This window comes from Phaenicophaeus curvirostris, chromosome 1 (assembly GCF_032191515.1).
Source record: "Phaenicophaeus curvirostris isolate KB17595 chromosome 1, BPBGC_Pcur_1.0, whole genome shotgun sequence".
NCBI classification, from domain to species: Eukaryota; Metazoa; Chordata; class Aves; order Cuculiformes; family Cuculidae; genus Phaenicophaeus; species Phaenicophaeus curvirostris.
Genome location: NC_091392.1, coordinates 86,703,533 through 86,911,856, shown reverse-complemented (window position 1 = coordinate 86,911,856; position 208,324 = coordinate 86,703,533). Strand labels below are relative to the sequence as shown.

The 208,324-nt window shown below is 46.0% G+C and overlaps 5 protein-coding genes across 5 annotated transcripts; 3 read left to right on the top strand and 2 right to left on the bottom strand.

Annotated features, from left to right (window-relative positions):
- Nucleotides 1-9,397: 9,397 nt before the first annotated feature.
- TMEM39A (transmembrane protein 39A) lies at nt 9,398-32,227 on the top strand. Its single transcript, XM_069867006.1, has 9 exons — nt 9,398-9,636; nt 22,843-23,036; nt 24,155-24,377; nt 25,757-25,840; nt 27,201-27,343; nt 28,241-28,589; nt 29,397-29,584; nt 30,075-30,195; nt 30,749-32,227. Exons 2-9 carry the CDS (start codon nt 22,924-22,926, stop codon nt 30,980-30,982), a joined length of 1,455 nt encoding a protein of 484 aa, XP_069723107.1. The 5' UTR covers nt 9,398-9,636; nt 22,843-22,923; the 3' UTR covers nt 30,983-32,227.
- LOC138725767 (uncharacterized) lies at nt 30,749-49,910 on the bottom strand. The gene is made up of 20 exons (XM_069866972.1): nt 49,772-49,910; nt 49,629-49,685; nt 47,522-47,559; nt 46,060-46,200; nt 44,371-44,433; nt 43,517-43,637; nt 42,988-43,080; nt 41,879-42,039; nt 40,717-40,802; nt 40,418-40,501; nt 39,169-39,231; nt 38,949-39,026; nt 38,768-38,856; nt 38,013-38,049; nt 36,023-36,171; nt 35,759-35,821; nt 35,368-35,443; nt 34,657-34,741; nt 34,387-34,474; nt 30,749-33,827 (listed from the first exon to the last, which is right to left on the bottom strand). Exons 1-20 carry the CDS (start codon nt 49,892-49,894, stop codon nt 33,717-33,719), a joined length of 1,806 nt encoding a protein of 601 aa, XP_069723073.1. The 5' UTR covers nt 49,895-49,910; the 3' UTR covers nt 30,749-33,716.
- Nucleotides 49,911-51,813: 1,903 nt separating this feature from the next.
- CHD1L (chromodomain helicase DNA binding protein 1 like) lies at nt 51,814-76,522 on the top strand. The gene is made up of 23 exons (XM_069866891.1): nt 51,814-51,908; nt 54,345-54,457; nt 55,229-55,335; nt 56,552-56,666; nt 57,530-57,561; nt 59,676-59,757; nt 60,885-61,047; nt 61,386-61,541; nt 62,752-62,844; nt 63,276-63,372; nt 64,785-64,858; nt 66,264-66,374; nt 67,954-68,068; nt 68,515-68,668; nt 69,736-69,904; nt 71,239-71,384; nt 71,747-71,910; nt 72,634-72,842; nt 73,897-73,995; nt 74,697-74,767; nt 75,017-75,131; nt 75,370-75,478; nt 76,166-76,522. The coding sequence occupies exons 1-23, from the start codon at nt 51,824-51,826 to the stop codon at nt 76,242-76,244; spliced, it is 2,658 nt and encodes an 885-aa protein (XP_069722992.1). The 5' UTR covers nt 51,814-51,823; the 3' UTR covers nt 76,245-76,522.
- Nucleotides 76,523-86,575: 10,053 nt separating this feature from the next.
- Nucleotides 86,576-132,860, top strand: VANGL1 (VANGL planar cell polarity protein 1). The gene is made up of 8 exons (XM_069866994.1): nt 86,576-86,644; nt 96,129-96,411; nt 98,180-98,306; nt 100,948-101,555; nt 119,821-119,954; nt 123,232-123,364; nt 125,374-125,608; nt 126,614-132,860. The coding sequence occupies exons 2-8, from the start codon at nt 96,329-96,331 to the stop codon at nt 126,872-126,874; spliced, it is 1,581 nt and encodes a 526-aa protein (XP_069723095.1). The 5' UTR covers nt 86,576-86,644; nt 96,129-96,328; the 3' UTR covers nt 126,875-132,860.
- Nucleotides 132,861-140,269: 7,409 nt separating this feature from the next.
- Nucleotides 140,270-174,612, bottom strand: CASQ2 (calsequestrin 2). Its single transcript, XM_069867114.1, has 11 exons — nt 174,135-174,612; nt 160,326-160,410; nt 158,745-158,845; nt 156,556-156,667; nt 155,224-155,297; nt 154,640-154,770; nt 149,336-149,381; nt 147,264-147,318; nt 146,568-146,668; nt 146,144-146,218; nt 140,270-142,309 (listed from the first exon to the last, which is right to left on the bottom strand). The coding sequence occupies exons 1-11, from the start codon at nt 174,366-174,368 to the stop codon at nt 142,103-142,105; spliced, it is 1,221 nt and encodes a 406-aa protein (XP_069723215.1). The 5' UTR covers nt 174,369-174,612; the 3' UTR covers nt 140,270-142,102.
- Nucleotides 174,613-208,324: the final 33,712 nt, after the last annotated feature.

Here is a 208,324-nt window from a genome sequence, read left to right as displayed (position 1 = left end):
GTGAAGTTAATGCTTGTCAAACTTTCTTTAATCAGGTTTCTTTCCACGGGACTAAATGTTACGTTTGTTCCAAAAAATAAATCCCTCTTGTGGATCTCATGGGAACAAAGTCTGTACTGAGAAGAGTCCCAGGTCTGGGATCTCCTTCAGTGATCTCTTTTTAATCTTCTATTAAGCAAAACCTTACATTTTCCCCTACCTCAGAAATTCAGGTTGTCCTAGGTGAGCTCTTTAGCTGTTGATTTTTATCTTGGTTGTAGAATATGATAAGAACTGAACTTCCTCTACCCAGAATATCACCTGTGCATCATTGGGCCCCATGCCACATGCAAATATAGGCCAAGCTATTTTTTCCCCAAATGACCCAGTGACTCAAGGTTTTCAAAGTTTGAAATGGTATTTTTTGAGTTTTTGAAAAAGAACAAAGATCATTGGTTGTGGAAATAATGCCATCTAATAAATAATTACCTGTAAACTTAGTAGTAGTAGGTATTTTGGTGGAATACTATTACATCTCCAGTTTGGAGAAGGATGCATAGTAAACGGCATGTTAAGTAACATTATTTTTTTGAGGTAATGAACAGACATGATACCTCATCAGTTTCCTTAACACAGCATAAACACGTCCCCTCAGAAATCAAATCCATACCAGCCCATTCTTAGTGCTAACTAAAAAACTACCAATGAAGCGATCCTGGATATAGTTTATCTCAATATAGTGTCATAGAAATATCAGAATTTGGACGCTCATTGGACACTCTTCCCTGCAGCAAGTGTGAAAGCAGCCTTTCTCTTAATTTCTGTTCTTTAATCTCTCAGTTCATATAAAGGCATTTTACCTAAAAATGTTCTGAATGAGAGCTGTTTGCCTGATACAATTGGCCTCCAAAGGTAAACAACAGCAGTGACCCTTTCTTGCATGCAGATGTGATACAGAGAAACCTTTGGAAGGGAGATTTGACTTCCCAGGTAGTGGTTTGCGCACAAAATCCACCCTTTATTTGTGTGGTCACAAGAGGAAATTCTGCTTCCAGTGTTTAGACATCAGTGACTCGCAATCCCTGTGATAGTAGTATTTGCTCTAAGAGTTATGTGTTAAATCCGGAGTTCTGTGCTGTCGTTTTTCCTGTATCTTATTCAGCTACACCCTATTTTATACTTTGGAACCCTATCCTAGCATAGACTAAGTAAATATTCATCAGTACCAAGTAATTTCTATGGAAATATGCCCTGGCAGTGATGCCTTGCTGTCACAATTGTACAAGTCAGCAAAGCAGAGCTCACTTTAACATGGGCCAGGTGCCGATAACAGTGTGGTGTCAGTAGCAAGGAGTTTACAGGGGGCTTAAAAAGTCTTCCCAGCAACTGGTGGACTTTCAAACAATTGGTTCATGCTGAATTTCATGTTGCTGTAGGCACACTGTTAGTGGTACCCAACCTTGTCTAGATACACATACACAAGGCGGAAGTTATGCTCTCAAGGTAAGATTTTGACCCTCTCAATTACATTACAGTTATATCCCAGGGTAATCTTACAGGGTTGTTCAAATCCTCACCCATTTACGTCACACAGATTTTGGGTCAAAAGCCATCAGGTAAAAGGATAGTGGAGATGGTTTTGATAAAATAAAAAAGGAAGGAGTTGAATTGGTAAATCTATAAAGGGATTTGAAACAGGAGGGAGAGTGAATGACAAAGAAAATGATCTTAGGTCTTCTAAGGGACAGCGGAGAACAGACACAGAGCATGGCAGGAGTGAGAAGTAGATGTGAAGGGCATTAATCCGAAACATGAGAAAGGAAATGAGAGTTAGAAAAAAACAGGAACAGAGGTAAAGACAAGCAAGATCAGGTGTGCTGCTGGCTGAGAGTGTACAAAGGTTTATACCATTGGTGTTGCTGACATACTGCCCAGTGGGGAAGTAGTGGTGTGGTGACTCAGTATGAGTGTTTTACCAAAGTCCCTGCAGCAGTTACACATTTATTCAGAGAGGAAGGGTCTTTTTGAACATGGGCCTCTGTACTTTGCCGAGTTGTTGTAATCCAGTGTTTCACATGATAAAGCCCCTTGCAAGGATCAGTTAAAACACTAGGGGGATTTCACAAAATGTAAAAAGACAGTTCTGATCTTTCACGTTCTGTCTAAGCTGCTCTTTGTTCCTCAGTACTAGCTTCCTGAACTCAGACTGGATTATGGTTTCCTTGCAAAAATGAGGAGAACAAGGACCCGAACGTTCACATATCTCTCTGATGAATTCTGTGATAAAAATTCAACGTGTTGTGGATTGGCCACAAGGACCCTGGCAGACAAATGCAAGGTATTTGTGAAACTGCATTATCAAGGATAGATGGGAATAAATTGTGACTCCACAATTGTCCTGGGCTCATGCTGTTTCTTTGTGAGAATGACAAAGGAGAAGTCCCAAAGACCCAAGTCCCTGTACAATTTAATTGAATTCTGTGTGTGTAACCATTATTTAGTATTCTAGGGATGAGGGTGGGTAAAACTTGAAACATCCAGTCTGAGTTGTTGTCAGGTCATTAGCCAAACTTTTACAAATAATATGAAGTTACTTCTTTAAGTCAAACCTCTTAGCAGCTGTAAGATTCTACTGCATGTATCCAGACTTAAACTGGTGTTAAGATTTGTGGCTGAAAAGTTTTCCCCCTGTGGAATTAGCACAGGCCTCTGTCTCCTACCTTACTGTGCCCTGCTGCACAGCTCCATCATCTAAGATCTCCTTTGCATTATTTTACAAAAAGAGGAGCTTTCTCTTGGAGCAGGAAGCTCAGCCCTCAGAGATACCTGGACTGAGGTTAAGAACAACTTACTTTTTGAAAGATTTCACATTTTAGTTTGGGAGGGCTTTCCTCCTGCTCTGGAACAATAGAACACTTTGACAGATTTCCTAGTACAAGGTGTGTATTACAGGGGTGCAGACACAGGGACTACAAAGTGCTAATGCAGCTGGGATGTCATTGGTTATTCCTGTGGTGAGTGCTGTCCCCGGCACTCGGGAAAAAATTTTCCAAAGCTGCGCAGCTTAAAGAATTGAGGAAACTTGCCACTGGCCAGGCGAGCGGTCGGGGAGGAGATGGGGCAGGCGTGGATAGAATCTGCACAGAAGCTCCTCCAACATATGCTCTCAATGAGAGTAATTACTTACGGAAAAACTGCGTTGCAGTCTATGTTAACATGGGCTCATCAAAGCGGCGTTGTTACAACGACCACTGCCCTGTTCGAGGAAGAAACTTGGGAGAGAATGGGACAGAGGCTGTTTGATGAATGCACGAAAGGAAATAAGAGCCTTTGGCAGTATCTTACTCTTTGGTGGTTAGTTAAAGAGACATTGTGTGATATGAAAGTCGAGCAAGAAGTTGCGGCATCGGCTTATGCTGCTATGCATAGGAATCAAGAGAACAGTGGTGGTTCATTTGCATCTGCATTATCGTTCCGTGAAAGTAATTTACCCACGCAGGCACCACCACCACCTTCCAAAGATTGGCCTTCTCCCCCATTTCCCCCAGTGGAAGAACATGAAGAGGTTCACTCTACCGAAGGTGAAGGACATAAAGGTCCTCCTTGGCCTCCTCCTCCAGAAAGTCCTTCAATTAATTCCTTAGAGGATTCGTTTAGTAAGGACTCTGAACGTCCTGTGTCGCCCTCTCCAGAGTGCTCCAATTTCAGACAAGAATTTGATAAACTGCTGGCAAAGCTAGAAGAAATTCGAATTCGCCAGGAAAAGGAGAGCCAACCACCTGAACCACCTCCCGATTACCCAGGAATGCAGTCACGCCCTGAACCGACTGCACCGGCTCTACCATCGATGGGGTTTGATACCAGGACTGGGGGGACCAGGTGGCGGGGACCGGGAGCGCATTGGCAGGGGGTAATTAGGGACGCGGTTTTAGAAGGGGTAATTGTGGAAGCGTATCCTGTATTGTTAAATACACAGACAGGTGATTCATTACAAACTATGGAGCTACGAGCCGTGGTTTGGGTATTTCAACAATATACATCACAGCCTATTAATATAGTTTCTGATTCATTATATGTTGTAGGTACTGTTTGTAGAATAGAATGGGCTATGATAAAAGAAGTTAAAAATGGAGTTTTGTATGCCTTATTGTTACAATTGCTGTACCTGTTGGAACAACGAGAGCATAAGTATTTTATTACGAAGCCATCAACCTAATTTTGGCCTGGCAATTGGGAATAATAGTGCCGATCGCCTTGTTGCTGCAGTTTGGAATGATCCTCGAACAAATCTCTTTTTACAAGCCAAAGCCTCGCACGAATTTTTTCACCAAAGTGCTAAAGTACTTAAACGACAATTTAATATTCCTCTGTCTGATGCACAAGGTATAATCAATTCTTGTCCAGATTGTCAAAAACAAGGTATGGGATTAGGATTTGGAATAAACCCCAGAGGGCTTCAAGCCTTACAACTATGGCAAATGGATGTGACCCATATTCCAGAGTTTGGGCGATTGAAATATGTGCATGTCTCAGTAGATACTTTTTCTATGGCCATATGGGCCACGGCACAGACCGGGGAATCTGCAAAACACGTAATTAAACACATGTATGCTGCTATAATGGCATTAGGGATACCTCAAATGATAAAAACAGATAATGGGCCAGCTTATGTCTCTCAAAAATTTAAATGTTTTTGTGTTCAGTGGGGAATCCGTCATAATACGGGTATCCCACATTCTCCAACGGGTCAGGCAATCATTGAGCGTTCTCATGCAACCTTGAAGTCCCTTTTGCAAAAACAAAAAGGGGGAGGAGATGTATTACCCTAGTGAAAGAATTGCAAAAGCGACTTATGTGTTAAATTTTTTGCGCCTTACTGGAACTAGGAATAGCCCTCCAATTGTAATTCATCATCGATCACTGGAATCAGGATTGAATAACCAGGACCAGCAAGGTATTAAGGTACAATACAAAGACTGGGACTCAGGTGAATGGAAAGGACCTGCTGAACTAAAAATGACAGGAAGAGGTTATGCTTGTGTCCTAACAGATACTGGACCTCGCTGGGTGCGACAAAAGTGGATCAAGCCCTGGAAAGAAAGGAAAACGACTGAGCAAGAGGACCTCACATCGGAAGAAGAAACTGGGGTGGTCTTTTGACAGAAAAGGGAATTTGGAATAACGATTCTGAAAAGGCTCTTCCACCCGGATATTTTCTAATCTGTGGTGACAGAGCATGGGGCGGAATACCCAGTAAACCAGTTGGTGGACCTTGTTATTTGGGAAAGTTAACGTTGTTTACACCAAGTATACAATACGTTTTTGGAGTTTTGAGGAAAAATTTTTCGCCGGTTTATTAGCCCCAGGAGTTGCAGCTCTTGAAGCTGTGTCACAAGTCAAGAAAGTGGCTTGTTGGAGCGTTAAAGCAAGGATTGTTTATCTTGATTGCCATTATTGTAGTGCTTGGGTCGCTCAAAAAGAAAACGGCGGAATTGTTGGGCAGCAACATACAATGAGCAGCCCAAGCACTGTGGCTGGGAGGAGCTGGGAAGCCATAGCCAGGGTCCTCAAGGTTATAAAAGGTTACAACGACTGTGTTGTGTTATGCAAATTAGGAAGGTAACTGTTGAAGGCGGGCTAAAGTTAAACAAGTTTGTAAAAGCAGAACGAACCCTAAATAAAACGGCTTCACTTGGATCACACTGATTGTTGCGTGTTGTCCCGTTTTTCTTCTGTCAGTAGACATGAAAACTATCTGAAGATGCTGCTGAAACTGGAGGAAGAAGTGAATACATTGGGACAGACCTTGATCTGCTGACAGGGAATGACAGTGGAGAATTCTGTATCCAAAAGAAGCCCAACCACATTCATAAGCCAATGAGATTTTATTGGAGCCCCTTCCAGACCATCATTTTAAAAACAGAATTGGGGGGGGATTTGGTTTGGCCAGTACCACGCTATTTATCATAGACTTCCTCAAATACTTCCTCTCGCTCCCTGGGAGAGTTTTCTTCTTGTGGGTCTGAAAGTTAATCATTCAAAGAGATATCTTTTCACCAGTACAGCTCCCCAGCTTTGGGCTGACACCAGTAAAACTGGTCCAGCAGTCACTGCACAAGAAAGCCTTGGGTTGGCTTCTTGTCAGCCACCTGCCGACCTTTGATTATTTGCTGCCGCTTGGTGGCTATTGCAGATACTGCCCGATGTCACCTTCCCACCACTAGCTCCTCACGAGGTCTTTCAGTGCCTGAGGTTGCCCCCAGTGCCTCTGCGTGCCTTCTGACCGGGCAACGAAGCTGGAGAAGGATCTGGAGCACAAGTCTTATGAGGAGTGGCTGAGGAAACTGGGGCCGTTTAGCCTGGAGAAAAGGAGGTTGAGGATAGACCTTATCGCTCTCTACAGCTGTCTGAAAGGAGGTTGTGGTGAGGCGGATGTTGGTCTCTTCTCCCAAGCGACAAGTGATAGGACGAGAGGAAATGGCCTCAAATTGCAACAGGGAAGGTTCAGATTGGGTATTAGGAAGAATGTCTTCACCAAAAGGGTTGCCAGGCATTGGAACAGGCTGCCTAGGCAAGTGGTGGAATCTCCATCCCTGGAGGTACTTAAAAGAGGTGTAGATGTGGTGCTTAGGGACATAGTGACGGACTCGGCACTGTTGGGTTTACAATCAAGGTCTTAAGGGTTTAAAGGTCTTTTCCAACCTAAACGATTCTGTGATTCTCCTGTTATGGCACCCCCTCTGCACCTCAGCAAAGAGGTTGACAGTGGCAGCAGGACTTCTAAGCTGTTGATGTTCAGTCTTGGGATGAACAGATCTGCTGGCTGCAACAAAGCAGTTAATTACTTAGTCTAGTGAAAAGGAGGCTGAAGGGAGGCCTTATCACTGCCTGCAACTACCAGAAAGGAGGTTGTAGCGTGGTGGGTGTTGGTCTCTTCTCCCATGTGATGAGAGGAAATGGCCTCAAGTCACACCAAGGGAGGTTCAGATCGGACATTAGGAAAATTTTTTCACCAAAAGGGCTTTTGAGCACTGGCAGAGGCTGCCCAGGAAGGTGGTGGAGTCCCCATCCCTGGAAGGGATTTAAAAGACAGGTAGATGAGGTGCTTAGGGATGTGGTTTCGTAGCGGACAGGTATGGTTGGGCTTGGTGATCGCAAAGGTCTCTTCCATCCTGGGATTCTATGATTGTATTATAATTATCGTATCTGATTAAATTATATATTTTTTGGCATCTCATGATGATACAAGAAGTAGTTACTATTACAAAAAGTGGAATATTTTTTATTTAAGCTAAAGTAGGGTTAAGTTTCATCTAAGCAATCGTGTTTTTTCAAAGTTAGACAGAATGTTCCTCTGATAACATGTTTCCTTTTAAGCAGTGTTTTTTCAAGCCATTGTTCGTTCTCTGGAGATGATAATGCTTTGTGTGAAGTATAACATGTGATGAACAGATGTCTCTTCTTCTGTAATCACCCCTGTTTGGAGTCTCTCCCTGTCTTAAAGGCTAGGTCAAACAGAGGGCTGGAGCCAGCTCCAGATTAGCAAGAGTTTTAACTGTTGTGAAGTTTATAACAACATTAAAATTAGTCCTTGGAAAGTAACAGAACATGAATAAGATTTCTGGGAGAATTTATCCACATGCATGTACGTTGCAAATCTATTCTGTCCCAGCTCCTGTCTGGCTGCACACAATTGATGGAGAATATTCCTCATGTTGCCCAGGCCTGATAAAGGATGCTCGCTTTCTAAAACTCCAAAGCCAATCTTGGGAAATGTATTTGCCGGCATTTATGGTATCAATAGGGCGAGAAGAAATGGCCTCAAGCTGTGCCAGGGGAAGTTCAGACTGGATATCAGGAAAAATTTCTTCACTGAAAGGGTTCTCGGGCACTGGCAGAGGCTGCCCAGGAAGGTGGTTTAGTCACAATCCCTGGAGGTGTTTAAAAGATGGGTGGATAAGATGCTCAGAGGACAGGTATGGATGGACTCTGTGCTCTCAAAGGTCTTTTCCAACCTAGTGATCATAGAATCATAGAATGGTTTGGGTTGGAAGGGACCTTCAAGATCATCTAGTTTCAACCCCACTGCGATGGGCAGGGCTCCTATGTAATGTAATTATCATATGTGATTATATTATAACTTTTCTTGGCATCTCACGATGCAAAAAAAAGTGCATCTCATGACACAAAGCATGCACCTCATTGTGAGAAACACTTACTCACTGGTAAAATATTGAAAAGGACAAAGTCTTCAAAGAAAAGACAATAATATTTTTATTTTAGAATTCAGCACTGAATTGGATGCCCTTCAAAAAGAGGTATACCGTCTTACAAAAGCAGTAGGTATATAAACTAGTTTTAGACAAAGAACCATGCAAGTCCCAAAAGAATGTTTATTTTTTCAGATTATCCAACCCTGTCTGGAGACTCCTTGCAGGTTCTCTGCTGACCCAAGACAACTCTATCTCACAAGTCAATTAAACACATCAATAAATTCACGCAGCCCTAAGACAGGTTCTCTCTTGACCTAAACCAGCTACGTCTTACAAGACAATTAAGTGTACCAATAAATTCTTGGAAGTCTAAGAGAAGGTTTATCCTTTCAGGTTTTTCATTCATGTCTGGAGATTGCCTGCATGTTATCTCTTGATACAGGACAGATTTATATGACTAGATAATTAAACATACAAATGAGCTGCAACAAAAACTATCAATTCAGCCTGGAAAAGAGATGGCTCAGAGATCTTATAGTAGCTTTCCAGTACCTGAGGGGCCTACAAGCAAGCTGGGGAGGGACCGTTCACAAAGGCTTGTAGCGATAGGGTGAGGGGCAAAGGGCATAAACAGTAGAGGGGGAGATTTAGACTAGACATAAGGAGGAACTTTTTCACTATGAGGGTGGAAAGGCACTGGAACAGGTTGCCCAGGCAAGGTGTTCAAGGCCAGGTTGGATGGGGCCTTGGGCAGCTTGGTCTGGTGGGAGGCGTCCCTGCCCATGGCAGCGGGGCTGGAACTGGATGATCTTTACGGTCCCTTCCAACTCAAACCATTATTCTATGAATTAATTCGCACCTCACGATGCAGAACCTGCACCTCACGATGCAGAGTGTGAAATGCTTTCTGGTTTTTATTACCACTCCCGCCTACACAGTAGCACAGGACGCTCTCGACGGGCAAAACACCGCAGCGACCCCCGCCTGCCTCAGGCAGCCGCCCCCCAGCATGGCGGCACGCGCGCTCCCCACGCCCCTCCGCCCCACCCCACCAAGATGGCGGCGCGCGCACCTCCCCCGCGCCGCCTCCCTCCCCCCGCAAGATGGCGTCGCGCTCGGCCGCTCCACCCCCGGGCCGCCCTGCCCTCCCTCCCTCCGTCCCTCCCTCCCTCTCTCTCCTCCCCTCGGTGGCCGCCGCCGCCGCCTGTCGCCCTGTGATGAGAGCATCATCCCGCACTGCCACGTCTCCCGGGCAGCTGGCGGTGCGCGAGGGCCGCGCCGGGGGAGGAGGCGCTGAGGACGGGACCCTCTCGCCTCCTCTTCTTCTTCCCTCCCTTCCCCGTCCCCTGCCCGTGCCCCCGCTGCGGGGCTGCGCGGGGCTGCCCTGGGGACCGGACCGCTGCCGGCCCATGTCCCAGCCGCGCCGCCTGCCGCGCTTGGATGTGTGAGTACCGGGACGGGAGGCGGGACCGCGGGGATGCGGGATCTCCTGCCCCCTCAAAGGGGTGCGAGGTCTCCTGCCCCCGCAAAGGGATGGGATGCGGGATCTCCTGCCCCTCAAAGGGATGCGGGGTCTTCTGTCCCCTCAAAGGGATGTGAGATCTCCTACCCCCCCCCCAAAGGTAGTGGGATCTCCTGCCCTCCCCCCCCGCGAAAGGGTGAAAGGGGATGCGGGATCTCCTGCCCCCTCGAAAGGGAATGTGGGATCTCTTGCCCCCGCCAAGGGGATGCAGGAACTCCTGCTCCAGAAATATGGGATCTCCTGCCCCCAAGGGGGTGCAAGGATCCTGCCCTGGAGATGCCGAGATTCAGCCCCCAGTGACGTGGAGACCGTGGACCCCAAGGGGATGTGGGGACTCCTGCCCCTAAAGGGGATGCAGAGTTTTCTGCCCCTAGAATGTGGGACCCTGCCCTGGAGATGTGGGGACTCCTGCTCCAGAAATGCAGGGTCTCCTGCTCCCGGGAATGTGGAGACCCTGCCTTGGTGATGTGGGGCTTCAGCCCCCAGTGATGAAGAGACTCTGGACCCTGGAGATGCAGGAACTCCTGCCACGGAGATGCGGGGACTCCAGACTCTGGAGATGTGGGGACCCCGGAGATGTGTGGGCTCCCTTGCCCACGATGGTGCAGGTGCCCTGCCCTGGTGAGGTGAGGACCCAGCACCCAGAGTTGCAGGGACTGCCCTACCCCCTGGCAGTGCTGGGACCCCTGCACCCCTTGATGTGGGCAACTCGTGTCCTGGAGATCATAGAATAACCAGGTTGGAAGAGACCCACCGTATCGCTGAGTCCAACCATTCCTATCAAACACTAAACCATGCCCCTTGGCACCTCGTCCACCCGTCCCTTAAACACCTCCAGGGAAGGTGACTCAACCACCTCCCTGGGCAGCCTCTGCCAGTGCCCAATGACCCTTTCTGTGAAAAATTTTTTCCTAATGTCCAGCCTAAACCTCCCCTGGTGGAGCTTGAGGCCATTCCCTCTTGTCCTGTCCCCTGTCACTTGGAAGAAGAAGCCATCACCCTCCTCTCCACAACCTCCTTTCAGGTAGTTATAGAGAGCAGTGAGGTCTCCCCTCAGCCTCCTCTTCTCCAGGCTAAACAACCCCAGCTCTCTCAGCCGCTCCTCATAAGGCCTGTTCTCCAGCCCTTTCACCAGCTTTGTTGCTCTTCTCTGGACTCACTCCAGAGCCTCAACATCCTTCTTCTGGTGAGGGGCCCAGAACTGAACACAGGATTTGAGGAGCGGTCTCACCAGTGCCGAGCACAGAGGGAGAAGAACCTCCCTGGACCTGCTGGTCACGCCGTTTCTGATACAAGCCAAGATGCCATTGGCCTTCTTGGCCACCTGGGCACACTGTCTCCGGCGATGCAGGGATTCTGCCTCTGGTGATACAGGGACCCCCCTGTTCCTGGTAATGTGGAGACCCCTACCCTCAGAGATGCAGGGACCCCTGCCCCTGATAACGCTCCAGAGATGCGGGGACTCCTGCACCTGCTGATTTGGGGGCTCCCACCCCATTGATGTGGGGACCCTGCCCTGGTGATGCAGGTCTGGGCTGCTGAGCTGCCTCCTGCCGGAGCCCCCCGTGGGCTGCCCCATGCCTGGGGTGCCACCTCCCACTGGCCTGGAACTTCAGGGTTGGCGGAGGCTTCTGCCAGCTTTGTGTCGTCACGCAGGCGAGCTTGGCACTTGTTCCCAGGGTGCTGGTTTAAGACACTTCCTGGTGTGTCCAGGTTAAAGCCAGAGGTCTGAGCACGTGGCTGAGGGGTGCATGCTCCCTGATAGGAGGGGTGTGGTTTAAACATAAGGGAGTTGGTTTGGGGTCATGAGTAAATTTGCTTTGGGCTTTTTAAACACCATCCCTACGTAATCAGTCCTACAAAGGAGTGAGGAGAGGACATGATCCTGTGGAGGATGAAGAGCTAAGGCAACTCTCTGTAAGGCCAGGCAGCTCTAACCCACCATAAGGTACTGCTTCCAGAATGGATGTGGGTGCTCATCTCCATTGCTCTTCTTTTGGGTGCACATTTCTGTTGCTGTTCTTTTTTGTATCACTAAGCAGACAGTGCTTAGTGATACAATCATCCTGCCTTATGTAGGACAGCAGCTAGGCCAATGATTTTCGTTATTACATGAGGTAGCTTCTCTACTACTCCAGCATCATTTAAACATGTGAGTGTGTAGTGGAAACAGAGGCACTGTTGTTTGCAATTTGTGATCGCTCTCGTGCATGCTTTTTCATTGTGAATAATGGGCCCCTCGTATCACTGGCATCTGTTATGACTGTAAATGAGGGAACGAGATGTCTGTATTACAGAGCAGTGAGTTGTGAAGTTTTTGGAGATGAGGCATTCAGTCTGCAACCAGCTCAGGTCTGTTATCTCACTGTGATTAGAAGAGATTTTCTGGGAAGAGGGATATGGCAGTACAGGATAGGGACTGGAATGGCTCAGCTGACACCAGCCCTTTAACCCACAGTCGGCTTCTTTGCTCACCTGCTGGTATTTCTGTTGTCGATGTGGCTTTGTTTCTGGCGTTTGTCTCTCCTTCCAGCTGCTCCTCTGGACCACCAGCTCCTTCAGCCAGGATGCTTGGTATCGTGTCATGATGCTGCTCTGCTGGTAAAGCCTGGGTCCACGGGCACCAAAGTGGTAGCCAGGCAATGTTGACCTCTCTGGGAGTTGTGCCAAAACTTCACCTGCTCCTTGTTCTCCCTTATCAGACTGGAAGTTCTTCAGGTGTAAATGCAGCTACTCCTTGTCTCTGTCCTTCAGCATCTTTCACTTGGGTTTTGCACTGCAAACCAGCACGTAAGGTGGGAATGCTGTCCAGATGTGATTTGATTTGGAAGGACAGAGGAGCTCAGGTAGTATCACTGATACTGTTAACTGTCCAGCGTGATGTGTGCTCCTAATCTCAAGAACATCGAGTATCTGCATGTCTCCTGTACAGCTCATTCCTGGCTGTCTCTTTGCAAACCTAGTGAGTTGCAGGCATTTGAGACCAAATATTATTTTTATTTTTATTTTTACAATCTTTCTGACTGCAAAGTGGGGATTGAACATTTTGCTTCCTGCTTTTGCAGAGTATGTTTCTATTCTGCTTGTAAGAAGATCAATTATTTTAAAAACTTCTTACTATGTACAGGTGAGCACCTTGCTGAATTAATCTTTTTATGGAGCCACTAATGGCATCCTATGGTAGCTAGGGAAATAAAGCTATTCTTATCTCAGTGGCCTGTCTATATTGGCAATACTTGCGCTGATGGAACTTTGCCAGTGTAGTTGAACGGTTGTGTTATTACTCAAAAGCAGACAAGCCTGATCACTTTTGTCTATGCTTTCTTCAGACACTGCTTTTTGGTGTGTAATTTCTATTAGAGAGAGGATTGAATTATGTATGTAGTATGTGAGGAAGGGAAAAGTACCTTTCTGCTGGTTTTGGAATTAAGCAGCACTAAACACAAATCTTTCTCTGAGAATATTTGTATTGCAAATTAACTTGTGCAGCTCAAGTCTGCATATCATAAAACTAATATATTTTTTTGTCTTTAGGCATCAACTCTGGATGTTAGAGAATACAGCAAGATCATGTGTGCTAGAAATGTTTATTGAGGGGGCTCCCAGTTTCTATGAGCCAATTCAAATGCCAGTTGGGTGTCCAGTATGACTCTGTAGAGTTACAGCTCCGGAACATGAATATGGTGCAAATCAACATGATAGTACTGATTCTGATATCTCCCTACTCAGCCTCAGTGCTCTCTTCGTGTCTCAGCGTCACGACATCCTGGAAAAAAGTTGTCTTTTGGCAGTTATAACTGTGAGGTTGAGTTTTAGTTTATGAACATGAAACTCTTAGTTGAAGAGGTTAGATTCATACTGTGGATCTAATGTCAATACAAAGACATGTGTGCTTTTCAGCACTGTTGAAAATTGGTTAAATCTGGTCACTCTTAGAACATTTGGTATTAAAAATATTACTGATTTCCAATCATTCCTTTGTTTGTCTATTGTGAAATGTTATGTCCTGGCATGTTTTTGGATGGAGAAATACAGAGGAAATTTGAATTTGGCTTGCAGAATCTACTTAAAAGCTTGGGATCTTTAGATGTTAATATTGGCTGATCTGTCATACTTAAGTGTGCAGTATAATATTCTGTTACATGTATTTTCTTTTTGAGGCCAAATTTTTGTTCTCCTTGCACTGCCATTCAGTTGGAAGACTGATAGAATTTGATGACAGTTACTGCAGCGCTGTAACTAAGCGCAGCACATCTCTTGGGCTGATGGAAACTTTAGTTCATTTGTTTCTAACTGTACCAGAAGTGGATGAGTGGTACAGCTTTTAGCAGGTGGATTTTAAAAATCGGAGGTAGATTTCTAGTAGCTGTGTGATTTCAGCAAATAGTTAATGAGTTATCACAAACTTGTCTGAAAGATTTCCTGCCATTCTTCCTAGAGTGTAGTCGTTGGAGAGTCACTTCCCACCTTTTTTTGACTTTTTTGGGCTTAACATGTTGCAAGTGGAAAACGAGACTTCTGGTAGGAAGTATTATGCAAGCCAGTTAGAAAAGCCGTGCGGGATAACATGGTGCAGTGGAGGGTTTGAAATGGTTGGTTTAAAATGAAGTTTTCAGTAAACTTCCGTGGCCCAAAATACTGAAAAAGGAGCACATATGCTGATTCAGACAGCTAAGTTAGTCTTACTATAATTAATTATACCAGGGATTAACATATCCTGTGGCATTTTCCCAGTGTGCTAGATTAGTTGCTCTGGAAATGGTCGCACGAAGTCCTGAGTGCCGCCTGCCAGAGTAATGGAAGTTGACTTGAAAAATGCTTATCATTTTGCGGAGAACTTGTGTATCACCTGTACCTGTTACTTGTCTCTTAAGTAAGGGGGAATTGACGTATTCTTGTATATGTTTTATATTTTAATGCAAATTTATAATTTATGCAAATTATGATTCATTTAGAATTCCCTCCAATAAGTTTGCTTATCTATGATATCAGGGATATGCAAATAGTTTTCACACTGATAACTTTCTGATATGAATCCCAGTGTGATGACTTGGTGTAAGGCTCAATAATGTGTTTCTTCCTTGTGTTCTACCCGGTGCCTTCTTCAAACGCATTGCTACAGATGGCAGATGCCTGCCTTATTTTTAGCTGTGTGAGGACAAAACAAAAATCCTAGTGACTCCCCAGGATTTGTCATCGTGGCTGATCTCCATTAAATTAAACACAGGGATTGGCAGAGGAGCAAAAACAGCAGGAAAGCTGCTTCTGTTTGTTTTTAAAGAAAGCTTGTCTAAAGCACTAAAATAATACTGTAAAAAAATATTCACTACTACATACAGAGACCTCTGGGAGGAGAAATGCTTGGTGAACAATTTATCCAGTTTAGGATGAGGAAATTGAGGTCTAAATTGGTAAAACAACTTCCTTGAAAGTCGGTTGGAGAGGAGAGATTAAAACGCACAAGAGTTTCTGGCTTGCAGTCCTGTACTCAGGACATTAGACCACATGTTATGGGCTCAGGGGTGGGAGGAAAATGTATATTTTGGTGGTTTGCTTGGCTGAAAATTGTAAGATGGGCTCTTAAGGCAAGGACATCTTTACTCTCCACCTCCCCCCCAGCAGTGATCTGTTTTGCCTTATGTTTGCCCCGATAGGTTGGAAAAGAAAATCTCAGTGGCCATAGCCAAAATTCCCCTCCTTTCCCAGCCACTGTGTGCTGCATGGTGTAACAGAGGGCAGTCGGTAGCTGTGTTTTAACAGTGCTGTGCCTGTGCACAGTGTTTACTGAGGAGCTTTGGTGCAAGATGTACTTAGGAGTGCAAGTTGATCAATTGTATTGCTGGCCAGCTTTGATAGCTTTGACCGTGTTGTGTCTGCTAATCCTCCCTGTGATTTAGTGTTACTTCCCAACCACTGTCCCTTTCTAAAGTGATTTTTTTGTTTCTGTCTGTAGTAGGCATGTGGAATTTGAGCTTAAAACTTCTGTGTTGCCACATGCTGAAATGCTGTTTTGGATCTGAGGCTGAAACTCTCCTGGGCTTTCAGACAGGGCAGGTTGTCTTTGAGAACCATATGTCTATGTCAGCAATACCTGCCAGCTCTTTAGTTTCAACCACTTGCTGTGGATGAAGCTGAACTTGCTGTCTTTCTCCCTACACAATATAGAAGCGTGGGAACTGTAGGACCAAAACAGACCATGATCCAACTAGTCAGGTCTGTATTTTCTTCTGGTGCTAGAAAAGCTCAATTTTGCAGTTCTGTCTTGCTCTCAAACCAGAACAAGCCAATGCTTTCTTTATTCCCAGATCCAGTATTTGGCTCCAGGTGTTGTTATACACATCAGAGGAGGCTAAAGGAAATGTTAGTGTCTTGTTAACTGTGCAATGCTGTTGTCTTGGTGAAAAGCGTGTTATAGGCCACTTGTAGCTGATGAACCCTGAGGACCTTGTGTTGGGGGTGGGGAGGGTTGCTAGCTTTTTTTTGGAAGATAATTTTACTCGCTTTCATTCATAAAATTATTGTAGTTAGTTATTAAAGTCTTACCAAGCTGTTTGTTTTGACCTTCTGAAGCAGTTGGTTAGACAAGGTAATTGTGTGGTTATGAGGTATCTTTTTATTACTCCAGGAACTGTGGGTTTGTTCTTGCACTCACCAGACGTTCTTTAAGAGTGCACAGTGTGTGTTATCTTCTTTCTTCCACTTCAAAAAGACTTGAACTTGTCTATATTCTGAAGAGGACCATATCTCCTGCATACCTCTGGAAATCTCTTCCTCACACCCTCTGAAGTAAAGTCTTTGAGAGGATTTATAAGGAATGTGTAGGATTTGGGTTGGAAATCCTTTTCCATTTTAAAAAATTGCTTTTTCAGTCTCTTGGATTATTTTCTCGGTTTAGAGCATTAAGAAGTTGCCCCATCCTTAAAGAGCACATCTGCAAATTGAGCTCAACTGAGCTTACTGCACTTTAACATGGAGAGGCTTTTCCTGAAAAACTTTTCTTTCCTGCTCCTGTTTTTGCTGGTGGGTATTTGAAGTTCTGTGGCAGCTAAAACCAGCAGGGTCTGTCTTCACCTTGTCTTTAACCAGAGCTTTTATTTTCCCCACTTATCTATCTGCTTAGCCTTAGCCTTCCTCACTGAAGAAGCCTGAAATGAGTCATACGGTATCTACGCAGTTTCTGAAACCTTGCCTCTTTCTTGCCACTTACACCCTTCAGTTTTGGCACGTATGTAGACAAGTGATAGATGGAGCCTCTTCAGCTGGAGTAGTGCTGTATCAGAAAAGCCTACGCTGACTTGGTCTTGCTGGGTTGGTTTTGTTATTACAGAGGAGGTTCTTGGTTCTTAGTCACGGAGCAAAAATTAGTCTTGCCGGTGCATCACCTGACAATGGTGATTCACCGCACGGCTCTAGTTCTCCTCACCCACCTCTAGGATGTGCTTTAGAGGGGTTTCTGTCTCTCTGCACAACAAATCTCCTTAAACCGTCGCTCTGCTTGGCATGAGGGTGTGGAAAATACGCTGACTTACGAGACATCCCTGCTAACCGGTTTTGGCTCCCAACCCCGGGCTGGGCCGAGCATTGGGCCAGGTGGTGGGTGTGTGCCTTTGGAACCAGCTGAGTTGAAAGGTTGTGTTGACTTAGCACTGGGGGAGCTCTGTGCAAGCCAAATATTTAGCTTTCCATCTGATAACCTGTGGGTTGTTTCCTCCCTCACAACAACCACATGTTATTTCATTCCCAAACCAAGTTACGGCTTCCACAGAGGTTTTGCTGCTCCTCATCTTCTGGTGTGGCAGATGAGGGTGCTGACAAGGTGGCCTCGTGACCAAAGCACGGCTGCAGCCCTTGGTGTTCCAAGGCTCTGTTCTCTTTCTCTTTGGCACTGTGTTGGGTGAATGGGTTACCAGCTGTGTGTATCAGTTTCTCCATCTGTCAAAATGTTTCTAAGGAAATAAAAGGCTCACCCTAAAAAGAAGTAAAAATAAGCCATAGTAACTAGGACTTTGAGCAGCTCAAAAGAAAACTTGACTGTAAGGTGAATTTGCTGATAGTTTGCAAAGATACTAGGACTGCTGGATAAAGGCAAATTTGGGATTAGGTTGGCCAGCCACAGTGACTTGAATTGAGGACATCAGTAATCAAGAGACCTTTTTACATTGCTTGTTTCAGTTTCGGAGACTGATAGGGGCAGGAGAGAGGAAAAGAAGAAAGAGCTGTTTGTCTCCCAGCTGAAAGTCGTAACTGTTACATTATATATTTAGTCCCAAAGGTTAGAGAATCCTACCTTATTTTCCTCCTCCCATCCTTGCAGAAATGGTTTCTCCTGGGGGCTACTGACTGCCTTTTGCAGCCTTGCAAGCAAGGTTTTATAAATAAGCTCAGTGAGCTGTTGTCACCTGTGGGGTGACCACTGAAGCTGTACAGGTGCTCTGTTCACTGGCAGCCCTGGGGACGGAACCTTTCACTCAGGCCAGGGTGAAATGTCCAGGTCTTAAATGGTTCCTTGCCTTTGTGGTCTGGGAGCTTGCATCTTGGAGCTTATCCAGACAGTCCAGTTCTAGGTTTTAAGTTCTTTTTGAAGGAAAATTACCTAGAAGCCAGTGCTGGATACCTGGATGCAGGAGTGCTCTGGAGATGGGCGGTGCTGCTTGCTGTGGCGACCAAATGGCTCCTTCTGGCACTGCTGCTTCCATGCTCCTTGGTGCAGGGAAAGTACAAGGTGTTCCCAGTTTATCCTTTCATTGTGCCCTTGATGCTGGCTGTGGTTCAAGGTATTGCTGCTAACACCTGGAGGGGTTAGAAATGTCGATTGTGTTTTGTCAGCGCTAGTAGTTCCCCGTGCTTCGTGTCAGTTCCCTGCAGCCGTGTTGCGGGGGCAACCTGCCGCGCTTCCCTGCGAAGGAGCACCATGCAGGTGGCAGCTGCGTTTCCATACTTGTGTAGCCATAAAACATGAGCAACCTGAATGGAAAGTCTTGCTGGCAACCCAGAGAACTCTGGGAACTTCGATGTTGCTGAGGAAGAGGAGGAGGCAGGCAGAGCTCCCGCACTAAACGGCCACAGAGGCAACGTGTTGCTTCACCCCAAGATGTCATGTGCTTGCTTAGCAGGAAGAAGGCTGCTTTGATCAAGTTGGAAAGCTGCAACGAAATACCTGTGGTCTTCTCAAGCCATATTGCTGCAAGTGAGAGTGGCCACATTTCCCTTTCTGCTCTTGAGAGTATCTGTTTGTAGGATTTGTGGAGCCAAGGAGGGGCTCTTGAATGTTTTCCAAGCTCTGAGAGTTCCCACGCCTCAGTGCAGCGAGCTTCCTGAGAGGTTCGGAGGCTCAGGTTTTTCTCCAATTAAAAAACATTAACACCATCAAAATAACTGGCTGAGCATTGTAGCATTTCCAGCAAAGAGGCGGGGAACCAAGCAGATTTTTCATTCTGATGAGTCACTGGCTATCCCGATTTGCCTCTTGTGAGAGCTGTTTGGGCAGCTGCTGATTCAGGATGGGTCTGCATGAACTGGTGGATAGTTCGTCTGCCTAGCTCTTTGTCAGTAGAGCCTTGCTCACAGCGGTGGTTTCTTATTTGCCTTGGTCCTGCCTCATCAGGATAGCTCCAGAGCTCATGAAGAGGAGGGGTGCTGGGGCAGAGGAACAAAATGCCCAAGTGCTTTCTGTAGCCCTAAAAGCATGAGCTGGAAGCCTGAGGGTCTGATGCCTTACGTTCTTGGATCTTCTTATAACCATGTCACAGCTGAAGGTTTTGTCTCTCTCCTGAAGAAAGAGTGTGGTCCCTCTCTAGGACCCAAAAGCTTTCCATACCCGTATCTGTTCCCTGTGCTGCATGGACAGAACTGCTGCTGATTGTTCTGTAGCTGGTCCCCAGATCCTTCTTGTGTGGTTTTTTTTTGTTTGCTTGTTTGGTTGCTTTTTGGGGGTTTTTTTCTATGATGGCCACATATGCTTGAGAGTGGATGTCGTGGAAACTAGGTAGTTTTTGTTCTAGGGATGTTGAGGATGAAGGGACTACAAGTACGTGACTTACTTCTGAGAAAAATGATAAATTAACTGGGAAGAACAACACAGAATCACATTAATGGACTAAACAGTCTTGTCAGGAAGAGCTTTTGTCTTCCATTACTCACTTTTTGTGCCTGTGACTTTATATAAAATAAAATCAGTGATGTGTAACTACATGGGGTGGGGACTCTGCAAACAGAGTATGGAGCCTGGTAGACTCCCAGCTCACTCTGTAGGCTCTTTATTAATACTTAATATGACTTGGATGCACACAGGAATCTTGTCTGTTGACGTAAAGGGTCACGGACACTTTCTTTTTCTTGTTGGCATATTTTTCACAGTAGAATCATGCCTTTGTTTATTAATTGAAAACTATAAAAAGGCTCTTTTCCCATGTCTGTCTCCTCAAAAAGGAGAGCTGTTGATTGGTTCAGGGCCAAAAAAAGCAGACTTAGAGTCAAACTGATCTGTAATCTCCCTGCTTTGTTTGACTTCATCTGGGGAGCTTCAGTTTTGTGTAGCCAGTTTTACAAAACAAAAACAAACAAAAAAGGAATGGTTATTAGGCAGATTTTGCCTTAACAGACACCTACCTAATTTGATTAGACTCCAGTGGAGTAAAGTAATTTAAAGCTTGGTTTGAGGAACTGCCCAATCTGTCTATATGTTCATGGGTCACTGTGAAAGGGCCTATTCAGCTGTGTTTAAATTGTGGTGCACTGATGTTAAGGAGGGCTGCTTTCCACAAGTATTCTTTTTTACTGGTAGAAGCCTGCATTGTACTGCTTTGCAAAACGGGAGGGTGGAACTGCGATTGCTTGGGGTCCAAGTGTCTATATTGGTGAGTATGTGAAGCAAACTAATGGGATAATACTAATGAGAGCTGTTAAATTATTTATGTCAGTTGTTGAGTGTGGCATAAAATACTTTCCACTGTTAATGCCACAAATTAGACCACCAACATATCGCATCTGTTATCATAAATTACCTGTAGGTTGAATCAGACCAATTATGTTAGCTTCCATAGGCCCTGTAATAGGTTAATTTGGCTTAAAATTGCTTTTGAATTTGCTCGTTCTAGAGGTTTTTCTTAATTTTGTCTTTTACTCCTTCACCTTAGCTGCTTATGTAGAGTGTCTGGGTGCCCTAAATGAACTCTGCATTGCCTACTGCTGTCCCTGCTCATCTTGTGCATGCAGGAGAATTTTGTTCTGCTTATATTTAATTCCTGAAATACAAATATTCCCAAATAAAACTAGACCGTCCTAGAGAAAGTTCTCTGAAAACTTTAGAGTCTTGACTACAAAGATAAGGAAGGCTTCAAATTTCTGTTGTGTTATCACTTGAATTATGATGAGAGTTTTGAAATCTGCCAAAAAAACATTATTTTCCTCCAAGCCCAAATTATCCATTGTTTGGTCTCCTTTCACACAATTTCATGCTCTTTATTTTTTTAAATCTAGGATCTTCAGTTGACTTTTTCTTTTTTGCAAGTGACCTTCATGTGAGTATGTCTTTTGAAACATCTTATTTGTCTCTACTGGAGTAGAGACAAAGCATGGTAAATGTCAATACAAAAGATGATTCTTTGAGAGACTTTTTTAGAATAGTTCTCCTGTGCACTGTGTTCGTGGTGACAGTGGCGTGACTCATTGAGCAGACTTCCTGGCATTTCTGCCAGCTGTGATTTCTCGGGATTTTAAAGGAAGTGATAACTGAATTATAAATAGATGATAGGTTCCATCTGTAAATTTCAAAGCCAGATCAAGAGTTTCCCAGAAGGTGAGAGTGCTTTTTTTGACCCTGGGTTGCTTCTGGCTGTGATATTTTGTCAAAGGGTCAGAAAATTATTCTCCAGACATGCAGACAAAGCAGAATCCTTGTAGTGAGATGCTCGCTCAGTGTCTTGTTTCTTCACAGCACACACACTTGGAATGACTTCTAGATTTGCAGTCCAATTCAATCCCTCGCTCATATGTCTGCTCACCATGAGAAATTTATGTGACAGTCAAAATCCTTGTTGTATCACATGGGAGACCAGTGAAATAAAAATCAATAAATATTTATAGGCTTGCCTTTTATTTATTTTCTTTTTTTCTTTTTTGAAGGCTGGGATATGTGATTGCCTAGCCATGCATTTGAAGGACATAGAATCATAGAATGGTTTGATCCGGAAGGGCCGTTAAAGATCATACAGTTCCATACCCGCTGCCATGGGCAGGGACACTTTCCACTTGATAAGGTTGCTGAAAGCCCAGTCCAGCCTGGTCTTGAACACCTCCAGGGATGGCGCATCCATGACTTCTATAGGCAGTCTGTTTCAGTGCTTCATCACCTTCATGGGAAAAAAAATCTTCCTGTCATCTGATCTAAATCTCCCCTGTTTCAGCTTAGAACTGTTCCCCCTCATCCTATCCCTGCACTCCCTGACAAAGAGCTCCTCCCCAGCTTTCCTGTATCCCACTTTGGAAGGCTACTGTAAGGTCTCCCCAGAGCCTTCTTTTCTCTAGGTGTACAAGTGTGTTTTGCTGCACTACTCTGATAGCTAGAACCACTTTTAAATGGAAATCCTACCATAGTGTCAGTTGGGCTTTCTTAGCAAAGAAGGGAGCTGAACCATGCAATTAACTTCGTAGAGACCAATTAAGGCTGGTTCTTCTGAGCTCTGGCAGACGGAGTCCAGCAGCAGACCTTGTCAAGGGATGTGCTGAGTGGTTGAAAAGACCTGTGAAGCTCTGGTAGCTCCTTGCACCAGAACAGGGAGAGGCACTTCTCAGGCTTGCTGTTGTAATGAGGCTCACAACTGGGTGATCACCAGCACTGAAGATGCACGGTGGTGCTTTCCAGACCACAGGAAGCAGTAGCAGTGCTGATGGCTAATTTAAGCAGCTGCTTCTTTAAAGACACAGTGTCAGTGGTCTCCATTCTGTGTATGCAGTCAGACACTGATCTGGTGCTGTGGAAATGGCACAGTGTTTTGGGGTGGTGATGGGTGTCCCACAGAGCTCTGAATGTATGAGAGTGCCTTCCATTTGCATGCTGTCGCTTGGCTGGGGTGTGAACTAGATGACCAGTAGTTTACAACTAAAGTGGTGTTTCTGCCTCCTTTGCAGACCTAGGAAGGCTTCGGGATTGTTGTCTGGGTCTCAAGGCACAGCCTGCCAGAGGCACTGGAAGTGGATTGGTTCCTGGTCATGCCCGGTGGAAGGAGGGGACCCAGCCGGCAGCAGCTAAGCCGTTCAGCTTTGCCTTCTCTCCAGACGTTGGTTGGCGGGAGCTGCGGAAACGGTACTGGTTTGAGAAACAGGTGAGGACAAAGGTAGGGTTGTTAAAACACCTGTGGCGTGATAGCAGTAAAAGCTAGGAGCCATGATCTGCTCTGAACTCTGCGGGAGAGCGGCTTCATGGTTCAAGCGAGGAACTGGGAGGTGGAAACCTCAAGCCCTCTGCTGTGGCATTAGTAGATGGCTCATCCAAGAGTGAACATGCCCTGCGTGACAAACATCTTCCAGCTTCTCTTCCTAGCTCTGCTGTGGCACTTGCTTTCCTGTGCAGCTCCTCTGTTGACTTCTTGCATTAATATCAGCCCCATGGGGAGGATTGTGAAAGTGCTCTCAGCCACCTTTCATTGCTCACTGTGGTGGCAACAGCCAGGGTGTAAATCACACGGTGCTCAGTTTGACTTTCCCTGCAGCAGATCCCAGAGCAGTGAGTCCTAGCAGATAATGAGCCCTTGTTTCTTTAGCTTGTTGCCCGCAATACCACAAGGAGTTAGTGTGACCTGTCAGAACTCAGCTGTGAGTCTCCTCCTATGAGATAGAAAGGCAGGGCAGGAGGAAGCCTATATTCTGTTTTAACCCTGCTGGCTGCAGATGAAACTGATTCTCACAGTCAGCAAAGCTCATCTCCATTTTCTGGGGAAGTTAGGGGCTGAAAAAGGAACACACGGTGACATTTAGATCTCCACATTTGGCATAAAGACTTAAGGGCCCAGTGTTACTTCTGTACAGAAGTTAGGAGACAGAGGCTCCAATATACTTGGTATAGATTAATCCTTACAAAGTAGAGATCCAAGCCATTTAGCCTTGGCCTTTAAAGACTTCTCTGACTGGGACAGATGGACAAATGACACGGTCTTAGATTCTTGGGTTATACTGTAGTGTCCTAGTGATGGGTGGAAAGAGCCAACATTAAGTGCTCAATCTGGCACAGGGTCCTTGGTGATTTTTTTGGTTGGAGTTGCTTCCTCACTCTGTACCTTTGATCTTCCACCTGTGAGTTTACTGAAGTACTGCTGGGCATGTCAGCACCTCTGGCAGATCAATCTGTTGTCCAGTGAAAATGCTAGATTTTTGTCTGATCTAAGAAAAAGATGAAGCTCAGATGTAGAATATTTACTAAGTGAGTGATACCTGTCATCTTCAGGAATGGTAGTGCCATCAGCCTCTCTGCACCTCCAATCACAGCGCTGATTACTCCAGAGCCTGTACGTCACTGCCGGATCCCTGACCTACCGCTGGATGGGAGTCTTCTCTTTGAATTCCTGTTCTTCATCTACCTTCTGGTAGCCCTCTTCATTCAGTACATCAACATCTACAAGACTGTCTGGTGGTACCCATACAATCACCCTGCTTCCTGTACCTCGTTGGTGAGTTCCCCAGCAAATGCCATCATTCAGGCTTTTTCATTACACAGCTTCTTTTCATGCTTCTTCAGCCCAGGAATCACCAAGCATTTGACATTAAGGGAGTGAAAGGGAGTTCACGGGAGTTCACGTGCACCCCCATCAGCCAGGTCTATGTCATCCCCCACTCTACAGGGGAGAAAATGCATGGAAGGTGAGACACTCGTCAGCAGGACTCCTTCACTGGAAATTTCTTGCAGATACTTGCATGGCCTAGCTAAGTCCTAGGGTTTGAAATGCAGTTGAGGCTCCAGAAGCCTGCTCTCCTGCTGTGGGTGCCCCTTCCCAGTGGAAGAGCCTGAGAGAAGGGAGACAATGTAGATCAATGTAGATCATTAGGATCTCACAGCAGGTCAGCAGCAGAGGAGTTGCAGAGAGGGTCAGATCCTCAGCTTATGTAAACCACCCAGTGTCCTCGATTTCAGCCTTCTTCCTGACTCAATAAGCTGCACAACCTGGCAATGACTTGTACCTGGGTGAGCAAATCTCAGCTAAGTTAAGCTAGCTCCTGAAGTGGTCCTTCAGTTTATGTTGTGTCCTGGCTGCTTGGAAGCTTGAGGTGGTTCCTTAGCTAACTGTACCGACAGGTGGTGCTTCTGTTCCACGAATCAGCTTTGAGTTCAGCGATGCGATGCTGGACACAGCTTTCTTTGAAGAAACAGCATTCTGGTTTAGGCTCCCTACCTGAAAGCATTTATTGGTCGTTTGTTTGTTCCCATCAGAAATTAAGCATTCTTTTTTTACCCCAATGTCCTTGAAGTCCCAAATAGTAGTATTCTGAGTCTGCCAACTGGTCTAGCCAGTACACATTTTATGGCTTCATTGAGAAATCCTAAGGGGTCCAAGCATTTAATTTGCAGCCAGAGACAACATTAAGTTTCTAATACAGATCTGTTTCTCAGATCAACATGATTAGCTTGGAGCACTGGTCACTACAGACCATTTCTGATACCAAGAGCTAAAGTGAACTGGTGTGCTCACTCTGGATTCCAGCTGCCTTTGCTCTGGTTGCTCAGTAGCTTTACCTGGGAAAACCTGCAAGTTGTTGTACAAAGTAAGGTCCTTGTCTGAGATGTCCCTTTGACCCTAAAAATACCTGCCTGAAGGATAGGTTTGGATTTTTTTCAATGGGAATCTCTCCATGGGAAGGAACCGCTATCTTGCATCTGGGGACATTCCTGAGTTACTGATATTTATCCCTTCTCCCTTTTCCCCAACAGAGAGATTTAGGAATGCTTACGTGAAGTCCTCAGCAGCCAGCTTTCTAGTCCCACTCCACCTGGGTGGTTTCAGAGTCCCTTCCCCTGGTGAAGGCTTTTTCTTTTTTTATTTTTTTCCTCCAGAATTTTCACCTCATTGACTACCACCTGGCGGCATTCATCACAGTGATGCTGGCGCGGAGGCTGGTGTGGGCCCTCGTCTCTGAGGTAACATTCCCACTGTTCCCTCTCCTGCCTGTCGCACCGATTGCAGAGCATGACCACCTATCGCCTGAGAAGGTTCTGCAAGTTGGATAGCTGGAGGGTTTCTTCCCCCCAGAACAAGTCTGGGTGTGAAGGACTAAGATTTCAAGGAAGCCTTTCTGCCTTGGAGTTTTCCCCTTGAGCCCGTTCACATCCTGCAGTATTGAGGAGCTCTGTTGCCTCTATGGCTAGAAGGAGATTAAATGGTCCCACTTGCTTCTTTATCCCTGCAGGTGCAATACTGTGCCTCACCTTGTGCCAGAGAAGTGGCTGAGAGAATTGTAAGTCATGTAGCTAAAAGGCAAACAGCAAGGTTTGCCAAGACTGGAAGAAGGAATGGGAGAATAGAGGGGAAAGGTCAGGAAGCGGATGTCAGAGTACACTAAAGTGAAATAGAAATAGTTGGCATCCTGGTTACTCAGTAACTCTGAGACTCTGGTAATATCATCTCTGATTTTGAGCCCCTCTCTGCGTTTGTGAGAGCAGAACCAGGCCAAATACATGTTTGAGAAAGGTAATTTTGAGCAAAATATAAGTTCTGTCCACTGAAATGGTTAATACAATGTCAGGTTAAGCAACTAAACAGTAAGTCTAAAAATAACTAACTAAAATAGAGGAACAGTTATGTCCTGTTGAATAGGTGAGCAGAGAAGATGGAATCTCTGAAGTTCTCTTTTCATCTCTGATTCCTGCCATTTTCATTTATGTTTGCATTCTGCATAGAACTTCCCATAGACTGAAATTTCTCATTGAAAGCTTCCATGCAACTTCTCGTGCATCCATATATTGGCCCTAGCCACTAAGAATCTTTTCATAGTTCAGTTGCCTTCTCCCTTCTGGAGATTGTAACGAGCTTTTTTGGCTGTCCTTTTGAAGGTGGTGCCTCCTCACTAGGCTGCAGCCTGTACATCCGGTAGAGATTTGTGGTGGAAATCAAGTTTTGGGATTGCCAAGGTGCAGCACCTTCTCTTCCCTCAGCTAAGAAAGTGATTGTTGAGACCTGATCCTTCTAAAGGAAAGAGAAAATGTGTTTCAGGCTATCCTAGACTACCATTAGAACAATAAGGCACTTGAGCAAAAATATTTTCTACTTTACATCTTGTGCTTCTTTGAATCTTTTGGATTCTACCAATCATGAATAAAATCATAGGCATTCACCTTTGTGAGAGGGTCAGTCTCCTACGTCTGGGAGGGAGAGGGCTGCCATCCCTCTTACAGTGCCTCCTGGCACGCCTTTCCCTGCTCCTTCTTCAGAGGCACCCCCTGGGCTCATGTTCTAGCACTGGTGTTACAGGGCTGTTGAATGTTTCCTCTCCATTTGCAGGCCTCTCAGGTGGGTGCAACATCAGTGATTCACTACATGGTGCGCCTGGTGCTGCTCACCCTCTGTGGGTGGGTGCTCTGCTGGACTTTGCTCAACCTCTTCCGCAGCCATTCTGTTCTCAACCTTCTCTTCCTGGGCTACCCGTGAGTGACAACATTTTGTTCCTTCAGGTGGGGGGAAGCGTAGCTGCTTGGGGACGGTACAAGCTGCCATGGGAAGGAGAGCTGTTGGCTGTAACGTGTCTCCACATTTTACAATTAAAGGGGAAGTAGGAGCAGCTGGGGGATGACGTGAGGAGGTGGTGCTGAGCTGATGAAGCAAACTGCCTCAGTATGCTGTTTGTGTGAGGGGCCTTTACTGCAACTGAGCCTTTGGGATCACTGGTTTCACAAATGGGATTTAAAGAAGCTTCTCCGCGCAGCTGTTGAAACTGTAGCCTTTAGCCTTTTATGGTGGAGACAAGTTGTCCATTAGAATCATAGAATCATAGAATAACCAGGTTGGAAGAGACCCACGGGATCATCAAGTCCAACCATTCCTATCAAACACTAAACCATGCCCCTTAGCACCTCATCCACCCGTGCCTTAAACACCTCCAGGGAAGGTGACTCAACCACCTCCCTGGGCAGCCTGTTCCAGTGCCCAGTGACCCTTTCTGTGAAAAATTATTTCCTAACGTCCAGCCTAAACCTCCCCTGGTGGGGCTTGAGGCCATTTCCTCTTGTCCTGTCCCCTGTCACTTGGGAGAAGAGACCAGCACCCTCCTCTCTACAACCTCCTTTCAGGTAGTTGTAGAGAGCAATGAGGTCTGCCCTCAGCCTCCTCTTCTCCAGGCTAAACAACCCCAGCTCTCTCAGCCGCTCCTCATAAGGCCTGTTCTCCAGCCCCTTCACCAGCTTCGTTAGCTTCTGGAGTGAGGGTTCCTACATGGTGTCCCTCTCATAAGGGCCAACATCTTCTGAGATTGTACCCCCTGCTTCATGTTGTGATGGCTGTCATTTCAGCCTTTTTTTTTTCTTTTTTTCTTTATTTCCCTGCAGGTTTGGTGTCTATGTTCCTCTGTGCTGCTTCCACCAGGACAGCAGAGCACAGCCCCTACCTGCAGACTGTGTTTACTTGGTACAAGACCAGGTGGTGGATGATGGGGCTTCAGCTGTCAGCAGCCTGGTCAAACCCAAAGATTTCCTCTCGCTTCTCTGGGAATCCCTGAGAGAACAGTTCAATAATCCTACATCTATCCCCACCCACAGCTGCCCCCTTTCCCCAGATCTCATCCGCAATGAGGTGGAGTGCCTAAAAGCAGACTTCAATCGCAGGATCAAGGAAGTTCTCTTCAACTCTCTCTTCAGTGCCTACTACGTGGCATTTCTGCCGCTGTGTTTTGTGAAGGTACTTCTTATTTGTCTCTTTCTGTGCCCCTGCCCACTGTCTCTTTCTGAATGTTGTGTGAATTGCTGCCAGGCCAGATTCCTGGTTAATTCCCCTTTTCTCTGTCTCCCCTTTGGCAGCCCGGATAGCGGAGCATGGCTGCATCCGGACTGCACTAGTACTGCTTCTGGTTGGCGGATAGGTATTGCCATAAATGTGATGCACCTCTAGTCCATCACCCCACTTACTAACTCCCCTTCTCCCACCCCTGTCCTAGGCAGATGGATAGCTGTGTTCTTCCTAGAAAAGGAAAACTGTTGTTACCTGTCTCAGATCCAACATCCTGGCTATTGAGTGCTTGGATCAGAGGCTTTAGTAGTCAGCCTGTTAGAAGACAGAGCCAACTAGGATGCTTGACAAGCTAAATCCAACAACCTCTTGTCAGTGTGGGGGTTGTATTCGATAGTCTGTCATTTTTCTAACTTGAATGAGCTCCAGTTGGTGTATCAAATGGGCAGGACTCCAGAATCCATGTAGCAGTCTTGCAGTTGGTGCTCCTGGGGCAGTTCTGTGGCAAGCAAATCTCTTGTCATCTGCTGGAGGAGGAGGTGCACCAGCTGCAGCATCATCCCCTGCCCTTTCTCCTTCAGGTCAAGGAGAAGGGAGTCTTGAGTGTTTCCTAAGTGGTAACCCTCTGAAATCACCAGTCCAAAAGCGCATGCCTGTAATATGTGGTGTGGGTCTGCTGGATGCACACGCAGTACGTCCCTTGTCATTCCTCCCTGTTTTGTGACAGCGGTGCCAAGTTCTTGTCTGGTCTCTTTGCAGAGCACCCAGTACTACGACATGCGTTGGTCCTGTGAGCACCTCATCATGGTGTGGATCAATGCCTTTGTCATGCTCACCACTCAGCTGCTGCCTCCCAAGTACTGTGACCTGCTCCACAGATCAGCTGCCCACCTCGGCAAGTGGCAGAAACTAGAGCACGGTTCCTACAGCAATGCTCCACAACATATGTGAGTGTGGGGATGGGGAGGGGTTGGCACGCCCGACAAGGGGCTGAGAAGACATTCTAGTACATAAGCACTGCTGATATTTGCTCATCTACTGATTCCTCATGCAGCTTTGTTGGTCTTTCTGTTCCCTAGAAACAGAAGCATCTGCTCTAGAGGGCTGTCCGAGCTCCTCCTGTCACTACTGATCCCTCCCCAGAAACAAATGCCGAGATTCTTCTTGGCCACTGGAGAAGCATCTTGTGCAGGGGCAAGGGGTGGCCTCCTCTGATGCAGTGGGCTGGGTTCTTGGCACTGGGAGCAATTTGTTCAAATTACTCAGAGTCCATCTGGTGGGCTTGTGATGACTTCTCTGTGCTTTTCTAGTGGGAGCTAGGTCACATCCTTGTAGCAGAGACTTTGGTGTTTTTTCAAGATACAATCCGTTTCTGTGAACCCATGCTCAGGGAGTTGGGAGCACAGATGCTAATGCTCTGGCATTCCTTCCCCACAGCTGGTCAGAAAACACAATATGGCCACAAGGAGTTCTGGTGCGACGTAGTCGATGCCTGTATAAAGCAGTTGGGCCTTACAACGTAGCAGTGCCTTCAGATGTGTCCCATGCCCGCTTTTATGCAAGTATCTCTTCTCTTCCTTGATGTGTTTTGGTTGGGGGAGGGAGAGGAGGCTGAAACCTAGGTGCAGCAGAGCATATCATGCAGAACAGAGTTCAGTGCTAACAGCATGTCATTGCTAAACAGAACGCTTGTTTGCAGCAGACAAGCTTTCCTCTTGCTGAATTACAGTGATGTCTGGGCAAGATGGGAGCCACAGCTGCCTTGTCAGTGCTTTCTCATCACGGTGACGCAGCTGTCTAGGCAGTGGCATACTCTTAAGAGAGGTCTAGTTAATGTCTTCCAGGGAAACAGGAAAGTAGAGGTTGTTTCACCCTTCCTCCCCTTCTTAAGCAAAATGAATTTCTGCATGCCTTGTTTCTTAGGCTGCCTTCCCCAAGAAGCAGCTAGCGGCGGCTGGAGTACAAACATTTCTTCAGCCCAGCCCAGTGCGCTTGCTCACTCACTCATGCCCAACAGCATTATGTACACACCCCTCCCCACTTGAACATGTTTAACGCTTTTTGTTTAATCAGATTATAGAAATATGTCCTTTTTAACTGTTTCCCTGCAGTTCCTTTTTCACCGTCCATTACGGCTGCTCAACCTGCTCATTCTCATCGAAGGCAGCGTGGTCTGCTACCAGCTCTACTCACTGCTGCGCTCAGAGAAGTGGAATCATACCCTTTCCATGGCCCTCATCCTTTTCTGCAATTATTATGTCTTATTTAAGCTCCTCCGGGACCGGATAGTATTAGGCAGGGCATACTCCTACCCACTTAACAACTATGGACTGAAGGCACACTAGGCCGGCCAAACGTGTACCCCTTCTCTTTCCCTTCCCACAGGGCAGGGAGGGAACCTCAGAAAAAAAAAATATTTTCATACAGTTCTATTTTTTTCTTGCGGCGTTTATAAATATTTAAAATATTTTATATTTTGTATACTATTGTTTTTGTGGGGTGGGAAGGGAACCAGTGGCAATTAAATGTCGCTTTATAAACAAGGTATTATTTTATATATATAAAAAAAGTCAATGTGTATATACCGTATATCTCTACCCATACATATATCTATGTGAAGCAACAGGATTTTGTGTGTGGTCACTGTGTCTGCTTTGCTCACACAACTGCCTTGCTCTTGCTTACTGTGGGGACAGAACTACTGTTAATTAGGAACTGCTCTGCCGTACAGCCTGGATAATCTTAACAGCCAGGGAAGAAAGGAAAAACAGGGGCCCTTTCACCAGGATGAGTAAAGTTTATCTTGGTAACCTCAGTACTAGGGAAGTCTTGCACTGGAAATATCACATCAGTGCACACCAGTTTAGGGAAAGTGAGGGAGCAGTTTGCAGAAGGACAGACTAAGTTACTGTCAGTCAGTAAAAGCTCTCGGTTCCTTCTTCCCACTGTTACCAGGATGCAAGTATTGTTTTAAAAAACAACAAACTCTTTGCTTTAGCTCCTCTCTCTATTCCTAGCAATTTGAGCTCCCTCACTCTACTAAAGTAAATATTGAACTTATAATTTTAGTGTATCATTTAGGAAGGGATTTGAAATAAATAGCTTCATCTAGCAGGATGGTAATTGAGTATTTTACATATCCACCTCTAATCCCTTGAGTAATAGCATTAACTTAGGGAATATTCAGCCATTTCCTTCAAGCAGTAGTGTTCCTGGTATAAATTTATTCTTGTCAAACACTTATCAATTCCCTTATTGCTACACAACGCATTTCAGCATTGTTTCACTCAAAGGTACGTTGGTAATGTTTAATAACTTACCATTAATAATAGAGGAAATACTTTGCTTTTAAACTGTTCTTCATAAAGCTGACCTATACTAGAATCTAGTGAAAAACACAGTTGTGTAATTAAAAGACAATATTAATCATATAATTAATTTAACTGTGGATGCTGGTGACAGCTGATGGTAGAAGTTGATGCTTTAACTCAGGTAATTAAGGAGGAAACAGCAATGCAATATTCTTCTATTCAGATGCCATCTGACTTACCTTTAGCCATTAGTAAAGTGCTAGCTCTGATTAAAGACTTGATGTGTACAGGGGGAAAAAAAAACCCAGACTGTACCAAGTGTCGGAGAAACTGCAACTACTTTCTCTTCCTTCTTTCCTTCCAAGCTAAGTAGGAATACAGTGATGATCTCTGCTCCCGTCTCTAAGACGGCTTCTCCAGCAACACGATCACAAGCCCAGGATACTTGGGGTAGGCAACAGATGTCTCTGAGCATTAACCCCAAGCTACTCCAAAATTAACAAGAAGGCTTAGATTTTTCATTACTCCTAGGACTTTTCTTTCACAGGGGCCTAGTGCTACTGGCAGGACACAGGTACTTAAGAGTTCAGTTGGGGGCCTTACAGTGAAACAGAACTGTGGTGCAGAGCAATGTCTTACTTCACATACTTTAGCCTTATCTTTAATCCATGTCTTAAGTCTACCTTGATTACTTCAGGAAGTACATTTGGGGTAAGAAGGTGGTGGCTTATTAACTCTAGAGCAGGCTCTTTGCTGCACAAGGCTTCGTGCAGCACCTTTCTCGCAGCAAGCTTCAATTCTTGCAGTAGCTCAGTAGCATTTCCTACAAACTTCACCTGTTTGTACTAGCTGGATCAGCACCCCTTCAACAGTTATTTCCCAGCATTACCAAGTAGTTTCCTTCATTCAGACACCTAAATAATAGCAGGCTTATACTTAAGCAACCAGTGCGAGAAAAGAGGTGCTCTAAGGCTTAGCTTGGGAAATAAGAGATGTGCAACAGAAAGGCAGAACCCTGCACCAGGGCTGTGGGTCACCAAGCTGATGAGGCTCATGCTCTGCTGTTTTCTCCCCTTGCATGAAGGCAGAAGGTAGGTAGGACTGTTCATGCAGTGAGCACAGCCATACTTTGTGCAAGAGTTAAACTGATGTTACGCTGTTTACAGCTTAAGGGACAGAAGTACAGTGATGCTTCCTTAGCTGCTGACTTTCTGTTTTGCTCTCAAGGACTCCTCAAGTAAGGGGGCAAAACATAAACACACCTGCAATCAGGTAGTGTAAGATCCTCATTTAAAGGGAGTGAGGCATTATTTGCTGCCTCTCAAAAGAGGGCACTTGTTCTATCCTGGAGCAGCAGGAGTTCTGTGAGAAGGTTTAAGGTTTATAGAATGTACCTTTCCATTCACAGTATGAACTGCCTATGTATCATCCTGCAGATAGAACTGTCTTCCATCTTTACATAGGACCTCCCGATGGAAAGAAGTTGCAGAAGATAGTTGCAGCTTCCTCTGATAGCAAAAACACAGCAAGGAACTAGCTAGCACAGTTGGCCTCCCCAGTATAAATCAAGCCCTCCAATAACAAACAGAGCTGAAATGGTGTCTGCTTAACATCAGTGCCTGCTTAGATGATTGTTCCTCCCCATTCCTCAAATGGGCCCACTACTAAGCCTTACTCAGATGAACACTGCAAACAAGTCCACTCTAATACTGGGTCAGGTCAGACTAAGAAAAAAAAAAAAGAGTTATTCCCCATTGTGATCACTCTGTTATGCAAGGATGTCGTAATAAATGGATGGCTTTTTGGTCTGGTAACGGAACTGCTCTAGCTTCAGGCCAATCCTCAGAAGAACAGCTTCATCCCACCATTTTGCCATGACCTGGGAGAAGATGAGAGAGGCAGAAAAAGGGTGGGGGGAGGGAAGGTAGAATCATCACACACAGATTCTTGAAAGTCCTGGAAAACCAATTCTTTTCCCCCAACCACACCTGAAGGACACATGCTTTTCCCTTTTACCCCAGTACATATGGCATCACTGCATTTGGGATGAAGGCAGCTGTGTGACTTGTAATTACAAGACATGGACCCTTCATTTACATGAGACCCATTTCAAGAGGGAAGGATATCAAGAAGTTACAGAAAGGAGAAATAGGAAAAAAAAAAAGAGAAGAAAGAATAATGAAAAATATTGTGTACTCATTCAAGTTGGATGGGGAGATAGAGGAATCTTATCTCCTGGGTACTTTAAGAGTTCCTCTCCTGTTTAGGACTGAGTGAGGAGTGAAGGCAAATCTCTTCACCCACGAGTTAAAACATTACCTGTACCTGCCAACTCCTGAAGTGTGCTGTATGGAACAGCAGGAACACGGTTATGGTGGTTCAGGAAAAAGCCAGCTGTGGATTTTTTGACTTGGCATTCACAAAAAGCCAATACTCACCTGGAAGCTGATGGGAAGCCCAGCAGCAGAATATCCAATGGGGACCACAATGCCTGGAATCCCAGTGAAGTTACCAAGCTGCATGAACCTAAGGGAAAAGCTGTCATCAGCATTCCTGCCTTGTGACAGCAACGATGTCATCCTTTTTTAAGAGAGGCAGCTAGGATCGAGCTCTCTTGCTCTACAGCCCGAGCTCCTTCAGTTAGTGCAGCTCGTCTCCAGCTGCTCCTGGACATTTGCTTCTGTAGTGCAAACAGCACTCCTCTTTACCTCATGGACCGGACCGTGAAGGACGAATCACTGCTCCCAGTCAAAAGGTCAGATTCATAGATTCTTGGCGCAGTGCAAGGAACACCTGTGGAGAAATAACGAAATGACTGAGATTGAAAGGGACCTCAGGAGGTCATTTTGTCTAACCTTCTCTTAAGGATAGTCAGCCAGAACAGGTTGTCTAGGACCATGTCCAAATGGCTTTCTAATAGCCCCAGAGACAGATTCCACAGCCTCTCTGCACAACCCGATCCAGTGCTTAAAGAGCAAAGGAAGTCAGGCAGCAAGCAACCCTCACGGAACAGCTCAGTTCATTAAAGCCATATGTTTGATACACATTGGTGATGCAAACCCACATCCCTGGAAAGCAATCGGGTTTCTGGTATTTGTAAATTAAGCTGTTTCTATTTAGAACAAGAACATTTGCATATAAGTAGATGTCCAGTCTTCCCTGTGTAAATGTGCTGGCTCTGCAACTTGTTTCAAGTACCAATAAAGTTTTTCATTGCCATGGATACAGACAGTAAATCTAGAAATACACAGCAGTCTTTCTAACCAGGCTGCATGATCTTCTAAAGGCTTGAGGCACAGCAAAGTATTTGCATAACACTTATGCTCTTAGAATTGGGAAGGGAAGTTTAATGGAGTGACTGTTCTTAAAATGCACCACACAGCTGTTGGGGACTACTCTTTGGCCAAGACTGCCAATACCTGGTGTAAGGATACAGTTCACAGTGGAGAAGATCTCTCGCAAAAATCTCATGCTCCGAGTTCTCTGTCGATTTGCCTGCAAGCAGAGAGACTACTGTCTGACCGGGCCCTCTTGGTTCATGAGGCTCATGTTTGATGTTGACTTCCCATCAGAGCCTATGCCTCTGCGAAAGAAGACACCATTCCTGCAGTTTGGAATCAAGATGCAGGACACCAGTCCAGGTGACACATACTCTGTAGTGCCACCATTCGGCATATTTTCACAGCAGAGGGCAGTACAGCTGGGTGATATCTTTCCATGTGTACGGGGAGGTTAAGAGTAATCCTCTACCCCACCTTTACAGTTCCACTCAGCGCCTCCCCTCAGCCCTCACCACAGTATACTCCTTACCGTAATATAATCCAGAGCTGTGAACTGAGAAGCCAAGGCCAGGTTAGCCCGTGTCTCCAAATTCTGAAAGAGAAAACATCTCCACTTGCAAGAAACTGAAATCAACAGCCCAGGAGTTCTCTTCCAGGTCTGCCCTCCTATATCAGTAGTCATCCAACAGGTGGTTTGTTATAGAAAAAGCAGGAGAGCCTCAGGTTTCTCACTGATGTGAGACTTATTCTGTGTTAGCTGGGACACAACTACTACCAAGCTGCCGCTACTTACCATTTCCTGGAAATGTTTATCGAAGTCAGGTTGCAGGAAGTCCCTCATCTCACTGAGAATGCAGATTACATGTGCTACTCTCACCTCTTCCAACTCTGGAAGAGATATTTCAACCACGCTGGCTCCCAGACTCTGCAGGTGCTCCACAGCTGCATACAGAACAGGTAAAGCACAGACAGCATCGCTGAGTTCATCAGGCTTCTTAGAAGGGCTGGGAATCCTCATCCCCTTGAGAAGTTAGAGAACCCACAGGCTGTTACAAGGCAAGCATCTTCAGCGCATCATGTGGCATATCGACTGCTGCAGCTGCTCCTTGTAGGTAAAAGCCTTCAGCCTAACTAGACCTCAATATTCCAACAGGGCAGGAGTAGGGGCTTGCAGACAGGTTCTTAACTTACCTGCTACATTCTGGGCAAATTCATCTCCCTCTAGTCTCCCAGTTAACCCAGAGATTAAAGTTGGACTGACACCTGGAGCTCTCAACGTGACTGTTATTCTATCAGCAGGCAGTGGTCATTTAGCATCATAAGATTCCCATTCAAAGCCTCTTCTGAACCATAATGGTAGAAGGACCCAGGAGATACTCAAAGAGACCAGGTCAACAGCCTAGGTTCACTAAATCCTGTTGCACTTCAGTAGGCTGAACACCAAAACTTCAGGAAAAGTGATCTTTTGCCTTCTAAAAGGAATCCTCTTCTTTCTTTAACCCCAACTTCATCATAAACACCCAAGCTTATACCCACTGGCTTGTGATGCATCTCTCCTAAGAAAATTCTATACATGTAGAAGTGTTAGTGTCTATGGAACTAAGGAGGCTGAAGAAATTCCAGGCAAAGCAAGCCTGTGAATATCAGAAACGGTGTGACCAGCAGGTCCAGGGAGGTTATTCTCCCTCTGTACTCGGCACTGGTGAGACCGCTCCTTGAATCCTGTGTTCAGTTCTGGGCCCCTCACCACAAGAACCATGTTGAGGCTCTGGAGCGAGTCCAGAGAAGAGCAACAAAGCTGGTGAAGGGGCTGGAGAACAGGCCTTATGAGGAACAGCTAAGAGAGCTGGGGTTGTTTAGCCTGGAGAAGAGGAGGCTGAGGGGAGACCTCATTGCTCTCTACAACTACCTGAAAGGAGGTTGTAGAGAGGAGGGTGCTGGTCTCTTCTTCCAAGTGACAGGGGACAGGACAAGAGGAAATGGCCTCAAGCTCCGCCAGGGGAGGTTTAGGCTAGACATTAGGAAAAAATTTTTCACAGAAAGGGTCATTGGGCACTGGCAGAGGCTGCCCAGGGAGGTGGTTGATTCACCTTCCCTGGAGGTGTTTAAGGCACGGGTGGATGAGGTGCTAAGGGGCATGGTTTAGTGTTTGATAGGAATGGTTGGACTCAATGATCCGGTGGGTCTCTTCCAACCTGGTGATTCTATGATTCTACGAATATTGTGAACTATCTGAGCTCCAATGCATAGGAGGTCAACTACTATACCAAGCATTGCAGGGCCTTTCTTCTCCACTCCCAAGTACTCACCAGGGTCAATTTTGCTTAGTCTAAAATCTGACAAAGCCACCCTAAAGGCACCATTTGGCTAATTTCAAGGAAATACCAGACGACTGGACGCATCACAAAGACCTAGCCCTGTCTTTCCTACTGAACATTATATTGTGAAACAAGTCCCTCCCTTAAAAAGTCTTTTACCATTAAAGCTTGCAGAGTAAGCATTACTGAGCACAGATCTGTCTTTATACAGACAGAGGCTTAGCACACTGGACTGTGTTGTTCCATTGTAACCTGACAAGCCTTCAGCTGCTAAGCTTTTTAACCCTTGGCAGTCAGGAATGGACCCCTAATACAAAGCTATTGCTGTTTGTCTAGCCAGACCTCTTTAAGCATCTGTCTTCAAGGACTTCAGGCGAGATCCTTTTAATGCATACATAAGAGGAACACCAAAATGATACCGTGACATCAGGCAGAATAAGACACTTAGAAACTTTTCCTCTTTACCTTTCTCACAGATGGACAGGACTTCAGCATCACATGCCTAGAGAATAAAAGGAAAGAACTAAGTAGACTTTAGCAACTACCCTCTTCAGTGAGCATGCTCCCCAGGGCATATGTCCTTCCTTGTCCCTATCCCTAATGGTAGTGAAAAAGCCCTGCCTTGGGCCACCTGCTCCAAGGGAACAGCTTGCAGCTCATGCCCCTAAGGAAAAGGAAAGGTCATCTTTTCCTAAGAAGAGGATCCTTCTCCTCTGCACTGGGGCAGAACCAGAAAGAGTCCTTGTTTTCCTCCAGGGAAGAAACCTTGAGCATATTTGTGGCATTGCATCACAACTGCCAGGCAATACTACCTTGCAAGCTCAGTTTCTACATTGGAATAATGAAATGCCACTCAGCAGCTACAGTTTTGTCACCAAATGGATAGATACACTGATTTTCCTCATTTGATTTTAAACTAATTGCCTTTTGTAATCAGTTCAGAAGCATTGCTTCCAAGAAAAAGCGGTATGGGGAAGCATATTGCCATAAACTATACAGTCATTACCTTTCCTCATGCCCCTAACAGACTTCTACTCAAAAGCTGGCTTGGGAAAAATATCTAAATCTACCCTCATTGATGTTTTCACGCAGGGTATATTCTCTTCCAATTATAGGACTAAATATAAGAAGCTGTAATGATGACAGTCAAGAGAATGGTGAAGGCATTGAATACGTTTAAAATGTCATTTTGCAAAGCAGAGGGGAGGGAGAACAGGCACCTTAAAAAATGTCCAGTCCACTCCCAGTTTTAATCCTTTCAGGTCAGGAGCACACATATCAGATAGGGTTGCTTTGGGCTGTTTTAGTCCTGCAGAGAACAAACAAGAGTTCCTTCTTTCATCTAGGATTCCTCCAGGAAGGCCAAGCACCTGGGCTCAGGAAGGGGGAAGGCTCACCTACCGTATGGATAGAGTGGATCTGGCTCAGCAAGGATACTGTAAACAATGGCTGCATCTGCCACTGATGCACAGATAGGGCCTGTTAAAAGAGAGACCAGTTAAGAAAATGTGACAAGGGGTAAGTAGTACTTTCCTCCCAAGGTCTTTTGTAGGCAGAGATTGCCTTCCCCGTGAGAGCACCATGCAGCAAGGTCCCTGAAGTGGAGCACAACTCCTCTTACCTACGCTGACGGTGGAGTAGGAGAGTGGCAAGCTGCCGTGAGCGCTGATGCGCCCAAATGTACCTAGAGAAAAAGAAATGGGCTGTTCGTTAGGTAGCAGCAGTCACTGGTAAGATGTGACACCAATGGCTCTCGTGCACCCGGTCACTAAGCAAAAAATCCCTGCCAGACCCTTAGGTCTGTGGTTTCAGAGCCCAATCACTAATCTGTCAGTACCCTGTTCTGCTGACCACCATCTGTCTCACCAGTAAAACATGCATTCAACAAAAAATGAAACTGTTTTCCCCCCCACGAAATTATTTAGTTGAGGGGAAACGTGCAGGGACATTTTGAAATACATGCATTTAAATATGTAGAAGCAGCATCTATGTTACGGAGGGTGAGTTATTATCAACTGCAGGAGATACCACCCATGGGAGATCTCACCCACTTCACCAGTGAGACTTCATGTCGAACACCAAATGTCTTCTGTGAGTACTTGTATCACTTTTCTGACCAGTTAGATTTTATCCATCATAGTCATCATTATCTTCCTTGAATGAATCAAGATTAATCAAGTTGATCACACATGAAAGATGGAAAAATAGAGTAATGGCCAAGTATCTGGCCTCAGATGAAGCAGCTGAGATCCTTTGGAATAATAAACCATTCCTGAAGGCTGGCATCTCCTCCAAGTGACAATCCTGCCTTGCCACCTTCCACGCTACAGACACTGCCCTGTGCATTCCTTACGCCCTCTGCACATTCTCAATTACATTAGTTCTTACTGCAAAAACTGCATTGCTGCTTCTTGTAACACTAAGACAAGAGGGAATAGCTACGTCCTAGTTTCATACAAGCCAATCACCAGGTTTAAGTTACCAGAAACAAATCTGAGTGGCATCAGCCCCTCCATGTCACTAGGCTGATGGCAAACTACCATGGGCGGGGATGCTTTTCACCAGTTCATTACAGATACCCGACTATGTAGGGAACACCTCCCAGCAAAGGAGGAAGACTGAAAAAGGACAAATGGATAGAAATAAAAGTTTTGTTTACTATTTAACTCAAGTTAGGGGGGGTTTAACATCTGTTCAACAGCCTGTACTGAGAATACTTCCAATCTACCTGTCTAACCCACATGACTGTTCAGGGTCATACCCTGAAGTTTCTTTCTCTGGTCAGGTTTTGCTTGACAGGAATTAACGGACTGTCCCCAAGTTGTTTGTGAAACAAGACACACCCCCTCTCCATGATTAAAGGGCTTTACCTTTCAGCCCCACCACACCACAGAATGAAGCAGGAATCCTCACAGAGCCGCCTCCATCTGTTCCAATAGCCACCGGGCAGAGACCTACAAAAAAACCACATGTTGGCCTGTGATCAGAGAGGCATTGTGTTACTCTGTCCATTCTACCAGCAGCTGTAGCTAACACGGCACACAGAGCTCTCTGTTCAGAAAGGAGTTCCCTCCAGTTTCTAAATGCCTTCATAAAAACTCAGTGCTTGAGATACTTTGGCTCAGGACCTTCTTCCCACCATCTCTGATCTCCATTTAGGACTACCTACCTGCTGCTACAGCTGCTGCTGACCCACTGGAGCTCCCACCCGTGAAGTGGTTAGGCTTGTAGGGATTCCTTGGGATCTTGTGGTACCTGAAGCAGACAAATAAGTGTTGAATCTTTTCTTAGGAAGGACTGTGTGCTCTACAGGGCATGAAAAGATCGAGAAACACAGCTCAGGGATTCTGATCTCTTAGTTAATAGATACCATTTAATCCCAGATAGTGCTGTGTCCTTAGTAAACAAGATGCAGAAAAGACTTCTGTCTCAGAGTCCAAACTCTTGTTACCAGAAGCAGCCCATCCAGAAGAGAAACTCAAAGCAAAAGGATGCTGCACCAGCTTCTCCGTCTGTGCTGGCACTGTGCCATTACTGCCTGCCACAGCACACTATGCAGTTCCAAAAGGCAGAGCAGTTGGTGACCAGCAATTCTTCCAGACGAGCAGGTCAGCATCCCCAGCTCTGCCCTCTACTCAAGACTCCAGAAGTCTCCAGTCTGACCACAGTCCCCAGACACCAAAGAGACCTGCCAGGCAGCAGGGTATCCACTTGGTTTCACACAGTCAAAAGGCTCTGGCATGTTGTTGCAGCTGAGGGCGAGCCCCAGTTCCATCCAGCTGCACATGCACGAAGCGTGGCTCTGCACACGGCTTATTAAGGACGCGAGGACCACTGCGCTGGAATAGCCGTTCTCAGCTTGGCTATAACTGGAGAATTCACAACAGTAAAGCAAATGCCAGTAAACCTGTTTTAGCTAGGAAATCAAACCACTATATTCTCCTGAGATGACTCTATCTTTTCTCACTGTTCTCGGCCTTTATCCATTGCTGCAACTGAGCATTAGATTACTACTTGTTTGTTTTCTGCCACTGCTTTTGTCTACTGCTCATCCTCCAGGCCTGGCAAAACAAGTTCCTTACTCAGCTGACACTACTTGGATCCTCTCCTTCCTTTGGTTTCAGGAGCCTTCAGGCTTCCGTGGCTACTCTAACAGACCCAAAAATCTACAATGCTGGGTTTTCATACCCCCAGGGTTCTCCCTGCGTAGGGCATTTCTGTCAGTTTTGTTCTTAAATGCTTAACCTTTTTTTGTGCCCTTCCTTGTCAGTTCTAGACAGACTTCTAGGTCTTTCTAAACAGAGAGGAAGAGAGAGGAAAGGGATTTTTACCTATTAGGGTTGCATCCAGTTGTTCCAGTCCCTAGTTCATGCATGTTTGAGACTCCAATAATGACGGCTCCCGCCTCTCGCAGCTTCTTGGCCACTGTAGCATCTTCTGTTTCAGGCTCTGTCCCCAGATACACTGTTCCCACTCGGTGATGGTAAGGTACCTTAGCAAAAAGACACCTTATTATTCATCCTAAAAACCTGGCAAGGTAGGCAGGCACATGTACATGCTTCACATGCGCACTTCAACTTGTCCTGGTTTCTATTAGAAAGGACACTTAACCCTTCGATATTTGTTCCTTCTCCCATGCAGAGGAGTCCTTTTAATAACATGATACAGAAGAGCAGAACAGGTAGATGGCCAAAATATGTACCTCCCTGCAGCGATGCAATTGCTACTCCCAGAGGCTGCAGAACAATCGCCTTGGCCCCACGGCACACGGGAGCTCTGTTTTCCATTTGTCTATGGACAGAGCTGCAGCATTTTAGTTCTGTAGTGCTTTGAAGCAAGGCACCAAATACCACAATGCCAGATGGACTCATTTTTAGAGTAAGCTAAGCACTTTTTACTTCAAGGCAGCAATGGAAGAATCTGTACATAACCAGGACTTCCCACCCTATGGGTAGGTCTCTGCAGAGCCTACAAAAGCTTGATGGCACTGCCAGGAGTATTTAATGGAAAGTGTTGTTAGGTCACAGGCAAAACTCCTTGTAAGTGAGAAATTTCAAATTAACTTGCATATTTCTACCCTTTAAGGTAAGGAGAGAGGGATGCTTTGCCAGTGGAACAAAGTCAGTGCCTGAGATACAGTTACACCCACTGCTACAGATGCTTTTACACATTCTAATTTCATTATAAGAGGGACTGTTTCCCACTCCCACCCTCTAATTCCTACGTATTAAAGAGATCATTAGAAATACAGAATACGCATGCTGTACCCAAGATCTGTCTTCACTTGGCAAAAACTTGTTAATCCTACTCATTACAAACCCACATATTACCCCTCATTACTAACATTCTCTGGCTTCTGCTAATGAGTTGGCCTTGTCACAGCGAGCTGTCGAAGTTGACCACCTGCAGCATGAACTGACAGCTAGACAAGGAAACTCACCACTTTGAACTCTTCTTTCAGACACACTGGGATGCCATCCAGATAAGACAGGGTACATTTATTCCTGTAACGAGCTGTGGAGGCCTCAGCCATCTGCACAGAGGAAAAAAAAAAAGTGTATGTTCTATATATTTAGTTGAGCTGAAGGTCATTACCAGTATCGGAACAGATATCAAAAATGGCTTTCTCAGGCTTCTACTGAGTCAAACTATAAAAGTTTCTTTCTTCTTCCACCATATGCTGATGGGAGACTACCAGTTGGAAGCATCTATGCTAATGGATGCAACATAAGCACATAAGTCCCACTTTAAACATAGCCATCCAGCAGGAAACAGATTGCTTTAATGCTACGACTCTTTGCAGGAAGGAAAGTGAACTTATTTAGTCCTCTAAAGGACTCCAAGAAGAGAGGAAAAATGTACATATTTTTCTATGCAATATATCAGCAGAAAAGCCTCTGCCCTATTCTAATGGATGCTGCTGCTCTTTGGGTGGCAGAGGCCCCTCTCCTCCCAGAGGCAGACATTACCAGCATTATTTGCTCCTGGTCCCATTGCACTATGGCTCTGAGTTGGGGTGTGGATTTGTCGCAGTCCTCCAACACTGCAATGATGTTCTTTGCTACCTGGGATGGCGTCAGCTTCCCACTCCTACAAGACAGAAGTTGGGACCTTGTTACAAGACCCCCACACCATACTCACATGTCTCTCATGTAACAAGATGACAGCTGTCACAACTGTAAACAAGAACTAGATAAGAATCTGTGTGTGGTGATGATTTCAACGCAGATGACACCATGAAGACAGGAGACTCCCTTCCTTCAGGGAAGAATTTCCTACACAGCATGCCCCCAGCCCCTGGAGTAGGGACAGGAGCTAGGAGGGTTACCCAGATATTCCTGAACCACCAAATAAAAAGTGAGCAGCCAAGATCTCAAAGAACATTACAGTCAGACATGTGCTTCCATCTCTTCCCAAGCTGGACACGCTTACTGTGTGAAAGCAGGCAAACTGCTCACAGGAGCACAAAAAGCTGAGGAATAAAGGGATTCTGCTGAGACCCAAAGTACGTGCAACTTGCATCACCCAGATGCACCCCTCCTTATTCACATGTTTGGGCAAACAAGGTACATAAAAATCCCTCCCAGAGAAGACTGTCAATAAGCCAAGGAAAACAGCATTTCAGTATCCTTGTAGGGCTTGTGAAAGTTTTGACAGCTCTCCCAGCTGGCTTTCTTTCATTATTCTGTTAGAGGAAAAGGACCGCAGAGGGTGATGCTAAACAGTGGTTGCTCAAGGGCAATCCAAAGAGACACCTGATAGCTTGCGTGAAAGTAGAAGCCCACAACAGGGAAGGTTGTTTCAAGACCATAATTTCACCTACCGGTAGCAGTCCAGGTAGTCTTTGATCCCTTTGAAGCTAAACCCATTGCTAGCAGAATCAGACCTGCAAAGAAAGGATTAAAGGGCCAACTGTGAACCACCCACGCCACCTTTGTTTAGACTGGCAGATTACAGCGCTGCAGTCCAGTGCAGGCTTGGGCATCACTCACAGTAAACCTTCTGGTCACTGTTCAGACCGCAAGCCTATGTATTTCAGCTCACACTGTCAGACACCTTGCACATGTGCTACAAACCAGGTACACTAAGGGTGCCATGGAAATAAGGGGTCAGTCTTGCTGATATGCTTTAGTTGCTTCATATTTCTGCTGTATTTCTACAGCAGCCATTAAACTGTTCAAAATTTATTGCAGATTTGCATTTGCTACTCACCACTGCAACACTACATAATAGCTAGAATATACTGGTAAACTTGCTCCTGGGACCTCTGTCACAAGTATGACAGCAGAGATAGCCAGCAGCACCACATGGTTTGTGGTGGAGGATGGGGAAAAGGCACTGTGCAGCGCACACAAGGATACACTATCATAGAATCACTAGGTTGGAAAAGACGTTTGAGATCATCAAGCCCAACTGTACCTGTCCACTACTAAACCATATCCCTAAGCACTTCCTCTACCCATCTTTTAAATCCCTCCAGGGATGGAATTCAACCACCTCCCTGGGCAGCCTCTGCCAGTGCCCGAGAACCCTTTCGATGAAGAAGTTTTTTCTAATGTCCAATCCGAACCTCCCTTGGCACAGCCTGAGGCCATAACACATCCACATCAGCAAACTGCTTAGAAACTAAGTTGATGGCTCTTGCACATAAGAAATAGACTGTTTCTCATTACAATAGGATGAATATAAGATCATCTGAAGAGCCAGCTACAATTCCTACTCATGTGGTATCTCCATATCGTCACTCTAACCAGAAGTCATATCCTGGAATAGGACAGCATATGGCACATAATGTGCTGTGCAGGGAAAAGACAAGGCTCCAGTAACCTCTCCCTCAATCCATCATTGGCAGAGCTGGGGACACAAGAGCCAGAAGGCTGCAAACGCTCTGACCCCTGCCTGCAGGAAATACGACACTCCCTCCAAAGTGGTCTAGCCTAAAAACTCAATCAGGGAGCAAGCTCAGTCCTTCTAAAAGCTGACATACATACAAAGAACCCACTCTCTGAGATGCTGATGAAATGCAGCTCATTGATGTTTTCAGTAACTGCTGGATCAAGGAGCTCACAGGCTTTTATCCAAGCCACTTCACTAACAAACCCTAACTGCTTGTGGTACACTTCCTTCCTAATCTGCGTTCTCTCTCTCCTCCAAGCAACCCGTATATATTAGATTCCTTGCAGACAAGAAACAGCACACCTGCCAACTCACTTAAAATACACACTAACTAGCCAACCACTAAGTGTATCTGCTCTAACAGTGTAATCAGAGTCTTAGTTACGGGAATTTAGTCTCTCCCCAATAAGCAGACTCCCTGAAGCTTGTAGAAATTTCACATTGCTTGTAACTACCACCGATTTTTAAATTACAAAAGAAAAGATGACTAACAGCACTATTTGTTTTGCAAAATAGCTGGGGTGTGGGAAAATATTTTAATCCGGATTACTGACAAAAACAGCTTCACACATATATAATAGTGCCAACAGTGTGCTCTTACACATCACGTACCAACCTTGCATCTATCAGCTGCTCAATAATATCTGAAGTGCTTTTAGCTTCAGATTTGCCTTCTGTAACCTCCGCAGCAACCTCTGGGATAAATGTGGGATCTTCATGAATGTCAAGTGAACGCATCAGCGAGAAGTTGTTCAGCCTGAAAGAGAGAAGAGTTGCTGCCAGGCTCTGCAAGCTTTACCATGACTAATTTTTCAGACTGTTCAAAGGGAACCTTACCCAAGAACATTTTGTTTTAGCAGTCTGCTCTCACCACAGGGAGCTGCAACAGTTACAAGATAATCTCTCACACCTTTCCTAAAATCGATCCTGCCTGCTTAAGAAAGCCTCCTACCCTTCACATAAGGCCAGCCAGCCTTCGTAAACCCAAGCTGGGAAAGAAATGGATAAAGTTTTCAATTCATTTTTAATTAGAAAAATCACCCACAGAACAATAAGACAAGAATGGAGAGGAAAAAAAAAAAACCAAACAAAGGAGAAAGTAGTATAAACCATACATCCAAACACTAATCCTGTTAAACAAGTACCTCTCCAGACTTTTCCATGGCCTACTTCAACACTGTTTGTTTGCAGCCAAATAAACAGGGACTGCAGCACAAGGTCAAGGCTTGGAACACCTAAAGCAAGGAAATCACATGGGGGTTGGAACTAGATGATCTTTAAGGTCCCTTCCAAACCGAACTATTCTATGATTCTAAATCAAGATGCTGTCGTAGATGGCAAGAAGTGACCGGCTGTGTGACAGCAGTGACACTTGGCTGGGTTTGATTCACTCAAAAAGCCTATGCTCCAAGTAAAAATTATGGGATACCACCTGTGTGTAAGACATTTCTCAGTGTCCTGGGATCTGCACAGATGACCTACCAAATGACAGGCAAACTACGTGAGCCAAACATGGGCTTGAGGTTCCTGACACCTCTGACCTAAGTGGCTCTTAGTGCAATGTACACTTGAAAGCACAGTTTCTCAACAGAATTCTAAGTGAGAGAGAAGGAGTAAAGTCACCTAAAATAGTGACTATCTTTAAAAAGAACACACTAAAACCTCTCAACATTATGTCTGGCCTCATTTCCCCACTACTACTATTCTTTTACCACTACTGGTGATAAACACAGCAGACTTGCACATCTACAAGCTTTGAAAGAAAAGGCTACTCTTTAGCAAAACAACAAAAAGGTCAAGAGCCAAGCTGGTAAATTTCATTTCTGTGCACTTGAGGGTGATGTAAAAGGTTAATTTCTTCTGACAGAGGCTTACTCAGACCACAGTAGTTACAAAAAAGTAATCTAATCTAGTAAACAACATCTAAGAAATAATCTTTCTCACTCTCCAATCAAGTTACACAGCTTCCCTATTATGGAAGGCCATTTCAGATAAACTGTAAGTGGTGTGCAACCTTGGGGGAAAAAAAAAAAAAAAGAAAAAGAAACTTACAGGGGAAGAAAACTCCCCAGGCTTACCTTATTAAGAACGGCAGTAAGCAGATCTGTCCAAAAGCCTAGAAGAAAGTAAGCAGAAACACTGGTTTGCAGAAACTTTGACCTGAACACCTTCCTTGCTACACAAGGAATGCGGAACGTGCTCACAATCGCTGCAACCTGAGAACCCCAGGAAGCATGCAATGCTATGTAGTAAAAGAACAGCACAAATATTTGTATTTCAGGCCACAAAATTGCCCCGAAATGCTTTCTTCCCACTTCTCATATGTATAGAATTGTAAAGGGTATATTCTTCTGGCTCTGCCTTTGCCCTTACCATACTTTGTCTGGAAAGCCTGCAGCTGCAGGCTGCAACACTTCCATATAGCTCCCATCTGTTACTTTCTTCATGTTCTACAGATCAGCAAGCATTGCATAAGATAAGAGCTTATTATTATTTTGTTTATCCTACTGTTAGGATCTTCCCTGTTGCTCAACCAGCTTTTGCACTAAACCGAGTGAGCTTAGAAACACATGAGAAATCAGAAGACTCCATATCAGCAGGCAGCTGAAAATACTCTCTGAGTACCTTGGTTCCCAATGTAGCAATACCAGCAGTCCCAAAGAGACCAGCCTTGTTCTAGCCTGTCTTCACAGCTGTTAAGGGATGTACAAACACAGATACAGCCCACCACCAGCTTTTCTATCAGGACCAAACAGCTGCCTAGCTGTACCTGGTCATACTGCTGAAATGAGACTTCTGTGCCAGCACAGGAAGGACTTGGACCTGTTGGAGCAGGTCCAGAGGAGGCCACAAACATAAGCAACGGCCTGGAACACCTGCCCTATGAAGAAGGGCTGAGATCGCTGAGGTTGTCCAGCTTGGAGAAGACTCCAATGAGACCTTAATGAGGTCTGTCAGTACTTAAAGGGGGCTTAGAAGAAATGTGAGGGAAAACGTTTTAATAGGACAAGGGGTAATGTTTTTAAACTAAAAGAGGAGAGATTTAGACCAGAAATTAGGGAAATATTTTTTATGCTGAGGGTGGTAAAACACTGGGAGAGGTTTCCCAGAGAGGTGGTTGATGCCCCATCCCTGGAAACATTCGAGGTCAGTCTGGATGAGGCTTTGAGCAACCTGATCAAGCTGAAGATGTCCCTGCTTACTGCAGGGGCGTTGGACTGGATGACCTTCATGGTCCCTTTCAACCCAAACCATTCTATGATTTCATGACTCTAAGCTCGACACTGACTCAAAAGGAAAGACTCAGCAGCAGAAGCAGCAAGAAAATCCACCTGCTTTTGGGTCAACAATGCTGCAAGGTGCTCACTGCCAAGGAGGCGCATACTCTTCTGCTCCAAGCACCCTGCGGACATGCTTCCTCCACATCAGCCTTGGTGGGAATGATCCCACAGGCTCGAAGGCACCAAAGCCCACCAGAGGAAGCACATGGAGGAGTGGGAGAGAGGTAGCTGCCTGCAGCACCTTCCCCAAAACCCCCTTCAGAGACCCGGATTTCTTCATGTCTGAGGAAATGAGGAGCAGCTGAGGGAACTGGGGTTGTTTAGCCTAGAGAAAAGGAGGCTGAGGGGAGACCTTACCACCGTCTACAACTACCTGAAAGGAGATTGTAGCGAGGTGGGTGCTGGTCTCTTCTCCCAAGTGATGGGATGAGAGGAAATGGCCTCAAGTTGTGCCAAGGAAGAGTCAGATTGGACATTAGCAAAAATTTCTTCACCGAAAGGGTGACCAGGCACTGGAACGGGCTGCCTAGGGAGGTGGTGGAATCCCCATCCCTGGAGGTGTTTAGAAGATGGGTAGATGAGGTGCTTAGGGATAGGGTTTAGTAGTGGACGGGTACGGTTGGACTTGATGATTTCCGAGGTCTTTTCCAGCCTAGGGATTCTATAAAAGCTGGTGGCTGCTCCATCCCGAGTTTGACAGGGTGCCGAGAGACCGAAGCCGACAAGACACCCAGACCGCCTTCTCCCCTCCCGAGGGGGGACAGCACAGACCCCAAACTGCCCCCAAACCCGCGACCTCCCCGCATTTTCCCAACAGAAGCGGGTTTTACTTTCCCAAGGAGATCGCCCCCCGGCCCCCTCGGGTTTCCCCGCTCTGCCCGCAGCCCCTCGCCCCCCGACTCACCGCGTTGGCCACTCGGACGAAGAGGCGCAGCCCCGCTCCGCACAGCCGCGGCGCCCACTGCGGAGAAGGAGGCGACAGGTCAGCGTCCCCCCGCGTCCCCGCCGGCCCTCCCCCGCCTCCCGCCCCGCTTCCCCGGCGCTCACGGGGTCGCTGTGCGGGCGGCGGAGCCCCGCGCCCCCCGCGCCCCCCGTGTGCCGCCGCCCGCAGCACAGGTAGGCGGCCACCGGCACCGCCGCCGCCACCAGCAGCACCAGCAGCGGCCACATCCTCGCCCCTGCGCCCGCTGCGCCACCTCCCGCGGCCACCCGGGGCGGAGCCGGCACCGGGACCGCCCGCCGGCCCCTGCGGGGCGGGGATGGGAGGATGCTGAGTCCGGGATTGGAGGATGCTGGGGCAGGGAATGAAAGCAGGAATGGGAGGATGCTGGAGACGAGGGGGAATGGAAGCACGGATGGGAGGATGCTGGGGGAGAGGGGTGAAGGGGCTGGAGAACAGGTCTTACGAGGAGCGGCTGAGGGAGCTGGGGTTGTTTAGCCTGGAGAAGAGGAGGCTGAGGGGAGACCTCATTGCTCTCTACAACTACCTGAAAGGAGGTTGTAGAGAGGAGGGTGTGTTGAAATTGGAGAGCGACGGAGGGAGTTGATCAAACCTGATTAGGTGATCAGAGCTCCCCTTTCTTATGGGATCACGTCGGGGTCACCATTTTGTTGTAATCGGCGGAGAGCGAACGGAGGGAGTTTTCGACCACACTAGGATGGGTGATCAAAAGCTCAGTTTATTGATTTACGGTTGCTTCTTTTATACAGTGTTTAATTAGCTTATGCATATTGCAAAAAACTTAGCTCATGATTGGTTACATTTAATTAGTTCATACATATTGCAAAAGTTTAGCTAGTGATTGGTTACATCCACCTGCAGAAGTTGCAGTCTATCATGCTTGCACAGCTATGCTCTAGCTTGATTTCCTCCCCAAAATGTTCTTGCTTTTGATACTAATGTTTCTGTTTAACCAGCATGGCCCACATTTTACAAGGACGACACGTCCTTGATACCTCTTTCTAAAAGCCATTGTTGTAAATATATCTCTACATCTCCCCCGTTTTCTTTAGGCATTGCTAATGCAATTTGATTAATACGTTTTGATACACACTTAATGGCAACTTGTATGCCTATCAATATTAAAATGATGATGCCTAACCAACGTAAACCTTCTTTCAACAACCCCTGGAGCCAAGGTCCTTCAAAGACAGTGTCCATTTGTTTGTGTCCTTCAACCTGCAAGAATTTCTCTACAAGGGTGCTGGCCTCTTCTCCCAAGTGACAGGGGACAGGACAAGAGGGAACGGCCTCAAGCTCCGCCAGGGGAGGTTTAGGCTGAACATTAGGAAAAAATTCTTCACAGAAAGGGTCATTGGGCACTGGAACAGGCTGCCCAAGGAGGTGGTTGATTCACCTTCCCTGGAGGTGTTTAAGGCACGGGTGGACGAGGTGCTAAGGGGAATGGTTTAGTGTTTGGTAGGAATGGTTGGACTCGATGATCCAGTGGGTCTCTTCCAACCTGGTTATTCTATGATTCTATGAATGGAAGCACGAATGGGAGGATGCTGGCAGTGGGGATGGGAGCAGGGGTGGGAGGACGTTGGGGCGGGGAATGAAAGCAGGAATGGGAGGATGCTGGGAGAGGAATGGAAGCAGGAATGGGAGGATGCTAGGGATGGGGATGGGAGCAGGGGTGGAAGGATGCTGGGGGCGGGGATAGAAGGATGCTGAGTCGGGGGTGGGAGGATGCTGGGGCAGGTAATGAAAGCAGGAATGGGAGGATGCTGGGGGAGGAACGGAAGCAGGAATGGGAGGATGCTAGGGGTGGGGATGGGAACAGGGGTGGGAGGATGCTGGGGAGGGGATGGACGGATGCCTACCCTCCTATCCCTGTGGAATAGGCAGCCCCGCAGTACTGGGACGATGCTAGGGCCATGCCTGCCCTCTGGTCCCTTCGGAAAACCCAGCCCCCGCGGTGCTGGGACGACGCCCGCCCTCTAGTCCCTGCAGCAACCCCACCCCCGCGGTGCTAGGGGCGGTGCCGGGGGACGCCTGCCCTCCGCTCCCCGCGGAGAACCCCTCCCCGGGGCCGGGGTTGGCGCCGGCCGGTCCCGCCCCCGGAGGCGCCGGCGGGTGCCGGCTCTTCCGCGCGCGCCATGTCCCGCTTCCTGCACGCGCTGCGGCGCGCGGGGCGGGGGGCGGCGGGCATCGACACCGACACCGACACCTGGGGGCTCACAGGTCAGCGGGCGCCGCCGGGGAACGAGGGGGGGGACGGGGGCGGGCGCTGGCCTGGCCTGGCCTGGCGTGGCCTTTCTTCTATTTCTCCCTCTTTCTGTCCTTTTCCCCCTTTTCCTCCCCTTTTCCTCCCCTTTTCCTCCCGCCCTTTTCCTCCCCCTTTTCCTCCCGCCCTTTTCCCCCTTTTCCTCCCGCCCTGTTCCCCTTTTTTCTCCCGCCCTTTTCCCCTCTTACCCCTCCTTCTCCCCGCCCTTTTTTCTCTTTTCCCCCTTCTTCTCCCCGCCCTTTTTTCTCTTTTCCCCCTTCTTCTCCCCGCCCTTTTTTTCCTTTTCCCCCTTCTTCTCCCTGCCCTTTTTTTCCTTTTCCCCCCTTGTGCCCCGCTGCCCTTTCCCCCCTTCTTCTTGTGCCCCGCTGCCCTTTCCCCCCTTCTTCTTGTGCCCCGCTGCCCTTTCCCCCCTTCTTCTTGTGCCCCGCTGCCCTTTCCCCCCTTCTTCTTGTGCCCCGCTGCCCTTTCCCCCCTTCTTCTTGTGCCCCGCTGCCCTTTCCCCCCTTCTTCTTGTGCCCCGCTGCCCTTTCCCCCCTTCTTCTTCTGCCCCGCTGCCCTTTCCCCCCTTCTTCTTCTGCCCCGCTGCCCTTTTCCCCCTTCTTCTGCCCCGCTGCCCTTTTCCCCTTTCCCCTCTCTCCCCCACTGCCCTTTTTCCCTCTCCCTCTGCCCTATTTCCCCATTGCCCCTGTCCCCCCCATGCCCTTTTTCCCTGCTGCCCCTGCCCCGTCTCTCCTGCCCTGCCCCTGCCCCGGTGCTTGTTTATAACCCCCCGGGCAGATACGAGCACAGGTGGCTCCCAGGCCTGGGTGCCACAGAGCACTGTGCGGCTGGTGGCTCCTCACTGAGCTTCCCTGACATCTGCAAGCCCTGCTCTCCAAGCAGGAGCAGGGAAGTTGTCCTTCCCCTGCACTCAGCGCTGGTGGGGCCACACCTGATGTATTATGTTCAGTTTTGGGCCCCTCACTACAAGAAGGACATTGAGGTCCTGGAGCGTGTCCAGAGAAGGACAATGAAACTGGTGAAGGGTCCAGAGCAAAAGTCTTATGAGGTTGAGGGAACTGGGAGTTGCTTAGTCTGGAGAAGAGGAGGCTGGGGGGAGACCTTATCGCTGTCTACAACTACCTGACAGAAGGTTGTAGTGAGGTGGGTGTTGATCTCTTCTACCAAGGAACAAGGTATAGGATGAGAGGAAATGGCCTCAAGTTGTACCACAGGTGGTTTAGAGTGGATATTAGGAAAAATGCCTTTATTGAAAGGGTTATCAGGCACTGGAACAGGCTGCCCAGGGAAGTGTTGGAGTTACCATCCCTGGAAGCATTTAAAAAACAGGTAGATGAGGTGCTCAGAGGTCTGCTTTAGTAGTGGACGGGTACTGTTGGATTCTGTGATCTCAAAGGTCTTTTCCAACCAAATGATTCTATGATTCTCCTTGGCTTTGCTGTTGAGTGGGTGGTTAAGCAGGGGCTTGGCTCTCTAAACCCAGCTTTTACTACTCCAGTGCCTCAGCACAGCCTCGGACAACTCTGTGCTATGAGATCAGGTCAACAGGGTTGCATTCATTGGCCTCGAAGTGAGTTGGTGTTGAGGGTGAATGTTGTAAAGTGCTTTCCACTACTGAAAGGGGAGTGCCCTGGCTATCCATCCATTTTCCTTAGCTGTGGGGAGCCCTAATATCAGTCCCTGTGCTAATTTGAGTTAGTGTTTCCTGCAGACAGGTGAGTTACTTCACGCACTCAGCATGCGAGTTTCCCCAGGGAGGAGAGAGCAGCAATGGCACGATGTTATTAAGAATACACAGCTCATGAGTCCAAGGGCAAGGAAAGATTTTAAGAACTCGTATTTGACTTCTTTTGTGGGTTTTTTTTGACATATTGTGACCCATGATAAAGGTTGCAGTGGTGGAAGTAGCTACGGTGACCTATGGTTGAGGTCTGTCGTAGCTTAAGTGCAGGAAAGCTGGAGAGCATCTGGTTAATGCATGGTTATTATACAATGGCAGATTGTTGCAAACGTTTCCAGTAGCCTCAAAGCATGTCCCTGGATCTTATACATATGTAAAAAGTGTGGCTGGAGCTGAAACTCAAGCTGTCTTTTAGGAATGCAAAGTAGCAGCTTAATTGTCAGATTAGGTTCCTCGTACAGACCTTTCTAATGACTTGGGGCATTTTTGTGTGTGCAGGTTCCTGAATATCCTTTAACTTAATGGACTTGCTGCAACACTGGTGTCTCTGCTCTCTAGCAGGGTAAACCAGCTTCTGTTCTGTGTGCTTTTTCCTGTAAGGCAGATGTTTGGGAAGGCCGATTATGGGCAGGACCTATTTCTGGTGGCTTCAGGGTGTAACTGTTTGTAGAGTGTATCGAATAACTGTGTAATAAATATATTCTATTCCCAGGCATTAAGCTTCGTCCCTATCAAGTCGAAGGTGTAAAGTGGCTGGTGCAATGCTACAAAGTCCAGCATGGCTGTATCCTCGGCGATGAGATGGGTCTTGGGAAGACTTGTCAGGTGTGTCATCTTCTTCTGGGAAACATTCTTTGCCTAACGTGTTTTTAGTAGCCCAGTGTTTCTGCAGAATGAAAAAGCACCTTAGTGATTGGTCAGTTAAGCAGCCCCATCCTGAAGTCCATACTCAAAATAGAACTCATTGTTTCTTCCATTTGTTACTCACTCAAACCAACATTTAAGTCCTGAGTAACATCCTAAAAAGGCTTTGGGGTTTTGTAAAAAGATGAGTTATTGTTTTATACAGACACCGTAATTCATAGTGTGCAGTGTTAAGGGCGCAATATACAGCTATTACAGAGAGAATGATGTCATTTTGACAAACCTGCAGCAAGGTGATTTTTGAGTTTGTCAACACATGGATTAAAATATACTAGCGTAAATTCTTCAGAGCTCTTTTAGTTTTGTGAGTTTTTAAATGGGCTTCAGTTTTGTTGGAAAATGAATGATTGTCCTTTGGTTCAGCTGGTGGCACTCAATGGGTCTTAAATTTAACAAACTGGTAGATTTAGAGAGTGATGTATGGTAAATCTTATTTTTTTGACTGGGAGAAAGGCCTTTGGAAAGGGGCTTCAGATGTGGGGGGTCACATTTTGGGGATCTAAGCTTTTTTGTCATTGCTGGTGGATCTCATTTTCTATTAACTCTGCTTTGTACTAGAGAACCTGTGGGAAATACCTACTAGGTTCAACAAGGAGACAGTTTATGTGAGTTCAGGTTAGTGGGCAGAATCCTTTCCATGTCACCAAAATATTTATTTTCCTTGCCTTCTAGACTATTTCTCTACTTCTTTACTTGACAAAAAAAATAACGAACAACGAGAGATTTCTGATACTTTGTCCTCTGTCTGTTCTGAGCAATTGGAAGGAGGAACTGGAGAGGTGAGTTTCAACAGTTGTCCGGCTCATCATACTGTTACAAAGATTCGCTTCAAATGTGTTCAGTTTGACTTTTTTTTTCATCTCAAAAGGAAAAAAGTGACAAGGGAAGCTACTAAACCAACGAATCGGTGCAAACTATGCAGTTAATGCATAGTCTTTACCATGCTGTGGTACATATTAATTCATCTCACTTATAGCATTGCCTGACTTGAATCTAAATGCCCCCACTAGCCCCTTGCTTTTTATTGATAAGTAACGCTACGTGCTCAGCCTTTCTTAGGCAAAATCTGCTGAAGACAGCCAGGATTCAGTATGATGAAAGGTAAGACCCAAGTTGAATAGTATCTTGCTTGGCATGGTCACATGTGCATGCAAAACTCCTTACATCTGTGCATGCAGCCCATCTTCATGGGGATGCAGTTACTATGCTTACGACGCTTTTGCTCTGCCTAGAATTTAAGAGCTTTTAAGAGTCTGAAGACTCTTTTTAAGAGGAAGGGTGGAAAGTTAAAGATTAAAACGAAAGTTTATCTATGTGTCTGTTGGTGATGCTGTCTTTCAGCACATGAAGTCATCCAGGTCATATTCTGAAGTGAGCTGGCCTGATTTGGATAGGTTTGTGGTTGGAATAGTTGGAGCAAAGTGCATCCCTTCATAGATCAGCAGTGAACAGCTATCTAGGAGCAACATAGGCAAATGTCAGTGGTGGGATTAAATTAGGAATAATTTTTTGGTCCCAGCTGTTACTCCACAGAACTGGTTCTCTCTGCTTTTTGACTAAAAGGATAGGTTTTTGAGGCCCGGACTTGGACCTGTTTGCTGTAGACATTGTTTGCCTTGATTTTGGCATCATTTAGGCCAGTTCTTTGGTCCCAGTTGAGCAAACTGTATTCATTCACCTGCTCCTCATGAGCTTTTTCAGTTCAGAATTACAGGTGGGCGGGGAGACAGGTTTTCAGTCATCTGCCTTGAACTTTGAGACCAAGGAGAACACAGTTTATTTGGGACTTGTCCAAGCCAGAACCAGCAGCTGAGATGCAAATTAATCAGGAAGGGTTAGATTCAAAAGCTAAGATCTCACAGGAGGATAGGGTGTTTGGATAGGTGGTGCTTATTATCTGTGCAGTAGATGTATTTGATAATGGGGTCTGGGGTTGTAAACACATGAAAGACTTGGTGTGACTCACTGTTTTCTCTATCTTTCTCTTGACAACAGGTTTGCTCCAGGCCTTTCCTTTTTGACATACGTAGGCAACAAGGAGGAGCGACCCAAACTGCAGTGGAACCTGAAAGAGCAATCTCACTTCCATGCACTCTTGACAACATATGAGGTATGCAATGTCTTTGTCACTTGAAAGGCGGGCTCAAGTTTTTCCTTGCCTTTTCCATTCCTCTGTACCGCCCAGCTCATGCCCCATCCTGTCTACTCATTTCTGACCTTGCTCAGTCATTTGCTACTCTGTAACCCATTTTACCAACTCATGTAAGTTGCTGCAATTTTTGTGTGCCTTAAATAATTCATTTACTTTAACTCCAGTTCTATGCATGGCTGTATCACACCTTGAGAAAAGAAAATAGGCGCATGTCTATCCTTCACTAATGCTAAATGGTATCTGCATTGTCTTTGCATTGTGCCTTACAGACCTTTAACACTTAATAGAAGCATACACGTGTGATGTTTATTAAGATTCTATCAATCAGGCAGTGCTTAAAGTTTGCCTTTTTTGTGCCCTCTTCAGCATGCCCCCATCAGACAAAGCCCTTGTTTCTGGACTGCAAAATGGTGAGGTTCCTGTTAAAATTGATAGGATTGTGGACTGAATCTGATCAGAGCTCTCCTAAGACGGTCCTGTCCTCCTCTAAATGGAGTGAACCAGGAAAGAGTTGTTTCCTTTGTCAGTGTTTTAGGTGTTTCATACTGAAAGAGAAGGATATAACATATATGATGTCTGCAAATTTTCATTACTTACCTGAGATTTTACCTCTGATGCTTTGCCAGAGAAGAGTTAAAAAGTAGGATCACCACAGCATGTGGTTACAATAGGGGTCATGTTACTTTCCTCAGGTAGTTAAGTGGCTTCATTCCACTCTGTTCCATTTCACCATAGTTTGCAACTAGACAGAAAGATGCCATGTTTCTTAACTGGTGTATTTATTTAAATCATTAATCACAGTTTGTTTTCTTTCATTGCAGATTTGTCTAAAAGATGCAGCATTTCTGAAATCGTGAGTCAGGCTTTAATTTTTTTGAATTTAATTCTGCGCTTCTGTCGGTTATTTCTCAAGTGCATGTTTCCATGTAGATGAGATCCCTCACTTGTTTGAAAAGAGCCAAGGACGTTCTTTGCTTGTGATTAGAGGTTTTCCTTTACCAACTTTAAGTGAACAATCTTTAGTGCCAGCTGAGAGGTACATGGACTTCCCCCAAGGACAGTTTTCAAGCCAGATAACTCAAAATAGTATGATACATCATGACTTACAGCAGTACATTAAATATCCAGGAGGCTGATATTTAGAACAGAGGACATCTTCAAGACCTTCTGATTATAAAGGTATTAGATGCAAAATTTGCTAAAATTGACCTGCGTTATACTGTGTTGATCATGCACTAGTATCCTGAAGTTTGGCTCTTGCCACTAATCAGAACTGTGGAGGGCTTCTAGGTCATTATGCTTTCTAGCATGACTGATGGTACAGCTGAAATTCAGCCTGTAGGAAGTATTGTCATGGTTGTGCAGGATTTTACAGAAGCCTGCTCTTGAAATGGGGAGGAATTTTTGTATGTTTTGGCAATAGTGCAGAAGTCTTGCAGAAGTCTTAAGTGCTGTGACCAATGCCAGGAGCAGCTGGATGTTGTGAATGGCTTGGGATCATTATAGAAGCAGAAACCCATGGCCCCTGCTGGCATAGTTTTGATCTCCCAGAATAGTCAGGCTTGCTGTGGGCACCCTGTTTTTCAGCAAAGCACCTGTCCTTGGCCACTCTTGGAAATACCAGGTTGTGCTGGATGAACGTGTCATGGTAGAAGCCAGACCTAATAAAAGGTATCCACGGCTATACTACCCTTGCAATTCCATATCATGTCCTGCATTGCTGCATATGACTCTGCTTATTTTGCAGTTTAGTCCTGGCATGTAGTACCCAGGGAAAGCAAGTGCGTAGCCCTAGTATCACAGAAATGTCAGCTCCAGTGCAATTTCCTACTTCTAAGATTAGCACATAACCTCACAGCCATGTCACTCAAGTTTGGGGCTTTTTGCCCTCCAATCTTCCTTCTGAAAAAAAGTAGTTATTAATCACTTGTGCCTTGTCCTGTGTAGGAGCACTTGGAACACTTTGTAAGGGTGGATCAGAGTTATCAGATGTCCCACCCTGCTCACTCCTTACTAGCAATGTAACAGCATAAATATTGAGCAAGAGCCCTGCTTTAATATAGTGCATAAGAGATCAGACTCTGCTCTGCACATGATCTTCTGCAAAGCTTCTCACTGCAGCATCCCCTCTGCATTTCAGTTGCTGAGCCTGTAGAGTAATGACATTTGACTGTCCTGGTAATGGAGAACAACTCTTAAATAGCAAAGAGGGAAATCAAGGCAAACAGAAAGGCTGTGGGGAGAATGTAAGTTGCTGTGATTCCAGCCCGTTATTCCACTTGGAAGGGAAGTGTGTGGGTAAGAAAAGCTAGAGGGTCATACTTTCCCTCCCTCGCCTATCTATCAGCCAGACTGTGTGGATATTGCTCTGTGATATAGGAGTTGAAACCCTAGTGAGAAGCAGGTACAAACACTGAGAGTTGAAAAGATCTGGAGTTTGTATTAAGCCTGGTGAATCCACTAGATCGCCAGTGATCCTGCAGCCAGCTTGAGGAGACACTGCATATAGCTATAGTAACCCAGAATAAGTTGAAGCTCATGTCTTGGGTGATTTGCAAGAGACTTGTGACCACTCTGCTGTCACTGCCTCATGATAGTTGTTGAGTTTTTGCACAGGTGCTAGAGCCTAGTTTCGTGTCTCTTCTTCCAAATCGTAGGCTTCCTTGAATGTTTGACTAAGTTGTGCATATGTCATTTTCCCCATAGTAATGGAAGTGGACAGGGAAGCATCAAATTCAATTGAATTTACTTAGATTTGATCCCAGAAAAGCTCATCCAGTCTATAGTTGAGAAGCTGTGTTGGCTCTTGAAAACCAGTACTTGTGAATTCCTCCCACACGACTTGTGATTCGTAGGGTGAAACCATCTCAAGTTTAGTCAAGCAGAGCCACCACTTATTTCAGTGGTTTTGTGCCTCAAGAATGAATTGTCAGCCCCTAACTGAAGGCGATGTTTTGTTTTGTTCAGCTTTAACTGGGCTGCCCTGGTTGTAGATGAAGCTCACAGACTGAAAAATCAGAGTTCCCTGCTTCACAAGACGCTTTCTGAGGTAAAATAACCCCTCTGTTTCCTAGCACCTAAAGACTTTTTTCTCTTCACTATAGCATACAGATACTCTGTTTTGTCTTGTGAGTATTTATTAAGGTCTGGTCACAACCAGTTTCCATCAGAGTTGGTGAGCAGATTCCTGTAGTTAGTGGCAGACAGATAAAGGCCTATCTTGTTGGCTTTGCGTGGAGGTGGATAGTATTTTGGACTTACCTCTCATTCAGTCTCATGTTTGGGCTTGACACATTGAAGCAATTTGAGAGTCTTAAAAACATAAAGCAGCCAGACATAGTGCTGAGCCACAGCTGTGCGACTGAAATCAAATCTGGCTGACTTAAGACAACATAAAGCGACAAGGGGCACTCTCCAGCTCTAGGAGGGTGAAGGAACTCTTGCCTAGTTCATAGGACCTCAAATCATGAACTACTGACTTTGAGTCCCACTTAATGGAGCCACCCTTGTTTACTGAAGACAGTAGAATTGTTCATCTTCCGAAGCACCCTGCCAGAGGACAGCGAGTGCCTGAGTGAAGGCTGCATTTCTTGTCATGGCAGTCAAACATGGGCTTTAGATCTGGTCTGGCATCAGCAGCAATGAACTATAAAGTCTTGAAAAATAATTCTTTTTATTAAATTCCTGTCCATGATATCTGTATTTTAGGAACTTTGGTTGTAGTCGCACAGAAATAGGTGTGATTCGCCTTAGCTCTCCTCATAATGTATTTTCTGTTAACAAACTTGAGTGAAACTCGTATTTTTTCAAAGGTAATCATATCCCCCAAGTCTCTTTGCAGGGATTAACTGTAAGCAGTGTGGACCAGATAATGTTGCTGTGTTAGATCTGATAATTTTAATGGTGTCAGTTTTGAGCTTTGTTCATATTTTGCTCACACTGACTTCCTTGCATTGGTGCCATCCTAGTCACTTTGGTGGAGCTGTTTCAACTGTCACACCATACCTTATGTGGAATGATTTTGGCAGACATTTACAGCATTCTGTGGGCAGTTCTGTGCCACTTGTCATCCTTGAGTTAAACTTAAGTGTGATGTGTGTGGAGTTGTATATTAGGTAACTTTTCATGTCAGATATTTTTCTCCTAATAACCTCTTTTTGTTGCTGGTTCTTTCAGTTCTCAGTAGGCTTCAGCCTGCTGCTCACAGGCACTCCAATCCAGAACAGCCTTCAGGAACTGTACTCCTTGCTCAGCCTTATTGAGCCTGACGTCTTTCCGAGGGAACAAGTGAAAGAGTTCGTCGAGTATTACCAAGCGATTGAAAAGGAGAGTGAGTCAGGTCAGTGATATGCAATGTTATATACTTCAATATGAACCAGCTGTTATCTTGACTAGGAAGTAGGCATGTTGTGCCCTCTTTATTTTCTTCCTTTTAATGCCGACTACCTTTAAAACAAAGCCACTAAAAGTAATGACTATATACCTTAATGTAGCTTTTATGTATTTCAGGTACACAAGTATGTTTCTCGGTTTGCAAAATTGGGCTTGATTAATTTTACTAATAGATGTAATGTTCCTTATACATTTATTTAGAAAGTATAGTTCTGAAGGTACTATAAATTCCTTATATTTAATGTAGTAATCTCCTCTTTCCCCCCGTCCCCTGCCTCTGTGTAGCCAAAGAGTTGCACAATCTTCTGCAGCCATTTTTGCTTCGAAGAGTCAAATCAGAGGTGGCAGCAGAGCTGCCAAAGAAGGTGGAAGTGGTTCTATACCATGGAATGTCAGCTTTGCAGAGGAAGTTCTACAAGGCCATCTTGACGAAAGATCTAGGTAACTGAGGGGTTTGAATGCTATGAGTTAGTTTTAAAACCAAAACCAATCCCTTTTGTAAATCCATGCTCTATTGTAGTGAAGCAGAAGATACTTTGGCCTGCAGAATATGCATAAAATAAGCATGCCAAATTCAGTGCTTTGAGCTGCTTGATTTGTGGTTTTAGCTTGTGGTCAAAAAAACCCCAAACATGGATCTAGAGCCGAGCTGTTGCAGAGCTAGGGAGGATCAGCTTCAGGATTCTACTTTGGGCCAGCCTGTAGTTAAAAGTACTGACTAAGAGGTAAGCCTGCTCTTATCCTGTGTTTTTGTGTCCAAATAAGAAGGTGGTACTGGTAACTTTGTACCTGTGGATCTCTATGTATTTTCCAGTAGTAGCACAGATGCCATAGAGCAAATATAAAGCTACTGGAAGTAGGTGCAAGTTTCTTCAGAAACCACAAGGCCATGTAGACAATACAGTGCAACCACAGCATTCCATAATAGCTTGCTTTTTGTCATTTCACATATGAGCTATCTGTAACAAGGCGTCCCGAGATATAAGAGAGGAAGTATTTGCTTCTCTCTGAATCCCTCCTCTTCCATATATGCATACCACATCATATGGCTTGCCAGTAGTTATATGTTGTACCGAAAACAAGACTGGGAGGAATGGAGACTCTTTGTTCTCCTAGGGCTAGCATTTTGCATAAATGTCACCAGGCAATCTGAGCTGCCGCCTTCTAATGTCATCATATGTGCACATACGTTTTTTTAGTCCTCACAAAAATGCAACCCTTCCGAAGTTCCTGGTTGCCCAGGAGATCTCAACTGTACTGTACTACTTTTTTTTTTTTCTTGTGAAATTCAAATGAACTGTGCCAAATTTCTTTCACTATTTTTGAGGATTTCTAGGTCTATAATTCACTCTTAGAAAAATGGCAGTGACCCTTTCCAGTGAGTCCAGAAAGTTCCAGGGAGTTTGACAAGACAGAGTAGTTTTCTTCAGGGTCTTATTTCTAAAGGCTTGTTCAAAGAATGTGAGGGAAATTTTGTCTGGTCCTTCAAAACAGATGTATTAATCTTTAGATGGAAATTCAAATACAGGCAGAGAGAGAGACACCAGGACTGAAGCACTGCAGAGTAGTGCTCGGTACCTAGACATTCCCAATCATGCCCATAGAACATGGGCTTTCCTACTTAGTTCCTTTTCCATGCTCTTTGTTCCAGATGCATTCGAAAGTGAAACAGGAAGGAAGGTTACACTTCAGAATGTCTTAATTCAGCTTCGGAAGTGTGTTGCCCACCCGTACCTTTTCAATGGTAAGAAAGCTGTTCTTTCTCTTGATATGGCAAAAAAAAAAAAAGTTTCTAGATTTACATAGTGGTTTTCAGTTATTTCTTGGCAATGTAATGTTTAGAAGCAGCAAGAAATAAACAGTGTTCTACTCACAGCAGCAGCTGTGAGTTCCAACATGTGACAGTTTATCAATAATGACGAATAAAGTAGGGGACTGTGTGAAGTCTGAGTTTCTCACTGCAGCTCTCCATTTATGTGTCTTCTCTCACCTAAACAATCAAATCTGTGAACTCCTGAGGGGGTTGTTTAGAGACAGGGAAGGACTGTCACTTCTCAAGCAAGCATCATGGGGGTCTGCTTGGCAGTAGTTAGCAGTGCAGACACACTGAAGTTGAACCCCGAGCTGTTACTTGCATAGTATTAGGTCTGCTTCTGAAAATCATTTCTGTTCCAGGTGTTGAGCCAGAACCCTTTGAGGTTGGAGACCATATTATTGAAGCCAGCGGCAAGCTGTATTTGTTGGATAAACTTCTTTCATTCTTGTATGCTGGGTATGTTGTACTGTGGTGAGGGAGATGGAGTGGGGTTGACATAGGGAAAAGAGGTAAACTGGGAAGGCAAACTACCTTACTTAGTGATAGACTGAGCAGAGATTCATTGCAGTGCAAGCATTGCCCTGTTTATTGTGTGTTGCTGACTACCCGAAGGAAGTCATTTCAGTAGAAGGAGCTGCATTAATGATGATAGTTACAAAAAATATTCCCTTTAAACTTTTCTCACAACACTAACTCTCTCACCTGTTCTCATATTTGCCATATTTGGAAACCTGGGAGAATAACCATTTGACATGCATTCAGCGTATCTGGTTTACCTTGGGTTTCCTGAGAGTAGCTTCCAATGCATCAGTTGAGTTCCTTTGTGCCACCATGCCCGTGTTAGCCTGGGAGGCAGAATGCATAGCCATTGTGAAAAGGAAATTTGATTGGACCAAAACTGAAGAATAAGTTGAAACTTCAGCTTTGGGGATGGCATTCAGAACTCATTGTGTTGAGCTCTGGTGAATTCAGATCCCGGAAGCCAAGAACCTTGAGTATTTCTGTCTAACTCTCAGGTGGGAGGCCAATAAAGTTGTGGTTTGCATTCTTGTGTAGTCTGTGAAACAGAGCCTTCTGCATGATACAAATTCTACCTTCTCTCTTAATTGGGCTGTGTTTCCTCTTTCATTGCTTCCAAAGGCCAGAGCTTCAACAGACCTTGAAGTTTGGATGTGGTTGTACAGGGCTTTGTTCTTTCTCTGTATAGCACCTTGTGAATGCTACACACATCTCCCTTGGATGTCTTTGGCAGAGGACCAGCCCTGTGCAAAGTTTGGACTTCAAAATGCCTGTGTTTTGCTCTGCAGTGAAGTCTGATTTAAACAGAATGCTGTCTAAAGGCCTAGATCTGGGAGGTGGGAGAGCCGATTTCTCACTTTATATATAAATGATTGTAGGAAGTTTGATCTTCAAGGGTTACTTGCTGGAGGAGGAAGTGCTTTACTGTCACAGAGATGCTGATACTACATTTTCCCAGAATTTAAGATGTTTTATAGTGTGTGATTTGAGAGCAGCCTGGTGTGGCAGGTCACGTGGTAAGGAAGACCTCGTGGTGCAAGGCTGGAGCTGAGGATCCCTTTAGACGAGCTCCTTTGGGTCCTCACCAGGCTGCATCCAGCCAGCAGCAGAGCTGAGCCAGAGCCTTGTTACCTCTGACTCCACATGCTAGACATGGCAACTGATGATGGTTGCATCTGCATGTGGGTCTGAATATGTGGTGAGGGAACGGGCCATGACTCCATGAGGCTTAGTGTACAGAGGCCTTCCTACGTGACAGTCAGTGCTTAAGCTATTTGTAACCCTCTAGGAGTCTGTGAAATGCTGTCACAGTATGTTGAGGCTCATGGTGTCTCATCATCTTCTTCCAGTGGCCACCGTGTCTTGCTCTTTTCTCAGATGACTCAGCTGCTTGACATTCTGCAAGACTACATGGACTACAGAGGTATGTTCTGCACACTTTGGCGGAGGAGGGCTTATCCTAATGATCTAGTGATGGGACGAGAGGCAACGGGTATAAACTGGAGAGCGGCAGATTTAGACTAGACGTAAGGAAGAATTTATTCACCATGAGAGTGGTGAGGCACTGGAACAAGTTGTCCCGGGAAGCTGTGGCTGCCCCATTCCTGGAGATGTTCAAGCCTGGGCTGTACTGGGCCTTGGGCAGCCTGATCCAGTGGGAGGTGTCTCCACCCATGGGAGAGGGGATGGAACTGGATGATCTTTAAGGTTCCTTACAACCCAAACCATTCTATGATCTCTGCCACATTTTTGATTGATCTGCCTAGGATAGAGAAGGGACTGTGATGGAGCTTTATTGCTTCTTAGTAGTTAGGAGTAGATGATCTTTAAGGTCTCTTCCAACCCAAACTATTCTAAATTGTTCTATGATATTGTCACAGTGGTGCTGTGAGTTGGAAGGTCTTGAGTCCAGCTCTTTACTGTGCTACTACCTGACTGAAATAAGTTGGCTCTTCAATCTTGTTCTTCATGGTAGTTTCAGCTTTGGTTCCTCAATCAAATGAGCTAACAGATGGCAGGGTGGCAATATTTCACACATATACCTGTGTTCAGTTATGTGCCCGAGTCCTGAAGTAATTGCATTGAAGGCAGTAGGGTTGCTCTAGATTCAGTTTGTCCAGGACAAAATGCAAATTGGGCAATATTCATACCAGGAAATTAATTTTTGATTGAGCCAGTTGTTGGCAGCAGGGTCCCAGCATGTCTGTGAGGGCAGGTTGGATCAGACTGTTTTTGGCAAGGTTAGCGAAGTGTTCCTGGGACGTTTTCTTTTGTTTCAGTCCACATGGCTCCAGGCCTACGTAGGATTTCCCATGAAAGAGCCTTTTGTTTTGCGTTTATGGTTTTGGACAACTAATAATGCAGAATAAAGCCAAATGTAGGGCCATATCCCATACTGCTTGCTCACAGGAAAGCACACATTGAAAGCCATGGGAGTTTGCATAAGGAGAGTGCAATGGTTTTTGGCTTGCTTTGTGGGCCCAACAGCCAGCACAACATAGCCTGAAATGGAACTGTGCGCTAACGTTCTTTTTACTTTGGCTCTGAATTCTCATGTTGTGTTTCCAAGCAGTAAATTAAATGCTAGGAGTCTGTACTTTAGACTCAGCTAAATTACCCTTTGCCGACAGCCAATCTGGAAGTCAGGGTCACCACTTCAGTTTATGCGAGGTTTAACTGGGAAAGAATGAAGGAGTGGAAGGCAATAAAATGAGAATCAAGGCAGGAGGCTCTGGCATAAAAGGATTCAGGACAGCAGTGAGACAGTAGAGAATGAGGTAAGAGCATAGACACAATTTCAGAAACATAGATGTTGCTTGTTTGCAAAGACTACAGCTACGAGCGTCTGGATGGTTCTGTTAGGGGCGAAGAAAGGCATCTCGCCATTAAGAACTTTGGTCAACAGCCCATCTTCATCTTCCTGCTGAGCACCAGAGCAGGTAAGTAAGGAAAGGAGAGCCAAACAACCTGTCTTGCTTTTTCACTTTTCTTTTGCTCTCTCTGGCAAGATTTCAGGGAGTTCTGAATTCTGCAGAGCCTGTTCACGTGGGGGATTTTTGAGGGAGACAAACCACATCCTAAACTTGGGTCTGTCATCTAGGACATCTGGTTTCTGTGCTTTCATTTCAGCAGTTGATGCCAAGATACTTTTCATATTGCAGCCACTTGAGTTACTTTTTTTTTTTATTCCAAGTCCCATAATGCCTGCCTCCATGCCAGTTTGAGCTTAAGGAGTCTCACTAGCATTTTATTTCTGCAAGCACCTGACTTTAAGGGTGAATGGAATTCCTTTAAATAAGCTAATGGAGTTGCTTCTTGAGTTCGTGGAAAGTGGGCATGAACTCTAGCTGGCAGACAGACTCCCGTGAGAGCCTTTTACTGTCCTGAGACTGCAAAGAACACCATGGGACTGCCACATGTGTTTCTTTCCCCCTCTTAGCTCCTCAGGCAATCTCTTCTACACACAAACCTCCCTGTCTCTCTATTCAAGCGAGCACAGAGGCAGGCTTCTGCTTGTCTCCAGAGGAGGGCTTCACACTGCATAATCTCAGGTATGGAACTTGAACTGAGTCTTCCTCTGGGCTTCTGGTCCAGCTTCCCTGGATGACTCCAGGGGAGTATGTAGAGGGACTGAAGAGATGCATCTAATGCTAGATAGTAGGAATAAGCACATCTCTTGCAACAGCGCCTGAAGTCTCCCTGCCCAGGTCTGCCAGACTTAAGAGTTGTTTTTTGCTGCACGTTCTTGTGTCTGGTCAAAGCATCTTCAGTTCAGCTGGGAACGGGTCTGCCAACAGTATTTCCATCACTGTTATAGACAGAGATTTTTTCAGGTGCGTGACTGCCTGCACTTGCAGGGATGTTCTGCTTACTGTGCATGGCATGAGCTGGAAGAAATGTAAAGCAGCAGGCTCCCCCCTCTTTGACTACATACTGTAATCACAACACAGGGTTTTGAAAAAATATAATTAACTGCATTTTTTTTTTCTTTTCATTCTGTGAGAGCCCAAACCCTAACCTTAAAAACTCTTAAGTCTTATTAACACCTTGGCTATGGTTGCTGTATATTTGGGCCTGGTGCCCTGGGTCTTTCCGTGGTGTATTTATTATACCAATTGCTTCTGTGCTGCAGCCAAATCATGACTTGGGCAGTCCCTTGTAGACTCAGTGAAGCCAGTGCTTGCTGGGTTAATCTGCCTGCCAGCACAAGAATATGTTAGTGTTCATCAGTCTTGACAACCAGCCCCTTCTGCTTTGGTTCGCTTGTACCCTATTCCTTTTGTTTTAACTACATGGCACGGTACGCTTGGATTGGGGCTGTGGCAGAAAGCAGGAAGATGGAAATAGAAGACTTGCCTGACTTTTTAGATTCTTATGAGATTTAGATTTGGGGTTGAGAGATGGTTTGAATTAGATAGAGTTGACCAGATCTGACAGAACCTTGCATAGCATAAATTTTCCTTTTTTTCTCCTCTGCTTTCCGCTAGTGATTTATTTTGTGACCTTCTTTGTTTGTAGGTGGAGTTGGCATGAACCTGACAGCAGCAGATACAGTTATTTTTACTGATAGTGATTTTAACCCGCAAAATGACTTGCAAGCAATAGCAAGAGCTCACCGGATTGGACAGCACAGGTGAGAAATGTTGCTACTTCTGGTTTGGTTGTTGACTCTCTTGGTCTCTCAGTATTGCTTTCCCTATCCTTAGGCAATGGAGGATTAAAGTACAATAGACTGAAAATAAAAGAAGGGGAACACAGAGGATTTTATGTCTTCTTTTTACTATTGCAGCCTCATCCAGTCTTTGTCCTTGTCAAGTGTCTGGGGTGGGAGTTTTGTAGATTTGGAGGAAAAGAAGGAATCTGGAGGTTTGCTGGCACTTTTGCAATGAGCATTTCTTTTGTGTTAAGAAGCAATTGTATCAGCATTATGTTTCTGCTGATTATTTTTGTTGATTTTGTTCTTGCCTTTTTTCCCTGCCAAAGGAATGGGTGAGGGGAAGGTGCTCCATGCAAGGAAACAGCTTTAGTGCACCTCAAATAGAAAAAGAAAATAATAAGAATTTCCTTAAACTTTTCAAGGCCTGTAAAAATTATCCGTTTGATTGGGCGAGATACAATTGAAGAAATAATCTACCGAAGAGCGGCTTCTAAGCTCCGGCTGACAAATGCCATTGTGGAAGGGGGACAGTTTGCTCTGGGAGTGCCCAAGCCTCAAGGAGCAGGAGATTTACAGGTAAAATGTAGCTATATCCTCAATTTGACTCCAGTAATGTCTTTAGAAATCTTCGAGTGTTTCCATATATATGTGTGATATAAAACCTAACAAAACTTAGGTTTTGGGGGAGATGTGCTTTGACGCAACAGTTTTTGCATGTTCTAGGAATTAAAGTGACGTCCCAGGTCCAGACAAGATCTGACATTTGAAGACAGTTTTTACAATTTTGAGGCACATCCATTTTTGAAAAAGGGTGTGTTTTCTTGGAGAAGAGGAGAAGGCAGAACCTCTCCTTGTTTTACTAGTTTATTTTTAATTATAACAGGTCTGAAGTGGAAGCTGACTCATTCATTGTTTCTAGAATGTACCTGTCTGTGCTGCTTTGCTCTCACAAACAGACCTGATAAGTACTTAGCTTTTGGTTGCTAGTGTGAAACGTAGTCAACCTTCTGTTGACCTCTTGGTAAATATTGTGTCTTAGAAGTCAGGACATGATTTATAATTTTGACCCAAAACCTGATTTTTTTGCTGAGAACTTGGGCTGAAAACCTCAAGCAAAGTGACATTTACAGGAATATACCCTCTGTGTGCAGCTAAACCTGGGAGAGGTTTGGAATTGCTTCCCCTCCTTGCCCCATGAGCATGTATCTCTGGCAATTACAGTTTGCACAGGAGAAGCAGAACTGAGCCCATAGGGAATTCCATGCTGATATTTTTCTCCCCATGGATTTTTGTGGTTTTTAAGCTTTTTGTTTTAAATGAATTGGGGGCAAAACCAAACTCGGTCTTTCTGCCTATGAAGAAAGCTGCTTGAATATAGTCAGTACAGTCATATAGCCCTGAAAAAAAATGACCATTCAAGTCTGGATGTGTTATGTTTGAGGGAGATGTGTTGCAGGGGCATGTCCCATCAGGTGTTGAGGGAACCAGATGTGTTGAAGCACGAGTATTTTGACAAATAACATTAAGGCTTAGATTTCCCCACTTTTCCATCCTCTGCATTTAAGCCTGAGAAGCTTGAGACACTGGGATTAACGTGGAATAAGGCAATACTAATACTAAACTCACTCTTCTCTTTTTTAAAGCTGAGTGAAATCTTGAAATTTGGCTTGGATAAATTGCTGTCCTCTGAGGGGAGCACTATAAAGGATGTGGACCTAGAAAACATCCTTGGAGAGACAAAAGGAGGAAAGTGGGTAACGGATACTGTCCTCCCACATGAAGAAGAGAATGAAGATGAGGATACAGAAGAGAGTAAGTTAAAGTTCTAAATACTTGTGAAACTCATGACACTTGGGTGCTGGTAGAGAAGTCTTCCCAGGCAGAGGTGGCATTTTTCAGGCAGCAAGAAGAAAAGTGGACTTGAGATTAAGTAAGTGACTTGAATTTTGTTCATGGCATATCCATAAACATTATTTCTGAGCTTTTACTGGTGTTTTTCTTCTTTTTGTGTCCTTGATTACCTATTTATAGATAATGGTAACAATGCTTGCCCAGTTTTTGTGGCTGGGGGCCTGATTCCTTAATATACTTCTAATATGTTGAGGTCTCAGATAAAATTAATGAGAAAATGGGAAATATCCAAATTGCAGCTGCTGTGTTTCCAAGAGAGAACCATTAAGATAGATCTACAGCTTTAGAGATACAATAGTAACTGAGGTATAGCACTAATGTAAGGAGGGGCTGTATAGCAGGTGTTTTGTATTTATCTCCAAACAAAAGGTTATTGTCCATAAAAGTCATAAGTTGAAATGACCTTAAAAAAAAAATCCAAAATGTGAGTTTAAAAAAAACGCAGAGTCATGGTGTGTAAATACCTAGAACAAACCTTCTCTGTTTTCTAGTCCAAGTGTCACGCAATTGTTTTTAATTTTTCATAGTCCTGTACTGTATGAGAATAAATTCTAAGGATTCTACTCCTCTTCTAGTGTCATGATGAGAAAGACTGAGTTTATTTTGAGTACACAGTGACACTTAAATATAGATCTGTGGAGCAGAAATACAGCCCTGCTGGCTACCTATTGTCTGTCTTGCAGCAGGTGCTGGCAACAAGTAATTATTTGCTGGAACTTAGCAAAAAGAGTGGTATTTTCAGTTGTTAGCTTAGAGAGGAGCAGTAGTAGCACACTGTGTAATATTTAGTGGGAAAAATGGCTCAGCTGTTGAGCAGTGACTGGATTACCAGAGTTCTGTGCTTTTATTTTGTTTGGGAGTTCAAAAGAAAGTTTGCTATCCATTTAAGAGTTGCCTGTAACAAGATAGCATGGCTCAATGAGTTCCCTTCTGCCAGAAGTGGAAATGACTGGAGAACAGTGATGGAGCCACAACTTAAAATAGCTAATTGACCGAAATAGGAAAAGAAGTTTTTTTGCCAGTATAAATGATTTAAATGAAAAGCTTTTGCCTAAGGAAACAGGTCTTGATTCAGTTGTTTCTACATGATGCTTACACTAGTCATATGAAAAATAAGACTGCACATCTCTTTCTGATGGGGGTAGAACAGTGTTACAAAGAAGCCAAATTTCTTTTGGTGTCACTGTATGTTTTTGGTGTCAGTTCCTTTTTACATTTTAAATTCTCTTTTAAAGATCACATGTATGTCTACGAAGGCAAAGATTATTCAAAAGAACCCAGCAGAGAAGACAAAAAAGCATTTGATCAGCTCTTGGATCTTCAGAAAGCCGTGACTGAAGAGATCAGTAAGGAAGGGAGAGCTCTCCGGAACAAAGCAAACGTAAGACAAAAGACATGACAAAAGAGATGACATTCTTTCATTTGCTTGTGGGAAATGAGTCTGACGGTTTTCTCTCTTTATCTACAGCTTGCAGAAGGCTTGTTAAAGGATTCAGATGTCAATGAGTAAAGTTGGCTCTTGAACCTGAGGGCTTGACAATTTGGCAATTCTGATAACAGATCAGTGTGCAGGGCTCTGCACACTATAAATATAAACCTAGGTCACAAAATCATGTAGTATGTGATAGTTGGGATCTGACGATTAAGGCCTGTGGACAAGTACGCAAATAGGAAATGAGTGTAGGATGAAGTGGGCACCAGGCATGCATTAAGATAAGCAGTTTGTGATACTTCTTTCTCCAGGTACTTCTCACAGGCCTCAGGGAGCCATCAACCAGAAGGAAGCACTTGTTGAGCACAGAGGAGCTGGAGGCTAGGAGGAAGAAGCGCCAAGAAGCAGCAGCAAAGAGAGCAAGGCTTATGGAGGAAAAGAAGAAGGCAAAAGCAGAGGCAGAACACAAGAAAAAGTATGGTTTGTACTGCATCTGCTACTTGTAAGCTGATGTCTGTTACACTGTGCTCTAGAAATATGTGTCTGATTGACCAAAACAAGTGGTGCTCTGTATCTGACAGGTAGGATTGAGGATGAGGTAAGGAGATGACAAAATGGCTGCAGGCCATGAGAGGCTTATCTTCATACATCAAGGTGTTTTTGCATGTGTGCTCAGACTGCGTAACACAGGAATGTGAATATGGAAAACTGGCTCAAGCCCCTAACAAGGGTTCTTTTCCTCTGAGTACGCTGCCCGACTTAATATCTAATTTAATTCAGAGAGGCTGACCTGGGCAAGAACCACATATCTGAATGTATGCTGAGCTTGTGGGAAGCTTTCTAAAATGTCAGAGTTGGCCCCTACATATTGGTCTGACATCTGTAACTCTAGGATGTGCCTTTACTTTCTCCTCCTTGTTTCCTAGATATTCTTCCTTTTCACCACTATAAGTGGGTCCTTGCCCTTTGGCATATCCTCACTTTTTCCATGCCTGCAGTTGGCTTATCACATCAGCATGTGGCTCTTACTGTTTCAGATAATTGTGGTCAACATTGTTCCGGTCTAAAACAGGGGAGGGGAGCAGAGAGAATGCAGGTCTGGGTCCCCTATTTTTCACTGCAGTGATTTAAAACAAGATGCATTCCCCTTCTTTGCTCCAATTTTCACTGAACATCATCTTCTCTGGTTTTGTTTCAGGATGGCCTGGTGGGAGGAAAATCATTACACATCTACCTGCCTTCCTTCAGAGGAAAGTGACCTTGAGGAAGAGCCTGAGGAGAATGAGGCTGGACTGAATGTGGATTTACAGTACGAAGATGCAGACTTGAACAGTATAAAGTACGTCATGGGAGATGTCACCCACCCCAAAGCAGAAGAGGAGGATGCCATCATTGTCCACTGCCTAGGTAGAACACACAACAAGAGGAATATTGATGGGTGAGGTGGGGTAGGGGGCTGAGTTGTCCCTACTATTATCTTACTAGTTTCTAATTCCCATCCAGACTGAAATAATTTAGGTTTGAGTCTGACCTAATCTTGAGTGGTGCAGAGGCAGTATGGACTCTACTCCACCATGTGTAACCCACAAAACTACTAGCAAGGTGTACGTGGGTCTTCTCATACTGTCTCTGGATTTATGGGTCACCCTCTTGAAAGCCACTTGAGTGGCCTGAAATTGTATGTCTGTGGTCAAGTGGAGGCAGTACCTTCTGAGATGAAGGCCTTTCGTTCATCCTATGCAAGCTGTAGGGATTGAACTGAGATATTGAAAATTGTCTCCTTTATACAGTTAGTGGGGAGAGAGAGGCATTTCCAGAGGCTGAGGTCAGAACTACTCTTTTTTGGTGCTTGTCCCTGAGCAGTGACAGTACAGAGGCTCTAGGCTAGTCTCCTAATTTAAGGACTTCTGTTAAGACACTGAAGCCGAGGAAAAGAAGTTCAGATTACAGAGTTCCTCCTGAATCAGTATTGGCCCACTGTCTGACCAGGGCGATAGCAGGACATATAATCTGCTTTTGCTTCTGTTAAACCCAGCACAAAAAAACTGTTTGAAGTGGAAATGCCACGTAAACGTGAAAGTCTGCAAATAACAAACATTTAGTTGTGGGAAGCCCAGGGCACCAATCTGGGAACATACTAAGTACATACTTCAGTGTAACTATATGCATATATGCAAGGATACCGACAGGTTTTTAGGCTTAGTGCCATGGTTAGTACTTGTTTGAGCATTCTTAGTGGACAGTAAGAAGGGGTTCTTCCCACAGAGTTTCAGGGAACTGTGACAAGTTTGTTTTTCTGAAGGGCTGAGGTTTGTCCTCTAGGATAGTTATTGTTCATGTGTGGTTCCCATATCTGGTTTTGAGTATCATTTGATGCATTTGTCCAGTGTAGGACCTTCCTTGCAAAGGTGGTCTTCAACCTCACTTTCTAAAAGGAGTCTAACTTGTCATTTCATTCTAGATGACTCTGGCCGCTGGGGAAGGGGTGGTTTATTTACAGCTCTTGAGGCTCGTTCTGATCAGCCAAGGAAAATATATGAGATGGCAGGAAAGATGAAAGGTAAGAGCTTAAATCCCACTGATGTTGCAGAAGGGAGGTGCCTGAATACACTGATCCTCGTGTTTTTACCTCCTTTTCTAGATATGTGCATCCCTAGCTCCGAAAGCAGTACTACAGCAGGTGCTTTGACATGACTTGTTAGGAGTGAGAGAACTCTTTGTGGGGACTGGTCATTCTGATCCATGCTGCAGATGATGAAAAAAGAAAGAAAACAAACAACTTAGTTATTCACAGGGTATTTTTCATCATATAAGACAGAGCCCTGCATCTTCTGTTGAAGTGCTTTTGAGAAGGGTCCAAGTCTCCTGAGGCAGTACTCAGTTGGACCTTTGGTTTCCTCTAAGTGCTAATCTTCTCCTGAGCACATATTAGCAGTTTTGAGCTGTATGCAGCTGGTAAGGAATGCACATTGTGCTGTAATGTGGATCTGTTGTTTTTTTAATTTCCTGGGAGATGCTTTATTCTTGCTCCAGTGTGTCTCTTTCCATTTGTAGTCTTTAACTGGGATGTGTGTCTCAAGGGGCATAATGTCTGTCTTGCTTCTCTTGGCAAAGGGACTGACACTGCTGAAACCATCAGGAGGAGATAGAGAAAGCCAGGGAGAAAATACAGAATGTGACAGTGAAATCACTGCTGCATTAACTCACTGCTGACTCCTCAGGACTGATTTTTTTGTTGTTCTCTTCTTGTTTTCTGGACAGACTTGGAGTTAGGAGGAACGCTGTTATTCCCCATTGACGATAAAAAATCCAGGAAAAAAGGACGAGACTTGGTGAGAATGAGGAGCTTGTTTTTGTGTTGCTCTGATTACAGGTTTTTGAAGCTGTGGGAAATGAGTGTTGTCTTTTCCCCAGTAATAATAATGGCACTGAATACTGAATATGCAGTTAAACGTTAGAGAAAAGGAGCTCTTTTTCTCATTTGTTAGAGCTAATATTAGTAATGCAGTTTTCCAGCAGCTATCGCTGTCTCTTAGTTCTGTTTATATATGTCATTTCATGGTTTTGTGTTTTCTCCTTAGTTGGCCTTGATTGTAGCTCAGCACCGGGATCGGGCCAACAACTTGTCTGGCATTAAGCTGTCTGCTTTGGAAAAGGGCCTGAAGAAAATTTATTTAGCAGCCAAAAAAAGGAATGGTAAGTGTGCAGTAGAAAAGTGAATTTTTACATGTGTGATTGCACGTGAAGATGGTGACCAATTTCCACCTCTCTTGCCCTGTGTTTTCTGAAGTGAAGTAAGAGAGATCTCCATGGAAGATGCGATGTGTCCAGAATATTTCTTCTATTATTGTTGAGTAGCTTGAAGTCCTTTATCTAGAGTTTTTTCTATATATGTCTCTTATCCTAAGGAATATGCATTCTCTGTTCTCCTCAGCAACAGTGCATCTTCCACGGATTGGGTATGCAACAAAAGATTTCAACTGGTATGGTACCGAGCGGCTCATCCGAAAATACTTGGCAACACGTGGTATCCCCACTCTTATGTATCCTTTTGGAGTATGTTTTATTTGTTTCACAGTCTAATATTGAACTGACCCTCTAAATATCTGGGTGGATGCGAAGCAAGGCACAGACGCTACATTCCAGCTAAAAACTTGGTTTATCCAAATTTGCTCTCATCCAGGTCATCATTCCACAGAGAGGACTTATCTTAGGTGGTAATGATGGATTAATGTGAATCAGTCGGCCTGTCAGAATTTGTTAGAACTAGGTGCTACTAGTCAATTTTGGTTGACAGCCATCAAATTGCCTGTATACGCCACGTTTTGGGGGCGAGATGACTGGAATTTCAGAATAATGGAAGTGATTCAAAGTAGCAAAAGTGAGAATGTAAAAAGAAAACATTACAATGTTCCAGGCAAGTGATAACCTGCTTTCTTGGCTGAACATGGTGGAGTTGGTATGTTAGGACAGGCTCATAACAAAACAGCTCATTGCTTTCACCTTCCAGGGAGAGGAAAATGGAGGTTTACAAGAAGCCTATTTGTCATTTCTCTAGTAAGACGTGCGTTTACTCTACTGCCACTATCAACAATTCCATGAAACCAAAAACCTCAACAAAGACAATAGAATTCAGAGCATTCTGCCCCCTTCCTTGGTGAATCTCTTGGTGGACATGTTGTCTGGCATTCCTTGACACTTTACAGCGTTTCCTTGACACTTTTTATTAGCTACTACTTCCCTAGGAACAAAGGCTTTTCCTCTGCTTCACAACCTAATTCATCTTCAGTGATGGTCTCAAAGCCATGAAGATGCAGTGCATTCATTGAGGAACATGTGCAAAAAGCCAAGGATCTTCTCAGTATCATGCAGACCATCTGTATGCATTCACTTCAGAAACGTGGCTTACACAACCATTATTCATCCCTGCATGTCTCTGCCTTTGTGGGCCAGAATGTTTACATGCTGTCAGTAGCTCTGGAGAGGAGGAATGAGACTGCTTCAGAGTGTCTGGATGAGGATGTTGGCTCAATCCCAGATCTGTTTTGGAGATGGAAAATTAAACTTTTACTGATGGTCTGTTGCTACCCCTTGCATTAAGTTTATTGCTAGGGCTTGGAATACAGTATTGTTTGGCCGTATTTTTTCTCTCCTTCAAATTTCATCCTCTTTTCAATCAGTTTTTTAGTGTTTCCCTGGGACTCTGTGCCCATGTAGATGTCTAAGTGGACAGGAAGCTGTCTGCATTAACACTGCATGGCAACCATGTAGTATAAACTGTTCATACTGTTCTAGTTCCCCCAAAGTCCATTTGACTTGCATTATATCAAATATAAAATTTAGCCACATGATCACAAGCTTACAATTGTGAGCAAAATCCTGACCAGTGTTCCGGGCAAAAGCATGCAAGGCTGCCAAAATTTGAGACTGGCTTTATAAATGACACTTTTCCTTCTCCCACAACTGCTTTTTCATTACACAGTACTTTGTTGCAGCTGTTGGGCAAAACCAGTTTCTTACTGCTGTCCAGAAAGCTGTGAAAGTTTCCATGGCCCTTTGATTCACTTTAGGGGAATCTTAATACAGATTTTGGTCTTGCCTTCACTCAACAACAGAACTTTTCTACTTTTTTGTATTCCTAAGGGATTTTGTACTACAACCAGGCAACAGTAGCTCTTCTAATAAGTGTTTTGACCAGAAAGACAGCGAGGTGTCAAACTTAATTCTATTTAAAGTTCAGCTTCCAATAGTAAATCACCCCACAAGCAGTGGAAAATGTGTTTAATATCTAATTGCCAGCACATGTCTCATTTGCTGCATTTGCACTGCCTCTGTAGCACCATCTGGTAACTTGATAATTTCAGGCCTGATTCTAGCATGGCTCATCGCACTGACTGGCATGCTCCACACTAGAAAAAGCCCTTCTGAGTCTGATGCTCTGTCATTCACTCTTAGCCTTACCAGAAAACCTCCAAGTGATTCATTATCCGCTTTGACCCTGCTGAAGCTCAGGTAAGCTAGTGCTGCACAGCACCTCTGTGGGAAGGACCTTTCTTGCAGTAGCTCAGAGAACAGCCCCTCTGTTTTTGGCAAAGGGCTTGCAGGATCAGAGTCTGACTGTGAAGACTTTTCTGGGGTGAAAGGTGATTAGTAGATGTGCATTACCTTGTTTTCCCCAAGTCATGAGAACTGGCACTCTTCCAGCAAACCGGCTGGTGGCACTGTTAATCAGCTGCAACAGCTTATGTTGCTCTTCAGCCTCCTTTCAGAGAGCAGGGCAGTGGTCTCCAACCTGGAGAAATGCTCCCTCTTTGCCAGAATTAAAACACCAATTCTGTTTTATTCTATGCCAATTTGACTGAACTTGTAATTTCAGTCTGCAGACCCAAGGCTGTCTTCCTCCACCCCTTCTTGTCCTGTATATTCATTGCCTTTTAAAAGGTTTCATTACCAGATGTTCCCATGTGTGCAGTCTTGTTTTGTAGTTTCACACACACCTATGGCCAAATCCTAGCCTGCCTACATGTTCTCTGGCCACTATGCAGTTACACGTGGACAGGATTTTACCTGTGGCCAAGTTCTCCACAGTATGTTGAAGTAGTGCATTTACCACCAATGTAGCCAGGTATTTCTATTTGAGGTCTCTCTTCCTCTGTCCTGTACCCCCTACCCTGCTATCACCCCAACTAGGGTTCTAAAGGAGAGGAGGGCCTGCCTGCCTGTTGATGTCCCTTACCCTCTAGGATCAAATCCGTGGGGAGCTGAGAGGTTCATGGCACACACATGGTATGCAATAGATTCTAGCCCCCTAATTTAGAGGCAGGTCAGATAAAAGATGTTCTCTTTTCCTCCTCTAGTCCTCTTAGCCTTACAGGTATTTTCGTCTTTAAATTTACTTTGGAAATGCTTGGGGTTTTGCTGGGGTTTTTTTGTTGTTTTTTTTTTTTACCTTTTTAAAGAATATTCTTTAAATTCTTTAAATCTTCTGAACTCAAAGAAAAGTTCTACTTGTGTCTGCTTTGAAATGGAAGAGAGATTTCAAGTGAATCCCAAACTGGATTTTGTAGACTCTCAGCCAAATCAATTATTTTTTCTAATGTTTGCTGCCCACCACCATTTCTCTTTATTTCAGCAGAAATTGTGTATTTTGGATAATTAATTCCGTAAAGGGCTTGGTATCTTTTATGCAAGTTGCTATGCACAATGTGTCATGCTGTTTCTTCAGCTGTGCAGTACTACGTATTTTCCCTTTCTAAATAGCAACCACCCCAAAAGGGAAGGAAGGTGTTCTTTTGTAGTCGTGTCCCTCTGGCCTCTCTCTTCCTCTGAACAAAATTCTCTGCAGCATAAGAGCTAAAATGTGGCTTCTTGTGCATATCTGTCATTAGATATTTACTTAGACTTTAGATACGTGCCGCTAGATTGAGGTCAGTGGCACAGACCACTATCACACACAGTTCAGATGAGCTATACAGATAGGATCTATGAAGGGGCATCCAGTCTCAGTGAAAAACTTTCCTTTTCACTCCATGCTGGAGGCTCCAACTGAAGCCATGTAAAAGCGGGCTGGCTCAGCCCGCTTATGTTTTGTGCTGGCTCAGCTCATGCTTATGTTTTTTAGTTGACACTGCACTGTCTCCGATTCTCAAAGCATTGTGCAGACAAATTCTGTCTTTGGTGAGGAATCTCTATGGCCTGTAACTTAAGAGTGATCCTTTCATCCTCCTTGGGAAACAGCAAAAAAAAAAAAATGGCGAAACCAAAGAGGTTCTACAGACATGCATAGATTTGTGATTTTGTCACTGAATTTTGCAACAGACAAAAATTATCTGGATATGTCACTGTGTTGGGGAAGGTGGAGTCTAGGTTTTGGGGAAAGAAAGGGTGGTTCTCAGGGTGATTGAGAATCTACAGTGAGTTCAGCCTCGGTATCTTAACAAAAATGTTGCATGTGTCTCCAAACAAAGCAGAATCTGGTTTACAAGAATGATCACTAGAAAATGTAAGGGTAAGTGGATGGATTTATTTTAAAGCAAGTGAATCTAATGGTCTTAGAGTTAAAAAAAAAAAAAAGAAAAGCAAACCTTTGTGCAAAGAGATGACTTAACATTGTAACCTATGTTTCATGTTGTGTGAAATCTCCCACCGCTTTACCCTAGGAGAGACAGTGTAGAGCTTTATTTAGCTAATTTGGCTGGATAGCTCATTGGTCATGCACTGTGATCAGCAAACCACAATGTAAGGCAGAGTGATTCAAAACACTAGGGGATTTGTTTTAAGAAGGGATAATGTCCACGTTCCGGAAAGTACCTCTTCTCGTACATCCAAGGTCACTTGTTTTCCGCAGCTGTGATGGAAAATCCATCTCTCCCTGGTCTTCTGTCCAACTTACATTTTACAGAGTGAAAAATACAAGGCTGAGGAATGCAGTAGTGGGATTTCTAGAATTACAGGTGCGTATTTCCTCTAAAAAAGCAAACCTCTTTATCACTTTGAATTCCTTGCATGAATGAGTCAGCGTGTACTTACTGTGCTGGGCTCTACCATCCACTCATCTTGGCCTTGGTCAGATGCTATTGCATTTGAAGGAAGATACCTCGTTCATTCTGAAAATGTGATGACGACAAAAGTTGTCTGGATCCTCACATTTCAAGAATGTTCCTGCTTGTAGTTCCTAGCATTTTCTTGAGTATTTCTTCGAAGTTATGGATAGAAAAAGTCCCCTCGAGGAACTACGCAAAGTGAGAATTTCAGTCATGTTTTTGTGGAAAAACAAACCAAAGTAGTATTAAGGGAAGCCAAAAGCTTATAGGATCTGAAAAACTCTCAGTTTTTGTTGCCTTGAGCAGAAAAGAATGGTTTTATTAATTTATTTACTGAAGTAAGCTCAGAGTGCCTACTAGTATTTCTCTGCTACTTCCAATGTACTTGAGGTTGTAGCATCGGCATTCACATGACAGGGTTTTTTGGGTTTTTTTCTGAATAGGAGAAGAGACACAAGTAATGAGCAAATCAAAGGTATTTATGATCTCATGCAAGTATGCTGCAGAAAAGGATGAAGAATCATAGATAGTATTCCTTTTCTGCATGCCACATGATGAAACAGGCCAAGTTTGGATCTGGCTTCATACAAGTGTCTTATCTCTTCATCTGTTTATTCATGAATCTTGGAGTGTGCCATAAAGCAGTGCCAGTCCATGTACTGACCACTTACAGATCCTGCCTAAAAGATCCCCTAGCCACTATGTCAGCAGGAATGGGAGAAGATCACAAGGAAACAGGACAGTAAAGGTATCTTGCATTAATGCAGACAGAGACTACGTTCTGGACCAGAGACCATCTTTCTTTGACTGAGATGAGTCCAGTATAAGTCTGCTAAAATGATTCAGGGACTGGAGCATCTAGCATCCCAGGAGAGGCTGGGAGAGCTGGGATTTTTCAGCTTTGAGAAGAGAGGTCTTAGAGTAGAAACAGTGAGAGTAAATGTGTATCAACATGTATAAATACCAGATGGAATGAAGTAAAACAATTGAACCAGACTCTTCTTGGTGGTCTCCAGGAAAGGAAAAAAGGGAACAGGTATGAACTGAAGTAGACAGAATTTTATTTAAAAGTGAGAAAAAAAAATACCATTTTTCCTATGCTGGTGTTAGACACTGAAACAGGTTGCCCAGGTAGGTTCTGGACTCTGTCTTTGTAGATGCTCAAAACCTGACATTGCGCAGCTTTGAGTAACCTGCTGTAGTTGACTCTGTTTTGAGCGGGAAAATTGGACCTCCAGAAATCCATTCCAGCTTAAACAATTTTCCTGTGAATCTATATGATCCTTTCCAAGTACTTTAAAAACAAACCTCTAAACAGCTTTAATCTTCCCTATTCAGGACTGAGCAGGAGCACAGCACTTCACAACTTTCTAAACTGTGACCTTACCACACAAATAGCTTGCCTTACATGAAATGGTTCCTCTTGTCTCTAGTTTAAACAGATTATGTGAGGTAGCTGTCTCAGCTTCTGCCCCTGAGCCTGTCTTCAGTGTATTCCTCCTTTGCCAATATCCTGTGTGACAGCTTGACATAGTTGAGTGCAAGTGGGCCTCACTGCTGGTCAAACAGGTCTAGGTCTGGACAGGGTATAGGTGGTGCTCCTCTGTGAGGTTCTTGTGCACTCCCAGCTTAGCTTTCTTAGCAAGTTCCTTTCCATGGGGTATTGCAAGAAGTCCTGCTGCTCTAGACCATGAAACTAGTACTTTAGAAATCCTCTAAATCTTCTTGAATAGCTGCCAGGGCAGCATAGTGGAAGAAATACAATTTGGCAGTGGAGCTTCTTGCTTGCTTTCAAAGGAAGTCCCCTTAAAGACCTTTGAAAAGTCCCCTAGTCAAAGTTTTCCCCCGAGTTTCTGTAGCCTTGCAGACAGGGCAGCATCTCCCCTTGTCCTCTTCCCCACTCAGCACGAGTGAAATCTCACTTCTCCCCTGTGCCCAATGCATGGCCTGTTGCCTTTTGTCACACTTCCCCCACCTCTGAGCAGGGAGGAAGCAAACCCTGTTGGGACAGTTGAGCCGTGGGGAGCCATCAGTAGCCAGCGATGCTGAGACAGGCTTTCAGCAGGGTGTCAGATGCTTTCTAGGGCAGGGCCGATGCCTGGAATGCAGCAGAGTACTCAGAGCTTGAGCAAGTTGAGACACATGTTGATGCGTAATACAAGATGGAGCTTATCACTTGATATCAGCCTCTTCCAGTCAGTCCTGGGTTTAGGTAAGTGTGTCTACCATGCAAAACAGGAGGTAATCTAACAGCCGAATCAGAGTGATATGGAAACGTTTCTTCTAATTCCTGGTTGACAGTTCCATCATGAAGTCATTTCATGTAGTACGGATGTCAAGTAGGGGGCAAGCATTGTGAATAGAACTGTGGCATTATTTTAGAAAAAGAGAGCAAGGGGAGATAAGAAGGGAGAAATCAAAGATGCAGTCTAGGGAAGTCACAATAACACAACATAGAAAATATCTGATTGGAATAACTTCTGTATCTTCGGCACTTGTTCCCTTTGTAGACTGGATTGTTCCTGAGTAGTTCAAAGTGCAGGACTGGAATCTAGGAGGTCTAGGAGACAACCCAGAGGTGATATGATAAGGAGCAACGTTTGGATACAGAAAAGGTGATTTGCACAGCATACAGAACTCTGCCTCCTTCCCAGCTGCCTAGAGCAAGTGGTGTAAGGAATTTGGTGCCTAAGGCAGCTTTGGGCAGCCTGTTGGAGGCTTTGAGCTAACCAGGCCCTTTTCCCTGGGGGGCAGGAGGTCATTAGTGGTGGTAAATGGTGTAAAATCCAGCTGGAGGCCAGTGACAAGTGGGGTTCCCCAGGGCTCAGTGCTGGGTCCAGCCCTGGTCAATGTCTTTATCAATGACCTGGATGAAGGCATTGAGTGCACCCTTAGCAAGTTTGCAGATGACACTAAGCTGGGTGGAAGTGTCGATCTGCTGGAGGGTAGGGAGGCTCTGCAAAGGGATCTGAACAGGCTGGACCGCTGGGCTGAGACCAATGGCATGAGGTTTAACAAGGCCAAATGCCAGGTCCTGCACTTGGGGCACAACAACCCTGTGCAGTGCTACAGACTAGGAGAAGTCTGTCTAGAAAGCTGCCTGGAGAAGAGGGACCTGGGTGTGTTGGTTGACAGCGACTGAACATGAGCCAGCAGTGTGCCCAGGTGGCCAAGAAGGCCAATGGCATCTTGGCTTGTATCAGAAACGGCGTGACCAGCAGGTCCAGGGAGGTTATTCTCCCTCTGTACTCGGCACTGGTGAGACCGCTCCTCGAATACTGTGTTCAGTTCTGGGCCCCTCACCACAAGAACCATGATGCGGCTCTGCAGCAAGTCCAGAGAAGAGCAATGAAGATGGTGAAGGGGCTGGAGAACAGGCCTTACGAGGAGTGGCTGAGGGAGCTGGGGTTGTTTAGCCTGGAGAAGAGGAGGCTGAGGGGTGACCTCATTGCTCTCTACAGCTACCTGAAAGGAGGTTGTAGAGAGGAGGGTGCTGGTCTCTTCTCCCAAGTGACAGGGGACAGGACAAGAGGGAATGGCCTCAAGCTCTGCCAGGAGAGGTTTAGGCTGGACATTAGGAAAAAAATTTTCACAGAATGGGTTATTGGGCACTGGCAGAGGCTGCCCAGGGAGGTGGTTGATTCACCTTCCCTGGAGGTGTTTAAGGCACGGGTGGACGAGGTGCTGAGGGGCATGGTTTAGTGTTTGATAGGAATGGTTGGACTCGATGATCCAGTGGGTCTCTTCCAACCCGGTTATTCTATGATTCTATGATTCCTCATTGCAGACCTCTTGTGACCACAGGCAGTGTGCTGCAGCTGCAGGCGGTGGGTGGAGGAACAGAGTAAACAGTCCTGAAGGCATTATAGTGCCTAGGAATATATTTGGCCTTGGAGAAGACCCAAGAGTGTGCTTCTCCTGGATGGGAGAGCTCAAAGGGACCCGTCTTTCTGCTGGAGGAGAGTGTGATGGTCTAAGAAGACCTGAGGTGCAAGACTGGGTGGAGGAGAGCTGCAAAGCCAGAATATCGCAGCATCAGAGTGTCTGTGGGGCTCAGAAGCTGGGCAGCAGGGAGTAGGAGACAGGGAGGTCTTGGAAACAGGGGCAGCAACAGGAGATGTGAAAGGACGTCTGGGAAAATAAACAGCTGGATAGCCAGGCACAAAGAGTAGTGGTAAATGGGCTTAAATCTAGTTGGAGGCCAATCACAAGTGGTGTTCCCCAGGGCTCAGTGCTGGGTCCAGTTCTGTTCAATATCTTTATCAATGATCTGGACTGAATGTGCCCTTAATAAGTTCGTGGATGACACCAAGGTGGTAGGAAGTGTCGGTCTTCTTGAGGGTAGGGAGTCTCTGTAAAGGGATCTGCACAGGCTGGATCGATGGGCTGAGGTCAAACAAGGCTAAGTGCCGAGTCCTGCACCTGGGACACAATGACCCCTTGCAGTGCTACAGGCTTGGGAAGTCTGTCTAGAAAGCTGCCTGGAGGAGAGGGACCTGGGGGTGTTGGTTGACAGCTGACTGAACATGAGCCAGCAGTGTGCCCAGTGTGCCATGCCATTGGCCATCTTGGCCTGTGTCAGAAACAGTGTGGCCAGCAGGACCAGGGAAGTGATGTTGCCCCTGTCCTTGGCGCTGGTGAGACCGCTCCTCGAATACTGTGTTCAGTTCTGGGCCCCTCACCACAAGAAGGATGTTGAGGCTCTGGAGAGAGTACAGAGAAGAGCAACTAAGCTGGTGAAAGGGCTGGAGAACAGGCCTTATGAGGAGCGGCTGAGAGAGCTGGGGTTGTTTAGCCTGGAGAAGAGGAGGCTGAGGGGTGACCTCATTGCTCTCTACAACTACCTGAAAGGAGGTTGTAGAGAGGAGGGTGCTGGCCTCTTCTCCCAAGTGACAGGGGACAGGACAAGAGGGAATGGCTTCAAGCTCCGACAGCGGAGGTTTAGGCTAGACGTTAGGAAAAAATTCTTTACAGAAAGGGTCATTGGGCACTGGAACAGGCTGCCCAGGGAGGTGGTTGAGTCACCTTCCCTGGAGGTGTTTAAGGCACGGGTGGACGAGGTGCTGAGGGATATGGTTTAGTGTTTGGTAGGAACGGTTGGACTCGGTGATCCGGTGGGTCTCTTCCAACCTGGTTATTCTGTGATTCTGTGATTCTGTGATTCTGTGAAGTGTGTCCAGAGAACAGCAATGAAGTTGGTGAAGGGTCCAGAGCACAAGTGTTATGAGGAGCAGACGACGGAACTGGGGCTGTTTAGCCTGGATAAAAGGAAGCTGAGGGGAGACCTTATTGCTCTCTACAGCTGACTCAAAGGTGGTTGTAGAGATGTGGGTGCTGGGAATTCTTTCATTGATTGAAGCAATGGGTTCTTTTTGGCCCTGGGTTTGTCAATAATGACTTGCCCACAAGAACTTTGCAGCTCCAGAGGGTTAAGAAATTAAGTTACATTGGATGAAATATGGATGTTGCGGAGTGTATTTTGTAATGCTGTTGCCCATCACTGGGGCATCCTGACTTTAGAATCATAGAATAACCAGGTTGGAAGAGACCCACCGGATCATCGAGTCCAACCATTCCTCTTAGCACCTCGTCCACCTGTGCCTTAAACACCTCCAGGGAAGGTGACTCAACCACCTCCCTGGGCAGCCTGTTCCAGTGCCCAATGACCCTTTCTGTGAAGTATTTTTTCCTGATGTCCAGCCTAAACCTCTCCTGGCAGAGCTTGAGGCCATTCCCTCTTGTCCTGTCCCCTGCCACTTGGGAGAAGAGGCCAGCACCCTCCTCTCCACAACCTCCTTTCAGGTAGTTATAGAGAGCAATGAGGTCTCCCCTCAGCCTCCTCTTCTCCAGGCTAAACAAGGAGTTATGGAAGAGTTTCCAAGAGTTACAGAGAAAAGAACTTCAGCAATGCTTTGCAGTCTTTGAAGAGCTTCATTTTGACTCTGCTTGGCTCTTTTCCTCCTCTGGGGTTTGGCTGTATAGCTGGCTGCAGCGTGGACTCTGTGATCATAAATGGTGAATAAAGTCTCTTCTTCCAAGTGACAGGTGATGGGACGAGAGGGAACAGCCTCAAGTTGTGCCAGGGCACGTTCAGATTAGGTATCAGGAAAATTTTCTTTACTGAGAGGGTTCTCGGGCACTGGCAGAGGCTGCCCAGGGAGGTGGTGGAGTCCCCATCCCTGAAGGGATTTATAAGACGAGTAGATGAGGTGCTGAGGGAGCTGGTTTAGTAGTGGACAGGTATGGATGGCCTGAACGATCTCAAAGGTCTTTTCCAACCTAGTGATTCTCTGACATGGTGTCCCCCTGCCCCGGTAGGCGACAGGACAGAGGGAACGGCCTCAAGCTGCGCCAGGGCAGGTTCGGATCGGCTATCAGGAAAAACCTCTTCACCGAAAGGGTTCCCGGGCACTGGCGGCGGCTCCCGGCGGGGGTGGGGGGGGGTGTGCCGGAGCCCCCACCCCTGAGGGGCCCAGGGGGCGGGCGGGCGAGGCGCCCGGGGCCGGGTGAGGCGGGGGCAGGTGCGGGGGCGCCCCCCGCGCTCGGCGGGCGGGGCGGGGCGGGGCGGGGCGGCCACAGGAAGCGGAAAGCGGCGGCTGCGGGAGCGGCGGCGCCGGGCGGGGGGGGCGGCGGGCGGTGCCGGCATGGGGCGCCCGCGGCCGGGAGGTGAGTCCGTCCGTCTCTGCCCGGGCTGGGGGGTGTGGGGGACCCCCGGCTGCAGGGGGGACCCCGCTCTGTCCCGGCGCTTTGCGGCGCCGCTTGCCGTGAGCGGGCTGCAGAGAGGAGGAGCGGGCATAGGGCATCCCCGGTGCCGTCCGGGGAGCTGCAGGGCGTCCCCGCTGGCATCTCGGGGCGGGGGGGTGTTGCAGGGCATCTTGGGCGACGGTGGGACATCGCCGGTGCCATCCCGGGAGGCTGCAGGGCATCCGAGGGGGCGGCAGGGCATCCCCTGTGCCGCCCCGGGAGGGCTGTAGGGCATGTGGGGGTGCGACGAGGCATCCCTGGCGTCGCCCTGTGGGGACGACAGGACATCCCGGGGAGGCTGCAGAGCATCCCCGGTGCCTCCCTGGTGGGCTGCAGGGCATCCCCAATGTTGCCCCGGCAACCCCGATCTCGCCTGAGGGGAATGCAGGGCATCCCCGGTGTCGCTTGGGGGCTACAGGGCATCTAGGGGGCTGTAGGGCATCCCTGATGCCGTCCGGGGGGGCTGTAGGGCATCCCCGTTGCCATGCCGGGGGCTGTAGGGCATCCCCGTTGCCATGCCGGGGGCTGTAGGGCATCCCCGGTGCCATCCAAGGGGCTGTAGGGCATCCCCGGTGCCATCCAGGGGGCTGTAGGGCATCCCCGGTGCCGCCCGGGAGGCGACAGGGACGCTGCAGCGGGAGCCGCGGTGCAGAAGGCGCTGAGCTGCAGGGAGGGAGAGGTTGAAAGAAGGAGGGAGATCTCGGCTTCCTCCCGGGGTGTAAAAAAAAAGCCCGTTCCGGCGTTGTCGGTGGGTGTGGGCAGCGCGCTCCCTGCCAAGCCGTGTGCCTCCGGAGGGACCCGTGTGCTGCTTGTGCGCCGGCACGAGTGGATTCAGGGAATTCGCGCCAGCTTGAATGTTCTGCCGGTGCCTCGTATGCTCGGGCTGTAGAAAACAAGGTGATTTATGGCCGGGAAGGTCCTGCTGGGCAGCGAGGGGGGACAGAAGTGACTCAGGGAGGAGTGGGAACGCTCACACAACCGCGCTTCTCTGCTTAGAAGCTGAAGGTTTGGTCGCTGAAGCGATGCATGAAGTTGCAGGCTTGTAGGTTGTTTCTTCCCAGCCTGGGAAAGCTCGCACGGCTGGAGAGAAACCTGCTCCAGCAGCAGCAGCTGAGAGCAGTCTCCTCCGGTGTCTCAGCGGCGCTGGGACGGTACCTGAATGGGGCTGAGTGCTCCCAACAGAGGGGAAAGCCACTGCCCGAGCTGTGCGCTTGGAGAGCCGTGGTGAAACAGCCTTGTTCCCTTCTATTGTCAAGGCTGCAAAATAACTCTTCTTTGCCGAGGGCTGAACTCTTTGGTTGCAGGGTCAAGAAAAGCATGAGTGAACTTGATGGCAGGGTTTTGCTCTGGAGAGGCAGACTTGGCAATTCTGTCACTGATTGAAGCAGTGGGTTTTTTTTTTTTTGGCCCTGGATTTGTCAATAATGACTTGCCCACAAGACCTTTGCAGCTCCAGAGGGTTAAGAAATTAAGTTACGCTGGCTGGAAGAGTAACTATGGATGTTGCGGAGCGTATTCTGTAATACTGTTGCCTGTGAGCCCATCCCAGCAGCATTCTGACTTTGAGGAGAAGAGAACTTAAGCAATGCTTTGCAATCTTTGAAGAACTTCATTTTGACTGTGCTTGGCTCTTTTCCTCCTCTGGGGTTTGGCTGTATAGCTGGCCGCAGCTATGGGACCAGCATGGGCTCTGTGATCATCTCGCTTGTTAATTTTGAAAAATAAATGGTGAATGGAGTCTTACAGAAAGCCTCCCTTAAGAATGCTCCCTATGAGCTGAAATTTTGGAGGGATTCCAGCCTGTGTTAGAACCGCCCAGGCAAGTATCTAACTGCCCATGGTCACTGGCCAGCAGCTCCCTGTGGCTGCTGCTGGCTTTCTGGTTTTGGTTAGTAGTAGCAGTGTTCTTAGTGGCCCTTGTCTTATGGATACGTAAACCTAGGAAGGGCTCTGTCTTTGGGAGACCAGGATACCGTACTAGGAGAATGCTGCCAAGGTGTCTGCAGTTGTCCTAGTAAAGCAGCGTGACATATCGTTGTGGTAGCCTGCCTCCCTACCAGCCTCATCTCTGACAACCAAAGTAAAGAATGATATGAGAAATGTGGCTTTGCTGCTATAGGGAATGTTTTGCTGCACAGGGACCTTTAAGGCAGACCTTAGTGGAGAAATGTGATCATAGAATGGTTTGGGTTGGAAGGGACCTTAAAGATCATCTAGTTTCACCTTTGCTTCCCACCACCGGCAGGGACATCTTCCACTAGGTCTGGTTCCAGTTCTGCTAGTGGGAAGCGGTAAGTGTCATGCTCCTCAGCAGCTGATGCTGTCGCTAGGCAGTTTGGCAGAAGGAGAAAGTGAACCCCCTGTGAAAACTGTCTTAGGACTTTTTTTGATTTCTCATTAGTCTTTACTTCAGAATGATCTGATTTGGGTTAAATTAAAAATCAATTATTATTTCCTTAGGGGTCAGCACCTTTGCCCTTTCTCCTTGCAGGGTCAGAATGGCATTGCCTTTTTACAGAGTTGAGCAAGAAGAGGGAGATAAAAGGGAGACTCCATGCTTTGGAGTCCTACTATATTGCGTACTGGGGATTGAACAGGGTCTGTAGACTTCTTAATTTTAAATTCAAGTAGAAAGTGCAGGGAGATATGTACTATCCTGAAGGAGAGTGTGCACTTTCAGTAGAGAAACCTTTTGCAGTTTGTAGCCTTTAACGCTATCTCATTACTGAAGTGCTGTGGCTAAAACTAAACTTTGAACACAAGGTACAGGTATTGCCTGGTTGGACAGGCGAAGTCTGAAGAGTCTTGGAAGTGTCTTTCCCCTCTCTGTTTCAGTAAGGCTGTAAGTCTTAAAATGTAAGTGTGGAAAAGTGTGTTCCTGTGCACAGTCCCAGGTGCTTTAGTGGCATGAGAGTGAGGCCCCAATACCTTCTACCACATTGCATGACTCTGGGGTTAAGAGGTTGCGACTTGAAGGTCTAGTGACACAGGAGAGACATGGGCAGGGAAGTGCAAGCTTTCACCAGTCTGACACGGTGGCAACTGAGGTATCGTTTGCATGACAGACTTAAAGTGCTTTTTGTTCTTCAGAAACTTAGATGGCACAGGCTCTCTTCCTCCAAGGAAGGGTTGATTGATGGATCCCACACAGAGAACTTCTCAACTTCCAGCTGTGTAACAAGGAGGCAAGAGGCAAGGTCTTGCCATTTAAAAACACCAATTGCTTGTATGATAGTTTTGGCCAGGCATTTATGTTATTGAAACAGCTTTGGTATGTTTTCAGACCTGTGTTGTTGCGTGTTCAGATTAAATATGCAGATGGATTGCTTCAATAAACCAAATGACTTTTTGAAATATCCATGTCGTAGGCTAATAGATTTCAGCCCAGAGGCTGGAAATTCCCAAGGGGAGTCTATGGAATCTTTCTAAGAAGCTTCGGAGATGTGAAAGAAAAGAGAACCTCTTGCTAGAAGGCTTGAATTTGCTGACTACTAAACATTGTTTTAGGATGAGGGGCTTGCAAATCAAGAGCCACTGCTGTAGGGTAAAAGCCCTGGCTTATATATATGTATTTTCAAGGCCAAAACTAACCTTATTTAACAGCATGCAAAAGTAAGTAGAAAGCTTTTGGAAAAAGCCGTGTTTCCCTAAGCTCGTTGGCCATTAAAACTGAAAGGCTTGGCCACATGAGTAGATCAGCATGGATCACATTGCTGGACTAGGGCCTTCTCAGGAAATTCAGAAGCAAAAGCTTCCTGTGGCATTGCTCATAGGTCTTACCTTACTATATATGAAGTTGAACATAGCAAGTTGCGTAACTTCTCATTTTTATGAAGTGAATAATAGGCATACATGGCAGCCATACCGTGCAGCCGAGTAAACACCAGAGTTGGAAGGCTTCCTCGCTGCCTAGCCACCTTTTAGTTATTTCTACTCTTGAACCCTAATGCTGTCCCATAGCTTAGCCCTTAGGGTTCTGTGTCTTTAAGTTGTAAAGCTCTTCATTTCACTGAACGAACAAAAAAGATTTCTCAGCATGATAGCTTGTGGGCATCCGTTACCCTATAGACAGCTGGTGCTATTTAACAAGCGAGGCCGATAGCGTGTGGAGCTGAATGTGCGCACATCTTCATGGACACTTGTGGCTGCTTGTGCTCCAGATGGCACTTCCAAATATATATAACTTCATGAACCGACTGGTAAATCAACTCTAATTGATTGCAAGCTTTAAATGGGGTAAGACTGAAAATGTACAGACAAGAATTTCAAAGCTGAGCAGCTTTGGAGTTATTTGCCTCGGCTTCACAGAGGAAAATCCATCGGGAAAGCATGAGATGTAAAAGAGCGCTCTTGTTTGCGTTTGCCCTCTTTGATTTAAAGATGTAACTTGCTCCTTTAAATTTCCCTTAGGCTGGGAGCCAAATTGTTCTCCCTTGAAGATGATCACAAAGCAAACTTCATTGGAGATGGGACTGGACTCCCAGCATGGAAAACGACAATTCAAAAGAACTCTTTTTGGAGATTTATGAGCATATGAAAAGTGGGAGTTACAATGAGTTGTGTAGCTGCGTAAAAACTGTAATCACAGGGGTCTCTGTAGTATTCTGGGGTAACTACATTTCTCTGCTGTTCTGCAGGATGCAGCCATCCTTCTTGCCAGAATGGGGTCCCAAAACTTCCTTTGGGGCATCCTTAGCATTGTTTTCCGTGCTAGTACTTGACATCCTTCTGTCATCAGTGAGTGAGGAAAAGGCAAAGAGAGAGTGTCTGCCCTACTGTGAGCAAAGGGCTTGGTGTGCAGTTACACAATTGTCGTGGTTGGAGCAGAGGAGACATTCCTGGCTCCCCTCTTGCTGTTTGCTTGCGTTGCTATTCACCCTTGTGTTAGTGTTGTTGTTTGGGGCTGTGCTGTGAACTAGGTCACAGAAAGTATCCAAGACAAAAGGCTGGCAAGGGGGGAGAAAGGGAAATTCTTTTTTTTTGTTGTTTTGATTTCCAGTGATGCTATTTGCTTGCTGAGAATTGTGTTGACACAACCAAGAGTGGTGAACCGTGGTGTGGAGGTGGAAGCTACTTACACCAGCTTTCTTGTCAGTGCTGAAACACAGTGCAAGTGTACCCTCAGGCTGAAGGAGGTTTCTTTCACGCAGGCTCAGAAGCTCTGCAAACAGACCATGCCTTCAGTGGCGTCCTGCAAGATGTAATCATCTTTTGTGAAGTCATTTTAATTGGCTGAATTGGGCTCTCAATTCATGCTCGTTTGTAGGGGGATGAGGCCCCAAATGGTGGGACTGCTTCTTTGCACAGCACAGTTGTCCTTGCCCAGAGGGGTAGGGTAAGAATCATTGTTAGTAGTGATTTAGTAGTGGGTGTACCTAAAGATTGTGCTTAGTTTGGATGTCGTTGTGCTATACAGGATACTCGTACAGCTTATCTACTCTAGCTTTGCTCAGGCTGTAGTCGTGGGCAGTGTTGAGGTGGTGGCTAATCCAGGGTTGACTTCTGTCTATGCCATTGAAAGAGCTCCAGCCCGGAGACGTAGTTTGGCATGTTATTTGTCCCCATCTCTTCCTCCACATTTCCAGAAGCTTTTCTGAGGTAAGGCTTTCTGCTGTAAAATAGACCAGGAGGTAGGTAACTTGCTTGGCTTGGCTATGGGGAGCGTGTGTTTGGACTGTGCTCCTCCCTCCTTCATTTCTTCATATCATCCTGCTCAGACAGGGAGTGGTGTCTAGCTAGCAGCTCAGGCTGTCCTTTGTTGGCCAAATCTAGGAATCCTTGTTGAAGACCAGCCATAGTTGGGCACAAGACAGATCCAGTCGTCTTTTGTTTTTTCGAGCTGAAGTTGGGCAAACATACGTTCTTCCTAGCATCCCTGTAACTGCCTTGACAGGGTTGTTTTAGCCACCCATGTGTCCTGCAGCTAGGGCCAGGAGGTGGTGCAGAGTCCCCAGATTCCTTGTATTGCTTCTGACAACAATCCAGGAGGCTTAACATTTTTGGGGGCTGCCTTTGTTGACTTTTCACAGAACTGTGTCAAAACCGTTGCTCTTATTGACACAGAAAATGAAAGTTGGCATGATCCAGCCTGCCCTGACGTTCCTGTGTTAGTCATCCCTCGAATTTGCTTTCTCTGCCTGGTGCCCAGTGCTGTCTTGCTTCACCCACCGTCAAACGGGCACTGCTCGCTCCTGGTTCCTGCCTAGACTGTCTTTGTGTTTCCACAGCAGGCTCTACCTGCTGAAATATTCTCCAGCATCTCCAGAGAACCTTGACCCTATGCTGCTGGGAGTGAGAAGGGTCAGAAGAGGAGCTGTGTTCCCAGTCCCTGCCTTGGCTCTGATTTTTCTTTCTAAGAGTTAGGAAAAGGTTCTGTTTTGTGGTTAGAGGAAAAGCTGGGAGCTGATACTTTCCTAGAAGCCTAGGGAAAACGTGTAATTCTTACTGATGTATGCTGGCACCACTCCTTGCTTTTCCTATTCCTGTACTGTGAAGATGGTGATTGTTGTTAAAGGAGCGGCAGTAACATCACAGTCAGTGATTTAAGCTTACGATACTGCCTTTTGTACAACTGGAAGTGTTCCTGGTTTGTAATGCCTAATGTTTGCAAGGTCCTGAGTAGCCATCTCGTCTATTGGTATAATACTGTTTTTTGAAGGTGGGCGGGTGGTGGTGTCACCCCACTTATCAGAGGAGAAGGACAGACACAGAGGAAGGATTTTTTTCCAAGGTTGCCTAGCAGAACAGTAGCAGGACAGAGGTAAAAATCAGGTTTAATGAATCTCAGCCTATTGCTGGAGCCATAAGCTACAGGCTGTGTGCAAGTCTAAGGGAGTTAATGAGTGTTAACGTCATGTGTCCCAGGCTGGGGGATTTTTATTCTGCTGCAGTAACGATGCCATTTTCCACACTGTGCCGTGCCTTGGCTTTATATCTTGCTGTGTTTAAGTTAATCTTCATTCATCGCCTCCCAAAACTAGGCTTTTCATTCCCATCCTTATTTGTCCTCTCTAGATTCTGAGCTGCCTTTAGGGAGCTTTCTTGAGACATGATATGCCCTTAGAGTTTGGAAATTCCTTTACACCAACGGCCCTCCTGCCTTCTCCTTTCCAAACACCCTGGCCAAGCCCAAGTGGTGTGCAAATACCTGCAGTTCCCCAGTGCAGTGGAAACACTTCTTTAACGTCGTTGCAGATTGTATTGCCAGCCAAGGAGCCCTGTGGGGAAGAGGCTTCCTTTTTTTGGCACACCTTACATATGGTAGAGCTCTCTGCTCACTTACAAGCTTTTCTGGAGGTGTTAGTGGAGGAATCTTGTTGCTGGAAAGAATAGCTGGCCAAGTATAAAGCCTTATTTCTGTTGTCCCTCTGTGTTTGGGGAGGGAAAAAGTGGAAAGCTTTGAAAACTGCTGTGAGCAGAAAATAACAGAGGGATCTAATTTGATTTTAAAGTGGTCTTCTGCCCTATCTGAAAGCATGGTGTGGCTGTAGCCCTTTGTTACGCTGATATTGGCTGAAGGCAGCAGGCACTTGACAGGAGGCATGTGAGGGTGCTCCTTCACGCCAGACACTCAAACCCTCCATCTGAACCTCTTTGCCATCTAAAGGTGTTTCCCCAAATGGATGACTAACTCCTCTCCTTTCCATTTCACTTCTTACCTAATGCAGGATGTGGGTTTGGGAAGTGGTTGGCATCTACCCTTCATCCCCACAGGGATTCAGAGATTTTGACATTTCACTGTTCTGATGTTGCCCTGCTCCTATTTCAAAATCCATGACCCTTTTTTGCCCTTTACAGATAGGGCTTAAAATTCTGTTCCAAATGGAAATACGCTGTAGGAAGTGTTGGCCCATATAAGCTAGATGTGATGTCGAATCAACTCTCCTCAGTGTTATTAGCATGTGTATATGTAGATATAATTTTAAATAAAATTCAATTCTTCAAGGCCCAAATTAGCTTCTGGAGGCAAAGGTCACTTTGCTGTTAGTGCCGTTGACTGTATAGTAACTAATGCTTGTAAAATGGGCACATCTTGCAGTTGTGAAGACAAAGGAGTTTCAGACATGGTAGTCCGATCCCCTCTGCGTTTCTCCTAGGAAAGTCACCCTCACCCCCCACCCCTTCTCCCTCTATGTAGGCTATAACACTGACATTATGGGGGTGTTTAGGCTGTGTATTACACACGTGAAGAGGTGGGGATGTGAAAGTCAAGCCCAGTACTTTTTCTGGGGGTGAATTGCTCTCTCTAGGCTGCTGAATCTTCTCCAAGTCACTGTCTTTTCCAGGTGACTTACACAGTTTCTTTCTGGTTTAGTGATTGATAGAAATGGTTGGAGTCCGTGATCCAGTGGGTCTTTTCCAACCTAGTGATTCTGTGATTCTTTGCAGAAGATTGTTTCAGATATGGAACTCTGACAATTTTGGATGAGATCCATTCCCCCTAAAACATCTATAGCAATAAATCAAACAGTGCTATAGTAATTCCAGTTTGCTGTTTGGATGAAACTGCCCTGACTTGGAGGGTTAAAAACATTTATTATTAATGATATGGGCTGCATCATGCCAGGTTGCCTCCATGCCAAAGACAGCTCCTGGACATTTTTAGGTTACTAGCACAGATATAGTCCTAGGCTTCCTCTTCCTTCCAAAGCTAGAACTTGAATTCCTAAAACTCATTTAGGTTTCAGACAGGACTCTTATCAGTGTTATCTTAAGGATGTCCTAAAATTCTGTGTTTCAATATTAAATAGAAACATCTTAACAAAAAAGAAAAAAATAAAGAGCGATGAAGCTGGTGAAGGGGTTGGAGGAGCGGCTGAGAGAGCTGGGGTTGTTTAGCCTGGAGAAGAGGAGGCTGCTCTCTACAACTACCTGAATGATTGTGGAGAGGAGGGAGTTGGCCTCTTCTCCCAAGTGACAGGGGACAGGACAAGAGGGAACGGCCTCAAGCTCCGCCAGGGGAGGTTCAGGCTGGACATTAGGGAAAATTTTTTCACAGAAAGGGTCATCGGGCACTGGAACAGGCTGCCCAGGGAGGTGGGCACCTTCCCTGGGGGTGTTTAAAGGATGGGTGGATGAGGTGCTAATGGGCATGGTTTAGTGATTGATGGGAATGGTTGGACTCGATGATCCGGTGGGTCTTTTCCAACCTAGGGATTCTGTGATTATGGATTTTTACGTGAATGGGCTAGACTTTGCAAAACAGAGATGTGCTATCAAATTATTTAAAGTTCTACAAATGCATGCATTTTTCTAGACTAGAAAGAGATATTGGCCATGATGAGCTTGCAAACTGAGCACGGTATGATGAGCGGTGACTTGTGGCCAGGGTGAAGGAGTTGCCACAGTAGGAATGCTGGTTGGCTTTGCTTAGCGTGCACTTCCATGCCCATTTGTCTTTCCTTAGGTCCGTCGTGAGGAGCTGAACACCGCCCTCTTTGATCGGATTCCTTGTAAATGAAGCTTACTTGCTCCCCGAGGACCAGACCTCACTGATGACTGGGAAGCAAAGAGTACACAGAAAAGCACTTTTACCACAGACTCCACGCCAGAAGCACCAGAAACTACTCTTCTAAGTAAAATCTGTGCCCCTTCTGTGCAGACCTGATGTCTGCTGCAATGGATACAGAATCGACGTATTCGGGATACTCCCACTACTCAGGTCACTCCAAAAAAGCCCACAGACAAGGGTAAGGAAATGTTTATTTTTAATTACTTGCTTCTCTAAGCTAGGACATGTCCTGTAGGAAAAAAATCATAAGCCAAGATGAAGTCAGTTGGGCCACAGCTCTGGAGCTGATACATGTGGGAAGTCCTCATGAGGAGCCCAGTGAGGAGACTGGAAGCAATAATGCTGTTAATTTAATGATGCTCACCCTTTTGGATGCTCGCTGAGGTCATGTAGGGCCAGAAAGACTGGGAGAGTGCCAGTAGAAGGCAAAGATTACTTAACTCTGCTTTCAAAGTGCAAGGGATGAGTAGAGTCTCTGAGGATAAGATGCGTCAGTCTTCCTAAATTTATAATTGCCAGTTGTTTTCTTTTCTGATGCTGTTTCTTTATTGTTTTACAATAAGATTTCCTATGTCTCCCCACTGTCCTCCCGGCTGCTCTGTTGTTGGTGTGGGGTTGTTTTAATAGAGTTTGAGTGGCAGTTGAGTCTACAAGTAGTCATTCATGGGCATCAGTTGGATTAGAAGTCAGGCTTTTTTGAACTTGAATAGCAAGTCCTCTCTGTTGAGGTAGTTCAGCAGCCTCAAGACTCATCTTGCTCTAAAACTTCAGATTACTTGGAAACATTATCCTTTTTTTTTTTCCCCTCCATTTTCATTAGTTGTATATACAGAACATGTGTCACTTACAGTCTTTGCAACTTAGAACTGAGCTGTTCCAAAATAACTTTGCACTTCAGAAGCAGTTGAACTGTGTGGTTGGAAAGCAATTCTTCCATGACATGAAGTCTTTTTGCTCACAATCCAGTTATATGTAAAAAATCTCGTTTGCCTTTTCTCCTTTCTTTAATGTCACCACCCCCAATATGAATTGCCCTTTGAAGCTTAGAATGCCATGTGGAAACTTCGAAGTTCCCAAAACAACATACAAAATCTTAAAGCCTCATACTGTGAACAGGAAAAAGTCTCATCCCGTGAAGCCTTTGGGGTTTGGTAGTTCTGAGGGAGAAGGAATGGAGAAAGCAGAGCTGGGACGCTGGATGCTCCTGAGCTTTAGCCTGGTCATTAAGCCCAGTGAGGGTCTCTGGTACAAAGGCTGCTTTCCTGTCCAGGTAGGAAAATACTGACTAGTGGATTGATGGGGCTTAACTCGTCTTGAGACACTCTTGGATGAGAAGCCATGAGATCTACAAGGGTATTCTGGAAGCAAGCACTACCCTGGTACCCTTTATGTTCTTGCTGCCTTTGTAAGAGGTAAACCGGAGGTTATTAACCAGTGGAAATGAAGTTCACCAAGTGTCCTACAATGTTAAGGTCCTAGTTGACAAGGTTTTACTTTGCAGGAAATAAAGCAGTCTTGATCAATTTTAACTGTACACCTCTCTGTGGGATGCTTTATTGCAGGTGAAGGGCTGTGTAGACCAATTAATGCCAAATGGAGTTACGAGTTCTTGGGAGAAAGGGAGCTTCTCTTTTAAATGCAGCACTGGCAGAAGCTATTTTAGTGGAAGATGAGATGGTGGGAGTATACCCCTGTCCCATTTTCTCCGCTCTGTCACTGAGGGTGGACTGCTCTAGCCAGCAGGCTGTAGGCTGTTCTGGGCAAGGTCTCTCTCTGCCTCTTCCAAAGCTTGTTTTGTTTCAGATTGAGTCAGTATCAACCAAGAGATGGGCAAGCATGACTAGGTCCTAATGCTTAGGATGCCTGCTGCAGGTAGAGGTGTAGCAGGTTCTGGACTCAGCTCTGAAACTCTGGTAATGTTGTTCTCCCTTGCTCTGTTGGAAAAGGAGCCGGGACAGGCACAAATCTCCACGAAGCAAAGACGGCAGTCGTTCTGAGAAGTCTGTCACTATCCAGACACCTCCTGCAGAGCCGCTGCTTGGGAATGATGCCTCACGGGCAGAGGATGGCCAGGTAAGGAGGAATTGAAAACAAACATGGAGTGTGGTTTCTGGAATGGAGGATAGGACTTACCAGCACATGCGTTTTGTCTTTTGCCAAGAGCATTATTTTTGACAGCAACAGTGCTGATACGACTACTCCTCGGCCACTGATTTCCCTCCATCTCCAAAGCATCATCTACCAAGCTGTATAGAAACAGGTCAACCCTTTCACCGGTATGTGCACTTTTGTTTTTAAACAGGATTTGCTCTACGTAATCACGTAAAGCACATTAGGACCAGAATCCCAGTAGGAAAAGGAGGCAATAAATGTAAAACTAACCTGAAATACCTGGGCAGGAAGGTGAACTTGGTGAAAAGTAGTGTATTATCACTGGGTTAAATAAAGAATGGAATAATTCTGGGTTGAGATTGCACATAGGATGGATCCAGGACTCTGTGCTCTAGCAGTTGATGTGAAGGTACGAATTAGTTTTCAAAGAATGGCTCATGTTGCAAGACATAGAATGCACGATGTTTCAGTGCCTCCTGGGCTGGACTTGGGATATATTAATCCTTGACTGTGGGGATCTACCTTTGCCCTTTGAGTGGAGAAAAAACCAAGCAGACAAAATCCAAAAGCCATAACCTGATGATGCCCAGTTTCCACCCAAGCTGTCTACAGTAACATTTGTACTAGTATTCATGTAGCTCACTTCATGTACTACATTTTGGTATTTCCTAGTCAGATGCTTGTTTTCATGAATTCCATCAACTACTTCAAATAGATCTAAAGATGCTGGTGAATTCTTAAGCCTTTGTTTTCCTGTGGATCTTCTCAATGTGAATTAAAGCCAGAGCAAAATCAGTTGATGCACGAGCAAGACTAGTGAACAGGGTGCCCTTGCTTGCGTCCAACAACTTTGCATCACCAGAGGTTTAGACTCATATTTCCATATAATTACAGTTTTTTTTGCATGTGCCTCTTAAAGTGGGAAGAACTGTTGTAAGGGGCAGACTGAGACTAGGGTTGCCTGTTGTCTTCTGGGTTGTAGGCTTAAGCTCCTGTGGTGCTTCTGTCCTTTCTCTCTCCTGCACAGTTACTCAGCTTGTCAAATGGAGGAAACTATGCAGACCTATTTCATACATAAACATAAAATAGTTTAAATGCTTAAATTGCTTTACTGGACACATTGGACATACTGCATTGCCTTTCAGGACATGCTACAATGCAGAAATCTCTTCTGAGTCCTCTGTTTTGGTGAGAAGTGAATCAAAAAGCCCTCATATTAATTGAAGACACCGACTGTTTATGGTTGCTCTGTCTCAAAATCCTACTGCTCTGGGCGTGGAAGGTATTCATGTCTTGGAGTGCATTAGAAGTTAAATCCCTGGAATTGTTCAAAGTAGTCATGCTGCCTCTGTCCTTTCCCAAAGGTTCTTGAAGGCACTTTTTTTTCCTCTTTTCAAGAAGTGAATAAAGGTTTCAAACTATGCCCGTTTAAAGCAAAATGCTCTGGTTAGCTTACATAGCTGGAGAAGCTGGAAATCCTATAAATGGCACAGGCTTCAGGAAGATGCTTGGGAGGATAGGAGGAAGAGCAAAACATGCTTCTGAATGAGCGTTGCAGCTATGAAGGTGTTGGGTACCAGCTAGCAAAGCAAATGCATTGCCACTGTTTGTGTATTTGTGGGAAGCATCAGGAGTCTTCATGTACATGAGTCATTCAAGCAGCAGCTGTGAGTCAAATCCATACATGTCAGTTTAATGCTGTGGTCCTGCCAGCAGCAGGGAGGAGCAGTTGGAGGCACCATGGGAGAACTAGCTTGCAGAAGTCCTCTCACATTGGATAGGGAAGAAATGAGACTATCAGAAAACATAATGTAATCTGAAGCTTAACTGTATGATGACTCTTTCAGGTAAGCTTCTCTGTGGCTGAGTGGCTTCTGACAGTGTCCTGGACTCTCATACCTGAGCTACTTGGTAGTCTCAGATAATCTACATTTATTGCCCCATACCTGAAAATATCCTTTGACCACATGCGATTTGTTTTCAATAAACTTTTATTAGATTATGCGAACTATTGAGATCAGTGCTGCTGTAGAGGAGAATAAAAGAAAACAAAGAGGAGGAACTTGCTGGAAGTGTGGTTGCTTCTGTTATGGATAGAAAAATAATGTGTGAACGTGTTTTTGATTGTGTAACAACAACTGGCTTGAAACACTGAAATGAAAGTTTCCCTTCTAGATGCTTCTGTGGTGCACTTATACTGCAGAATTTGTAGGCTTGGAAGAGTGTTAGTCTTTGCCCTGCACATGGGAACTGATTATTACGGCAGATTCCGAGAGTTATGTGATATTGCTCATTAAGTGTGCTGGAAGAAGAACCCCTGGGGTGCAGTGAGTGGCATAGCAAGCTGAGCTACATGCTCTATAGTTACAGCTTTTTAACACCTAACATCTGTAGTTACTGGTTGGACAAGCTGCTGTTGTTTTCAAACATTTGTTAATTTTCAGGGTTGATTATTCAACATAGTGAAGGTGTTGCTTTAGCAATATTTTTTTTCTGGCACTTAAGTCTCTCGTAGCAGTCTTTTTTCAGGCAAGAAAAATAGAAGACGTGGAAGGAATAACCTGATTGTTTCAATATTATTTTTATCTCTTCCTCCCTGTAGGATGACAACTGGGGTGAGACCACGACAGCAATCACAGGCACATCCGAGCACAGCATTTCCCAGGAGGACATTGCCCGGATCAGTAAGGATCTGGAAGACAGTGTTGGGTTGGACTGCAAACGTTACCTGGGCTTAACAGTGGCAGCTGTTCTTGGACTCCTTGTCTTCCTTACCCCCATCGCCTTCATTCTGTTACCCCAGATCCTGTGGCGGGATGATCTGGAGCCGTGTGGTACTGTCTGTGAGGGACTGTTCATCTCTGTGGCTTTTAAACTCCTCATTCTTCTGATTGGGACCTGGGCTTTGTTTTTTCGCCAGCCTAAGGCAGATATACCGAGGGTGTTTGTATTTCGGGCCCTTCTGTTGGTCCTTATATTCCTGTTCGTGTTTTCCTACTGGCTCTTTTACGGCGTTCGCATCTTGGACTCGAAGGACACCAACTACCAAGGAATAGTGCAGTACGCGGTGTCTCTGGTGGATGCGCTGCTCTTCATTCACTACCTGGCTATTGTGCTGCTGGAGCTGCGGCAGCTGCAGCCCATGTTTACTGTCAAGGTAGTTCGGTCAACAGATGGAGAGTCACGATACTACAGCTTGGGGCACTTGAGGTAGGTATCACTTTTGTACGTGCGATATCACACGTTTCTGAATCCTCCTCCGGAGAAGTCCTAGATTCTCTCCAAAGTAACCAAACTGAACCTGTGTGCGCCTTTTGCAGCCAGTTGAAATGTTTGCGTTCAGGTGTTTTTGCTTTGAAGCCCATTCCTGTGGCAGGCTGGGGCTACCTTGAAGTACCTAGCCAGGCAGCTACACCGTAGGATCTGAAGGCTGCTTCCAGTGACTGGGGACTCTTTCCTTATTTCCAAAATCAGCAATTTTCTGCAGTTTTGTGTTGGTTTGAGGGAAATAGCACTTAGTCCTGCTGAAGCAGTTGTCTTGATGCAGCCAAAAATCTCCCAGTAGTTCAGGCATTTAGGAATAATAATTTTTAATGAGTACTGGGGCACATGTAGGTGCCTTTTTTTTGGCAGTGCTATGCTGCTTCTGGTTTGGTTCTGTAGCATGATGACTTTTCTGTCATAGGTATGGATCAGTTTGAGTTAGATGTATCCAGGAGCGTTTGGGAGCTCTACAATATAGGTATGACACATGCAAGCCTGCTTCCACCTTCCTGCTAGGATTAACACTTACCTCGGGAAAGGTACAAGAGTGGACAGGTGTCACAATCTCCTTAGTTCTCACACCCTGTGAGGTTCTCTGGAAATCTTAGTTCCTGTACCCTGTGAAGCTCAGCCCTGAAGATTCGTCAGGCTGTATGTGCACTTAAACGTCTGTTCAGCTTATCCTGTCCAGACCCCTATGGCATGCGTATCTATTGCAGATGGAGAGATTCGTGTCTGCTGGTTTAAGTGTCTCCTGCAGCCATTAGCTTAGCAACAGAATTGCTTTGAAGCGGATTTAGTGGTTGAAGCTCAAGTCTGGGAGTTCACTCCTGGATGCTGTTTCTGGCTTAATCAAAGAACTCAAGGCCTTTTGGATGAACTAGGCCTGGACTCTGCTGTATTTTCCTACCCTGTAAAATGTGATGGAGAGCCACTCTTCTGTAATCAAACTGCTCCCGTTGACTTAATGAAAGGTCTCTTTAAGGATTTTTAAAAATGAACTGAATCTGTGTTGGTTTTCTTGTGAAACAGTGTTGGGTTTTGGGTTGTTTGGTTTTGTTTTTTTTTCTTTAATCTTAAAATTTCCTCCGCAGTAGGCGACAGATCCAGCATGGCCTTTTAGACTCATGAGATGGAAAGATGACTACCAAAGAGTTCCCTCTGCCACAGCTCATGCCTTGAGGTGTGCTGGGTAGTTCTCTCGTAAGTGAATTCTGCATAGAAAGTTCAGTACATGTGTGTACATACCTATATATACACACACAGTGTGCAGGTTTGATTTGAGAGCTTGCTGTTTGCTTGGTGGTAGATTAGGAGTTTATATTAAGAGGAATTAAGCTTTAACTGTGTAAGTAATCAGAGGCAAAGAATTTGCTTGAAAATCAAGACTTAATATTTTTAGACATAATCAAGACTTAATGTTTAATAGCACGTGGGTTAGAAAGAGTGTTCTCTCTTTGCAGCAAGGTTTTTCAAATGCCTTGGCTGATGTGAGGGTAGCAAAGAGTTGTAAAACCTAGGGTGAAATAAGAGATGTGTGGAAAATTAATAACTTCTGATTTTTTGGCAAGCTGATTGCAATTTTGTTTGGTGAATTGAATCCAAACCTTGCAGTATGTAGATGCTTCAGTGTCTTGTGTTACAGGAGGGTCTCATCAAGTGTGTCTAATAATGGTAACTGGTGTTGCTTTTTCCTTAATTGCTGATGGATGAGCATACCGTGTATTGACATATGCTTTGAAGCATGTGTGTCTTTGCATCGTTAATAACATAAAGGTAAAACCCTGTAGGTTTGATCAGTGGCCAAATGTCTCCCAACTAAGGAAGAGTTCCTTCTCTATATCTCTGCAAGCAACACAGAGAATTGTTTGTGTTTAAACTATTAGGGCTGCTGTTCTTGATACAGAGTGACCCCAATATGATAAACAGTGCAAGAAGTGAATGTAGTTGTTATCTCCTTCAACTGCTAAAGGCTTACCATCGTGAGATGTTTATGTAAAACATGATAAATTTGGGAACTTCTGAACACCTCCACAGCATAAGTTTGCAAGGTTTCCATACAGGTCTTGACATGCTTGTTGGTGAAATGTCAGTCAGAGTCACTTGTGCTTCTGGTCAGCTGTGAGGTACAGTGGTGGTGGGATGGGAGATGTACTGATGGGAAAACGTGGAAACGTGCAGGAGCAGTTTGGATTGTTCAGGAAGACTGGAGAAGCAGCCTTGTGGGTATGCTGGAAAGGTAGCGGTAGCTATGATGAAATATGTATATACTACTTGTCACTGCCTCTGGGCTCTCCATTTGCTACCATGCATGCTTGCCTCACCCCAACATTTTTAAAAGGGGTTTAGGTTGTGGGCTGCCACCTGGAAGGAGGAAGTAACAGGTATAGCAATCTTAACTGCTCCTGTAGTCAGAACCTTGCTGCCTCAGTCCAGCCTTTTGTCCTCTTCATGTTCCCAAATCGCTTTAGTTTTGTTCCCTGGCTGTCCATGGAGTCTGTCTTCTTCAACAATCCAGTATACTGTGGAGAGGCTGGTGGTGAGAAGGTACTTGAGACACCTTGCTTGGTGTTGCTTCTTGGAGTAGGCCTGGATTTTCCACAGTAAAATTGTTAATATCAACCTTTTTAATCCAAGGTGGAAGCTGCCAAATTCTAGGTCTTTTCTCTTGAGGTGGAGGGAACTGCTGTGTAAGTACGAGCAAGGTAGACTTTCTGGGGAAGAAAGGAAGAAAACAGTAGCTCAGCCAGCCTTCTGGAAAACCATGTTTATGCTAGGCAGGGTACAGACAGGATTTTCCACCCTACCTGGCTCCAAATGGAGCAAAGAAGCTGAAAATGCTGAGTTAGGTATTCATCTCTGCCCCTGAGGGCCCTAGGTCCAGGAGGGTAAGCATATTTGGGAGTAGTTCCCCAGATTCATATTATAATCGACCTATAATGGGCTCGCTTGGTCCCACCCCCAGCACTTTGGCTGTAACTTTTCTTCTGGGAGGTTTGTTTGCCAAAGTGAACGTTCCCTTTGGCATTGATTCAGGAGCCTGGGGAGTAGGTAAAAATTAAATTGGAGTCCTGGTGAACATGGAGCCAAGTCTTAACTTACTGACTGCTCTGCTGCTCCTGGTAGGAGGGGTTGCCATGCAGGACGAATGATTTATGGTGGTATGTATGGGTAAAGAGCAGGTAATAGATGCAAGAAAGGTCAAGCCTGAGGAAATGGGAGAGAGAGGGGTTGGGTGGGGATGCTTGCCAGACTTTTGAAAGCAACAACAAAGGGAAACAAAGATGGGGAAGAGCCACAGTAGACAACTTTTCTGTTGTAAGGCTGATAGTTTAGTGAGTTGAGGTTTGGATTTGCAGCTAAGGCTTTGGTTTGTCCCTACAGATAGGATCACCTGCCATCCATAGTTCTGAGCCATCAGAAGAAACTGAAGCTAGGTAGGAAGGATATTGCTGGAGAAAACCCTCCTTTTCTGTAGTTAGTGTTAAATATCTTCTCTTCCTTTCCAGGAGTACTCTTTCCCCACCCTAGAGTTTTGCTAGTCTAGACAGCTCAGAAAAATGAATGGCTTCAAATACACATGGTAATTACTGGTCTTACACATTGAATGCTGGGCTTCAGTATAGTTTTGGTTTTCGGGAGTTAGAAATGTCTGAGAGTGGGTCTTTATCCTCACTTTTGCTCATTGAGCAGGGCCATGATAGTTTGTATGTGTTGAGCTGTATGAAGTACAGAGAGCTTCAGTCTGCTTTTCTGTCCTTCCTGGCACAGCCTTGCCATTATGAACCTGCTGTATGCCTTTAGAATCAAGGTAATGCTTTTGCAGACAAACGAGAACTGGTTAATGTTCTCTCCATCTATTCAAGAAGAGCTTACTGCTCAGAAATAGCAGCTCTGTATGTGAGAAGTCTGTTAGAGCATTGCCTGTACCCATGATACTTATTTGCATTTGGATGGATGCAGAACTGTGTTTTTAAAATCCAAGAAGGGAGCAGCTGTTTCCTCAAAACAGGTACCTGTCTCTGACAAGCCTGTATCTTCCCAGCAGGAGCTATCAATAGAGATCTCCTGGCTTGTACATGCCTACAAAACAAAGCAGAGACAAACACATTTTGTGGAAGGGGAAATCATTCAGCCTGTCTCCCAGGTGAACTGGATGCAGCAGAGTAGCTGTTTTAGGTGGTGCTTGAACCCTTTCGCTTTTAAGACAAACCAGAGCTGAAAGAGAATTGCATGGTTGGAAGCTGATGCCACTTTTGACCCAACTGCTTTGGGTTGTCAGTCTCCTATGTCTTGAACCTATGGCTTAAAAACCTGATCTCTAGCCTGTCAGTGTTTACTGATCTAATCTGATGAGCACTCTCTTCTCTGTGTCCCTTGGTGCCACTGGGGCCATGGTCCTTAGTGAAGGAGTATGAATAAGCTTCTCTATATTCCAGCCTGCATTTGTAGTGCTGCTTATGTGCATCTGATCTTACAACAAGGCAATATGCCTCCCCTTATCAGGTTGATATTTTTCTAATGAAGAACACCTGGTCAACATTTGAACTGTACAGAGTGCTCTTGCCTAGAGTTGTCGACACTTCTCTCAAGGTTGTGATGTCCTAAAATCTCCCTGCACTCCAAAAAGGAAAGTTTCCATGGCATATAGGTGCCTTTCTTTCTGTTTCCAGCATGGGTAAAATCTGTCAGATTCGTCTGTGGTCCCAGGGCCTAGAGGTATTACACTGACCCTTCTTCCTCCCTGGGGTTGCTTCAACCCTCGCCATCTTTCCATGTGACAAACGCTGTCATGAAAGAGATTGAGCTGATGAGGTTTTAGCTTGTTCTGTAGCAAAACAACTTGTTAACTGTCCCGCCGCCTTGATTACAGGAGCTTTCTAGCATACCATGTTCTACAAATGTGTGACTTTGCAAAGCAGCTCTGTCGCCATAGCCTCGAGCCTGTGTGAAATTAAACCTCAATCCTGAATGTTTTTTTTCTGTCCCAAAATCTGTACAAGGCACCCTGACAGCATTTCTGTAACTGCCTCCGCCACCCCCGCCCATCACCAAACCTGATGAGCATCAGCACATCAGCATTAAACATCTCTCATCCCTAGAAGTTCTGGGATTGCCGGTTAAATGGGTGTTAATTGCATCTGCAGGTGTGAAGCTCCTGAAGGAGTTGAGCTGTTTGCTCCTGAGCAGCTTGTTTAGCACTAACTGAGAGGTGTTAGACTTGTGACGTCCAAGCAGTGTCCAAGCCAATGTCTTTGTGGGAGCACTTCACATAACCGGGTGTTTACAACTGCTTTTTTACAGCTCATCGTCTCTGCAGCTGGGCTGCTTTTCTGCAAGTTCAGGAAAGGAAGCATGGAGCTCTGTCCACAGCTGGGAGGCATGGGCAGCTGAGCATTAGCACCCTTCAAACACCCTGTGCCATGGGGTAGCCATGCAGTAGATAGGGAAGGAAGCTCTGACTGGGAGCTAAACTAATCATGACTTAGTGGGAAAAGACTTCCAACTGCATTGTTAGTCATTCTTAGTCGCAGGCCATACCTTTCCCCCTTCCTGCCTGTGCCTGCTGCTTTGCCTCCTGAAGGATGGTGCTGCCGTGAGCAGTTCACTTGATTGCTCTAGCTGTGAGGCTACCTGTGGAATTGCAGAAGAGAATTTTCCAGTAGCCTTTGAAAAAATGTGTGCTGTTGCCTGCTGAGCCGGGAACAGTCTCCTTTGATGCCCCAGATGAGTTACGGGAATGGTGCCTTGTTCAGTTTTACGAGGGTCTGTTTGATGGTGCATGCGGTGTCTGGCCAATAAAGACCAGCGAGGGCATTTACTTGGGTCAGAGCAACACCTCAGTGGGAGGATATTTGTTTGCGACAGCAGTGAACAGCAGACTCCTGGAGTGCCAGGCGCCTCTCATTAGAGGGGAGGGAAAAGTCTAGGATGAGCTAGTATCTGACTGCATGCACAATTCATCCTGGAGTTTCTGATGTGGTAAAGCCTGCCTCCAAAGCCTGGGAGGTCTCTGCTTTTCTAAAAGGAGCGCGTTTCCCTAGCTTCTTGCCTTTCTGCATATTTCTCGATCTTTGATCTTTCCTGCTGCCTCTTGTACACACACTGCCTCTCCGCTCCTTTTCACCAGGAGGAGCATCTACTGGACCACAGCCCAGGTACCAGTTGTACTGTGCTCCTCCAAATGCACTATGCAACGATTGCAAGTGGTGCAGGGTGATTGTTATACCCTGGGGCGGTCTCACATTTTTTAGATACTTAATACTTTAAAAGTTTACAAGCCTATTTGTAAGAGAAGGGCCTGCTGTCAATTATTAATCCCCCTGGCTAGTATGGTATTACTTGCTTCCTGATGTGGAGCTGCTTGGCTTTGTCCTGCTGAAAGAGGTGGCATAGGGGAAGTGCCTTTGGTTTCATCTGCAGGGATTTCCCTTCTTGTTGGTTTGCCTTTCAAAATCAGCACTGTCCAGAAGTACAAGAGCAGCATGTGCTCCAGCCTACCCTGTACTTAAGGCATTTGCCATGTGATTTCTTTTCCCCTGCTGTCAGTGTCCTCCAAGTCACCAGCGTGTACCACCCATGGAGACAGATGGTCTCCCTAAGCTGCTGAACAAATTTCGTGGCCGTGAAAATACTTTTATCTTCAAATGCTGAAAAAAAAAAAAAAAAAAAATCCACCCCTCAACCTTTGACATCCGTTTTTAGTGGTGAATGTTGAAATGCAAATATTCTGCAAAGGAGTGAGCTGTGTGCCCTTTAGGGGCACTTTTAACTTTTTGTTATAAGTGCCAGAAATTGTGAATTTACAGTTCTTGTAAAGCACACACCCAAATAATGTGCCCAAGAAAAGTGGAAGCTAGTCCTGACCCTATGCTGAAGAAGTAAAGAAGAGTGAATAGGGAGTTGGGTGGTAGTAAAACACAGACACAGACGAAAACCACCAAAAATAACCAAAACCCAAACGAGAGGGCAGTTTTTTCACCTATAACTTGATTTTCCTGCTCCAGCACTCCCCTCTGTGCTTAAATTTGCCTTGTGCAGTTCAGTTTGAGTGGAGACCTTGGCTGACTCTTTGGGGAATAGTTGTTCACCACCAAAACAACCTCCTGATGCAGCAGTAAAGGTCTTAGCAGTGGTGTGGGGGATGCTGACTCTGGCTTACACACCCAAACTCCTGGTGAGGGGTCATTGCATTCTTGCTGGGGCTGGGATTTTGATGCTCAGCTCTGAACTGCAGACTGTGTCCCTGTGGCCCCAGTGTTGTCTGTAGAGTTGCTGAGTGCTGGCTGTAAATGAGGTGGCTCTTGCTTATGCAAAGCTTGCTGGGATGGAGCTAGGTGGGGGATGTCCTGTGGTGGAGGGATGCTCTGTGGGGAGCACTGGACTGCAGTTTGAGAGCTGATACTCCTTTGTATGCAAGGGTCTGCTACTGGGTAGCATCGATGCTGCCTCTTGAGGCCTGTCTGTGTCAGCTTACAGGGAAAGTAATGCTCTGAGGTGCTGTGAATTAGAATTTGAAGCTGCTACATTGACTCAAGTGGCAAACTTCATTCAAAGTCTGGCCACATTAATCCTGTTGCCTGCTGGAGATCAACTAAGAGGTGATTCCTCAGTTGAGGGAACTGGGGTTGTTTAGCCTAGAGAAAAGGAGGCTAAGGGGAGGCCTCATTGCTCTCTACAACCAGCTGAAGGGAGGTTGTAGCGAGGTGGGTGCTGGTTTCTTCTCCCGAGTAACAAGTGATAGGACAGGAGGAAATGGCCTCAAGTTACACTGGAGTAGGTTCAGAGTAGAGATTAGGAAAAAAATTCTTCACTGAAACAGTTATTAGGCGCTGGAATGGGCTGCCCAGTGAAGTGGTTGAGTCACCATCCTCAGAGGTGTTTAGAAGACGAGTGGACGGGTGCTCGGAGATGTGATTTAGTAATGGACAGGTACGGTTGGACTCAATGATCTCAAAGGTCCTTTTCAACCAAACAGTTCTATGACTCTTTCCTGAGAGAACACCCTACCAGGCTGCCATTGGAACAAGAGCTGAATGCTGCTGTTCTATGGCAGCAGCATCTAAATGTCAAGTCTTATTAGAGCACTGAAGTTTTGCGGCCAGTAGAAGCTTTGAACACTACTTTTGTCATTTCCTGGGAATTAAAGTTGCATTTCTTAGCTTTCATTTAAAACCCCTACTCTTAGTTACTTCGTAACTATTACTGTATCTAGAAGAATTCCTTGTCTGAAGACTCTGGCCCTTTGATGCATGGTCAGGCTCTAAATTATGTTTTGAAAATGCAGACTCTCATAAGCTTCTTGCATACCTGCAAGTTCCTGCATTTTTTCTTTTTCTTTTGAGGCTTAGACTAATCAGAGGCATAGCATACCTTTATGTTGGGAAGAGCAAATGCATTGCTATCATGGATTATACTACTCCCAGGGACTGGAAGTGGTAAACTAGGGCACCATTTGTTGTTGCCCGCTGCAAGGTTCCTGGGCACTTGAGTGGGGCACAAGCTCCAGCTGGAGGCTCGTGGGTGCCCTGTTGCTCAGGGCTTGGGGAGTCTGGTATTTCATACCTTAATGTGTCTGTGCTAAGTGCCTGTTTCACTCTTACGGGCAGGGTGAGTTCTTTGTCTGCTCCCAGTTCTTCTATCCAGAAGGTAAAGCACACTTTAGTGTTGTCCTCTCCCCTGTGACTTGTTTGAAACTCCTTATGTCCCAAACATAACCTCAGATGTGTAGAAACTTTAGGAAAAGGTTTAAGCCACCCTCATAAATACTTGGTACACCCCTCAATTACATAAATGTTTGATCAGTTTCCTATCACTTCTTAAATGAATCCTGCAGCAGAAGACTGTCCTGTCAGCGGTCTGATTGTCCATCACCTTTCTCAAAGGAATGATGTCTGGTTGCACAGAGATCTAAATGGGGGAAACTGCTAACTTATCTCTATTATCTGCGTGGCTTTATGGTTTGTGTCTGTATCTTTCTCCCTGGATTATTTAGCCGGGCTCGATTTCTCCAATCTTTTATCTGTCCTTCTGGTTCTTAAGCTATCAAAGGCTTGTGGTGACAGAAGAAAGGCGTGACATGGGTTGGAGAGGAAGAGGCAGGACTGCACTCTCTCATGGCAGTGATAGTTTCATTGAAAACAGTCTGCTGCTGTCTGAGTGAGAAGATAGGTTGCTGCAGTTTGCCTGCAGACCATGGTGGTGCATGGCTCTGTCTGTGCGCCCCTCTGCTGAGCTTGGAGAAAGGGGAGTCTCAAGTCCTTGCTTTTCCTCCCCTACCTAGCAGGCCTACAGGGAACCAGCTGCGGCCCAAGCATGAGGGACAGGTCTTGTGCCCCAGGTCGTGTTCCTTAAGGTGCAGAGCTGACAGTGTACCACAAGGCAGCTTGTTGTGGGTTTGGTGTAGAGTCAGAGGGCCAGCTGTGAGACAGGACTGTAAATTGTTATCTTGAGTTGCGCGGGTCTGCTTCCGTGGTGCTCATTGGCCCCAGTAGTCTGCTTAGCTCTGGAGATGTTAACTCTAGCATTGACTTCAGCAGTGTCTCTGTCACAGGTCTGTTTAGCTTTGGGTGAGGACAAGTGGAGCCTGCTTGGGCTGCTGGCAGGTGGGTGCAACACCTGCAGGTGCCTGGAGAAGCTGGCTTGTCCCTGCTCTGTCAACATCTGCATCTGTCTGTGTCTGTACCTGCCATGCAGTGCAGGCTCACGGGGACAACTCAGCAGCAGTTTCCTCCCATCATTTTTGCACCGAAGTTGTCCCCTTTGTGCTTTTCTCTCACTGCCCTCCTTCCTAACCTGCTGGTTTGCTCAATAGAAGGCTTCAAAAGAAGCCTTTCACAGCTTTGCTTTTGCTTCATTGTGAGCAGATGGTAGTTGTTTTATTTTCTTTCTTCTAAATATGCAAGTTAGTATTCTCACTGTCTTGAGGATACCTCACCACTCTGCAAAACTGCTCGGTGTGCTGGGAAAACCCATTTCTGAGTTCTAGCACGTGGATCCAGCTGCGCTGTCTGGATCCGATTGAACTACTGCTGGCTCCTGAGGGTGCTAGGTTGAACTTGTGGTGTGGACTGTCCAACCAGGCATTGGGTTGGTTCACTGTGGGTGTCTAGCATGTGGTGGATACGTGGCTCGGCATGGGCAGCTACTTTGCTCTCAACTTTTATCTCCACATTGAAGCAGACCCCGGGGCAGTGAGGTGCTGGTAGCAAGGACTTGTTCTTGGCTTGATGAGAAGGCGGTGCCTTTGCCTCTTTGAATGTGTTACGTGATCAAAAGGAAGTGAACTTCTGTAGCTTGAGAGCTGTTGGGGCATCTGTGTGTGGTTGTTGGTGTCTGAGGAACTGGTTGAAATCCAGCCCAAGCTGTTAGTAGCTGAAAGCTGCTGTTATCCACTGGCCAATCCATAGACAATACCGTTTGGATTTTGTGGTTCCGCTAGGTATCTGCATGGTGAGTAAGTGCTTGGAAGCAACTCCACACACATGCTTGGAGAGGCGATCTTGGTGTAGGAGGATGAGTGGTTTGCTTTGGAGCGTACTTTCCTGGCAGCTGGCTTCCTCAGCCTTCTGGGGTAGAGGTTTGTTGTGCTGCATGCTTAGTCTTTCACAAGCTGCTCTTTCAGATGCAGCCCATGAAGCTGCTGTTACATGCACACATACCAGTCCCAACGGATGGTCTGAGGTAATTGGTGCAACGTACCTTTGCCACATGTCAACAAACTCCCCTTTGCTATTCTGTAAGGGAGCTGGAAGATCGCCTTTCTGGTTACCCGAGCTGACCTCTTGCAGTAGGGTATCCTAGAATTGCATACAGTGAATGTGGGAAGAAGCTTAGACTCAGCAAGGACTTAAGTTTTTCTTTTCTTGTGAAAAGAGTTCCCTGCCTCCCATAGGAAACTCCAGGACCTCCACTGTTTCTAAAACTCACCTTAGGCTTTTACAGCTTATTTCTTATTTAATTTTCAATCTGTTGAATATGATGACAGGAGTAACAACTGTCCTTATGATCTTTGCCTCTCTTGGCACTGTACAGCATGAAAAGAAATATTCACCATGTTACTGAGAAAGAGAAGTGTGTTGCTGTCACAGTATCTAATCTCAACACAGTGACTGTCTTTTCCTGATAAATCATATTATTGGGCCTTTTGGACCACTTCTTCAAGTGACAGGATTGCACTCTCCTCCTCCTCACTATACTTTACCACTAGAATCCTGGATCTTTGTCCTGGTTGATTATACTATGTGCCATCTTCAACTGTTGGAAGTGGAAGCAAGGGCAGTGCAGCTGTTGGGAAAGCATTTGTTGAATTTGAAGTTCTACCAATAAAGGTGACTGGGAAAAACATCTGCTGGTACCCTGCAGACCAGTTAACTTCCTGAAGTACTGGCTGGAAAGTTTCTCAGAAGGAGAATTGCAATGGGGGCATACCTGTGGTTTTACTGGAGTTTTATAGCTGCTTACTAAAACTTAACACTCTGTGCTACTGTAGCAGCATCTTCTTAGCACTGGCCTGGGAATGCTTTTATAACGCTCTTCAGGGAGGCTTAAATAAGTAGCTTTCTTGGGGGCTATGACAAAGGAGTGGATTTTGTCTTTTTTCCAAGGTTTGGTCATACCCTTCTGTGAAATCCTCTATTTCAAAAGCTCCTGCTTCCATATAGATGCTCTTCCAAGTGAAAAGATCAGAACCTAACAGTGATGTTAGCAGTAAAGTTGCAGAGGTCCTTTTCTTTTTTGTCTGTACTGGCAGGTTTTGGTTAGGCTGCTATTGAGGAAGAAAATAATCTGAAAATTAATCCTACTCTTCCCTTTACATTCAGAAAGTCTGTACATTGGAATCCTTTCTGCATCAGTAGTGAACTACTGTACTGCTCAACTGTTGCAGTTGTGTGGAGTGTGTGTTGGAGACCACCATGTCTTAGACCATGCAGGGCAGAAGAGGAGAGATCTGTCATTAGAAGCTGAGCTGGTGCTCTTGTTAAACTTCGAATATCGATGTGATAGTTGTCTAAATGTCTAATGTCGGAGGAGTTGTCTAAATGTCTAATGTCGGAGGAGATGGGGACACAGTTAAATTCCTGTTCTTCTATTATTTTTTAAAAAATAATGGGAAGGGAGAGAATAGATGGGGACTGCTTGCAGCAAAAGTGCGATACAAACCCTGTGTGTGTGTGTTTGGGCTGCGTATGAATTGCACCATTAATAGATGGATGTTTGCTTCCTTGGGGGCAGCAGCCGTGTTGCCATCACAGTGACAACCTGTTATGATGCTGAGCTTTCCTTTCCCATCCCTGTTAAAGGCCTGACCTTGCAAATTCTTTTCCCTGCCTGACCAAATGCCACAAGTTGGGTATCTAAAAGAAACTTGCTGCACCCTGGTCACCCAGTGCCTGTTGCAGGGAGGGTGAGGATTGTGCTTGCTTGCCTCAGCTGAGTGGAGCCTTCAGTTGTGGTTGTCTGACAAGAGAATGTGGTTTTCCTATTCCTTGGGGTTGCGGTCTTGTTCTCTTGACTCTACCAAACTGAAATGCTGTTGTAGTTACAATGATCAAAAGACACTTTTCTGCTGTGCTCATTTGGCTGCAGCTGCTGAAGGAGTTTCTTGTCTTGGCATCTCTGCTGAGAACTGACTCTGGCTCTGTTTCCTGGAGAGGACAAAACTGTAGCTAAGGCATTGGTGCTACTGCCAGCACTTGAAGTGCTTCTGGATGATCTCAGTCCTCTCAGCAAGGTGGTCCGCAGCACCTCACTTCAAGGATCTGCTTGGGAAGGGCAGCAAGTACTAAATCCCTTGTGCTTTGCAAGCTCCCCGAAGTGGCAGGTCTGACTGGGCAGCCTGTGCTCCTTCACCCATAGCTACGGCAAGCACAGTGGGATAGCATGTCTGTGGAGGATGGTAGAAATACCTTCTGTTACAGTTTCCATTAGGGAAGTCTTTTGTGTGGGAAGCACTTTAATTCTTCATTTCAGTTGGGCATTTCGAGTTTTATTTTTGAGGCTTTAGTCCTAGTGACGTTGCTTTGGAAGAGCAGTCAAGCGTGGTGAAGGACCAGGAACTTGAGCCCCAGCTCTGCACCTAGCAAATGAGTATGTAAAAGAAAGGGATTTTCTAGAGGGGAGGTGTGATTGTAGGGTGCTTCTGGGAAAGCACCGAAGTTTTTCAAGCCTATTGGGTGTGAGCTGACAGCACTGCTAGAGAGTAGAAGTGCTGTGGGTGAGCAGCTTGGCACTCCAGGAGACCTCAGCATCTCTTGCAGTATATAAGCTTAATGCAGTTGTAGGCTGGCAACAGCTGGTAAGGCAAAGCCAGCTCTACGTGGAACGTAGCTTTGTGCAATCCTTTCTTAGCTTCCCTTTGAGGTGCCAAAGCTTCCTGTCTGGCTGTGGCATGTATTTTGTGTGCCCAAAGACCTTGGCTCGTTTTGATCCTGTGTCTGTTTTGGAGAACAAAAAAAATAAAAATAAAAAAATTTGGAGGACAGGAGTCTGTGTTGGGAACCATTTGATTAAATTAACCCCAGGCTTCCTTTGCCCTCAGCCTTCAATTGGTACAGCAGTGATCACAGAGTCATACAGTGGTGTTTCCATTGGAAGGGACCTTGAAGATGATCCAGTTCCAACCACCCTGCCATGGGCAGGAATGCCTTCTATGAGACCAGGTTGCTCAAAGCCTCATCCAACCTGGCCTTGAACACTTCCAGGGACCGGGCAGCCATGACTTCTCTGGGCAACATGTCTCAGTGCCTCACCACCCTCACAGGAAAAAAATTCTTCATGATATCTCATCTAAATCTACCCTCTCTGACTATCCCTGTGGATTTTAGATGTACAGCTCACCCTGAACTCCAATGCTGCAGGATTTGACTCCATAGCAAGGTAAGGAAGTGGGCGCTCTGGTAGCAAACATGCGTATTTATCTATGGCAGCTGCAAAAGCGTGAGGCGCTCCTTTGCCTTCGATGGTTATCAGTGTCTAGCTTATGGTTAATATAGTACCATGACAGGCTATATTTCTAGCTTAGCAGGAACGTGCTGAACTGATAAAACCATGTGAATAAGTGCGGCTGCAGTGTGCTCGGTTTGACCCCAGTGTGTCCAATGGCAGCTTTGAGCACAGGGGTGTGGCTTCGATCTCTTTTTTCTCTTTCTTTTCTTTTTCAGTAATGTTTTCCCACCACTTCAGAAGACTCAAAACCAAGTTTCTAGAAACCAGCAGGGCCCAAAGCCAGTATTTTGATTGTATAAGCAAGCTTCTTTCCCTGTGCTTTGCTTCAGTAAAGTGCTGGCTTGTTTTCCTGGAAATCCTCTAAAAAAGCCAATTTCAGTATTGGTGTAGCTATGACACAGAAGGCATGTACAAAACCAAAGTGGCCTCTGAGTGACAGAGTATGGCAAGACCTTCAATACAAAATCCCATGTTGCAGCAAGTATTCAGGCAAAACTGTTTTGACTTACCTTTTGAGAGGAAAAAAACCCCTTGGCAGTAGTTGCTGCCTTTGTATCACATAGTCCCCTCCTCCACTTCCTTGCATGCCCTGTAAAAGTTAATTCATTACTGTTTGTAAAGGACTGCAGTCTCTCTGCTGCCAAATGCCACTGAGGTACCCTGTGCTTCTGTTGAATCTGCTTGTTTGCTGTCCGTGCTGGCTGCGTGCTGTGACATGGCCTTCTTCAGACTAGTAGCAATAGTCATTAAAAAAAAAATATACAGCAAAACTCACTCAAAGCAACCTTCCAACTACACAGAATGCAATGCAACAAAATGTAGTGCCTTATCACTATTGCCTACAAGGAAAACTGGGTTTCCAGAGGTCACTGACCTGTGCAGAAGGTTTTTTTTATCATAGATCCTAGGTTTTCAGAGTCCAAACTGTTGTATGAAAATGCTTTTCGTGTCCTGATAACACTTTTCTGCGTTCTGGTAGTTTGTTTCAATGCCTGAAATATATTTGGCTGCCAGATCCGCTTTGTAGGGCTTGGGGAAGATCCTCACTCTGACCTTCTCCAAACTGGCAATTAAGTAGTGAAACTTTCTGTTCCCTGCCCCTCCTCATTCTTTTAGAATCTTAAAGGCGAGGAAAACCTCTGTTTGCTGAAGTGCCGGGTGAATGAATGCAGTGACCGATGTGGTGCTGAACTCCTCCCGAGACCCTTCTGCAAGGAAAAAGCCTCCGGACACGTGCTCTGGGAAGACTGCCAGTTTCCATTCCAACTGGAGCTGGTGTGTGGGGGGAGAGGAGGCTTGCTGCAGCCGCTTCACCTTGCTCACAAGGCAGCAGAGTCTGCCTTGCAGTGGAGAGACCCAAAAAGCTGATTTCTGTTGGGAGATGGCAGGCTTCCTTCATGGTTTGCTTTGCTCCTATGCACTCCTCAGGACTGCTCTAGGTGCTTGTTTCCTTGCATTTACCCTTTTCCTTACACATTGAGTTGCACAAGTGCTTTGGGCCCCTCTCTGTGGGGCTTGTGCTGGCTATGCTTATTTAGGAAGGGGCTTCTTGTTGCTTTGCAGCTACTGCGTTGGGGCTGGCTGTCCTGCACTGTGCAGGGTGAGGCGTCCTCTTGATGTGGGTGAAGAGGTTGAGCAACACAGCCCAGAAGGCTCTGATTCAACCTTCTCTTGCTCCTGTTAATTATTTACCCCTTCTAATTTTCTTGTCCACAGCATCTTCTCTTTAATTTTTTTTTTTTTTTAAGGAGAATTTGTAGAGCTGGCAGTCCAGCTGTTTTCCTAACCTGTCATGCTTAAGATGGACTACACAGTGGACAGAAATGGCCTGGTAGAAATTTAGGAAGCTGATGTTTAATTACAATTATCTCCCTAGAGAGCAGACCCTCTGAGTGATTGGGGTATGATCTCATATGCGGGACTGAGCCTGTTCTGGATTTGCATCAGCAAAAAATAGCCGGGCTTTAATTTTTAAGGCAGTGATGCTTGCTTATTGCAGTGTAAAAGGTGACTATGTTGGGATTTTGGGGATGTGTGGCACTGAGTCTGTAGGGTAGGTTATTTAGTGAGGGGATGGAAGGGGTAGTGGGTGGAGAAAGCTGGTATCCTGATGATTAGATTCTCTGTGGGGTCCAGGGAAATGTGTGTTTTAAACTACTTTCTGCTGTGATGTGTTGTGCTTTGTATTAATAGAGCTAGTTGGTCAATGGAGCAACTCCCAAACATTTCCTGCTGCTGGGATGGAAGTCCCAATGCTGCCTGAAAGGAGTGCAGTGTATTAGCAGAGTATAACTCTGTTTATTTTTATCTTCTTGTTTCCAGCTGAGCCTAGTTTTCCAAATGTTGCATTTTGAGATGAGATTGTATGGAGTTTTACGTTCCTGGGAAGTGGACATGGAAAAACTCAGTCATGTTTGAATGCAATCAGAAGGGGGAATATGTGCTGCTGCCACATGACTTCTTTTATGAAATTTTGTTTTTAAGCTGCAGCGAACTCACAGTAGAAGTCAGAAGTTTGGCAGGGAGAAATAAACTGGCTTTAATTTGTTCTGTGCCAGCATCTACATGTATGTGGCAGTGGGTCAATCTGTACTACTTCATTAAAGGAAGATTATTCCCTTGATTAAATAGTGGCTTTTTATTCCATATCAGTAGTTGGGTGCTTAAGTGGAATTGCTTTTAACAAACCTGTTAAGAGGAAATAGAAAGACTGGCACCTGAAAAGTAAAGCTTCTTTAACATGTTCTAGTGGGATGCAAAAGACCTCACCAAACAAACAATCCTAAAGGTGGAATTTGCTTCAAAAGCTGAATTTGTCATCTAAAAGGTACACAGCTATTGAAAAGCATGGTGCAGTACCATAATGCTGACTGATGTAGGTACACATTATGAAGGTACACAGTGAACAAGTCTGGGTTTGTTGTTCTTTGTCAGAATCTTGTGAATGGGCTGGCATCTCTGCTTAATTCAGTGATCAGTGGGAGGGGAGCAGCTGGAGAATGAGGATGGCAGAAGGTGTGTGTGTGTGTGTTGAAATTACTGGGGTGTGATGCAAAAATTTAATATTAGCACAAGGCACAGGAAAATTTAAATTATTCCTCTGGGAGCATGCATTGAAATGAATTTAGGTCTTAATTTGTTCATGTCTTATTTTCCCACGTTACTGTCCTTGTAATGTTTTCTTCCTATGTCGTAATGTGTGAGAATACTTTGTTGCTTTCTTGAGGAGATGCTTTGTTGGTAAGTGTGAACTTTAGAATTAACTGGCAACAAATGTGTTGGCAGCTTCTTTATAGTTTTTGTGGGTTCAAAATGAAATTAATTGTGGGGTTTTGGCAAACTCCAGCTAGCTGAAATGGCGATCTAGGTGATTTAGTGATAATACCACTGCCAGCCAGACACCATGCTGAGGCACAGAGCAATGTGGAGAAAGCTATGTCCTAGGTCCTGCGTGTGTTGCCTTTCTTTAAACACCATAGCTCTGGCTTGTTTTGAAATGCTGTCCTATGTGTTAGCAGCAGTACCTACAGACACCTGTGGTTGAAATGATTGCGAAGGAAGATACCTCTGGGTTGAGCTGTTCCTGCTGGTGGTGTGTGTGCTGTTTTGCTCCTGTGTGTCATCATCTTGTGTAGAGGCATCCCTTCAAAGGGAGAGATGGAAGTGTTGCTGCTCCATATTCTGTCCCTTGCCTGGGATTTAACAAGCAGTACTGAGGTAATCCATTCTCCGGCAGCTGTACTCCTCAGGCAGTGATTTTATCTTGTTGTGAAAGCTGAAGAGATTGGGCTCTTGTCAGTGCTTAGATGCTGGAGATCTAAGGAGCTGCGAGATGCGGCTGAAAATGACTGCAAGGAAAGAGCATCCATCCTGAGCTGGTCCATCCTTCCAGGCTGGCCAGCTACAGCAAAACCAGTGTGGTGCTCTGATCTTCAGCCTGGGCAAGTCCTCTGCGTTGCAGCTGAGGCAGGCAGGGCTCTCATTCTGTGTTTTCCCAAGGTGCAAGCAGCCTAGTGTTTCAATTTGCATGCTGCCCTTCTTAGGGATTTCCTGTCATCCTGTTGTGGTGAGGGCAGAAATGTTTATCTTGCATCTCAAATGAAATTTCAGGTCCTAGAGAGAGTAATTAATACTCTATGTATTGCACAGTTCTGTGGACATGACAGCCTTGTAATGTGGCTGGTTTTATGTATCTTTATTTTAAGGAAATAAAAGAACTCGTTGCATTTTCAGGGGGGCTATCTTGTGTTTCTTTTTTCCTTAGCATCCAGCGAGCTGCACTGGTGGTTCTTGAAAATTACTACAGAGATTTCACAGTCTACAACCCAGCCTTGTTAACAGCCTCCAAATCCCGGGCAGCCAAACATATGTCTGGTCTGAAAGTCTACAATGTTGATGGTAGGTGAGGTGAAATGTATTCTCTGAGACTGGGTGGGATGGGGAAGGGCTGGGTTGGCTTTATGCTTTGTTATGCACATATTCTCACCTTTTTGCTTTGCCAGATCCTTGTCTCTTGCTGGAAACCTTCCTAATAGTACTGTTGGCCAGTGCTAGATGACTTTACAGATGAGTATTGCCCAAAATAAGGGTTTTGGTTTTGCCATTTGAACCAGTCAAGTTTTTGGTCAAGTGTAATTATTATGTGGCTTGACAGAGGCTTTTCATCACCACTGCTTATTTTAGGCAACCTCTGCTTTTTGTCACCCTTGGGTCATCTCCTTGGTTGTGCTAATACAATAAACACAACTTTTAACTTAAATGACTTCCTTAATTATTTACCATGCCACTTCCACAGGCAGCCTTCAGCCAGGTGAAGGATGTTGATACCAATGTGGGAAGAAGCAGCAGCCTCACACTAAACTAGATATGCTTGGCTTATGCATGGCTCTGCTCCTAAGTCATCATGATACTAAGCAGTTCATGGACATTCAGAGACAGATAACTATCCCTCTTGAGCTTTGCCATTCAACAAATCTGTTTCAAACTTTTGGACTTTAAAAGAGGCCCTTGGGAGGATGCTTGGGTGGATCCCTGTGGACACTCAAAGCAGTCAAAACTGGACTTAATCATTTGACACTCTTAAGCTATCACTGAAAGCTAAGCTTGATAAGCAGGGTGTGCCCAGCCATTACAGCCTTTATAAAAGTGTGCATTCCTTCAGTGGAAGAACTCATAGTTGTGTAAGGAAGCTTTCCTTGTGAAGGGTGGCCGAAGTCCTGTGACTAGATGTGGTAAAGGCACATCATGCCCTTGAATAGGTAAGTATTGAAAGGTTTTGAGAGCTGGAAGGGAGAAGAGGCTGAGGGGACTTAGCTGGGCAAGGTGGTTCTGTGTGCAGGGTCTGGAGACTGAATTATGAAGAATGTCTGTGACATGGAAAAACATGAGACACGATTATTTTGTTTTCAGTGCCTTATGCTTTTTTTATTTTGTTTTAGTTTTTGGTAACTTCAGATCTTTTAAAGACCTTAGTCTAAATGTTTCCGCAAACCCGATGCAGCACTCCAGAGTCCGTAAAATAAATTGGAGATTTAGATCCTGACAAAAGAAAGGTGAAGAGAAGCAGAATGGGGAGAGTAGCAGGCTTGGTTGTCATGTGTCCCCTGCTACCTGTAATGAAGAAGCTTTTAAGCAGATGAGAATGAATTGAGTTGGAGAGGGGGAAGGAAACAGGCTTTCTCTGCACTTTCCTAGAATTGAAATCTTTTATTCCAGCTGCTCACTCTTAATGAGTCCTGGTGTGTGGAAAGTGAGGGCATCCCGATCCCACAGGTATATGCACACCATTCACATCCAATGGCCCGTCAGGCTAGCTGCAGGATGTGTTGTTCTGGTTACTAGTTGGCTTGTTTGCTCCTGTGCCACAGGAGGTGGCAGGTTGTCTGTTCCTGCAGCACCTGGTAGGAAGTTGGGACTCCTAAGCTTGGTTGGAAAACTGCTGATCTGGTAGCACGAGTAGCTTAGGAGTTGCTAGCTCACAAAACTGTGGAAGAGAAGGAACCAGAAGCAAGCTCCAGATGTGGCTGGCAGGCCTTTCCAAGTGTAAGGCTCATGAGTCTGCCAGGGCCTGAAAACTCATGCCTTCCCTTGTGGGGCAGTACTGCCTGCCTGGACTGTTCCCTGTGCAATGCCACTGCCTTTGTGAACATGGAAATCTCAGGCTTAGAAGCACGTTGTTAAGAAGATTCCTATCCACTTTACAAAGCAGTTCGTAGTTCTGGCTGCAGCTTACCTTGGCATCCTGACAGTCTCTTAACACCCTCCATGTGAAAAGACAGTAATGCTATTAGGACAGCCTAATTTGTTGGCTGCTTTTGTATTTGATACTGGAGCAGCCAGGAAGGAAAGACATCTTGCTGTAATCTCTCTTTTACAGAATGGGGAGACTCACCTTCAAAACCAGGATTTTCATTGCTAGGCATAATCAATGAGGCAAATTACAGTTCTAACACAAATTTGGGAGCTAGTGTCTCCCTTGAGTCATATCCTCAATTTCAGTGCTGTCAAACAAAGTCTGAAGCATTTAGACTCTTAAAAAGCTGCCTGTGTGAATGTTTGTCCTTCCTACTTCTGAGTTTCAAGGCTTCTGTCTTGGAATCTGGCTTATGCTTTCTAGGAAAAAAATAAATAGTTGCCCTCGCATGAGCAGAACAGTTTTAAGCATGTCTGTGCAATTGGTTGGCCTTAACCGCTGCCAGTTGAGAGTGTGGGCTTTCAGAGCAGTTAGACAGAAAAACAGCTCTTGGTGGTTTGGAGGCAGTCCTAGACTACTTCTTTTTCTCTCTGGGTAGACCCTACTCTGTCTTCAGTCTAGGTAGAAGGATGTGAAGATTGTTCTGGGGCAACACTTTTCTTCCTCTCTGCCCAAAGAGCCAGAGCTCTGTGGGGAAGCTGCAGAACCTACTAGTCTATTTTAAGGTCACTAGTTAAGACCTTGTAGTAGACAGCTCTGTCACTTGACTGAGTGTTACAGAGCAGATTCCAGCTTCCCTGTTTCTGTAGCTGTGTAGGATCTCTTAACTGCAACAAAAGTTGTAATGGCAGGCGCTGCTCAGAGTGCCATGACAAGCTACTACACATATAGACCCCATCCTGCCCTGTTGCAGGACTGCTGCTCTGACAGTATCTGCCCTTCTGGAAAACCCTGTGCTTTGTCTTAAGGTGACCCTGCTGCCTCTGCATCTTGTCTTTCCTCTGTGCGTGTAACTGGAGTTTGGCTTTCATTCATTCACCTCCATGTCTCATGATGTTCTTGTGTTTGTCTTTCTCTTCGTTCCAACCTCTTACTTCTTGTGCTCGCGCACTGACTGTCTTGTTGCTGAAATGTGGTGTGTTCCAGCTGCCTTTGCCTTCAAACTGAAAGCGTATATCCTGGGTGGTAAGTTGCATCCTGGCATGTGCACCTCACCTCTGCCTTTGTGTATGTTGTGTGAGGTCCATCATCCCAACTAACTTCCCTTGTCCACCTGCCAAAGCCCTCTTTTAAGTTTGTGCTGCCTAGCAGGATTTCTACCAGAGCTCCTGAGGACTGGGGAAGGGTTCATAGCTTTGACTGGGAAGACTGGAGCCACAGAGCACTCGTGACATACGCTGTGGGATACTGGTCTGTTCCATTCCAGCCCCAGTGCTGTGGCAGTAATATCTCCTTTTTCATCTCCTTTTTGGTCATCCGAAGGCCCAGGTAACAACGCGTCAGGGCAGTCGCGTGCCATGATTGCAGCTGCGGCCCGCCGCAGGGACTCCAGTCACAATGAGCTCTACTATGAAGAGGCCGACCAGGAGCGTCGAGTGAAAAAACGCCGTGCGAGGTAAAACTGTTCTTTCCTGGGTGCTGATCTTGGTGTGACGAGGCTCAGTCACGTGGTGCTTGCCAACTCTGGTGAGTCGGGGACCCACGGTTAATGGCTGGGGGTTGGCTGTAAATCTGTCACAGCAAAGAAACATGCAAAACCCGGACACAAAAGGGATGTTGACAGCTTACAACTGGAATTATGTGAAGAACATGCATAAAGCAGAGCTTATGTATACTATGCAGATAAGCTAATGCGATGTCATGGATTAAGGAACAGTCCAGTGCTTGACAAGTCTGTAGTTACTTGCTGTAGGAAATCCCATTATTGTCCCCCATGCCCAGGCTTGTCATCTCAGCTCAAGTAATCCACGGAGAGGATCAGTGGAACATTTGGTGTTGCCTGTTCATGGGCGAGAACGTTTGTGTTTGCAAACTACTGAAAGGGGCAATTTGACTGCCCTTTTCAATGAGTTGGGGAGGAAAGACGTGACCAGAAGCCGTTACGTTTTATTTTGGAAGGTAGTTTTCTGCCAGTCATGCTTCGGCTGCAGAGTTGGTGCTTTGTTGAGGTGACCTAAGATAGTGCCTCTATTTGTTCTGGAGCCTAATTACAGTTTGTAGTTGACATACCTAATAGTTTGAGGCAAGTTGCTTACAGATAGGCACCCCTAAACTGACCTGTATTTGAAAAGAATGTGCCATAAATGGGAGGAACTGGCTTGCATTGTGCTTTCTTTTGGCAGCTTATATTTCATTGGGAAAGTGCTGGCACAGTGTCCCCCCATAGCCTGCTTCGGTCTTACCTGTGCTCCATAGCTGCTGTCATATACTCTATTCCAGCCTTGGGGCAAGAGGAACCTTAAACTTTCCTTTCTGTGTAATGTAGCATCCTAACTCCAGCACATCTTGCTTACCGAGTCTGGTTAGAACAGCTGCGTAATCAGAGAAAAACACATCAGTCACTAGAAGACCAGGCCGGATGTTTCACAGGAGAAAGGTCAGAGCTGCAACAGAAAGGCATGAGGAACTGATTTCTACCCTCACCTCCCACACGCTGAATTAAAGAAAATGAGTAGGGGTCAAGGCATCTTGTGCTGTTTCTCATATATAATCTGAATGCAGTATACTATACCTCTGCTTATCACAAGGCAGCTTCCCCTGGTTTTAAGATGCTGTGGGTACCAAGAGCAATGCGGACAGTAGTTGGTGTCTTAAGTGGAAATCTAGCCTGAAACGCTTCCTGTCTGGAGGGGCAAAAGAGTTTTATTGGGCGGCTTTTCCATTAACATTGCTTTTTCCTCACTAATTGCAGTGTAGAGTTAGTCCTGGACTAACTTGCAAGTGTCAAGTGGCATCTGTTTGCCTTTTTGTGGTGTGATCTTGGTGTTTGCTCACCTGTGCCAACATAGGAATGGCTTGTAGAGGACATCTCTAGCTGCAGTGTTAGGACTGAAGACGGGAGCCCCATTGCTGTTCAGTGGAGGGGGTGCAGAGCAATCATCTAGCAGCACAAGGTCTGTACCCAGTTGATGTAAATCAGAGCGGGGTGCAGCTTGTGAGCATAGTCACAGAGCAGTCTGTGTCCTGGGATGTGCTAGTTTATAGCCAGCTTCCTCCTGACTGCTTGCCTGTCCTCATTTCACGCTGCAGTCCTGTATGCTGGAACCATTGCTTTTAAAGATATGCATTGAACGCAAGGGCAGCTGTGTCTTATTTGAGTCATGTAGCTACATTTATGCTGTGTTGGCAGAATCAAGTACAATATTCAGGCTTTTAAAGTCTTAATCCTGGTTTATGACCCTCAGTTGCTGGATTGCTTGGGCAAGGAAAAGAAAGCTGCTGTCTGTCCCTTAGACCGCCAGTAGAGAAGATTTTATGTAAATTGCCTGACAGCAGGCAGTGAGTCAGTGGCAGAGATGAGAATAAGAACTTGTAAATCCTGACTCCCAGCCTGTCTTAACCACAAACCCATCCCATCCTACCTCTCTCGTTGTGACTCTTGCTGTCCTCATTTCCCTTCTGCAGGCTTGTGGTTGCAGTAGAAGAAGCTTTCACTCACATCAAACGTCTCCAGGCAGAGGAACAGCAGAAAGCTCCCGGTGAGATGATGGACCCCCGAGAGGCAGCCCAGGCAATCTTCCCCTCCATGGCAAGAGCTCTGCAGAAGTACCTTCGCACCACCCGCCAGCAACAGTACCACAGCATGGAGAGCATCTTGCAACACTTGTCCTTCTGCATCACGAATAACATGACACCAAAGGTAACGCTTTCTCTAGTGTTGGTGCAGGAAGGAGGGAGAAAGGGGTGGCTCGTTTCTTTGTGTGTGTGTGCAGAACAGAAAATTATTGGAGGAGGCGAGTGGTGGCTTTCATAGTTCCTGTCCGTGATACAAACAGTTGCAAATGGACTGCTTCTGATTATTTCCTAAATCCCTGTCTCACAGTGTTTGTAATTTGTGGGCTACTTGGTCAAATGTTAGTTTGCTGCTTCATACCCTGACTGTGACTGTTGACTTGCAGGCACAGGGAGGGACTGATTGATGAGTGAAATGGGTTACACGATCCCACTTTCTATCTTCTCCTCTAAAAGCACTCCACAATCCTAGAGAAGGGTTAGAATTGTGAGAATTTACTCCTGGGCATTTACTCAGGCCTTGCTATGCTAAGAGCAGAAATGCTGTCAAGAGATGGGGCTTAGCACCTTCTCACTGGGATCCACCTGGGAACTTGCCCAGGTATGCAAGCAGGAACTCTACTGCCATTAAGGTTGCAAAGGAGACTTTAAAACACAAGCAACATCAATTGGCATTCCCTGTTCTGCTTTCAGTATCGCAGCTTTAGCGAGGCTACAAAAATGGAAAGCTCTGCTTTCCATCTTAGCTTGGCCTGCATAAGGGAGGGCAGCTATCCCAACTGCTTGTCTAGGACTGTGGTTTTGGGATGAGTTATGGGGCTAGTAGGAGGTAAGTTACCTCTGCTTTACTAAACTGCTGCCATATTGACAGTGCTGATGGCAGAAGTTGGGGCTATAACTTTGCAAGCTTGTTGGGTTGCACTGAAAGAGGATCTCCTGGTAGCTGAGTCTGTTCCCAGGGTCTGAAAAGCTGGGAGGGACTGGGGAGAGAATATCTCCTAAGGCGCGGAAGCTGAAATTTTTGCAGCATGTCAGGCCCGTGCTCACGGAGCTGTGGCTGAGGATGGGAAGAGAGCATTGACGCAGAGCAAAGTTGCAGGGTCAGCGCTAACGTGTGTCCCTCTCTTGGCAGGCATTCCTGGAGCGTTACCTCAACCCAGGCCCAACCCTCCAGTACGACAGGGATCGCTGGTTCTCCAAGCAGTGGATGCTTGTCAGTGAGGAAGCAGTCACAAGCGGGTTGCAAGACGGCATTGTTTTTGTCCTCAAGTGCTTGGACTTCAGCCTTGTTGTTAATGTGAAGAAAATCCCCTTCATCAAACTCTCAGAAGAGTTCATAGACCCTAAATCTCATAAATTTGTCCTCCGCTTACAGTCTGAGACTTCAGTCTAAGGGATTTTGAGGGTGGGTTGTTGGGGGATGTTGTTTTATTTTTTTCAATGTTGTGCTTTTGGGTTTAATTTCCCCAATGCTGACTGAAACTGGCAGATGATGGACCAGTAATATTTGACCATCTGCACTTTATTTGGAAATGGGAGGGGGGGAGCTGGGATATCTTATCTAGAAAGAAATATCTTAAGAGGTGACAGGGTGACTTGGCTCGGTTAGTTCAGCCTTGGAGACAGAACAGATTTTTTTTCTTTTCCGCTCCCTTTCCAGAGATACTGTAAATCTCATGATCTTTCTCTGCACAGTTTGCAACATCAGTATTTCTGTAGGAGCGCTGCCTTATGCCATGCGCGTGCCTCTACTTTTGCCTCCGCTTTTGTTCTCTGTAGCTGTTTCTGAGAGCACGTTGCTCACCTCTCTGCTATGGAAACCTCCTTGCACGGGCAGGGGCTGCAGTCCCTGCTCACTCAGAGAAGAGAGAGGGTATCAGAGGGTGGGCGTGAGGGCTGCTTCTGTAAGCCATCTAGTCTGGAGACTGAAAACTTATTCTTTTTCTCCTCTCCATGTGCCCTCTTCCTCAGTGCTGGACCTGTACAAGCATGGTGGGTTTTGTTTTTTTTCTCTGTGTCTCTGAAGTTGCTTGTCTTGAACTGGATCAGCCTGTTTTAACAGCTCTTCAATTTTTCATTTATTTTTGTTTGGGTTTTTTTTTCTACCAGTGCTTCTTAGTGAAACTCTTCTATGTGGCATGGCTTTGTTATCTTTCAGCTACTTCCCTCTCTTCTGCTTGCCTGCATCTGTGCTGGGCACTCCCATGGCTCCCTGTTTCCCATTATATCTGACTTTCTGAACGTATTTCTTCAGCCACAGTCCCCTTGGGGTCTGCCTTACTGCCACTTCCTTTTGCACCTGCAAGGGCTGCGTATTTGCACTGGGACAGGGTAGGTAAGTAGGCTTCTCCTCAGATAAATCACAGACCCTCCCTACGTCTGGCAGCCTCTTTGAGGGGAAAGAGGGTGCGGGCAGGAACGTGCCTCCCTCTCCAGCCAGCTTCAAGTGCATCTGGAGGAAAGACTGGCAAAAACACTTCCCTCCTTGAGGAGAGGAGACAGGGAAGGGCTGACCTCTGTGATGTGCACTTGCATTGGAGAACTGCTGTGCTGTAGAAACACTGAAGTGTGTCCTTTCCCACCATAAGCCTTCACTTATACCTAAGAAATACCAAACTATGTCTGAATGTTGAGAATCTGCCTGCCTTTCTATACTGTGGGAGTTCCTGCTCTGTACAGGGATCTACTCCTGTGGGAGATGTGTGGCTCTTAAATTATGGTTTGGTTTGCAAGGCCACTTTTGCCCATCAGTGCAGCTTTCGTATGTGACCTCTGTCATCTGTGATTTGTGGAGTTTTGAAAGGTTTGCTTTTAATGATGAGCCTAAATGAGTGTCTCAAGTGCAGTGCACAGGGCATTGCGTGACTCTGCAGCGAGCTCTGAGGCTGGCAGTGACCTGCCTTTGGTCAGATCCCTTCAAGACCCTCCCCCAGCTCTGTGGAAGTGGATTTTTTGTGTGAATGCAAATGCTTGATTCATTCTGTCTAGTCTCTTGCCATGCAAATATCTATTGGGCAGGATAAGACCTGCTTTCCGTATGATGTCTTAACAGAGAGGGCATACGATGTCTTAACAGAGAGGGCCTGAGTTCAGTGAGGTACGTAAACCAGTGCCTTTTTCTGCCAGGGTGCATTGTCATCTGAGGCGGCCTGTGAGAGCCCTTCCCTTTGCATTTTGCCTTCCCTGCGTTCCTTTGACAGCTTCTGGGGCTGCCTCACACTCCCACCAGCGTGAGGTGGCCCAGCTGGGAGCAGGGCTCTGTTAGTCCTGCGTGGTATGGCTGGTGCGGGCTGGCCAGTGCCCACTGCAAGCTGGTGGGAGGGGGCAGTCACTTTAAGCAGGGGGTGCTGGGGACAGGGTAGGGGGAGTCCAGCTTCTTCCTGCTTCAGCAGCAATGAAGCTGCATGTCCAACAGCACCTCCGGACAGCCCTCTTAGGATCAAGGAAGCACCCTGGTGAGCGAGGATCCAAAGTGATGATTTCCCATCCAAGTGACGCCTGCAGTCTCCTGCATCTTTCTTGCAAGTGTGTGGTAGCCACCTGGATCCTGTCTTCTCCATGTAATGTGCCAGACATGGTTGTGAAGGACTAGATGGCACTATGCATAATGGGATCAGTCCCATGTCCCTTAAAGGATGGGAAGTAGGTAGTTTTCCCTTCTCTAAGCGTAGTGTTTGGGTTTCTTTCTGTGTCAGACTTTCTGGTAGTTTGTATGGAGACTCCTTTATTGACTGTGGCCTTCAGTGTTCTGTTTTGAAAAAGTAGATTGGTTTATTAAGGGGAGCATATAGTATCTTGCACTTGGCTTTCCTAAAGATGCGTGTATCTGGCTTTTATAGTGTGCATAAAGAGCAAGGTGGGAGAGACTGGAAGTAGCTTGGGAGACTATGGAGCACTTATGCCTGTGTGGAGGCTACTGCCTGTGGCTAAATTTGCTCTTTTCCATGAAGCCAGAACAAGAACCACTTCGCGAGGGGCTTGGGTGTGCCATGTGCTTGAGAGCACCTTGTCACAGGTACCTCTGCAAAACTTTCTTACTTTCCCAGGATTGCCTTCCCCTTTCCTTTTCCCTCCCCCATGAGGGAGGTTGTCTGATAATATCTGCTCAGGAAACTCATGTCTTAATTGCGCTAAATCCTTGAACACATGGAGAACCAGATGGAAGCGTAGTGTGCTTGCTCTGGGTCTGCTGTGGTTCTATCTGTGTGCTGTGGTTCAGCGCTGCCTTTTCTGCCTGCTGCCGGAAAGGGCACTGTCAATGAGGGCCAACTCCTACGTTAAACCATCTTCCCTGTGTCATCAGTGTGAAGGCTTTGCCTGATCATATCTGAAGGAGAGGACTTGGCTTCTCCAGTGATCTCTTTAGAGATGCAACCTGCTTAGGGGTGTGGACAGATTAAAAGGGGAATCAGGACTCCTGAGGATTTTGGGGGTGGGGGGGTGGTGACATTTTATTTTTCAGGGTGTCTTTTGTTTCCCCTTCCTGCAAAATCAGGGCATCACTGTCCATCCTACCTCACTGGGGTGTTATGAGCCTAAACTCAACTTGTGATCAAGTGCTTTGAGATCCACAGATGGATCTGTGGCATCTATAGGAATTCAGACTCTCTATAAAAATACTGAGCAGTGAGAGCAGACTGGTTTGTTTAACTCTGTTTATAGCCAGCTAATGAGTAAGAACTGAGTCACAAGGAATGAAGCTCTGATCCAGATCCTACAGTCCTTACTTCTGCAGAGCTTGCCAAGAGCTGAGCATAAATAAGGCTTGTGGGGTTTGCCAGCCAAGCGCAGGCTGTTTATGCTATATGCCTCTTCTATCCTGTGCTGTCTCCTTGCACATATTCCTCCTCCCCTCCCCCAGCCTGGATGCTTGTACCTGCCTGAGAATTGTGTTTTATGAAGATTCAAGTGGTTTATAAGACAACTTTGGTTTTGAAGTGGACAGTGTTTCTTGCCCTGGACATCCTTCACTAAAGACTGAATCATTTGATAGGGTGCTGCGTTGCCTAGCCAGGAGTGGTGATGCTCCAGTCCTCTTTTCATGTCTGTGTTTTTCTTGTGATTCTCGAGTCTGCTGCTCAGATACTTGAAAGGCTTTGGTTTTGCTCTCAGATTTGTTTCAGCCTAAATCCCAAACTATGCTGAGATCTTCCAAAACCACATGCAGCCGAGACCATCAACTGTTCTGGAGCAGATGGAAATGGCTGTGGGTTTCCAAAAAAGGCTGGCTTTTTGGACTAGTCCTGTAACTAGCCCAGACAAAGGTTGTTAGCACATCAGTTAGCCCATTGTTGCCATGTGGCTGCAGCCATGCTTGTGCAGGCTCTGTGGGGCTGTCCCAGGTCTCAGACTCCTTTCCCACTCATGGGAGCAGAGCAGATAACGCTCTCAAAAATGTAAGCATTTTAGCACTCCCTTCCATAGCATACTGTTCAGTCCCTGTATTCAGCTTGAGGAGGTGGGGGGAGCTGCTTGCAGCTACCAGTTTTCACCCTGCAGAGGCGAGATGTTGCCAGCCACACACCCCTGTAGGCAGCAGGGGGATGCACTGGGCATGAAAGGGTGGTGTGACACAACTTGCTTACAGAGCAAGGTCAGCTCCTGCTTCTGGTGTTGCCCTGGATGCCTTCAAAGCAGCAGGAGCTATTGACCTGGGAAGGGAGTGTTATAGAGAAAGGCACATCTGATTTCAGCCTCTACCAGCTATTCAGCTGACTTCTACTGCCTCTAAAATCTTCCTGGCAGAAACTTCAGCCATTCCATCTCCAGCTCTCGTCCTCCCCTCCCTGGGGTTTCCCCTGAAGTTCCTTTGTGAGGCAGAGCAAGTACCTGCTGGGATGGGAGGTGCTGGAGCTGGAGCTTGTGGGCAGCTCAGCATAAGGCACAAGTTTGGGGGAGGTCCAAACCAATCCAGCTCTCATGGGAGTCTTCTGACCTTTTCCTTTGGGATGGAGATCTCCATGCAAAGCCTTGGGAATCAAATGTTGCCAAGTATGCCAAAAGCTGCAGGGAAGCAGTTTCTGAAATTGGTTCTGCATAAGTAGCTTTTAAAAGTCTCGTTTGAGACGTGCTCATTTCCAACACTTGCTGCTGAAGAAACTGGGGAGATCCATACCGTGCTAAATGTGGAAACCTATCCAAGCCAATTTCATTTTGCTTACCAAAACTTGTAAATTTGCCCTTCTAAAAGGTAAAACAAAAGTCTTGCAGCGTTCTGCAAAAGAGCTGTAGTCTGGTCCCAGACTCTACTCTTTGGTTGTGCTCAGCTCTGCCCTGCTGTATAAGAGCTGTTCATGAGATGTGTGTGGATCTCTGTTTTCTCATTCAGCTTGCGTTTCTGTGTGCTTTTTCCCTTATAGGTGTGTGCATCATACATGTGTAAAGCCTCATGCCAGGCTTGGTGGGTTCAGTGTTTAAATTGTGTTAAGAAGAAAGTGCTCTTGGAGTTGAGCTTTTTGGGTGGTTTGGTTTTGTTTAATTTAAAATCCCCCAAATTTCTGTTCTCCTGAAAGAGATGGCTTTGGGCCATGAATTCTACAGGAATATGCATTCTCCTACGTTCAAGCTGCTGCGTCCGATAGATGATGACCAAAAGATGCCGTTTCTGACAGCTGCTCTGTGACCAGTGCTTTGGAATGCTCCTGAGGTGGGTTGCTGCAGCACCAGCAGTGCCCCTGGTGTTATCTGCCCCTCTGCGTCCCTCTGAGGGACTGTATTTTTATCCCTGTAACATGTGGAAGCCCTGTGGGCAGCAGGCAGCCAGCCCTGCTTTGCCCAGAGAGGGAATGCATCCCTCTGGCTGCTTCCCAAGCGCCTCTCACCGGCGCTAACCATGCTTTGGGGATATCTCCTGCATGGACGAGGGGATGCTGTGGCTCGCTACCTGCACAGATGTAACTGTGAAGGAATCTTACACTCTTCTGTGCCTGTTTCTTTGATTCAGCATTAATTGTGTCTTGAGGAAAGGGGTGGGAGCAAACGCCCTTCCCTTGCCCCCTTCTGATCACTGTGTAATACTTTTTCTACACAAACTGTGTATAGTAAGATGGGTTTTGCCAAGGTTTTCTAATTAATAGACACTAACCAGCATTTCTCTCTTTTTTTTTTTTTTCCTCTTTGCACATGTGACTTTAACTGCAATGGTACCTGTTTTTTCTGTTCTTTTCTAATCGTGAACTTAAGTAAGCAAATTCCTGGTGTCTGTGACATTAATGCACTGTGGGTCTAGCCTAGTAAATTGTTCTGTTCCAAGCTGGGTTCTCTTAAGTTATATCTGGATGGGGTTTTGTTGTTTTTAAACTGAAACATAAAACCGTTTTACACTTTGCATATTTTGTACAGTAAAATTCTGGAAATAAACTGAAACCAGATTTGATTGTCCCACTCTTCCTCTTATCCTTTCAGCAAAAAAAAAAAAAAAGCTTTTCTGGCCTTTAAGCATTCTTTAGCTATGTCTGGGAGGGGCCCTGCAAACTTGTGGTTTAACCTTTTTGAGGCTGATGATTTGTCACACTCGTTCTAGACCTTTCTGATCTGCCCTGCCACAGTAAAATGCAAACTCATTTATCACTTCTGAAGAAAGACAGGTAGGTGACTGCTATGAACACCTGAAATCTCAAAGGATGGGGAGCAAATGCAGCTGGTGAGGGTAGGAGGAATGACTGGAGTGGGAACAGGTTTTTCTGCCTCCTGTATTCTCCTGTAGTTTGCACATGAATTATGAAGTGCAGGATTCATGGCAGAGTTCTTTATTTGGCCCTGGCAGGGAGAAGGAGTGGCAAGAGGAAGAAAAGCCAGTGCTCCTTGTTTGTGTGGATGTGAACCTCTGCTCTGCTAAAACAATGGGCAGAGATCTCGCCTCAACTGCATCTGTGGGTGCGGCTCTCCCCACCTCCGATTTCCATCACCAGCATGCGAGAGCTTGGAAAGACTGAGCAGCTGTGCCTGAAGAAATGTGAGAGTAGCCTTCTTACTTATACAGTATTTGGAATCCAGTCTTCAGGAAAGGTCTTTTCAACAGGGAGTACCTGGCTTAGGAGCTGTACCCTGCCCTGTAAATCTCAGTGGCTTCAACTGCTGGGAAAATCCACAGGACGCTGCTGTTCAGTAAAACATACAATGCAATAGTTGTGGAGAGAAAGAGCATATGTATAAGTACTGGTGGAGAGAAATATCCTGACGGGTTATTTTCTGCTTGGGGAGAGATGGATGTGTTTAGGCTACAGAGCACTGACCTAAAGCCTGAGAGGAAGCAGGAAGGGTGGGATGGGGGTGTGCTCGGTCCTGCCTCCTGCCCTCCCTTGATCTCTCTGGTTTTGATCTCTTCCGCTCATCCTGCTGGTACTTTGGCAGTGCCCAGCCCTGAGCTGTTTGCAGTGCAGCTCTTGGAGATGGGCTGGGAAAGGAAATAACACTGCAGAGCCTGTGTGGTGGGTGTGGAGCCATTGCTGGTTCCCCCCTTGCCCCTCAGAGGAAGACCTGACTTGCAAGGCTGGAGCTGTGTGGGTAAAGGTTTTGTGGAAGCCAGCTGTAGGTGTGTCGCAAGAAGGTCTAAGAAGCAGGGATTTGGCAGAAAGAAGAAAATGGGCTTGTCAGCCTCATCCTAGGCTCATAGCCTTGAGAGTTGGGTCTTTATATACAAGTTCAGCATCCTCTGTTTTGTTTGCAGCTTAATGCTGATATAGAATCAATGTCTGATTGCTGCTGTTAATGGCCCTTTCCTGCCAGGAGTGCCATTTGGACATCTCACACTGGATCAGGTTGCTCAAAGCCCCATCCAACCTGGCCTTGAGCATCTCCAGGGATGGAGCATCTGCAGCTTCCATGGGCAACCTGTGCCAGTGCCTCACCACCCTCAGCATGAAGAATTTCTTCCTAGTGTCTAATTTAAATCTTCCCCCCCCTCTAATTGATAGCCACTCCCCCTTGTCCTGTCACTCCAGGCCCTTGTCAAAAGTCTCTCCCCAGCTTTCCTGTAGTCCCTTCAGGTACTGGAAGGTCACTATAAGGTCTCCTGGGAGCCTTCTCTTCTCCAGACTGAATAACCCCAACTCTCTCAGCCTGTCTTCTTATGGGAGGTGCTCCAGCCCTCTGAGCGTATTTGTAGTCCTTCTCTGAACCTGCTCCAAAAGTTCCATATCTTTCTTATGTTGAGAATTCCAGAACTGGGCACAATATTCCTGCGGAGGTCTTACAAGAGGGGAATAGAGGGACAGAATCACCTCCCTCGACCTGCTGGCCACACTTCTTTTGATGCAGCCCAGGATACGGTTGGCCTTCTGGGCTATGAGTGCACATTGCTGGCTCATGTTGAGCTTCTCATCAATCAGCACCCCTAGGTCCTTCTCTGCAGGGCTGCTCTCAATCACATCATCTCCCATCCTGCACTGAAACCTCTGACTGCTCTGACCAAGGCGCAGGACCTTGCGCTTGGCCTTGTTGAACCTCATGAGGTTCTCACAGGCCCACTTCTCCAGCTTGTACAGAAGCCCTGACATGATCTTCCTTCACCCAAAATCAGGAGACCCGATGAGGGTGGCCGCTTATTTACATGACTGGGGCTTGCTCTGGTTCCAGCTCAGCTAACCCAGATAACCTGGGCACACCAAGAGCCCTCATGCAGCAGTGCTGCTGCCTGCTGGCCTCCTAAAGCTCATGAGTCCTTCTCACAGGAGGTGCTGAATGGTTATTTGCTGGCGGGGCCCTGACAGAGACAAAGGGAACAACCAGCCTTTGGGCTCTGTGTGGGCAGCACTAAATGCAGTTTAGAAGAGGAAGACAGATGATAACTTTTACCTTCTGGAGGCACATTTGGGATAGCTCAGTGCGTTCATCTTGCTTATGTATCAAAATACAGAGGAAGCAGAAAAACCTGGAGAGACTTTAAGCTGAGGAGGAGGCAATGTGAAGTCGTTGGAAGAGACCGGGGAGAACAAGGTGTGGTTTTGCCTGCAGCATCTTCAGAAACATGAAGGTACAAAGATTTTAAAAACAGAAAGACTACAGATTGCTCTAGGCATGAAGTCTCTCTGTAAACCAAAGCATTGTTAAATCTCTTACAAAGGCAAAAACTGGACTTCCAAATGCTTAAACATCTAATCTTGGTCCTCTTCTTCCCCACTCCTCCCCCTCTTATATTTTTTTCTTATTGCTACTCAAAAAAGTAACATGAATGAAAAGTTGGTGCATGGGAAGAAAGGAATCAAACACATTTTCTTCAGCTTCTCTGAAAGTTTTAAGACACGCTTAGAACTTCTTAGCTTTTTGGACCTCTCTTCAGCACAAGTCAGATGCTGGGAGCATGCTTTAAAAGAGTGAACAAGAAGGAGCTGATCATATCTGGGCCACAGATGTGAAACAGATCTGCAAAACTTTTAGCTTCTATTTTGTAAAAGCTCGTTCTTGAGTACTCATAATACCAGATCCTACAGTTGCTTATAATTTTACTTTGTAAGTGGTTAGGAGAAACTGGTTTAGTCATTCAGTAACTAGACTGTGGGAAGCTGTGCAAATTCCTTCATCGATTTCTTTTTGCAGGGACTAAAATGTTCTTCAAACATTTGGTTACGTTTTTTCATTCAATAGCCTCTTTGTCTCTAGCAGGATCTGGGCTTTGATATGTTGGGCTGAATTTAGAGAAAAAAATCTAACACCAGGCAAATTTCAGGGCTGTTCTCTACTCAAACATAATTTTATTTCACCTGCGTTATGAGGTATGGACCTGATAAAAGCTGGGCTCCCTACAAATCTCGAAGTGGAGGATGAGGTCACCAATGGCTAAGCCATTTGCCACCCACAAGCAACGGAGGGCTCAGTCGGGACAACCAGCTGCTGGTCTTCTTGGGCAGGTAGCTGGCTTTCTGGCTACTGCTGACTCTCAAGATAAACCCTCCAGCAAATTCAGTTCATTTAACCCTTGAAGTTTGTATCTTTTGTATGAAGTCATGCCACTTGTCTTCTGCTCAGGCAGTGTAGTGGTGTAATAGCCAGTGACACTGGGATTACTAATTCCTCCTCAAAGTGACAGCAGTGCCCTCCTCCAACCACACATCCCCCCCCAAAAAAAAAGTAAGCCAGTCTCAGCCTTGTCTGGTCAGCTTCCTCCTCAGGAAGGAAATGTTGGCCTTCCATGTGTTCATAACCATGGCTTATGGCATGAGATGCTGCCACGGCTGATTTCTGGCAGTGGCATGAGGGAGGCTGCTGTCTCCCTGGGCTGAGGATGAGCTCAAACAGCAGGGGCAGGGGAGAGGCTTGTCCTTAAGCGATCCTGGTTGCCATATGGTGTGGGGTTGGGTTGAGGAGAAGAGGAAGACAGGTTAGATAGAAATGGAGAGAGGAAAAAAAATTGGGAGAGCCAGTGAAGACCAGAAGATTCAAGCGGAATGAAAAGAAGGTGAAAAAGGTGTATTTTTTTCTCATTGTCCATATCATTAGGGCAAATACCAGAAGACCTTTGCACATTTTGCTGATGTCCTTTATCACAGGGGCTTGGCAAGAGAAGACATAACAGGGAAGCAGAAGTAGGGAACGAGGCACCAAAGGCTTCCTCTAAAAATCTGCTTGTAATCTGACTCCAGAAGCAGGTCTTCAGATGTGAGAAAGCTCTGTGGCTTTTTCTAAACCCTCCTTTAAATAGTTTAGCAGCATTTAAGCCCAGCGGGGATCATTACGGGAGCGAGGTCAAGAGGGCTGGCTGTGCCCTGGACCCTGCCCCATGTTCTGCATCACATTAGACATCTGCTTCTGCCAAACAGGTGTAAGAGCCATCCCACCACTGGCCCCAAGCGGTACTATCTGTTGGAGGGCTGCCTTGCTGAGATACCAGTGGTACAAGGGGAACAGGGTAAAGGCAGGTGATGCTGCAGTGCAATAGGGTGCTGCACAGTCTTAGGTCCTCGGTAGGATATTGTCCTGCTGGCGCAGCCTTATTACTGAGGCTAATTAAACTTCCTGCTGTGTTCTCCTTCTTCCAGTTGCTAGTGGATGGCATTGCACTTCATGGTGTAGATGTACCTGGGTTGTATAAGTAGCCTGGTACCACACCAGACAGTGGTTTACTTTGCCTGGAGGGCCTTGGAGATTGTGGCCTGTTGAGCTGTTCTCCCTCTTCAGCACCCCCAAGTCCAGGCATGAGTGTGCAACTGGCTGTGTGGATCTTCCTCAAAAACCAAAGCTTTGGGGGAGAGAGGAAGTCAGATGCAATCCTGGCCTGTTTTCATAGCACTGCAAGTCAGCCACACCCGGGAAGTGATATGTTCCAATCTAATTAATTTTTTCTCTGGGAATAAAAGGCAGTGCTTTTTGTTTTGTCTTGGTACTGAATCAGTCGTTTCTAAGGTATGATTGTGGACAGACACAGAGAAGCCGTCTGTGTCCTTGGCTATGCGTGCATGTTGGCATGTGGCTGAGTAGCTCTGTTCTGGGATGAGAAGCAGCTGAGGTCTCTGGTGTCACTACAGGGGTGTTCCTCTCCCATGAGCAGTGCGGGAGAGACTCACCACTCCTCAGAAACACCATAAAAACCACTGACCCTGAAAATATGGAGTAATCTGTAAATTCCAGCATGCCTCCCTTGTCCTCTCTTTCTGGAGCTGTTTCCCAAAGGGCTGACGTTGGGTCACAGCAGTTTCTGGATCACAGAGACTCTCCATCAGTGCCCTTGGATCTGCTGCAAAGGCAGAAAATTTCTCCTCTGTCCTTCTCTATGATAGCTGTAGTATATGGCTCTGGATGGATTTCCCTCTCCCTTGATCATTGCCCATGAGCAGCATGGGGTGGCTTGAGGTACAGCACACCAAAGAAACCCCACTCCTGTGTCCCCTGCCCTCATATGCGGGGACTGGGAGGAGGTGATGTATGTTCTTGTCATGTATCACTTGCAATGGGGGTTGATTGCCATATTTGGGGCTGTTAGGGCTGGGATTTTTGGGCACTTTGAACTGACTGATCAGCTGGAAGCACTCATAGTTGGATGAGGGCAAAGTATGATTCTTTGGGGGTTTTATGTCTATTAAAATCCATTTAATTTCAATGTCTAATTAACACTTTGGAGAAAAAGAACTATTTGCTAAGAGAGGGACAGACTTGCCTGCAGAAACAGTGTTGCCCGCATGCATTTTTTTTTTAAATAAAGAAGTTTTATGCTCGTTTCTCACCCAAACGTACTGACTGTTGGCTTTTGAGTGTGTAGGGGGCAGGGTTAGGCTGACTTTGCTTCTTAGGGTCTCCTGTGCCTTTCATGTGCCAGTGGTGCCTACTTCTGACAATGGAGCCCAGGAGTGTTTGTGCCAGGGTGATACCTCCCCACAGCAGCATCTTGCCTGTCCCTGCAAGTAAGACTCTCAAATTCAAGCTACCATCTTCTTCACTATAAGTGCTACTGTATTCAATGTTTGGTCACTATGAAATTAAAACTGGGGCAAAGAAGCCATTATGGGTGAATGGGAGAGGCTTTGCTCCCTGTTCATCTTCATTGCTGCAATCCTTCCTCTGCCACAATGTTGTTTTTTTTAACTTTTTATGTATTTATCCCATAAGCTGAAGATAAAAAGTTCCCAATTGTGGGCAAAGAGAACCGTGAAAACCATAACAGGGGGAGGAGGGAAAGGGTGGCCCTATCAAGGACTGTGCTGGCACCACAAAGGAGTGGCAGCCACAGGATTGGACCTGTCTCTGTAAGTCGAGGGGAACTTTCCATAAATTGCTGACACCAGCCCACCAGCCCTGATATGAGCTCAGACTTCACTGGCCTCTGTATAAACGTAAGAGTCACTACATTATTTCCTCCCTCAAGCTCTGTTGTTTGATGCACAGACATAGGTACACGCCTGTGAAACACCTGAGCACTTGAACACGTCCATAGTGCCTTCTGCAGGACCTTCTGCTGTGCCTGTGACAGGTGTACCCTCCAGAGCATTTAGAGAGAGGCACATCAGAATAGGCAGCATCCACAGCGGAAAGGGAGAGACATAAAGGATGTCTGGGATGTCTGGACACAGTGCCAGTTGGGAAAGGCACTAGAGAAACTTCTCATTATTTTCTTCATGTTTATAGAAATTCACAGCACTTTGCAGTGACTGGTCTGAAGCTGCAGGGCCTGTGCAGGCTGTTACCTTATATATGGTGAAACTGTACATGTTTTACTCCTGGGAAAAGACCCAAGGTAAAAATAAACAAGTACTTTGCTCAGGTGAGTAACATAAGCAGTATTTGTCCCTTAATCACAGACTAGAAGACTGCTAAATTGCTAGTTTTGCCTCTTCTTCTCACTTCTTACCCATGTGAAAAAATGACACCTTGAGTCCCAATTGCTCCCACTCTCTCTGAGCTGTGATCTTCCAGCAAACCTCCTGAGGAAACAGCTGAAAAGAGAGAGCAGAAAGAGGGTGCTGGCCACCCCTCTGGCCAGTAGAGAGGGATATGTGAGTGAAAGAGAGGAGGAGACCTCTGCGTTTAGAGAACTCTGCATTTCAATGCTTTTGAAAGTCTCCATCAGGTCCTGTGGGATGGGGCTGAGTTGTTCATAATCCCAGTAAAGAAGCAAGAAAGGGCAGAAAGCTGACCCATGGGCTTTGCTATCCTGTCCATTCTTCTGATAGGGTGTGCTTTAAAAGCATGGGTTGAGGGTTTGATGTCCAATGAGGAATTAATATGACCTGTGGCGATATAAGCAGTCATACCACATAAGCACAGTATTCATTCATATACATAGAGATATATGGATACCCAGCTGTGTGTTGTTCATACTGGCACTTTCCACCAAGGGGTTATGGCACACATAGGCGTATTATCAGTACTTGAGCCTTTTTTATACCAGTAGTTTCAAATTTCTATTGCAGCTTAAATATAGAGAGAGAGAGAGTCAAAGAGACTGATCAACAGGCAGGAAAAAAAAACAACCTATGAAGTCTGGCTTTGCAGTTCATCCGATAAAGGAAATGTGTAATGTATAAACCTTGTTTCTCATGAGACTGATTTGCATTCATATAACAAGCTCCGATTCTCCTGTCCCTTGCACTGTTATTTCCACTAACATCACTTACCTCTGACGTAAACAGCTATAAGAAAGGTCAGAATAATATTTTTCATCTGTAGCAAGAGAGGACATGTGTACCTACCTATGCTAACAAGTCTGGACAACTGGAGAACATATTTATAAATGTATTTATGAAGATAAAACTATCTCCAAACTCTCCATTCATTGCACTATTGTCAAACCTAATAAGCTAAGACAATTGAAATCTGCCGGCATGGGAAAACAGGGAGACCTAACACTGTCACAGTGACCTGCACATGGATAGCGCTGCACTTGCCAGGACTGAGTTGCTGACCCCTTGCTTTATGAGTGACCTCTTTGACTGTGAACTTGCACCCTGAGGTCCTTCTCAGTCTGCAGTCAGAAGGGGCTTCTCACAGGCTAGAGTGAGACATCCAAGTCTCTAAGCAAGGAGTAACTGCAACTGAATGCTTAAATCCAAACAGCTTAACTCCTTTCACTGCTCATTGCCCAATACATGTTATCCAGCTTTTAATATGATTGGATGAATGTGTTCCCTCCCATCATCTTGGTCATGGGAAAAGATACTATACTAGCTTTGGATTAAAAGTCAGCTAAAGCTGGAAGACCATGGGGAATAGCTGGGCTTCAGGGTGGGCCTCTATGAAAGTTTCCACTGGCAGGAGTATGCTATCTCATGTGAACCATCTTCAATCCAGCTCAGATTCACCTAAAAGGGAAGCTAGGCCCAGTCCAGACCTGGCTACAGATGTTTGGAACTGGCCTGCAGATGCTCGGGTGTTTCTTTGAGGTTAAGACCAATGGTTTGGCTCAGTGCCATGATCTTCAGCCTCAAGAGTTTGGGCGCAGATTTGGATCAGCCTTTCCAGCTGTTCAGGATGTCTTACATCAGGCCACCTGGACTTATCCTACCTTTCTCCTGAGCTTACAAGAAGAAAGAGGTTCAGATGGGGACCATGGTGTGTAGTTTTGCATTGCTCTGCCAGAGAAGAATATCCTGTTTTCACATGGAATCACTGAAAATTTGAACAGCATCCCTAAAACCTTTCTCCCCTCCCAAAGGTATTTGCTGCTCTTAGCATGTTAATAAGTAGCTACAGACTCCCGCAGCAGAACTTGCAGGATTGAGGGGTCTTGGCAGAGTACTTGCAAAGGGCATTTCCTTTAATAAAAGGACTAAACTATATAGTGGACTTCCCTATGTCTTGGAGCAAAATTTGGTCTTTGGATGTAAGTGCTGGGCCAATGAGCATAGATAACACAAACTGGCTCCCTGCGTCCTTCTGGCAGTGAGCAGGCAGGCATTTTCTTCCTGCTTTGGGACACCTGGGACAAATTCTCTGCAGATTCCTATTGTCCTTACTAAGGAGGCATGATTTACAGCGGTGCTGTGTGCCCGCAGGCACCGTCCGCCCCGGTGGCTCAGCACCACTGAGAATCAGGCTAGGGGGTCCCGGCAAGGGCAGGGGCAGGGAGGGCGGGGCAAGGGGGAAAGAGGAGCAACAGTGCTTGCTGACGCTGAAACACAGGTCTTCGGATGGAGGGACCTGCCACAGGGGGAGACCTCTTGGCCCCCACAAGTCAAACTGCACAGAATCACAGTTAGTCATCATCGTCGTCATCATCATCATCATCATCGTCATCATCGTCATCATCATCGTCATCGTCGTCATCATCATCATCATCGTCATCATCATCATCATCTTCGGTATTTATCTTCCCAGAAAGCACATCCTCTATCCAGTCCTCCAGCTCCTCAGCTGTGGGCAGATCATCATCGTCTCTGATATCCATCCAGATGCTGTCAGCCTGCAGGGACAGGTGATGGGGCATTAGCTACCCTTAGAGACACATGGAAGAGATCGGGTTCACTGCCATTGTGGGGCGAAGGTCTGAACTACAGGTGGGATGCAGGGGGTGTGGTGGCATTAGCTCACTCTCTGCCACAGCCTGTGGTGTCTCTCTGCCCACGCACTTGGAGTACCATTTGTCCCTGAAGTGCTGTTCCTTATGACTAGGGGTGGTGGGACTGGTCAGGGGGTTTACATGAGCGTGTGGTACTGTTTGCCTTGGGTTAGATGTGCGCCTACTGCCTGTTCCTCTCTTGTGCTGCCTACACCTGTGAGCAAGATGAGCCATCATCCACCTGATGCATTGTCCTCACTTTGTCTGGCCAGTTCTGTAGACTCCAAGTCTACATAAAGAGACCTGTACAAGCTCCCCCTGCAATGCCCTAGTCTCAGTAGGGCACAGGATGCCCTACTCAATGCCCACAGGATGTCTCAGTATTTCCCTCTTTCTTTCCAGAGCCTTTCTGAGATTTCTCCCTTTGAGCCTTTACACCCTGCTATCAGCAACCCTCCTCTCCAGCCCCTTTTACCATTACTGATCCTTTACACCTTGCTGTCAACAACCCTTCTCTTCAGCCCCCTTTGCTATCACCTTTGCCCCAGGATGTTCCTCTGGACTCTACGTGTGACAGTGGTTGCTTCTCTTGGAAGAGCCTTTCCTCAGATCGTCTCAACCATGCTCCACTTGAAGAATGGTGAAAAACACTGATGCCCTTGACTATGGCTGCCCCCTCCTTTCTTTCCAGCTTCTGAAGTACATCCATGTACTGGAGGAGATAGGGGGATTCAGTAAGAAGATGCTGTCTAAAATGCAGTGAGAAGATGCTACCTAAATTCTGGCTGTCACTGAGGGACAGGAAGCATAGCTTAGATGATCTCTGAGGTCTAAAATGAAAGGCTTTCTCCCTGACTTGCTATAGATTTCTTGTGTAAATGCCTGGTTAAGCCCCTTTCCCTTTACTCTCCCCCCTCCACGGAACAGGATCAGCTTCTTATTTTGCAGAATTGCTGTGAGGTTATCTCATTCAGCATTTGATGTTGCAGAAGTAAGTGCTTTTCATATGCCAGAAGATAACTACCAGCTTTTGAAAATGCAGCCCACTTCTTCCCCTGTCTGTGGTACCTTATTCTCTTTGTTACACGACTTGCTAAAACCTCAGAACAATTTCTGCTCGAGGAAAGCTTTTTCCCCCTTACAATGTTTTGCTACTAAATCACCACAGCTGTATGAAAAACAGCCATGGAAAGTCATATAGCTCTTGCTTCATGTGAATGATCTTGTCCCCAACCTCAGGACTGTTTATGCAGCAAACAGTGGCAGCTTTAAATAAGGGCAACAAGACTGGACCCACTGCATCTAGAGAAGATGCTGTAGAAAGAAAGCAGCAATATTTTGCAGCATGTAATGGCCCTCATCCTGAGCCACCAAGATGTGATGGGCCAGTGGGGGCCACTGGGAACTCTGGTGTTTGTATTGGCAGGTTTTTAGAGAAGCAATGGGGTCACAGGGGTTATGTCCACTGAAGCCAACAGCAGTGTTTATTTTTACGCTGCTGTGTAAGCTCCATTTTGTACCTGTGTAACTTGGCTGAGTGCAGTGATGTAACACTGAAATAATGAAATGAGCTAAGTGTTTGTTTTAGATATCACCTGCCAAACTAGAACTTTCTTAAATCTCTCTCTTGAGGAATATAAAACAGATTTAAGAGCAGTAAAATAAAAACTGCAAATAATATAGTAAACAACCTGAAACCTTTACTATATCAAAGCTAGATAATGCATGAGTTTTTGCAGGCCTCTGAGTGACTGCTGGATGATAAGGTGTATGTTCCTGCCTAATACTGCTTTCTATGTGATTATCTTTCCACTGACAATCCTACTTCCATAAATTGCCATTAATAGCTGTTTAGTGTAGCTTCAATATGGCTTAAACTGTGGTAAACATAATGAAGAGAGATACTGCAGGTGAGTAATAAGGGCAAAAGACTAAGACTCAGGCTCTATTTCTGGCTTGTCCTTTTCTCGCATGATTTTAGGTGGCAGGTGCTATCTTGGCCCTCTTCCCTTTTGTCTTTCTCAACAATTCTTCTAACAAGCCTTAACCCACTCTCTTGGTCCGGCCCATGGTCTGACAAATCCCGCTCTAGTACAGGTAAAGCACTGCCTACCTCCAGCAAGAGCCACATCTATTCTGTGACTCCTAAGTCAGCCTGAGCACTTTCCTCTCATTCCCCTCAACGGGATGGGTGAGATCCACAGTCTCCACTTGCTTCATAACACCATCTCTTTGCCTTCCTGATCATATTTCCCATCCTATGGTCTTGCAGCATTTGTTGTAACTGGAGCCATAATCATCTAGTATACTCTCACTGTCCCTCTTTTTCTGGGGAGGTACAGGAGAGAGGACAAAGGGGCTGGGAGCAATGTTGGTGTTGGGACCAGGACCAGTGTCCAGCCCTGTCTCATCTCAAAGGCCCTCTCTGCTCTTTTCTAAGGAGACATCAGGTTCTCATGCAACTAAAATATCAGCCACGAAGAAGTCAAGCACCAAATTATGAACACTTCTGCAGTGGTGAGATTTCTGCTTCCAGAGGCACTGGCTCATTTTAACCACAAGTTCATCTTAAAAAGGATAAACCACCCAGCATTAAACTATCCAAAATAAACTAAGGTAATAAGTGAGCTAGATTGGAGCACACTACATTACATGGTCTTTTATCATCTTGGATGTTATTGTCAGAAAGAGGAAAAATTATTTCTCTCTGTAGTCGTGTCAGGTCTGTGATGCATATTACATTGCACTGAGCAGCTCTCCTCAGATCTCTGCTGATTGGGTCAGATGGAGTCCCTCTCCCACTTGCCTTAAAAGCTCACAGCGTGCAGGCAACCTGACATCTGTGCCATGGCTTGCCAGCTCGAAGGCGACCGTAGTGAAAACAGTAGCTGCCTAGAAAGCTGACCTGCTTAACTCAGCTGTGGGTGCTGTGGGTACCACCACCACAGCCATTGCAAAGCAGGCCCTGCCCGTGCAGCTCTCCCTCTGCAGTGCTGCCAGCTGTGGGACTGTGGAAGCCCTTCACTGTGGGGCGGACACATCTCCTCTTCCCAGCCAAATCCCTCCAGCATCACCTGCACAGCGGTGGCTGAGGGGAGTAGGGGCTTAGATTAACCCCAGAATACCCTCTTCACCTCAGCAGGATCACTCCTCTACCAGTTTATGTCATACTCTTATTAAGGCTGTCTATTTATTTGGGGTTTATTTTCCAAGCTGTGGAGTTGCTCCCTGTCATTGTTGGAGACTATCTTTCCCTCCTACACTCAAGCTGGGCCATTCTGCTTCTGCTGCAAAAACGTCCCTGTTTTTCTCCTCTTCTCCTCCCCTAAGCAGAGCTTGCTTTCTCTCCCCTATACACACACTTTTCCTCCACGAGCCTACCTAATTTCACTCAGAGCAGGGCACAATGCTGTATGCTATGGGTAGGGATGGAAATGTGAGACCTTGAAAATAAAACCAGGCAAAGTTCTGAAGCTCAGACCACAGGGGCTGGTTCTATCCTCAGAAGATGTGGTTTATGTGTGACTTGGCAGCAGAAAAACCCTCAGACCAAAGCCCTGAACCCCAACGTCAAAGGTGTTATGAACCCCTGTTATGTGGGAATGGTGAGGTCTCTAGAAGTTTTCCTTTGGGAAAAGGCCTGGTCTACCTGCACTTAGCAGAAATCCAGCAGACCTCAGATCCTGTTCTTTCTAGCAATCTTGGGGTTGCCGGATTTTTTGGGCACATGCTACTCACGTCTGTGACGTTCACCACCCCGATCTGTGGTCTGAACAGGTCAATCTTGAAGGTCTTCTCCCAGTAAGTGATCAGCTGCAGGAGTGAGAAACAAAGCTCAGACAAGGGTGTTTGCCATAGCTTCTTGCATTCATCCAGCTGGCTGGGCAGTGCTGTGGGACCATGTATCACTGAGTGAATGGGAGAGAAGAGAGGTTGAACACAGCTTGGGCCACTGCACATGTCAAAGGAAAGTGCCAGCTCTGGAGATGTTCCCAAGACTCCATCTCCATGGGAGCAGCTCTTAGGGATCTTAGGTTTCGAGTCCTTTATCTCCTGTGCTCATGCCAGGGCAATTCCTGTGTTTGTGCACACTTACAGGCTCACACCCGCAGACCCATCCATGAATTAAACAGAGAAAAGGTGAGGATCCCCCACTACTCACCAGAGGAAAGTCGTCGGGGTCAATCCACACAATGCTCAGGTCAGGATTATCAGTGTTGTCCCTGGCAACCTGCTTCAGGATTTCCAGGAACTCAAAACCATCTGAAAAGATACATGAACTGCTGCAGCCCACTCACACAAACATGCAGGCATTTTTTGCTTGCAGTGTTTTCAACTTCCCTCACCCTCTCTATGCACACAGGAGTTGTTTATAGTTCTCATTAAAATGCTGTCTCCCAGCTCTTTCTTCTGATAATAAGGCTTTTAATTTCGAGCATCCTCCCCGGGTACTGAAATTAGTTACACATGAATTAAGTCTCCTAATCCTCGTGTGGAGTGGAACAATGTCACTATTTTCTTGTGTCAAGGGAGGAACTGAGCCCCTGAGAGGCTGAAGCTTTTCAGTGCGCTGATGGCACTGAGAAGCATTGATGTCATGGCTTTTCAGGAGCTGATGCCCACGGGTTTCCTTCATGCCCATCAAGCACACAGCCTGCAGCACTTTCCTGAAGCCACACAGCAAGATGAATGTAGAGGTAGGAGCAAATCCTGGTGCTGTGGTGTCGCTAGTGTAAACACCTAGAAGGTGTTACACTATCCCAGTCAGGGTGTGGAGCTCCACATTGCAAACAGAGCACATGAAACTACAGAATCTTGTGTGACAGAGAGTCACACAAGGAGGAAAGCAGCCTCCTACCTGGGTCATCCTCTTCAGCAAAAGCCACAATGTGAATTCCATCCATGTCGTCCTCCTGGAAACAAAAAAGCTATTACCAATGGGCCGAGGGGGGAGGACAGACTCCAGGCAGTTGCTGGAGATGAGCAGTGGTCGGACGCCTTCAAATGAACAGGACAATTGCAAAGAGAGGCTTGACTGCAGCCCCACTGGGACACCAGAAGTGGGAGCTGGGGTGAGACTGAATCATTGAGGTATTAGGCACTGAAGTGGGTAGTTTGGGTAGCATTGCTAAAACCTTGCAGCTGAAAAAGAGATGGTTATTATGATGGCAAGGGCAAGGGAACTTCTGATGGTGCGGGGCAAAACCCTGATTGCAGAGAAAGGCAAGAGCTCTTTAGGGCAGAATATGGGCTCACCCTCCATGCCCAAGGCAACTACCCTCATTAATTCACGGCTGCCAGGGGATGGTTGGTGGGGAAACAAATATCTGCCAACATACTCGGACACCGACCATGCTACTTCAGGGCCAGCAAAGGAAGTTTCCTCACAAGAGGCATGTTGACTCCCTTGGGCACTTTTTGGGAGGTGAAGAGTCTCTGCTCTAGGTGACGGTCTCTGTGAACAGGAAGGGGAATTGAGTGGGAGGCTCATTTTGGGGCTCCAGTAAATGGAGGCTGGAAATGACAGCCTCGTGGACTGTTTTTCTCTATGAGGTACATGAGTAATGGGCAATGATATTGGTAAAGGCCAGCAGATCTGCTGGCCAGTTCATCATCCACCTGCTATGAATGTCATCTCTGAATTATCCCATGGATTGGCTTCGCCTTCCTCACTCGCTGCTGGTCCCAGTTTCCATTTCAATTGGTTTTAATGCGAGAAAAAATTCCCATCTAAATGCTAATTTCTTTTCCCTTCTGAGCCCAGAGGTGACAAAGCCACCATCAAAAACTGAAAGGAGAAAAAAAAACCTGAAAGATTAAGTGGAAAACATTATCTTTAAAAACAATAGCGGATGCTGGGCCTTTGCTGGCATCTTCAGGGAATATGTTTTCATCAGAGCATTCTAGGCAGATTTACTTGGGATTCAGACCACTTACAGATGGCAAAATCTACCCTGTTGCTTTTCTTCCATAGTTGCCAGCAGCATTGTCAGACAGCAAATTTAAAAAAAAAAAATTGATATATGATTATAAATGCAGGTATGTAATATAGCTCTGTTCTGATGTCCTAGACAGCAGACAAAACTGGACTAACTCCACTGAAGGTGTTAGAGATGTTCTGAACTTGCAGTGAGATCAGAATCCATCCTGCTTTCTCGTATACATATGAGTCGCCTGCTAATAGCAGAGACACACTATCACGCCAAAGTGACTCATAACTCCTTGTTCAGTTTTATTACCTCTTGTCTTGTTGTACTAAAGTCTCCCAAGGATTTTGGTGCTCTGGAGTCCTGCAGTGTTTCATGTTAACACAGCCAAACAAGGAGGCAACTGAATGCTGTTATAAACGTGCCAGGCTTTTTAGAGAAATGATTGCACCATCCTTAGCATCTGTAAAGCACCCATTCAGCTTTGGATTTCAGCATTCAGCTTTGGTTTTCAGCATTTCAGCATTTCAGCTGGCACTTGGAGGTCCCTGACTGGCTGTTAATATCATCCTCAGTCACAGCAAAGGGGTAAATTGACAGATGTTATTTCTCTTTCATTTTGACCCTTCTCCTTTTCCTCCACACTTGTAGAGTGTGAGATAAGATAGAGCATCCTTGGGAAGGATTCTCTCCATAGCTATTTCATGGCCCCTACAGAGGCTCAATACCCACCTGGCACACTTGGTTAGCTTTTCCTACTCCCTCTGTGGAGCAAACAAGACCCAACTCAGCTGTCCACCACTGTTGACCAGAGCATTTGAACACACCATTTGAACTCAGGCACTGGGCATCATAGCCAAGGCTTTTGCTTCTTCCCAGAGGAGGGTAAGTGGTTTTGCAAGGAAGGGACGATGTTTTGCACAGCCAGAGACTAGAGCTTTTGAGCAGTTCTTTCTTATTGGAAGCTATCAGGGAAACAAGGATCCCCACCAAGTGTTCTTACCCATGTCTCAAACATATCCTCTGGGCGCAGCTTCCGCAAAGTTGCCCTGAAAGGAAGACAGAAACACTCTTTGAGGATGCATCCAGCATTGTCATACATGATGCTGCTGGTGTCATGGAAAAGGTCACCATGGCATGTTTGGTTGGCGGCTGGAGTCAGCGCCATCAGCCACTACATTTTGAAAGCAAGCGCAGGGGCACAGTAGGTCAATTTATGCTTTCATTTATGGTGATGCAACCCTGTCCTTGCCCCCACTGGAGTCACTGCTGCCACTATTTGTGCTTTCAAAGATGACATGCCTCTCTGTCCTGGGATACATTCATGGATTATTCTCACACATGGCAGATTGTTCTATCTATGCTGAGAGTATAAGGTGACCCATTCATTTGTGTGTTGCAGTGTCTGGGCTGGTCACACTTTTTTTTTCCTACTGGACTTTCTTTGGTCCTCTTTCCTCCTAGTTTTACGTCAGCATAATTCCACCATGGAAATCCTTCCAGACACTGCTGAAGAAGACAGAATAACCTCTGGCAAGAAAATTTAAACTGTAAGACAGACTAAAGCAAACTTTTTTTTTGAGAAATCATTCAAAAAGGACAAAAAAGAAGAAAGAAGTCTAAATGTTTTCAGACACATCCATAGCACGAAGCCTGTCAGAGAGCCTGGCAGGCTGAGAGGTGACTAAGGTATTAAAGCGGCACTGAAGGAACACAAGACCATAAGAGAAAAGCCCATGTAATCCTCTGCACCTCTGCTTATTCCAGCATAATATGTTCAGGGAGTCTCCCCAGCAGAGCAAGTATCCCTGGCTGACCAGCCTCAGGAGCTATCACAAAGAGAAGTCTTGGTTGATGAGGTCCTAGAACAGGTTGGTAAAAGGAATAGCAACTTGTTGCCAGGACCAGCTGGAATCAATGAGATGTGTAATGCGTTGCTTCAGATTGATTTGATACCAGAGCAGTAGAAACAAGGAAAACATTTTAGAGGTTCCTAAAGGACCTGAGAAGCAACAGATCTGGCAAGATGGCTCCTTCATGGGCACAATGCTACTGGAAAAAGTAGAGTTAACAGACATTTGAAGGAATATAATATGAATAAAAAAATAGAAAAGAATATAATATGATTAAAAAGAGATGTATGGCCTTTAAGAGGAAATTTATGGCCATGGATCTGCTGGAGTTCCCAGATCAAGTGAACAAGTGCGTGAAAGTATGCTGGTCAATGCAGTGAACTGGTTTCAGAAGACCATTGGACAAAGTCCTTTTCTAAAGGCTCTCAGAGCAACTAAGCTGCAGTCAGATCAGAGGATAGGTCCTCCTGTGGATTAATGACATTGGAAAATGATCAGCAGGTTGAGGGAGGTTGTTCTGCCCCTCTACTCTTCTCTGGTGAGACCACACCTGGAATACTGCATCCTACTCTGGACTCCTCAGCATAGGAGGGACTTGGACCTGTTGGAGCAAGTCCAGAGGACTAAAATGATCAAAGGCCTAGAATACCTCCCCTACAAAGAGAGGCTGATGTAGTTGGGGTTGTTCAGCTTGGAGAAGACTCTGAGGAGACCTTATGGCAGCTTTTCAGTTCTTAAAAGGGGCTTACAAGAAAGATGAAGAAAAACTTTTTAGCGGGGCCTGTAGAAATAGGACAAGGGATAATGTTTTTAAATGAAGAGAGGAGAATTTTAGACTAGATATTAGGAAGACATTTTTTATGCTGTTGGTGGTGAAACACTGGGAGATGTTGCCCAGAGAAGTGGTAGATGCCCTATACCTGGAAACATTCAAGGTCAGGTTAGATCGGGCTCTGAGAGACCTGATAGAACTGAAGATGTCCCTGGTCACTGCAGCGAGGTTGGACTAGATGACCTTCATGGTCCCTTCCAACCCAAACCATTCTGTGATACTGTGAAGGGTGCGGATAAATGATCAGTTTTCACACAAGAACAGGTTAACCAATTGAGATTCATAGCATATTCTTTGGCATGATCGTATGCGTAACACATTCTCACATAGTCTGAAAGAAATGGGAAATAGGAATAGAGCAGCATTTGCTTATCATATCCAATTAATCAGATGGCTGACGCCAGGCCCGACTATGGTGAGATATAGAGGGGTCTCCTGGGACTTGAGTGTCTGCATAATAGACGTGTAGGAAGTAACACACTTGCAGAAAAACAGCCCTGATTGTACAGGTGTAATGATGGGTTCTAAATGAGTTGTAATTAGTTATTGCCTCTCAGGCAGGGGACCTGGGTGTTGCAAATTGAGAAAGCATCAGCTCCAAAGGCAAAAAGGCAAGAAGAATGTTACAAATGGGCTGACTGAAGAGTGAAACACATCACACAGTTAGGGCAATGGATAATTACATTGCACACTTCCACAGTGAATGTATTTGTGGTTCTGGTCATCCCATCACAGAAACAATATGGAACAACTGAAAAAGGGACGTGGAAACACAGCAGCTGGGAATGAAGGTATGGAATGACCTCTGTTTTGTTAAATAGATGATAACTCTACATTGTAATAGAGGTGAATTAAGAGGGTATTGGTAGGGTGTCTGAAAAAATTGTGAGTGGTAAAAAACAAAGTGAAACAGGGAACAGCTAGTGATTGTTCCTCTTGGTATAAGAGCTAGTAGGCATACAGTAAAGTTATTAGGTAATGGGTATAAACTGAACAATTAGGAATGCTCTATTGATGCAATTCATAATCTGGCTGCTGAACTCATAACAATTGGATACTTTCTGCATCAAAATAGAAACAAGGTAAAAAATGACTATAGAAATTAAAGAAGTAGCCATTAAGTACAAGATCATGGATACACATTGCTGATTATCAGAAATTGGAAATTATATCAGGTGAATGCATATTATGTACTTGTACCTGGCTTTCAAGGCATTTTCCCTAGATGTTCTCTGGGGGCAGATCTTGGAGAAAGGGTACTCAGTGAGGAGGATTTGATCATGTCCACAGGGACCAGTTGCTGCAGTAGTACTTAAGGTTTACTTTGGTAACTCTGCTGGATAAGCTGGAATAAGTGGTGTTTAGGTGAGTAAGGGGGAGCAGAATCCAGCCCCAAGTCACTACACCTAAGTTACAGAATAGAGGAGGAAGGGAGGCGTCCAGCCCCAGCATTCTGCATGTAGAACAAGCATAAGCCCAGAGACCTCCTGCTGCAGGCAGAGGAGATGTCACAAGATTTGTATTTGTTCAGCCAAGAGCAAAATCTGGGATGAGACCTGAGTTGTGCTGCCTGGCCACCATCCCTAGCTGGACACCTGTCTGCTGTTGACCTTGGATGAATCACACCACCATGCAGAACAGTTGCTTTCTGACCTGCTCCAGAGATGATGAATTTTCCCACCACAGCTTGCAGCTGCCCAGGGAAGCATCAGCCAGGAGGCTGGGCGTCTGCTTCAGCTCCCACCTCAAGCCTGCAGAGAAACTTCAGCAAAGCCCAATTCCTGCGTGGGGTTGGAGGAAGAGGTGGAGAACCCCATCTGGGCATAGCAGTAGGGAGCCCTTTTTGAAAAGTACGTTTAAAGCATGCCAAAGAGCGTGGGTACTGCTGAGCAATGGGAGCTTTACCCAATGATGTGACAGGGCTCCTCCTGGGGGATGGAGAGGTGGCATGGGGCTTTGAACCTTAGCAGAGACCCAGCCCATGCCTGCTGGTTGGGGTAAAGTGATAAAGTCTGCTGTGTGAGGGGCAGGAAGTGAGGGGTCCCCTACGCCTTACAGCAAAGGAGAAGATCCTGCTGAGTTGTCCACAGGGAATGAGCAAACAACAGGTGTTGAGATTGCTTCGTTTTTCTCTACAGGCCTGATCATCACCTTATCTAATTCCACTTTCTGCCTTTTGCTTTAGGTGCTTTACAAGAAGAAGCACTTCTGCTCTGAGAGACATAGAACTGCTAGGAACATATCAATGTCACCCCAGTTTTTTTTCCCTGCCATGCCAGTACCTTGGCGGGTTTGGGATTTCAGAGATCCAATTTCATGAGACTCCTTTTAATTCCCTTCTGAGTCTTGGCACTTGCAAAATAAATGACCCAACCTCTCCCTCCTACTGAGCACCACATAACATCTTGAAATTACTTGAGGAGTTTCTACTGTAATTTTGTGCTTGTGGAGAACTTGCCCTATTAGGCTGGCACTTAGCTGACTGTGTTTAATCAACCTCCTGAGGCTGCTACCTAAGAGAAAGAGCTTGAGGATAAAAAGATGGGAAGAACTGAGGTCAAAAAGTCCAGGAGGTCAGCAAAGTGACCTTTGAGTGACCTGTGAGATAGGGGTCCCCTTCATATTTCAGAAAAAGCAGAGATCTGTTTCCAAATCTGGTGACTTGTGGATTCTGGAGATGATCTCCCATTTGTAAATGATCTGTGTATGAACACAAACCTCCAGCTCAGCTTGATTTGTGGTAAGAGTACCAATTGCCCTGCTTTTCTTGAACTCTTTTCTGCTCTATTGAATTCCTGCTGGGAAATATAGTTTCAGGAGAAGCAGATAGCCTGCATGACTATCCTGTGCTGTATTTTTAAGGGTGTAAAAATACAGCACCTCATAGGTAGTTGCGCCCTTACATTTAACCCTTTGATTTTACATGGCATCAGCCTTTCCAGACAGTTCTGGATTGTTGTTGGCTGAGTCCCTAACAGACATGATTGCAAAAAGCATTGAGCATCCACAGCTTCTGCTGAGTTGATCAAACACTGTAGGTACTCAGCACCTTGGCCACATAGGCCCAACACAGCCATAACAGCAGTGGCTTTCTTTCTGTGCCCATGGTCAGCAGGAGCCTCTTAGTCCATCTCGGTTCCTCTGAGATTGGTCTGAGCTCAGAGCTTGCCTATAGATGTATCGGACACCATGAGAGGCATATACCCATTGGTGAGGCTGTTTTGGGGAAGGAGGGGACTGGACAGATATTGGATTTGGCTTGAGAGGTCTTGGAGAAGATCATCTTCTGTACAGACCTAAATTAAAAAGCATGGGTAAGTAGGGCAAGGTTTCTGCTCTCTGCAGCCTGCAAACCTCCCTCCTCTTTGAGGAAGGACTAGCCAGGGAGAAGGAAGAGGGAAGCCATGTTGCCACAGCCCCATGGTAGTGGGCTCTGATTGTAGCACAGATGCCTGCACCTCTGGGATTAGGAAAAGACGAGCCAAAATTTGAAACACAGGTCATCAAATTGCCAAAAAGTGGACATTGTCCTAATTGTTACTGAGAGAGATGCCCTCAAAACTCTGCAGACAGACACATTTACCTGCTTTCCATGGCCAGGAGCATCCCGCACACTACATACCTTCTGTGCTCCTTCACAAATTCAACCAGCTCCTCTTCTGTGTAAGGCTTATCTGGGATGTGAACAGGCTCATCCATAAATGGTTCATAGAAGTCCACCTCGTTCATCTTCAAACCTAGCTTCTTGGCAACCTGTTGCAGTGTAGATGGTCAGAGGTGAGTGTAGATGGTCAGAGGTAACCTCTTTGCCTACTCAGAGCCTCTCCCAGTGGCAGAAGTGAAGTCAAGGTTCTTGGCATTTTTCAAATCATGTAGTCTTAGGGGTGGCTGACAAAATAGAAATGGATCTTTCCATGATAGAGACAACTGGTGTTCTCTACACTGGTGGCCTCAAGCACTGGGGCACTGCAAGGCCAGAGTTATGGTCCAGCAAACATAATGGGACTGGTTTCCAAACCCAGATGAGGACCTGCTTCCATACTGTAGAAATGGCCTTCTATCTTCTGGCAAGGCCAAATCCAAATGCAGACACCAACACCACAAATTACAGGAACACCAAAACCAAGAATCTAGTAACAACCTGAGCTTCTGGGAAACAGGTTGTGGAGTGTGTGAGCTGCCACAGTTAGGTGCATGGATGCTTACCCCTTTGTCAAAGGTGGCAAAGAACTTGATGTATGGCTGGAAGTGTTCAGCAGCTTCTTCAAATGCCTTGTAATCTGGAAGGAGAAAAGGGCAATGAAGAATAGATTCACAGACAGCTGACCACACTCTGATCAGGGAAGAACAAATATAAATTATTGCAAAATACATCAGATGGCAGCACTATGTTTCTCCCATCCTCCCAGAATGTACAAGCAATGACTATTTCATGTGGAGGGAGCAGAACACACACCATGCAGCCCCACAGCGCTCAGGAAAACTACAGAACTTGGCACACCAGGCTTAAACGGGGCTGAAACTGTCAGCCTTTCAAAGCAGGTCCAGGAACTACAACTCCAGCCTGTTGACAAGGATGTTTGCAGCTGCCCTCTTGCAGAAGCCGTAGTTCAGCCTAGGAAACACATGGAATTGCTCCATCATTAATGATCGCTGCCATTCCCTAAGTATTCACCAAGCACAACTAGGCACACTCCTTCTGCTGCAGGGGGAGGCAGAAGGAACAAGGTATGTTTTTACTGTTACGAGTAACAGCATTAGGTCCTCAGCTGTGGTCAGGAAGGATGTTCTTACCCTGGAGGGAGCTGTTTACAAGAGCTGTTTACCACCTTCCTTCAAAACACTCACTACGGAACAGCATTAGGGGCACAGTCCTGCCCAGGCTGCCCTGTAGCACATTTTGAGCTAGTGAGGAAGGGAGAGGTGGATGGCTATTTTGGTGCAGCAGACCTGGTGATACATTAATCACTCAGGTAGGAATATCTGTTTATTTGCTAAAGGCAAGCCTTTCAAGTGTGGGGTCCACACTGTCAGCACCACACAGTGAGCAGAGAGAGCACTCAGGGCTAGCAGACAAGGCTGGGGAAGAGATCCTGGTGAGCATTTCTCAAGGCTTGTGAACACTGACTGTTTTGCTTGCAAAGGTCTCCAAGAGCACAGGACCAGCCTCTCCTCGGTCTTGGGGTCCAGTGAAGAGAAATAGATCAGTGTCTCTGCCAGGCTGCCCTAAGACATCCTGCTAACTGCTGCTTTCTGTTTGCTACGATAATATTTAATTTTATCCCTTCTCCAGCCAACAGATACCTTGCAGAAGTGTCACTCCTGGTGGAGTAGAAAGAGGATCATGCATAGCAACAGCAGAAACTTGCATGCAACCCCACCTCATCCTCCAGCAACTTTGGCACTATCGCAAGCTGCTGTATACCCCTAATACCCTTTGTACCCATAACAGCCTTAATGTTCATGCAGAAGAACCAACACCTGACTGCAGCGTCCCCAGCCAGGCTCCAAGCCCCGTGAGCAACATAATCATCTTACGTTCAGAGTCTTCTCCTTTGAAGTAGCCAATGAGTTTGATTTCATCATCAATTTCGTCAAAGGCCTGAAGCTCCAGCTTGTTGTTTATGATCTCCACAGGGTCTTCTAGCAGCTGCCATGACAAAATGCATTGGATAACACAACAATCTGCAGCACCAGCCTATGCCTGGCAAGGTTTGTCATTAGTAGCCTAAGTGAGGAGAAAGAGGTCACCCAATTTCTCTGTTGCTGGAAAACACTACTTAGTGCTCTCTGCCTTAACATGTGGAACCCAGAAATGCAGGTCACCTTCAGACAGGGCCATTAGTAGGCTGAAGCATCAAGAGAGAAGCTGAGAGAGGTCTGGGTAATGCATGTTGAAGGACATGTGCTGAGAGATAAGTAGTAGCAATTGCAGCTGGCTTTAGTGAGGCTGAGAAAAAGGGAGAGCAGATGAAAGGGACTGGTATGGGGACTGAACTCCTCTGAATGATGGATATATTTGTTTTTAAGTGTCATTTGCCAGAAGAGGTCATTGCAAAGAACTTGCTTTTGGAAAACATTAAAACAAGCATACTAGAGGGTGACCAAACAATGTTTTGGAGCAGTGGAAAGTCTGAATGTGAATTTTCATGGCTGATCCTCCTATGCATAATGGTAAAATGCATACTTGGGCCCCAGACACATCACAGTGAAGCTGGAAGACCTATCTGCTGCTTCAGCCCATCATTACTCCAGACTTTGTTTCGTTTCTCTTAACTAGCCACTGCTAGTGAAAAGATTTGTTCTAACTATTTTTCCCAGAAATACTGGTGTCAGTCAGGTGTGGTATCACAAAAAAACCCCACAACCGTGCAGGTAGACCACTGTACAGGCTACAGAGGAACAGAGCACTTCTGAGACCAGGCAGATGAGGCACCATAAATGTGTTTGTTTCTTGGTTTGCTGGGTTTTTTCCCTCTTGAATGCAAAATATGCAAACAGATATCCTTGCTCTCTTCCTTTACCCACAGAACGTGATTTTTTTCAGCAGCATTCCACAAAACGCAGTGAGCAATGCCTCACAAAATGCCTTTTGATGCACCCCTCGCGAGTGGTGTTCCAGCGTGTGGCTGTGCCTCTGCTGCATGCAGAGCAGTGTGTGTAGCTCCCTGCTCCTGTACCGGCCTGAGCCACAGGAACCAGGGACCTCACCGCTGCTGGGGTTGCAGCAAAGCTCTGCCTTGCCATGGTCCTCCTGAGTGGCACAAGATGCCTGCTTTTGTCCCTAGAGCCACTTATGTGTGTTTTGGCCAGAATACCTGATTCATGCAGCCACAGATGCTTTGTCATAGGACAGTTGAGGTCGTAGAAATGTGTTTCTCTTCCCCGGCTGTGCCTCTGACCACTGACACTCCTGCACTGCAGATGACAATTTAGGCTGAGATCCTGCTACCCTGGGAAACAAACCCTGCCAGCTCCACTGCTCACCTTACCACCCTTCATTGCGTGGCTGTTCATAAAGGAAGCCTCATTTCAAAGGAAAGCCAAGCCACTGCAAAATGTTTTCACTACAAAGCAAAGTAATGAATAATAAAATGTAAAGAAAGGGAAGTGCAATGCACTGATGAGACAGTCAGTGTCTCTTTTGCATTTAGGCACAAGGGCGAGCAAATTATGTCCTAAGAGCACTAAGTCCTAAGGTTCTTCTCTAACTCGTGGAAGTGCAATTCGCTAAGTTCACTGAAGAGGCAGCAGTACACTAGGTTGTTTGTGCTGTCGTGTCTAGAAATGGGCAAATAGTTTGCAGAATATACTTTTTTCCAATGAATGAGCTCTTTTTGGTTACTCTATTAGAATGCTACTTCTTGGATTATCTTTTAAATAACCATTCTTTTTGTTTTTTTTTAAAAAGAGTGAAATATTTTGCAAATGCAAAGTGCTTGCATGCCAGCTTGCTAACTGAGGTCGGTGACTAGCAGTTAGTTATGTGGAATTGTTTCTTGCTTCAGTCAAATAATCCATAAACAGGAAAGAGAGCAGGTATCAGCCTTCCTGGGAATTCATGGTCAGACAAGTATTTGGGAAGCTGGCAAATGTCATCTCTACCAGTGTGTAGCAAACATGGCTGGAATTTCAAATAAAGATAAACCAGTGTGTTTTAGCAAAGTGAGTAATTGCAAGGTCTTCTCTGAGAGGGTTTATCTAGCTCTGAGCTTATCTGTGCTTACATCCAAGAGGAATTCCACCAAGACATCTGCAGACAGTTCCCCATCAAATTCAATCAACCGCTCCTCCTTAAAGACATAGAGACTCCCCTCTTCAATCAAGCCTGAAAGAAGGAGGCAAGAAACATAATGTGGTCAACATGTCAATAAAAACATTTTTATGACAGAGTATCTCTCTTGTTATTCTAGCATCCCCTCCTGGAAAAACACAATTGCCAGTTCATTGTGTTGGTCCAGTTAGAAACAACCCGAGCAATCTCCTGACTGATATTTTGCAATACAAGGGCTGGACCTCAGCCATAACTCGCGTTAGTTTCTCCCAAAATTTTGAACTTTTTGTTCAGGTCACAGTTTGGCCTCAGTTGGAAAGAGAAACGAGAACTTGTTTTAGCTTGGCTAAACTATGTTGCAGGAAATACTGGACTGTAACAGACATCCCAAACTGGAACAACCTGACACTAGATGGAAAATGGATTTTGATGTGGGCTGTGTTCAGCCCGGAGAAGGCTGAACTATGTGAACATAATCAGTGAGCTGGAAGCCAAAGCAAGCTTCACACTCCCTGCCACTTAGCTAACCTTGGCAAAAGGTTTAAAAACCTATGGTAGAGATGCCACAGATGGCAGGCTGGCAGATTTGAACAGTGTCTCACTGTACTGAAAGCAGGGTGCCACAGCGTCTCAGCAGAGGCTCCAAAATCAGCATCACTAAGCTTCTGCAATGCATGATGGCAGGGTACCCCAGGTCAAGGTGGTTGGTAGTTTGCTCTTTCTTGGAGAGGCAGAATCTCTCAGCTTTAATTTAGGTTCCACAATCAAGCTTAGCCTCTAATTTAGGAAATTACAGTCCAGTATAGAGTCCAGTATGTTTAAAGAGTATGCCCTTATGTCTAGTGGTATATTTATGTGCTGTTGTATCTGTGTGCCATAGTATTTCCATATTCCTTTGTGAGATAAAATATGAAGGAATCAGTTTCTGATGATTCCTGGAAGCTCCTGGAAGGTAGCTATTTCCAGGGGTGGGCAGTGCAGCAACCTTTCACCTTTATGGTAGGTTTCCTTTTCTGTTCCTGGGAACAAGACAGAGAAGGTTGGCAGCCAGTTGCCACTGCAAGGCTGTGGCACCCCCATTAGTAGCTGTGGGTCATTCTGCCACGGGGATGGTGACATTTGTGGGTCTATGTAATGTTTCTGTAGGTTTTGATTCTGCATCACTGTGTCAGACCTGTCTCTGTGCAGGAAAAGCATGGACTTACTCCATGACAACTATTTACGGTTTCTGCTCAGCAAGCTGTGCACTTCCACTCTGTCATGGCATGGATTGGCTTTCTTTTTCACTCGGTTTGGTTTTGTTTTGGCACATTCAGCCAGGAAGTTTTTGCTGGAAAGATGCTGGGTCACCCCTCTCATCCTTATCCCTCAACTTGATCCCATCCATGTTGGGTGCACAGTCAATCTGCAATTGCTACTATCACCGTCCTCATCCTGGTGACAAGGTTTTATCTGTGCTTTCCAGCGCTGCCTGTTGAGGAACGCTCCCTCTCTCTCTCTAAGCAATTCCAGAGACATCAGGCATGGGACTCACCTAGCTTTTTGGCAAGTTTGGCATCCTTCTTGGAGTCCACCATCCCAAAACCAATGCTCCTGGGCTCCAGGACCTGAGCTGCCAGCTGTGGGAGGAACAAGAAAGCCCAGTGTTAGTGGCATTAACACCGCAGGGTAGCTAAAGGGCATCATGCCCTGCTAGCATGGCACAACAGTCACAAATGACCCATATTCTGCTTTCAGGCTGCACCAATGGGTGGGATGCATCACATGCTGCCTCCCTGCTGAGATAACGCTGCCCACGGGTCACAAGGGTTGGATTTCTTCCCACTGTGTCGCAGCACCAAGTTTACTGATGATACCACATTCTGCTAACTGATGTTTGACACTTGGGCATCAAGAGAAGGCTCCTGGCTGAATCTTGAACATCAAAGCTGCGAACAAGGCTGGGAGAAAGACTTGTGCCACTGACACAAACCAAAAACTGTCTCCTCCCTTGTGACACAAAGTAAAAGCTGCCTCCTATCTTGTGCCTGGTAGCCACCAATGGGGGAGTTTGACATGTGGGCACTGCAAATAGTTTAACTCTGGAAGTGCTTGGTGCCAGGAAACAGTGGCTGCAAACGGGACTGGACGTGGGACATTGCAGCTTCATGTGTCATTTGTACATGTGGCGAGATGGCCAAAGCAGGCTGCCAGCAAAATAAAGCAGAGGGACTCCTAGCTTTGCAGAAGTGGACCCTTCTCCGATGAAATGATTTAAGTCATGCCTCCTGTCCAGGCTTCAGTCACCCTCCCAGTTCCTGGTCCCTTCTTTTCCCTACAGAAACGAGTCTAATCCCAGCAACACTCATGTTTGACTCCTTGCAGCTTTGGAAACCGCTGCTCCCCCCGTCCCCACCATTTTTGATGAAGGGGCCTCTTGAAGATATCGAGTTCCTGCCTGTTTTGTGAAAATAGATACGTGAGGAAAGGAGAGACACTCTGCAAGCACCCTGTGTTGAGAGCAGCGCTGAGTGAGACCCTGTGAATTCCATATGGGCTCTGTAGAGATGCAGTGACCCTGGGAAATGAACCCCCTTACTCACCAGATGGCTGACTTAGCCCTACCACAAGCATGCCAGAGACCCTACAAGGCAACAACGATGCTCTGAGATTACCAAGCAGCTGTAATAGACACCTCCTCTTCCCTCTCCGTCCCAGCTCCACGGGTGTCTCTGATGCTGATTGTCTTCTTGCTCTGCCTGCTCCCAATCCTGCTGGATGCAGGAGTGGGGTGTGGAGGGGGGCAATGGGGACAAGGAATTGGGAACCTCTGGGACAGTAATGTCCCTGCTAGGGCACAGCTGCCTGCACTCAGCAGCTGGAGGCTGGAAGGCGGTAGAGGAAAAGCTGCAGTCAGAGGGATGGTGGACTGATTTATGAGGAACATCCTCTCCCTGGACCCATTTTGGCACACCCCCATGCCTCAAAGTTGGTTTGAATGTCACCTAGCGGCACTGCCCCCATGGCCACATGGCCCCTTGGCTCCCCTGCTATAAATAGCCTCTGCTTGTGCCCAGCCACTGTGAGAACAAGCAGGAATTAAAGGCATCATGAAACAAAACTGATGGGGCAGACCCCTCTCCTGAACACTGGGTCGTCATGGGGCTGGCCAGTGCTGGTGGTGCCCAGTCCTTCCCCAGAATCCCGAGGGAGAGAGCAGACTCCTTGGTGATCAGGGTTCAGGGGCCTTGCTTGGGCAAAGGGGAGTGATGGAGACTGTGGTTGTCTTCTCCCTCCCACCTAATACACCAAGCCTATCCCGAAGCCCTCCAGAAGGACATATTCTCCACCAGCCATCACAACATCACGGCATCACCACAACCTAGATCCCCCTGCAGCTACTGGCCATTGGTCTATAGAGGGAAATGCTGCTATGTAAGGTAAAAGAAGTGCTTGTTCTCTGCCAATGCTTTGAAATAAAGGTGAGGCTGCACGTTCAGGGCTCCTTTTCTCCATTACAGGGATCTGCATTCACTAGATGAAGTGATGGAGCCTGTGTGTTCATCAGCTTTAGGGGATATTGTCAGCAAGTCCTCACTTGTTGGCAGTGATGTAGACCAGCAAGAGGTTCCTTAGAGTCAACATTTGAGGCTGTGACTGCACTGTTGCCAGAGGTAAAGTACAGAAAGCCCAAGAGAAGAAGACTGTCCAGTCATGTGCAGTCCAGTCTATATTTGATCTAGCTACTTACCTATAGCTATGTCAGCCATGTGCCAAATGAAGTCAAGGCAGCTGAAGCCAAATAATTCTTGATTCCTGCACACAGGAAGAATTTAAGGTTTCTTGGGGGTGTTTTAAGAAGCTCATAAATGTGTAGAAAAGCTGCAACACCTGCTGCAGACAGGTGGCTGAGCATGAGCTGGGATGTTTGCAAGGGAGGAGGCATTGATCAGGAGTAATGTATGTCAGCATGCAGAGTACACAAGGCAGCACTTCAGTGGGATGTGGGTGCAGCCATGTATCATGAGATCTTGCTGGGAAAGGGTAAACGTGTCAAGAAAATGTGGGTGACGGAATGAAAGCCTCTTTGTGTTAGACTGTGGAAGTGTGCACTTCATTAGGGCCCAGGAGGCAAAAAAGATCACAGTAATGCTGGAGGTGTGCCCGCCAGCGTGGCAGGGCTTGTGTGACTGTGTCTAGCAAAACTGTTTCTAGGAGTGACTGTAGGTGCAAGCACTTGGTGATGTTCCTCTGAAGAGGCTCATCCTGAGAGAGAATGTGCAACAGTAGTATACAGGAGTGTGTGTGCTCCTGTGGAGATGGGACTGAGAGCTAAGCAAGAAGCCTGCCTCCTTTGCTGGGATTTTCTTGCTAATAAGATGAGGTGAGTGGTACAGCCTGTGCCCATACACAAAGCACTGGGGTCCTGCGCCAAGGAAAACTTTATGCAACATGAGACACTTAGAAGCTCTTTCCATGTGGCAGTGCCCGGAAGCAGGAGACCTTTGCAGGGTGTCACTATCTATGGTGGCTTTTTCAAGTGCAAGTTATGCAGGGGATGGCCATTGCTCCTGACCTTGCTTTCCCAGTTTTCCACTGCAGTAGATGAGTCCTACCAGTTATTTGGTAAGGTTGTATTCCCACACCTATGTTTGAACCCAATAAGGCAGCAAAATACAGAGTATGCCAGAGGCACAGCAGCTTGGCTTGTTGCCCTCTGCCCATTACAGTATCAAGCACTTATATATCTCCTTACAGTATTTTCTGATTCCATAATACTAGTGGGATTTAAATGCAGATGATATTTCTAATCTTGACAATCCTCTTGGCTCAGAGGCAGCTGTAATATAAGAACACAGCCTGTCCTCCTCCCCCCTCTTCTTCCTCCTCCCTTTAAATTCATATCACTTGAAGTCTTGGCCAACCAGAGCCCTTGCCTTTTTGTCAGCCTTTAAAGAGAGTAATTTAGTTTCAACAGCTGCATGGAGAGATGCGGGGGGAGAAACTGCCCTGGAAGGACTGGACCTACCTTGTCATGCAGTCCCTGAGGAATACCTGGAGCTTTGGGCAGGCAAAGCTGCGTGAGAGTGTAAGCAAAGACCCCAGTAACTTGTAAGCTCACATTTTACAGCCTTGCTCACATGTATATGAAGACTTTGTGATACTTCTTAGCCACAGGATCACAAGCTGTGTCCTATGCAGGCTTGGGAAAAGGAGGTGGGAGTTTGGGAGCACTCCTTTTTTTCCTGTTTCCCTCAACAAATGGCCATACTTGAATCTGGGAAAGTGTAAGGGAGAGCATGGCCCTTTGGGATGTGTGAGAGAAGCCAGCCCAAAGTGAAACCTGAGTACCACCAAGTAAGCAAGCACCACCTCAGCTTGGATGGTGTCGACAGTTAGAAGAAATCTAAATTACGGAGATGGAAAAAAACAACTCCCTGCCAGAACATCTCAGCTTCATGCCTACTATACCCTATCTGAACCTAAGTGTGATGCTGGGAAGTTTTAAGAGGTTTAAGATGATGCACAGGTCAAAAAACCGTGGGCAGCAGGTCAAGGGAAGTGATTCTGACTCTTTATTCCTCTCTTGTGAGACCTCACCTGGAGTACTATGTCCAGTTCTAGAACCCTCAACATAAGGATATGGAGCTGTTGGAACGGGTCCAGGGGAGGGCTACAAAGATGATCAGAGGGCTGGAGCACCTCCCATGCAAGGACAGGCTGAGAGAGTTGGGCTTGTTCAGCCTGAAGAAGAGAAAGCTCCGAGGAGATCTTATAGTGACCTTTCGGTACCTGAAGGGGGGCCTACAAGAAAGCTGGGTGGGGGACTTTTTACAAAGTCACATAGTGATAGCACTAGGAGCAATGCATATAAACTGGAGAGGAGCAGATTTAGACTAGACATAAGGAGGGATTTCTTCACTATGAGAGTGGTGAAGCACTGGCACAGGTTGCCCAGGGAAGCTGTGGCTGCCCCATCCCTGGAGGTGTTCAAGCTCAGGTTGGGTGGGGCCTTGGGCAGCCTGATCCAGTGGGACATATCCATGCCAATGGCAGGGGCATTGGAACTAATGATCCTTAAGGTCCCCTCCAACCCAAACTATTCTATAATTCTATGACTCTATGATTCTATGATTCTGAAATCCTACATTATAAAGCAGCAGGACTGTCACCAGCTGCATGGCCATGCTCCTGTTTCAGCTGGAGACAACACTGATTGTTCCAAACCTTAAATTCTGCTGCTAAATGGCAGACAAAATCCAGAAGCGAAGATTGCAAGTCAGGATGGGAGAAGTGGGTGTTTTAGCATGGTCAGTTTTTTGTTGTGGAATGATATTACTGTTTTGTGGCCTGGATTTTCTTCCCACTTCTCTAGCACCTGCCAAGAGCTCCCACAGGCAGTAAAGTTCATCTTCCCCAGCTGCTCAGGTTGGGAAGTTGGGCACCAGGGACATTTGTGTCTCTCTGTGAGAGATGTCATGAAAAAACTTCTCTTAAGCACGGGGAGCTTTCTTCTTCCCTAGCTAGTCACAGTGGAAGAACAAAACTCAACAATACAAAGAGGAGAGCAACAGGAGATGTTGAGGGAAAGTCCTTCAAGCAATCTACAGTTCTGTGCTGTATCTGTCCTGCTGTCTTTAAAGCTGCAGTTTATGTTGATGTTCAGAACCTTGTTGATCATGGAATCATGGAATACCAGGAGAGAAAAGACCTCTTGGATCAAGTCCAACCATTCCTATGTGCCCCTAAACCATTTCCCTGAGCACCTCGTCTACCCTTCTTTTAAATACCTCCAGGGATGGTGACTCAACCACCTCCCCGGGCAGCTTGTTCCAATAATTGATGTAAAGGTGATGATTTCATATCCCAAAATGTTAGGAATTTTATTTTCAGAAACAGCACGAGGGGATGCCAAAAGTCTAGGGTATTTCCCCAAAAGCTTTGAATCCTTATGCAGGGCTCATGCCTTCAAGCTTTGGTTGGCTTCTCTGTTGTTCAAGCTGATGGAAAGCTTGTTGGAGAGCAAAGGGGTATCTTCTTCCTAATACTGTTCTTTCTCCTCTAACATCTTCTTGCACGCTCCACCAGCAAAGTTTCAGGTTCTTGCATAATTTAGGCTGCTGAATTAGGGCTTCTGAAGCATTGTGGTGGTCAAAGGGAAGGGACAGAGGCCTGCTGCGTTGCCACTAGAGAAGCCAACCTGCTGGCAGTGAAGACTGGGGAGACCATGCTGGTCCCACCTTTCTGCCCTTTTCCACCACCTCTGCTATGAGAGGCTGTTTATTGCTGAACCTGACCTCCTAGGGGGTTACTGCTCCTTGGACTAAAAGGCAAGTCTCCAAATATGGAACACCCAAAGGTCACTACGGCTGAGGTGGCTTTCACAGGTAACTCTCCAAGAACTCTGCCTGGGGCCTTTTAATTTCTGCACAGCCTCTCAGCTAAACGGGACATACGATGTGCTCTTTGGCTGCCTCCCTAAAGGTTTTGCATAGTTAGGGTTGTATTTTTATCTGCACCGGGCATCCCTAATTTTAGAGAGCTGTAAGCCAAAGTGCAACCTCCCCAGCCGTGAGCTAACTGGGGCTTATGTCCATGCCACCGAGCACCCATGGGTGCAAGGGCCACCTGCCGCTGCTGCTGGGCAGTGCTTGCTGGCAGTGCATCACAGATGTTTTGCCTACTCAGCTGGGCATCTTGCATGCCAAGCGCAGACCAGAACGTGCGTACGTGTGTGTGTGTGCATGTGCTGACCCAGGCTGTGGAGTCTGGGATGGCCCCTGAGCATCACATTTCTAAGCTCCCCCTTGACAAAACAGAGACCAGAGGCACGATCTGGGGACTATCCTCAATAAAAATAAGGCCATTGCTGCCTTGTTGTCTTCTTGGCCTCAGAGAGGTTGTTTTGAAACCAAAGGCTGGTTGCTGCTGTGAAGCTGATGCAGGACACAACCTGGCTCCTTTCAGTAGGTGTTGGAGGAGGGACAAATACTTGACATTCAGTCTGTTCACCTCCGCAGACCAAATCATTGCCTATGTCGTTCCTACGCCTCCAGCTCCCAGGAACAAGCCAGATTTCTCGAGTTTCTGAGCAAGTGGGTGTAAGACAATGCCTCTGAAATCCTGGAGAGCCCCGGGATGTTGCAGGCTGGAGTTGGGACCTCCCACCCTGCATCCATAAGAAGGACCAGAGGCCTGGGGAATTGAGGCGTCCTTGAGACAAGAAAAGCCTTTTATCCAAGGACTGAGCAGAGAGAAATAAAAACTGAGGAAAGCTTTAAAAACATGCAGCCCCCTTTGCACAACGTTTGAAGGTGTCAGAGGTCTGCTAGCTGACGGCAGTCTGTTTCCTGCCAGGGCTGGACAGGCTTCCCAGAAAAAGAACATATCATAGTATGGCAGCTGGCCTTTGCCAAAGCTGTACCAGAGAGCATGCAGGAATGAGCACCATCAGCACTGCTTAGCAGGGAGAGTTGGCCGTCCCAGGGCACTGCGGAGAGGAGGAGCGAGCACCTGCTCTGCAGCCCACCCCGGGATTTGTGTTCTTCACTGCTTGCTCTATTTCCTTCGGCAAGGTTTTTTCTCATGTATGTAGGTAAATCCCAATGTGCAAAGAAGTTAAATAAAAAGAGAACATGGACTTTGCCAAGTCACTTCTTTCCTAGGGCATGGATTCCTTGTCTGAGTGCCTGTTATTCAGGGATCGAGGCTGCAAAAGGACATCTCTGGTCACCAAACCCAGGACTGTGTCATTCCATTGCTGTCACAACGTGGTCCATGTCCATTTAAAACTTGTTGTCCCCTTGACATCTTCCTCCTCTGGTGACTAGGGACTTCCTAGTTTCCAGACTGGCTTTATTCATAGCCCATTTGTCCTTAGGCTTTGTGCTTAAATAGCTCTTCACCCTCTTGGGTGTTTAAAGAGAATTATAGTATCCCCTTTCCATTCTCTTCACAAATGAAGCTCAGACATGAAGGAAGGGCAGTCACAGGCTTTGGTTAATTTGGTTTTAGATGAAGGGCACCAGCAGAGAAAGCTCTGGAGTAAGGTCACGGTGGGCGAGCATGGCATGGCTCACCGTACCCGGTCTGCCTGACAGAGCAACAGCTGCCCCATCCTGAGAAATGTCAGGATCCGGGGTGGAGAACATGAAATGATAATTAGAAACACCATATGTGTCCGCTGAGTAGGCGAGTGTGAGGTCAAGCTAGTCCTTTTGAGGTGCCTCACTCAGGATGGGACAAAGGCACCTTGTTATAAAAGAGACCCTGCTTCCCACGAACCAGAGTAGCAGGGGAGTGTGAGAGCCCCTTGCTGGCACTGTTTTGGGAAGATGAGTAGTGTGGCAGGATGGATTCTTCAACATTTTTCCTTATCTGGTCTTCTGAAGGGAGGCATGACACAGGAATCTCCATGAGTCTTACGGTCTTGCAGAACATATACAGAGGTTGTCTACTCCCCAGCTGGGCAGTGAGAAGATCTCCTCTCACCAGGTCCAGAAAAGCCTGCAAAGGCCAAGCAGTCTTGCAAGCAAAGTGTCAGCAATCAAACCCAAGCTTGCAGGGGTCTGCCATGTCTCCAGGTGACATCTGCACAAAATTTGGGTCTCTGGATGAAACCAGCTTTATTTTCTTTAGATCTTGGGGTTACAGCTGGTGTCTGCTCTGGAAACTGCTGTCAGTACCCCATGCTCTGATCATACTTTAGCTGAGAAAGGTGCCTTTCAAAGATCAATTCTGGCACTGAAAGTGGGGTCTTGTGCTAAATGTGTCTCATGCAGCCAGTCCAAACTCACTGCTGGGAACCATCAGAGGGAATTCAAAGAATCCGAGCAGTAACAGCTAAAGCAACCACGGAAATTGTTTCTGCTACCGTTATGCAGAAAGACTAAAATCACATACTTGTCCCTGGGCATCATTGTGCCCATCTATGAAATGCAGAGCACACCATAACTTGTTTTTGTGACTGGCATGTCAATAAGTGAAACCCTCCTAAGCGTTACAGCTGAAAATCGTTGCTCTTTCGCTGCTGGCTACTGATGAGTTGAGACCTACTTACATCATCTCATAAGGCAAAGTAATCAGTGCACAATTTTTCCTTTTTTCTTCCTTCCTACCTTATTTTTGCACTAACTTATCTGTAGTGGAAGATGCTGCTCTAGTATCCATGGAAACCAAAACACCTCTTCTATTACATGTATGTACAAAGTACTTGCACTGTCAGCTTCTGCACATACCTATCCAGCCAGGTGTATCTCATCTCTCACCCTGAGGACTTTACAGTTTCTGTGGCACTCAGTTAACATGATGTGAATCACGTTTACCCAGCCAGGAAATTGTGTTGAGACAGTGTCTCATGTACATACAAATTTTCAAAGAAAAAGGCTGAAATTTGAGTCTATGAAATAAATAGAGAAGAAAGGGTTTGGATTTATATTTATATTTATATTTATATTTATATTTATATTTATACTCTACTTTGAGATAGGGATAAACTAGAATCTCATCTGATGGTTCCTATGAATTTCTGGGTTAAACTTCATAAACTTAAACTTGTAAAACTTTTTTCTGTGTTGCATCAGAAGCAGAAAAAGGCTTTTTTGTTATATATTACATGGCTCTGTGTTCTCCCAGGAAACATCTCTTCTCAAGATTCAAGACCATGTGGGTGGAACTACTCCAAAAGCAGCTGACCTTGCACCAGTTTTTCCCATCTCAAGTTGGAAGGTGCAATAGTTTCTTGAAAATAAGTCCTTTCTTGCAAGTTTCTCAAACCTTACACCCAGTTTAACCCTAGCCTTTTATGGGATTCAAAAATCTAACTTTCCTTCTCATAGCTCAGGTAACTTCTAAGTGTGGCTGGGCACTAGAAGGAGGATCTCATGCAACGTGATCTCACAGACTCAGGTCCCCACGTTCATAGAAATTTTCTGTTCTGTTGTCATTATTAGAGGCCAGACTGATTCTAGACCTGGTCTGGAAGGGCAGAACCAGATCCCTCTTTTCTTACTTCTAATCAGACTGGTTTATGTGAGGGCAGTTCTCCATGAATTTTCAGCCCAGGGACACTTTTGCATTGAAGGGCCTAAAATATCTGGGCTTGATGAACCTCTTTTTTTAAATGATATTTCACATGCATGCAGATTACAAGGAAAGAATGACAGGGGAGCCAGGACTGAGTTTTGGCAGCTGAGAGGGTAATGAAAACAGCAGCTGAGAGGATAGTGAAGCTGAGAGGGTAATGAAGATGATCTGCGTTGCAGGCAGCCTGCTATGGTAGTGAGGCATCCTCAGTTGCTGGAGAGAGCTTCTCAAGTGCAAAAGGAAAGTCCCTAACCCCACTGCTCATTACTCTTGTTACATGATTCCTGGAGACAGAAGCTGGCCTGCTGGAAGGCAAAATTAACCTAATATTTAGGAGATCTAGGGATGAGAGGGAAGAAGGTCTGAGAAGTGGTGGTATGAGACAGGACAGAATATGGTAGGGGAGCTACAGAGGCGAAGAAAATCAGAACAGATATTTCTGAGCTTCACTGCTATGCTAGCTTCCTCTTTTGCCCTTTCTTCATTAAAGCTTTTTCACTTTCTTCTTCAAAGTTCTTACCTTATGGGGCTTGTGGGGCTCTTATAAACATTGCCACAGAGCAGGAATGGCTTCTGTTAGCTCCAGGACTGTGTGGTTCATCCTCTGGAATTGCCCTGTATGGAGGCTTTTCCCCACTCAAGCTGCAGATGCTTTTCAGTATGCAGAGTGGAGTTATAGGAGAAAGGCAAGCAAAGGAGAAGAGCTCTTTAACCTGAGACGTGAAGCAGCCTGTGCTCATGCTTTCTCTGCCCTGGGTTGTCTTGTTACAATCCTTTCCCAACCTTTTTCCACCCTAGCCAGAAAGCAGTAGGCAGCTATATCTCCAGACATTGCTTTGACTCCTTTCCTGACCAACTAACTCAACAGCCCCCAGCTGAGGGGCTGGCATTGCCATCCTTGGAGCTATTGCCATGCACTAAGGATGGTGCAGAGAAGATGCTGATGCTCCCACAGAGGCTCAGTGTTACACAGACCCTGTTCCCACCAGGTAGCACCCAGCAGTGTAGGTGTCAGTAATTGTCGGGACTGATTCATTATGGTTTTCACCTTCATTCCCTTTCTAAACTCGAAATGGACCTTGGGCTGCATGACAATCTCGTGACAGTCCCCAGTATGCCTGGGTGTGTGGACCTGAAGACCCTGTGTGTTTTCCCACTGTAATATTAGCTTTCCTATCATATCACATTCTCTTCAGTAGTAGTTATGCTTTCATGAAGTCCTTAAATATGTACTTAATTTTTCTCATGTTCTGTCAGGTTTTCAGTTTCATTTCCCAAGATCCTTTATGTTTCTATTTTCTCTTTTCTCAAGTCTATCTGTCTTCCCTATTAATTTTTCTAGCTGTTGGTTCTTTTCAGCCAAAGCTTTCAGAGTTGGGCGTCTCAGGCATAATAGTTATTGCAAGCTTCATGAAGAGTAAGGACTGGAAGGGAAGAGAATGAAGTGCTTTGAAAGAAGGAAATATTGCTATGTGAGCCCAACCCCTGTTAGACACCAAACGACCAAGGTTAGAGAGACCCTTGCCTGCTCCTCTCATGGGAGAAGCCCCAGTCAGAACTTGTTACTGATCATGAGCTATATATTTCAAGAAAACCATGCTGGATCTCTCCTGTCGTTTTCTGGGTGTCTAAGATATTTCTTCAGGTCTTTGGTCCTTGGAATTATAAATTTCGTATAAATATATTATAAATAAGGCGCATGTGGGAGAAACAGAGAAGGTGGACTCTCTGGGGGTTTTCTGAACTTAAGATCCATTAAGCCCATTCCCTCTCATGTGCGCACAGACTCATGTTCATCAGGCAACAGGGCGTAACTGTGCAGCTCAGATGGCTTCTTAGCTTTATACCTGTCTGTATTTTGGATGAAGGCTATCTATTGTTCCTAATGTCAGAAACTGGTGCTTCCAGTTATGGAAGCAGCACATCTTGTGATTCAGCAGGTAAACTCTCAGTACAGTAAGATGGAAAAACATGAGGTGTTTCAGAAAGGCATCTTACTACAGGCAGCACTTGATGCCAGGAACCCCTCAAGCTGGTCGACAAGGAATAGAAAGGGATGGAGTGTTTGCTTTTCAGATACCTTATTTCAGGTATAAAGGGTCCATAGCCCTGCACCCCCTACTGAAATTCGATACATACTCTCTGAGTGAACTATACCCAGGCTTGGCAGAAGGAGAGGCCCTGTCACCGCCCCTGTGTCTACCCACTAGCTCACTACTCCGAGTACTCGCTCACATTATGGGAGAGCTGAGTTCAACTGCTGAATTTTTCCAGGGAGATCAATCGGTGAATGGCTCCACACCTCAGCTATGGAGCCACTGCAGCCATTTCTTTCCTTCTTCCTGTCCTGGTGAACACGCAGTGAAGTTCCACAGCTGAATGAGCTCTGGCAGGAACATTAAGGGTGAACCCTATGACACAACATGTTATGGTTTGTGGTGAGGCAGGTGTATGCTGTCATGAGAGGGAGAAGATTATAACCTGCCTTGCCCACTGCTTTCACAAGTGCTCCCACAGTTCAGTTAATACAGAAACTGGCAGCACTAGCACTTTGCTGGGCTGTGCCCTATGCAGGATGGGACACATCCTATCTTCTCTGCTGCTTTCTGAGACCTTCTCCCTGTCCGATTCCTTCAGATGACAGAGGCAAAGAAGGGCTCAGACTGCAGATCACTCTTGTGATTGGGCTGTCAGGTTGCTGCTGCTGCAGTTCCTAGTCCAGGCACAAGCTGTGAAACTTTGAGACATGCACTGAATCAGCGTTGCAAGGGCTTGGGAAATTTTGAGGTCAAAGCCACAAGTAGCTGAGCATTAGTGGACCAAAGCACTACAATTATGTAAAGTCCGTTGCAGATCTAATCCTCAATCTCTTGCCCAAGGTCACATAAGAAGTCGATGGCAGGGAGGCAGTTGGAAATCAAATCACCACTCTTAAACTAATGTACTCACTCCTGAATCAAATCCTGCAAAATAAAAGCTTTAAGCCAGATTGTCTTGTAGTCATCGCACCCTTGATATGGCTGATCGTTAACATGGGTGTAGGTGTCACGGGGACTAAAAGTGACAGTACACAACCAAAACCTGCTTCTGTCAGGTTTCTATAAATATGTATTTAGTAACCACTTGCCATCTATCAAACATGAAATAGCTATCCTATTAAATAAGAATACAATTGTACTACAAGCCATAAACATTTCAACTGGAGTTCCAGCGTTATTTTTTCTTTTTGCTGCCAGATGTTATTTGATTGTTCACCTGAAGTAAGTAACTGTTTCCTGACAGGTGAATAAAATCTGGTTAGTTTTTGAATCTTCCTTTTTTTCAGGCTTGCTGAGGAGATCAGTAGACTTTAAACTTGACATTGGACTTTTTCAGGTCTTACACTTCAGCAAGTGTATTTTCTAATTCACACTTGCTGTACTCCTATGGATGCAATGCATTTTCTCTATGGATCTGATAAATAAATCTTATGTGTTTCTTCAGCCTCTCTCACTTTCTTTCCAAATGTGTCTCATAGTTAAGAGGGAATATTTGTAAAACCTGGCAGGAAACAAGCACCTAACAACGCAGGCTTGGTGCTATACGATTCTCTAGATCACAGCTACTCTACAAGAAAGAATTCTATGAATCCACTTCACAGTTTTTACCATGACATATTTTACTGAGAATTAATCATTCTTTCCCCAAAGAATTAATAGCAGTTATTTTCCAGCACAGAAGTGAATGGCTGTATTAACAAGCACGTACAGACTGATTACAAGCAGTTAACAAAGTGTCAGAAAAACAAAAAAGGATTTAATGCTCCACCAATGGGGAGCTTTTGAGATGGGGAGGTAGGACACCTGTTTGCAGTAGAGTTTGGCAAGATTTTGTGGCTGATCACTTCTAGTGAGATAGGAAATGGGACTGAATAGAGAATACATGGGGACACTGACCTGCACAAAATGGGAAAGGATATATAAATTTCAAGCTATGGACTCAGGTGTTTGCTGAGATTTGGGAAAGCTCAGCTCTGAGCTGAGTTCACATTGCTGACGTTTGCAAGATTACTTGCTATTTCCTGGGTTTCTGATACACAATCCAGAAAGGCCATTTCCCAGCAAGCAACTCAGAAGAGCGCAAAAGAGGCTTTTTCCTGGGCTTCACAGAACTTGGAGGCTAACTCAAATCCAAGTAAACAAATCCATGACCTTTTGACTGTCCTGTCCCATAGCTCCTCTCCACAGCTCCAAACAATGTTGTGCTATTGACCCCGGATGGGACATGCAGCAGTGCTTACCTCCAGGACCATCTCTGTCATCTGGAACTGCTTCTGGGAGACCTTGTCAGAACTCACAGGCTCGTGGAAGAGCAGGCAGAGCATGTCATACTTCTTCAGGGCCTGCTTGTAGTTCTTCTCATTCAAGTCGATCACTCGGTCTTTCCCATCATAAGTGGGGAAGTTCAGTCCCTCTTCTGCCTTGCAGCAGAAAAACAGGTAAAAACCTGCCAGGATCCAGCAAGTTGCCTTCATAGGGGAGCCCTTGGAGTACAGCGGAGGGTGGGTAAATGTCCCCCTCCCTCTTAATTCAAAAAGAGGGGGAGACCAAAGGTTCCAGGTAAAGTTCAAACCGAGTTTCTCTTTCTGTTGCCTTCCTAGAGATCAGCCCAAACGCTGCAAAGCTGGTGGGGAGCAGCAAACCTTGCTGGCCTGGGCTCACAACAAAGAGACAGACGGGAGAAGCTGTCAGGCCAAGCCCTGGATACCTTACATAGCTGTGTCCAGCTCCCGTGTCATTAGGAACTCCATTTTTAGGAAGCAGTTGTTTCAGGCTAAAAATAAACCCTGCAATGAATAAAAAGGACAGATATGACACCATTGAGGGACTTGCTGGCACTCTGCATCCTCTGAGAGACAGAGAGCAAGCAAGAGGGAGGGAGTGGAGGATGTCAATGCTGGGAATATGCAGGCAGGATTTGCAAAGGGACAGACTTCACTTGTACAGGGAACCGAGGCACAATGTGTCCTACTAGGGCTTAACAAAAATAGAAGGTATTTACTGCATTTTTTAATAAGGGTATCTCTCTTTGTAGCCCCTTGGGCATCATAGTGATTAGGCTTTGGGCAGCAGATATGAGATTAAAGAGTTTCATAGCCTCATCTGCACTGCTAGAGGAAAAGTCCCATTTCCTTAGCAGCAAAGGAGGTGACCACTCCTGGGACTTACTCCTCCTCCTCCTCCTGCCTGGGGCACTGGGTGGAGATATCAGCTGACATACAAGCTCTTTTCTGAAGCACCTTCTTTGCTTGCAGGGTACTAGAAGAATTGCTGGTCCTGAATCACAGAAACATAGAATCAATGAGGTACCTCTAAGATCATCGAGTCCAACCGTCAGCCCAACAACACCATGCACCCTAAACACTGTCCTAAAGCGCCACATCTACACATTTTCTGAAGAGCTCCAGGGAAGGAAACTCTGCCTGGGCAGCCTGTTCCAATGTAATCCCAAAGCAGAAGGCATCTTAGGTTGCAATCTCCCATGCTCACAGTGGTTACCGAGACCCACACACTGCTGGTGAGTGGTTAAAAACTTATTGTACCAAGAGGGATGGAATGCAGGAGGCGTGTGCCCAGGCTGGTGTCTTGGGACAGGAGGCAGGACTCTCCTCAAGATGATGGAAAGCTTCCATCATCGTTATTGGCCTCCCTTCCCAGGCCCTGCCTGCAGGCATGGAGCAGGTTTTTCACAAAACCTTGTTGCATTTCCCAGCAAGCAGTCCCGCGTATTCCTTCCTCTTCATTTCCCAGGAATGGTGACTGGTTCCCCTTTCCTGTAAGCTCAACACCAGTTGCTGCTTTGCTGCATCACCTGCACCATTCTGCTGGAGGAGAATGGCTCAGTGGCAGTCTTTCACCTCTTCCCCTCCTCTGACCGGGGTGTCACTGCTGCCTCATGACTGGCAGCAACAGGCAGATGGAGGCAAGCCAGCTGGCTGCATGTCAGCTCCAAGGCTGATGCGGATCCACTGGAGAAGGCACGCTGAGGGGCTGGCAGAGAAGAGCTTGACAGGGGAGCACGAGTCTCAGCCCCCTGCCAAAGTGATGTGCAGACAAGTGCCCTTATCAGGCCTCCTGCTTGCATGTTGCTGCATCTAAGCATTGCTACATCCATCCATCCTTTGTTGGTGCATGCAACTCCTGCCGCAGCCAGCTGTTACCATTTAATTGTAAGGCTGGGATTACTTAGATATTTGGGGTGAAAGGCGAGTGTTACTTAGAAATTACAGAATTATAGAATCACATAACCATTTAGGTAGTGAAAGACCTTTAAGATCATTGAGTTTCACTGGAAACCTAGCACTGCCAAATCCACCCTAAACCACATCCCTCAGTGTCACATCTACACATCTTTTAAATACCTCCAGGGATGGTGACTCCATCACTTCCCTAGGAAGATTATACCCATCTCCTGGGTGACTTGGGAACACACATCCCCCAACTTTCACTTTTAACTTGAAAGGCCCGTGACATACTAACTGAAACTCTGTGGGTATGAGTTTCCAAGTCTGCCGTATCTCCAGAACCTCCTTTTAGTTTCTGCTTGTGCCTTTTCAGAAGCTGAACTTTTGCCTGCAACTTGAAGTGCTAATGACGAAGCCTGAGGAACATGGGTAGAAACCAGAGCAGGGCAGCCTCAGAAATCCCTTCAGGGGTGGTCATTTCTAGAGGGAGAGGCAACAAACCTGGATATATCTGATTTCTTTTAGTGAGAGACACAAGACTTATGTTACAATGGTTAGCTAGGATTTTGCTGAATGTTTAGGCTGTAAAATGCACAACTGAACTTATGGGATGACCAGACATATATCAGGCTGGTTGGCTGCCTTTGAAGGATCCTATGGATTTGGGGTGCAGAGGCAGACTTCCACTAGCTTTAGTGTGTTTCAAATCAGGCACACATCAGACAGGGCTATAAAACTGAAATGTTCACAGCTACTTCAAAATTGGTTTCCCAGGCTTCTGCCCTCCTTTTACTGCTGTAGATTTTCAACAGTTGCTCCACTTTCATATTGCTCAAGCTGTTTTTGAGGTTCTTTCTCTGTAGTCTGAAGAACTTTTTAAACTGCCTAAAAATAGACTCAATCAATTTTCATTTTATCCTCTTTATGCTATCAAAAAAAAAGGAAAAAAGGCTTTTTATTCGTAGAAAGTGTTGCCTTATTAGCCCTGTTACATATATTTTATCTGCCCATGGCGTGAGCAGCGAAGATGTGTGGCTGTTAGTCTTCACCTCTGCCCCAAAGGGAATTCCTCCAGCAGACCCACACTGGATGTCACAGACACTGGAGATTCCATCTCTTTCTCTCCACTCAAAACATCAGGGACATTTTGAGGCAGGCTTACTAGTAAGAAAAGAACAATGTTTAGACCTCACGTATTGGGGAACCTGAGTTTTGTTGAAGGTTCATTTCTATGGGACAATGATGAAAGGTTTCTCTGTGTGCCAGATCTTCCACTGTAGGGCAAAAGCAATAGCAGTTCTCCATAGGAGGGAAGGATGAGGGGGGAACAAAGAGCTTTTCTATGAAAACTTTGGGTTTGCATTCACAGATTCACTACAATATTTTGTATTATCTTTCTGCATAGTTCAAGGTCTGAGGTCTTCCTTATCCCACTAATTGCCTGTGGTTGCTACACATCTGTTTCTGTGACCAACGTCATAAGAGAGAATGATACGGTCAGCATTGTGTCCTGGGACATATATCCTTCAGCTCATTCCCTGGCAAAGCTGGCATCTGTCAGTCTCTGATACAAATTAACTGCAAGGCTTGACCTCTCGACTCTGACTCTTTAACCATATTTTAGTCCTGCCTCTGGAAATCAGTATGATGCTCTTCTCTGCTGAACCACCCCACCATTCACCTGAAAACTCTCTGAGAAATGAGCTGATAAAACTCAGAGCCCATTCACCTGGGTAGTTGCCCATGTTGTTCAAACAACCTTCAGAATTGGCCTCAAAACTTCAGGCAAAGAAAGAGAGAATTAAAGGAAAAGCTTGCTGTTGGTTTATCTGCTTTTCTAAGCTTTTTGGTGTATATTAATTGAGCAAAATCCTGGCTGCAGGGAATTAGGTTGCCAGCCCATCCCTGACATGCATTGAAGTTGGATTTTTCTTTGTCTCTTTGAATCTTGTGGGGATAGGTAGCCAGAAACAGAAATACAACAGCAGTGCTGAAAACAGTACCATCTCAGCCCTTTACTTCAGACCTGAAGAAATGCAGGGTGGGGAATGTAGGATAAATAAAAATCTCCTTCTTGTTGATTTTTTTTCCTACTTGTATTAGAAATCGGGGATATCTACTTACTGCTCCACTGTAGCTGCGCTCCATGTTGCCATTCTCACCTTCATTGACCTAGCTCCCACAGTAAAAGAAGTCCCCAGCCACTGCTGATCCAAATGCTTCCACGAGCCCTTTTTTCCAGGGCTTCAGGATTTAAGGTTCTGCTTTAGCTAATCTCTTTTCAAGCTCCTAAGACCTTGTATGTTTTGCAAGATAGGAGTATTCAGAAAATATGTCTTATGCCACCAGCTAGCCAGGCAAGGTCACAGCTCATAATGACTTTAATTGTACCACTGTCATTAGGGTGGAAGCCTCAGAGACATACAGAACCTTTCTAAGCAGACTGAGGGGATCACTATCATCTTGAGGAAAGCTCTGCAGCATGAGAAAACCTAGTTCTGTCTCCCTTCCCTTCAGCCCTGAAAGGTGACAAGTCCTTCATGATGATTTACATTGCCTGTACTCTAATGCAGTCATGTCAGTGATGGCAAGTACAAGGCAGAGAAGTTGTATCATTTGCACTCCCTCCCTTTTTTTTCCTGTTTTACACCGTAGGAGAACTTTGTTTGTTTTGACTGAGGTGTCCCAAGACCTCTGTGACAAAAAGATGCTATGAACCCTCCTGTTTTCTGACACACAGACACAATTTTTGGTGAGGAAAATAAGACATAGCAGAGACAAAAGTACTTAAACAAAACTATATATGACCTCTCTGTCTGTGGGAGCCGTGTCTTATACAGGTCAGAAAGCAGTATAGGCAAAACAGGGACTGCCCCAGAAGGATTGGAGTGGTTACCTCCTAATGGGTTTGTGATTCCCTACAGAGCAAGAAGCGTTTGACTCAGATATCACTCAGTGACAAATGGAAATGGGCCCATTGACATGGATGGAAACAGTTGTGAAGGAGAACAATAAAGTGAAAACGAAAAGCAGGAGAAATGCCGGAAGCAGACAGGGTTTTTTCTTCATGCAGAAGACTGACAAGGGTCATCTGAAGGCAACCTGCTGTGGTGGCAGGGGGAACCCATCAGGCGGATTGGAAAAGGCTGCAGATAGCCTGCAGCAGGGCGCAGAGGCAGCAACCCGCCTCCCCCTCTTGGCTGGGCTGGGAGCTCTTCATTAGGCGACTGGGGCATCTCTCTCAAGACAAAAGGCCGAGGGACCTGAGTCTGCTTAGCCTGGAGAAGAGAAGACTGAGAGGAGATCTTATCAACTTTTATAAATATCTAAACGGTGGGTGCCAAGAGGATGGGGCTGGACTCTTTTCAATGGTCCCCAGTAGCAAAACAAGGGGCAATGGGTACAAACTGGAGCAAAGGAAGTCCCACCTTAACATGAGGAAAAGCTTCTTTACTGTGAGCATGACAAAGCATTGGAACAGCCTGCGCAGGGAGGTTATGGGATCTCCTTTGGAGATATTCAAAACCTGCCTGGATGCATTCCTATGCAATCTGTTCCAGGTGAACTAGCTTTAGCTGGGTGGTTGGATTAGATGATATCCAGTGGTCCCTTCCAACCCCAACCATTCTGTGATTCCATGTGATAGGCAATGCCTTTTTGGAGCCACAGGAAGGCAGCCTTGTTTGGGTAAATTAATTACTGTTTGGAAGAGAAGAAGTATCTGGCATTCTGTCTCTATCTAACCTGAAAATGGGGTTATGTGATATAGCCATAACCTGATTAGTAGAATCTTTTCCTTGCCAGTAAACACAACAAGCTCTGGTCCTACAAACACACACCAGAGCTCTGCTGAAAAGCAGCCCAAGTGAAGACCCCACCACACTACTGGCTGCAATAGCCTTCTGTCCACATTCTCTTCTGCAGGACCAGGAAGCAAGGAGGGGTCTGACATGCTTTTGTCGTGGGGCTTTCAACCTTTTTCTTTCGATGTACAAACTCTTAAAATTATTCTGGTATCAGTGCAGATCTGTACATAACAATTTTAAACTGACTGATGAGAGGTTCTTTTTTTCCCAGTTATCTCATGTACCCTACTTAAGAAAAAACTCCAGTGCCATACACTGAAAAACTCTCCCATAGGACAAATCCTGTGGGATGACCATGAAATAGTGGAGTTCAAGATCTTTAGGGCAGTGAGGAGAGCACACAGCAAGCTCACTACCCTAGACTTCAGGAAAGCAGACTTTGTCCTCTTCTGGGATCTGCTTGGTACAGTACCATGGGATGAAGTCCTGGAGGGAAGAGAGGCCCAAGAAAGCTGGGCCAAGAAAGTTAATATTCAAGAATCATCTCCTCCAAGCTCAGGAGGGATGTATTCCAACAAGGAGAAAGTCAGGCAAAAATGCCAGGGGGCCTGTATGGATGAACAAGTAGCTCCTGGACCAACTGAAACACAAAAGGGAAGTCTACAGAGGGTAGAAGCAAGAAGTAGCAGCCTGGGAGGAACATAGAGAAATTATCTGAGCAGCCAGGGATCTGGTCAGGAAAGCTAAAGCCCTGATAGAACTAAATCTGGTCAGGGACATCAAGGGCAAGAAGAAAAGGTGCACTGGTGATAAAAGGAAGACTATGGAAAGTGTGGAGCCTGTCTGGAAGGAAACGGGAGACTTGGTTAACTAGGACATGGAGAAGGATAAGGAACTCAACAACTTTTTTGCCTCAGTCTTCACCAGCAAGTGCTCAAGCCACACTGCCTAGGACACAGAAGGCAAAGACAGGGACTGGGAGAATGAAAAACTGCCCACTGTAGAGGAAGATCATGTGTGACACCATCTAAGGAACGTTAACGTGCACAGGTCCATGGCACTTGATGAGATGCATCCACAGGTCCTGAGGGAACTGGCAGAGGAATTTGCTAAGCCACTGTTCATCATGTTTGAGAAGTCATGGCAGTCCAGTGAAGTTCCCACAGACCGGAAAAGGGGGGACATAACCTCCATTTTAAAAAAGTTAAAAAAGAAGACCCTGGGAACTACAGGCCAGTCAGTCTCACCTTTGCGCATGGCAAGATCACAGAGAAGATCTTCCTGGAAACTATTGTAAGGCACATGGAAAACAAGGAGGTGATTTGTGACAGTGAGACTTCACTACGGGCAAATCACACATGACAAATGGTCTTACACAGTGCATTCCCTTCTGGAAACCGTTAGGGCACATACAGCCCAGTCTGGCATTTTCTATCAGTCCCTTACCTTTTTCTTAGAGGAGGTGGGGTCACTGGATTCCTGCCTAGCTTTGGCCATGATCAGTATGTCCAAGTGTAACTCCATGTCTCTGCCTGCCCACATGCACACGTTAACCACCCAGACCTCTGGGGACAGGGTCCTGCACCAGGCAGGGTTGGGATGGCCAGGTCTGGGGGCCCCTTGCACTTCGGGTTTCTCTCAGCCATGAGAGCACCGACGTATTTGATAACAACTTGATGATTGGAGGGACGTTTAATTTAGCGGTGTGGCGCCGGCTGCTGCTGACAGCGCTGTGCCCAGCAGATTTACACCTGTTGCTCTGGATTGGCAGCTCAGCTCTCCTTCCCTCCAGTCCTCCTGCCCTACCCCTCAAAACTTTCCCCCCTCCCTTGCCTGGACCATGATGCCTGGCGGAGTGCAGCTGGCAGGGCTGGGAAGTGCTGGGGTGAGCTCACTGTGCCACCAGGAACATCATTCCTTTTGGATGATGAGCCGGACAAGCTTAGCATGCTCCTTCATTTTGTAAGGGGACAGAAACGTTTTGCTGCTCTTGAATTTCTACTCCATTTTGACCTCCTTCTCTAACAGGACTTTGTACGTTCCAGGACAGCCTTAATCTCTCTAAAAAGTCTGTTGGCACCTGTCAGGCATGTGCTTTTCTAGGGTGAATAGCTTTCGAGGCAGCACTGGTGTCTTACACACAGTCTTTTATGCTTGCTCTGGGCATGCCTTTATTTTCTTTTTAATCTCAGGCAAATTTTTAATTCAAATTCTTCTATGTGAACAAGCTCTACTGGCAGCAAACCCACCACTGTTATGTAGCTGAGGTACAGTTACACAGCATTCCCAGGCAGTCAGAAGTAACGACTCGGGTATCCCCTCCCCTCAGATAGTTAAGTCAGCCTAGATATCTGGAGATCTGAGAAGTGTCTTGCTTGTGATATTTTTCCTTGGCATGGCAGCTTCTGGATGCCCATGCTCAAGCTTTTACCTGCAGCCAGAAAAGAGGGAAAAGCTTCTCTATTAGAGCTTTTCTCTTTGAACATAGAAGCTAAATGCTTGAGTAATGGTGTGAATCTAGCTGATTCAAGAGCCACAGAAGGAACTAAAATTACAGACTATATAATGATTTCATGGAAGCTAGCAAAAACGTGGAGACCTTGCCTCACCCCTTAGGGATGGCCAAAACCTGCTGTTGCATTTGATGGTGGGAAGAAGCATGCCTCTGCCTTACTGAAAATGGGCTGCTACTAGCAGTTAAGGGTGGCCAGCAGCTTTGTGGCTGGAGGAAACATCTCACATCCCTTTTTCAATGTTTTTCCATGTCTTCTTAGAAACTGTCATCCATGCTCAAGACACACTGGCCTGTGCTGCTGCAGAGTCACCTCATCCTGGGACAGAGCACTTCTGAGTCTCATGGTGGGAGGATGGGAAGTGGATGCTGAGGTTCCTGGTGAGGTACCTCCTAGAAGGAACTGATACCAGCAGCAGCCTCCTGCACCAGCCCTATCCTGGGACACACACACAAAAAAGGCCAACACACCCCAAAATATGCAGCCAGCACTTTCCTGGAGAAAAGGCAATAGCTGTTTCTCTCCAAGCCCAGGGCCAGCAGGGTGTTGTGCCAGAGCATGGCTAAGCACCACCTGGCAGCACCCTGACGCTGCACCCTGGGCCATGGCTTCCATAAAGGGCTGCTGGGTTTGCTCGTATTTATGACGCTTGCCTCCACTGCAGCGTGCCAGCTTGCGTAGGTCAGCTCTCCCCACAGCACGAGGAGTCATTCCACAGGGTGTGCTCCTGTTTCCATCCCTGCGTGCCAAGGGGCCTCCCACCTCCCATTAGAGGAGACATGGAGATGACTGGGCGAGGGGCACAGCAGGATGGTCTGGGAGGGAAAGGGGATGTGGCAAATAGGGTGTACAGGAGATACAGTGCCTGGTTTCTAATGTAAACTCAGGGAGGTGTGAGGCTTTTTCTAGTGGTGTAGGAAAATGCAGCCACTACAACCCTGTGGGAGACAGGCTGCCTCCAGGCAGGTGAAGAATTTTCTTCTTCAGGTGCATTTTAGTCGGCATTGCTGACAAGGAGGATCTTTGCTCTGCAAAGGGATCTGAACAGGCTGGACCGCTGGGCTGAGACCAATGGCATGAGGTTTAACAAGGCCAAATGCCGGGTCCTGCACTTGGGGCACAACAACCCTGTGCAGTGCTACAGACTAGGAGAAGTCTGTCTAGAAAGCTGCCTGGAGGAGAGGGACCTGGGGGTGTTGGTTGACAGCGACTGAACATGAGCCAGCAGTGTGCCCAGGTGGCCAAGAAGGCCAATGGCATCTTGGCTTGTATCAGAAACGGTGTGACCAGCAGGTCCAGGGGGTTATTCTCCCTCTGTACTCGGCACTGGTGAGACCGTTCCTCGAATCCTGTGTTCAGTTCTGGGCCCCTCACCATAAGAAGGATGTTGAGGCTCTGGAGTGAGTCCAGAGAAGAGCAACGAAGCTGGTGAAGGGGCTGGAGAACAGGTCTTACGAGGAACGGCTGAGAGAGCTGGGGTTGTTTAGCCTGGAGAAGAGGAGGCTGAGGGGAGACCTCATTGCTCTCTACAACTACCTGAAAGGAGGTTGTGGAGAGGAGGGTGCTGGCCTCTTCTCCCAAGTGACAGGGGACAGGACAAGAGGGAATGGCCTCAAGCTCCACCAGGGGAGATTTAGGCTGGACATTAGGAAAAAATTTTTCACAGAAAGGGTCATTGGGCACTGGCAGAGGCTGCCCAGGGAGGTGGTTGAGTCACCTTCCGTGGAGGTGTTTAAGGGACAGGTGGACGAGGTGCTGAGGGGCATGGTTTAGTGTTTGATAGGAATGGTTGGACTCGATGATCCGGTGGGTCTCTTCCAACCTGGTTATTCTATGATTCTATGAAAATCTAGGGCATGGCTCTTGCGCTGGATATGGCTTGCACCCTTCTCTTCTAAGTTCATCAAAGATGACTTGGGACTTATTTGTTCAGCTGCCAGCTGCACAACACAGTACACTCCAAGTGGAGCAGTACCAAAGAGAAGATTAGATCACCAGATGCCAGCCTCTGGCCAACATTCAGATATTCCTCATAGTCTGACAGGGAGACTAAACTATGACATTGCTTTCAACAGGCCCCTTTACTGGGGTGCTGTAGCCCTAGTGAAGGCTGGAATCCCCCGAATGGGTGGTATTTTGGTGGATATAGGTCAGATCAGAAGTTGTGAAAGGTTTTAGGTAAGAATTGAGGTTGTACATTGATGGTGTTCATCACCAACATGTGTGCGGTGTCAGGAACCAGCACTGCAGACTCGGCTCTTCTGCCTCTTGGGAACTGCATGTCAGGGCTGTGTGTAGCATCTGCATGCTGAAGGCTGCAACTAAGCTCCCACAAAGCCCCTCAGATTAGCAGGTGTGGATATACAGGGCAGAGACTGAGTAATATGAGCTGGAGTTACTGCTAGTTAGTGCAGTTAGGCAAATGTCATATGTAAAAAGAGGATCTGAAAGGGTCTAGCACAGCAGTTTGTGCTTGTTTCTTACCAGCTGGTTACAGAAAACAACAGTAGCTTTAAATTAGTAAATATAACCATTCTTCCTTGGTCAAGCCTGTTTTCTTGTCTCTTTTTTCACTTCCTTTTATTCCTATGTATGTGTGTGATTGTTGTGGGTTTTGTGGTTTTATTTTTTATAAATTTTTCCCCCCTTTTCCTTCCATTTCAATCTAGCATAGAGGGACAGATTCCTAGGAGGATTATGTAGCTTTTCTTACTGTACCTGGGATGTTTTGACAAAGATACAAATGCCTGCCTTGCCATAAAGTGACATTTTCTGGCCTACTTATTTCACAATTTCATGTGAGTTAAAGGCTGCAGATTTATGAACTCAATGTCCTTTTAAAGACCAGTCTCAGGCTGCAATCATTTGGTGATCACTATTTCAGTTCCAAGTAGCAGATTTTTGGGGTTTAAACAGACATTTAGATATTTAAGGCTAGTCATGTGAAGATGAAAAACTTCTGTTGTTTCTACAGTGCACCGTGATTTTTGTCCACATTAAACCCACAAAGCAGAGATGTTGGCAGATAAACGACTCAGGACAAGTCCTGATTCAATGATTCATTTAGCAGTTTCCATATCTCCTGGAGACCCCAAGTAAGACTTTAATTTAAGTCCTCTTGAATTCCATGTGTTGTGAATGTGTGTGGAAGTATGTGGCTGAACAGCATCAGTTGTGCTGACAGTGTGAACCCAAATAACTATACACACCAAAAAGGGGGAAGACTACCTAAGAATTATTTCAGGCAGGCCCTCAATGACATTAATTGAAGTGCTAATTGAAAAATCCCCAGCTAATCTCCAGTGGCAGAAAGCATAGATCCTGTAACATAAAGGACTTTGCAATTATGTTTTAATTTGACAGAATTGTTCAGATAAAAGAGGGAAAATATTTCTCTTGATAGTTTTAATTGCATTGGTTTTATTTTTATCCAAAATTTCTTTTCTGTACTTAATTTGTGTCTCAGATGGGTGCAGGGAGACCACTGCTTGAGTACCAGGCTCTAAACTTCTCCCATACACTGGGAACATTGTGAAGTGAGCCTGGTAGTCAGGGAGAGAGTGCAGGAGCCTGCAAACTTGCCCATGGTCTTCAGGCCCTGATAAACTTTGCTTATTTAAATCTAGCAAGACAAACACGATGACCAGCTGCTATCTATAGCTACCCAGTGACAGTAGGTTGGCTTATTTTGCCTGTAAATTACTGGACACAGGTGGGGAATTTATTAGCAGAAGTAAAATTAGGAAGCAGCACTCCATCCGTCTCCCTGCTAATGCTGACATGCTGCAAGATGTTGACCTTTACTAAAGTGTTAACCTCTATAGTCCCAAAACCTAGCGAAAACACTTAGTCCTGCGCTTAATTTTGCATCCCATTAGGTCTGCCCTTGTGCTAAAAGTTAAGCATGCGGGTCACTGTTTTCCTGGATCAGAGACCAGCTCCTGAAGGTCCTTCAAGATTTAGCTAGACAGAGCTTGTCAAATGATACAGCACAATGAATATAACAGTGGCTGATTTGTGGTGAGTAGGCTGGGCTGGTCAGAAGTATGCCTCCATTTATCAACGGTTTGTTGTAAACAATCAGCGACATTGGCAATTTCTAATTAACTAAGTTTCTTCTGGGGTGCCTTTTTGTAGCTGATCAAGGCTGTACCTCCTTGTAGACCCAGTTCCCACTTGCAGAAGTCTGAATTAGAACTCAGACTGAAGCTGAATATTGACTCTGTTTCAGTTGTCAGAAGCTGGGGGCTCTCCAGTCTCGTAGGTTGTGGAATATAGTCCCCTGTGTCACCTGCACAGAGGCATGCCTGCCACTGCAGGAGGTAGGGATTGATCTTTCCATCTCCTCTGACACAGGCAAAGTAGGTGATGTCCTTCATATGAGGTGGCCCTGTTGTTCCCTGCATCATGCTGTCCTTGACCTTCCCTGCCCTTGGCCTGTTCCTGAAGTCACCCATAGAGTTTTCTTCCTTAAACAGGAAAACAGCAAACGAATATGCCTCACTTGCATTCCCAGAGCTCCAAGGAACCCAGGTCAGGGACATCAGCAGTGCTAGATGCTGCACAAGCACAAGACAAAGAGTTGCCGTCTTACACAGTTGCCACAGTAAATGGTGAGGGACACACATGAGGATGCAGAAGCAGTGTTCCTGGTCAGCATATACATATATAACAATTTCAAGAATCAGAGAATCATTGAGGTTGGAAAGGATCTCTAAGAACATCAAATCCAACCATTAGCCCAACACCACCATACATACTAAACCATATCCCAAAGTACCACTTCCTTTTTGAGCACCTCCAGGGATGGAGACTCCACCACTTCCCCAGGCAGCCTCTTCCAATGCTTGACCATTCTTTCTGTAAAGAATTTTTTTCTAACGCCCAATCCAAACCTCCCCCAGCGCAGCTTGAGGCCATTTCCTCTCTTCATATCACTTGTTACATGGGAGAAGAGACCAACACCTGCCTCACTCCAACCTCCATTCAGGCAGTTGCAGAGAGCGATGAGGTCTCCTCTCAGTCCACACTCTCCACAGTCCCTCTGCCTCCACTTCTCCAAGATGAAAAATCCCAGCTCCCTCACAGGGAATCACAGAGGAACTCCTGCTTTCATAGAATCATAGAATCATAGAATCACTAGGTTGGAAAGGACCCCCAGGATCATCGAGTCCAAACATTCCCATCAATCACTAAACCATGTCCCTGAGCACCTCGTCCACCCGTCCCTTAAACACCTCCACGGAAGGTGACTCAACCACCTCCCTGGGCAGCCTCTGCCAGTGCCCAATGACCCTTTCTGTGAAAAATTTTTTCCTGATGTCCAGCCTAAACCTCCCCTGGCGGAGTTTGAGGCCATTCCCTCTTGTCCTGTCCCCTGTCACTTGGGAGAATAGGCCAGCTCCCTTCTCTCCAAAGCCTCCTTTCAGGTAGTTGTAGAGAGCAATGAGGTCTCCCCTCAGCCTCCTCTTCTCCAGGCTAAACAACCCCAGCTCTCTCAGCCGCTCCTCGTAAGACTTGTTCTCCAGGCCCCTCACCAGCTTCGTCACTCTTCTCTGGACTCGCTCCAGAGCCTCAACATCAGAAGACATTTGTATTGTTTCACATTTCTGGGTGGACTACATCACCTCAAACAAGGACTGAGCTCACAGAGTGGCTCGGTAACACGGGCAATAGCACAGTTTCTACCTCTGCCTGGCCACCTTTCCTTACAAAGCCTGTGGGGATTATTTCACCTTTTTGAGACCCTCCCCGTTTCACCCACTGCAGATAAAATTATCCAAGGATTCCAGAGTTCCAGGGACATCCACGCAGGGAGCTGCTACCCACGCAGCGACACAAACACGCATCCTCTTAGGCAGCAGCTGCCAAACAAAGAGATGCCCTCGATTTGTTTCCTTCCTCTTTTCCAGCAGCGTGAGGTCCCGGGCGCCTCACCCCCCGCGTCCCCCGCGGGAGGCAGGGGAGGCGGCGCTGCCGCCGCCGACCGCCAGGTGGCGCCACCGCCCCGCCCGTGGCGCTGCTGGCCGGGGCTGGGGGCCGGCGCGGGAGGCCGACAGGTAAACCCCTGCCTGGGAACACGAGCTGCCTGAGCCGTGGTTTGCCAGACAGATGCTCCGCCAGCTGTGCTGGCAGCCTTTCATCAGGCTAAACCACCGGTCACAGTTCAAGAAGGACTTGTGTTTCACTGCTGGAAAGTCCTGGTTTTAACCAGGACTTTTCCAGAGATTTGGACTCCAGTGTATCCATACAAAACAGTGTTTGCGTAGTCAACAGAGCGGCTGAGAGTCAGAGGACTTCCAAGGTGACCGAGATGAACTAGATCATCTTTACGGTCCCTTCTGACCCAAACCACTGGCTTGAGGCTGTTTCCTGAAACGACTTGAGGCTGTTTCCTCTTGAATGTGATCCAGCAGTGTGCCCAGGTGGCCAAGAAGGCCAATGGCATCTTGGCTTGTATCAGAAACGGTGTGACAAGAAGGTCCAGGGAGGTTGTCCTCCCTCTGTACTCGGCACTGGTGAGACCGCACCTCGAATCCTGTGTTCAGTTCTGGGCCCCTCACCACAAGAAGGATGTTGAGGCTCTGGAGCGAGTCCAGAGAAGAGCAACAAAGCTGGTGAAAGGGCTGGAGAACAAACCTTACAAGGAGTGGCTGCCCAGGGAGGTGGTTGATTCACCTTCCCTGGAGGTGTTTAAAAGACGAGTGGATGAGGTGCTGAGGAGCATGGTTTAGTTATTGATAGGAATGGTTGGACTCGATGATCCAGTGGGTCTTTTCCAACCTAGTGATTCTGTGATTCTGTGATCATGTGTTACCCAGGAGAGGAGACCAATACTTGCCTTGCCACAACCTCCTTTCAGGTGGTTGTAGAGAGCAATAAGGTCTCCCCTCAGCCCACACTCTCCATATCCCCTCAGACTCCACTTCTCCATGCTGAACAATCACAAGTGTGAAATTTGGGGTTTGGCTCTTCTTTTTTAAAACCTAAGGTTCCTCCCAGCCCCAGCAGTTGCAGAGGACGTCTTGAAGTCATGACTTATGTCAGGGTTTTAAAAGTTCAGAAATCAGAGTGTAAAAAAACTTGCTCCCTCCCAACCAAAACCACACACATACATCTATTTTTTAAAATTTAAATCTTGTGATTCAAAGATGATCACACAATTTTGAGGATTATGATTTTTGAACAGGTGGGGACAGGTCTGCTGAGATTTAGAAGTGTGGTAAAACCTTTTCCCAAGGTTGAATCCAGCAGCAGAGCAGACCCTTACCTTTCCCACAGTAGGATATTGCACGCTTTTTCAGCACTGATGGAAAGGAGGTTACTCAGCCAGTTAGACTCAGTTTTATCCTAGTCTACTGGACCCACGTTTCATGCCGACTCAGACAGCCTGACGTCACTCTCCCTTTTTGTAGACAGAAAACTGAAGAAAGGAGAAAGTCATGGTCTTCAGGAAGCTTTCTGTGAGAGCCTGTAGGCGCAGATGGTGTTATTTCCCCGCTGAGGGCTGCGGGGTGCCCATAGCAGCTATGGTGGTGTGCGGCTGAGCAGGGGCTTGGGATTTGCATGTGCCCTTTGCGCGACAGGCACCAGCTATTTGAATGGCAATGAGGCGAGGGGCAGGTTAGGTGGAAAGATATTTCTCTGTCTGCATGGGCTGCTGCTGCTGCTGGCAGCTGTAGTCCAGCAGCCATCCTCGCCTCCCCTATCAATATCCTTTCCCCTGAGCTGGAAGGACTAAGGGATAATTTAGTCTTTATGCTAGTTTAGACTTCGCCTGATTAACAGCTGAGCCTGATTACACAGGCCTTGCCGTCCCTTCTGGGAAATAGTCCAGACAGCACAGAGAGGACACTGCTCCCCCGTTAGTGCTGCCACTGCTGAGCCCTGGATTGCAAGATGGGCTGCTTGTTCTCTCTGCTATTCTCCCTGTGTACCCATCATCTGAGAACAAAGGACCAATTTTTTCCGAGGTCCCTAAATCACATTCACACACAAGATTTGCACATGCAGTTGTAGAGGCAGCTGTCTGGGCGAAGAGCTCTTATAACTACTGATGACATGGAGCTGGGCCCTAGAATGAGGCGGAGCCAATCTTTACCTGGCCTTCCTTACCCACTCCAGTCTCCCTTTTTTTTTCACATTCTGGCATCTAAGCATCAGTCTGTGCCAGTCCATGTCAGAGCTACACTGGATGCTTTGGTTTATCATCTAACTGGGAGCAAGAGCGAGCTGTCAAGTAAAAGCTGGTTCAAGCAGCAAAGCTGAAAGTCCATTCAAGTAGAACATCTCAGCTTCAGCTATTTCAGTGATAACAGAGCAAGTAGCAGACTGGGCACAGCTGAAGTACTGGGAAATGGCAGCAGCTAGCAGTTGTAGCCCAGCAGCCAGCCCATGGATCAATAGGGGATTGCCACTTAGGAGCGCCTGGATCAGTCAAACACAAGATGCAGATCTCCATCCATATCAGCAGTTCTGCAGTTTGGCTTTAGACTTGAGCAATTTTCCTAGCTAGTTAACATATGGTGCTTTACTTGCTGTCTCCAGCCCCTTTGTATTAGCTGTGATCCAAGTTTAAACACTGTAGATGGATTAAGATGGTCATGTTGCCACGTTCATTTGAAGGGGAATTATGGTGGGAGTTGGAATAAACAAATGCAGAAGTAGAGACCGGAGCAGTTTAAAAGCAGCCCTGCACAGCTGAGATATTTTTGGAGCACCCTCTGTTACTCAGAGGAGTTATCTCAGCTTCTGGAGCTCAACGAAAACACTTGACCCCTGACTTGAACTGAGACCTCTGGCTATTGATCTCAGGAAAACTTAGGAGAGAGGGCAGTTGCATTCTGCCAGCAGCAGCTCTGGCTCCCGAAAAGCTCCGTCTGTTTTTAGGAGCTGTGGCATTGAACTCTCCCTCCAGTCTCTCCACATTGTCTCCCCAGCCTGTGGGTGATTAGGGCTGTATGATCGTTTGTCTCCATCATCTTTGGAGTTTCTCTGAAATAAGTGTAGGCTACTGTTATGATGCCTAGTAGTCTCACTTCACTAGAGTACAAGCCTACCTCCTATAACCTTTTCTCATAGCTTATGCACTCCAGGCCCCTCACTTTCTCAGTTGATGCTTCCAAGTTTTTTGACATCCCTCTGGAACTGGAGGGCTCCAAACAGGACAAAATATCTAGGCACAGCCTCGCCAACCCTGAGCAGATTAGGATAATAACTTTTGCTGGCCAACCTTCCTCCTAATGTAGTTCAGCACACGAATGGCATTATTTGCAATGAGGGCACTGTGTTTGACCTCCACATGTAAACCCTTGGTCCTTTTTAGCTGGGTATAAGCAGCTATATCTACACTGACAGACCTTACTGGCCCAAGAAGTGCTTATGCTGGCATTTGTGGGGCCTCCACTGCTAGCTGGTGTTTGGGATTTGGCCCCGGCTCTTGGCAATACCCTGAGCATTTGTCCATTTTCTGCTCAAGGCATCTGTAATTACATGAGAGCTGGGTTACGGCAGGGCTCATCCACCAACTGACATCTTCTATCTAACCCAAGCAAATGTCAAAGGATGGAGCTCCAGCAGGGATTGTCTGGTGGCACCAGGACACAGCTTGGCACAGGGTGATCTCTCTCGTGGCAGAGCAAGCTCAGGTAGCACAGTGCTAACCTCTGCTTTGAGGCACTGATGGTCTGAAAGAGACTCTCTTGTACATGACAGAGCAAAACATCATACCCGTTTTTGTGACAGCTTTATTCAATCAAAAGATCTGTCTTTCAGCATCCTGTTTCCAAGCTTGGCTAGCAGCAACTGAGTAGGGAAAAGGTATAGATACCAGGAGTGGGATATCTTTTTACTTATCAGGCTCACCTTTATAGCTTTGGGACATCTTGGAAATACAAAAAGGAGTTTGATCAATCTTCCTATGACACAACATAACTGAAGCAGTACGACTCACAAGCCATCTACTGTCTTTGCCGCTGTGCTGTGAGCTCCATTTGATTGTGCACATGCACTGTTCCCCCCACAGGGATTTTAAAGGTAGGACAACTCCAAGCTATTGAAATTCTTTGCTTCAATATTTCATTTTCAAGCAGCTTGTCACTTAGGCATTTTATTTAAGCAAAATATTTTCATTGACCTAAAACTCATTTCTTTTTGTTAGATATGAAACTTAAGTTTCCAGTCTGCTTTTCTGCTATGGGATGAAAGCAAATGCTGAACAGGTAGAACAGCCTCTGCCAAAGAGACAGAGGAACACCAAGGACCTTTGATAATTCTATACTTTAGCTGACTCTCAGTCAGTTTCTGACTGTTAAGTTTTGATATTCTGGATTGTCCAAGTTCCAAAATTTTCTTACTTTGTAAATGAGTTGTAATGGTCTGGCTGAAAGTATTGCTATTCCTCACTGGAAAGAGGGAAGTCTGCTGAGACATATTACGTTTGCTGAGCCCAGATTTCAAGTGTTTTGTTTGGAAAGCTTGGGAGCCTCTGTTCCTGGGTTGACTGACTCGGGTTTAAGAACAGAATCTATTTTCTCTTACTGGTGTCAGGTACAGATACGCTAATGGGATCATCAGCCTAGATGTAGCACTGTTGTTCTTACAGGATGCTGAAGATGGTGGTTGGTGGTTTGCTCTCTTCTGCTAACTGTTCCCTGTCTGAAGTGCTGTGCAATTAAAGATGATGTTCATTGCTTGTGAGGTGTGGGCAGACCTTAGCAAGAGTGCTTTTAACTGCAGGTATTGGTGCGCTGCCGCCCTAGTCTGGGCTGGGAGCACATGGGAAGCGCGCTGCAGGATCAGGCAAGGGGGTTCTTCTAGATGTTGTTTTGTACCAAGTGATCTGTCCTGGCCTGGCTCCTTTTGCTGTGCCACTTGCACTGCCTTCACTGACAGTGATCTGAGGAGGGCTGTGCTGTGCCTGCTTGCTGCCAGTTCCGGCCCATCAATGTTTATTAACACCATGCTGAAGTGACTGTGCTGCCTCAGAACACAAGCTGTGCTTCAGCTCGTAAGAGCAGTTGGGCCTGAGGTGGCTTATGATGGAGCTAGAATGGGGGCCTCCGCCTTCATGGTACAGTTCTTGTGCAACCTGGACCCACCGCGCACAGAGCTGCCTGTAAGCTTTTAGCTCACTCTGTGCACGCTGGGTAGTAGAGGAGGCTGCATTTGGGCTCTGCTCCTGCTGCTCTTATTTGTGGAAACTGGGCAACTATGCATGCAAAAAAAGTCAGCAGAAGGTGCCTGGCTAGCTGCTCATCTGCTGGCAATAACCTGAAGTTCATGTGTCAGTGCAATGATGTTCAAAGGAGGTCTGGGGCTACAGAAACCTGCCCCTACATGCCCAGAGAACACATGCAAGCTTGCAAGCAGAAGCACTAAAGCTTCTGCACCTTGGCCCCCTTGTGATCTTTCTGCAAACAGCCCTGCAGGGAAAACCACTTCATTTTCTGGTCTGTGTTACCTATGCTTGGAATATCCGGGGAAAAAATGACAGCTTTCTTTTCTTGAGACTACATGTCAAATGCCCGGGGCTGTAATGAAATATAGATCTACCTGATGCTGGATATAATACGTGAGTGTTTCCTTATATACTTGGGGGAAGAGCCTGCCATGTCTCCAGCTCACAGCAGTGGCTGGAGGAGACCCACCCTTGAGCTTTGCTCATCTTGTTACCCGACAGCTAAGTAAAGACATAATATTCATCACAGTATAGCGAGGCTCCTGGGGAAATATGTTCAAATACAAAGATCAGTTGGGGGCTTTAACCAAGGAGCCTGTTTGTGGAATTGGTTCCTGACTTGACTCATTTTTGCTGGTGCTTGTTTCAGAGCTGCCAAGTGCCCGTCGTGCTTCTGATCTGAGGGCTCCTTGTTAAGCAGCTGCAGGTGTCTGAGGCATCTTTCCTTCAGGCCTGACCCCACTAGATATGGTGAGGGCAAGTGACACAAACAGAACCAGGGGTGAACTGGAGAAGAAGGAGGAGGCAACAAGACCTGAATTGCCCCAAATTCCTTTTTTTGCATTTCAGTAAGGGTCACCACCCAGGAAGGGGAAGCTCTGTATCTGAAGAAGCTTGCTGGGCTTAAGGCAGGACCCACTCTGCTGTGGCCCTGAGCATGGACTGAACCCAGCACATAGCTGTGGTGGTGTGGTTTGATGAGTTGCCATGTGCTAGCCACGCTTCAGTAACCATCTGTGCGTGCCCCACACCTGTGATGGATGTGTGGTGTGTGGCAATGTGCTGAGGAAACCTGCTTCACCTCCCTGTCTTTGCAAGCTAAGTTAGTTCAAATTGCTTTGAGTTTGTCATGGCCTGCAGGTAGTCACTTCCACTCACCTGCTGCAGGGTGACCAGCCACCAGACTGCAGAGCTTGGAGCTCCTTGTCCTTCCCTAAAGTGAGGAGTCAAGCTTTGCTAGAAGGAAGTGTTTCCCCACATGCTGCCCATGCAGGTATTCACTGCCACAGATCACTGAGACCAATGACCATGCACAATTCAAAAAATGCATCAAATATTTGTTTGAACAGTGCTTCCAAGAGCTCTGTCAGTAAATATGGAAAAATACGCAAGAGCCAAGATGGGAACAGAAGAACTTGGCTTTGAAGGTTTACGACCTTGTATCAGAAATGGCGTGGCCAGCAGGTCCAGGGAGGTTATTCTCCCTCTGTACTTGGCACTGGTGAGACCGCACCTCAAATATTGTGTTCAGTTCTGTGTCCCTCACCACAAGAAGGATGTTGAGGCTCTGGAGTGTGTCCAGAGGAGAGCAATGAAGCTGGTGAAGGGGCTGGAGAACAAGTCTTACGAGGAGAGGCTGAGAGAGCTGGGGTTGTTTAGCCTGAAGAAGAGAAAGCTGAGGGGAGACCTCATTGCTCTCTACAACTACCTGAAAGGAGGTTGTAGAGAGGAGGGAGCTGGCCTCTTCTCCCAAGTGACAGGGGACAGGACAAGCGGGAATGGCCTCAAGCTCCACCAGGGGAGGTTCAGGCTAGACATCAGGAAAAAATTTTTCACAGAAAGGGTCATTGGGCACTGGAACAGGCTGCCCAGGGAGGTGGTTGAGTCACCTTCCCTGGAGGTGTTTAAAGGATGGGTGGATGAGGTGCTCAGGGCCATGGTTTAGTGATTGATAGGAATGGTTGGACTTGATGATCCAGTGGGTCTATTCCAACCTAGTAATTCTATGATTCTATGATTCTATGACCTACCCTGGCTGCAGAGTTTAAGTTCTCAAAGGACAGGTAGTCCCTCATGGCTGACAGCGGGTTCCTGAGCACCTTTTCCAGAAGAAGCAGCCTTGGCCCTTGTCAGGATGCTGGGCTGGATAATCTTCCTCCATGGTCTGTCAGGTTCATCCTGAAACCTCTTCACATAGCTCACGTCACACCAAGACCCAAAAAATGCTCTCAGCTGCGGTTTTAGGCTGATTTGATTACAATTGTTCTTTTAAGACAGCCCCAACATCACGTCGGTTGAAGGTTATTTTTTAAATTGTGCAGCTGAATAAAAAGGAAATTACGTATGAGGGCTTCAGAAAAAGAAAATTTTAATTAGTTGGTGAGGAATCATCCTTGGTAAATGCCTAGTAGCTGGCCCGATGTGTGTCTTCTTTCTGCCTTTGTGTGCGGGTACATATGGTCTCGGTGGATGTGTATGGAGTGGAAGCAGTCCTGTTCTATAGGTCCCCTGTGCTCAGGTTTGTGTTTGTGTACTGGGAGAGTTAATGAGAACAGACTGCCTTTCTTTCCCTTCGTTCCCCAATCCCATCTGTTCAAACAAAAGGCTGAAAGGGAGAGAGAGCTGAGACCCTGCTGGTCAAGAGGGGATGGATAATAACACATATCCTTGGGCTACATTTCAGCACATGCAACCCTTTCAAGCTGTGCTAAAGCTTTTATTCAGGCAAAAGAAAGAACAACCGATATAAAATAAGTTTTTTCTTCTTCTTTTTAAAAAAGCTGCATCAGACCTGAAGGATGCTACATTCCATTCTATCCCTCTAATGTTTTATAAAGCTAGGTTACTAAGAAAGAGTCTAAACCAGCAGCGGTTATGTATTTTGCTGTGTACAGACAGAGGACAGTATTGGGCTAGAGCGAGTGACATAAGCAGAAGGGCCAGGGATGGCTTAGAAAGTCAATTTTCACTGTGTTTGCACATGGTAACAGTTCCAAATTCATGTAATTAACTATACATCAAAAGGGTGTGAAGGAAGATATATTCCTCTCCACCCTGGGGATTTGATGGGTACTTTGCAATTCATGGTTAACCCCCCCATTCACGTATTTGTCATTATGGTCGTGCCAAACAACTCATCTGAAGATCAAAACAGCTTTCTTGGGGACTGTTACAGCAAGAGCAGCACGAGAGATGGCACCTCAAATCCCAAAGCTGGTACTGAGTGGCAGAGAGGGATGCAGCCCTGGATGGCAGCGCTGGTGTTCAGCCCTCTGCCAGCTATTCCTGGGGCTTCATAATGGTTTACGGGAGAAAAATGGTCTCAAGTGCCATTAGTTTAATGCTTCATAATGTCATTCTGTCTGTTTTAAATGCAATCACAGAGCTCAGGGGACACCCAGGACTAAAATAAGAAGGAGGAAAAGAGCTTCCAGAAATGTAACGAAGGAAAGGAAGGCAGGGGAATCTTTGATTCACTGATTCCTTTCCATTGAGCAAGTAGTACCAGTAATCAGTATTGGACTGTTAAAGGGATATTCACCATGAGAATCAACTGTATTCAGGTTGCAGTAAGCACACAAAACTAATAGAATCAGTCTTGGGGAGGAGAGGAGAGAGTTTTGCAAAGCACAGGATCTGGTCCTGGTCAAAATGCTCAGCAACAGTAATTTTAGGTGAGATGTGTTAGTGGCTGTGCCTCATTTTCAGAAGTGACGCACAACAGATCCCACTGAACGTGTCCATCATTTTCTACCAATCCTGCTAGTTTATTGACATACGTGCGGGTGCCTAACTGCAGGGTGCCTGACTCCCACTGAGTCAAAGAGAGGAGTCACAGAAAAAGAAGTGGATCAGAAAGAGTGCACAAGCTGAAGCTGAACTGTTCACGCCAATAGAAATGCAAATAAACACATTTAAGGAGCCATAAGTACATGTAATGGTTATGCTCATGTAAGCTTTAGAAATCTTCCAGTGTCTCACATCTTGTTTCAATCACACAGGTGGAGCTGTTTCCTTATGGATGAAATCCTGCTTTGGATGGCATTTCCCACTCCAAGCGAGGAAGATACATTCTCCTTTCAGACAGGAGCTGCTAAGTTCCAGTGGTCATCTGTTATTCCTCTTCAAGGTGGGATTAAACAAAGTGTGGGGATCATAGGACTGGCCAGCACTACTCCTTTGTGTCCCTTTCCTAGCAATCTGGAGCAACCTGGTTTTATGCATTGATGCCAGAGGCTAATGTAATGTAGAAAATTTGCATGAGCAGCACATCCCCTGTCCTCTCTACTGCTCTTCTCACAAGGGATCCATCTCACACGTAGAATGCATGCTACAGCCGCTTCTTGTCTATCATTTGAAAGCAGACCCCTGAGCCTGGGCTAACGGCACACTACTGATATATTAGCAGGACGTGCCTCTGCTGAATTCATCCATCAGGCAACCACAAGAGGTGATTTCCCAGGATTAATGTGCAGGTGGGTGTACACAGAGGTTGAAAAGAGAAGGGATCGTGGTAGTAGCTGGTTTACTGAAGAGGCAGAAAAATGAATGTGGCAGAATTAGGGCCTCTACCATTGCTGATAGGTATGGATCAATAAATACTTGCTTTCAGGTTGTCTATTTGCTTTCTGCAACAGCTCTTTGTAGAAAACAAGAAAACACAGGTTTTGACAATCCTTTCTACAAGGCTAGATTGTAAGAATCTGTTCCAAATGTCTTACAATCTAGACAAATATGACCCTTGAGGCTGAGATCCACCATGGTGGATATCTCTGGTGATTTGGATTAGGGGAGCTGAGTTTAGTCTGAAGCAGTTCAAAAGCAATTTCTCAGAACAAGGCTAGAGAAAAAGAAGCAGATATATCTGTAGTTTGTCTTGAGAGGGCCTCCACTGCAGGGGATGTGACTTCTGTCATGTCCTGAAAAACTGCCCCATTTTGGCTGGATTGTGAGCCTCCAAAGAAAATCAGAGTAATTCTTATTTGCACTTGCCCAATAGGGTTTTGTCAGAGTTTAACAGCCAGATAGTCTGTCCATTTTTCACATGCATGACTGTCCCAAGAGAGCAAAGAAGTGTGCTATCCTGAGTTGCCTTTTCCTTGCAATTCACTAAACCATGCAGGGCTGCTTTGGTGCTGGGTACCACAAGAGAGAGCATAGAGTGTGGGAATACAGTGGAGAGAGACACACAGGACAGTTTCTTTTGCACTTCATCAATGGCAAAAAATGTTGTCAGATTGACTTACAGCTACAGGAGTCACTAAGCAAGGAGAAAAGTCAATGAAGCAGATGTATTTGCTGTCATAAGTGAAACAGATAAAATTCTTCCTTTAGTTCCTGATGTGAAACAAATAAACTAAAGCGAATATTTTTCATTGCAGGCCAACAGAGACAGTTTTTGTGATCCTAGATGTATTACCTGAACGTGATGTATCAGCAGGCTTCCAGCACAAGGCTTAAGAAAAACAGAGTGCTTGTTGGCGTGTGTTCAACTGTGTTTCTGGGAAACATCCCCTCCTTTGACTGTCATTCGGTCTGTGTTTCACATCTAACCCCTCTCTTAGGAACACAGTAGCAAGGCTGGTGGTTTAAAGATACTTAGATCTGCAAAAGTGATATTTGGATATGGGGAAGAACAGATGAGTAGCATGACTGTGGCTTGGACCAAATTTGAAAAAAAGCCAGAGTTCCCAGACAAAAAATCTAGACTGTATATTTCTTATGATGGAAATTATGTCCCTGAAAGAGAAGTTAACACAGCCAAGTAGGCAAGAAAAATATCTTCAAAGGGATACATCAAAAGTATTCAGGAACTGAAAAAAATCAAAGAGAAGAGCCAAAGGTGTTTCATGCTGGCATCAGAAGGCCAGTGGCTTCAAGGAAGATGATGAAACTTGTCAGATATCTAGAGACAAGTAACAAAAATAGTACAGTTACTGTGAGTGAAATGGTAGAATTACCATGAGTGAAAAATGAACAGAAGTATGGGTCTGTGTGAAACCACAAGGAAAGGAAACAGAGCAAGGGTTGAAAGGCTTGCCTGTATTGAACACCAAGGGTATGACTTAGACTAATCAAATTTATAGACATTGATGAAGATGCTGTTTATGTCAGGCCTGGACTTCAACCAGGCTCCAGCACAAGTATCTCTACAGCAGATAATGGGCTCTGGTAACAGGAGGATGGCAGCAAGTTTACAGCACACTGAAAGTGCCAGTCACTTGCTTCTTATCCCAGCAGGAAGGAAGCCAAATATCATCATGAGATGCCCAAAATGACTAATCAGAGACACTGGCCACCAACTGTATCTAGGATCTGTGGAGGCTGAAGTAAAAAAGATTTTGAAGCAAACTCATCCTGTAAAAGATTGCAAACTCTGAAAAGCTATAAAAGACCAGTTCAAAAAACAGCAGTCAGAAATCAAGAAGATTCCACGTGCGTGAAAGCAATTTTTCTTGGATGAAATATACCTGATAGCAAAACACCTGTACTCCTCAATCTATTGGATTTGCTATTAAAGAACTTACTGAAGAAGGACACAGTGCCAGCTTTGTGTGGATATTCATCACTGTTACAGTTCAAAGTGGTACCACAACAGTGTGGGCTGTCACATGGTCAGTGGGAAACTGAAAAACAAGAAAAATCATGATAAAAATGCTGAGAATCAGAGTCCTTGCGTACTCTAACATAGAAAAAGCCAAGATAAAACAGGTAATATGTGGTTCAGAGACACAGGAGTCACTATTATGCATCCTTACGCTAGGAGGCAAAGTTGCAAATGGTGGGATTTGCTCTGCCATTACAGAAAACTTGTCAATCATCATCTTCCAACAGTCCTGGAAGACTGGGGAAGTCCCACTGGACTGGAGGCTGGCTGATGTTGTGCCCATCTACAAAAAGGGCCGCAGGGAGGACCCAGGAAACTACAGGCCTGTCAGTCTGACCTCAGTGCCAGGGAAAGTCATGGAACAGGTGATCTTGAGTGCTATCATGAAGCACATGCAAGAGAACCGGGTGATCAGGCCCAGTCAGCATGGGTTCACAAAAGGCAGGTCTTGCCAGACTAACCTGATCGCCTTCTATGACAAAGTGACCCGGCTACTGGATGAGGGAAAGGCTGTGGATGTGGTCTTCCTGGACTTCAGCAAAGCCTTTGACACAGTTTCCCACAGCATTCTGCTTGAGAAACTGTCAGCCTCTGGGCTGGACAGGCGCACACTCTCCTGGGTGGAAAACTGGTTGGATGGCCGGGCCCAGAGAGTGGTGGTAAATGGTGTGAAATCCAGCTGGAGGCCAGTGACAAGTGGGGTTCCCCAGGGCTCAGTGCTGGGTCCAGCCCTGTTCAATGTCTTCATCAATGACCTGGATGAAGGCATCGAATGCACCCTTAGCAAGTTTGCGGACGACACTAAGCTGGGTGGAAGTGTCGATCTGCTGGAGGGTCGGGAGGCTCTGCAAAGGGATCTGAACAGGCTGGACCGCTGGGCAGAGTCCAATGGCATGAGGTTTAACAAGGCCAAATGCCGGGTCCTTCACTTGGGGCACAACAACCCTATGCAGTGCTACAGACTGGGAGAAGTCTGTCTAGAAAGCTGCCTGGAGGAGAGGGACCTGGGGGTGTTGGTTGACAGCCGACTGAATATGAGCCAGCAGTGTGCCCAGGTGGCCAAGAAGGCCAATGGCATCTTGGCTTGTATCAGAAACAGCGTGACCAGCAGGTCCAGGGAGGTTATCCTCCCTCTGTACTCGGCACTGGTGAGACCGCTCCTCGAATCCTGTGTTCAGTTCTGGGCCCCTCACCACAAGAAGGATGTTGAGGCTCTGGAGAGAGTACAGAGAAGAGCAACTAAGCTGGTGAAAGGGCTGGAGAACAGGCCTTATGAGGAGCGGCTGAGAGAGCTGGGGTTGTTTAGCCTGGAGAAGAGGAGGCTGAGGGGTGACCTCATTGCTCTCTACAACTACCTGAAAGGACGTTGTAGAGAGGAGGGTGCTGGCCTCTTCTCCCAAGTGACAGGGGACAGGACAAGAGGGAATGGCCTCAAGCTCCGACAGGGGAGGTTTAGGCTAGACGTTAGGAAAAAATTCTTTACAGAAAGGGTCATTGGGCACTGGAACAGGCTGCCCAGGGAGGTGGTTGAGTCACCTTCCCTGGAGGTGTTTAAGGCACGGGTGGACGAGGTGCTGAGGGATATGGTTTAGTGTTTGGTAGGAACAGTTGGACTCGGTGATCCGGTGGGTCTCTTCCAACCTGGTTATTCTGTGATTCTGTGATTCTGTGATTCAAATAGACTTGTCAGATAGATGCATACAGCAAAGAAATAAGGAGCACTGTCTCACAACACCAGCAGAAAAGGGGCTGGTGTGAGGCAACTATCTTTTTTGGAAGGGCATCAGACAAGGACAGCAGAATCACAACAAGATAGTTGGCAAAACATGACCACAACCAGTGGATTTATAGCTGCTCTGCAGCTGTGCTGTGGCTTTCTACAAAGAGACCCTGAGATACAATTGACTTGTCATTGCTGGACCAGCTAATCCAGAGTCTAAATGGATATTTCTGCTTTTCTTTAGATGCAACTTGTATGGAGACTCACGCCATACTGTACCATCTGCTGCAGGAGTGGATGGATGATGGTGACCTTGCTTCTGAGCACTTGCCGAAGGGTGCAACCTTATACTCTCATTCAGTAATTAGTGAAAGTTTCTGCTTTCCTAAAACAGTGGCCAGCAATAAAGCAGAGGCTAACCAACAGTCCTGGATAAAAACAGCCTGGGATGTTGAACCACTTGAAAGCTAGCTTCTGGTTTTGTTGATGGATTTAATAATGCCTTAACAAGTTGGCTGACTACAGATGGGCTGTAGTCCTGCTTAGCTCTCTTTCTCTGATTCAGATGTCACTGCTTGAAACAGTGATTAAACCCTCATGCAACTAATCTTAGACAGAAAGAGCCAGTTCTTGTTTTTCCAGAGGCACATCTCAGAGTAGCTTAGTCATTTTGTGGGACCTAGTAAGCGACTGTGTTAGCCAAAGGTTTATATACCTTTCGTGATGGAATGGAGCAAGGTGGGATTGGGCGGCTGCAGAGACAGGGTGGGACTGGGCAGGCTGCGAATCCTCCCACTGGGTAGGTCAGGTCCTTATACTGCCGACAGAGCATTTGCAATCTAAACACGTCAAGGGTGGGAAGGGAAAGCATATGTTGTCTCCCAGGAGGATGTGAGGCACGAAGAAATACCAGACTGGCTGCAAGATGCAGAGATTCAGAGAAATGGCTTTGCTGATGTCAGTCAAGCCAGAAGCTGCAACTCTAAGAGAAACTCAAGAAACCACCATGCACAATGAGGAGTCAGTCTGGTGTGGACAGTTCTCTGAATGTCACAGTGGTATAACTTTCACTCGATTGCTGAAGATTCCCCTGCTGAAGATGCTTTTGTTTTGAATGCAATTATCTTTTACAAGGTTCTTACAATCCAACTAATCATCTTTATCTTAATGTGCTTTTCCTTTCTACATTGTCATATAAAATCCATTTCCTTTCAATTTACTTCAGATCTATCTGCATCCAGATTACTGCAACTTGGACACACAGTAATTAAATGTGGTTTATCTGAGTAGAAAGGCAATGAATGCTGTTATGGCTTCTTTATGCTCTGAAGCAATGCAGGTTTCTCTGTGCCATCTTGCCAGTGTGACTTAACCCTACACTAGAGGGACTGTGTTTTAGGCCATATGCAAGCTTCACCATGCATTTAGTCCTCAGGCTGCCTTCTGAGTTGCTGATGAAATACCCTTTGGGCTTCAGATTCTGGGACTTTGAAATAGTCATCCCACTAGGATCTGCCTAAACAGCTGGTTCTTGCCTGAACATGTATTTCTTACAGAAATATTGAAGAGACTACTGACACCATCAGCATGGTTAAAAGGTTATAAGGGAGTTCTACCCTTTGGCTACAACACGGCCTGGTGCTAGAATCCTTGTGTGACTGATGGGACTTGACCCTGCCCTTAGTTCCTTGTAACACTAAGCACTTTGGTAGATTGTAAATCTGTTGTCGGAATCATATTTCATGTAGTACTTCACCTTTTGGAGGCTTTTGAGAAGAAAGTGTTGGTAGCAAGAGTCCTGGATGTCTTGAAATGATACAGAGGAGGTTTTATGAGTGTTTGTGAGTCAAGCGTGCACTGTAAACCCACCACTGAGAGATGCTTTAAGAGTAATTCAAGAAAAGGTTAAGTGAGGTAAATTCACCTCTACAGAGCCATTTAAGGTTCAAATCTTGGATACTGTTATAGAGTGAATGGAGTAGGGAAGTCTTCTGTTGATTTATTTTGTACATTGTCTGAAGCTACTTTATGGGTCAAGAAACCTGCTAGCTCAAGAAGTCCTTTGGCATTCATGAGCTTTGTGTGGGGAACCCTGACTGTGGGAACCAGACAGGCTACACTGCAGGCTTTTTTAAGATACTTCCTTTGAAAGCCATGCCTTCTCTGTTACAGGCTGAAGCAGAGGCTGTAGACTTTGAAACAGTCATGTGACTATGTACAGGAAAGTGATTTTTGCATTTAAAGATAACTTCTGAATCTCTGGACCATTCTTTTGTTTTGTCTCCTCATCAAGAATTCAGGGATGACTGTCCCAAACCTCTTTTGGAGACTCCACACCAAGTTGAGCAGCACGACCTGGCTCATACTGGAAATAGCCTCTGTCCACAAAATTTAGGCTGATCTGTTTATACTGGGATTGTCTGAATAACTACATATGGTGTCAACCCACAACCTTGTCTGTCTGAGACACCTCTGAATACCTATGAAACCCTGGGATCCTTCTTAGGATTGTCTGGTGCCAATTCTAAGTAACTCCATTGAGACCAGTAGATTTACCACTATGGATCTGACATCAGACTCTAACCCTTTGGATTCCATGAAAACCACATTTGTTTTGCTTGTTGCCCTCCTCCCTTCTGATCCAAAAGATCATATTACCCTTGTCACATAGGACTACTGGAGACTTGTCGTTCTGAGAGCTTTTGCATTTGGGTCCAAAGAGACAGAGACTTGAAAGAAGTTTGCATCTGTCAAAGATCCATTTCCTTCAGATCATGAAAATGTATGCAAGAGCAATTGCACTGTGCTGAACTGAATATCCATCTAGCCCAGCATCCCAGTTCAAACAGAGGCCAAAGCCAGATGTCTGAGGAACGTGAAGGTATATACAATACTTCCTTCTATAGAAGGAAGGCCCTCAGCCATTTATGGCTTGAAAAGAGCCTGAGTTGGAAGCAACATCCACATTTTTAAAAATCTTCAGCAAATTTCTATTCCATGAGCTTCTGTCCATGAACTTCTGTAATATTTTTGCTTTCAAAACATCCCGAGGAAGGAGCTCTGCAGCTTTAATGCAGATGGCGTGATGAGACACCTCCTTTTCTTTGTTTTGAACCTGAACCCAACAGTTACATTTAATGCCTCCTGCTACAAAATTAGGGAACAACTCATCCCTTTCCACCATCCCCTTCTTAACTGGGATACAACAACTTTCTGCAAAATCTCCACTGACTTAGTTCTTTTCACTTAGTCATTTCTTGTACGGAAGCCACTCCATGTTTTGGGTTATCCTTGCAGCCATTCTCAAAAATGCTTTTAAACTTTTACTGTATACTTACTGAAGGCCTGGAGGGTCAAAGCTGCACATGGTATTCAGGATGCGGACTTAACTTTTGTTTTAAGCAATGGCATAATGATGCTCTCTGCATTGTTCTCCACCTGTTCCGTTCTCTCTATAAAGACAATAAAATCTAACATCTTATTTTCTTTTTTCACTCCATCAAGGACCAAGCTTATCGTGTAACACTATATCATAACTACCAGATCTTGCTTCTATGGTTGGCTCAGGATCTACCAGTTACATGTAAAGTTAGAAATGTTCTTCCCTGCAAGCATCACCCTATCACTTCATTTGAATTTAATTTCTTGTGTGCTATTTTATCAGCCTTGTACAGTCCTTCTGCAATTTTTTATGGTCAGTCTTTGTCTTTATTTATGTTTATTATCCGGAATAATGAAAGCCCAATACAGGTTTTCAGCTCTATCTTATAGGGGTCATTTCTGGGAAAGTGTTGAAGCCTGTCTTAGATTTTGAAATTGCTTAAATGTGCAGAAGACACTTGATGTTGGGAATATTGTGTCTGAAATGTGCAAAAAGTTATCTTTGAATGTTGTATCTGCGTGGAGTTGAATTCTGCTCTCTCTTGCTCTGCTTTTCTTTCTTTCTTCCTTTCTTTCTTCCTTTCTTCCTTCCTTTCTTCCTTCCTTTCTTCCTTTCTTTCTTTCTTCCTTTCTTTCTTCCTTCCCTCCTTTCTTTCTTCCTTTCTTCCTTTCTTCCTTTCTTTCTTCCTTTCTTTCTTCCTCCCTTCCTTTGTTCCTTTCTTCCTTCCTTTCTTTCTTTCCTTTCTTTCTTCCTTTTTTCCTTCCTTTCTTCCTTTCTTTCTTCCTTTTTGTTTATCCTGTTTGTGAGCTCATGCTGAGCTCTAGCCTTGGAGTTTGCAAATCTTTCTGCCAGACAAATGTTTCCATGCACAGAATAATTCTGAGCAAGGAGAAAGACAGAAGACTTCTCTGGAGGATTGATTTTGTATGTATGACAAACACCTTGTCTTTTGGTCCTTGAAAACATATTCTGGTGCCAGTCCATCCCTCTGGTCATGATTAAAATTGTAGTGATCTCTCCCCAGTAGTCTCCCATACCTAAATGATGATTCCTTCTACTCCCTATCCAGTGTCTGTCTATTCCTAGCGTGAACTTGCTTCTAATCCCCAAAGCGAACTGCTACCTCTGGTTCAATGGAGCACCTTCTCCCCATCCTCCCAGCAGCTCTACCCAGCAGCTCAAATCCTTCTTCTCCACACTTTCTGCTGGTATCTTTACTCATGTTTGTTGCCTGACTTTTTACATGTTTTTTCCCCTCATTGTTCTACTTGCATGTGCCTTGGGTTCATTTGTACATCACATCACCCTCATGCAAAATTCCTTGAGTTATTGCTCAGCCTATGACTGATGAGGCCCCTCCACCTGTGTGACCTGGCTTCTGCCTTTCTCTCTTTTACCATGTGCTTCTTTTGCTTTGATTTAAACATTTCTAATGGAACCTTTTTATATCCCTTCTTCCTGGTCTCCTCTGAATTCTCCCCAGGGCTGTTTTCTCTTCTCTGATCATTTTCATGTTTCTGTGAGGAACAGCAGAACAAATGTCACCTGTTACTTTCCAAGTGACTCTGTGCCCTGCCACTCCGAGGGTTATCATTACACACACAAATATGTGTGTGTGTGTGAAGCTTGAGAGGAAGAAGCACCAGAAACAAGGGAGTGTGTGTATCAAATTGCTAAGAAAGCATGGAGCATCTGGGTAGGTGTGAGAAAAGTGCAACTTCTATAACATCACCTGCTCTCTCAGGTTGATTGGGTAAATTTCTGCACAGATTAGAGAGGAAGCAAGACACTAGCTCTGTCAACTTGCACCTGAGCTGGAGCACCAAGCAGGTCCCTGTGGGAGCAAAGACCATCTGCACTGGAGGACATGAGCCAGTAGTGGTGGAGGATCAGGACCTGTGTGCAGTCTTGTAACTCTCAGTGACTTCGAAGGGCAGGCTGGCTGTAGGGAAACCAGGGGGAGTGGCTGGAAGAAGGAGAGTCTTGCAGAGCTGGGCTGTGAGGAGCTGGTGAGGAGTGATGATGGGCAGAGAAGCCTGCTGTAGAGGGACAGAGATGGGAACATCAAAGCACACAGCAGGGAGTGGGAAAAAAAGCAGCATTAGCTGGCCCAACTTTGTGCCTGCGCTTGTGTGGACAGGAAAGTGGACAGGATCTGAGCTCTTTTTCATTTTAAGCCCGAGTTATTCCAGCCCAGTGACTCAATTTATTTCTGTCTCTGCTCCTGACATTTCTCTTTCAGGTGGCTGCTGCCTGGTTTTGGGTGGGGCTGTGGGCTGGGGTGACTCATGTTTTCAAGCTCTTATCAGCATCAGTATGATGTTCTGCTTTTCTTTTCTGTCGTACAGCATCCCATTCCCCTCCCTTTCCTACCCTCCCTCTGCCGGCTCCCAGAGGAGGCGACAGACGGTCCTGTAATTTGGTTCCATTCGCTCGACTGGAGCAACACCTGCCCCCCTCTCTGGGGACGAGAGGGTCTCATCCCAAACCATGCAAGGAGCCAAAGATGAATCTGAAGCCCACATGCAAATAGAGCCTAGGATAAAACAACATGGCCATTCTGGGTAGGAAAGGCAAAATCTGTCACCAGGGGAAGAAGCAGGAAAAACAAAATCGCCTCTGAAGAAATAAATAAGAAGTGCCAAGAGATTGCCTTTTCCTTTTGGGTTGGTTGCTGTTGTGGTTATTGATCTGTCCCACCCTGGAGAATAAACTGAGAGTACTGAAAAATAATGGCTGATATTAGAATACATTTATTCATCCTAAAAGGACTGGGTTAATTGGGTTACAGAATGGTTAGATGGATAGATATTTGAATAGATAAATAGAATGTTGCTGGTATTTCTTCATGGCTTTATAATGGAAAAGATCTATTTCTTTGTTGAATTTTATATACAGCACCCTCTTCAGCTTTCCCACTCCCCATTCTCTCTCTCATACGCACACACACTCTGCTAGAAACACAGCAAAGAGATCAAATTACATCCAAGTCCCTCAGAATTTCTCTGCTGTCAGTATCAGTTGTAATATCCTACCTAG

Bases quoted from the DNA above. Each gene is read 5' to 3' on its own strand.
- TMEM39A (XM_069867006.1), top strand. From the start codon at position 22,924: ATGCCCGGTGGAAGGAGGGGACCCAGCCGGCAGCAGCTAAGCCGTTCA. The intron at 25,841-27,200 runs GTAACATTCCCA...CTCCATTTGCAG, and splicing joins TGTGGGCCCTCGTCTCTGAG to GCCTCTCAGGTGGGTGCAAC. The intron at 29,585-30,074 runs GTGAGTGTGGGG...CCTTCCCCACAG, and splicing joins AGCAATGCTCCACAACATAT to CTGGTCAGAAAACACAATAT.
- LOC138725767 (XM_069866972.1), bottom strand. From the start codon at position 49,894: ATGTGGCCGCTGCTGGTGCTGCTGGTGGCGGCGGCGGTGCCGGTGGCC. The intron at 42,040-42,987 runs GTGAGTTTCCTT...CTTTTTGCTAAG, and splicing joins TGAAAGAAGAGTTCAAAGTG to GTACCTTACCATCACCGAGT. The intron at 36,172-38,012 runs GTAAAGAGGAAA...TTCTGTATGCAG, and splicing joins CCTGTCCATCTGTGAGAAAG to CTGTGGAGCACCTGCAGAGT.
- CHD1L (XM_069866891.1), top strand. From the start codon at position 51,824: ATGTCCCGCTTCCTGCACGCGCTGCGGCGCGCGGGGCGGGGGGCGGCG. The intron at 61,542-62,751 runs GTAACTGAGGGG...TCTTTGTTCCAG, and splicing joins CATCTTGACGAAAGATCTAG to ATGCATTCGAAAGTGAAACA. The intron at 75,132-75,369 runs GTAAGTGTGCAG...TGTTCTCCTCAG, and splicing joins AGCAGCCAAAAAAAGGAATG to CAACAGTGCATCTTCCACGG.
- VANGL1 (XM_069866994.1), top strand. From the start codon at position 96,329: ATGTCTGCTGCAATGGATACAGAATCGACGTATTCGGGATACTCCCAC. The intron at 98,307-100,947 runs GTAAGGAGGAAT...TCCTCCCTGTAG, and splicing joins CACGGGCAGAGGATGGCCAG to GATGACAACTGGGGTGAGAC. The intron at 125,609-126,613 runs GTAACGCTTTCT...CTCTCTTGGCAG, and splicing joins CGAATAACATGACACCAAAG to GCATTCCTGGAGCGTTACCT.
- CASQ2 (XM_069867114.1), bottom strand. From the start codon at position 174,368: ATGAAGGCAACTTGCTGGATCCTGGCAGGTTTTTACCTGTTTTTCTGC. The intron at 158,846-160,325 runs GTGAGTCCCATG...TCCTTCTTTCAG, and splicing joins CAAACTTGCCAAAAAGCTAG to GCTTGATTGAAGAGGGGAGT. The intron at 156,668-158,744 runs GTAAGCACAGAT...TTGTCATGGCAG, and splicing joins TGGTGGAATTCCTCTTGGAT to CTGCTAGAAGACCCTGTGGA.